The sequence below is a fragment of the Panthera onca genome, chromosome A3 (genome assembly GCF_046562875.1).
Source record: "Panthera onca isolate mPanOnc1 chromosome A3, mPanOnc1 haplotype 2, whole genome shotgun sequence".
Classification (NCBI taxonomy): domain Eukaryota; kingdom Metazoa; phylum Chordata; class Mammalia; order Carnivora; family Felidae; genus Panthera; species Panthera onca.
Window position 1 is genome coordinate 125,137,834 of NC_138341.1, and position 276,086 is coordinate 125,413,919.

A 276,086-nucleotide genomic window follows, 5' to 3' on the forward strand; every position below is an offset into this window, starting at 1 on the left:
CCAGGTACAAGTCACCTAGCTTGTGCCAGCTCCAGAGGGTTGATGCTTGGCAAGTGGAATGTCCTGTCTTTGAACCATGGTAGAAGGCAGGGGAGGGGGCGAGGAGGAAGTGACAGCCACGGTTTGTGAACCTCTACGACGTGCCACACTCTGTGCTAAGCATTTTAACCACGTGATCTCATCTGGTGCTCATCCTCTGAGATAGAAGCTATTATTACTCCCTTTTCCTGGGGGACCTTTGTAAATCGTAAAGGTCTATAGTCATGTTGGGTGATTCTTATTAATCCTCAAGGGAAGTCCTATCCAAATAAGAAATCTATGGAGGGGTCCAGGAAATGGGTATGTAGTTGGAGGAGAAATAAACTTTGAAAGCAGTTCCCAAGGGGCTCCTGGATGACTCAGTTGGTTAAGTATGGGGCTCTTGACTTCAGCTCAGGTCATGATCTCAGAGTTTGTGAGTTTGAGCCCCACATCGGGCTCTGTGCTGATAGCAAGGAGCCTGCTTGAGATTCTCTCTCTCTGCCTCTCTCTCTGCCCCTCCCTCACTCACGTGCTCTGTTTCTCTCTCTCAAAATAAATAAACCTAAAAATTTTAAAAAGAGAAAAAAGAAAAGAAATAAAGCAGATCCATCTCTCAAATACACCTTCTCCAGGGAAAAGATGTTTGGGATTCACTTTTTTGAGGGAGAGGGAGACTAGAGGACTAGGGGCAGTTTCTCTACGTGGGTAAAGGGGCAGCTGGCCCATTCCTAGAGCTCGGTGAGGAAGTCTGGAGCAGCTCAGCTGGCCGTCTGGAGAGCGAAGGGATGTGCAGAGCGAGTCCAGTCCAGAGGGGGTCCACCCCGAGAATCCACAGAGCCTAGGGTGGATGTCGGAGGGGTAGGTGATGCTGTGGACAGTGGCTAAGTCAACAGAAAGAGCACTAAGACAACTAAGCACAGAGCCTGGGGCCAGTGAAAGGAGGCTGGATTCCAAGGAAGGCAGACGGACAGTGGCAGCCCAGCCCATCTTCCTCTATTTATAGACATTCCCAAGAAAAGCTCAGTGGAGCTAGGCCAGGCTACAGAAGGCCTCCCCTGTCCAGGCAGAGGGCCAAGGGGCAGCGACACCAGGGGATTCCAATTTGGATGTGAGCCCTGGAACTGCAGGATTCCTTTGGAACAGAGTGTGGAACCCTCAGCAAACAATCAGAACCCTGATTTGTTCTTTCATTTATTCAGGGAAATACAGAAGGTCCGAATTTATCTATTCCCCTTGACCCTTCCAATCCCAATCCCCTTTCCTCCACATCTTGCCTGCTGCTCTGGTCAGACTAAAATGGGGCTCCAAACACCACCTTTTCTAGCCTTCAGGTCTTTGTACATGCTGGGGTTTTTTTCTTGCCAGTAATTCTGTCTTCTTTCTCTACACCTGCCTACTTCCCTGTCATCTTTCTCAAATTTTTTTAAGTTTATTTATTTATTTTGAGAGAGAGAGAGAGAACAAGCAGAGGAAGGGCAGAGGGGGGGCGGACAGAGGATCTGTGCTGACAGAGAACCTGATGTGGGGCTCGAGCTCACAAACCATGAGACCATGACCTAAGCCGAAGTCGGACACTTAACCAACTGAGCCACCCAGACATCCCCGTCTTTCTCCGCTTTAACATCATTTCCTTGTGGTGTTTGGCTGGCTCAGTCGGTGGAGCATGCGACTCTTGATCTTGGGATCTTGAGTTCGAGCCCCATGTTCGGTGTAGAGATTAATTGCAAAAAAAAAATACAAATCAAAAATAACATCACTTCCTTCAGGATCCCTCCTCCTCTACCCGGGCCAAAGCAGTCCAAGGTGGTTTTCTGGTAGTTTCTTCAATCATATCCCTGAGCATGCCACATGACATGACCTGTTCTGAGTTCCGTGGACCAGAGACACTTACCTGTTCATCACTGCATTCCCCAGCACCTCAGCACGTGGCACTTAGCAAGTGCTCAATAAATATCTTGTTCTTTATAAGACTAACTTAACTGGGTGACATCTGGTTATGAGAAGGAACTTCCTAACTGTCGTGGTTGAATAATAACAGGAACGGAAAGCCTCGGGAGATAATGAGCTTCCTGTTACTGAATGTATGCAATCAGGAATTCCATGACCATCTCTCAGGGAGGCTATGGGGAGATATTACACCGAATCCAAGGATAGTGGAGGATACAAGACATCAGGAGATCTAGTTCTGGTCCTGTTTGTATGACCCAAGGTAGGTCCCTTCCCCTCACTGACCTTCAGACCTCCCATCTGTAAAAAAGAAGTGCCAAACCAGATTTCTGACAACCCATGGTTTTTTTTTTGAACACCTGCCTTGTACCCAGACTTGTGAAACATGCCAAAATACAACTTAATATTCTTGTTTGGTGTTTGGTGAATAAGTGAGTGTTGAATCAATCAATGAATGAAGGGGGCCTTTTTTGCCCCAACACCCTACTGCTAAGCTGAATGAAGAGTAGTTAGAGCCTTGAAATTACACAGACTTGGCCATAAATCCCAGCTCCCCTATTTCCTAGCTCTGGATTTTGGGGAAGTCAATTTGCCTCTTCATCCTGAAAATGGACCATTATTGTCCAATAACAGCCCCTCCCCCAAGAGGTTGAGTGTGACATGTGACCCCATATAAAGTGCCTAGACCAGGATGTAGGACACAGTGGAGCCTCAAATGAAAGCCCTGCCTTTTCTGCACATAGCGGGGCAGGGAGTATGTTTTCCATTCAAAGCGATTTCCCTCCACCTCTCTCTTGTGCCATTCAGAAAGGGTAGGAACGATTGTCAGAGAGATTTTATTTGTTTAATTGTATAACCAACAATATCTGCCCTGCTAGGGACTGATAGTTTGGGCTTTTGACAAGAAGTGACAATAAATTCTCCCTCCTGCTGACCTCCTGGTAAAAGATGAAACACAGCCAGCCCTTTAGAAGAGCTGCTGAGATTACCACGCCTCCCGTGTGTGGGGGGGAAAAAACAAAACCAAACCAGAATTAGGAACTCAGGAGACCTAGGCTGCAAGGCCCCACACTCAGAAACCTCTGGCAAGCTGTGTGACTCTGGGCAAGTAACTCTGCCTTTCTGGATCTCACTTCCCCGTTTGCTACTTCCTATGTGTGAGGCTCAAATGAAATTATGAAATTGTAAGAACCTGAGAACACTATGGAAACAATAATCACTATGTAACTGATCAATCTGTCAGCCTCTGCTCTGTGCCAGGCACTGAACCAGTCAGTGCCCTTTCAAAGGCTGAAAAATTAGTACTAGTTTTAATTATTCCTGTTTTACTTAGGAGAAAACCTAGGCTCATCGAGGCCAGATTCCAACTCAGATCACGTGTCTTCTCCTGGCCTCAAATTTTTCACCAGAGAGATGGGCTTCCAACGGTGGCATAATGACTTTGGAAAGTTAAGAGTGCTGGGTGGAGATTGTGGGACAGATTGGGGCCAACCGGGACAGACGGGATCTTCGGGACGAGCGGGAGGTTTCACTGAGGGCGTGAGCCCCCTTAGATTGGGTAGGATCCCGCAGGAGGCTCGGGTTCGCCCAGGCCTACCCAGGATTCCCAAGTCCCTCCCGGAGCGAAAGGCCCGGGATTCCCGGGAGGCTCCGGGGAGCGGGCGGGGCCGGGGGCGGAGCGGCGGCAGGAAGCGGCCGGAGCGGCGCTCGGAGCGGCCTGAGCCCGGGGAAGCCCGGCCGGCCTCGGTAAGCTGCCGGGACTGCACTCGGACCCCGGGGGACCGCGCGCCGCTGGGTGCACCGCGGGCGCCGGGGGGAGAGACCCGCCAAGGGGCGAAAGAGACAAGGGGAGGGTCCCAGCCGCTCCCGGGCAGAGCTCGGCCCTAGGCTGCGTGGGTGGGAGGGAAACGACGCCAGGCGACGCCCGGGGCTCGCAGGACCCCCAACGGGCAGGGGCGGGGCCTCCGCGGCGCCCCTCCCTCCCTCCCCTGACTGGGCCCGCCCCTTCTCGCGCGGTTGGGGGGGGCGGTCTCCCTCCCTCCCCGGCCCCAGCCCCAGCGTCGCGCGCTCCCCCCAGGGTGCCATGGCCTCACGGCTCCTGCACCGGCTGCGGCACGCCCTGGCCGGCGACAGCCCGGGGGAGGCGGCGGCCGGCCCGGAGGCCGAGCAGTTCCCGGAGAGCTCGGAGCTAGAGGACGACGACGCCGAGGGCCTGTCCTCCCGCCTCAGCGGCACCCTCAGCTTCACCAGCGCCGAGGACGAAGAGGAGGAGGACGACGAGGACGACGGAGACATTGGCCCCGACCCGCTGCCCGCCGGGGACGGGGCATCGGGGGAAGATGCAGGCGAGTTCCCGAGGACAGAGGCGGGACCTGGGGCTCCATTAGGCCTCCACCCCAGCCACCTCTTGGCTGTGTGACCTTGAGAGAATCACAACACCTCTCTGAGCCAAGTTTTCCCTCGTGTCAAATGGGGGAAATCACTCCCATCTCGAGGTTGCTGCGGGCATTAAATGTACAGGATCCGGGATGTACAAATCCGAACAATGTGCTCGCGATGTTTGGGGGGTGGAAATATTTATTTAGAGTCGACCGTCTGCTCTGCTAGGCGCGGTGTTTGGCCCCAGACCTCTCCCTGGCTTTCGGTTTACATTTATGTCAAATGGAGATAAAGCCTGTCTCACCTGTCGGGAGGATGAGTGAGGTCACTGCATGTGGTTTATGTCGACCTTAGCCCCAGGCCCATTGATGTAACTGGTGATGTGCTCATGCAGAACGAAGCCCCCCACCTGATGGGCAGCGGGGCAGTCAGCCCCTCACAAGGCAGTTGCAGGATTTCTGGAAGAAGTCCCGGAACACCCTGGTTCCCCAGCGTTTGCTCTTCGAGGTGACCAGCGCCAACGTGGTCAAGGACCCGCCCTCCAAGTACGTGGTGAGTGAGGGTCCAGGAACCCCTGGGCTGTGAGTTTAGAACTCTGGCTAAGTAGGGGAGACTCCAACTTCCTGAGGGGGGCAGTCTGGCTGTGTAGTTCTAAAGGATCACTTCATTTTAGGGATGGGGAAACTGAGGCCAGAAAGGAGATATAACTTGAGCAAGTCCTCAGGCAAATGATTTAGCTTCTCTGAGGGATTATGGACCTGCCCCCCATCCTGGTTTTGAGACTAAAGAGAACTAGGGTGTGTGCCCCCCAACCCTAGGTTTTGCAGACTGTAGCAAAATACAAGATATATAGGAAAAAATATTATCTGGGTTAGACCTGAAACCCAAGTTGCATTGGTTAGTGGTTAAAAAAAAAAAAAAAAAAAGGGGTTCTGGATCCAGATCTTGATTCAGATCCCACTTATTACCAGCTGTTTGACCTTCGGTGCGTTGTGTAACCTTGATAATGCTATTTTCTCACCTGAGCAGTTGCAGAAGTTAAATGAGACAGTGCACAGAAAGCAACCCCTTAGCATTGTGCCTGGCATTATGAAGTGCTTGACAAAATGGCACCTCTATTATTATGACTTGACCTTGGCTTGGAAATGTCTGGCATCCAGGTAGGGCCTGTTGTGGCATCCTTACAACCCAGTTCCCAGGCACCCACACTGTACCCCATGATGTTGTTCTGAGGGCTGGATTTAGGGGGTAGGTGGGGTTAGGATGAAAAGCAGTGTGGGGGAAGGCCTTGGAGTCTGTTTTCCTTGCTGTGGAAAGGAGAAACTGACACGGAGAATGAGGTCGCCAGGTCCTGAGCCCCAGCCCGACCTGGCCAGTCTGGGCAGTGGCAGCTCCCTGCCTCAGACATCCCTCATCTTCGCCACCCTCCTCCATTTCTGACTCAGCAGGAAAGGGGCCTGTAGCACTGTCCCACATCTGGGCCTCTCTCCATTCCTCTCCGCTGCTGTTAGTAAACAGGGGCCACGCCCGTGGGGTGCCTGCTCCAGTTTGAGCAGGGATGCCTCTGATGATCTAGTCTTAAGTGGCAAAAGTCCCAGCCAGGCGTCATGCACAGGAGAGGGACCCCGAGGAGCAGCTGGGCAGCATGGTGGGGGTGGGACTCTGGGAAGAGAATGATAAGACAGAGCAGGATGGCCAGACCCGTGTCTGGGGGGGACAAATCCCCTTCTCTGTCCAGTGGGGACCCTAAATCCTGACTTAACTTTTGGGGGTTAAGAAGAGCAGGATAGGTCCTGACCCGTGTCTGGGGAGACAAATCCCCTTCTCTGTCCAGTGGGGACCCTAAATCCTGACTTAACTTCTGGGGGTTAAGAGCACAGGCTGTGGAATTAGGTTGGCCTGGGTTTCAATCCCAGCTGGGCCATTTGCCAGCTGTGAGACTTGGGGGGACGTGTTTGATGAGTCAGATGAGATAATGGATCTAAAATGTTTTCTTTTTGCCAAAAAACTAAAAGTAAAAGCTAGATAAATATAAGGGGGTCATTTTAGACCAATGCTTCTTGAAGTGTATTCTGCAGGAAATTGTTTTCCGGGAATGTTAACAATTATTCCTTTGAAAAAGAAAAGAAATTTAAAAAAAAAAAAAATTGCAGTCAATATGTTTTGGGAAAGCAGAATTGAAGAATAAAATAAATTTCTTTAAGGTTAAACTTTTTTTTTTTTTAATTTATTTTGTAATGTTCATTTATTGTTTAGAGCGAGAGACAGAGCACAAGCGGGGCAGGGGTTGGGGGGCAGATAGAGAGAGGAGACACAGAATCTGAGGCAGGCTCCAGGCTTTGAGCTGCCAGCACAGAGCCTGACATGGGGCTCGAACCCACGAACTGTGAGATTATGACCTGAGCCAAAGTCAGATGCTCAGCTGACTGAGCCACCCAGGCACCCCAAGGTTAAACTTCTTAATCCTTTAAAATATTACTGTACACTGAATCTTCCAGAGAAGTATAGAATAAGCAAGCCTAATTGACCAGAGGTGGCTGTAATGTTGGCAGTTTCGCAGAGCAAATTCGAGAAAAGGCTGGGTTTGGTGTTGGTGTGCCTTCAACACCTGATGCTCACTAATCCCCCTTTTTAAGTCTGGTGGCTCAGCATTATGCTAGATTAATCCGTGTTCAGGTTCTCAGCTTCACGGTCATCCTGCCCCGTGTTTCTCAGACACTGGTCCTTCCAGTACCACCTTCACAATTCTTGTCCTGGCTAAATGCTACTTGTACCACTCCTTGCTTAACATTTTTCGTCTTAAACAAGTTCAAAAGATTTTAAAGTTCTACCGTATGGGGAAAGCCTTGTTTGCCATAAAGAGAACCATAAAAATTAATACAATAAAATCCGTGAAAAATGACACCGTGTCATTAAATCCTGTGTGAATGCTATTGCCCGAAGGCTCTGCCCGGAGATTTGCTTTCTAGCACTTTTCTCAAGGTGGAGATGAGACGTGTTGGAGAAGTGCATTTTATTTTATTTTATTTTTTAATTTTTTTTTAAACGTTTTTATTTATTTTTGAGACAGAGAGAGACAGAGCATGAACGGGGGAGGGTCACAGAGAGAGGGAGACACAGAATCTGAAACAGGCTCCAGGCTCTGAGCTGTCAGCACAGAGCCCGACGCAGGGCTCGAACTCACGGACTGTGAGATCATGACCTGAGCCGAAGTCAAGACACTCAACCGACCGAGCCACCCAGGTGCCCCGAGAAGTGCATTTTAAAAATCAAACTGAGAGCCTCTTAATCTGTAGTCAGGATTCAAATTAGGGGGAGTCGCCTCTTGTCTCTGATGCAGTGTTATTTACTCCAGCACATAGCACCTAAAATCTCAGGACCAACATGTATTTATACACATTCCACTTGAGTAGACATGACCTAGGCCAGTGCTTCGTTCACTAGAGAGGAGGGCGGACCCAAGGGGGAGCACTGCCTTGCCTGAGGATACACACCTCCAGGGGAGTAGCTGCCCAGGAGTTCGTGCAGTGCCCAATGTCCTTTTCACAACGACCGCTACCAGGGCTGTCTGAAGACCTCTCCGCCAGTTTGGAATAACCTAGCTAAGGAGGTGGGGGCTCTGTGTCCAGAGTGGAGCAAAGCCCCAGGCTGGTCCTGAAGGTTGCTTCAGAGGCCCAAGAAAGTCGCCTGGGTTTCAGCTCACCGCTGGTTTTCCAGAGAGGCTATCAGAAGAGCTAACTACCCTATGGGAAGGGAGTGCTCCCTGGAAGGGACAAAAGGGGTGGCAGCTCTAGGCACTGAAGCTCATCTCTGTCTTTCTCTCCCCGTGCTGCCTTGGGCCTGGGTCATTTCAGACGAGCCTCAGGTAAGATGGGACTGGGCTCCCTAGCTGCTGCCCCAGCAGCTCCCACCCTCCTGGGCCCAGTCTCAGGGACTAAGGGGAGAGGTGGGGGAACAGAGCTTGAAGTGCGGGTGTGGGGAGGGGAGGGGTACATGGACAATTCACACCTGCCCTGACCCCACCCTCCCCGCAGCTCTACACCCTCGCCGTGATGGGTCCAGGGCCACCTGATCGCCAGCCAGCCCAGATCTCTCGCCGCTACTCGGACTTTGAGCGGTTGCACCGAAACCTGCAGCGACAGTTCCGGGGCCCCATGGCCGCCATCTCCTTCCCGCGGAAACGCCTGCGCCGGAATTTTACTGCGGAGACCATCGCCCGCCGCAGCCGGGCCTTCGAGCAGTTTTTGAGCCACCTGCAGGCAGTGCCCGAGCTGCGCCATGCCCCGGACCTGCAGGACTTCTTCGTGCTGCCTGAGCTGCGACGGGCACAGAGCCTCACCTGCACTGGCCTCTATCGTGAGGCTCTGGCACTCTGGGCCAATGCCTGGCAGCTGCAGACCCAGCTAGGCACCCCCTCGGGCCCAGACCGCCCTCTGCTGACCCTGGCTGGGCTGGCTGTGTGCCACCAGGAGCTGGAGGACCCTGGGGAGGCCCGGGCGTGCTGTGAGAGGGCCTTGCAACTGCTGGGGGATAAGAACCCCCACCCTCTGCTGGCACCCTTTCTGGAGGCCCACGTGCGGCTCTCCTGGCGCCTGGGCCTGGACAAACGCCAATCAGAGGCCCGCCTCCAGGCCCTGCAGGAAGCAGGTCTGACCCCCACGCCACCCCCCAGTCTCAAAGAATTGCTCATCAAGGAGGTACTGGACTAGACTTACTGCCGCTGTGGGGAGAGGCACTGCCCCAGGATGGGGGATGGGGGTGGGCAGTAAGGACACAGACAGCAGTTGGGAAGTGGTAGGGGGTGCTGGGAACCCCTGTAAGTCCTACAAAGAATTTGTAGCAAACCAAGGAAATATGTTCTTTCTGTCGAGCTGGGCTCAGGACAAGCTTCGGCGGGGCTTGCCCTGGGATGGTGCAGGGAGGAAGCCGGATGCAGCCTCTCCAGCTCATGAATGTCTGGGGACGATGCCCCAGGGTAGGTCAGTGTCACCTCTTCCTTGGCCAGAGGGCCAGGGACTCTGCCTCTGGAGTCCTGGAGCTGAGGGCTGGAGCAGAGCTGCAGCCTGGCCCAGGGGAATTAAAGGCCAGCAGCTCCAGTGGCATTAGTCTCTTTATTGGGTTTGGGGACAGAAGGCCCAGCCCTTGACTGTAATTCCTGCCTCAGGAATTGGGGGAGAAGCCCCAGGCCAAGCTGGTACCTCTGGCTACAGCTTGCTCTCTGAGACCCGGGACTTCACTCGGATCACGCCCTCTTGAGCACAGGACACAGCCAGGATGCCGTCACGACGCCACAGCCGCCCTTGGACCAGCCCCCGGGAGCCACCTGCGGGTGAGGAGAAGGGTGAGAATGACCTTCTCGCTCCTTCACAGCCCAGCATAATGTGCTTCTTGAAAAGGGTGCAACTGGTCTGACAGCCCCATACAAGGGCACACTGAGTGTTGCGGCCTCTTCCAATCTCTAGGTGCCCCTTTATGAGCCTATTATGGATGTTCCCTGGGGGTAACTCCTGTGGGAACCCCACTTGACAGTTTGAAAGCACTTTCACATATTCACTGGCTTCCTCAAAAAGATCACAGGGGAGGAGTTCTGAGGACAGTCTTGGTCAGTAGCTTGGCCGGGTCGAGCCACCCACCCTGGCCACTTGTGGTAGCAAACCTGTCACTTCCCTTTCTAATAAATGAAACCGGTCCTCCAGGGTGGTTCATGAAAAAGACTCCCACACTGCCCCCACCCCACTAGCAGGAAGAAGGGGGTGGGGGGAGGGCCTGGGGCCATCAGGGCTGGCCACCCCTCCTTCCCTGCTTAGAGATTCCCCTGCTAACCCTGGGCCTGAGTTGGAAGGTTCTGAAGGGAGCTGCTGGTCTCCCCTACACAGAGTAGAGCTCACTTAGTTCTCATAGTAGCCAAGTGAAACAGGCCTTACCCATTTTCCAGATGAAGACAGCAAAGTCCCGGGAGGCTCAGGAACTCGGCCATAAGGAGCCGGCCAAACCGAACCCAAGCGTCCTAACTGCAAGGCTGTTGATCCTGTATTGTGATACTGTTGGTACTGGAGAGTACCCCCTTCCCTGAATATAGAATCCCTTAAGTTTTGTCCCTGTTTTACAAAGCGAGGCTTTTCTTCCTTTGAAAAGTAGTTCCCTAGAAAGGAGCCCAGGGCTCTGAGACCAGGCACTGATGAACGAGTCTGGGCTTCTGTGCGCACTAACAGTGTCCAAGTGGTGGAGCCCTCAGAGACGACCGAAGGCCCTGACCCCAACCAGGTTGGCTAATCAGCACTATTGCTCAGGGAGCCTCTCAAAAATAGTTTCCTGGATTTTATCCAAGACCTGCTGAGTCAGAATCTTGAGGGTAAAATCTGAGAACCTATTTTGAAAAAGCTCCCCCAAGTGGCAGTCTGATGGGCCACCAGGTTCAGATACCACTGCTCGTGGGACCCTATTTGTTCAGATGGGGAAACTGAGGCTCACAGAGGTGCTGGGACTTGCCCAGGATCACACAGAAAATCTGAAGTAGTTCTGGACTAGAACCGGGTCTCTAGTACCTTCTGCCTGTTACAGATATTAAGCTGAACAGGTGTCCCGTTTCAAGCCTCACCCTGTCCTTTTGAAGAGAAGAATGCCAGAGCCTAGAGGAGGCAGGAGAGGAAGTGACATGTGCAGTGCCCCACAGGCTGGGGGCGGAGGGCAGCATCACCCCAGAAAGCAGGCTTCCTGCCCCCCAACGTCAGCACCCTTGTCCTGGTGGCCCCATACTCACCAGCCCAGGGGCTCTCGCATTCATAGAGCATCCAGTGGTCAGCTCGGAAGGGGTTGTGGAACCACATGGAGTGGTCCAAAGAGACCATGAAGTGCACGTTACACTGCCACTGGTGGGGCAGCAGTGCTGTGCCCAGGAAGGCATAGTCCGAGATGTAGGCAGCCACACAGCAATGCATCTTCATGTCGCCCTCCCCTGCAACACGTTCCAGCCCCATCAGCCCTGGGCTCCTGGGCTTTACAGCTCAGGACCTGCAGGGAGGCAGGGGGCAGAGAGGGGCTGCCACACACAGATGTGTAGACTACTCACTGTATCAGGGCACCTGGCCTACGGGGTGTGTGTGTGTGTGTGGCAGGTGACAAAGGCAGCAGGGATGGGCAGAGGACAGGGGTGAGTGAAGACTGAAATCCAGTCTTCACTCCGTAGGTCTCCCTCACTGGGTCCTTTAAGGGGTATCTTCTTCCAGCCTGCACAGAGGCACCGTATGGTTAGCAGAGGTCCCGGAGAAGAACCAGCAAGGTACCTTGCCTTCCCCAGAAAGGGCCGACATCAGGATGATTATAGTCCCCTCCCCGTTTTCCTCATACAAGCAGCCGAGAGGGTCCCGGTGAGAAGCTAAGCCAACTCCCCACCATGCAGACAAGGAAACAGGTCCAGAGAGGGGAAGTAACATGCCCAGCACCACACAGGGCATATGAGGTACAGGCCGAGACCCCTGGAGAGTGTTTTCTTCCAGTCCTTGGGGTCCTCTTACCAATATGGCCCCGGGCTCGCACCCAGAACATCTGTTTGGGCTCCTTGCTCTGCAGCTGGCTCAGGATCGGTGGGTTTACCAGCTTGATCTCAATGGGCACCTCCTTGGCAGCAATTCGGTTCAGTCCCACCCGGTACATCTCTTGGAGGTTGGGGTCCCTGAAAGTAAAGGGGGAGGGGAGAGCCTCTCTGAGCTGCCTCTGTGACCCCCCTCGGTCCTCCACAGGGTCTCCTGACTTTTTCCCCCACAGCTCACCTCCTCTCTGGCAGGCAGAGAAGGAGAGTGTGTGAATCCTTTCTTTGCCACTTAGGAGCCACGTGACCTTGGCAAGTTAGTAACCTCTCTGGGCCTATCTTCCCATCTGCAAAATGTAGATGATGACAGTAGCTACCGGAGTACCAAGGTGTACCCCATAACGGGCACTGTTCTAAGCATTTTGCGTACGCTCACTTTTCACAACGACCCCGTGAGACAATGCTATTATCACCCCGATCCGATAAATGCTTGAAGCCCCCGACAGTCCAAGTAGCTTGCTCAGCAAGTGGAGAAGGCAGGGTCCGGACCCAGGCAGTGTGGCGCATGCTCTTAACTACTTCACTATTCTCAACTTTCAGAAACAGGCTGTACAACTTGGACTGAGTTACCCTAAGCAAGTGGGAACACTGTGTCCCCACAGGGGAGGAGCCCATTTCTAGTGACAGTAACAACCAGCCCTGGTGCTCTTCACCAGTATTTCCACTTTCACCCCACCCTCGAGGGCACCCTCCCACAGATCTCCTGTGACGATGGCATGTTCTGTACCTGCACTCTCCACCACAGAAGCCGCCAGCCACCTGTGGCTAGTGGCTTCCTTGTTGGACTGCACAGCTCTAGATTTACGGGCCCTTAAGAACAACGTCCTCCTTTTATTTCAGCAAATGTTTCTGAGCTCTGACGGCAGACCAGGCTCTCTGCTTATTCCTCTCTGTCGGTAGTGGTGTGTCTACAATTTATGGAGCATTCACTGAGTACCTTATTGTCTCTTACCTCACTTAATCCTCACAGCAGCTTTATGAGGGAGGAATTATGATTAGCACATTTCCTAACTGTGGGCACCGGCTCAGCGTGGGAAAGCAACTTGCGCAAACTCACAGAGCTAGCAGAAAGAGTCTAAACTTGAACCCAGGCCTTTACCAAAAGATAACACCCACATCCATCCCATCAATACCGTGCTACGTCCCCAGCATGCAGCACAAGACACGGGAGCCCTCCTTATGAGACAGCTGTGAAGTAGGCAGGACAAACATGACCATTCCCATTTTCCACATGAAGAAGCAGGGCTCTGAGAGGCTGGGGCGTCAGGCAAAGTCGCACAGCAGGCGAGCGCTATCAGAGGCACAGACCCGGCCAGAATCCGTTGTGTCTGTCCTGTGTCGGGACCCAGAGCTCTCTCCCCTGCCCCAGCACTTTTCCAACTTTATTAGCTACGATCCAAGTAAGAAATATATTTTACCAGGCGATACTCAAAATATTTAGCACCCACGAAGGCAAAGGCAGCGGGGACCGTCACCCCTGCCCGGCATGAACTCCTGGGCTGCTGGATCACGAGTGACCCCAGAGGAGGAGGGGGATCACTGAGAGACCGGGAAGGGACGCACCAAGTAATTACAGAAGTATTTCAGTATTTGCGCAACCAGTAAAGCTGCAACAGTACCTGAACTGGCTGAATCACTAAGCTCTGTGTTTACATCGTGACCCAACACACTTGCCCATGCACACCTACTCGCACACTCCACAACACACACAACTGAAACTAAAGCTTCACAAAAGGGTTCTTATCCACCCTATGCGATATGCTCCAATATCTTCTTTCCTGGTCCTTCTCTCTCCCTCCCTCCCTCTATGTATGTATACACACATGTTGTACATATACGTATACATATATATATACATATACACACATACATACACATATATGGGTTTTTTTCCCCTAGAGTTTTAAAATGGACTCTACGACCCACTAACAGGTGACGGCAGCAGTTGCCCTGGAGCCTCCAGGTCTCTCACCTTAAATACTGGTCAATGAGGGCCTCATGGTCAAGCAGCTCTTCCGGTGGGGGCACAGCGGGCATGGAGAACTGGTGCTGCAGGGGGCTGGGCTGTGCCTGCTGGAAGGAGGCCTGGCAGATAAAGATGGGCTGGCCACGCTGCACGGCCTTCACGGAGCGCACAGAGAAGCTCGTCCCTGTTCGCGTCCGCTCCACCTGGTACAGTACCGGCACCTTTGGGTCCCCTGCGGTGGGCACAAGGATACAGTGAGCCCAAGTAAGCCCCACGGGACAAGTCATCATCACAATGGCTGGACAGGCCCCTCTGCTACTCCTTCTTTATTCCTTTTCTGTTCTGCAGCAACTGACTGAGGTCCGCTACGGCCTAGGTACTGGGGATACAGGGACAATACCAGACCCTGTCATCCAGATGCTCTGGGACAAGTGGAGCTCCCCTCTCTCAACAGCACAGGACAGAGGGGAATGGCCAGATTCCCTGCATTCAAATCCTGGCCCTGCCACTCACTGTGTGGCCTTGAGAAAATCATTCAACCTCTCTGAGCATTTTACCCTTCTCTACATAGGGATCATCAGTGCTTACCCCTCTCAGTATTTTAATGATAATTAGATTAGCCACAGTTGTAAAGTGTTTAGAACATCCAGCACAGAGTAAGTGCTCTTTAAGTGTTTGTTAAAGAAACAAAATAATCTCCGCTTTTGTCTTGCTTCATCTGTGACTGGGATCTTGTCGTGAGTCCAATACTATTCTTCTAGATCAGAGGTCAGTAACTCTGGCCTGCTGCCTTTTTTGTTTTCTAAGAACAAGCTGAAGCTATTTATTCAGAGTTTAGTATAGCAAGGGAGTCAGCCACCATCACTTGTGTGTGGCAGAAACTCAAAGGCAGGCAGAGAAATGGGAAAGCATTATAGTGAAAAAAGATACACCATATGCCACGATCGGAAGCTGTCGGCACAGGAAGTCCGTAGGGAGCTAACTAGAAACAGGGCATATTTGGCTTTCTCTGGTTGGTCCTAAGTTGGAAGTGGGGACAAAAATTAGGGAAGTTATCTCTGTTAATAAAGTCTTGGCTGTTTGGGGCTGATCATTCTAGGGGCTATGGTCCGGCTTCCTGTGCCGGTTGCTAGAGATGGTGGTCTGACTTCCTACAGGTCTGATGTGTAGACACTAAGTTGGCTTCCTGTGCTGCTTGCTGCCAACTGGGGACCAGAATCCAATTTTTATAGATGGTCTGGCCATTGTCTGTTTGACTATTCGTCCCTCAGAAGCCTACTGTCGGCCAGTCACTTCATCTTAGATGGAAATAGCAGTCCCTTGGCCCTTCTCTTCTGGATGTCTGCATCCCCAGTGTAAGACGGAAGCCACTGGCCCTGCCCCGAGGCCTATTAGCCCTCAACAAGCTAGTCTGGAGGGTTTTTAGGAGCATCTCCTTGGTGTCCCTGAAGTTCTTCCGTGCCTGAGTCAGGCCGATGTTGGAGAACTCTGACGCCTTGGCAGTGAGACGTCCTGGGGATGATTTTCAATTTTCAGATGAAAGGAGCAGGTCTCAGGAAGCGTCGCTTCCTCCACCGTCATCCAAATGGGGAGCCAACGGGGCACCGGAGGCTCATTCAACCAACAGCAGTAGACATCACCGTCTGAAGCTGGCCGGTCTGCTCAGCAGGCTGCTGCCGGGCATTGCCGAAGGGTGGGGGCTCCTCAAGGTCAAAGGCCTTTAGGAAGGGCCTCCCAAGAGTCCAGATCCTGGAAACAGCTACATGCGCAGTCTGATTTCAGGTGCTGGAAAGGAACCCTCCTTTCCCTTTTCCCTACCAACAAACTTAAAAAAAGAAAAAAAAAAAAACCCTAACCCTACCGTTAGGCTGCAGCTAAAAGGCACTATTTTCAGTTACTAGTGATTTCCCTTTCGGTGTCAATGAGTTCTTGGGACATTTTTACTGGAACAGAGCAGGTAGGCCCTGGAATATGTTGAAGGAAGGGAGTCAACAAGTTGTCGGCTGCAGGAGTGACTGGTGGGTGCCAGGTGGCATTAGTAATTAAGGCGGGTTTTGTCAGGTGGGTCTCACAATAACCATGCAAAGTTCTATCCCCACTGAATAGATGAGGAAACTGATGCCATTAACATTTGTTTGAATACAGACAAGCCCATTTGTTTTCATATTGTCTGTTGTTGCTTTTGCCCACAAAACCTAAAATTTTTTTTCAAGTAGGCTCCACGCCCAACATGGGTTGTTGAGCTCAAGACCCTGAGATCCAGAGTTCTATGCTCTGCAGACTGAGCCAGCCAGGGGCCCCAAAACCTAAAATATTTTTTATCTGGTCCTTTACAGATTCATGTGTGAGGACTCTAGATTCACCAAGCTCTAAACCTATACCAAGTCAGATGACTCCTATACAACATTCTTATACCTCTCTAGAGCATCCTTAAAAAAATAAATCAAACAAATCAAACAAAAATTAAACTGTCATTCTTTCCAGGGTTTTTAAAAAATATTTTTAATGTTTACTTTTGAGAGAGCGAGCGAGCGGGGGAGGGGCGGGGGGGGGAGGGGACACAGAATCTGAGGCAGACTCCAGGTTTTGAGTTGTCAAGCACAGAGCCCGATGTGAGGCTTGAAGCCGTGAGATCAGGACCTGAGTCAGCCGCTTAACAGAGCCACCCAGGTGCCCCTTTCCTGGTTTTTCAGACAAAGAATTGATAGGATAAATTAGCCAAGGACAATACCCCCACCCCAGCATCTTTTATTTAAAAATATTGAGGGGCACCTGGGTGGCTCAGTCGTTTTAAGTGTCTGACTCTTGATCTCAGCTCAGTTCTTGATCTCAGGATCATGAGTTCAAGCCCCCCAGTGAGCTCTGTGCTGGGCGTGAAGCTCACTTAAAAAAAAAAAAAAGAAGTTAAAAATATGGAACCATCATTACTGGAACCAGTAAGAGGTCACATCACAAACTAGTAAGAGAGCTTCCCATTTTTCCTTGCTGCCAGGAAGCTCAGAACGAACCACAATATGCCTTAGCTTAGTTTTTTTTAACACAATCATTTCTTCCAAATCCTGTTACTAGCCTCCTGTCCCTTGACTTCTATTTCAACAGTCCTGTAATAGCTGCCGATTATTTCTTTTTTTTTTAATTATTTTTAATGTTTATTTTTTTTTTGAGAGAGACAGAGTGCGAGTGGGGGAGAGGCAGAGAGTGGGAGACACAGAATCTGAAGCAGACTCCAGGTTCCGAGTGGCCAGCACAGAGCCCGAGTGGGGCTCGAACTCACAGACCGCGAGATCATGACCTGAGCCAAAGTCAGACACTTAACCGACTGAGCCACCCAGGCGCCCCCATTTTTTTTCTTTTAAAATGTTTATTTATTTATTTGAGAGAGACAGAGACAGAGAGACAGACAGACAGAGAGCAGGGTAGGAGCAGAGAGAGAGGGAGAGAAAGAGAATCCCAAGCAGGCTGTGCACTGATGGTCGCTTAAGTGACTGAGCCACCCAGGCACCCCACTACCAATTATTTTAAGCTGTTTTGCAGCCTCTCAAGAAGCAGGTAGGGACACAAATAATTGATGATTATTTTAAAACAGTAGCATGGGCATGTCTCATTTCATGCTTTCCCTGGATGGAGACTTTCCAAGGAAAAGGATCCTTTCCCCAGGACCTGGTAGCTCTCTCATGGTTTGGAATGATCTCCCAAGAGTTAAAGAGAAAAGCAAAGGAGGAGGAAAGAGTGTGGAGCTTGGATTTAAATCCCAGCTCTGCCTCCCTGAGCACTGTGGGAGCTGGTTACATAACCTCTCCTGGTCCCCGTTTCCTTACAGGTGGAATGGTGGCAGGAATTCCCACCCCTCGTGTTTACTTTTAAGGACTAAACAAGGTAATGGACATAGCTATGCACTGTATCATGCAAATTTTAGTTATTCCCATAAGTTCCTCATCAAAAAAGAACCAGCAACAGCCCAGGCCCTGCACTGGATACTTTACTTACTCACAAAGACCAAAAATTCTTTAGAAACAAGAGAAAGAGGCCCATTCAGAGGGATCAGGTAATGCTCCCACTGCCACAAAACAAAATAAAACTGTCGCACTGGGCTAGAAGGGTTACGATATCGAAAGCGTAAGTGTAGCACTTCTGGAGCTTACGATTCCACTGAAGAAGTAAGAGCACATTTGCTCCCAGCTAGCATGAAGGTGAGAACAGGGCTGACCCCACAGGAAGTATTCAAATACTCTACAGCAATGACTGTCAGGGAGGGATAGGCAGCACAAGGATAGGGAGTGAGCGGCAGCAGGAGAACGTAGTATGAAAAAAAGGGATACTTACTATTGTAACTATATCTGCAGGGGTGCTTGGGTGGCTCAGGCAGTTAAGCGTCCGACTCTTGATTTTGACTCAGGTCATGATCTCACAGTTCTTGAGTTCGAGCCCCATATGGGGCTCTGCGCTGACCGCGTGGAGCCTGCTTGGGATTCTCTCTCTGCCCCTACCCCACTTGCGCACTCTCTTTCTCAAAAATAAATAAACTTTAAAAGAGTTGTAACTGTATCTGTAACATGAAGGGGGAAACCTCACTACTGTTTTAACATAAATCATATATTATAAAGTTCCGTAAATTCGTCACAGCTGATGAGACTGTGCAGAAGACAGGGACTCAAAATTTCAGGCATCTGCCTTAGGAGTGAGGGAAAGAGAGGGAAGGTGAGATGTTTATGTTTCTCAAAAGAAAGCGTGGGTTTTAAAGGATTACTCCCTCCCTCCTTCTTTGGATTCTAGAGCGTAAGAGGCTGTAGGGATCTCATACTAGGCCCCTCCCCTTCTCCATTTTTCAGGTGGGAAGAACCAAGCCTGGCAGAGAGGAGGGGTGGGAGTGGGGGTGTGAGGGGGGAGGGGGGGTAACCTCACTCAAGATGGATGAGCACGTTAGTGGCAAAGCTGAAACCAGACCCAAGGTCTCCTGATTTGCAGGCTGGTGCTCTCTTCTCCAAGCCAAGCTGCCTACTGCTGAACTAGCAGAGGTGACAGCACCCCTCTGGGGATCCAGGACAGTACTTGGCACCAGAAGGTGTGTAAAGAGCGAAGAACAAAAGACCTGCAGGGAGCAGTTAAGCAACAAAGTCATTCTGCCCCAGAAAACAGGTACTCCGTGATCTCAGCAGATGTGAGGTCCAACACTCTTCTTGGCCCCCTGCTTTGCTCCTCTCTAGGCTCCCCTGAGAGGAATCAACTAACAGTCTCTCTCTCCCCCTCCCCCTCCTTCCCTCTTTCTCCTAGGTCAGCCCCCCAAGTCCAGGAAGAAGTGGCTAATGGGCCATCAGGGTTGGCTTGGGGACAGGGAGGGGGGTAGTTTACCTGTCCTTACAAAGTAGCAATGCAAAGAGTGCACATGGACGTCTTCACTCACAGACTTGGCTGCAGCCACCAAGGCCTGGCCCACGATCTGACCCCCAAACAGCCGCTGGGTTGTGGGTACCCAGTAATGCCTTCCTCTGTGGGGAGAGGGGAAAGCAGGAAATACTTGGGGACCAGACCAAATCCTGCGACCATCACTGAGCCTATAGGGCAGGATCTCTCGGCCTTATTGGAGTCTGGGATCCTTTCGAGAATCTAGTGAGAGCCATGGACCCTTCTCCCAAGCAAATTCCCTTACTCTGCACACAGCGTACAACTTCAGGGTCTTCAAGACTGCTCAACCCTTCTGGGCTTCGGTTAAGGACAAGGAACCAATGCCCTTATTTTACACAGAGAACAGGGATCAGAGAGGGAAAGTGACTTGAGCAAGGTCACATAACTTAAACATTACCATTCCTGTGCACTATCTGCGTCTTTTCCCCCCAAGTCCAGTGTTTCTTCCACTGCTGATTCCAGGGTAAGGCAGAAGCCCCCTCAAGGTCGTGTGAGGGCGAAGATGAACCCCAAGAGCTGGGGGTAAACTGCACTGAGACCTGCCACTTACATCTCTCAACTTGGGACAGCCCAGTTCTCCCAAGAACTAGATTTAGAGCTCAAAGGGCCCTCAGACTTCAAATAGAAGCCCTTCAGTGCACCGGGGAGGAAACTGAGGCCCCAGAGGCGAAATTCCAGTTTCCCATCACCCAGCCCAGCCCAGCGCAGTCCAAGGTTAGACTTTTTTTTAATATCACGCAATCTAAGTAGCTCTCCAGGAAGTTTTTTGTAATTCTTCAGTAACGGGAAGGGAAGCTAACACCCGAAGATGGCTTCTGAAAAGCCCTGAAGGCCAAAATTATTAAATCCCTAGCTACAGAGAGAATTTAAATAGCATTGGGAAGGAAACTGGCTCAGGCCCCAGAATGAGTAATGAGCTACTAGACCCCACCTAGTGGTGGAGGGGATAAGGTGTGTAAGAGGAAAAGGACAACGAATACGCAAGCAGCTGCTTCTAAGTTTTAAACCTGATCAGCTGCGTGCACTTGGACAAGTCCCCGCCCTTTGGGGGCTGGCTCCCCAGGGACATGACTCCTCAAGGGAGGCTGCTGAGAAGGCTATCTCAGGCCACCACTTAATTTGCCCAGATTGCTAGGACCTCCTGGGGATGGGGCTGCGCCGACCTGGTGCGGAGAAGGAGGAAGCTAGGGCAGCGAAGCCAGACCTCTCAGGGATAAGTTCTCTCCCAACCGCAGGATGCAGAGCCTGCATCCCGCGCAGAGCCCATCCTCGTCCGGGAGACTATGAGGAGGGGGCAACGTGGTGGCGGCAGTCGAGATCAGAAGCCTCTGTCCCAATGGGGGGGGGGGGGGGGGAGTGCAGGCCAGATGCGGCCGGCTACCTGAACAGATCCTCGTCTAGCGGCTCGAGGTTGAGCACGCTGGTAACCAGGACGCTGCGGAGGTCCCCGGGGGGATCGCCGCCGCCCTGCTGGTCCTCTGGAGCCTGCGAGGACGACATGGGGTTCACTCGCTGCCGGCCAGGACGCAGCGCTGGGCAGACACGCGGAGACCCGCATTGAACGAGCAGCTTCTTCCGGCAGCTTGTTCCAGCAACCGGAAGCCCCCTGCGGGCCCTGAGAAAGCGGGATCCGAGTTATGATTGGCCAATGTTCCTGTCAGTCTTCGTGAGAGGGCGTCGATTTTTCCTCTAGCGACTGGAGAAAAGGAGTGCCAGTCCGGGAATCCCGTGTGTGATTGGGCGTGGCCGTGAGGGGGCGGAACCCGGGACTGGATAATAAGGGCTGAGTGTCATTTCCCCTCTGTCAGATAGCAAAGGCGCCCCCGGCCCCTGGTACCCCTCTCAGTCCTAGGGATCCTCCTGAGCTCCATAAGAGGCCATTCCGCCGGGGCCCACCCTTAAGGCATCCCGGACACACGCCAGCCTACGGGCCCTCCTAGTGTGACCTCTGACCCCTGGTGTTGGTCTTGGGACCAGCCCCCGGTGCGGGCTGCGGGGCGGCCATGGAGCTGGGCAGCTGCTTCAAAACCTACGAGGACTTCAAGGAGTGCTTCAGCGCCTACAAAAAGGAGAACAGGTGCTCCTTCATTCTCAGGGACTGCGTCTCCGTCCGCTTCCACAACCTCAACCACGGCACGTCAATCCGCGAGGACATCCTGTAAGGGCGGGGCGGGGGCGGGGGCGGGGGCGGGGCAGGGGGGTGGGGAGGAGGCCGGACTGTCCCCTGGTGGGAGGCCTGGACGTGGAGGGAGTGCAGTTGGGCCCTGGTGTCTTAGCATTCAACAGGGCGCTGAGCACCTGCCCTGTGCCTGGTGAAAAGAGCCAAAGCTTCACAGGCATCGCTTTTTGACCACCCACTTCCCCTCCACTCATTCACTCCATTACAGCTTCCCCGGAATAACTGTAATTTGTCCCATTTTTTGAGCACCTGCGGTATCCCTAGCTCAAAGTACACTGATTTCACAAATGGATTAAAAAAAACCAAAAAACAAAAAAAAAACGCTTTCGCGGTGATTCCCTTCATCAGTGTTCTCTTTACCAGGCAATTAACGCGGTCAGTTGTGGATTGGTTTGTTCATTCATTCATTCGTTTTGTAAATGGTCCCTGAGCTTCTGAGATGCACAGCCGTTTTCCAAACGTTCCCCCATGCCCCAGGCATCCTTCTCCGTTGTGTGCGTGCTTTACCCCGCAGGGCCGAATTGAGAATGATAGACAAAAGCTATTTTTTGCCATCTGGCAGCGGAGAAAACAGGCCGAGAGGCTAAGAAAAGGGTTGACAACTCAGTTGTCTTCAGGGTTCAGGTGAAACAGCCCCGGGTAAGAAAGTTCAACTTTTAATTTCACCATAAGAGAAAGAATGATGAAATAACCACAGACACCAGGTCTCTGCAGCAGGGACCAGGGAAGTGGGACTTGGGCAAAATGGAGAGCAGGCCCTATCTAATCAGCCGCAGCTAATGGCCGCCGTGTGAAAATGAAGATCCCCCGTGGCCAGGCTTCGGGGCAAGGGAAGTCAGACATCCAGGCTTTAGGTCAGTTTCTCCACTTTTTAAAAATTGAAAATCGGGTCCAATTCGAACACAGTCCACGTGGGCCAAGTCAAAGCTGCATGGGCAGAGTGTCTCTCTCTAAATTATTCTAGGCAGTTAAGGGAGAGGTGAAAAGCTCATCTTGAGTCTGTTGGACCTTGATTGTTTTCAGCTCAAAATAATCCACACGTCCAAGTAGCAAATTCTGGGGCAGCCTGCCCTAAACCCCATCAAGGAGTTAAAAAGAGAGCTCTGGAGTCAGAAAGACAGGCTTTACACTTGAGTTGGGGCAAGACTTAATTTCTGTGACGGTTTAATCCTCTAAACTGAAGTGGATATGGTAAAGGTCAAATAACCGAACGCACGTAGGAGCGGAAGCGTGGTGCTCAGTTTCTCAGCGCTCAGTTGCAATCAGTACATGGTAGAAAGCGATACTTTGACTCAGTACTTTGAGAATCACATGTGCTGCGGGAATTATCACTAGACCACCAAAAGTCCCACTCAACTGGGAGATTTCGATGCTTTTATGCCCGGTTTTCCCTCTCATATTTTTATATATGGCAGTTGTGTTTTTGCTTTTGTTATGTCTTTTGGGGAGGATTGATAATTCTTCAAACAGTCCAGGAAGTATTCTCATGTCTCTCTCCATTGCCATTCGGTTTAATAGCTACCTTTTTTTGGAACATTTTTGGGGGCCGCATTCCAGAGATTGTGCTAAGAACTTTACAGGCATTGTTTTATTTAATCCTCATTACACCCTGTGAACTAGGCCCTTGTTACCCGATTTTTCATTTTCTATGTATCCATAGTCACAAGGCCGAGTAGGAAAGCAATGTCCTACAAAAGTCTTGCTAATAAACCAGCCACTTATAAAATTAGTCACTACTTAATAATTTCCTGCTTATCCCTACCAGTCCCATTAATATCTTTGGCAGTCAGTTTCTGGCTAATCAATAAGTGTGGTAAACATCAGGATAATACAATGGAGATAAAACTAACTGCAAACAAAAATTACACCTCTCCCAAGAGCAAGACTTCGTGAAATCTCTGAAAGTAATGAGAACTCCTTACTTACATCACCCTCAGCCTGACACCAGTGAACAAGAGGAGAAGAAAAATGAGCAAAGATGATGATGTGATAGGAATTTGACAAACGAAGGATTTGCATAGCAAAGAATAAAATTAGGCCTTTGGGAAACCTGATAAAGCCCAGGAATGTTTTAGTAAAACTGACCTTTCCGTGTTGTAAAAGTGAGACAGGAAATAAAATATCTTAGTGTTTGAGGGGAAATGCACCAGGAAAAAAAAAAAAACAAAAAAACAACAGTTGACACTGTAAGTTATTCTTGGATTATTTTAAGAATTGGTATATAGCTGCCATTATAACCTATGTTTTGTTAAAGATAATATGAACTTCATAATTTCAGGCTCCTATTTCAAGATAAAGTTCCTCTCAAATCTTTTTCCCCCTCTATTTACTATCATATGTTGTTTCTGAGGGATAGTTTTGGCTGCAATTAACTGAAAACTCTGACTCAAAATGGCTTATTTCTTAGAAGCCTAGAGGTGGGTCTGTGAAGGTGATTGTTTCCATGGCCCTGGCTTTTTGTTTCTTACTGCTCTGCCATCCTCAGGTCTCAGCTTGGTACAGATGCAGGGGTCACATCCAAATGAAAAGCCTTCCTCAGTTTCCTGCAGATTTCCTATCCTGTTTCTTTCTCCAGAATTGGGCCAGTATCCATGCCCATTCCCAATGAGATGAGCTCAATTGGCTTAGACTAGCCCTGAAGTACTTAGCTTTGTGGGGGAGTAATGGCAACCCAAATTAAGTTGGCTTTCTGTTGGGAAGGAAGAAGGGGGCTAAGGGCAACCCACAGATCCAGTCACAACCTTTTGAATGAATTCACTTCGTAGTGGTTCTGATTGGTTTTGGATCAGGTACCGACTTTTACAGACCAGTCAGTACTCTTGCTATTTCTAACTTCTTGTTATTTCTAATTTACAGATTAGGAGTTGAAGACTCAGAGGAAGTGAAATGACTTGTCCAAGTTCACACAGCTAATAAGTGGTAGAGCTAGAATTTAAACTCAGATCTTCTGACTCTGAGTCTTGTTCCTAACTCAGGTTATATTTTCTAAAATGGCTTTACCGCACCTATAAAGATCCTAGTATTGCTCAAGGTGCGATCTACACACAAGGACACAAATCTTATGTAAAATTAAAAGGCTTAGTTAATCTGTACCAATCCCTATAGAGTGAATCACTGTTCGGTCAGTTATAAATATATTGCTTGTACCTCTCTTTAACCATTCACTTAATTTTGACTTTACTGGCTACCTATGTAATTCTCTCTCTGCTCTCTAAGTCTAGAGAGTCTAGAGTCTCTAACTCTAGACTTAGAGAGCAGAGACTGGCTAATTAGTTTGTGTAGCAATTAGTATAGTGTTCGGTACATAGCAGGACTTGGTAAATGTTTGAAATTAAACAAAGGACTTGTCCATAGTTAGTAAAAGTAGTTGTGCTCGGACTAGAAGCCAAGTTGTTGGACAGAACCCTCTCAGTGGTCTTCCTAGTATACTTTTCATGTTTTATAAGGAGAACCTTCTGTGCCATAGTCAATCATTTAATTCTCATTCAGTACACGTGCTTAGAGCACCGGGTGTGCTCCACGCGTGGGAGCAGGCACTGGGAGCACACTGGTGGTGCTGTCCGGTAGGGAATACAGACACCTGCAAAGTACATGGGAAGCAAGGCTGGCTGACTCCCTGCCTCCAGATCCTGGCTGGGCACCCTTAGATATAAGCAGTCAGGGGGATTCAGAAAGGTGTGAAACCATGTTCCTGTCTTGAAGGGAGTCAATGCTTTAACTTAGACAACTAAGTACAGATGAAAATAACCGCAGTGCTCAACGAATTCTTAACAAAAGATTTGTATATCTCACTGTATGTCAGTGCTATCTCAATAAAAAAGATTGAACGAAGCGGGGGAAAAAATAACAGACTTCAGCCTAGTACCCATTATGTTTGAAACATACGATGCCAACAAAGACATTATGTTTACAGATCTTTAAGCAAGTTATTGAACCTGAACAGTGTGTTGAGGGTCGGGTATTCTGAAAAAGGAGAAATATTTTGAAAGCGGACAGGCAGCATAAGGGTTAACTACACAGACTGTAGCCAAGCAGGCTTAGTTCAAATCCCAGATCCCCATCCTTGAGAACATTTTAAAGCCTGTTTCCCCATCTGTAAAATGAGGATAATAGAACCCTTTTCCTAGTATAAAGTGATGCATGTTAGGGGTTTAATATAGCCTGGCATAGAATACCTTAGTACATGTAGTACTGGTAGGAAAGAATGGAAAACACTTGTTAACATATTGGATATAGACACAGAGAAGGAGGAATTAAGAACAAGGCCAAGGTTTCCTCCCCTGGAGGCATAGTCAGTCATTAATGGAACCAGGAAAGGTTTGAAAAAGCTTTATGGCTAACGTTCTCCAGTATCTTTCTTTTTTTTTTTTTTTGGACAAGGCTAACATGCACTAAGAGCATGCAAATTCCATCTAATTTGATGAACTAGGGCCATGCTAAGATATGGAGCCAGCAAAAGGGCAGGGCCCAATCTACGGGCTTGTGGAAGGCTTTCTAGAAGAGGTGACCGTTCCACGTAGTCCTGAAGGGTGAGTAAGCTTTGAGGTGAAGGCAGGTGGGAAGGGTGTTCCAGAGAGAGACAAACACGAGCACAGGCAGAGAAGTGAGACCTAGCATAACGAATGCAGGAAGCTGTAGACACTTTGTCTTTCTAGGGCACAAAAAAAGAAGATGGTGAGGGGGTGGAAAAGGAGACTGGGAATGTAGGCAGAAGCCACACTGCGGCCACCACTGACTGGCCTTGCCATACTATTGGACTGCTCCAGCCCCTTCCCAGCCCTGACCTGGGGATGGTGTCGTAGCCCCAGCACTGTGCACACAACAGGTGCAGGCATTTTCAGCCCACTCCGCCCTATTATTGCAGGCCTGGCGTATCCTGTTTTTCTAAGCTTACCCCACAGAGTGGGCAGACAGGACCAGCCGGATTAGAGTGTTTGGAAAAGAGTTAGTGAGGTGCCCAGGCTGTGTCATTGCATGCCAGGGGCTGAGAGTTTTTCCCCTTCTCTCCTGGTCTTTGGGCCGGGACACTCCCTGAAGAGGCAGGGTTGTAACCTGTCCCACCCATGATCTATGCGTCATTCACCTAGTACATCTTTGATAAGCATCTGCTGAAGGAATAACATTGTTAGGTGCTTGGAATACACTGAGAAGTAACTCAGTCCTGCCGCTTCATGACAGCCCCATCCAATTGTTTTTTGTTTTCTTTTTTTAGTTTATTTATTTTTTTTTTTTTAATTTTTTTTTTTTCAACGTTTTTTATTTATTTTTGGGACAGAGAGAGACAGAGCATGAACGGGGGAGGGGCAGAGAGAGAGGGAGACACAGAATCGGAAACAGGCTCCAGGCTTCGAGCCATCAGCCCAGAGCCTGACGCGGGGCTCGAACTCACAGACCGTGAGATCGTGACCTGGCTGAAGTCGGACGCTTAACCGACTGCGCCACCCAGGCGCCCCATATTTTTGAAAGAGAGCGAGAGAGAGAGAGAGCGCGCAAGGGGGGAGGGGCAGGGAGAGAGGGAGAGAGGGAGACAAAGAATCCAAAGCAGGCTCCAGGCTCTGAGCTGTCAGTGCAGAGCCCGACATGGGACTCAAAGCCATGAATCTTGAGATCGTGACCTGAGCCAAAGTTGGACGCTTAACCGACTGAACCACCCAGGCACCCCCTAGCCCCATCCAATTGTAAAGGTACTTTATAAACACCCGATAGAGTGTCACAAGGCATAGGAACTATAATAACAGTAGCCAGGCTCTGGGCTAAATATTGTGTCTGTGGCTTATTTAACCTTCATAACAATCTTATTAAAAGAGTCTCATTTTATGTGTGATGTTCTTCATAAAACAGTCTCATCATAAAGTGATTTGCCCAAGGTCAAGGAGCTTCTGAGTGCTAGAGCCCTGATTACTATCCAGGCAGTCGGCCTCCAGGGTCTCCACTGTGTAACCACTAGGTATACTGCCCCCCAGAGACGATTTTGAGCCTTTTGTGTTAAGTAAATGCTACGAATTCAGAGAAAGGAGCAGTTACTATGGGTTGAAAACATCCACAAAGGCTTCCTGGGGAAGGTGGGAGCTGATTTGGCCTTGAAGCTTGGGTTGAATGGGGATAGGAAGAGGAAAAGAGCAGAGATTCAATTTATTGACTCTTCTCCTTTGAATCCTCACTCTCAGCCCAGAATGGCAAAACTGGTAGGGACCTGAAGATCATCTAGCCCAGGGGTTCTCAAACTCTCCTAGGATTTGGACATTTTTCCTTAGATGAAAGATGAATAGAGATCTTTCCTCCGAGAGAGGGCCACTTGTATCTTTGCTGTCTGGAGGAGTAGGAGGCAAAGGTAATAGTTCCCAAAAGGCAGGAATGAAGGGGATATATATTTTTTTAAGTTTATTTATTTTGAGAGGGTGAGCGAGAGGGGTGGGGGAGAGTGAGAGCGGGGGGGGGGGGGCAGAGAGAGAGAGAGAGAGAGAGAGAGAGAGAGAGGGAATCCCAAGCAGCCAAGCAGGCTCCTCACTGTCAACACAGAGCCCGACGCTGTGCTCAAACTCATGAACCTCCAAGACCATGACCTGAGCCAAAATCAAGAGTCAGATGCTTAACTGACTGAGCCACCCAGGGGCCCCAGAGGCAACGTTTTAAACAGTGCATAATCAGCCGGCCTGCTGCTGCTGCCTCTTGTCTGTTTTCTCTCCCGTCTGGTCTCACAGTGAATCCCTGGGAGCTTCAGCTGGGCCACAGAGAGTGCATGGAAGGAGTGGGGCTTTAAACTGCTATACATGAGAATGGATGCGGTGTTAGTTGGACAGGGTCCTGACAAAAGACACCGAATTGGGATTGGAGGATGAATGTCAGTCTTCCTTCCCTACACCCTACACTGCCTCGTGGTCTCTGGAAAACCCATCAGTCACTGTAAATCCCTCCAGGGTCTTGTCTTATAAGGGAAAGGGGTGGGCAGTACCTTTCTCACTGTCACATCTACCTTCCCTAGATACATGCAGGTGAAATTTGTCTGTATTCGGACCCAGTCAAACAGGAAGAGAACATCAGAGGCAGACATGTGCCCAGCATACTTGCTCCTGCGGTACAATGAGAAACTGGATCGACTATTCATTAGTGAACTCAACACCCAGCATGTCCATGTTGATTCCAAAACTGCAGGACCCAGAGGAGACACCACTGGCAAACCTCAAAAGACCATGTACCTGCAGAAACCCCAGCCTGAGCAGCCTGCGACCAAGAAAGACCTTGACCTAGCCAAGAAGTCCCCCGTTGAACCATCATTTTGCTTAGACAAGGTCCAAGCACCCTCAAAGCCAGAGCAGGAGGGCATCACTCCTTCTGACCTGGCCAAGATAGCAAAAGTGATGAAAAACTTTCTTAAGGTGGATGAGGGTTCCATGGCCTCTCTCAGCGTGGGCAACAGCCAAGACCTGGACCGGCTCAGCTTCCAGAGCAGCAAGATGACCGATCTGTTTATCCGCTTCCCAGAGAATCTCCTGCTACACCGCGTGGAGAACACCCAGGGCCACATCCTCTATGCTTTCTTGGTGGAGAACAAGGAGCGAGAGGGCCGAGTGGTACACTTTGCCGTGCTCAAGGCTGAGACAGCTACCTCCGTGGCCAAGATGCTGAGTATCTTCACAGAGTTCAACACAGACTGGCCCAAGGTCAAGGTGGTCTTTGTGGACCCGTCCTTCCCCCATCGAGCCATCCTGCAGGAGATCTTCCCTGCTGCCCGCATCCTCCTGTCCATCTACCACACCACCCGGCTCTTGGAGAAGAAGTTGCATCGTAGTTCGGCAAATCCATCCTTTAAAAGGCTCATGAAGGAAGCCCTGCGGGAGGCTGTGTTTGTCACTTCTGATGCCAGCCTGCAAAATCTCTGTCAGATGTCCCAAGCCCTACTGGACGAGGAGCTCTTCAGCTTCCTGCAGGCCCACTGGTTCTCCTGTGAGCTGCTGTGGTACATGCACGTGAGGAAAGGCCTGCACGCGTGTAACACGTACATGGACAGCCTAGACGTTGTCACCAGCAAGGTGTCCAGCCTCTTTCGGGAACAGCAGTCCCTGCTGGACTGCATCCTCCGCTTTGTGGATTATATAGACTTCTTTAATACCAAAGGCTTGAAAAACTTGCCCACAGCTCCTCCCAAGTTAAAAAGAGCCCGACCAGCCAGCATGCCGCCAAAGTCCAAGAAGGCATTTGGAGTCTGTGGGGGGAGCCTCACCAGGCTCCCTGTGGAAAAGACAAAGCCAGAGCCACAGCGGGCGCCGTTGCAGCAGCAGCCACAGGTGCAGCCCTCCCAGGAGGGCATGCTAGACACCTTGCACGGGAGTGGCTCTGAACTGGCCTATAAGCTGTGCCACAATGAGTGGGAGGTGGTGCAGAACTCCACCCACCTGGTGGACGTGGCTGGCTCCTCTGTGGACATTCAGCTACTAGAGGATTCTCACCAGGTGAGCAAGGATGGCTGTAGCTGCAGCTGTTCCTTTCAACAGTGGTACCACCTGCCATGCCGGCACATTTTGGCCCTGCTGCACACCAGCCAGAAGCCTGTGGGTGAAGCCATGGTGTGCCGCCGGTGGCAGAAGAGGTACCAGCACCTCCTTGGGCCCAGTGGGGAGCTCCGGGACCCTGTTGCGGTCCCGAACACAGGCCAGCCTGGGAAGCAAGGACGGAGCGATGTGATTCAGGACCTCAGCAGGGAGCTGGCAAACCTGCTAATGCAGAGTGAGGGGCCAGAGCTGGAGGAGCGCTGTTCCACCCTGCGCAAGATTGTGGACATCTGGGCTGACCCCTGCCAGCCGCCCGAGCCCAGTCAGCAGCCGGAGGACTTCAAGGATGTGGGCCGCCTCCCTTTCCTCTGGGGAAAGCAAGAGGAAGGCGAGGGGCTCCCGCTTGCTGGAGCCACGATTCATGATTAAGGCACTTGCACGGGCACATTGGACCACAGGCCCCTCTCCTTGGAAGTCTGAGAACTCAAAGTGGGCAGGCCGTGCCAGGGGTCAGCATTTTAACCAATGTCTTCCTAGGTAGGGCTAGGAAGATTGTTACAACAGGGAGAAGAGGAACCCCACTATGTGACAGTCCTCTGAATCCACCCCATTTCTGCCCTACCTTTGTCATTCCTCGGGAACCTCGTTCATTGTCAAGGCCAAAGTTATCTCCATGCTGAAAGGTCACCCACCCCTCTTTCTGCCCTGACTCCTGAGATCAGATCTTACTCCTGTCGGAGGGATGAATTCCTGCCCCAGGATAGGGTGAGACGAAATATACCTGGTAAAAGGACCTGTTTCCAGGGACAAAGGGATGGAGGGTGATCCTTAGCTGTTGCTGCTCTTTACAAAGAATCTGTTATTTGTACTTATTTTTATTCATATTAAATAAAGTTTTGGTTTTTGTTTTTTTTTTTAATAAAATCAAATAAGCAGGGAAAATGTGTGCTGCTTGAACAGGGAAGGAACCTAATGGGGGTTGTAGAGCCAAACAGAATCTGATGCCTTAAATTCAAAGACTTAGGAGTCCGCCACTGACTTCATCTTCTTGCTACCAACCAAGCCATCGACACTGATTTCAGGCTGCCTAGAATTCTAGCAGGAGGAGTCCAAACAGACGAGGGGGGTGGGGGCTAGACTCCACAGCCTGAACTTGCTGGCAGACTGTGGGCAAGTTTCTAATTTCTTTGACCCCAGGTTTCTCACCTGTAAAAATAAATGTTGGCCTGTTCGAATCCCAATTTACCCTCTAGATTTATACAAACAGAACATTTTCTTCCTTTTTTTTTTTTTTTTAAAGTGTAGTTACTTATTTTGAGAGAGAGCAGGGGATGGGCAGAGAGAGCGGGGAGAGAGAGAATCCTAAGCAGTCTTCCCGCTGTCAGCGCAGAGTCCCAGCCAGGGCTTGATTTTACAAACCGTGAGATTATGACCCCAGCCGAAATCGAAAGTCAGAGGCTTAACTGACTGAGCCACCCGGACGCCCCCGGTTCAGTTTTAAGCACCAGCATGGACTTTTGTTGTTGTTGCTGGTTGGTAATTTTAACCACCTAAAGCTGGGAAGCTACCCAGCTGTCCAAGATACCACCTTCAGGGGAACCGAGGTCAAAGTTAGCAGTCGGTCTTGCCTCTTGCTTGCACCAGGATCTTGAGTCACAGCCCCTTTCTGGATCTCTTTCTTCTGTAGACCACTGGAAGGGGTGGGGCTGCGCAACACCAAGGTTCAGCTCTCTCAAGGAGATCTGGATTTCCTCTACTCTAAGGGTTGGGCCCCTGACCCCTGGTGGAGAGGGCAGAATTTGAGACCTGGGCCTCCATCTCCCCATTAGGCAGAAGATACAGTACAACTGCATAGGCACCTTTTCCTATCCCCCGGGGCTTTGGAATTTGGCCAGAAAAGAAAAAAAAAAAATCCATAAAGCACTGCAATTTATTTTCCTTTTCATTTTCGGCCTCTGAGGAGTTTCCATAGTAACAGGCTCTTCCAGAGTCTTCTCCCCAGACGCGGGGCTCCGGAGTTCCAGCTTCAGAGCTTAGGCTTGCCAGGATGCTAGTATCTTCGGGCTTTCATTGGTCACCGCCAGCCGAGCCCCTCGTAACCCTAGGAACAGCACCCGCCCACAAATCGCCAGGCTACGATTGGTCTATGCCCCAAAGATCGACCGCGAACTCTTCAGGCCATTGGTCCGAGTCACGGCGAAGCTGGCGCCGCGGTTGGTGAGCCTAGAGGTCAGTCAGAGTCAGGCAGGGTCAAATAGGGAGACATGGCGACGGAGCCAGGCAGTGGGTGAGTGATTTCTGAAGGGGTGGAGGTGTGAGGCAGTTGATGACCGCGGTCAGCCGTGACACAGCCCCCAAAGGGGTGGGAGGTTGACTTCTCTTCTGGCTCCGGCCGGACTCCGAATGGGAACGTCTGACATCTACATCCTCCCACCCGGGTTAGAGGTGAGAGGTCAGAGGCTGCGGCCCCTCTCTGGTGTTTGGACCTCAGGTACTGTGTGGAAAGCAGTCAGGATCCGAAGTCAAAGACTCAGCTTCCGGCTACTTACAGAGTAATGGTGGGCAAGTCACTTAACCTCTTTGAACCTCAGTTTCTTATCTGTAGAATGGGGACAGTAACCCGATTTGGGGCCAAATAGAGGCAACATTTGAACAGAGTACTGCAGTTAATAGAGGGATTAATGGAGAGGCAGGAGAAGCCAAGCACATTTGATAGCCCCTGTTCGTGGTTCAAGGGGTTGAGGCTCAGAGGGAGTGTCACTGACTTGCCCAGAATCATACAATTTTGGGGGCAATCAGTTCGCTTGTATATACCAGGACCAAATGGAAGAATGGATGCCAGCAGTAATTTGCAAATATAAAGCACTAAACAGATATTTAAAATGCTGTTAAAAAAAAAAAAAAAAAAAAAGGCCACATGCACCTCCAGCCTTCACGCCCATTTCAATCTCTTGGAACTGAATTTTCCTATGGCCACCTTACCAATTGGTCTCAGCTCCAATGTCATCCTCTCTCCCCACCCAGAGAGAGCTTCCCTGGCCACCTTAGCCAAAGTATCCCTTCCTCCCCCACCTTACTCTCTACCTGTTACCCAGTTTTGTGGTCTTTGTAACCTTCCTTATTTGTTATATCTTTATCTCTTTACACATTTATTGTATATCTCCCCCAGAACAGTAAGCAATACTGTCACAGTAATAAGCAATACTTACATAGTAAGCAATATTGTCTGGATACATAATTGAAGAGCTGAGCCCCTACTATTGCCTTAAACTTGTGTTCCTCTCCCTAGGCCCATCTTCGGAACAAGATCTGGGAACTACAGTCCAGCCTCAGGCTTCAACTTAGTTGGAGCTTGAGATCCTGAGAGTCTCCTGGACAGCAGCCTTGCAGAGAAAGTACTTTGACCTTGGCATCCAGACATCTCCCATCTCCCCATGGCCCTGTCAATGCTGAATGAGCTCCTGATTGAGGACCCAAACCCACCTATGCTACTGTATCAGATTAGCAAGACTGCTGAGTTAGATACCCTCAACTACCAGAGCTGCTTTATGCAAGGTGTCTTTGCCCATTTCCCTGAGATCTTATTTATCCACCGGACCTATAACCCAGTGGGCAAGGTGCTATATACCTTCCTGGTAGATGGACCTCGGGTGCAGCTGGAGGGTCATCTTGCCCGGGCCGTCTACTTCGCCATTCCTGCCAAGGAGGATGCTGAAGGCCTGGCCCAGATGTTCCAGGTGTTTAAGAAGTTTAACCCAGCATGGGAGAGAGTCTGTACTATCCTGGTGGATCCCCACTTCCTCCCCCTGCCCACCCTCACTATGGAGTTCCCCGCAGCCGAGGTTCTGCTCTCAGCCTTCCACATCTGTAAGTTCCTCCAGGGCAAGTTCTATCAGCTGTCCCTTGAACAGCCTGTGGAGAGGGTGCTCCTCACTTCCCTGCAGAGCACGATGTGCTCGGCCACAGCTGGCAACCTGAGGAAGTTGTATACGCTCCTGAGCAGCTGCATCCCTCCGGCCCAGCTGCCCGAGCTCCACTCGCACTGGCTGCTCAATGACCGCATCTGGCTGGCCCACCGCTGGAGAAGCCGGGCTGAGAGCAGCCGCTACTTCCAGGGCCTGGAGGTCACCACCCGTGTCCTCAGCCAGTTCTTTGGCACCACCCCGTGTGTGGAACAAGGCATGACCTTGCTGCTCCGATACATGCAGCAGAACTCTGGAGACATGGCAAGCTCCAGCCTGGGCCTGAGTCCCCAGAACAACCACGCCCCCTTAGACGTCAGCCCTGAAAGCCCCAGAGTGGAGCAGTTAGTAGAAGCCCGCATCCAGCACTCCCTCAATGCCATCTGCACGGGGCCCGCAGCCCAGCTCTGCCTGGGGGAGCTTGCTGTGGTCCAGAAATCGGTGCACCTCATTGGCTCCGGCTCAGAAAAGGTGAACATACAGATCCTGGAGGACACCCATAGGGTGCAGCCTCAGCCCCCTGCCAGCTGCAGCTGCTACTTTAACCAGGCCTTCCACCTGCCCTGCCGCCACATCCTAGCCCTGCTCAGTGCCCGCCACCAGGTGCTCCAGCCCGACATGCTGCCAGCCCAGTGGACAGCAGGCTGTGCCGCCAGTCTAGACGACATCCTGGGCAGCAAGTGGAGTGAGACGCTGGATAAGCACTTGGCCGTGGCGCTCCTCACTGAGGAGGTGAGTCAGCTCTTGCAGCACTGCAGCCAGGAGGAGTTCGAACGGAGGTACAGCACCTTGCGGGAACTGGCCGACAGCTGGATCGGCCCTTATGAGCAGGTCCAGCTCTGATTACCCTGTGCCCGGAGATGCTCACACACGCGTACACACTCACATCCACCCCGACACACACACACCAACATGCACTCACACTGTTGTACTTCCATGGGCCCTCCCTCCAGGAAAGGACAAGGCTCTTCTATTCTACTGCAGACTGCTACCTAAAATGTGTCTCGTTCCCGAAGACAGGAGTCAGCAAACTTTTTCTGTAAAGGACCTAGCAGTAAATACTCTAGACTTTGCTGGCCACAGTCTCTGCTGTATATTCTTGGCTTGGTTTTGCGTTGACGGCCTTTTCAGAAGGTTAAAAACCATTCTTAGCCCAAGGGCCTTGCAAAAACAGGTGACCCCCTGCTCTAGGATAAGACACTGAGTGGAGATCAAGGGCAGGGGCCTGGTAACAGCTTCCCCAGTCATTAGATGATTCACCTGACCCACAGAGAAGGTGGATCCCAGCCTTTGTCCCCTAACCCCCACCCAGAGGTCATTAAAGTCAAATGTTGCCTATTCCAGCACTTGTCTAGTTTTTTGTCTTCTAGAAGGCAGCAGAGCAAATATCGCAGAAAGACTTTGGAGTCTGACACTACATGCAAATCCTGGTTCCTTGCCTGATTTCTGAGGCCTAGTTGTGCCTGCTACTAGCTCTGAGACTTCAGGCAAGACACCCTTAAAAAGGCTCAATCTGTTCATCTGTAAAAATGGAGATCGCACAGCATTGGCAAGACGAAAGGAGAGCCTGCGTGTAATGGGCCCAGTGCCCAGTGGGTGCTCAAATAACTGTTCATTTTCCTTCCTTGCCTCTGCTCCCATCACCTGCCCTCAGCTGGCCGGGAAATGTAAGGCAAGAGGAAAATTCACATTGCCTAGGACGTTGTACAAGAAATCTTGATCGGATCCCAAAACAATACAAAAGCGACCTCCACTCCAAGCCGGGCCCCCTACCTCAGGTAATTTTCATGATAACTACTCTGATAAGATCTATTTCCTGACTTAGTGCTATCTGGAGAAACTTCCTGGGGTCTGGACCCTGATGAAAGACTTGCGTTCGTCAGAGCAGCTCCAACGACTGCCCTGTCCCCATCCTTGCCACAGGCACCCCCAATCCTGTCTGCCCAAAAACCATACGGAGAAGCCACCCTGTGTGTCTGGTGCTATTTCATCCAGCTACAAGCAGGAGCCAGGAGGCTGGCCTCTCCTGGATCTCATTAGGGGCATTTGCCCAGAGGCTGCGTGGGCGCGTGCCTGCTCCCACCGCGCCCCCTCCACAGCCCCCTCTGGCTCCGGATGGGCCATCATGAAAGCTTGAGCTGCCCGGATCAGGTCCTCTTCCCGCAGGCCGGGGACAGGCACGGTGGGGATGCCAGCGATCATCATGGCCAGGGTAAGGATGCAGATGTCAGGCTGGGAGCCGGCCTCCTTCCCCCCTGCCTCAGAGGGCATGGGTAAAATCCCTGGTGACAGCCCACACAGCAGCAGGGGCCCAGGCCTGCTGGGGCCACCCAGGTGGGGAGCTCTGTTTGTGGAGCAGCCGTCCTCCCAGCCCAAGCTCTCCGGCCGCCTCGCGTGGGGGGACTTGTGGTGGTATCGGCTGTACTCCTTCCGCCGCAGGGTCTCCCAGCCAGCCCCCCCAGGGCAGCCCCTGGCTCCCGGCACTGCCAGGGCCGGGCCCCGGGCCTGGGCAGCAGGCGCCACCTGCTCAGGTTTCTGGCTCAGTGGGCCTAGTCCACCAGGGGCCACCACTACTGGCTCTACAGCACTATAGAGGCCAAGGGATGAGCCCGGAGAAGCAGCCCCACCTGTAGAGACAGGAAGGAGATGGAATGTTATTCTTGGTCTCTTTGAGGAGGCCCTGAGGGGCAGGGCATAGGAGCAGAGCACTGGAAACAGGAGCCCCAGCAGGGCTGTCTAGTGGTCAGGAACTAGGTGTTTTCCTCATACCCACATCCCCAGGCCCCAACATCGAATAAGTAACGGAGAAGTGTTTGTTGAATGAATGAGTGAGCAGGCAGGTAGCTACCAGCAAGGACTTTTGGAATGGCGTTCTTCAGAGAATTGACTCCAGGGCCAGCCCCCAAATCCCCGGCAGAACCTCCACCTCCCAGGAGGCAGGAAACAAGTTCTCAGGGGAAGTTGTGGTGCCCCCTCCAGTTCCAGAAGACCCTCTCTCACCTTGGCTGGAAGGCAGAAGACCTTGATGAGCTTGTGGAGACATGAAATAGGACATGTCTGCCCCAAAGCCCCCGTTTGTGAGGGAACAGTCACCTGCCTCCTCTCCTACCCTTTCCACCATTCTAGAACGTCACTTCATAGTCCCTCCCTTGTACACCTGGAACCCACCTCACAGCACTGACCTGTTCATTCTAGAACCCGCATATGACAATGGGATGGGGTTAAAAGAGCCTTGGACCAGGGACCGGACATTCTAGGTTCTTACCTCTACCATGGGCGAGTCACTTTGACAGTTTTGTTCCTGGACAGTCTTCTCTAAAGTGGGAGTAATGGCCACCCACCACCTCACCAGCGTCGTGAGGATTAAATGCGATTATTCGTATGGAAGCAAAAGATCAGAGATAGAAATAAAGGAGGCGAGTGCTTTGTGCTCTGCAGTATGAGAGAGGGAGTTTGCTGTGTGCCTCTGGAATACGTTCCCATCTCTAGGCTTCAGTTTCCCGACTGCAAAATGAAATTGTTGGTCTGGGACACTGGGTCGCACACTGGGGTGCACATTAAGTTCTCTTGGGAGCTTTTAGAAATACCGAGGTCCAATCTCATCTCAGACCAATTAAATCAGAATCCCAGGGTCAGACCCAGTTGTCAGTATTTTTCAAAGGTCTTTAAGTGGTTATGATATATGCCAAAGTCAAGACCTCTATTCTAAAGGAGCGCTTCTCAATCCTGACTCTGTTAGAACCTCCAGGCTGTTTTTACAAACCAACGATGTCTAGGCCTAATCCTTTGACAAATGGAATGAGAATCTCTGGAGATGGAGTTTGGGGCATCAGCTTTCTAGGTGTCCCAGATAACCCTAATGAGTAAACAGGCTGGGTACCACTGGTCTAGGTAACGTCTAAAATGTTCTCTCTTGGGGTGCCTGGGTGGCTCAGTCTGTTAAGCGCCCGACTCTTGGTTTCAGCTCAGGTCATGATCTCATGGTTCGTGAGTTCAAGCCCAGCATCGGGCTCCGTGCTGACAATGTGGAGCCTGCTCGGGATTTTCTCCCTCTCTCTCTGCCCCTTCCCCACTCGTTCTCTCTCTCTCTCTCTCTCTCTCAAAAATAAATAAACTTAAATAAATAAAATGCTCTCTCTTTCTCTGACCTGCTGACCCACAACAATTCTAAAAAGTGCCCCTCACAGGCTTCCAGGGCAAGGAGACCCTCCAGTGATCAGTGTCAGCATCGCTGTGTTTATTTCCAGGCCTGGCCGGCAGCAGTATGGCCAGCTTCGGACCAGCCACAGCTCCAGGGCCAGGACATGCTCCTGTGGCCCTGTTCCAGGGTGGCCGCAAGCCCTTACTCATACTTGCAGAAATCCTTAAGTCCTTTCGGCAGGTGGAGCCCATCGATGGCCAACCGGTGCACCACACTCCTCTGGATGACTAGGCGGCACAGAGTCTGCAGGGACGGCACTGTGGAAAGAAGGCTGTCAAAGGCAAACTGAACTTGAGGCCGAGACCCAAAAGATCTAGGTCTCGGTTCTCCCTTTGTCATTAACTTGGGCAAGTTCCTTCTGCTCTCCAGGCCCAGCCTGAGTCATGGGGCTGTTCATGTGGTCAAGATAAGCACCTCTTTTCCAAACTTTGACATTGCTGCAGCCCTATTTCTATTTTAACCCCTCCTTAGCAGCTTCCGGGGATATAGGTAGTGCTTGATTCACCTATGCTCACCCAGCTTCCGGCACAGGCCTGACAGAGTGGGTTCTAGTTCAGTGAATCCATAAAATGATCAGAGGTATAAATAAAGAGCTTAGCAGAGCTATAAAGAACCAGACCTCAGGATTAAGACGCTCTCAATCCGGGGCCTACAGTGCTTTTGAACTGGTATGCCTAAATCTAGGAGCACTTGTCGAATAAAAGGGCACACGATTTTCAAAGCAGCCTGGATGTAAAATCAGTTTAGAATCCCTGCCCTAGGGATTCTAGGTTAATACAGAAAATACTGGCAAAGCCAGCATCCTAATCCATCACAGCTGAGATGGCTAAACTGAGACCCAGAGCCAGAGAGCCACTTGTCCAAGATCACAAGCAGAGGCATAATTGGAAATTCGATTCCCCAACTTCTAAACAAATGCTGGACAGACCAAGGCCTTGCTAGCTGGCTTGGGAGTCCTCGCAAGTTCCTGTCCCACACTGGGCCAGGAGGGGTCGCTGCCCAGGGGGTGGGATACCTACAGCCATACTCGAGCTGGACAAGGCGCACACTCTTGGTGGAGGCAAAGACGTCCACCACTGCGTAGAGGGGCTGGGTGGCTGGCAGCCCCCGGGCGCTGGGACCCATGTCCTCGCCGTTGATGACGATGTGCATGTCCGCCGTGCCGTCAGGGCGCGGGCAGAAAAGAACGCCCAGGCGGCTGCGGCGCGCGGTCGGAGGCAGCACGTTCAGCTCATACAGCTGATCCAAGAGGTGGCTGTAGAGCCCGGGCCGGCTGCGGCCCACCAGGCGGTCTCGGGGAATGCGAAACTGCTCAATGCACAGATAGGGTTCCACCAGGAGGGCTGGGGGGCGGCTGGGGACCGCTGCCTCTGCCTCCGGGCCGTCCTCCCGGGGCACGCGGTTGTGATGGCGCGTGATGGCAAAGACCCAGGTGTGGCCGAGGCTGACCAGGTCGGGCAGCGAAAACTCGGGCACCGCGGCCAGAGTGGCAGGGTCTAGCGCAGTCAGGCCGAGGCGCAGGTGCCCGCACCAGCCCAGCTCTTTCTCCTCGATCTCGACCAAGAATACCTGGCCCGGGGCCAGCGGCTCGCGACTGAAGCACAGGCCGTGAGCGAAACTTTCCACGCGTGTGGCCCGCGTCCCGGAGGGGTCCACGCGGATGTTGGCACCATGCACCCTGTGGAAGCGGGTGGGAGGGGGCTCGGGGCGCGCGGCTCTCCAAGGCGCACCCAAGTCCACGGGCTCGGAGACAGCAGCCATCTCCCAGCCGTGAGATAGGCCAGCGGGCGCCGGGGGCTATTTTGGGCGGCGTGCTCTGAGGGTGACCGCGGAGGCACCATGTAAGGTATCCCTCCCACTCCACCCCCCCCACCCCCTTCCCCGAGGCTCTGCCCGGGGGTCCTAGCGCCGCTCGCTCAGCCATCCTGCCTGGACCGGGGCCCCCGGGAGGCCGGGGGATCCTGGCCGCCCACATCTGGGTCATCCGATGGCTGGCGCCCGCGAGATAACCTGAGAAGCCCGCGGACTCTGACCCAGCGCCGGCCGCCGCCGCCTGCGTCCCCTGGGTCCCCGGAGACCTGAGAGGCGCCGGAGGAAGACTGTCACGTGGCGCCGGCGCCCACGTGACTCGGACTCCACATGACTTCCCGAGGCCGAGCCCCTCCGGGAGAGCAACGACGCTGGGGAGCCGAGGTGAGGTCGCTCTGGAGGCTGGAGGGGACCCGCGGTCCCGGGCGGCGCGGCGGGCGGGCGGACGCTGGGGCCGGGCCGGGTTGGGGGGCTCCGATAGCCGCCTCGCCGTCAGCTCCTCCGCGGGGCGATCGCACCGAAGCGTTGGAGGAGCAAGGGAGCGCGGAAACAGTCGGCCCCACTTCCTCCCGCAGATGGTCGGGGCCGCGCTGTCGCCGCCGTGGTTGCTGCTGCTGCTGCTGCTGCTGCTCCTGGCCTGGGCGCCCCCGGGTCGGGCAGCGCCGGACCTGGACGAGATCCAGTGCCTGCCCGGGCTGGCCAAGCAGCCAGCTTTCCGCCAGTACTCAGGCTACCTCCGCGGCTCCGACTCCAAGCACCTCCACTACTGGTCTGCGCCACCCCCCACCCCGTCCCGGGCGGGGAGGTGACGGGGCGCGGGGTGGGGGAGGGTCTGAAGACCCCTGAGGGAGCCTGAGAGCAGGGAGCGCTGGAAGGGGCCCCTCCGCCTGCACCCACCCTGCTCTGCCTCCCCTCCCAGGTTTGTGGAGTCCCAGAAGGATCCCAAGAGCAGCCCTGTGGTGCTTTGGCTCAACGGAGGGCCGGGCTGCAGCTCCTTAGACGGCTTCCTCACAGAGCACGGCCCCTTCCTGGTGAGTGGAAAGCCACCATCTGCCCCCTAACCAGGAAGGGAAGCATTCCTGAAGGAAAGGGCCCGGGAGGAGGGAGAACAGGACTCGGAGGTTTTCCCCAAGCGCGCCCTTCTCCGGAGCCTGGGTTTCCTCATCCGTACCGTTCGTTTCACTGTCTGTACCTTTCAAGGGTTTTGCCCAAATGTGAACTGCCCAGCACGGTAGCCCTTTCCTTCCATCCAGTTAGTCCTTGGGACTTAGTCATCTCTTTCCTCTTCAGGTGCAGCCAGATGGTGCCACCCTGGAGTACAACCCCTATTCCTGGAACCTGGTATAGCCGGAGCCAGGGGGTCCTGTGGGGGTGTCTGAGCACTTGGATGGGTTGGGGATTCCTCTTCAGTTCATTTCCTCCTCCCCTCCAGATTGCCAACGTATTGTATCTTGAGTCCCCAGCTGGGGTGGGCTTCTCCTACTCTGATGACAAGTCTTATGCAACCAATGACACGGAGGTGAGTCCAGTGCCTGCCCTTGTGCCCCAGCCTCCCTGGTTCTCTAAAGGCAGCGAGACCCAGGAGGGAAAGTGCATGGCCTTGGAGTCTGGATTTTGGCTCTGTCACATGCTGTGTGTGGTCTTGGCCAAGCCACTTCCTCTTGCTCAGAAAGGGTGGATGTCGTTATCTCAGATTCTTTCCAGCTCAAATACCAAAGCCTTTTGATCCTCTCCTCCTCTTTTCCCTAGGTCGCCCAGAGTAATTTTGAGGCCCTTAAGGATTTTTTCCGCCTCTTCCCGGAGTACAAGGACAATGAGCTCTTCCTGACAGGAGAGAGCTATGCCGGCATTTACATCCCCACCCTGGCAGTGTTGGTCATGCAGGATCCCAGCATGAACCTTCAGGTACAGGGCCGCTGCAGGAGGGAAGAGAGGCAACTTGTCCTGGCCTTGTGGTTAGCAGCGTGAAAGAGGCCATTTTCTCTGTCCAACCTGGTCCCCTTTATAACATGCTTGCCACTGGGTGGCCTGTCTCTGCTCACGTGCCTCCCACAACAGGAAGCTCACCTGTCTGCCAGCCAGCTCTGTCCTTAGCTTCAAGTGGCCTCCCCACAAACCACCTTGGATTTCAGCTTCCAGATTGCTGAAGGTCTGGGTGTAGTCAGGGGAGGCTCCCCCTCTCCCTCCAGATGACCTGAATGCCCTGGGTGTTTCACAGGGGCTGGCTGTGGGCAACGGACTCTCCTCCTACGAGCAGAATGACAACTCCCTGGTCTATTTCGCCTACTACCACGGCCTCCTTGGGAACAGGTATGGGAGGGGGCAGTTGGGCAATCTCTAGGGTGGGGCAGGTCTTGAGGATCTCAGGTCTGCCCTCCAGGCACATGATACCCCAGGCCCTACCCTGGTTTCTGAGCAGGGGGTGGGGGCTGGGATTGCTAGATGTGTTTGGTGCTGAAAGGCCAAAGAATGGAGACCAGAGCTTAAATGGACTCAGGAGGGCTGGCTGTGTGGCCCCAGAGCTGCTAGGTTTGGAACTTGCATACCATCCCCTGTGATCTGTTTCCTCATTGGCTGGGGTCAGGTGGTGGCGGGAGGTTGGATGTGGAGGGTGGGAGCCCACCTTGGGCCTGAACACTTTCATGCGTCTCCTACAGGCTCTGGTCTTCTCTCCAGACCCACTGCTGCTCTCAGAACAAGTGTAACTTCTATGACAACAGAGACCCAGAATGCGTGACCAATGTGAGGTTCTGCCGCCCAACCTGTGTCACCCCTGACACCCCCGGCCCTGAGAATAGGACCACATCTCCTCCTTCGGGCCTCCCTGACCCCATCCCCTATTGCTTTCCTATCCTGCCTCCTCCAGCAATTTGATGTCCTCTGGGATACGTCTAGGGATGTGTTCCCACCACTACTTCTGGGACTTTCTAGGCAAATCCCATAACCCCTGTGAGGGAAAGGATCTCCCTCTTGTCGAGCATCTACTCTGTGCCAGGCACTGGGCCGAACTATATCAACATAGATTATTTAATCTTCAAGATTCCTTTAAGGGAGATCGTATTATCCACGTTTTCCAGAAGAGGAAACCGAGGCCAAGAACGTTAAAATCACTCGCCTGAAGTCACAGTGCTAGGATGTAGCAGCAGTAGGCTCTGGACCCAGGTCTGGCAGATTCCTTCCACTGAGCCTCAGTTTCCCTGCCTGTGGAAAAAAAGTGGGGGAAGGGTAATGACAAGAAGTGGAGTAGGAGAGCCGTCAATCTTGGGACGAGTTGGTGAGATCACGGGGAGGCCAGGGTTCTGTGAAGCACGGTGGCTCCCATGTATCATTGCAGCTGCAGGAAGTGTCCCGCATCGTGGGCAACTCCGGCCTCAACATTTACAACCTCTATGCCCCATGTGCTGGGGGTGTGCCTGGCCGTTTAAGGTAGGCCCTGCCGTGTGCCCTGGGGGCCAGTCCCAGCCCCCATCTGGAGGCTGAGGCACACGTCCCCCGCTTCACTTGCAGGTACGAGAAGGACGCCGTTGTGCTCCATGACTTGGGCAACATCTTCACTCGCCTGCCGCTGAAGCGGACATGGCATCAGGTGTGCAGGAAGAGCATGGACTTTCTCCTGGTGGTGGGGGGGTGGGGGGGGAAGGGAAACGAAGACCCTGACCTGCCGTCTGTGCCCCCAGGCACTGCTGCGTTCTGGGGATAGGCTGCGCATGGACCCCCCCTGCACCAACACCACAGCCGCCTCCACGTACCTCAACAACCCCTATGTGCGGAAGGCCCTCCACATCCCCGAGCAGCTGCCCCACTGGGACATGTGCAAGTGAGGCTTTGCGGCCAGCCGTGGCCCCAGGGGTGGCAGGCACTTGGGGCTCCTGGGTATCAGAAAGGCTTCCCAGGATCCCTTGGCTAGGGTTTCTTGTAGGGGCGCTTCAGGCACCCAGGGTGTGACACAGGGTCCCGTGCAGGTGTTTAGCCCCTAAATTGATTGATATTTAGCCAGTTCGTTCTTAAATGGCCACCTGGGCTGGTAAAATAGCAATTTACTCCCCTGGCATTTAGTAAATAGACACTGTCCCCCACCCCCACTCCAATGTAGTCCCCAGCTGCAGAGATCTCCTATGACCCGTATGAGTAAAAGGATGCCGCCTGGCAGAGCAGGGGCCACTCGGGTCCGTGCTGATTGGCCAGTGCCCCTGCCCTACTGCCGTTACAGGCTGTGGTTCTCCCACCGGTGGGCTCCTGCACGCTAAATGCCAGTTGCAAACCAATCACTAAATGTTCCCATACACGTTTCTGCACGGGGGTGGGCTGAATCCCAGCCCCCCATCCACGTAAGTCCTAGAGAGATGATATGCCTGAGGAGGGGACTGAATCCCAGCTCTGCCTCCCAGGCTGGAGCTTGGAGGTAGGAGGGGGTGGGAGAGGAGAGCTGATCTCTTTTTCTCCCTCTACCTGGTCTTCCTGGGACCCGCCCACGTGCTCCCGCAGCTTCCTGGTGAATATACAGTACCGCCGTCTCTACCAAAGCATGCAGTCCCAGTACCTTAAGCTGCTCACCACACAGGTGAGTGGGAGCAGCACAGCTGGGTCCACCAGCAGCCTCAGGACCCTGGAGCGGCATGACAAGGCGGGGCCCCCTTTAGCGTGCCACTCCGGACACGGGGAGCTGAAACTCCAAGAAATGAAGTCCAGTGACTGGCAGGGTCATGATTTGAACCTTGCTTTGTCCCCACCCCATGCTGCTCTGCCGTTGGAGGCTGCATCAGCCAAGGAGCTTTTAGGTTGAGAAGAGCTGGCGAGCTCTGCGTTACAAACGAGCAAATGGAGGTTCAGGGTGGGAGAGGGCCTTGTCCAAGGTCATCTAGGAAATCCTGACAGAGCCAGGCTAGGACCAGTGGTTAGAGCATAACCTCTAGGGGTCAGATCGTCTGTGTGTACGTCCCTTCATTAGCCATGCGCCCCTGGGCAAGTTTTTCCCATCTTGAGACTTGGTTTCTCCACCTATAAAATGGGGTTAATGGTATCTACTTGCATGGGTAAAGCATTTAGTAAGACACCAGTCATGTAGGAAACAGTCAGAAAACTTGAGTGTTTCCTGCTTTGTGCTATTTAGCAAGGCCCCTCGAATTCCCTGAGGGGGTAAGGCTTGAACCCGGGAAGGGCTGGGGCCTGGGCTCATTCCAGACCCTCCCACTTCCCCCCCTGCTCTGCTCCAGAAATACCGGATCCTGCTCTACAACGGAGATGTGGACATGGCCTGCAATTTCATGGGGGACGAGTGGTTTGTGGATTCCCTGAACCAGAAGGTAAGGCAAGGATCCCGGCTCTGGGGTGAGGCTGGGTGCAGGGGTAGGGCAGCTGTGCCTGGCAGCTTGGCTCTGGCAGACAGAGAGGACAAACCTGGGGGGAGTTCGGGCCCCTGAGGTCCTGCTGGCAGATGTGAGCGAGATTTGGGGACAGCCGCAGGCTGCTAAGGCTTCCCTGGTGGGGCAGATGGAGGTCCAGCGCCGGCCCTGGTTAGTGGACTACGGGGACAGCGGGGAGCAGATCGCAGGCTTCGTGAAGGAGTTCTCCCACATCGCCTTTCTCACCATCAAGGTAGGGCTTGGGCCTGGCAAGGGCTACCTGGCTGGAGGGGATGGGGCAGAACCCACCCGTCCTCTCCTTCCGACTCCCTTTTACACCCATTTACCATCTGGCCCCATAAGGGCAAGCGTTCTGGGCAGGGTGGGGAGAATGCAGGGCTTGGGAGAAGAGGAAGGTCGCTGGCTGGGGGGATCCAGTAGGATGGAGGCGCGCCCAGGGGCAGGGGTTACACAAGAAGGGGAATCTCACAGAGCTTTGCTCCTAGGGCGCTGGACACATGGTCCCCACCGACAAGCCCCAGGCTGCCCTCACCATGTTCTCTCGCTTCCTGAATAAGCAGCCATACTGATGACCACGGAGACCGGTCCCCTTCTGCCTGATCCAGCCCCTCTTCCTGGCCCCTCCTGCTAGAAGGGAGGTCCACCTTTATGCAAAATGCCCCTGTGGGGCAGGTCCCTGCCTCCAGAACTGCTTCCCCGCCCCTGCCTCCCCCACAGCCCTCTGCCTCCCAGACCGGGCCCCAGTCCCTCACGTAGACAGCCTGGGGGAGTTAGCACTTTATTCCTGACTGGGGTGCGGCCTGGCCCCCTCCCTTAATGCACTGGAACACAGCAGAGCTCAGGACAGCCCACGGGGAGGGTGGACGGACTAATTGATGGATTGAGTGTGATTATGGAATTAAATTGGGTACAGCTTAAAACCCTGTCTTCTCTGTGGCACTGGGGGTTACACAGGATGCTATAGGCTGGGAGAAGCCGAGAGGGTCGAAGTCCTGGATGCCCCTGCCAGCGTGGGGTTGAGGGCTCAGGCAGCCGTCGTGGCAGGTGGTGGGGCACTGGATGCCGAGGTGTCGCTGGTGCTGGCAGGCCGGTTCTTCTCAATCACCTCTCGCAGCCCTTTGGCAAAGTGGAGGTCGGCCCCGATGGTGAGGAAGCCCTGTGCAGTGGGGCAGAGAGGGGAGCCTCTTCATTCCATTACAGAGACCAAAATCTAAAGATCAAGACAGGCCCTTGGCCTTGAAGGGCTCTCAATCTAGTGGGAGAGGAGCCTCAAAGAAGTTCTAACTCCTGTGAAGGGTGTGAAAGAGGCTGCAGGAGCGTGGCCTGTAGGGGTCAAGGAGGGCTTCTTAGCTCAGGTGTTAAAGTGGGATCCAGGAAGAGTGTTGCAAGGTGAGGGCACAGCCTGTGCAGAGGGCTGAGGTCTGATGGAAGATTAAAATGGGAGCGACACTTGATAAGGAAGGGGCTGGGATCTGACAGCAGAGGGAGGTCAGGGTCGTGAAGTGGGGGGAAGGCTCTGCCCTCTTTCTCCATCACTCGCTCCCCACCCCCACTCACCGCATGGTTGGTCACCACCTCGCGCACGAAGTTGATGCCCTCGGGTAGTGGGATCTGCACCCCCCGCCACATCCGCTCTGTGGGTGGGAGCAGCGGGCTCAACCTGGGTCCACCCAGCTCCCCTCTCCTTTCCCTCTCCTCCCTCCCGTTCCCAGCCGTACCATTGAGCATGGGCATCACCCCAATCTGCAGCATGGTCTTCAGAGGGGTCTGCAGTGGGATCAGCTGGGAGGGAGGAGGCGGGAAGTCAGGGCAGCCAGCAGGAAGCGGACTTGCCTTAGCTGCCCGGCCCCAACCCAGCCCTGGCCCCCTCGCCACTCCCAACTCACTGCCAGCGACTCCAGTGCAGACTGGTTCGAGTAGATTCGGAACCTATGGGAGACAAGTGTCCAGTGGGCACGAACCCTGGAAGTTCCCCTTCCTCAGGCCACCCAGGCCTACCCGCCAGAAGCCCCTGACCTTCGGCCTGCCATGCTCCCACCTACACACCTGTCCAGGGGTTCTGCCGCTTTCCAGGTGTGCATCCTTGGGTGAGTCATTTCTCCCTCTTTGGGTTCCTTTTTTCCAAGGCTACTACTTTTAATTTGTTGAGCGCTTCCTCTACGCCAGACTCGTGCTGGCAGCTTTGCCTGTGTTGTTTGTGTTTATTTAACAGAACGTACAGAGCTTCCTCCCTACCAGACACTAAGCGTGTTACAAAAAGTTAACTATCATTAAGACATTTTAAAATGCCAACTGACTTAATCCTCATAACAACCCTAAGAAGTAGGCACGGTTAAACAACTCGCACTTTTTAGATGGGGCAGATCAAGCCTAGAGAGGTTAAGTAATTTGTCTGAAGTCTCAACAGCTGGTAAATGGCAGAATCTGCCTCTAGAATCTAGGCTCTTAACTACTGCCCTGCAGTATCTCATTTAACCCCTAGCACCTGTGGCTAGCATCACAAACAGCACAACCTTACAAAACGGATGCTACTTTTCCCTACATTTAGCCCATGAAGAAAATGAAGCGTAGAAAGATAAAGTGACTCTTCTCAAGATCACAAAATTTGTGCTGAGGTTTCTGCCCGAACCCGTGTTGTTTGGCTCTTTGCTGTGTGACTGAGGGCACGTCCTTTAACCTTGCTGGGCCAATTTGGACATCTCATAATATCTGTTCTGTCTCTCTCTCGGGTGTAAGACAAGGCAGAGAAGTTACCCTTGAATAAGATGCATTTGTTATGTATTAACAAAGACCTTAGCTCTCCAGTGGCTGTAGATCTGAGTGAATTTCAGCTCCCCACTTGCTGGGCAGGTGCAATTAACCTGAAGACACGGAGGCTCAGGGAGGTTAAGGGCTTGCCCGAGATCTTGGCCATCTGCTTACCGGCGCAGGTCCAGCTGGACGCGCAGCGCCTTTCCCCGGAGTGCCACCTTGGCGCTGAGACGGGTGTCCTGCAGGCAAGGAGTTGGGAGGGGGGTGTTACTGACCCAAAGGATCAACAGCCCGCATCTCCCTGACCCTCAGTAGCTCCTAATCTGGTGCCCGCACCATAATCATGCTGGACAGTTGGACCTCAGGCTGGTCGGACGGGACCAGGGCGATGGTGACACTTGCGGTGACAGAGACGGTGGTACCCGAGGGCTTGATGGTGCAGCGAGGTGGGGCCAGGACCCTTAGCTCCAACTTCAGCGGGGAGTCAATCACCGCCGGGCTCTGGGGACAGAGGAGCGAGGGTGGGTCAAAACCCAGATCTGTTCCCTGATGAGCACCAGGAGGGGAGGAGGGCTGGCTCAGGTTCTGCCCGCTGGGAGCCCAGGCACACAGATATGAAGGCTGGTGTGGCTTCCCAGACCCTTCAAAATTGTGTCCAGCCTCTGTGCCTTTGCTCACACAAGGGAATGTCTCATTCTAGAAATGTTTCCTCTTTTTCTGCCTTCCTGAGCTCTTGGTCGTGGGGATCCATCTTCAACCAGACTCCCGAGACTGTTTGCATCAAATATCCCCTCTCTCTGCCATATTTCCTCTCTCTAACCTGCCGTGTCCTTTGCCCTATAGGCACTCCTACTTCACTTGTGTTAGCTCATTGAAACCTCTCAATGACCGTGTGAGGCAGGTATTCTACTCATTTTTGAGATGGGAAAATTGAGGCACAGAGAGGTTAAGTACTTGTCCAAGGTTATGTGGTCCTCCAGTTGCAGAACCTGGGATTCAGACCCAGGCAGTCTGGCAAGAGAGTCCACACTCTTACTGACGTTTGGCCATCAGGTTGATGGAGACTATGGTGCTAACAGCGATGACAATAACAGCAGCCAGTGAGTGTTTTCTGAGCACTTACTCTGCACCCGGTGCTGTTCCAGTCCCTTTGCATGAATTGATTCAGCTAATACTCATGACAGTCCTGTGAGGTTGTATAGTGTAAAGGAAATTAAGGGCAAGTCCTTTAATGGCCACTAAGATGCTTTTTACATTTTGAAAGAGTAGGTGGGAACTCCTCCATTAAACAAGGGAAAATAAGCAAGGGAAAAAAAAAACAAACACATCAGGGTACCTGGCTAGCTCAGTCGGTAGAACACGTGACTCTTAATCTTGGGGTCGTGCGTTGAAGCCCCACAAAGGGCATAGAGGTTATTTAACAATCTAATTAACTAACTTAAAAAGAAAAAAGACTACATCAGTCATTGTTAAAGCGCCCCTACACTTACAGAGCTTGGGTCTCAGCCTGTCCTCATAGCTTCATGAAGAGCAGGAAGTAGAAAGGGCCCTTCAAGGACTTGGAAATGAGTTTGACAAATAAGAGGACCGGGTCACAGGCAGGAGGCCAGGCCTTCTGTGTATTCCACAGTGGCCTCGGGGGGACTCCACCCGCACACCTCCACCGTTCCCTCACTGGTATGCAGGTGCTATGCCCTCCCACCCTGGCCAGGTGCCTACCTCCTGCCCGCACTCACCAGCAGGACGATGCTCCCAAAGTAGGTGGCCCTCAGCAGCATGTCCAGATCGTGGGGCACCTGGGTAGGGAAATTGGGGGTGAAGCAGGGTCATCAGGAGCTCCCTGACAGGGCCCCTCTTGCCCATCCCACAAACAGGCCCTGGCATACCTTGTCTCCCACCAGTGACAGCTTCAGGGCACCCGCTCGGAAGTAGCTTTCCATGGCGGAGTCAAAGAAGAACTCGGAGAAGGCCACGTACACCATCCGCTCCTCCTCCCGCAGCTGGGGCTCAACCGCCCGGTTGGGCAAGCTCCAGTTACCCTCCGCCAGGGGAAAGAAGGCCCCCTGCAGTTGGGGGATCAGGGTCAAGGCCAAGGCAGACTGGCCCAGCACCCAGATGCTCCCACGCCCTGTGGCAGGCACTGTGAGGGATGGTGGGGGTCAGACCCAGCTGCTGTCCTTAGGGGACTCCTCAGCACAATTTTTAAGTTTTATTTATTTAATCTCCACACCCAACGTGGGGCTTGGGCTCACGACCCCAAGATCAAGAGTCGCATGTTCCTCCCACCTGGGCCAGCCAGGCACCCTCATTAGCACAATTCTTAAAAAGGCATGCAGAGGAGGGCAGCTTCAAGGGAGCACTTCCGTCAGACTGGAGAACAGAAGCTCAGGAAAGGGTTCAGGAGGAGGTGGCATTTCAGTGGGCCTTGAACGATATATGGCAGCAATAACAGCTGCTGCTTACATCTTACATAGTAATTCTTCCATGCCCTTGACATACACCAACTCCTTTAATCCACATAATCCTCCGTGAGAGATGTTTTCTTACTGTATTATAGCCATTTACATATTAGTAGGAAATAGGCACAGAATGGTTAAGCCACTTGCTTAAAAAAATTTGCGGGGGGGGGGGGGCGTGCTTGGGTAGCTCAGTCAGTTAAGTGTCCAACTTCAGCTCAGGTCACGATCTCACGGTTTGTGAGTTCGAGCCCCACATCGGGCTCTGTGCTGACAGCTCGGAGCCTGGAACCTGCTTCGGATTCTGCATCTCCCTCTCTCTCTCTCTGCCCCTCCCCCACGTGAGGGGAGCACAGAGCCCGACGTGAGGCTCGAACTCACGAACCGTGAGATCGTGACCTGAGCTGAAGTCGATGCTTAACCGACTGAGCCACCCAGGTGCCCCTAAGCCACTTGCTTAAGATCACGCAGCAAGTAAGTGGCAGAGCCAGGACGTGAACTTCAGACGTGCCAGCTCTAATCCTTGCTCTGAAACCGCTACACTCCATCCACTGTGGGGAGCAAAGGAAATGGCCACGTAGTAGCTGTGTGGCCTTGGGCAAGTGACATCACCTCTTCGAGCAAGTGTCCACATCCCCAAAATAAATAAAACAGAAGTGCCTGACTCACACAGTCGTGAGAGTGAAATGAGATTATGTGCATAGAGCCGTATGTCCAGCTCCTTCAGGGAAGATGGGGAAGGGCAATGCATGAGCAAAGGCCCTGAGGTAGGAAACGAGGGTGCATGTTTGGGAAAGAATAACTGCAGAGAAACAGGGTAAAGTTAGAAAGGTGGGGCCGGCCCCAGGAATTGACCCTGATTCTGTAGGCAATGGGGAGCCATGGCAGGCTCAGCAGCGGAGTGGCCTCATCAGAGCTGTGGTTCAGGAAGACAAAGGCAGAGACGCAGGGGACAGGTCAGAGATGCCACACCAGCCAGGCAGCTCACCCGGAAGTCCATGTCCAGATTGCTGGAAGAAGCTGCAGGATCCTTCAGGAGGGAGTAGTCGATGCCAACAAGCTCATCCACATTGCTGCGTACTGTGGGAAGGAGCTCGGTCACTCACGCTGTGTCATGCTGGGCGAGGTGTTCGCCCTTTGGGGCCTGTTTCTCACCCATAAATGGTGGTCATCAATCTTCCCTCATAGGGTTGTTGCGGGGATCAAATTAGCTTTATGTGGGAAGAAGCTGCTATTACTACTCCTCCTACCACCACCACTACTGCAGGGCTTTTATCAGATCACGAACCAACGTGGCAAGGGATTCCCTGCCCTCATGAGTCTTCCCTGCCTCCTCCCTCCCTCCCTGTGCCCCGTGTAGGGGGCACGGTGATCTCTACCCCACAGCAGACAGAGGTCAAAGCTTAGGAAAAGGGAACCCACGTTAGTTGAGCACCTATTAAGTGCAGGGGATGAACACACACGGGGTCCCAATGATCAGCGAGCACATAAAGACAGAGGACCTTGACAATCGTCACGCAGCTAACGCTCACAGCAACCCCACGGGGAGGCACTCCAGCCAGGCGAAGATGGCAAGGCCCAGAGAGAAGTGAGTACCGACCTGGGGTCACACAGGGCAAGTCCGCAGCAGAGGCCATATGGGAGCCCAGGGTGTGGCAGGGGCCTTGCCTGCTCTGAGCCATGGCCTGGCAGCTGTATACCCAGCCTCCTCCTCACCCACCCCCCCACCCCGGTCCAGCCCCAGGCGTGGCCCAGAGCTCCCCGCCCAGCCAGCGCCAACTCACCGGGCACGGTGTCCAGGAGGGAATTGAGCAGCACCATCCCTGCATGGTAGAGCACGGGGCAGATCTGCAGGGTGGGGTCTAGAGTCAGGGCCTTCAAAATGGAGGGCACCCCACCCGCCACCACCCCACCACTGCCGTACCTGCTGGTTGAGGAGGAAGCGCATCCCCGAGGTGATGAATGTGGAGAGGAACTCATACACCTTCCTGCAAGGAGGGGAGAGACCGTGTGAGCCCAGACACTGCCCGACCCCAACCCAGGCCCAGGAGAAATCAGTGGCCAGAGAGATGGGGAGGAGGTGGCTCAACTTTGACCTGAAGCACCAGCTCTTTAATGAAGGTTTTCCAAATCCCCTCTCCAGCCTGATTCTAAAGACCTCTCCTAACCCCTGCTCCCGCCAGCCAAACTGAATTTGCCCCCAGTTCCTCAGACCCGCTGCGAGCATCCCCACCTCCAGAGGCTTACTCATGCCCTCCCTTCCACCCTCAATGTTCCTGTCCTATATTTTCCCCCGGTCTGGGCCCAGATGCTTCCTCTTCCAGGCAGTCTTCCCAGACTACCCTCTTCTGAACCCCCGGAGTACTCTCTTCGTTCCTCCCTTAAAGCCCTGATGGCAAATGTTTTGTCCCTTCAACTAGGCTCTGAGCTCCTTTATGAATCCTCAGGGACTGGCATACACTTTATTTGTTAAATAAATAAAAACCTGAGGGGGACCTGGGTCGTTTTAGCATCTGACTCTTGATTTCGGCTCAGGTCATGATCTCACAGTTCATGAGTTTGGACCCTGCATCGGGCTCTGCACTGACAGTGTGAAGCCTGCTAGGGATTCTCTCTCTCTCTCTGCCCCTCCCCCACTTGCGCGCACCCTCTCTCTCCCCCAAAAAAATAAACAACAAAAAACTTGCACTGTACCAACACCAGATGATAAACCACCATCTTTTCTCTCCCACTCTCTTTGAGAACTATCACAAAGTCCATTTCTCAGCCCCAAACCTGAAGTATGCTATTTTTTTTTTGTTAAGTAGTAGTAAGAACTGCCAGGTATGTTTGTTGTTGTTTTATTTTACATTTGAGAGAGACAGAGCGTGAGCAGGGGAGGGACAGAGAGGGAGAGAGACACAGAATCCAAAGCAGGCTCCAGGCTCTGAGCTGTCAGCACAGAGCCTGACGCAGGACTCAAACCTGAGCTCAAGTGGGACGCTTAACTGACTGAGCCACCCAGGCGCCCCAAGAGCTACCAATTATTGAGAACCAAGTTCACGCCCAACTGCCTACTGATCCTCACAATGACTTCTAGCTAGGAAGCTAGCCACTAATATTCCAGGTGCCGTTCTAAATATTTTTACATATATTAACAAAGTGCCCTCCTAACATCATATAAAATAGCTTCTATTATCATCCCCATCTTACCAACGGGGAAACTGAGGCACAGAGCTTCGATGACTTACCCAAGGTCACACAGCCAGGAAATGAGAGTACTGAGGTTTGGACCCAGTTGGCTTGATTCCCAAGCCTGTGCACTTTGCATTGCACTAGGCAGATAGCCAGTAAGGCTCAAAGGGGGTGCCCTGGGTGCGACTGGGGTTGGAGACAGGGCTTACTTGAAGGTTCCCCCAAAGGCTGCGTGCATTCTGGAGACCAAGGCCTGGCAGGAGACGTTGGACACTTTGATACGGCCAGTGGGGTCCCTGGAGAGCTCCAGAGCTGTGCGGATGGACACGCCTTCGGCAGAGGCATTGATGTAGCCCCCATCATAGCTGCCAAGGGGGTGCGGGGCATTTAATGTCCAGTTTGGAGCTTAACGGCGGCTTCTCTACCCCGCTACCCACCCCATATATATCATGATACCTCTTAATAAGGCTTCACTTCGGCAGTTTACCATTTTACCAAGCCCTATCGACCCTTATGTAGTGGGTATGCTTTTCCCTATTGTACAGATGAAGAAACTGTGACTCAGGCGAAAGGGCTGCCCACAGCCCCACAGCATCCCAGCCCTCCAGATGCCCCCTCCACTCCCGTAGGGGTGCCAGATCCTCACAAGAACCAGTAGAGAAGCTGTCTCCGGAAGCGCAGCCCCAAGGAGGCGTTGCTGATTTGTAGCATCAGCTCCTGCTCTGGCTGAAAATGGAGCTCAGAGGCTGTCAGCTGCAGCTCTGTGACCTTCACCCTGCAGGAGGCCTCGGGGTCATATTCAGGACCGCGGAGAGGGGGCCCCGCCCAACTACAGGAAATTCATTCCCTTCTCTTCCAGTCTAGGCCTGGGGTAACCGGGGCGGGTGGAACGAATTCTTCCGTTGCCCCTCGAGTGCCCAGCCTGGACTTGGACAGCTCAGAGAGGAGCTTCCCCCCTTCTCTTAGAAGCCTATTGCTTCCATTCCCTTCCCTCTCACACCCCATGGTTGCTAGACCTGGTCTTTTAACAGAGTCCTTTGATTTTGTCTCCATCGGCTGAGCTCCGCTCCATATCCCAATTCTCCTATCCCCGCCATCCCAAGCAAGGCTCTTATCTCTTGTTCCCCTGACCTGTCCCACCTCTCCCGGGTACCCTAGACCCCACTCCCATCCCTGGGCAAGTTTCGTGACTCCGCCTCTTCGGTGCTCTTTGGCGACACCTCAATCCCAAGCCTTCTGCTTCGCGGTGCTTAGTCCGGCCTACCTCGGAGGGCTTGACCTTTATTTTCTTCATCCAGTTTCTTGAGTCCCGCCTCCCCGGTTTGGCCACGCCCCCACCCGCCCCACAGACCCAGCCAATTTCCCCGCCCCTAGGTCCCGCCCCCAACGCAGAGGCTCCACCCTGGAGTCCGAGACCCCGCCCTCCGGGTCTCCTACTTACTCCGAGATGTTGTAGTAGAAGTAGCCCTCCTTGCCCCGCAGGTCCGGAATGGTGATGGTCTCCAGCTCTTGTTCCAAAAAGCGCAGGCCCTCCTGCTTCACTGAAGTAGCAGCGAGACCCTTAGGTCTTGCGCCCACTGCTGGAGCGACCCCTCCCTCACCCGCCCTCATCCGGCCCCGCGCCTTACCCAGCTCCAACGCCTTGGAGGTGATGCGGATCTTGCAGCCGGGGAGCTCGGCCTGAGTGCCTGCCAGAAGCGCTAGGAAGAGGGCCCCGACGAGGGCCATGGCGAGCGGGCCTGGGGTGGGGTGGGGTCGCTGGAGTCATCAGGGCCGCTAAAACCCACTCCCCGGTTGTCCAGCCAGAAGAGGGGCTGGCGAGATGGTTACCCTCGAAATAGCTCTTCGGGGAACTCGGAACCAATTATATTGCCTCCATTTGGCAGATGGAGAAACTGAGGCTCAGAAGGGCGATGCGACTCGCGCTCTGGCTCCCAGAGGATTTGGGGCACGGGGGGAAGGGGAGGGGACATCCTCAGTTCCCCCGTGCACCCGCCGCGTGACGAGTTTGGACCTCCCAGTGACCAGCGCCCCCCCCCCCACCTCCCCTTTCCTTTAGCAGAGGGCGGGCGCGGCTTGCATGTTACCATGGGAACGGTTGCACGCGCATTCCTGGGGGGTGGCTTGCGGTCTCCCAGGCCCCGCGCCGGGGGAGAAAAGGGGGCTGCCTGCCCAAACTAGGGCTCCCGGGTCTCCCGGCTCTGCTGGGTCCTAAATTCCTGCCATCGAGATTCGGCCTGGTACCCCCCATATCAGCACCCTCCTTCATGGGATCTCTTCCCCTCACCGGGTTCAGTAGACCAGGCGGCTCGGCGAGGGTCTAGGGGTGGATGGGGACGCGCCCCGACTCACTGCGGCGGAGCTGGGTGGTCGGCGGGGTCACGTGGTGCGGCGGGATGCGCAGGGGATCCGGGCGGCGGGGTCTGGCGGGCTGCGCTGTTCCAGCAGCCTTTATAATGCCGGGCCTCTCCGACCCCCCTCCTCTCTCCCGCTCTCCCCTCCTCCCTCGGGGGTTGGGAGGGGATGGGGCGGAACGCTGGCAGCCGGGAGGGTGGAGAGGGCTGTACGGAGCCCCGTGACAGGCCCGGCCGCTGTCAAGACAAGTGGGGGACCCAAGCCGGGAAGGAGGGAGGGAAGTGCAGGAGTTGACCCGCCCAGTCCCAACAGTCCTTGCTTCTCTGGGACCTTGGTTCAAATGCCAAACGCCCATGTCTTTCTTCATGATCCTGGACAAGTCACTTCACTTGGGTCACTGAGCCTCAGTTTCCTCATCCAGCAAAATGTGCATGGTAATTGGAACCACCCACAAAATCAATGCCGGAGGCACATTTTTTTTCCCTTCCCTTCCACCCACAATCATCTGAAGACCTCTCCTTGCCAGGCTTCACTATGGGACCCCCCTAAATGTCTCTGGGTCACTGACTAGGGTCCTAACAGGCCCATAGACGTCTCCCACTGGGATCCAAGCAAGTGCTGCCCACTCAGGAGGACAGTGCACAGGCTGCTGGAATCACCCCAGAGGGTTTGGTGTTTCTCAGGGACTGTGAACCTTGTTTGTTTTCTGTGGGTTTTTTTTGGTGAACCTCTGAAGCTAGGTTCTCTGCACAGTGTCTCCATATGCTGCCTACAGTGTTCCCAGCTCTTGGGACAGGCACACAGTAAGTGTTTGCTACCTTTTTGTTATCAAATGGATGAAAGAGGAAAGGAGAAGCAATAAAGATTAGCGTCCCTTGAACGTGTATTTAGCACCAAGCACTCATCCAGGTAGGAATACCAACGTGTCCTGATTTACCTAGGACTTTCCCGGCTTTGAAACTGAATGTCTCCCTTCCAGGATGGTTCCAGGGTCCCCAGGCAAACCAGGATGGCTAGTCATACTAGATCTAGATTAACTTATTTAATCTTCTTAACCTATGAGGCTGGCGCTAGTATGGACGGGCTTTAGCAGGAAAACAGACCATCATGCAGTTACTATCAGAGAAGCCATGAACTGTTTGTGAAAGGGTGGGAGGTGGTGTTTACAGCCTAGTAGTTATCACACAGCCAGGATTCAAATCCTAGGCTGTCAGTTCTCAGGTCCAATTGTTGGACCCCTTGCTGAGGCAGCTCTGAACCTTAGTTGCCTCTTCCTAGAACAGAAACAATAAAGTTATTGCAAGAATAAATTAAATGGGGGCGCCTGGGTGGCTCAGGTGGTTAAGCGACCGACTCTTGAATTCGGCTCAGGTCATGATTTCATGGTTCGTGGGTTCAAGCCCCCCATCAGGTTCTGCACTGACAGTGCACAGCCTACTTGGGATTCTCTTTTTGACCTTCCCTCGTGCTCTCTCTCTCTCTCTCTCTCAAAATAAATAGACTTACAAAATTAAAAAGTGGGCATAGTGCATGTTTTAGACATGGTACATGGTACACCATTTAGTGCCAAATAAATGCTGGCTGTTAAGATTAGGGGCACAAACCACAAGCACACGAGACAGAAAGCATGTAGGACAGGAACAAAGAGAGTGCTAAGGATATCCAGAGGAGGAAGTGCCTTAATGCTTTTGAACTCTAGTAACCCCGCTCTTCCCGGAGCCTGGCTCAAGCAGAAAACCTGGTGGATGTTAGTTTTCTTTCCTCTCATTTTCCTCACTGAAATGCAAGCTTCGTCTTTGTATCACTGTTATTTCCTGTGGGAGATGCAGGGGATTCTTATCCCCTGAACTTCCCTGTCCCCACAGCAGCCCCAGTGAGCTTTAAACACAGCTCCGTGATCTTGGGCCAGTGGTTTAACCTTCTGGGCCTGTGTTTCCTCATCTGGATTGCTCTCCTGAGGATTAAAACAGTTAATGCATTTAAAGGGCTTGATAAGCACCTGGCATTTCTTTTTTAATGTTTATGTGTTTATTCTGAGAGAGAGAGAGAGAAAGAGCCAGAGAGAGAGGAGAGCAGGGCAGAGAGAGAGGGGGACAGAGGATCCGAAGCTGGGCTCAAACCCACGAACCGTGAGTTCACCATCTGAGTCGAACTCACGTCCTGCTCTGGCCACACTGACCTTGGCACTTGCTGTTCCCTCTGCTCAAAATGCCTTTCCACCTGATCTTCCCACAGCTAGCTCCTTGTCATTTCGGTCTCAGCTTCGATGGCACTTGCTCAGAGAGGACTTTCCTGCCTACGCAGCAGTTACTCTCAATCACATCAGCCTGGTTTGTTTGCTTTTATTGATCTTGTGACTATTTAATGGTTTACCAAGTTGTCGGAGACATGGCCTGTCTCCATGAGAGCTGGGCTCACCACTCCTTCCCAGTACCTAGAACGGTGCCTGGCACTAAGTGTAGGCAGTGCCCATTTGCAGAGTGACTGGACAGGTTCGGAGCCCTCAAACGTGCCCGGGGAGCAGGTGATACCTATACCACCCTGGATTCTTCCGCAACTTCTGCACCTCGCTGTTTGTCTCAGCCCAACTGACCCTAAATACAGCCCTGGGCTGGGGGATGAAAAGATGTACTCAATGGCCTTGATTCCAGGGACTTGCCCGGTCAGCCCAGCCCTCTCCCTCACACTGGTTTCCCCTTTCTCCCAAAGCTTGTGCCCCCAACCCTCACATTTCAGTGATACTGGCAGATGTGAAGCCCAGGAGGGACTTTGCCAAGCTCCTCAACACTTGGCTTGAGGATTGAAGAGATCAGAATACCCAAATCCCTTTGCACTTTCGCTCCCGGCTTTGAAGAGGGAAGGAGGGACTTCCCAGCACTCGAAGGGACAGGAAAGCAATGCTTTTCTAGCCCCTGCTACGCACCCGGGACAGTGATATTGTAAAACATGAGAGGAGCCAAGCAGTTAAGAGCTTTGGAATCAGACAGAATTGGTTCCGACCTTGCGTCTGTCATTTTCTAGAGCAGAGGTCAGAGAGGTGTTCCTGTGAAAGGTCAGGTAGTACATATTTCAGGCTCTGCTGGCCCTGTGGTCTCTGTCACAGCTGTTCAAACTCTGCCACTGCAGCCTGGACGCAGCTATAAACAAGGCTCCCTGGATGTGGCCCGTGGGCCACAGTTGGCCAACCCCGTTCAAGAGTAAATGAAAAAGTAAATCTCTTTAAGAGCCTCAGTTTCCACATCTGTCAAATGGAGACAATCTAGTACCTGCCCACCTCTCTGGGTGGCAGTGAGATTTTAAAGTAATAAAGTATATAAAGTGATGAGCCTACTACTTGGCATGCTAAAGGTTCAGTAAATGTCTCTGGTCATTAGCATTAGCTAGTTGTTTAACAAACAAGAAGTGCTTTACAAAATATTAACTCACTTGGGGCACCTGGGTGGCTCAGTAGGGTAAGCGTCCGACTTCGGCTCAGGTCATGATCTCGCAGTTCACGAGTTCGAGCCCCGCACTGGGCTGTGCTGACAGCTCAGAGCCTGGAGCCTGCTTCGGATTCTGTGTCTCCCTCTCTCTCTGCCGCTCCCCAGCTCATACTCTCTCTCTCTCAATAATAAATAAAACATTAAAAAAAATTCTTTTAAACAAATATCAACTCACTTGAAAATTCATAACATCCTGTAAGACAGGTATCATCATCCCATTTTACAGATGAGGAAACTGAGACCCAGAGAGGTTACATAACTAGCTCAAGCCAATCTGGCTCCAGAACCCATGCTCTTAACCAACCTACTCAACTGTGTCTCTTTTTAAATGACCCCCATTTAGTCCTCACCACAATTCCTTGAGATAGTTATTTTTTTTTTAAGTTTATTTACTTATTTTGAGAGACAGAGAGAGCACAAGCAGGGGAGGGGCAGAGACAGGGGGAGAGAAAGAATCCCAAGCAGACTCCGAGCTGTCAGCACAAAGCCCAACGCGGGGCTCAAAACCGAGAACTGTGAGTTCATGGACCTGAGCCGAAACCAAGAGTCGGATGCTTAACTGCCTGAACCGCCCAGGTGCCCCGAGACACGCTGTTATCGCCCCTGTTTTGCAGACTGGCAAACTGAGGTACCGCAGGAGGAAGTAACTGGTCCGAGTGAGTAAACACAGTCTCCACTGACCACAAGATACCGAGTTGGATTTCTGCCCAAGATGTCAACATGTGTAGCCCGGCTTCCCCCGCCCTCTCCCTGTCTCCAGCTGTGTTTTCTTTGGATCCTCGCATGGCTTGGAGAAGCTGCGTCAGCCCATCTCCCCTCCTGACCATTCTCCCGCCCCCGACGCCCATCCAAGCTACCCCTCAGGAAATGAACCCCCTCCCTCTCAGTCCGCTGGAGCCTGTGGCTGTACGTGCCTGGGTTGGTCAGCGTGGGTGTGCCTGGGAATGTGTGACAGGGGGTGGTGTTGGAACGGGGGAGAGGTATGTGTGGGGGGACAGATGTCAGAGTGACAGCCTCCGACTGCATCTCCCCAAGCAGGCGGAATGACCCCACGTGGGGGCCAGACATTTACCAAATGGGGAGAAGACAGGACGGGGGCTCTCTGAGTTTGGCCAGGGAAGAGCCGCTGACTGCCTTTCTGTGGCTTCTAAAGCCTGGACGCTGGCCTTTTGGTGTCTCCTTTTCTTTAGTTTTCTCCTCAGAGACCAGCTCCTTTTTCTGTAGATGGAGCCGGCCACCTGGCCCCCAAAGGATCTTCTGGATCCCGGGTCTTGTGAATGCCTGTCCTGGTACCTCTCCGGCTCCGTGTGGCCTCGAGCCACTTACTCGCCTTCTGATTTCTCTCCTTTGTTTCCTTCGCCTTCACCCTCATTTCCAGTTTCCATGCCTCTTGAAGCCTAGCTGACTCTGACTCTTGGGGGCCTCTTTGCTGATGGCCCTCTAAACCTCCTGTCCCCGCTTTCATTAGCACTGGGCATGGGCTTCCCAGCTGCTCACTGCTTTGGGGAAGGGGGTGGAATATCTGTACAGTGCTGGCTAGATGTCTGGAGTTCACGAGCCAGAAATATAATTTCAAAGGAACTGACGGGAGCGGGCAGCAAGCGGTAGGGACTTTTCCTTTTGACGATGAGGATGGGCCACCGTCTTCAGCCAACGCTCGCCTCTCTGCCGGCCTTTGCAAAGGTTGCAGGAAGCACCCAGCACATTCCAGCATCTTGGCTTTTTCCGAGATGCTCTGCCACCACAGTCTGTGAGGGCCCAACATGCACACGGCCGGGAGTCATGAGGACATCACAGCCCTCCGGCCTCCCTCCTCGTTGTCACCCAGCTGGAGCCGTGTGTCAGCACTGTCCCCACGCGGGTGCCAAATTCTCCTGCTCTCCCAGGCTTCCCGTCTCAGATCATGGCACCACACTCACTCAGATGCTCCAACCAGAAGCACAGGACTCATCCTCGACTCTCTTGTTTCCTTTGTGGCAAATCCTGGTGTCCCTAACTCCAAAAGGTGCCCCGCATCCGTGCACACCTCTCCCTTTGCACCACCACTGGTCCAGGCTGTTTTCTTCTTTTACCTGGACCACTAGTCTCCTCTCCCTGCCTCATGATTGCCCCTAAAGGTCTAGCCTTCCTGCACCAACCGCAGTGATCTTTAAAAAGTAGAAACCGTAGTATCTTACTACCCTGTCCAAAAGCCTCCGGTCACTCCCCATCACACACAAAATAAGATTTGGACTCTGGCCAGGAGCCCAGAAGGACTCTAGGTGGTCTAGCTCCTGCCTACCTTCCTCTCCACCTATCTGCTACCACTGTTGGGACACCCACTCACTCAGCCTCAAACTTGCCATTTACCCTTCTTCCCTCCACAGACCTTGCCTGGTTGGCTTCCTTCATGCCCTCGAGTCTCTACTCAAGCGTCATCTGCCCTGGAAGGCCCCCTCCCCATCGCTGCCTGTTGTTCTGTTTAATTCCTTATTGTCTGTTTCTTCCAGCAGACTGAAGGCCCCAGTGGGGTAGACGCCTGACACTTACTCATGGCTGTGTCCCCAGGGCCCGTCACAGAGTCTGGTACATGGAGTGTGGGTGGTTATTACCATCTGCAGACCCTTCAAAAGGAGGATATTTTATCACAGACTGAGCAGCCCCAGCCTAATTCCCTCCTGAGCCTCTAAGCTCCCTCCGCTCCCCGCTGGCACCACGCATCCCCTTCCATCTCTCTGGGGTTCTCTGGCGCTGGTCTGCAGCCAGGAATGCCATACTTTCCTAATCTCTTCAGAGGCCTGAACGGTCCTTGAAGTCGGTGGGCGGGGGGGAGGGTACTCCCTCAGGATCTCAGCTGTCTGTGCAGAAATCAGGACTCCCTGACCCAACCCACACCAGGCCCCATTCACCTCGCCTCCCGAAAGTCTCATCTGTCCCAGGACTTCATGTGACTTCTTGGCAGGCAGCTTGTTTCCTAACCCCAAGCACATATGTTTCCTGGCCTGGGAGAGGCTGCCGGCCAGCCTGAGGCCCCTCTCGGTGACCCATAGGCCAGAACTGCAGGCCTAGAGCAAGATCGCTGGTTCTCAACCCTTCTGTACGTCAGTAGCTTTTAAAGTAGGGTTGTGCTTTGTTTTGTTATGTTTTGAATACCTATGTCTGGGCCCCAAATGCTGAGACTGATTTTTTTTAAAAGTAGGCTCCATACCTAGTGTGGGGTTTGAACTCATGACCCTGAGCTCAAGAGTCACATGCTGTACGGACTAAGCCAGCCAGGCGCCCCACAAGACTCTGGTTTATTTGGTCCGGGATGAAGCCTGGGCATCAGTGGGTGTTTGTTTGTTTTTTTTTTAAACTTCCTCAGGGGCACCTGGGTGGCTCAGTTGGTTAAGCATCTGACTTCAGCTCAGGTCATGATCTTACGGTTTGTGGGTTCAAGCCCCAAGTCGGGCTCTGTGCTGACAGCTCAGGGCCTGGAGCCTGCTTCAGATTCTGTGTCTCCTTCTCTCTCTGTCCCTCTCCTGCTCCCACTCTCTCTGTCTCAAAAATAAACATTAAAACATTTTTAAGTATTTTTTATAGTTTATTTATTTTGAGAGAGAGAGAGAAAGCGAGCATGAGTGGGAGAGGGGCAGAAAAAGAGGGATAGAGAGAGAATCTCAAGCAGAGCTCCACGCTGTCAGCAGGGAGCCCAGTGTGGGGCTTGAACTCATGAACCATGAGATCGTGACCTGATCCGAAGTCACTCAAATGACTGAGCCACCCAGGCACTCCTTCCCCCGCCAAAAAAATTTTTTTTAAGAAAAACGTGATGTGGGGCGCCTGGGTGGCTCGGTCGGTTAAGCATCTGACTTCAGCTCAGGTCATGATCTCATGGTCCGTGAGTTCAAGCCCCACGTCAGACTCTGTGCTTACCGCTCGGAGCCTGGAGCCTGTTTCAGGTTCTGTGTCTCCCTCTCTCTCTGCCCCTCCCCTGTTCATGCTCTGTCTCTCTCTGTCTCAAAAATAAATTTTAAAAAAAAGGTTAAAAAAAAAAAAAAAAAGAAAAACGTGATGCAAAGTGAAGGGACCAGGGCAAAGACTGCATTCTGTATGATTCCATCTGTATGACAAGCCCAGAGAAGGCAAGTCTAAGGGGATAGAAAGCAGAGTAGTGGTCACCTGGGCCTGGGGCGTGGGAAGAAGGGGTGACAGCAAACAGTCATAGGAGCTCATTTTGGGAGAAATGGAAAGGTCTTAAAACTCAGTTGTGGCGATGTGTGCACAACTGTGTACATTTACTCAAAATCACTGAAATTGTACATGTGAAACAGGTGAATCTTGTGGCACATAAATTATACCCCAGGTTTTTCCCACCGGGGTTGAGACATCCGGGTTAGAAGCCAAGTGTCCCAGAAACCCCTCAGCTGGGACCCAGGCTCAGTTGGTGTCCTCCCCCACCCCCTTCTTTAGATCAAAGTTCCCTCCGATCACAGACGTTCAGGAAGCTGCCAGCTGTCACCCTGGCTTCTTTTTTGGAGAAGTCTGGAATTTCATTCTGCAGACTCAGCTTATATGAGTATAAACATCCTGGTTCGTGGCCACTCTGCCCAAAATAGAAAAACGGGCATCAGAAGGAATGGGTGGGGAGGGTGGAGGTGCCCCCCGCCCCTATCCTGAGATGACTCAGATGCCACCTGGAGATGCTGGGCGCAGAACAGACACTGAATTTGGGGTCGAGGGCCCCGGCTCGACCTGCACCTCCCCCGTGCCTGGCGGTGCTCCGGCTGACTAGTTCCCCAAACATGCCACCCCTTTCCACCCCTCCAGGCCTCGGCACAGGCTGTGTCCTTGCCCACCTGGAAAATCCTACCCCTCCAGGAAGATTCAGCTCATTGCCAGCTCTTCTGAAGCCTTGTCTTTTGCAGGGCCCACCCTCCTGGCCATCCCAACAGAACCCTTATCTCCCCATAGCAGAGGGCTTATTTATGTGTCTGCCCCCTGCCTCCTCTGTGGGCTCCCTGAGGACAAAACATCTGTCTTATGTATCTCTGGTGCTCACGGTCCTAGGGCAGGCCCCGACTCACGTTGGGTCCGGTCAGATGAAGAAACGGAGGGGGCCGTGACACCACATCAGACACTTACAGGACCAGGAAGACCAGAGGAGACGCCCCACTCCTCTCATCTATTCTTGGCCTACATGGTTTCTCTCATCTGGCCCCAGAATGGCCGGAGAGCCACTCCCAGTGGAAACCACAGTTTGGGCTGGAAGAATTTCTTCTGCAGTTTCCCTGGGGCCAGGCCCACTGGCCTTGGAAACTGCCTTAGTGTTATTTAAACTGCAGAACAGAGTCTATGGGCAGCTCTGACCGGACCCGGGTGGGGGCGGCCTGGATCAGGATTACGCTGGAGCCTCCCTCCCCCAACCGCCAGGACCTCAGGGGTTGAGATGTGTGGTTCTGTCTTCGCAGCCTCTTGCTGTCGTGGAAAAGAACAAGGGGGTTAAGGTATGTGGCAACCTGAGCCTGTATGTTTATGTTTCTGCTTTAATATGGAGACTGGGCTTTGTCCTGAGTTGAGGCTGAGGTCCTCAGAGGCCCTGCCAGCAGGCTCCCAGCCAGAGCTGGCTAAACCTGGAGGAGCCCGCTTATCTCAACCATCTCTCCCAACTCACCAGGCATCTTACTCCAGGAAAACTTGATGGAGTGCTTGAAAGCCCCAGGATCTCTGCTCGACCTGCCCATCCCTATCTTCGGAGTAGAGGACTCTAGGCTGCTGGCAGGGACTCTGCCACGGCAGGCAGCTCATGCTTTTCTTGGCATCCTAAAGGGCACAGCCTTGGTGTGCCCACCGCAGAAACCAGAGCCTGGAATAGAAGCAGGGATACCTGAAAAAGTCACCCAGATTTCAACCCAATGTGGTCTGTTCGTGGTCAACAAATATTTACAGACGGTTAATTAAGCACAGCACTGGGCATGGGGTCTCCAGATGTGAACAAGCCCCAGCCCCGCCCTCAAGCAGTCCACTGAGCGCAGGAATAGGAATACAGAAGTGGGGGCCTGACCTAGCCTGGGTGAAGGCAAGTTCAGGGAAGCCTGCCTGGTGGAGGTGCCATCTAAAGTAAGACTTGGAGCGGGGCTCAGTCGGTTAAGCATCTGACTTCAGCTCAGGTCATGATCTCACGGTTTGCGAGTTGGAGCCCTGCGTCAGGCTCTGTGCTGACAGCTTGGAGCTTGGAGCTCGTTTGGGATTCTGGGTCTCCCTCTCTCTCTGTCCCTCCCTTGCCGTCTCTCTCGAAAAAGACAAAAAATTAAAAAAAATAAAGACTTGAAGCCTGAATAAGTCAAAGGCAGGGGGCGGCGGGGGGAGAGAAGAGCAAACAGCATATGCAAAGGCCCGGGGTCAAGAGAGAACCTGGCACTTTGGGGGAAGTTATGCGTCGTTCAAGATGGCTGGGGCCTGATGAGGAGAGGTGGTTTGAAGATCCGGATCGTGCATAACGTGAATGTATTTAAAGTGCTTGGCACAGCTCACAGTAAATACTCTGCCATGGCAGCTGTCGTTACCATTCTGGTGTTGTAAACCAAGCTAAAGGTTTGGGACTTTATCCTGCAGTCAGTGGGGAGACATTCAGGGGTCTTAAGCCCAGGGTGACTTGATCAGATGTGCCATATGACCAGACTTAAGATCTCTGTGACTACAGGGTGGATTATGGAGTAGGAGAGAAGCAAGGCTGGACGACCAGAAGACCAGTGTGGAGACTAGTCTTATTATTCATTCATTCATTCATTCATTCACTCAAACATGTAAAGAATCAGCGGATTATTAACTTGTTATTTATTTAAATAGAATTGTTTTGTTATTATTATTAAGCATCTGTAATAATTCAGAAAGGAGATACAGGGTTGGGGGAGCAGTTTCAAATATCCCAAGAGCAGAATAGATAAATATACGTTGGAAGACAGAATACAGCAATGAGAATGAACTATAGCTACATGCAACAACAGAAATGAGTCTCACAAGTGCAATGTCGAGCAAAAGAAAGCCAACACAATATAGAACTGCATAATTCCATTTAAATGAAGTGCAAGGAACAGGCAAAGTGAAACTATAGTGTTTAGAGATACCCAGTGGTCAAACTATCAAAGAAAGAAGTGATTATCACAAAATTAACAGTGATTACCCTGTGCTCGATGATACCCTTTTTTTAAAAAAAATGTTTTAACATTTATTTATTATTGAGAGACAGAGAGAGAGAGAGACAGAGCATGAGCAGGGGAGGGGCCGAGAGACGGGGAGACACAGAATGTGAAGCAGGCTCCGGGCTCCGAGCTGTCAGCACAGAGCCCGACACGGGGCTCGAACTCACAAACTGTGAGATCATGACCTGAGCTGAAGTTGGACACTCAACCGACTGAGCCATCCAGGTGCCCCTGGGCTCGATGATACCTTGACCTGAGTGATGTTCACCTGGGTGTTCACTCTGTGACAAATCACGAAGTTTCACATTTCTCTCTCTCTCTCCTTTTAAGGAAGTTTCACGCGCAGCGCAGAGCCCCACGCAGGCCTGATGCAGGGCCAAACTCACCACCCTAAGATCAAGACCTGAGCCAGACGCTTAACCGACTCAGCCACCCAGGTGGCCTTTACATTTCTGTTTTGTGCACTTTTCTGAATGTGTGCTACTCTTAACAATAAAAAGTGTTTCAAAAATAATGGGGCTTGCTCTAAGGTAGCAGGAATGAGGTTGGAGAGAAGAGGCTGATTTTCACTGTTGTGCAGAAAGTGAGAACAGGAAGGTGAGGAATCCTTTGGGAGGAACGAGTCTGGGGAGGGAGGTGAAAGCAAAGAGCAGTGTTTAACACTCTGAGTTTGAGACCTGCACGATACTGAAGTGGAATTGCCCAGGACCATTGTGTGAGCTCAGGAAAGTCACTTTCTCAAGTTCAGAGTCCCTTCTCCACAAGAGAGGGAAGCAGTGTGGCTTCCTGGAATCAGCTTTGGGTTTTAACGCTGGGAACCTTCGTCTTTAAAACCACAGTTCTGGGGGCGCCTGGGTGGCGCAGTCGGTTAAGCGCCCGACTTCAGCCAGGTCGCGGTCCGTGAGTTCGAGCCCCGCATCAGACTCTGGGCTGATGGATCGGAGCCTGGAGCCTGTTTCTGATTCTGTGTCTCCCTCTCTCTCTGCCCCTCCCCCGTTCATGCTCTGTCTCTCTCTGTCCCAAAAATAAATAAAAAAACGTTGAAAAAAAAATTTTTTAAAAATAAAAAAAAAACCGCAGTTCTGGAGGCACCTGAGTGGCTCAGTTGGTTAAGCGTCAGACTCTTGATTTCAGCTCAGGTCATGATCTCACAGTATGTGGGATCGAGCCCCGCATTGGGCCCTGAGCTGATAGTGCAGAGCCTGCTTGAGAATCTCTCTCCCTCTCAATAAGTAAACATTAAAAAAAACAAAACAGTTCTGATACTTCATATAATTACTTGACCCCCTTCCCCCAGCCTCAGTTTCCTCACGTGTGGACTTGAGATAATCATTTCTACTCTCAGAGTTCTTGGAAAGGGTTACATGATAAAACAGGGATAGGCACTTGGGATGCTTGGTGCTTTAGTTACCAATTAAGAGACTCTGAGAAACAAATTAACGTACTTTGAAAGCAAAAAACCAGGAACAGATAGCAATCAGTACATGGTTTTTACACTCCTGTGTTAATAAGTACTAGCTGGGGAGCTTGCAAAACTAGGCCTTTTGGGGACGCCTGGCTGGCTCGGTCGGCGGAGCTTGAGACTCTTGATCCCGGGGTTGTGATTTCAAGCTCCACATTGGGTGTGGAGATTACTTAAAAAAAAAAAAAAAAAAAATCTTAAGAACAAAAACTAGGTATTCTGTAAATCTCGAGTGACCGTATAATTTATTGTCCAAACCAGGGCGCTTTTGAGAAAGGATGCAATATTAATAATTATGCCAGGACAACAGATATAAACCAAGACTGTCCCAGGGAGAGCAGGACATCTGGTCCCCCCTATGTAGGTCTAAGGTGGGCACCAGGCATCTGATTTCCCATCAAGCTTCCCAAGTGAACTGGCCTCTCTGTAAGGGCAGGATTTGGCTGCACTTACTGGGCCTATCCCGAGCAGGTGGATTTGGGGAAGGCTCAAATCTACTTGGAGAAACCCTCACAACCCCGTGAGACGTAACAGCTAACATTTATTAAATGCCGGGTCCCACATGTGCTGAGTACTTTACAGACGCCATCTCAGTTCTCGCCAGGTGGACTTCTCTTCCATTACAGGAAACTACAGCTTAAAGATGTCGAACAACTCCTTCAAGGCCACACGTCCAGGGCGGAGGATACAGATCTGAACCAGCCAGACTCATGAGCACCCTGGTTCATACTATTTGCCTCGCGTTTTGCCGACACGCCCCCACCCCCAGGCAGCTGCACGGGGCCAGGCATCATGCACACCGGAGGCTGCGCGCAGCCCAGCCCGGGTACCTGCAGTCTCTGGCTCCACTTGGGAAATGCAAGGCGAACGGCAGATGGCAACCTTGTGTTCGTCTCAAGCCACTGTTGAGGTCAGTTTACTAAGGAGGCCCGACGGAGGTGGGGCTATTGAGTCGTCCGGCAGCCTCTGCCCAAGAATCCTGTAGGGAGCCGCGCGTGGGGGAACCTAGCAACTGTATCTCCTGCTGGGCATTTATGGCTGGTCTGAGGTCTCAGTGAGGCTTTGCACCGCAACTAGTAGCCATAGATAGGTCAGTGTTGTTAGAGCCCCACTGATGCATTTTAGTTGCATTCCTAACTTCGCCAAAGCCACCTTTATTATGGCTCCCACGGCTGTTTTAAGTTTCTTCTACTCAGGAACACTTGTAACTTGTGAAGCCTCATCCTGGGAGAAGATTCGATTTGCATGCAGCCTCTACATAGAAAATGGCTGGAAAACATTCTTGACAGATGCTCAGAGAGGGTAAGCGACTGGACATCAATGACACAGCCGCGCCGGAACTAGGACCCAGGCCCCCACTACGCCCAGAGCTGCGTCACCACAACCCCGCCCCCGGGCCGGCGTCTTTGCCAAGCGCCCGCAGGTTCCCAGCCCGCCCCGCGCCCCCCGGTGCGCACACTCAGTCCGGCCCGGTTGGTGCACCTCCCACCTAGGTCCTCCAGCCCCAGCGGGTGTGCTCGCGGGGGAAACAGAGGCAGGGAGCGTGCTTGTGAGTTCGTTCCTTCCTCAGTTCACACCCCACGGCCCGCAAAGCTGCCCTGCCCTCCTGAGACCCGCATGGAATAGCAGGGAAGGACGGGAGGAAGGGAAGGGGCCGAAAGCAAGCAGGCTCTGAGGAGTCGGCCGGTTCTGCCACACTCAAGATGGCGGCGCGGCAGCGGCGAGGTCCCTCAGAGGCGGTACCGGCGCATGCGCAGCGCGGAGTCCCGGCCCGGGACACAAGATGGCGGCAGCGGCGCTGGGGAGGGCGAGGCGGAGGCGGCAAAACGGGAGGTCGAGCAGAACGTGTAGCCGCGTCCCCTCCAGTCCGCTCCGGGCAGGTAAGAGCCCCAGGAAGCCATGGTCCCGCCGCGAGCCGCTCCGGGTTCCGGGGATCCGAAGCCGGGCTGCGGTGGCCCCTCCGGCGCTTTCCGCTCGGGGCCACCGCTTGCCCTGTCTCTGCCGCCGCCGCCATCTTAGGCCCGCGGGTGGGCGGCCGGGCCGGTAGCTTGGGTGAGGGAGGTGGGCCCGGAGAGCGCGGGCGGAGCGGCCTCTAGGGCCCCTCCGCCGCTGCCGCCGCCACCGCCTTTGTGTCGGGCTCCGACTCTGAGTCGCCTCAGCCCGGGGGCGGGAGCGCGCGGTGGGGCGGGGGGCGGAGCCCGGGAGATGGGCCGGCGCGCGCGCGCCAAACAGCCCGCCCCCGCTGGGGTTTGGGGGGAGGGGAAGGGAAAGGGTGCGCGCGCTGGAGGTGGGGGGGGGGGGTGTAGTCCCCGTCTCTAGTGGCCCCCGCGCCTGCGCATTTTACAAGTCCTTTGACTCCGCCCTATTGGTTTGGAGGGTTCTGATTGGCATATTACTGAGATGGTCCCGCCCCGTCTTCCAATCCCGTAACCGGGTTCTTTTCCTTCTCGTGGGTTCCTCCGGTTGCGCAGATACAGTTATTAAGCTGATCGGCACTAACTGTGGTATGCGAGGGGCCGGGAAACTTCAGGATAAATAAAAACGTTATCTTAATAATAGAGTTATTTCTTACTTAAAGTGTACAATATGCTAGACTCTACGTGTAGAGACCATAGAGATCGAGTCATTCCTGTTTGTAAGTCGGAACGTGGCAGAAGGATCTGGACCCCGGGTCTGTGCACACCCAGAGCAGACCCGCTGCTTCCAAATCACCTGGGAAATTAAGAAAAAAGTTTCAATCGTAAAAAATTGGTAAAGGTTTGAACTGGTGTAAAATTTGTCATCCTGTTTCCCAGTCCCACCTCTGGAGTGCGTTTAAAAAAATACAAATTCTTGTGTGTCTCCCTTCTCCATTTTTGACTCCTATGATGTGAGGTGAGGGACGGGCGGGAATCTGGATTTCTATTACAGGCCCTCTGATGGCTGTGATACGGGTTTTGGAAACACTGCAGTGTCCCTGTTTGGCCTCACCGAGCTGGGCTGCATGTGCTGCCTGTGCATGGTTCAGCTACATGGTGCCTCAACGTCACACGATATTTATTGGCAAAAATATTTTTCAATAAAGTTGAACATGCCGAGTTATGTAATGCATTTGCATGTAACGTGTTAAAAGATTGATTCCAAGAAACGTGTTTTTTGTGGCCTCTGATCTGTGATAAGTACAGTTGACCCTTGAACAACACAAGAGTTAGGGGCACTGATCTCCAGTGCAGTGGAAAATCCCAGTATAACTTTGGACTCCCCAAAACTTCACTAATAGCCTGCAGTTAACCAGAAGCCTTTCTGGCAACATAAGCAGTCGGTGAACACGTTTTCTATGTTGTATGAATTATATACTGTATTTTTAAAATGAGCTAGAGGAAAGAAAATGTTAAGAAAATCATAAGGACAAGTAAATACATTTATAGCGCTGTATCATGTTGAAAAAAAGCCATGTGTAAGTGGACCCATGTGGTTTGGACCCATGTTGTTAAGGGACAACTATATGTCCACTTTTAGGGATATTTTGGTTGATAGGAGCAGCTACACAATTTGTGGAGTCCCGTGTGCAAAATGAAAATGTGGGTCCCCTCTGTTAAAAATTTATTAAAAATTTCAAAGACAGTAACAGTGGAGCATTAAACCAGGCTTAGGGCCCCCCTCATCCCGGAGCCCGTGTGACTTCAGGCGGCAAGTCCGTGAAATGTTTCGGTTTGGGAACCTTGAGAAGTACCGTTTCATCCCTTGAATCCCCAGATCTCCCACAGTGTCTCCTGCCTTGTCCTGGGGGCTCCCAACTTGCTGTGTCATTGCCCCTCTTATTTTGTCCCTGCTGTGCAGCATTTCACAGGTCTGTGACTCTCTCTTCTATTTGCTCTGCAGTTGCTGATGCGAGGAGGTCCCTGGGCCCCCGTTCACTCCACTGCTGACCCGGCCACCCACCTGTGCTGAGCCTTCCTGCAGGCCTCCCCCTGCCTCTGTTGGACCCTGTGACGTGGGGGTCCACCTGGTTGGAGAAGAAAACCCTCTCATGCTAGCATTGCAGACCCCAGAGGGTGAGAAAAAGAGGGACCTTGTCCAGCCTTGAGACCTGTGGGCTCAGCCCCAAGGCATCGGGAATCCCTCCTACCCAGAGAATCAAGCTTTTTCTCCCCTTGGTTAGTGGTTCCGAACCTTTTTGTTATCATGGCCCCCTTTGGTTGTATGTATGTCCTCTTGCTCCGTGCATTTTTTATCTGCCAAACTGTACTGACAAAGTAACCATTCACTTTTCTCTTTCCAAATTAACAAAGACATCTATGACTGAGTGTACAATAAAATTAATGTCCCAGTGATTCCTATGATGTCGTCAACAGCCAATCAGAGCTTCTGATCAGCATGAGATAATCAGTGTGACCACAAGGAGTTGATAAAATGTCAGCAAGCAAAGATAACTGATGGTTAAACATGGCTTCGTGCTCTTTTTGTGGGTAAATGTTTCTTTGGGTGCTGTGGCATATTGAAAACAACTTTGGGATCACCAGTCCAATCTCAGTTGGGCCCCTAGAAGTCTAACAGCCAGCTTGGGAATCACTTTGGCCACTGAGGCTCGTGCTGGGTGTGCTTTGGGCAAAGGTAGTGGAGAATACAAATCTGAAGGAGCTGACCTGCTTCCTGGTAAATTTTCACCTGGGGATTAGGAAGGACTGAATTAGATGTTTCTTCTCAGTCCCACTGGTTTCTTTAGCAACAGATTGTTTCCTGCCCTGAAGTGTAGAATGAAGCAGCCAGTTAGACGCCATGGCCCACTCTGGGCTGCACTTTGTTCCAGTTAGATTTTATTGGATAGGAACAGGGAAGAGGAGGATTTACTGTTCTTTTTTGTGGGAGTTGCTTCCCAAGGGCAGACCCTGTTCTGTCTTCTGTGGCACTCTGTGCTTTGTAAATATTTGCAGAATGAATGGAGTTCCTGTTGGGTCCAGGTACCATGCTGAGCGCTGGAGAGAACTGGACCCAGTTCCTAGCCCTGGGAGTTCTGACAGTCTGATGGGGAGACCAATCCAGCTCATAGGCCAGACTGAGTGCTACAGTGGAGGTGTTCATGGCCCTGCGGATGGGCTCTGACCACCTAGCTTTGGGAAGGGAGAGTCTAGGAAGGCTTCCTGGAGCATGTGAATGTAGTGACAAGCCAGGCAGAGAACTGGGGAGAGTATTTCAGGCAAAAGGAGCAACAGGAGTGTACCCATTTTACAGTTGAGAGAACTGCAACTTTGGTTCCAGGGCTCCCGTGGTACCACACTGGCCTTCCAGGACAGGACCAGAGTGACTTTTTTCAGATCTACAAGTGGTCAGGGGGGCCCTCAGTGGGTTGTAATTGGTGGGCGGGGGCTGGGGGTGGAGCTGACCTCCACACCCTGCTGGCCTAACACCCTTCGGTCCTCTGTGTGGCAGGTCCGGTGTGGGTGCGGAGATGGCCAATGAGAATCACGGCAGCCCCCGGGAGGAAGCGTCCCTGCTGAGTCACTCCCCGGGCACCTCCAATCAGAGCCAGCCCTGTTCTCCAAAGCCCATCCGCCTGGTGCAGGACCTCCCAGGTACTGGCGAGGGGCAGGGTAGGGTGGTGGGGTAGGAAAGATGCCCCAGGAGCAGCCCTGACCCTGGCCGGGTCCCATGCTTGTTTGCAGAGGAGCTGGTGCACGCAGGCTGGGAGAAGTGCTGGAGCAGGAGGGAGAACCGTCCCTACTACTTCAACCGATTTACCAACCAGTCCCTGTGGGAGATGCCTGTGCTGGGCCAACATGACGTGATTGTGAGTGCCAGCCTAGGGCAGGGGTCTCAAAGCAGCTTCCGGGTCTGGGCCTTCCCCCAAACGTATCTTGAGCAGCTATTATGAGCCTAGTCCTGTGTTGGGACCTGGGGATATAGTGATACACGAGAGAAGACCTATTCCCTGCTAGCAAGGAACCTGTACTCAAATAGGGGAGACTGACACGTAAAGAGACGATTGTAAAGAGTATGTGATATTGAACTACCCGTTACTGTGCCTGTAATGCAGTTGTGAGTCAAGACAGACATGGTCGTTCCCTTGTACTCTCGGGGGGCCCACAGTCTACTGAGGGGCCAGTACAATTACATTTGGCTTGTGTATGAAGAATAGTGTTAGAGTACAGCAGGGACCATGGTCCAGTTTGGGGGAGGGGAGTGGACAGGACGGGACAGGAAAGCGTCTCTTTGAATTAGCATTTAAGGTGACAGAGTTAGCAAAGAGAAAAGTTGTTAAGAGGGGAGAAGCACGTTCTAGAAGTGGAAAGGTCAATGTGATAGGGAAGTAGCAACACAGGCCATCTGCCAGAAACGTGGGCTTTTGGTTCCCTGTCAGTTGGGGTGAACTTTTTTTTCTGGGCATAATCAAGCCAGTTGGCACTCCCATTTTGCAGATGAAGACACTGAGGCTCAGAGATGGGAAATGATTGGCCTGAGACCTCAAGCCAGTAAGAGGCAGAGCTGGACTCAAACCTCTTAGGATCTCAGGGCCACCCTGCCTACCATCATGCTTCTTTTTGGTGTTGCCAAAGGCATTCCACCCACAGGGCCTTGCTTTTTCAAAAACAAGCATTTCTTGACTCTTTCCTTTATTCCTGACTCTCTGCTATTTAAGAAATCAATGTGTACAGTGTGTTTATCTCATGCCAGAGGTCATGTTAAGCTGGTCCTATTCACTGACTCATTTAATCGTCTTCCCAGTGGGAGGTTGGGCCTGTTTAGCAGGAGGGCCATTTTGAATGTGAGGGAATTAGGACAGGATGGAACTCCGCCAAGGTCACATGGTTGCAAGTAGCCAGTGGGACTGGAGCCCAGCGTTCTTTCTGCATCCCAGTGTCTGAGCAGTAGGAGCAGGGGTCAGGAGGGCATCAGGATTCCGTATTACCGGGACTCCCAACCCACTGGCCCCGGTTGCAACTCTGCTGGTCTCCCTCCACCAGTCGGACCCTTTGGGGCTGAATGCGACCCCACTGCCCCAAGACTCCAGTTTGGTGGAAACCCCCCCGGCTGAGAACAAGCCCCGAAAGCGGCAGCTCTCGGAAGAGCAGCCAAGCGGCAATGGTGTGAAGAAGCCCAAGGTGAGTGCTGGCGGGCTCTGAGGACCTGGCTGGCAAGCGGCCAAGCCAGGCAAGCAGCCAGCAGCTTCCCTGCAAAGGCCGGGCAGTGGCAGGTCGGTCAGGAGCGGGGCCTGGGCACAGCTCACTGGGTTTGGTGCTGGAACCATAGGCTGACTCTCCTGACCCTGATGCCTTCTCATTTTTTGCTCCAGATTGAAATCCCTGTGACACCCACGGGCCCATCGGTGCCTAGCTCCCCCAGTATCCCAGGAACCCCAACACTGAAGATGTGGGGGACATCCCCTGAAGATAAACAGCAGGCGGCGCTCCTCCGGCCCACCGAGTGAGTCCCTGCTATGGTCCCTTGGGGGCACCCACTGATGCGGCCTGCGTGCCTGGGAGACTGGGGTGTGGTGGCAGCCAGGGCACCCCTCCTTCCCTTTCCTCTACTGTCCTCGTTGCTCTTTTCTGTGCCCCAAGGGTGTACTGGGATCTGGACATCCAGACCAACGCGGTCATCAAGCACCGGGGGCCTTCAGAGGTGCTGCCCCCGCACCCCGAGGTGGAGCTGCTGCGCTCCCAGCTCATCCTCAAGCTTCGGCAGCACTATCGGGAGCTGTGCCAGCAGCGAGAGGGTAACTGCCTCCGGGGCCTCAGAGCCCCGTTTCCACCTGCTGCGAGCAAGAACCGGGCTTGGGGAATGGTGCAGGGGAGCCTAGTGGCCCAGAGCATAGGCAGTGGATGGGGACGGGCCTGCTTGGAGCCCCAGCTCCTCTAACCGCTTCCAGAAAGGGTGGCTGGCATCAGTAACTACAAAAGGAATCGTTAACACTTCCAGAATGCTTCGTTTGCCCGGTATCATTTGAAGCCTTTTTATGTATCTGTGATACAAAAACAGAAGTATCTGTCCTGATGGCCTTGCTACTACTAGGAGTAAGAGGAATGGAAAGTCCTCAGTAAACTGCAGCTTTTATTAATTAGTAAATAAGCCTGCTTAACTTTGCTGGAATATAGTGTTTCTCTTTTCCCCTTTTACCCTAAGGATCATCTAACAAACACCCTTTATAAAACTAGCGATTCTTAGAATATACTTTGGGAGGTGTTGCCTGGAACATGAGCTCCTGACTTAACAGGCCGTCATTTACTGTTGCACCTCCAGTGCCCACACGATGCCTCCTGTCTAAAGCCAGACCTTCACCAGCTCTTCTGTCCTGCAGGCATCGAGCCCCCTCGAGAATCCTTCAACCGCTGGATGCTGGAGCGCAAGGTCGTGGACAAAGGCTCTGACCCCCTGTTGCCGAGCAACTGTGAACCGGTCGTGTCGCCCTCCATGTTTCGCGAAATCATGAATGACATTCCCATCAGGTACACCTGCGCAGCTGGGGCCAGCCAAGGGTTGTGTAGCCAGTTCTGCATAGAAGGCTCCTAACTCTATCCGTTCTCTATCCCAGGTTATCCCGAATCAAGTTCCGGGAGGAAGCCAAGCGCCTGCTCTTTAAATATGCAGAGGCTGCTAGGCGGCTCATCGAATCCAGGTTTGCTCTCTCCTGCCCCCAGCAAGCCGGGTGTGTGATCAGAGTGGGGAGGTCCTCGGCCATGTGGCCCATCTAACGGAGTGCAGTCATTGCGCTTGGTGGCAGGAGGAGGGCTGGCTCCCAAAGGCAGAACGAGAGCCCGAATGTCAGTGCAGGTGGGGTGGGAGGAGTAAGGAGTGTGGACAGATGCCTGATCGCTCCCTCCACCGGCAGGAGTGCGTCCCCCGACAGCAGGAAGGTGGTCAAATGGAACGTGGAGGACACCTTCAGCTGGCTACGGAAGGACCACTCTGCCTCTAAGGAGGACTACATGGTGAGTGGCCCCGGGGAAGGAGGCCCGTGGAAAGGCTCTCGGGTTGCTTCCTCCAAGAAGCCCACTCTGCCTGCCCAGGCCGGGCGGAGCCCCACAGCATCCTGTTCCTGTGCACTTCAGTAAACCTTTGATGCTCATTGGTCCCTAAACTCCTGCATGTAGAGAGGTTTGTCCAGGTTCCTGGCTCTCTCCTAAAAGACTCTCTTCATTAAGGTTCTTAACAGAATCCTGTGCTCAGCCACACACCATAAGTAGCTTTTTCAACTTAATGTTCAGCATCTCCCTTGAGTAGATTTTTGGACACAGATTGACAGACTGCCTTTTCTGGGGTGTGTGCGCTCATCACAGTTAAGAGCTGGCACCAGACTCATTTCCCTACTTTACTGTGTCCACAACAGTTCTGTTTTCTGGCCCAGACCCGTCACTTCTCTAACTGTCCACCAGCACTAGCAATGGGCTTTCTTTTCAGGACCATTTTTCACAAGAGACAAGGTTTCGCACTTCACGATAGTAACTGTACTTGACACGTAGAGTGACAAAGGTAGGTGTGCTCACTAGCCAGAGTGACTCATTTTCACTCATCACTTTCACACGTGTGATTCAGCAAAATTACAAATGCCTAGTTAAATCCTTGCAAGTTGCTAAAAGCTCAAATTTCAAATCTGCAATGACCAAGGACCCCGTTTTGTAATGGTGTCTCTCCCTGATAGTTGGCAAATGCTTTATAAGCGGGGACTGTGCCTGGTTTGTGTGTTTCCCCAGCAATTATCATGGGATCTGGCACAGTGTAACCCCAACCATAGGTGCTGGCATTTATCGGACACTTGCTGTATGCTAGGGGCTTGGTAAGCCCTTAATGGGAATGATCACATTTAATACTTAAACTGCCTTATCAGGTGAGTACTGTGTGTTCCCTTAACAGTAGAGGAATTAAGATTCAGAGATGCCAAGGGACTTGTCCAAGTGACACAGCTAGTAAGTAACAGCCGGTTTCAAAGCGAGGACTGCTAGAATCCACCAGCCTTCCCTCAACAGCCACCTAGAACCCTGATCAAGAGTGTCTCCTCCAGGACCGCCTGGAGCATCTGCGGAGGCAGTGTGGCCCCCACGTCTCGGCCGCGGCCAAGGACTCCGTGGAGGGCATCTGCAGTAAGATCTACCACATCTCTCTGGAGTATGTCAAACGGATCCGAGAGAAGCACCTGGCCATCCTCAAGGAAAACAACATCCCAGGTGAGGGGCCAGTGGCAGGGAGCCAGCTGTGATGCCGTCAACGGTGTACCCCAGGCCCTGAGTGAAGGGACAAGCAAGGCTGAGCCTCTAGGCCACGGCTGGTTTGGGCAAGCCCGTTTCTCCCGGCAGTGTCTGAGGCAGGCCCTGCTGTCTTTCGGTGCAGGGTTCCCAGCACTCCTCCAGGAACTGGAGAAGGGTTGGGAAAGGGGGAGCTGGAAGGTGGTGGACACGACAGGCCTGGGGTAAGCAGTCAGGTGGACGACTTGCATTTACAGCTGATTTCTGCAAGCCCCGGTTCCCCCACCCTGCAGGCTAATGCCCAGCCGTAGGATCATACGAGAACTCAGTGGTAATTCGAAGCGCTTGACCCAAAAAAGATGCCTAAGTAGGGTACCGTAATCACGGACGTGCCACAGTTCTACTTCCACGTGGCCAACCGGGGGTTTGTGTCGGTATGCAGCATGGCGACACAGGCCACCAGTTCTTGCCCCTGCCAAGAACTTTGTTCTCAAACCATCTGAGCTGCATTCTGCTCCTCCGTGGGATTAGACTTACCTCCCTTGGTTACTGGGGTACGTGTGTGAGCACACGGGGGGCAGAGGCCGTCCGTCCGGGGTGAGGATTAGCAGAGCCGCTGCAGGGAGGCCCCTCATTGCTCTCCCTGCCCACAGAGGAGGTGGAGGCCCCAGAAGTGGAGCCCCGCCTGGTGTACTGTTACCCGGTCCGGCTGGCCGTGTCTGCGCCCCCCATGCCCAGCGTGGAGATGCATATGGAGAATAACGTGGTCTGCATCCGGTATAAGGGGGAGATGGTCAAGGTCAGCCGCAACTACTTCAGCAAGCTGGTAAGAGCTAGGGTGAAGGGGAGGCAGGTCCCCACAGGTGCAAGAAGTGAGGGCTGCCTCCTCCTTGACCCAGCGTCCTCAGCAAGAGGCCAGTTATGAGGGAGTGAGGGGCCGCTGTGTAAGGGCCTTGCTCTCTGTCCCACAGTGGCTGCTTTACCGCTACAGCTGCATTGACGACTCTGCCTTTGAGCGGTTCCTGCCCCGAGTCTGGTGTCTTCTCCGACGGTACCAGGTATGGGCCTGGGGCAGCTGGGGGTGGGCTCTTCTAGATGCAGGGGGAAGGCTGAGCCCTGGAGGCTGACCGTGGCCTCTGTGTAGATGATGTTTGGCGTGGGCCTCTACGAGGGGACAGGCCTGCAGGGATCGCTGCCCGTGCACGTCTTTGAGGCCCTCCACCGGCTCTTCAGTGTCAGCTTTGAGTGCTTCGCCTCGCCCCTCAACTGCTACTTCCGCCAGTACTGCTCTGCCTTCCCAGACACAGATGGCTACTTCGGCTCCCGCGGGTGAGAGCCAGGGGCTGCTGGGGCCCTTCTGCCCAGGCCCTGGAAGGGGTCCTCTAGAGCATAGATTGCACCTGGGCCAGCTACTTGGGATTGGGCAGTGTTGGGTGTAGTCCCTGCCTTCACCCCTTGCTAGCTGTGTGACCTTGGACTTATCGCTGAACTTCGGGAGCCTGTGATAGTCCCTAACTCATCTTGTGGGTTTCTCTGTGAATAAGCCCAGGCTGGGATAGGAGCATGTGGTTCCCGGCACTGAGAGGCATGGGAAGTGGTAATTCAGAGCTCAGAGATCATTCAGATCTCAGGGACCTTACAGACTAATGTGGGGTGTTGGAGGGGGGTGAGCATGGGTGAAAGGAGACACAGCTTCCAGTAGGAAGACCAGCCTGGGCCAGCAAGAGGGAAAGCACAGCAGCTGGGGAACTCCTGGTTGTGGCTTGTGCTGTGGTGGCAGCGGGGCTCGAACTGGATCTGAGCTCCAGCCATTCCACTAAGCAGCCTGGTGGACTTGGCTGCCCAGCCCGAGCCTCTCCATCCTCAGCACTCCGGTGGGGTCGGCCACACCTTGTCCCAGGATGAATTAAGGGTGAATGTTGGCCTGTGGCCTGACCAGGGCCGTCCTTTCAGCGAGGTGGGGGCGGCACCTGTTTCCGGTTGAGGGCTGGGATTCTGGCAGGACTTAGAGTGCTCACCTCCATCCCCAGGCCCTGCCTGGATTTTTCCCCGCTGAGTGGTTCCTTTGAGGCCAACCCTCCGTTCTGCGAGGAACTCATGGATGCCATGGTCTCTCACTTTGAGGTGGGTGTGCTGCTGGCGGTGGGGGTGGGGTAGGTTGGCAAGCGGGATCGCCAGCCACCCGGAGGGCAGCCTCTGACGTCCACCCCGTACCCCCTCCCACAGAAACTGCTCGAGAGCTCCCCGGAGCCCCTGTCCTTCATCGTGTTTATCCCGGAGTGGCGAGAACCCCCCACACCGGCGCTCACCCGCATGGAGCAGAGCCGCTTCAAACGCCACCAGCTGGTCCTGCCTGCCTTTGAGCACGAGTACCGCAGTGGCTCCCAGCACGTCTGCAAGAAGTGGGTGCCTGGGGAGGGCAGGGGCAGGAGGGCCGGCCGATCGGGCCGGGCCAAGCCCCACCCTGAGCTGCTCCTTTGCCCACAGGGAGGAAATGCACTACAAGGCCGTCCACAACACGGCCGTGCTCTTCCTACAGAACGACCCTGGCTTTGCCAAGTGGGGGCCGACGCCCGAGCGGCTGCAGGAGCTGAGCACCGCCTACCGGCAGTCAGGCCGCAGCCACGGCTCCGGTTCCTCGTCGTCTTCCTCCGAGAACAAGGACCGGGACTCCGGCCGCGAGCAGGGCCCCAGCCGCGAGCCTCACCCCACTTAACACATCCTGCGGGGAGGAGGAGCCCCAGGGTGCTGGTACGGACTGCTGGGACTTGGGCCTCTTGGGGCTGAGCAGACCCCAGGACCCTCCCCCTGAGGTGGCAGCAGGGCTCAGGCTGCCAGTGACATAGGAAGATTATGGCTCTGCCAGGGCTCCCCCTCCCTGCCCGATCCCCTGACTCCTCACCTCAAACTTGCTCCAGCTCCCGTGTAAATAGGCCCCATCCCTTCCCTTCCTACCCACCCCCCACCCCCCATCCATACCATCTTATTGCCACCTCGTTTCATTTGTAAAAGGAAATACAGAAGCCTCCCTAAGAATGCGTGAGGGTCTTGAGGGCAGAGAAGGCGGAGAGTCTGGAGCTAGTCCTGGGACCACACCCTCTACATTCAGGCTCACCTTCTGGACCCCTGGGCCTCCACGCCCCAGCCCCGGGATCCAGTGTCTAACTTCTCACCCTGCTGACCCCACAGTTGGGTCCCTGGTGGCCTCTGCCTGTGTCCATCGGGTTTGAAGAGTCCAGAGCCCAGCACCATCCATCTGTAAGTCCCAGACTCCCACAGCCAGGCCTGCCCTCGTACCTCTAGGGAGCAGAGGACGGGAGGCTGTGCCCAGGTAGCGAGCTAGACTCCTGCTTGACCTGCAGCCACCACAGTGAGTGAGCAGCCAGGTATGTTTCACAGTCAAGGGGCAGGAGGAAGAGCAGCTCTGAGCCACCATGGGCTTTAGGGTATGGCCTCTGTACAGACAGGCACCCGGCTGAGCTGTCCTGAGGACCTCTAGGCATGGAGCAGATGTCCCCCTGGAGCCCAGGGGAGGAAGAGGGTCTGAAGGTGCTGGGGGGTGGGGGTTAGGGGGCTCTTACCAGCTCAGCCATCTGTCCCAGTATCAGGCCTCTGCCCCAAGGGCCTGCCCTGCTGTCGGGCCACTGCACTTTGAGAGGCCGGGCAGGCCGCACTGTGGGGCTTGGCAGCTCCTGGGAGCTGTGACAGGCTCTTCCTCTCTGTTTCCCAAGTCCTTGCCGACAAAGTAAGATGGTCAGGACTGGACTCTGGTCCCTTTATTGAGACTGAGGGGCCAGTGGGTCCATCCAAACAAAAATAAATTTTTCTCCCCAAAGCCTGCCTGCAGGCTAGGGCACCCAGCATGTCCTGGCTGGGGCCCATGGCTGTCCCCTAAAGCCAGCAGCACAGGTCTGGCTCTCTTAGAGTGACAGGATGCTGGCTGCCCAGTGTCTGGAGACCCTAAGGTGGAACAGGGAGGTGAGTCCCACTGGGTCCCCCCACCCCTAACATGGCTGGCCCCAATATCCACGGTCTGCGTTGGGCCCTTGGGGCTCAGTCATCGGTCAGGGTGATGACGTCGTACTCGATGCCCTGGTGCTGCAGCTGTTGGATGTGTTCAGGCACTGCCTCTTCTGTGCCAAACAGGCCCTGGGCTTGGGCCATAGCAGCATCGGCCACCGCTGCCAGGGGAGGGGAAAGGACGGTGAGCCTGAGGCCCCAGAAGCTGGGGCTGGGTCCCCATGGTTTTCAGGGTCCCACCCCATACCTGTGACTGCTGAGTGTGCTGCCGCCTCCAGTTGGGCCTGTGTGACAAGCTGCTGGCCTGGGGACACGGGCACATACTGGATCTAGAGGGGAGAAGCCAGTGAGATGTGGCCTTGGAGGAGTACTGCCTATGCCCCAACTCTGCACAATTCCCCAAAGGTCCTACCTGGGACTCCTGGAGGAACGGGGCCCCCTGTTCATACTGGATGTGTGTGATCTGGCCTTCCTGTACCTGGAGAGAGGAAGCCGATCTGGTGATTGAAGAGGCTGTCCACCCCTCCCCTCATTCCCATCCCTGCCCAGGCCTGGCCCACCTGGATGTGATGGCCCTCTGGAACCACGACATATTCCTGGGGGAGCAGGTGCTGGACTCCGTCCTGGGAGATGATGTATTGTACCTGGAGAAGGGTGGAGAAGAGGCAGGCGCTGGGGGCCCTGCTGAACCAGGAAGATTGAGCAGGGGGCCAGGGACACCCACCATCAACGATGGCAGCCGCACAGACCCTGGGAGGAGTGGTTGGGGAAGTACTGGTCCTCCCCAGAGTGGAGTCTGGGGGAGGGGCAGGGCGGGCTCTCCTGGCTGAGCAGGTGCTCACCTGGTTGTCAGAGGTAACCAGATGCTGTACTGTCTGGCCATCAGCTGTGGTGATCTCTTGGATATAGGTGGCTTCTTCCTGCCAGGACCAAGTCAGCTCTAGCCTCAGCTCTGTGTGCCCCCACCCCAGCCTGTGACTTGCCAGCAGGGCCCCAATCCAGGCTCTCACCTGATTGGTCACTGTCTGCTCTTGGGCGACAATGATGTGTTCCTGGCCCAGTGCCTGCTGTAGCCGCTCTGGCCCCAGGACCCCATGACCGGACTGGAGTGCAGCTGGGCAGAGAAGAGAGGGTGCTCACACAGCGGATCCAGGGAAACCTGAGGTGCCCCAGCACCCACCCTGGTCTCCCAGGGGCGGCTCACTGTGCAGCGTGGCCAGCGTGTCATCATCACTGTTCAGGATGATGGTCTGGGTGGGGGTCCGGCCTGGGGTCCGGGCAGTAGGTGTCCCCGCCTTTCTCCCATCAGGACTGTGCAGCCGCTGGATATGGAACTTGAGATGCCCATTCCGGTTGAAACTGTGGGGGAGGGAAGAAGGCTCAGGGCAGTCCCGTCACGCGTGCCCAGCAGCCCCTACCCGCCTGTCCCCAGCCTCACCGCTGCCCGCAGAGATGGCACGCAAAAGGCTTCTCGTTGGTGTGGGTCAGCATGTGTCGCCGCAGGTCCTTCTTGTTCTTGGAGGCAAAGCTGCACTGGCTGCACTGGTGGGGCCGCAGGCTCGAGTGCTGTGCCATGTGGGCCTGGAGCAGAAGCAGAGTCAGGGGCACTGGCCAGGTGAGGACAAGCAGCCTCCCACCGAGACAACTGTTGGGGAGTCTGTCCTCAGATGGAAGAACTGGGTGACAAGTACAAACCAGACCAAGACCTGGTGCTGCTGTGTGCCAAGAGAGGGCAAAGCCACAGGCCCCGCCATCAGGTCACTTAGGAAGTCGTGTCCCTGCTTAGATTCAGGTTACCGCCCTGTCACGTAAGGTACAGGTTCAGATGAAGGAACCCCTCCCTGGAGGTCTCCTCCAGCCCTGATGTTCTAGGGTTCTAGGCCCTGCTCCCCTCACTGAGCTGCTGTGAGGATCTGGTGCACGGTGGCAGTGAAAACTGGTGGTCCTCAAAAGGGACCCCCGCCTCCTACCCAGAACTGCTCCCTCCTCGCCTTCTCCATGGTCTCCACCACCTTCCTCGTACCGTGTGCGTTCCCTACTCTAGAGGCCTTGTGTTTCCCTAAACGTGCCTGGTGCTGCCGTGCCTGTGCCTTTGCCCCTACGGGCCCAGCCTGGTTGTTGCCAGCACCCCGAGTCCACGTGACCTGTTCCTGGTTTGTCTCTGCTCCGCCATATGCATTCTGTTCACACTGGGGACACCGTGGGGCATTAGTCACACCATCTGGTTTGCTTCCCCACCAGACAGAGCTCCCTCAATGCCGAGGCCTCAGAGTCCTCTCCGACCCCAGAGAGGGACAGCGGGCCCGGCTTGCGGTGTTCAGTTAAAGTCTGTTACACAAACAAGTGGCCAGATGAGCACCAGGGGGCAGCACCTACCCGGACCTCGGGCCACTGGCGGGCACTGAAGGGGCAGTCGGGGCACTTGAAGGCACTAGGCCCAGCGTGGGCTCGTTTGTGACTCTCCATCTCTGCTCGGCCAGGGAAGGCCTCGGCACAGATCTTGCAGGAAAACTTCTTTGATGATGCCGTGCCTGCAGGTGGCGGTGAGGGGGGTACTACCAGGCCCGGGGCTTTGCTGGCTGCAGGAGGTGGGGAGGCAGAGCCCTGGGGGTCTCCCACCCGGTGGGTCCTGGCTGGAGATGGGGGCTCAGGGCCATCTCTGGGCAGCCCTCCACACTGCAGCAGCGGCCACTTGGCTCCAGGGACCAGCGAATCCGGACTCGGGAAGGAGATGGAACCATCTGCAGTCAGCTGTAGACAGATGGGGGCGCATGACGGACTGGGGAGGATTGGGGGGGGGGGGGGACTGACGGGGAGCGGGGGCGGGGTCAGCCACCCCAAGCCTCACCTCAATGTGGTGCAGCTGCGTCCCATCGGCTGCCATGATGTAGTGGGTGCCAGCTTCTTTCAGGGTGTCGCTCACGACCACGGCCTGGGCTGCCTCCCCTGGGGGCTCCTCGCTGTGGGCACCGAGTGGGGGGAGGAGTGAGGTGGGGTTCTAGGAGGGGATGGAAGGCCACAGGAGTCCTCTTCCCCGAGAAAGTCATCAACTGAGGGGTGATGGCGGTGAGGCAGCGAAGCCCAGCGCTCCAGCCCGGGTCTGGCCGAGTGCGGCAGCGGGTGGGCCAGCATGGGAGGCAAGCAGGGGCCGAGAGTGGAGGGCAGATGTGGAGACTGGGCTGCCTGCCGCCAGCCCAGGGGTCCTGCTTTCCACCCCGGCCACACACTGTGGTACTTTGGTGCTTGGATTAAGGGCTTTCTTAGGCTGCCCAGGAGTGCAGCGAGCACACAGTCTTTCTGCCCTGAACTTGCTGGGTGTGGAGGACACAGGGCGGGTGTGGAGGACACAGGGCAGCTGTCAGGCCTCCAATGCCGGCAAGGAGCCCGAGCTGGCTCTGGAGGTCAGAACTGGAATCACCCAGGTGTGTTCAGGGATCACCCAGAACAAAGGGCACATGGTTTTGGAACCCAAAGTTCGACTCCTCACTACATATCTGACCTTAGGTAAGTTATTCCATGTCCCTGGCCTATTTCCTCACCTGTGAGATGAGGGACACCTGGATCTCACGAGAATGGTTTTGGTGAGTGCACCAAATGTTTAGGTGTTTAGGTCTAGTGCCTGGAACATCTAAGAGACCAAGAAATAGTAGCTTCCAACCTCCTAACAAGAGAGACTCCGATGGCTAATCACATGGTATGTATTAGGATTTTCGCCTCCTGCCAACTAAGCTCGAGCAGGCAGAGCCCTTCTCTGGCACCTCCCAGCACACCTTGTAAATGGCTGAAGGGGGTCTTGCGGGCAGCAGGTCTCACCTGTAAGGTGTGCCAGGAGCCGATGTCCCCTCCTCCATAGGGGGTGCTGTGATGACACTGTAGCCAGTCCCACCAAATGGACCGGGTGCCAGGGTGATCTGGGGCAGGTCGGGGGCACCCAGCTGACTCTCTGCTGCCAGGCTGCTCCCCGGCTCTGCCACGTGGAGGGTGACCACTTGGGGAGCGGCACCTGCCGGGGAAGGCTGCTCGCCAGGGGAGGCTAACTCTGCTTCCACGTCCTCCGACTTCACCACGGCCACCTGTGAGGGAACCAGAGGGTGTTACAAGCAGGTACAGAGGCTGGCACGCGGGGCCTCACAGCTCACCCACACTGGCCAGGGCCCGTGCCACCACCACTCATTTGTACAAACCCCACTGTGTGATCTAACACACCCCCTGGCTCTCCCAGCCCTGCCTGGCACCTGCAAAGAAACAAGACCCGGGGAGAGCAACCCTGCCCTCCCTGGGCGTCGGGCAACGTCTGGAGACATTCTCTGGTGGTCACAATCGGAAGAGGGGTGGTCCTGGCACCTAGGAGTTATCTGCAGGGATGCAGCTGACAACCCCACAACGCACAGGATAGCCCCCACAACGAAGAACTATCTGGCACAAAAGGCCAAGATTGAGAAATCCTGGTAAAGGGACAGCTAGCAAACCATTTAAGAAGAAAAAAGCTTGACCTCACATCTTGCTCCAGAGCCTGCTTCAAATAGATTAAAGACCGAAATGTAATAAAACTCTAAGTATATGAAAAGAAAATGTGGATGAATATTTTATGATCTGGGGTGGGAAGATTTTTCTATAATCGTGACAGAAAAAGATGCTAAAGCCTACAGCAAAACAAACCATAAACTGCAATTAGAAAACAAAGAAATGGGGGGAGAGGGTATTTAACAATAAATACGAGAAAAGGGGAGTCTCCCTCATCTGCAAAGAGCTCCTGCAAAGTGACGCTAAAAACACCAACAATAGAAAAACAGATACAGGACACAAGTCAGAAAATAAAATGGTCTACGAACATAGTTCAAACTCATTTACGGTTATAAAATTATATATATAAAAAACCAAAACCATGAAACATACTTCTGCCATGCGGAAGACATTTCTAAAGCTCGGGATACCCAAGCGTTGGCAAGGGTGGAAGGGAGCGCAGTTCTAGAGGTGGTCACATAAACTGTCTTTTTATGAGGCTTCACACCTTCAGACCCGCCGATTCTACTTCTAGGAGGCTTTTTTTTTTTACAACTAAAGAATGTTTTAGGACCACCTGAAACGTGCACTAAAGCACTGCCCTGATTGACAAAAAGCTGGAAACCCAAGCAATATAGGACGGAACGCGCTCACGTGCTCACAGCATCTCTACGGTGTAGTGGCCTGGGGATGTGAAATGGGAACAGTAACAGAGAGGACTCTGTGTGCTGGCCAGGCCACGCCTCACACACTCCCGAGCAAGCAAAAGCGGAGGTGTTGATGAGCATGAATTGTGTGATCCCATCTTTTTTAGAAACAATGTCTCCATGTTAGCCTGTATGTGGTCAAAACTGGAGACATGCCTATTTGCCGCTGGGGGTGGGGGGGGGGGGGGGAGTTCAGGACTTTCACTTTCTGTATAGAACATTTCCTAATGGTCATTTTGGTTTAACATATGTTTTTGTAATCAGATTAAAAAAAAAAAAAAAAAACTGGCATGAGAACAACAGACAGCAATAAAACAGAACTTGTATAGAAATGGGCTCCTATATATATGGGAATCTAGAACGTGATAAAGCAGACATTTCCAACCACAGGGGAAGATTTGATATACTACACTGTACAACTTTTGGGGAAAAAAAAAAGCGAGTCCCCTACCTTTCTGTATACACCAAAAATAAATTCCAGGTGGAGTAAAGATTTAAGTGTAAAAAAATGAAACCCTAAGCAGAAAGAAACCCTAAGAAGAATATACGAATGTTTATATAATCTTGGGGTGATTACAGGCCTTTCTAGGGATGATATCAAAGGCAAAAACCATGAAAGACTGATTTAACTAACTAAAAACGTAGAACTTCCAAACACCCCCAAAGGCATAATGAAACCCTACGGAGGTCCCCAGGCCCAACACCAGGCTCCCCCCCTCCACAGAGTTCTGTCTGCCCTCCAGCCCCTGGAAGCACATCATTGCTCCCAGTTCCTGGAATTTATCATCTCAACACACATTCTACATCTTTTCGAGAGGCTGGGAGACGGATAACAAACCTCTCCCTACCTTAGAGGAGTGTGGGGTGTGCAGTGCGGGCAGGGCAGGGGTAGTGGAAGGGTGACCCCAGGCGGCCAGAAGGCGGCAGAAGTGAAGATGATGAGCTGGGGGCAGGGGGTCTGCTGGGCATGAGGTTCAGGGCTAAGACAGGCTAGAGGGGAGGGAGCCTCGGGAGCCTCCGGGCTGTGGGAGGGGGTGTCGCGGAACGAGGGTGCTAGGCTGGATGAGAAGCTGGCCGGGACCTGCAGTACAGGGCGGCCGCAGAGCTAGGAGACCTGAACCAGCGGGACCCCAGAAGCCACGAGAGCAGCGCTTACCGCTCAGCCTGGCAGAGGCCGCTGGTGACTGGAGCTGAGCGGAAGCCCCTCTGACCTCCCTGGCACAGTGGGTCCCCCTCCTCTGTGTTTGCCCACAGGGTTTCAGTGGACTGTCTCCGGTTAACTGGGGGCACCCCGAGGGCAGGGCACGTCTGCCTCACCACCCTCCTCCCCTCCCAGTGTCCAGTGCACAGCGGGCGCCTAAGGTGGCGGCACGGGGGAGGCGGCGGCCCCGGGCAGCTCACCTGCAGGGCTGTGCCCCCCAGCTCCCGCTGAGCACTCATGTTCAGCAGCAGATCCAAGGCTGTCTGCGTGGCCATTGCCGTTGACTCCTCAGCTCCTGGGTCGGGTGAGACCTGAGCCTTAGGATGGGCCGGGGCCCCCTCTCTCCCTCCTCCAGCCCTGGCACGTGCCCCGCCCCTGCCCCGCTCCCCAGGCTCCCCTGCTCCCCCAGGGCTCACCTTGCTGGTAGATGATGGTGGCGCCACCAAGGGTGTCGGAACAGAGCAGTGGGGGGGTCTCAGGTGCCTGGAAAGGTGCTGCCTCTGGGGGAATCTGCGGGGTGGGGTGTGGCCAAACCTGAGAGGGGGCAGCTCAGATTCGAGCACTGGTTACCAAGCACCTCCTCTGTGTCAGGCACTTCACATCTGCCGGCTTGTCTCATCTTCACACAACTACAATGCCAGGTATTTATCAGCTCGGTGCCACAGATGAACTGACCGAGGCTCAGAGAAATGAAGCGACTGCTTAAAATCCCACAGCGAGTAAGTAGCAGAACTGGGGTCTGAACACAACACTGACACTAGAGGCTGTGTTCTACCAGCACTTCGCAGTGGTCCATCTTCTGGGGCACAAAAAGAGTAGGTGGTATACTCAGCTATGAGACTATACTTCTCAGCCTGCCTTGCAGCTAGGTAAAGCGTGGCTTTGTGGCTAAGCAGGAGCTTCCGGTTAAGTTCACGAGGAAGACAAATGGGAGAGATGGCAGGCTTCCTTTCTGCCCTTCTCCCATCCCTTCCTCCTGCTTCTTGCCTGGGATGTGGCTAGAAGGCTGGAGCTCCTGCAGCTATACTGGACCATGAGGCAACCACAAAGATGAAAGTCGTATGCCTAGGATGACTGGGAAAAAATACTGAGAGAACTTGGTCCCTGATGACTGACCACAGAGCCGCCAAACTAGCTCTAAACTGCTAACCTTTGGACTTCTTTTATGCAAGAGAAAAATGAACTATTGCCACAATTAAACTCATATTTCCATTCTCTATTACTAGCACTGGAAAGCCACGCCCACTCTGAGCTTAGGGCTGACATGTTTGTGACCCCATCTGCTCAACTGGAGAAGCTGGGGCCATTTTGTCACCTCAATGTGTAAATGAGGATGCCAAGGACTGGAGGGGTGACAGGACACGGTCATCCTGGCCCATGCTCCCCAGTCCCTTCTATCTGCTGCCTGCTTGGCGGAGCTTACCTCAGGAGGCCCTGGGGAGCTGGCGGGTGGCCCGGGGGCCGCGCTGTGCTGCTGCTTCAGCTCCTCGATCTGCTGCAGAGAGAAGAAGGGGCGACGGCGGGAAGGGGGCTCCTCAGGGTGGCGCCGCCCCCACTCCTCGAAGCTGCTTGCGTGCCGGCACCGTACATGCAGGCGGAGGTTCTTCTTGTGCCGGGTGCTGAAATGGCAGTACTCACAGGCGAAGGGCTTGGCCCCTGCAGGCACACGGGAAGGGACGCTTAGGCTTCCCCACCCTCTCCGGGAAGCCTTCTGTGGTCCCAAGGACCCCTCTGAGGGATTCACTGCTGGGGCTTCGCTCCCAACACACGCCGCTGTCCGATCTGCTGGGCCAGGACAGAGAGGAACCAGGCCCACCTCCGGCACTCCCAGCCTTCCCAGGAGCGTCTTATTTTCATGTCAGGTGACCACACACTTCTCCTACGAACCATCCCTCCCGGGTAGACAGGGATCTGGCCCACTACGGTGTCTCATCTCTAGCGTGCCCATCAGAGGGCTGCGCGCGAGGAGGAGAAAGAACCGACTGTTCTGTCCGCCTTCTGTGGGCCGAGCATGTGACGCTGCTTCTCCCACTTCACGTGTGAGACTGGGGCCTCCAGAAACTCCTCTTCCCCAGCACCCAGCGCCCAGTACAGACAGGGCTCCAGACACAAACAGAACTCACTTTGGCAACCACCACATGGTAGGTGCTCTGACTCCCTCTCATAGCAAGTTAGCCCTTGGCCACACAGAGAAGAGCTGGCTTAGCCCAAGAGAGCGGGTGACACCCCAGAGGGGATATCCTGACACCTGAGAAGCCCGGCTGGCTGCCGAGGGGGAGGAAGAGGACAGAGCCGAGCCTGCCGCCTAGGGGCATGGCAAGTGGAGGGCTCACCAACTTGCCCTCAAGCCAGGGTGGGGCTGGCCTGACCTGTGTGCTTAACAGCCACGTGGGAGAGCAGGAAGTCCTCTCGGAAGGTGCGGTAGGGGCAAAAGCTGCATTTGAATGGCTTGTCGCTGACGTGGGACAGCTGGTGGTTCAGCAGTGCCTTCTTGTCCTCACAAACAAATTCACAGAACTCGCACTTGAACCTGAAGGCGGTTGGAGGAAAGCTCAGTGGTGGGGTCGGGTGGGGTGCTCCAGCCCCAGGGGCCTCCTTAGGGATATACCTGCGGTTGGCGACAGCCTGGATATGTGTGAGCAGGTGCATCTTAAAGGTGTAGCGCTTCTTAAAAGACTTTCCACACTGTGAGGGGGAGGGGGAGTTAGAGATGGGAGATTGCCCAGGGAGACCCTGAGCCCCTGCCCCCAGCCCTTGGACCCACCCACCTTGTCACACATGTGGGGCTTCTCAGTGCTGTGTGTCTTCATGTGCTGTGTGAGTCTCTTCTGCATGGGGTACACACGGCCACACACAGGGCACGGGAAGGAGCTCAGCTTCGGAGTCTGGGAAGGGACGAGACGGGACCAGATGAAGAGAGAAGGGGAGGAGAGAGGGGGAGACCTCACCTCCTGCCCCCACCTGATAAGCAGCCCTCAAGCAGGCTCCCTTCCCAGGACAGGCCCCAGACTCACCGGATCTGGCCTCTTCTTCCTGAGGAAGAAAGGCATAGAGGTTAGACCACTGCTTCCCCAACCCCACCACAAACTCTCTCACATTGACCGGACCGTCTCAGCCCTGAGTGTCCCTTCTGCCCAGCCAAGCCCTTCTCTCAGAATAGGGCTTCCCCAAGTGGAGTTTGCTAGGAAATGCTAAGAGGCACGCTGTAAACAAATTCTAGAATGGTGCCTTCTTCCTGTCACAAAATACACGTGCATTTTAAAGGCCCTGAGAAGTCCTGTAGAAAAGAGCTGGCGAAGCAGGTGTTCAACCTGGTATCTCTGATCTTACTTCCGCTCTCCCCTTTTCTTAAGAAAACCCATTAGCATCATGGAGAGCAACCTTTCCCACAAGCACAATTTGAAAGTCACTTTTCTCCTGAATTCCTGTATCCGACCTCTGCTCACGTACCACCCTAAGCAGAGTGAACTCCTTCCCAAAGCTGTAGATCTAACGACAACGTAGTGAGCAATCACAGGGCCCCTAAGGATTTTCCTCCACCCATCTGTCCCATGTCTGCTCTGTCAGTGCTGAGAGTCGGGAGTCTACAAGATCTTTAGATCATTTACTGAGCTCCTTTAATCCCCTCAACAATGACTGTCCCCATCTTACAAAGCTCATAGCAGGGAAGAGACGGAACAAGAATCCTTCAGGCCCTGCTACTGCTCTGAGCCACATGAGCTGGGATGAACGGCCTTATCTTTCGCAGGTCTATGCCGTGCTGTGAATAGTGTGGCCCAGAGCAGGTGCTCAGTAAAGGGGGAATGTGGTCACGCCGGGCCTCTGCTTCCTGCCCTGGCCCACCCCACCCACGCACACTGACCGGTCTCGGCTGTGCACGGCTGCGTGCCGGGCCACGTCCTTCCGGTAGACGCTGGCATAGCTGCATTCGCCACACTTGTAGGGCTTACTGCCCACGTGATTGAACATGTGCTCCTAGGACAGAGGCAAGAGGACAGTGGGCTGGGGCTGGCTTCCCCCTCCCCGCCAACCTGTGCCCACAGCCTCAGAGCTGCTCCCAGAACGAGTGCAGGAAGGGCCGGAGAGCCTGTGAGGGCTGGGGACTCTCCCCAACACGGGCACCTACTTGGCACCAGGCCCTGTGCCAGCTCACCACCTGACGGAGGCAGAAACTGAGGCTCACAGGGAAGGGACGTGCTGGGGTCCCACGGTGACCCTGTGAACAGCGGAGCCTGGAGCCAAACCCAAGCGGCATGGCCCCAGCGTACTCCGGCACAGCCCAGCCCCGTTAGGGCTCCGGAGAACAACTTCCAGGTCACGGGGCCCTGTCTGGGGAGGAACTACCGCGTGCAGAAAGCACGGGGGCTTTGACCAGCTGTGCTTCAGGTGGCCCCCACTCCCCACCGCGGCCAATTCTCTGCCTCACTTTGGCCAAGCCACGGTTTCCTGGGTCAGTACAATGGCACTATCGATACCTACAGCCTCTCCAGGCTGCGCAAGCCTGGAACCCGAGCGTGCGTGCCTGCCTGCCAGGCCCAGGTACTGGATAAAAATGGCTCAGGGTCACAGCAAGCCCACTGGCGCTTTTGGGTAAATGATAAAAAAAGAGCCCCTTTCTTGAGACACCTGACGGCCACCTACCGGAAAACTTTCTAACACACAGAATCAGGGAAAGCCCGTTTCCCTGCCATCTGCCAGTGCGTGTGGTGAACAGGCACGTCAGTGCTGGCTGCGGCGTGAACAGCCCCCCTGAAGATGCGACGCCACTATGCCGCGTGCAGCCTGCGGAAGTGCCCGCGGCTCCCCCCTCAGCTCCTTCAGCACGGCAGCGGCCAGGCACGTGCCCTGCGAGGGGGCAGAAGGTGCCAGCGAACGACCCGTCAACTCCACTCCCTCCTGGCACCTTCACGTTGGTCCCGTGCCGCGCCTGCCCTTCCCCGCCGCGCACCTTGAGCGAGGACCAGCGGCGGGAGCGATAGCTGCACTGCAGGCACTTGAAGAGCTGGGGGTCCCCGGCCTCGTGGGAGTTGACGTGGAAGCGCAGGTCCTCATGGGACAGGAAGCGGGAGCCGCAGATGCGGCACAGGAAGGGCCTCAGGAGCGGTTTGGGTGACTTGTAATAATACCTGCCAGGAGGGTGTTGGGAAGAGGTGTGGCTGGGCCGGGGCCGCCGGGCTGTCTCCCCCTACCCTCATCTCTGCTCCACATACTTGCGGTATTTCTTGCCGAGGAAGCGCCTGGAGGGTCGGCCCCGGCGGCGGGGTGGGGCATCGGGCTCATCCTGGCAAGAGGGGGCTGCGTTCTCTGCATCCGACTGGCTCACGCCAGGTTCCACGGGGCCCCTATCGGCCTTGCCCAGGGCAACCAGGCATCCCGGGCCGGAGGAGCTGGGTGCCTCGGGATCCTGAGGCTCCGGTGGGCTCTGTCCGCTCTGGGAACTCACTAGAGGCTCTCCTTCCACACCTGTCACGCACATGGTGGCAAATCAGCCACGGACGCACCAGGACAGACGCGGACAGGTGTGCCAGAGGCCAGCCAAAATACTTCCTTCAACCACTGTCACAGACCACTGATGGGCACGTCAGGCCGTGGGACAGACGCAGGCAGCCCGCGTCAGAGGGCAGGGTGGACACAGGCCCCTCCTGCAACTGACATGCTGCTAGACGGCACAACTTAAACAGGACGGTCTGCGGCAGCAGCAAGAGAGCTGGCGACCTCCCCGTCAAGAGACCTGCGTGCCAGCTCAGCTCTGACACCAGACTTCGGTGCCTCCTCGCGCCTCTCTGAGTCTCATTTTCCCATCTGTCAGATGGAGACGATAAGTGCTGCTCTAGTGACCTCATGGGAACATTCTAGGGTCTGGGAACGACAGCAGTACTTTAACATTGGCTTTCTTTAGGGAGGCCGGGTGGCTGGAGGGCAGATGGGAGGAAGAGAGAAGACAGAGCATCACTGCATGCACTCCTAACCTTTTGAAGTCTGAACAGTCTGAATGTGCTACCTATTCAAAAACATCCATTGTATTCCAATGCAATGTTTTAAAAATTAAAAGTGACATAGACAATGCTGGCAAGATCCTGCTTCAATTTGATTGGGATGCTCAGCTACACAGGTGCATTCATCTTGTGAAAATTCCCTAAGCCTTGCACTTAGGATGTGTGTGCCTTCCCATACAGACCTTAATAAAACGCTATTCTTAAAAAAGACACTGAAAATGTGTAACAATCTCCCCTATACAGCACATACAAAAACAGTTATCATGTGTTTTTGTGTGTGTATGTTTACCCCTTAAAGCGATCCCGAAAAGCCAGATGCTATCACCTCCATTCCTAACAAGGGACCAGGGGATTCGAGAGGCAAAATAACACACTCTGAGTCACACAGCCAGTAGGTGGTGGGGCCATTCATGGCCATGATCGTGCTTTCTAGTCCCCAGCCTGTAATGCTCCAACCCAGTGTTTCTTGGACACAGTTTCAGCCCTCAGACTTGTTCTCATTTCAGTAATCATACTTATAACTTATCTTCTTAGTTCAATTATAAAGATTCAAACTTCTCCCACGCTCCAACATCTTACCACCAAGAGGCCCTGTCACAAAGCTGACATATTGCTTATCAGGGTTTCTGAAGCTTGGTCTCGGAGGGCCGTCCCTTTATGAGGCGGCCTTCAGGTCACCCTGACTTGGTATGTGCTGCCCTGAGTGGCACCCTCAGTCCCCAGGGCTCCACAGAAGCAAGCAGGGAAGGAGGCCATCCCTCAGCCCCCCACACGGCCCCACGTGACCAACTCTCACCATCTGAGAGGTCCGCGGTCTCCAGGCGAGGCAGCTTCCGAGGCCGGCCAGGTCTCCTTCGGGGTCTTGGGGTACTGGGAGTAGGGCGCTGGGGCCGTAGCTGCCGGCCCCGGGGCTCATCCTCGGCCGGATTGTAGTCACTGTCCTCTGTGGGGGCCGCAAGCAAAGGTGGGCATCAGTGCCAGACCCGCCCTTTCAGCCCTAATCCCTGGCCCAACTTCCCTAGGAAGAGGCCCACTTCCCATCCCTGCCTACTCCTCCTTCAAGCCTATCAACCAGTGATGCCTCCCTCCAAAAAGCCCTCCTGGCCTCCCACTAGCTGACTATGAGTGCCTCTCTCCAAGCCCCTTTCTCTGCACCTTTCCTGACTCCTACCGCCAACTCAGGCAGCTCCACTATGAAAATCAGAAAAAGGTGTCCGTTTCTTAAGACACTTCACAGCCATTGTTAGAAGATAATTGAAATAAACAATGAAGTCTATAAACTGTGACGACTATGCTACCCAGTGCAGGAGCCACTGGCCATATGCAACGACCGAGAAATTGTGCCTTGTCTACACTAACACGTAATTTTTTTTTTTTTCAGTAACAGATAATTAAGTGTAAAATACATACTGGCTTTCAGAAGACTAGTATAAAAACGCAAAGTAAAACAACCCACTGATAATTCTGATAAAGCTTAATTTTATCTTTTTTGTTTAACTTTTTAAAGCATAGCTACAAAGCTATGTAAGAAGTTTACATGCAGCTTATTCTATTTCTGTTGGACAAATGTGAACGTGGCCCTCTTAAGTGGTGCTCTTTTTCAGCGTGCAGTCTCCACAGCCGCACACAGAGGTCCTGACCCCAGAGCCCCAACTCCTGTTTTATACCGGAGGCACACATGTGTACCAATTCCTCTCTCCCAGTCCTCCATGTGGGCCAGAGGGAATTCGGTATTTGTAGATGGGGAAGGGGATGGCACTCCTGGGAGCTAAGGTGGCCTACCCTCTAGGTCGTCAATGGCACCAGCGTCGACAATGTCATCATCATCTTCCTCCTCTGGCCCCTCTTCATCTGGGGTCTTGGCAGAGGTACCCCACTTCCTTACCAGACGCCCCTTCTTACCAGCTGCGGTTGCTGCTGCTGCTGTGAAGAGAAGAGAAGCTCGCCACGTCTGGCTGGCTGCACCCCCCCCCCCCCCACAGCCCCAGCCAGGCAGGCCGCCGTCAACGCACCTGGTCGGAAGTGCCGCTCCCGCATGTGGCGCAGCAGCGTGGCCTTGGTGCTGCTCCGGTACTGGCACATCTTGCACTTGAACTGCTGTACCACCACCACTTCCATCATGGCCTCCAGGCTCTGCAGGTCTGGCTCCTCGGCACCAGAGCTTGGGGGCGGCTGTGCTGGGGAGCTGGGCCTCCCCGGCGCCTCCTCGGGGGGCTCTAGGCATGTGGACGTGGGGCCGTCAGCCAGGGCCTCGATGGCTGCCAGGCTGTGGGCCAAGGTGGAACTGGACATCGGCGAAGCCATGGGGGCACCTGTGGGTGGGTGAGGGAGTCGGAGGGCAGGGGGGTGGAGGGGAAGGTTGGCCATGAGCAACAGCTGTCCCTCCCAGGCAGGCCCAGGGATCCTAGAACCCAACCCCCCGCCAGAGTGGCAGTGGGGAAACTAGGGCCCGGAGCAGAGGACGACCTGCTAGGATCACACAGTGAGTCTGTGGCGGAGCCTCCCTCTCCACTGCAGGGCGCCCTGGGTCTGCTGCCTGGGGTCTCACCATCGTCCGGGCCCTGCAGGATCAGGTACCGGGCAGTCTCGGTTCCGCCATCCTCAGCACTGGTTACGGTGATGCAGCCTGGGCAGAGATGGGGGGGAGGGGATTCCCAGCTGACAATGACAACTGTCACCGCCCATATTCACTCTGGCTCACCCATGCAACTATGAACCAGCTGCATTGCCCCCCTGAGCCTCATCTGTGCCCTGCCCCTGTCCACGCCCCCACCCAGAACAGGGCTGTTGGGAGGTCTAGTGTGCACGACACGCTGGCCCAGGAGCTGGCCTACGGTCACACAGATGCCATGGCTACCCCAGCTGCCCCCCCTTTGACCACTAAACCTGGAGAGTCTCCCTTCCTGTCTCCAAACTTCTCCAAGGTCAAGGCCTAGCCCCTGCACCACTTTCTCAGGGTTGGCTTTCCACACCACCCCAGGACTATTTGAAGACTGTGGCCTTTACACCATTAACAACAGAAGGTACAGTGTGGTCAATCACGAGTACAGAATCTGGAGTCAGACCGTCTGAGCCCATGGCCCCACACCTGCTGGTTGCAGTGGGTCCTCTGTACCTCAAAACTCTCATCTCGACTGTGAGGATGATAATAGCGTCCAGATTTTTTGGGGTCACTGGGGGGACTAATGAGCTACCATATGTAAAGTGCTTAGAACGAACTCCAGTACAAATTAAGTATTATTATTTCTATATTTATTGAGTGTTTATCACATGCCCACGCCAGGCACTACACTGAACTGTCTTATTAAATCCTCACCTCACTTACCACTACGAGACAGAGGCTACCGTTCCCCCATCATACGCTTAGAGTGGCAGGGTTATGTGTCCAAGTTTGCATGGTTGGTGCTGCTGGACCCCACAGGAAGACCCCTGTGGGTCAGCTCTTACTGCCCTCTGCCTGACTCACTTGGGATTAGGTCTGGCCCGATGGTGGACTCGATGATCTTGTCAATGGCTGAGCCCAGGTCCGAGGAAGAAGCCGTGCAGTCGGACACCAGCATGTTGGCGTCTGGGAGAGCGCTGGAGTGCACCAGTGCTGGGGGGCCGCCTGTCACTCCCTCCACTGGCCCACGGGACACAGAAGAGGAATCAGGGAGGTAGCCGTGGGGCAGGGGGTCTGTGCTGGAGCTGCTCTCAGATACTTCCTCCTGGGTGATTGGAAACAGGGATTTTAGGAGCCACGGATGGAGCAGGGCCAGCTGCCACCCACTAGGTAGAGCTCCTTGGCCACGGTGAGTAGAGGCATCCACGCTGTCAGCCCCACAAAGGACCAGTAGAAGCCCTCCAGTCACAGAGCCACACAAGAACAAGTCTCAGGGTCCCTGGCTCTGGTCAGGTAAGAGGCCTCATAATCCCCACACCCACACAACAACCAGGCAGAGCTATTTTCACTGGGCCTTTGAATTAGCTATTTCCTCTGTCTGAAATGCTTCCCAGCGTTGCACCATGGTTAATTCCTGCCCAGCCTTCTCGCCACCATTTACTTGGTACCTCTTCTAGGAAGTTAACCCTGACCCCCAAGGCCAAAGTAGGACCCCTCTGTCCTCAGTGCCGCAGTTGTTTGTGTCCCCTCCGTTATGGTTCACTCTAGAGTAATATGTCCTAGGTCAGACGGTACTTTCCATTAAGGCCGGGCTCACATCTGTCTTGTGTCCTGCTGTATCCCCCGGGTCCAGCACAAGCTGGGCACATGGTAGGCCCATCTCTGCTGAATTAATGAAATCCTGGACCCCAAAATGGGGTCCATCATCGTGCAGCTCCACAATGTGATGTCCTGGAAATCATTATCTTGCAGATAATAACAATGGTAATGGCTAATATTTACTGAGTGCTTACTATGTGCTGAGCACTGTTTCTATTGCTCTGTATATGCTAATTCATTTAATCCTCACAAAAGCCCTATTGAGGCATATGTATTTATCATTCCCACTCTACAGATGAGAAAACTGAGAGCTAGAAGTGGGGTAGCATGTCCAAGATCACAAAGCCAGGAATGGCAGAGCCAGAAGGAGACAGTTTTACAAAGCATTTCCAAGAGTATTCTCTATGAGGCAGGCATTCCTGCTCCATTTTACAGACAACAGAATGAGGCTCAAAGAGGTCTCCCAGTGAATCGGAGGTAGAGGTTAAGACTTGAACCAGGACACCTGCGTCTCAAAGAAGGAAGAGAGTGGAGTGGGTAAGGCCACTGCTTAAATTTGAACCTTGGCTCTGTCGGCTTGCTCTCTGTGCCCTGTAAGATGTGGGAAAGAGGGATATGCAACACAAGGTATGAGGCTTAAATGAGAAAATCCATGTTAGGGGCTTGGCATGGTGCCTGACACACAGTAAACCAAAACCAAATATTAGTTACAAGCCAGCCTTTCTGACTGCTGCCCTTGGCTGCCAGGCATGCTGCCTGCGGTCCCTGCCTCCACCCACGCCGGCCAGCACGGTCCATACCAGAGAGCTGCTGCCGCGGTCGGAGCTCTGCCCCACGCCAGAGTCGTCGGCCTCAGCCGGCCCCGGGGCGGCCGCGGCGTCGCTGCTGTCGGCCGACACGGCTTCAGAGGTGCCCACGCCCAAGCCGCTCTCAGAGGGCTCCTCGGGCCGGCCAGGCCCAGGGGCCGCGTCGCTACTGCTCTCCACTTCGTTCTCCTCCATCGGCTCGGGGGGCCGCCTGACAGGGACTCGCAGGGTCTGGATCCTTCACTCTGCCAGAAGAGGTGACCCGGGCTGGAACAGGTGGGCCTCCTTCCCGGCCCCGGCAACCACGGCCCACCTAGCTGCACCCGTGTGCCCATTTCGCAGGTGCAATGACGGAGTCCCCGACGGGGAGGGGCTTTCTCGTGTACAGAGACAGGAGCTTTGGGAAAACAGGACCGAGAAGCCTGGCCTCCCAGTCTAGAGCCTTTCCCCAGCCCCAGGAGGATGGTCAGTGGCCGGTAATCTTGACCCTCCTCGTCTCCCCTCCATGATTCCCGCAGCGTGGTTCGCTCTAAGAGCCCTGTCCGGGCTCAGTGGTTCAGCCCTTCGGCCCCCCGAGTCCCCCCGGGTGCAGGGTCGGTGGTACAGCCCGCAGGCCCCCTGGGTCAGTGGCTCGCTCCCCCCCTCCCCTGGTTCCCATGCGGAGGGGGCTGACAGCGACGGTCCCGGGGCCTGGCGACTCGGGGCTGTCCCCGGCGCTGCCTGCGCTCCAGGCCCGACGCCATCTTGTGGCGGCGCCGGGTTTCCGCTCAGGCAAGTGCGAGAGCGACTAAAGGGCCTGGGACCCCGGGGCCCTGTTCGGACAGCCCCGCCGGCCCGGGAGCTCGCCGCCGGCTATCCCCGTATTCTGGCCCCACTTCGCGGCAGGGTGCAGTGGGGCGACCTGACTCTACCAGACGCTCACCTGACGCTTTCGTAGCCGTGCTTCTTTCCGACTCCGGCATCGACGAGGTCGCCATCCTCTTTCCCCCGCTGCGGAGGGACCCATCGGCCCACCGTAGGCCGGAACTACTTCCTACGCCGACCCAGAGAAAGACCGCTTTCCGGTGTGTCGGAAGGTCGCCCTGAGGCCTCAGAACCATAGTCCAGTCCGGAGAGAGTCTAGGATTTTATATGTCGCCAAGTATGGGTGACGGAGTCCGCTATGGGTTGGGGACTACTTTCTCTCTTGGCGGAGGGTTACACTGGGAGTGGTTATGAGACGTCATTGCTGGGTCCCTTCCCTGGGCCGCAGGGTTGGGCGCGGCGAAGGCTGCCCCACGTCTGGGGGCGTGGCTTTCAGTGACCTGGCCACGCCCCTCCCGGAACCAATCCTGAGAGTGTGGGCCACCGGGAGGCTTTAACTTGGCGGGAGAGGAGTAGACATCATTAGTCATTTCGCCTGGCTCGTGACCGATGACTTAACGCTCTTATCGAGCCTAATCGAATCCTTCCCGATTAGGTTTGATATGTCCTGGGGGGAGGGGAGCATATAATCCTTGTCCAGATGGGGAACTGTACGGGTCGGGAGATTGTAAGTGGCTGGTCCAAAATCACAACAAGGCCCTGGGGAGGCAAGCCCGGATGGCTGCATGCGGGAAAATGGACGGAATCAAAGCGCGGCCCTTAGTGAACTTTGTTTACGTATTTGTTGCATTAATAGAGATGGAGGTCGAGACCTCCTCCACAATCCTCCTCAGTGTAGACCTGTGTAGGTGTATTTAAAGGTGTACAGCCCTTCTCCTGATACTGCAAATGCCACCTTTGGCTCTACTTTTTGTTTAAGCCGGGTGCTCTCCTTTGTCCCTAATTCTGCGTTGCGCTAGTTACTTTCCTCAATTGAAAAACACAAATGGGATGGGAGAGGAAGAATCTCAAAAAACTCCCTATTGAAAAAAAAAAAAAAAAAAACTCTTTAAAAAAGGGCAAAGGTGCTTTGAGTTGTTAAAATTTGTGTGTACTTGAGTATGAGGGGGTTTCCCTGGTCCTTTACTAGGAGCAGGCTTTGAGAGGGGGAATAAAGCATGAGGCCTCTGGATGGCCTAGGTCCCCTCGTCACCCCCTACCTCCCATCCAGCAGGACCAGGCCCCCAGAGCAGCCCCGGAAAGCTGGGCCGACATGGATGATGACAGATTGGTTCTGCACTCCCTGAGCAGGTTTCCAATGAGGACCTGATTTCTCAGCTCTGCAGAGCCACCCCCAACCCCCACCACTTGCCACTAGGGTATATCCTGCCTCTGACAAGTCACCTCTGCCAAGGATGTTGGGGGTACTCAGGACTAGTCCCACAGCACCCATTCCATCCCCAGCCCAACTAAGGCTCAACCCTAACCTTGGTCTTTGGCACCAAATCACAAGATTGCAGAATGTCATGATGTAAATAAAAGGCAACAACCTCATCATGGAACAGAACTGAGGAGCCCAAGGCCCAAAGACAGAAAGCTCACGGCCCAAGGTCACGTTGGAAACAGCATGTCAGAGTCCTTCCATTACAAAAAGAAGCAAGCCAACCCTGGTTTTCCGACTGCCAGTCCAGGGTTCTTCCCACCAAAACATGCAGTTTGTAGTTGTGGCCTTAGCCCCGATGGGATTTCTTAGAAGCCGCGAAGTGGGTCTGGGTCAGAAGGACAGAGCACACCATTGAGAGAAGTACTAAGAGGAACCAAGAGGGAAAGAGGAGGGAAACACTTTGAATGAGTACCTACCCTGTGCCAGGCTGCACATGCACTTTGCTGCATCATGGTGCCTTAAGGAAGCAGGGGTCGTTCTCGTCTTACATTGTAGAGAAGAGGAAGCTGAGGTTCAGGGAAGGGTGGTGATTTGTCCAAAGTCACACCACCAGGAGGGTGGGATGTAGACGCAGGTCTATCTGATTTCAAAGCCCCAAGCACTTGAGGTGCCAAGTGCTGTATGCTTAGTAATCGCAACACTTAAAATACTGTGTGCCAGTCACTGTTCTAAGCACTTTACCTGCATTAATTTATTTAATCCTCACAACCACCCTGTGAGGTAGTTACCATCATTGTCTCCATTTTAGGTATGAGGAAACAGGCACAGAGCAGTAAAGGAATCTAAGTAGGGGGTAGAGCTGGGATTGGAAACCAGGCAATGTGGCCCCAGACTCCACACTTTTCGATTGTTGTACGGTTGCTCATGTAGTAATAGTAGTAATAGGTGATAACTTTAACTGTTCTTTCCTGAGCTAGGGTGGTTACTATTTTCCCATTTTACAGATGAGGAAACTGAAGCCCAGAGAAAGAGACTTGCTCAAGATCACACAGTGAATTTCTAATAGGATTGGGGAGGATTAATCATACTAGTAAATGTTTACTGAGCACTTACCAAATACCGAATGATACAGTAGGTGCTTCGTATGCATTTTTTATTTTTTATTTAAAACAATTAAAAAATTTTCAAATATTTATTTATTTTTAAAAGACAGAGGGGTGCCTGGGTGGCTCAGTTGCTTGGGCGACCGACTTTGGCTCAGGTCATGATCTTGCAGTTTGTGAGTTCGAGCCCTGCGTCGGGCTCTGGGCTGACAGCTCAGAGCCTGGAGCCTGCTTCGGATTCTGTGTCTCCCCCTCTCTACCCCTCCCCTGCTCACGCTCTGTGTCTGTCAATAATAAATAAATGTTTAAAAAAATTAAAAAAAAAAAGAGACAGAGTGCGAGTGGGGAAGGGGCAGAGAGAGAGAGAGAGAGAGAGAGAGAGAGAGAGAGGGAGATACAGAATCTGAAGCAGGTTCCAGGCTCTGAGCTGTCAGCCAAGAGCCCAACGCGGGGCTCTAACCCACCAGCCGTGAGATCATGACCTGAGCCGAAGTCAGACACCCAACTGACTGAGCCAACCTGGCGCCCCTAAAAAAATTTTTTTTAATGTTTATTTTTGAGAGAGAGAGAGAGACAGAGTGCGAACAGGGGAGGAGCAGAGAGATAGACACACACACAGAATCCGAAGCAGGCTCCAGGCTCTGAGCTGTCAGCACAGAGTTGGATATGGGGCTCAAACTCAAACCAAGAGATAATGACCTGAGCCGAAGTCGGACGCTCAACCAGGCTCAGTCGGTTGAGCGTCCGACTTTGGCTCAGGTCACGATCTCACGGTCCGTGAGTTCGAGCCCCGCGTCGGGCTCTGGGCTGATGGCTCAGACCCTGGAGCCTGCTTCCAATTCTGTGTCTCCCTCTCTCTCTGCCCCTCCCCCGTTCATGCTCTGTCTCTCTCTGTCTCAAAAATAAATAAATGTTAAAAAAAAAAATTTTTTTTAAGTTTATTTATTTTGAGAGACAGAGAGAGTGGAGGAGGGGCAGAGAGAGAGAGAGAATCCCAGGCAGGCTCCATGCTATCCACACAGAGCTTGATGCAGGGCTTGAACTCATGAACCATGGGATCATGACCTGAGTCAAAACCAAGAGTCAGATGCTTAACTGACTGAGTCACCCAGCAGCCCTAACATTTTTAAAAATTTTATTTATTTATTTTGAGAGAGAGTGGGGGAGGGGCAGAGAGACAGAGGGAGAGAGAGAATCCCAAACAGGCTCCTGTCAGCGCAGAGCCTGACGTGAGACTTGAACTCATGGCCCTCGAGACCTATGCTGAAATCAAGAGTCAGGTGCTTAACTGACTGAGCCCCCCGGTGCCCCTTCATAGTCATTTTTAAACTGTAATCATCCCAACAACCAGAGATCCTAGGTACTCTCAGTATTCCCATGTGACAGATGAGGAAACTGTGGGGCAGGAGCAGTGAAGTGACTAGTTCAAGGTCATGTACTTGATGGTTAGCAGAGCTGGGATTCAAACCCTGGTTCCCTGACTCCCGGTCCAGTGCTCCTTCCACTGTACTAGATGCCCCAGGAGGGCAGCAGAGCTGAGAGTAGGCACTCAGCAGGTGGGTGCTCCAGGGTCCTTCTCTACCTTCTGTCTCGGTGCCACGCCATCTATGGAGTTAGCTAAACCTGTTCTTAAAAACCTATTTATAGCTTGAAACTGTACCACCACTTGAGATAATGAGTCCCTTAAGTTGACTTCCCATGGTGTAAATTAAGGTTTCTTTTTATTTGTCCTAAATTTTTCTCTTTTAGGATTGGTGGAAAGGTGGGGTATGGCCTTGGGACCAGAACACTTGGATTCAGAAAACAGGCTGCAGGCAAACAGTGTTTGCCTGTGACGGCAGTTCCTGAAAACCAGGCGGCAGGTGACATTTATGCAGACATCTCATCTGATCATCACAGAGACATGAAGGATAGGCAGCCCCTGGATTTTCATGTCTTTTAAGGTGTCTTGTTGCCTGTGATATTCCCAACACTTAGCACAGTTTTGCATCATGAGGAAGCCACTACATTCCTATTTGTTGAATGAATCAATGAGCCCTCCTTTTATAGGTTGCCAAGCAGAGACACAAAGTATCAAAGGTCTACCCAAGGAAAATAAGATCTGTGCCAGATGATTCTAAAGAGGAATCTAATATGGAGAGTTAGTTACAAAGTTTGCTGGGTGAGCAGAAAGATCGACCCCCCCGGGGAAGCCGAGGCAAATTTGAGATTATCAACCACTCAGGAAGCCATGACCTCCCCTAGGGCTGGAGCCCTGCAGGGAAGAGATGGCATTACCAGTGACTGGGGCCACAAAGAGGAGCCTTTCTAGCCTTTCTAGCAGAAGCCGCAACTCTGGAGGAGACATCCTGGCTGCTGCAGCCATCCCCTGCCCTCCCAAGGCTGACCGGGATGGGGAGAAATGCCCTGACTTCTCCTTTCATTTTACTCTCATCTCTCACCAGGGCTTCCCGTTGGTTGAACCCAGCCAGAAGCCAGTTGGCAAAGGAGCCCAGGAGGCATGGTTTGCAGGGACCAGCCTCTGCCATAAGAAGAGGAGCAGGAGAAGGGCAGTGAATGGATTTGAGATAAACAGAAAAATTAAGTGGCCCAAATAGTCCCACACCTACAAAGAAGCCACATCGTGTGTATGCCGTCGGGCAGTCCTCCTCCCCCCAAGTCCATCTGATCCTTCTAAGGCTCTTCATCTTCCCACCTTCACCTTAAGCATTACCTCCTCCAGGGAGCCTTCTGGGACTCCTTCCCAGCAGAGTTGCTCTCTCCCTAGTGTATCTTCCTCTAGCACGTTCTACATGCCTCTGTCATAACATATACCACAGTGTAATGCTGCCAGTTATCTCCCAGCATCCTCAACAGATTTGGCCTCCCAAGGCCAGACCCAGGTCTGATTTTTTCTTTCTCTACTGGGAAGAAAATGGTTGTTGAATGAGCCAGGGGTAACATGGGGTCTGGAGTCAGGCTGCACCTACGGTGCAAGTATTCCAGAACCTACATTTATATGTTGTGTGACCTTGGCCGGCCCTCATTCCCTCTGAGTCGTAGTTTCCTCATCTGTAAAATGGGAATAACAATACAGACTTTGAAGAGTGAAAGGGAGAATGTGTGGCAACCCAGTTAAGCTCAGGTCCTGGAATCACACTGTCTACAGTCAGCCCCCACCTCTTCAAGTTACGTAACTCCACATCTCCACTGCCTCACCTATAAATTGGGGATGGTTTTAATACTTCACATGGTATCTATGAGCATTAAATGAAACAGTGTAACAATGTGTGGAAAACAGTGCAGGCTCGCAGTGAATATGGGCTCCTAGCATCATGCATGGGGCCCCACCCAGCAGCTGAACACTGAACAGGTAAGTTCTTAGTGCTGTATGGCAAACAGGGATCTTGATTTTCTTGTTTCCCCCTGGAGCCCCATTACCAAGAACAGTTTCCGGCACATAGTAGGTGCTCAACCAGTCTTTGTTAGGCCATTGACCAATGACGGAGCCTATGTCGTGATGATATTCTGCTTCTGAGCCAGGGCTTGTGTGCCTTCCCCCTCAGTCCCCGGCACCACAGAGGATGCCTGTTCTACGCCAGCTCAGCCCAGGCCTGCAGACATCTACAGGTCAAGTGACCATCGTGGAAGGGAAGGTGGGGACTACTGGGCCTATCAAGAGGGGCCATGAACAACAGGAGACAGGGGTCCGGAGCAAAGGGCTAGCAGAGGGATCGAACATTTATTGAGCAGTGTGTACCAGATGCTGTATATGCCTTGTTGTGTTTCAGCCTCACAGGAGCCTGCAAAGTGTCAATCTTCCTCCCCCCCCACCGCCCCCCATTTTAGAGGTGACGAAATGGCAGTCCAGGGAGATGAGAAAACTCGCCCGAGGTTGTGCAGAAATGAAGGGGCACGGCTAGATTTAAACCCTGGACTGGGGACTGTTTGGTTCTAAACTCCTGCTCCTTCCACGGTCCCAGCTGCCTCCCGGAGGGCAGGAGAGTGGATTCTGAGCCTTAAGCCAGACAGGAAGCCCCAGCACCCAATGCGGAGGCCAGGCTCAGGCTGAGCGACAGCTGGAGTGCGCAATTTTGACAGCTGTGCTGAGGCTGGCCCAGAAGCAAGCGGTGCCAAACTCGGGTGCCTGGGAACTGGAGCTGGGATCATACAGACAAGAGATGGCCAGGGGCGGCAGCAGGGCGCCGGGGAGGTGCTGGGCCCCAGACAGAATATCCTTGGGCCCCGCCACCAACAGACAAAGCTCCCCACTGACTGGCTCTGTGACCTTGAGCAAGGCACTCAACCATCTCAGTCCAGCATCCTCGCTTGTCACACTGGTCCACCATGCCTTCTGGCTTGTCGTGGACTTACATGAGACAACTCAGAGAGACAGAACTGGGACGAGTCCCAGCCCGGGCACTAATTTTGTTGTTTGATCACTTCACCTCTCTGAGCCTCAGTGGCCCCAGCGGTATAATGGTCATCGTATGTGCCTCACCAGATTACCGTGAGGACCTAGTGATTAAAAGTATGGGCTAAAGGCATAAGAGACTCGGGGTACCTGGGTGGCTCAGTCGGTTAAGCGTCCGACTTCAGCTCAGATCATGATCTCATGGTCCATGGGTTCGAGCCCCATGTCGGGCTCTGTGCTGACAGCTCGGAGCCTGGATCCTGCTTTGCATTCTGTGTCTCCCGCTCTCTCTGCCCCTCCCCCACTCACACTCTGTCTCTCTCTGTCTCTCAAAAATGAATAAATGTTAAAAGAAAATTAAAAAAAAGAAGTATGGGCTCTGGGGGTGCCTGGGTGGCTCAGTGGGTTAAGCATCCAACTCTTGGTTTTGGCTCAGGTCACGATCTCGTGGTTTGTGATTTCAAGCCCCACATTGAGTTCCATGCTGACAGTGTGGAGCCTGCTTGGGATTCTCTCTCTCTCTGCCCCTCTCCCGCTCATTCTCTCTGTCTCTCTCTCAAAAATAAATAAATAAAAAGTATGGGCTCTTGGGGCACCTGGGTGGCACAGTTAAGCATCTGACTTCGGCTCAGGTCACGATCTCGTGGTTTGTGGGTTCGAGCCCCACATTGGGCTCTGTGCTGACAGCCCAGAGCCTGGAACCTGTTTCAGATTCTGTGCCTCCCTCTCTCTCTGTCCCTACCCCGCTCGCGCCCTGTCTCTCTCCGTCTCAAAAATAAATAAACATCTAAAAACATTAAAAAACAAAAGCATGGGGTCTAGAGTACAATTGCCTGGATTCAAATCATGGTTCACCCTGACAGGCTGTGAGTCTTTAACCAAGTTGCTTTGTCCTCTGTGCCTCAGTTTCCTCCTCTGGAAACGGGAGAGGAATATAAGCATGCTCATTTCATGGAGTTGTAATGATTAAATGATATAATCAACAGAAAGAACATGGAACAGCAGCTGGCACCAGTAAGCTCTCTGTCACTTTGAGTAATCAATAGATGCCTGGGTCTGGCATCTAACAGTGACTGGTCCTTGCCACATGCCAGGCATCACTTTAAACTCCAATCCTCAAAGGAGTCTTGTGAGATCAGTGACATTCCTGCCCCATTTTGCTCATGGGGACCTGAGCTATTCGTGGGGGTTCAATGACTTGCTGTAGGTCACACAGTGATCAGAGGACTGGACCGGGACCTGAGCCCACAGATCCTGTGCCACAGCACTCCTTCATTCCTAATAAAGTCTCCATAAAAGGAAGCTATTAGAATATCTGTGTTCCGTGCACAGATACTGCCATCTTCGTAGAAACGCAGGAGGCAAAGAAGATGGCAATTACTTGCGTCCACGTGGAGTAGGCCCAAATGCACATTAAAGGATGGAGAAAGCCTGGGTGAGAGTAGCGGAGCGGAGGCTTGGAGGGACGCATCCGCTCAACTAGCGTTTGTCCCCAGCAGGGGGAGCCCGCTCCCTCCGTCTGGTCCCAGATAGGGAACCAGGCCTCTGGCCTGGTGGCGTGAGCCGTGAGTGGCCCGTCCAGGCACACCTTGGGGACCCCATGGAGGGGCAGCAGAAAGTGACAATGTTAGCCTGTACAAAGCCAGAGGCATGGCCAGAGGGGCTTATCTCCCACGGTTCCCAAACCGGGCTGCCCAGAGGCATCACACAGAGCTTCCAGAAGATGCAGGAGCTTTCAGCCCCATCTGGTCCCTCCCCCATGTCAGAATCCCCTGGGTGATGGGCCAGGGATCCGAAACTTTTAAGACTTTAAAGAAATACTGTATAGGCATGGAAATCGATCACGCTAAAAAATGTAATGTTGAGCGGAGAAGCAAGTTGTCAAACGTACTGACTTTAACGTGTGTGTATATGGGGGGTTGTGGAGGGTGGGTGGGGAGCCCAAGGCAAGAATATAAACACAGGCCCACGCCCCATCTGCATCCCACCTCACCGCCCCCTCCCCCCCCCCCCCCCCCCCCCCCCCCGTCGTCGTGTGTTGCGCACTCCAGCCCAAGCTCCACTCCTTTTGCCCCCCCATCCCACCCCTTCCCAAACATTTGGCCCTTGGCCACCCCTCTGGTCTAAGGGTGCACATTCAAGTAGATGGCCCACCTTCAGGAGGAGGGATCCTGGAAAAAGTCTGGAGGCAATCTCACTGGGAGTTCTGGGGTCCTGTGTACCTTGAGTGTCCTGTCACAGAGGCTCAGAGGCGTGACATGTGTGCATTTCCTTGGCCCCCCTGTCCCATGGAGAGGGGCACAGACACAGAAGAGCCAGAGGGACACCTCCATAAAGCTCTGGACCCAAGACCTGACTTGCCCGGGTCTAAGAGCAATACTGCAAAACTTAACGTTATATACAAAATATACCAAAAAAGTATATACAAAGATATACAAAACAGTATGTTTTTTACTGATAGGTATGGAAGTTTTAAAAAGAATTTCAAGGCATAGGAATAAAAACACACATGTCTGATAAAACCAAATTCAGAATGGTGCTACTTTTAGGGAAAGAGAAGGGGGTGGGTCATAGAGAAATGCACAGGGATCTTCAAATTGTGTCCGTCATGTTAAATTACTTAATCAGGTGGGGGAAACCTGAGTTTGTTTCATTTTTATCCATACTTTTCTTATGCCTAAGCTATTTCATAATTTAAAAAAATTAAACTTCAAAAATAATATATAGAGGTGCCTGGGTGGCTCAGTTGGTTAAGTGTCCCACTTCAACTCAGGTCATGATCTCACCATTCGTGAGTTCGAGTCCCACATCGGGCTCTGTGCTGACAGCTCAGAGCCTAGAGCTTGGAGCCTGCTTGGGATTCTGTGTCTCCCTTGTTCTCTGCCCCTCCCCCACTCGTACTCTGTCTCTCTCTCTCTCTCTCTCTCTCAAAATAAATAAACATTAAACACATTTTTAAAAAGTAATATATAAAAAAAGCAATGTATGTTCATGGTTTAAAAATTCAAGAAGTACAAAAAAAAAGATACGTTAAGGTAAGAGTCTCTCTCCCTGTCCCTCAATGTTACTGTGACTTCGTAGAGGTAACTACTGTCACCAAGTCTTTGTGTACTATCCAGAAACATTTTTTTTTTTTTTCAACGTTTATTTATTTTTGGGACAGAGAGAGACAGAGCATGAACGGGGGAGGGACAGAGAGAGAGGGAGACACAGAATCGGAAACAGGCTCCAGGCTCTGAGCCATCAGCCCAGAGCCTGACGCGGGGCTCGAACTCACGGACCATGAGATCGTGACCTGGCTGAAGTCGGACGCTTAACCGACTGCGCCACCCAGGCGCCCCTATCCAGAAACATTTTAAGAACCTGCACACACTGGATATTAATACTAATTGCTGTGGACCTTGCTTCCTGTGCACCCCAACTCACCCTTTAAAGTTCTTGTGTTGGAGGGGCGCCTGGGTGGCTCAGTCGGTTAAGCGTCCGACTTCGGCTCAGGTCATGATCTCACAGTCCGTGGGTTCGAGCCCCACGTCGGGCTCTGTGCTGACAGCTCAGAGCCTGGAGCCTGTTTCAGATTCTGTGTCTCCCTCTTTCTCTGACCCTCCCCTGTTCATGCTCTCTGTCTGTCTCAAAAATAAATAAATGTTTAAAAAAAATTTTAAAAAAAAGTAAAGTTCTTGTGTTGGATAATTTTCCACAAGAACATATAGATACAACTTCTTCTTTTTTTTTTTCTAAATTTATTGATTTATTTTGAGAGAGACAGAGACAGTGCCAGTGGGGGAGGGGCAGAGATAGAGGGAGACAGAGTATCTCAAACAGGCTCTACACCCGGCCACAAAGAGCCAGATGTGGGGCTCCCACCCATGAAACCGCAAGATCATGACCCGAGCAGAAACTAAGAGTAGGACACCTAACCTACTGCGCCACCCGGGCGCTCCCATCTTTTTCTTTTCAATGACGAAAGGAGATTCACTACCCAGTGGATGTGCCATATTTAACCAGTTCCCTACCAATGGCCACTTATATTCATTTGTTTGTTCTTATAAACAGTGAAGCAAAAAACACCTTTGAACCTGGATGGCCCCTTGAGTTGCAAGGATAATACAATGAACTCTTGTGTAAGGATATTTATTAAAAAAAAAAAAAAAAAAAAAAAATCTCAGCAGTGAAATTGCTGGGCCAAAAGTTATGTCCACTTAAATTACAGTATTTCAGGGGCACCTGGGTGGCTCAGTTGGTTAAGCATCTGGCTTCGGCTCAGGTCATGATCTCACGGTTCGTGGGTTCGAGCCCTGCATCGGGCTCTATGCTGACAGCTCAGAGCCTGGAGCCTGTTTCGGATTCTGTGTCTCCCACTCTCTCTCTGCCCCTCCCCCACTCGCACTCTGTCTCTCTCTGTCTCAAAAATAAACATAAATAAATAAATAAATAAATAAATTACAGTATTTCAAAATTACATTCCCAGAAGTTCACACCAATTTACATTCTTACCAATGATATATATGAGGTTGTCTGTTATTCCATGCCCTCAGCAACACTGGATTGTTTATCTTTGTCTTATTGATTTGTAAGAACTCTTTGTATATTAGGGAAATGAATTTTTTGTATCCCCTTTGTATTGCAAAAATTTTTTCCCAGTGAGGCATTTGGAGTTTTTAAGTTGACTTTAAAAACTGCATTTCTATTTATCGTTTTAGTTGAAGTGAAATTCACATAACATGATATCAATCATTTTAAAGTTTGCAATTCAGTACTATTTAGTACATTCATAATGTTGGTTTTGGAGGCCGGAAGTCTGAAATCTGATGTTGTGCAACCACCACCTCTATCAAGTTCCAAAATATTTTTATCCCCCCAAAAGAAAACCTCATACCCATTAAGCAATCTGTCTTCATTCCCCTGCCCTCAGGGCCATTTGTTTTTATTTTGTTTTGTTTTGTTTCTGTTTTTGTTTTTTTGGCCCTTTGTTTTTCTGTAGTACAATTTATTAACCTTTTTTTTGTAACAAATTTGTGATTTTTGTATTGTGCGTAGAAATGCTTTCCTCACTCTAAGATTATTAAAAAGCAAAGAATTTAAAGGTTATTAATGCTTAGTGAAATCTTAAAACCTGGGCACCAGGGATTTAGATCACCCTCAGTAGTATGATGAGCTCCTGGAGGCCAAGCACCCTTGTTCCCACCCATCTCTTAGCACCAAGCACAAAGTTAGAGAATAAGAATTCAGTAAATGTTTGTTAAAGGCAATTCCTACCTCCAGATTATAAAAGGAAAACGCCTCACATTCTCTTGTAGTCCTTTTAGGATGGGTTTTTTTTTTTTTTTTTTTCTTAATTAACATTTTCATCCATCTGGAATTTATTTTGGTAGATTGGAATGAGGTAGAGATACAGCTTTATTTTTTTCCAAGTGGCTAGCCAGTTGAACCAACACCATATTGAGTAATCTGTCTTCCCCCACTAATTTGAAATGCCACCTTTAGCATATACTAAATTCCCACATGTATTCAAGTCTATTTCTGGACTCCCTATCCTTTTCTCGGTGACCTCTGTCTGGGATTCTGGATTGTTTAAAGCCCCCCCCCGGTGATTCTGATGCAGTCCATCTGGAGCTGGTGCTTATCTGTGATGAGATATGTTTGCGGATTCTTAGGAAAATGAAGAAAAATAGTGTCATAAAGTTAAATTTCATTTTAAGGGTCCATCTTCTCTTTTGAGATTATGTCCTGACGAAACTTTTTCTTTTAAAATTTTTAGAGGGGCGCCTGGGTGGCGCAGTCGGTTAAGCGTCCGACTTCAGCCAGGTCACGATCTCGCGGTCCGTGAGTTCGAGCCCCGCGTCAGGCTCTGGGCTGATGGCTCGGAGCCTGGAGCCTGTTTCCGATTCTGTGTCTCCCTCTCTCTCTGCCCCTCCCCCGTTCATGCTCTGTCTCTCTCTGTCCCAAAAATAAATAAAAAACGTTGAAAAAAAAAAAAATTAAAAAAAAAAAATTTTTAGATAAATGAATGCTGATAGTAGTCATTCTTATTTTTAAGTAAAAAAAATTTTTTTTAATTTTTTTATTTTAAAGAGAGAGTGCATGAGGTGGGGAGAGGGGCAGAGGGAAAGAGAGAGAGAGAGGATCTTAAGCAGGCTCCACACTCACCACAGAGCCTGACATTAGGCTTGATCCCATGACCCTGGGATCATGACCTGAGCCGAAATCAAGAGTCCAACGCTCAACTGACTGAGCCACCCAGGTGCCCCTAAGTAAAATTTTAAAGGAGTATAACGCACATAGGGAAAAGTGCACAATCTTAGGTGTATACAGCTTGATGAATTTTCATGGAGTGAATACGCCCATGTTAGTGTCCTAGAGCTGCTCTGACAGATGACCACAAACCTGGTGGTAAAGCAACAGAAATTTATTTCTTGGTTTTGGAGGCCGGAAGTCTGAAATCTAGGCGTCAGCTGGGCCGTGCTCCCTCTGGAGGCTCTGGGGGAGAATCCTTCCTTGACTCTTTCAGCCTCTGGTGGTTCCAGGAGTTCTTTGGCTTGTGGCCGCATCCCTCCAACCTCTGCCTCCGTCTTCACGTGGCCTTCTTCTCTGTGTCTCTGGGCAGATCTCCCTCTGCCTTTCTCTCATAAGGACACCAGTCATTGGATTTGGGTGCACCCTCATCCATAATGACCTCCTCTCAAAATCCTTAACTCAGTTACATCTGCAAAACCCCTTTTTCCACATAAGCTCACATTCACAGATTCAGATGGATATAGCTTTTTTTTGGGGGGGAGGGATACAATGTAACACACTACCAACATGTAACCAATGTCCCATATCAAGAACTAGGGCATCAGCCAGGCCTTCAAGGCTCCTTGTCTCTTTCCCCGGCAGCAGAGGAACCACTGTCTTGACTTCTGATTCCCCTCCCCCAACTTTTTATTTCAAAAGATTCTTAAACTTTCAGAAAAGTTTCAGGAATAGTACAGTGAGCACTCCTGCAATCTTCATCTCGATTCACCAGGTTTTTGTTTGTTTTTTGTTTTATTTATTTTTTGTTTTTGTTAGCTTCACCAGTTGTTAATATATTGACACATTTGCTCCTTCTATGTTTAGATTTATGTTCATTTATGTTTATATTTATATATTTTTAAATTTGTTAATGTTTATTTATTTTGAGAGAGAGAATGTGCATGTGGGCTGGGCAGGGGCAGAGAGAGAGGGAGAGCGAGGGAATCCTAAGGAGGCTCCATACTGCAGAGACTGATGCAGGGTTCGAACTTACGAATCACCAGATCATGACCTGAGCCAGAAGTCAGCCGCTTAACCAACTGAGCCACCAGATATACATATATATATTTAATATTATTTTGAGAGAGTGTGTGTGCATGAGCGGGGGGGGGGGGGGGGGGGCAAAGAGAGAGGGAGAGAGAGAATCCCAAGGGGCTCAAACTCACGAACCATGAGATCATGACCTGAGCCAAGGCCCATCACTTAACTGACTGAGCCACTCAGGTGCCCCTCTTCTTCTTCTTTTTTAAATCATTACTGGGGCACCTGGGTGGCTCAGTCGGTTAAGCGTCCAGCTTCAGCTCAGGTCATGATCTCACGGTTCATGGGTTCGAGCCCCACGTCGGGCTCTGTGCTGACAGCTCGGAGCCTGCAGCCTGCTTCAGACTCTGTGTCTCCCTGTCTCTGTTCCTCCCCCACTCACACTCTGTCTCTCTCTCTCTCAAAAATAAAGATTAAAAAAATTTAAATCATTATTACTGCATTTAAATTTTTCTGGCAAAATGAAAATTTTTCTGGCAATTTTTTGTAAGTAATGTCTACACTCAATATGGGGTTCAAAGTCATGACCGCGATATCAAAAGTTCCATGCTCTACGGACTGAGCCAGCCAGGTGCCCCAAAGAGTTGCCAATCTTGTGTCCTTTCCCAAATATTTTTGAACATGTACTGGTCCTTGACATTCAAAATCTGCCAGTTGCTGCTAGAGACTAGCAGCACATTTCAGGGGAACTTTCTGTGATGATGCCAGTGACCTTTAACCTGCACCGTTTGGTGGGGTCGCTGCTAGCCACATGTGGCCTTTGAGCACTGGAAATGTGGCTAGTCAGACTGGGGAACTGAATTTTACCTTTTATGTAATTTTAATTAATTTAAATTGAAACAGGCACATGGGCCTCGTGACCATAGGGGTCGGACAGCCTGGGTCTAGACCAGCCGGTACACAAAGCTGGGAGCTCGGGCAAGGTCTGGGTCTGAGTATTCCTGTCTTTAGCCGGTCATCACTGTCACATTACAGACAGTTAGAGACATCCGAGGTGCTGAGTTGTGGGGGGTCAGAGAGGGAGAGGGAGGGGCTCTGAAGTGTCACTTGGCCCTCCTTCCTGTCAGCCCACTGGTCCCCACGTCACTTCTTCCTCTGTGCTCCACACACATTGATTTAAATTTTTTAAATGTTTATTTATTTTTGAGAGAGAGACAGAGTTGAGTGGGGGAGGGGCAGACAGAGAGAGGAGACAGAACCCGAAGCAGGCTCCAGGCTCGGAGCTGTCAGCACAGAACCCGACGCGGGGCTCGAACCCATGAACCGTGAGATCATGACCTGAGCCGAAGTCGGACGCTTAACCGACTAAGCCACCCAGGCGCCCCTCTACACATATTTATTGAGCACCTACTTTGTACCAGGCCCTGAGAATAAAGGATGCGTGGTCTCCACTGTGGCTCTATCAGAGGGGATTGGAAATGTCTGCGAATGTGTTTGTCTTACACACATCACTCTGTCACCCACTGAGGTGAGGGGCCCTGCTCAGTGCCTGAAGCTTAGAAGAAGCCTGGTAAATGCCTGCTGACTGACTGACTGATTGGGTAGGAGGAATGAAGGTAGGGGTAAAGTCTTCCAGTTGTATTCGAGAGGCCAGGAGAGAAGGTGCTGTTTGCCGAGAAGAGTGCTGGTCCGATTCAGGAGACCCAAGTTCCCGTCTGGGTGCTGGCCCTGACTTGTCCTGCGTTCTTGTTCTTGGCAAACTTCTTCCCTCCTCCAGCCTCAGTTTTCCTAACAGTAAAAAGAAGTGGCTGGGCTAGATCAGGCCTCGGGGTCCTTGCGAGGGACATTGTCAACAGAGGTGGGAAGCAGAAGAACACTGTCTTATATACTGGGGATTTCTGTCTTATATACTGGGGATTTCTTGAGATCCAGTTGCCTAAAAGTGTTCTGGGCCTTTAAAAGTTGGGAGACTCCTGAGCCAGAAGAGGATTCCAGAGTTTGTTAGGTCAGGCTGAGGACAGCCTGCGTGGGGTTTTTGGGGAAACTCCTCGGTTCTTCTTACAGACTCCAGATCTGTGCTGGGCCTGCATCTGCCCAGAGATGCACTTGCTGGGACCTTCCTTCCGACGACGTGGTGAGCCAATCCCTGTGAGGAACGGGGGCACAATTCAGGAGGGAGCCTTGAGTCTCTCGGGGCAAGAGGGGAGGGGAGTGTACGTCTCACCCACGCAGGGACCGAAGGACCAGAGCCCCAGGATGTGTGTAACCTGCCTCGCCTCACTCATGCATGACTCAGGCTGAAACTGGCCGCTAAGGCAGTCACTCTGTCTAAGCCTCATAGGCCAGTATCTGCAGCACTGTTCAATTTCCTTCCCTTTCCCCTTGGGGAAAATGCTGTTGCCTTGACAAATTGGAGGTTATCAAGTCTGAAATCCCCCGCTCCTTTTCCACATGGCAAACTCCTATGCAGTCTTCAAAATCTGGCTCAGGTGTTGTTTCTGAAGCATTCCCTGACTTCTGACTTCTCCATAGAATCAATTACCCCTTGGGCGCCTGGCAGGCTCAGTCAGTTAAGCATCTGCCTTTTGATTTTGGCTGAGGTTTGTGCGCTCAAGCCTGAGTTGGGCTCTGCGCTGAGTGTGGAGCCTGCCTGAGATTCTCTCTCTCTCTCTCTCTCTCTCTCTCTCTCTCTCTCTCTCTCTCTCCCTCTCTGCCCTCCCCTGCTCATACGTGCTCCCTTTCTGTCTCTCAAAATAAATAAATAAACATTTTAAAAAAGAGTTAAGTACCCCCTCTTCCAATATGCAGACTCTGGAGCCAGACTGCTTGGGTTTGAACCCCTACTTTGCCGCTTAATAGCTGTGTTTCCTTAGGTGAGCTACTTAACTTCTCTGTTGTCTCTATTTCTTCATCTGTGAGACGGGAAAAATAATAGCACCCGCTCACTGAGTAGCTGTGAGGATTAAATGAGTTAATACATATAAATACTTAGGACAGTGCCTTAGGATAGTATGAATTAAAAAAAAGCTGATTAGCAAGACTATTATTTTTCTGTGCTTAAGAAACACTTGTGAATATAGTGAACACAGTGGATAAGGGTCCTGTCCTCATAACCATCTCAGCCTGTGGGGAGAGATAGATGAATAAACAGGAAATTCACTCTGAATTATGAAAAATGCCACAGCAAGGGAAGTGGTGGAGTGAGGGGAGTCATGAGAGCACAGAAGAACCCCACTTCCCAGGTTGGAGTAATCAGCAGTATTTTCTTGGAAGAAATGATCTCTCAGCTGAAATAAAAGATGAATAAGATTTAGCCGGACACAAAAGGAGGGCAGAAAGGGGAGGTGTGGAAGGGTTGAGGCAGAATGGGGCAGTGGAAAGTGCAAAGGTCCAGGGGCCAGAGCGTGATGCCTTCTAAGAATGAAGTAGGAGGAGTGGAGGAGGTGGGTGGGTGCCCCCCTGTGTGTATGCTGGTTATTAAATGCATGTCTTTGTGATCTGCCTTCCTGGTTTGTGAGCGCCCACAGGACAGAACTCACATTTCCTTTCATTCCATATGCCTGCCTGATGCCCAGCACCCAGCCCAGCACTCAGCAGGGCCCAATAAATGTTTACTGAATGGGAATGAGAGATGAGAACCTTGCCTTTCCCATCGGGGGGCCATCCCCAGCAACCTTTCCATTTGTTCATCCTTGTGAGTGAGGCATTCTTAATAGCCCTGGGAAGTCAAGTTCATTTGTTTGTTCAGAATTGTCATCTGCTGTGCAGCCCCAACTCCTGTGAATTGGATGGTTCTGTCAGGACAAAGTCAAGTTTCTGACCCAACCAGGTGATGACAGGTCCCACTCCTGTGAGTCCCTCTCTGGATACCATTGGTGCCTGTCACCTTTCCAGCTTCTGTGTGCATACAGATCACCTGGGGTCTGTTCAGGTGATGCAGATTATGATTCAGCAGGTCTGGGGCCTGGCCTAAGTTTCTGCATTTCTTTTCTTTTCTTTTTCTTTTTTTATTTTGAGAGAGAGAGAGAGCGCTCAAGCAGGGAAGGAGCAGAGAGAGAGGGAGAGAGAGAGAATCCCAAGCAGGCTCTGCGATGTCAGCACAGAGCCCAGCGTGGGGCTGGAACCCATGAGCTGCGAGATCATGATCTGAGCCGAAATCAAGAGCATAAGTCTTTTTTTTTTTTTTTTTAATTTTCTAAAGTTTATTTATTTATGTTGAGAGGGAGAGCACACATGTGCAAGCAGGGTAGGGGCATAGAGAGAGGGGAGACAGAGAATCCTAAGCAGGCTCAGCACTGTCAGCACTGAGCCTGATTTGGGGATTCAGCTCACAAACCAAGAGATCATGACCTGAGCGGAACTCTTAACCAACTGAGCCACCTGGACGCCCCACATTCTGCATTTCTAACAAGCCCCCCGTGTGATGCTGAAGCTGTAGGTCCAAGAATTACACTTTGAAAAGCAAGGCGCTAGACGATGTTGTCATTTTTCCTGGTCACGGTGCTGAGGGTACAAGGAGGCCTTGGCTGCCAGGCTAAGGAGTTTAGTCTTTATTCTGGAGACACTGGGGGGCATGGAAGCTTTCTGAGGGCTGAGCAAGAAGCTGAATCTGGGGTGTGGGTGCCGGGGGCTGGGGGGGCTGAGCTATAGCACTACCAGGTAGGAAATGGTACCTCCACGCAGAGGGTGGAGGGTGCTCTGGGCTGAATTGTGCCTCCCCCCCCCCCCCATTCATATGTTGAAGTCCCAACTCCTAGGACCTCAGAATGTGCCTGTATTTGGAGACAGAGTCTTTAAAGAGGTAATTAAGTTAAAACAAGGTCATTAGGGTGGATGCCAATCCAACATGACTGGTGTCTTATAAGAGGAAGAAATTAGGACACACAGTTGTTCAGAGAGGGGGCCATGTGAAGACACGAAGACTGCTGTCTACAAGCCAAGGAGAGAGGCCATAGCAGAAACCAACCCCGTCGACACGCTGGTCTTGACCAGGATGTCCCTGGGGGGCTCAGCTGGTTAAGTATCCAACTCTTGGTGTCAGCTCAGGTCATGATCTCATGGTTCATGAGTTCGAGCGCTGCATTGGGCTCTGTGCTGACAGCGCGGAGCCTGCCTGGGATTCTCTCTCTCCTTCTCTCTCTGCTCCTCCTAGGCTCTGTCTCTCAAAATAAATAAACTTAAAAAACCCAAAAGGGTCTGTTGTGTAAGCCGCCTCCCCCCCAGTCTGTGGTACTTTGTTATGGCCCCCGAGTAGATGAATACAGATGGATGGATTTAAGAGAATTATAGTTTGTCACCTGTTTGGATGACACGGGAGATGGGGTGGGGGGGCACACTATAGGATTATATACAGATGGTTGGGAAATTGGGAAGACCAGGGAGGAAAGAGTGCTATGAATGGCATAGAAGCAGGCAAGGGAGCCTGGGGGGAGGCGTGGGGCTGGAGAGAAGCGCATCAGAACCAGACACTCAGGAGGGTGGAGGAGAAGGAACAGAATGGTCCTTGTGTAACTGGGGGCCTTGGCTGCAAGCAGGCAAAACTGGTTGGGTCTACCTTAAAAAAATGAAAGGGAATGGAAGGGAGGAGAGGGGAGGGGAGGGGAGGGGAGGGGAGGGAAGGGAAGGGAAGGGAAGGGAAGGGAAGGGAAGGGAAGGGACTGAAAAGGATTCTGGAGGCTCCCAGCAGTGATGTGAAGGCTCAAGACCAGACTAGGAAAGTGAGCCAGAGGCAAAGGAAGCTGGCCAGCTGTGAGCAGGGCGGAACCATGCTGCAGGGACAGCCCGTGAGGACTTGAGGGTTCCTGGCACCCCCTCCGCTTGCACCCGTTAGCAGGTTCCTTCCCAGCCTCCAAAGGGGTCTGGAAAAGATATTCGGTCCGGGGTGGCTCTCATCACTGCGTAATCAGATTATTGCTCCCATTATAAAGATGAGGACACTGTGTGAGTGGGCAGGGGGCAGGGAGAGAGAGAGGGAGGGAGACACAGAATCCGAAGCAGGCCCCAGGCTCCGAGCTGTCAGCACAGAGCCCGATGCAGGGCTTGAACTCATGAACCCTGAAATCATGACCTGAGTGGATGTCTGACGCTTAACCGACTGAGCCCTCAACCTGGGTTCTTCTGAAGCTGGGAAGGAATCTCACCTACCCCTCCCCCCCCTCCCCCTCTCCGAAAGCCTCTACTGCTGCTCTCGTCTTTTCCCGTTGGAGAAATCCCGCATTGCCTCTCATTAGGAGCTGGGCCCCAACCGCTGGTGCTAGACCTCGGGAGGCCTCCTGCGTCTGCCTTCCTGCTGCATCCACGCTGAGCCCGTGCTATCGGCCCTTCAACCTGGCAACCCGGCTTCAGGTGTATCAAAGTCCCAGCGCGGCAAGAGGTTCAAACACATCTCGGCAGGCTTCGCGAATTCATTAGTTTTATTTCTCTCCTCCCTTCCCCCCGCCCCCAACAAGCCACAGGGTTGGGCGTTGGAGGAGGAAGGGGGCCCCTGGAGCTCAATATGCAAATGTATGCAGATCACATCTAAATGAGGGTGTCCCAGGATTAATGGGAAAGAAAGGCAATCAGAGCAGGCCTGGGGCTCTGCTGAGGTGCAGCCAGGAAAGGGCTCCCCGGGGAGGGTGTCTTAGGCTGTTTCAGAGCGTGTTCTTTGAAGCAATGTCTCTGCAGCACAGGGGAAGGAAGAGCTGCGGAAATTGGTTCTGGATACTTCCTGGCAAAATGTTCTTGGTTGCTTCAACTACGTTGCGGGTGGGCTGGGGGTGGGGGGGTAGAATCTCTGAGCCTCTCTCAGTTACCACGGCCTGCAGAGGCTGCCCCTGTCACTGATTTCTAAACCAGGGGAGCTTTGCTAACACCCAGTTCTGGGCCCCACTGATTACTGAATCCGAATCTCTTCAGAATCTGTATTTTTTTTTTTTTTAAAGTCCACAGCCTTGGGAAATACTGGTACAAACCAGGGGTTCTTAGTCTGGAGTCTCTTACAGGCTTCAGGGAACCCGTATAGGATTGTTTTCAATCCTGAGTCACGGGTCCTTTAAAAAAATACAAAAACAAATAAACCCACAACGATGCCCAGGGGATGAAATCTAGGCATCATTATTCAAAAGAAAATATCCGGAGACTCCACAATGAACAGCCAAATTTGAGAAGCACAGTTGAACAGGTACTCTCATAAGACGTTTGTTATGAGAACCTATGTTCTCTTTTGGGCTGTGTAGCTCCAGGCCCTCTACCCGATATGCAAGTTTCAGGAACCTCTCCTGGGAAGCAAACTACCCTTAGGGCTGGTGTTCAGCTGGTAAGCACAAGTTGTTAAAATATTGAAACATTTCCTTGCCTACGCATTGGTAACAGGTCCTACTCTGAGCCTTCTAAATGCCCCAGAGCCCTAGCGAGCAGCCCCTTCTCCCAGACTCCTAGAACTGCAGATCCAGGAACAAAAGGGTTAATAATAGTCACCCCCTTTCCCCTGCCCCCCTCCAATGAGGGGCCTCTTGAAGTTCCTCGGGAATCGGGAATCGGTCTGATCCGTTGGGGTCCTGGTTGTTAAATATTTGAAGTCATTAGTCCTTATAGTGCTGCGGGAAGCATCAACTTCACAGTCAGAAAAGCTAATTTTAGTACTAACTGTGTGACCTCGGGGCGAGTGGCTTTTTCTCTCTGAGCTTCAGTTTCCTCATCTGGAAATGGCTGTAAAGCCCCTCCTGTCAGCAGGGGGATGCAGCTGGAAAGCAGAGGTTTCACACTTGAGCCTGCATCAGAAACACATGGCAGGCTTGTTAGAGCAAACATTGCTGGGTCCCACCCAGAGGTGCTGATTCAGTAGTTCTGAGGTGGAAGCAGCAGACCATCTGCATTTCTACCAAATTCCCGGTGGTGCTGATGTTGCTGGTCCGGGGACTACACTTGGAGAACCGTGGAACTAGAAGATGCATGAGAAAGTAAGCCTGGCCAAGAGGACGGGCTCAGCGCAGGTTTGGGAAAGGGGCAGTGAAGTCACCAGTTGTCCTGTGCGCAGTGTGGACTTCTCCCTCCTACTCTGGTCCCAAGGCTCTCGATTCATCAGGCCAGGACCGACTGGATGTTTACCCTAGGGTTCATTTTTTTTTTTTTTAAGTTTTATTTATGCATTTTGAGAGAGAGAGAGAGAGAGAGCGCGCGCGCCCGCAAGCAGGGGAGGGGCAGAGAGAGAGGGAGAGAATCCCAAGCAGGCTCTGCACTGTCAGTGCAGAGCCCGACAGGGGGCTCGAACCCAGGAAACTGTGACCTCATGACCTGAGCTGAAACCAAGAATCCGATGCTTAACTGACTGAGCCATCCAGGTGTCCCCCCCGCCCCCCTCAGCTCCCGGGATGAATGTTCGACCACTGAATGTTTAACCTGGGATTTCCAAGGAGTAAGGCTTTCCTCAACCCCCTACCCATTGTGAACAGGACCAGATTTAGACCTTTTTAGGGGCTGCTACCCCTGAGAATATGGTGCCCTTCCCCATATGTCATTCAAAACAAAACAATGCCAAACCCTGAAATGACTATATAAGGAAATCCCCTGAAGATCCGACTTTTCCCATGCTGGCTACTGTAAGGATTTTTTCCCCAAATATCGAAAACAGTCTTTGTGACAGGGAGCGATGAATAAGCGAAGCACGGACGATTTTTAGGGCAGCGAAACTACTCAGTATGATAGCACGGTGATGGGGGCACGTCATGCTGCATTTGCCCAAACCCACGGAACATACACAGGGAGCCCTGGTGTGAACTGTGGACTCCAGGGCTTGCGCTCTGTCAATGCAGGTTGACGGGTCACACCAAATGTCCCACTCTGGTGGGGGAGGTTGATGATGGGGCAGCTCTGCCTGTGTGGGGACACGGGGCAGGCGAGAACACTCTGGGCTTTCTTCTCAATTTTGCTGTATAGCTAGTAAAGCTGCTCTAAAAAATAGAGTCTTTTTTAAAAAAATATTTATTTGGGGCGCCTGGGTGGCTCAGTCGGTTGGGCATCTGACTTCGGCTCAGGTCACGATCTCACAGTCCGTGAGTTCGAGCCCCGCATCAGGCTCTGGGCTGATGGCTCAGAGCCTGGAACCTGCTTCCGATTCTGTGTCTCCCTCTCTCTCTGCCCCTCCCCAGTTCATGCTCTGTCTTTCTCTGTCCCAAAAATAAATAAACGTTAAAAAAATAAAAAAATAAAAAAAATATTTATTTATTGGGACAGCGCAAGGCGGGGAGGGGTAAAGAGAGGGGGACAGAGGATCTGAAGCAGGCTCTGCGCTGACAGCAGAGAGCCCGATGCGGGGCTCAGACTCACAAACCGTGAGATCATGACCTGAACCGAATGAAGTCGGACGCTCAACCGACTGAGCCGCCCAGGTGCCCCTTAAAAAACAGAGTCTTGGGGCGCCTGGGTGGCGCAGTCGGTTAAGCCTCCGACTTCAGCCAGGTCACGATCTCGCGGTCCGTGAGTTCGAGCCCCGCGTCGGGCTCTGGGCTGATGGCTCAGAGCCTGGAGCCTGTTTCCGATTCTGTGTCTCCCTCTCTCTCTGCCCCTCCCCCTTTCATGCTCTGTCTCTCTCTGTCCCAAAAATAAATAAAAAACATTGAAAAAAAAATTAAAAAAAAAAAACAAAAAAACAACAAAACAAAAAAACAGAGTCTTAATTTAAAATACCAACCCAACAAACAAAGAATCTTTTAAATGTGTATTTTGGGGCTGCACCTGCTCTGCTGGGAACCCATGCATAGCAGTGGGTGACACAATGTCAAGGGAACTGGTCCCAGGCCCAGTCTCTTTCCCAGTCAACTGGCACATCCCCTCTTATAGACACAAACCTCTCACTGTAACGGAACCTCCCTTAGCCTGTTCTCTGCCCTGTCCAGCCCTGCTTAATATTTTATTTTCCTTTTTATCCCCCCCATTTTTCTCCCTACAGAACCCAGCCAAATATCCCACACCCGTTCTCTCTGTTGATCCCTCCAGCTTGGCTTCTGGGGACCCCACCCCGCCCCCAGGCTGCTTCCCCCACTGACTTCCTTCTTGTCAGATCCAGTGACCTGATCTTAGCACGGGATCTGGAGTCAGAAGGGCTGGGCGGGAGCTCTGTCACTCACCCGCTGTGTGACCATGAGCAACCTGAAGCACGTCTCTGGGCCTCGCGTCTGCCACCTTGAAAATGGGCCACAGTCTCTGCCTCCTGTGAAAGCTCAGACTCAAATAAAATGGTAAGAAGTTCCGCCGTTGGATACAAATCAGAGGTAATAAGGTACGGGACAGCGCTGGAGAAAGAGTTAAGTGGATTGTGCATGGACTGTGGAAATGGTTGCCCACCGAGGTGGTTAGCAGCACATGCCGAATGTGGTGGAAAGAACAGGGTGCTGGTGCCAGGTCTGGGTCGAATCCCAGGCCTGCTCCTGGCTGGTTGTGGGGACCTGGCAACTCCCTGTGCCTCACGGGTTCCTCACCAGTGAAAGAGGTTTGTGAATCCTAATTCTTAGCAGAGAGAGCATTAAAATAGCAGAATCATGATGGCTAACATTTTTGGTGTGTGTACCTACTGTGTGCTGAAAACTCGCAATGTATACTATCACTTGATCCCCACCACAACCTTTTGGGTGAGGACTGTCCTCCCTCATTTTACAGATGAGGCCATGGAGGCACAGACAGGCAAAGTGACTTGCCTAAGGTCACACAGCCAGATGTAGTAGGAGCTGGAATTTGAACCCGGGAGGTCTGATTCTGAGGTCTACACTATATGGCTTCCTTTTGGAGGAGCTAAATAGAGATAAGGGGGAGGCATGAGATTATTATTAAGGCCTCTGAGAATCGACCTGGTGATTGCCACTACCCGGGGCTAGTGTGGGTGGGGGCGGGTGCTTGGGTGGTGCTCTATCCCTGGGGCAGTGTCTTACAGTATACCCACACCTTTCTGCTTCATCCCAGACAGAAATGTCTTTCTCATTTCCTGCCAGGGCATCTCAGGCCTGGCCGCCCCTCCCTTCTCTGGCAGGTTCAGGAGGAACAGGGTTGGAATTCCCCATCCTAAATCAGGGGAGAGGTTCCTCCCCTCGTGAGGCTGACCCCAGTCTGGGGGCCTGGTGTTACTAAGGGCAGCCCGCAGGGCTGTGTCATCCAGCTGGTGACTCAGGGCTCCGGGGTCAGCCCCCTCCCCATCTTACGGGGTCTCCACCTGAAGGAGGGGCTTAGAGTCCAAGCTATGACCCTGGTCAGGGTCAAGGGGTGCCCACCTGGAAGAATATCCTGCTCTCTGCCTCCTCCTCTCCCAGGGCCTTGGCTAAACTTGTGGTATTGGAAGGAGGGGCTGAGGGAAGTGGGGAAGGGGATGTGGTAACCAGAACCACTTCCTGCCATTGCCGTGTTGAAAGCCAAGGTCTTCCAAGTTCCTCTTGATGGGGGCTGGGGAGCCAGGGGATAAAGGAGGAAGCTGGGAGGGGGGTGAGAAAAGGAGGGGTCTTGTTTGGATTAACTCCAGGAATCAAGCCAGAGGCTCCTGGCTAGGTGCCCTCTTCCTGTCCCCCCCCCTTCCCCCACCCACAATTTGGTCAAAACAGCCAGCTGCCTAGAGGCCATCAGAATTAAAGCAGCAGCAGGCACTTATTCCATGTGCCAGAGACTTTGTATCTGTTAACTCATTTGATCCCTACAACTCCATGAGGCAAGCACTATGATCACCCCTGTTTTACAGATGGGGAAACTGAGGCACTGACAGGTTATGTCAATGACCCAGATCACACAGCAAGCTGGTGCCAGAGCTGAGATTGGAACTTAAGTAGCCTGGCTCCAGAGGGCAGGCTCATAGCTGCCACTCCTTACTGTCCCACCCATGCCGTCCCCGGCTTGCTCTGGTACCTAAGAGAGGTCAGTTCTCTACTCTGGGCCCGCGGTTTCCTCATCTGCATAATGGAGGTAGTCGGAGTAGATTGGTACACTTCCCTCTTGTGACGGTTGTCTCTCTGGTAATTACTTATTCATTCAATTTCTCCCGTACTGGACTCTGTTCCACTACCACAGTGACAAAGCTATCTTGGTCACTACCGCATTCCCAAATTCTTAGCACAATGTTTGGCCCATAAAAACTCAACAAATACTTGAGTAAATGGTCTTTACAGCCTTGAGGATCATCATCAACGGTTTGAGTATATGATAAACGTTTTGAACTCTTTATATAAAAAAAAAAATCAACGTACATCAGTGGTTCTGATGAACCAACTGGCAGTGGTTTTGTCCCTCCCACCCACCCAGGGGACATTTGGCAATGTTTGGCAACATTTCTGGTTGTCACAACTGGCAGGGGGAGGTGCTACTGGCATCTAGTGGGTAGAGGCTGAGGAGGCTATGAAACATCCCACGATGCACGGGACAGACCCTCAAAACAAAGAATTATTGGGCCCCAAATGTCAATAAATAAATAAATTTGAGAAACGTAACATACATACATAGATATGACATATTTTGTACAATTGATGGTAAGTTGGGGGTGGTTCGTGGATTCGCCTAAAGCTTGTGTCTGCCACCAGGTGAAGACCCCTGGATTGGAGGGTCTCTTTGTTTCCATCTCTAAAATGATATTGCTCAATGACCTTGAACTCTCAAATCTGTAATATAGTTCCCCTGGGTCCCCTGTCCTAGCCTCTGGTTCCCCAAAGGCGTGAGCCTGCTCCCTGTTCTTCTGTGGGTGCAGGGAATTAGGGGAGAAGGTGCCGGGTTTGAGGTCTCTTCTTCCTCCCTGCCTCCCCTGGCCATGTTGGTTCCCTGTAAATGGTGGTAAATATGAAAGACTTCAGAACCAGGCAGCCTTAGGCTTGAATCCTGGTTCTTCGAATTAACTCTCTGTGTGGTCATAGGTGAGTTCCTTAACTGCTCTGAGCCTCATTGTCCTCCTCTAAAAATAGGAGAGGGTACTCGTTAAATCTACCTCGCAGGTGGTGGAATGAGATGCTTATAAGCAACTTCTCACAGTAGTCTACGCAGTGAATCTCAAGAAATATATTATTATTATTATGGCTTGGAGGTGAAGTGACTTGCCCAAGGTGACACAACTGGGAAATGGCAGAGCGGGGACTGAACACCAGATCTAAAGTGGATGCCCATTAATTAGTGAACTCTAGAGCTTCAGCTTTTCTAGAAGGGAAGCGAAATGTCCTCATCTCGAAGATTCATTTATTCGATAAGCACAGAAAGTGCGTGGCACGTAGTGAGCCCTTTAAATCCAGCTTATTGGATGGCTAGCGTTGCCCTTCCCAAGGGATTCCTCCCAGAAGGCAAACACAGATCCTTCCCCACCAGGGCTGGCTGGGAAGAAGAGAGGGAGGGAGGCACAGGGGTGATAACCGGGGCTACAGCTTGGGCTCCTGGAGAAGGGCTGGAGAACTGAAGTTTCCCCAAGATCGTCCCCTCTCCACCATTTTGTAGTTGAAGAATCCAAAACCCAGAGAGAAGAAGACATTTGTTGTAGCTCAGATTAGAACCCAAGACCCTTGGAGTCTCCTGATTCCAAGTTGGAATCACCATCTTCGCCCAGGTCATTAAAAGCAACCATGGCCATTCTTGAGAAATTGCACCATACACTGGAGTAAGCACTGTAGGTATTTGATCTCATTTTATCCTCCATCAATTTAATTATTTTTTATTTTATTTTATTTATTTATTTATTTATTTAATTTTATTTTTTTTATTTTTATTTTTTATTTTTTTTTAACGTTTATTTATTTTTGGGACAGAGAGAGACAGAGCATGAACGGGGGAGGGGCAGAGAGAGAGGGAGACACAGAATCGGAAGCAGGCTCCAGGCTCTGAGCCATCAGCCCAGAGCCTGACGCGGGGCTCGAACTCACGGACCGTGAGATCGTGACCTGAGCTGAAGTCGGATGCTTAACTGACTGAGCCACCCAGGGGCCCCCAAAGGGTCCTTTTTTATAGCTGAGGAAACAAATTCAGAGTGGTAGGACATTTGCCCTAGGCCCTGAAGGAAGAGAGTGAGGCCTGTGTGCTGGCTTCCAGATGCCCTAAACTTCCCCCTTTACTGTCCTGAAAGACTCAGCCTGTGGAAGACGGCGGGGGGGGGGGGGGGAGGGGGTGCCCTGGGGGAATCCCGCAATTCCCCAATTCCTGCTGCTCCTTCCATCCCTAGGTGAGGCAGGGAGAGGAAGCCCCCCACCGTCCCCCTTGAGAAAGGCTTCAAGGGAGGAGAGGACAGAGCCTAGCAGTGTGGGGAGGGGCCCATAGATGGGGTGTGACTGGGAAGGGGGAAATCTCTGGGTTCAGGAAGAGGCCTGGGGAATCTTTCATCCCCTTCCCTTAGGCTGACCGCTTGGGGCCTTCAGGCACAGAGCTCAGGGAGCCCTCCAGCCTCCCTTCCTTGCTTTCATTCAGTTCTCCTAAGCTCTGCATTTTGCAAAACCCAACCCTTCCCCTGCGGGCCTGTGGTTTCCTGTGGGTCTGGGGTCCTGCCTGACTTGGCAATGGGACTGTGGGCAGTGGGGACAGGAGGAGGTGGTGTAAGCCCTTTGCCTGCTCATGCTGGGGCTGCCCCCCCCCAAACACACCTCATCCCCTGAGTCAGCCCCCGCCTGGCAGGGAGGGGCGGGGTTACTGATTCAGTTAATAGCGCCTGCTTAAAGCCCCCACAAGGACAGCTGCACCTAGACACCGCCACCCTCACCATGAGCCCCAGGCAGCCCCTGGTCCTGGCGCTCCTGGTGCTGGGCTGCTGCACCGCCGCTCCCAGACCAGGCAAGCCCACCGTTGTGGTCTTCCCAGGAGACGTGCGAACTAATCTCACTGACAGGCAGCTGGCAGAGGTAGGCTAATACCCCTGCATGTAGTTAGGGAGGGCTGGCCAGGAGTCTCAGGGAGGGCGTGAGGCTTCAGAGGAGATTCTATCGGGCAAGTTGAGGGTGATGGTCATGCCTGGAGGACAGAGGTATCTGGGATCAGGCCCTCAGGGGTCCTGTGGAGGCTCTGGATGGGTGATGGCCAGGAATGGCTAATAAGGGTTTCCTAGGTGGGTAATGGGACATGATGGGGGTGATGATGCTTTGGAGGGTTCTGGAGTGGGGTGAACAGGGGTAAAGGCTAGGAGGCCCTGAGGTAGGCTGGGCCAGGGGCATGCAGGGGTGGGAAGGAGATGAGGATGTCTACAGGGGAGGGAGTTAGTGGGTGGGCATAAGCACAGGGTACCAAGTCCTGGAGAGCTGATAGTCCCCGAGTGCCTGGAGGATGGAATCCTGGCCCGTTAGGGCCGGGTAAGAGGGCTCTGGAGTATCTCTGCCCTTCCATCCACAGGAATATCTGTTTCGCTATGGCTATACTCATGTGGCAGAGATGAGCAACGACCAGCAGTCCTTGAGTCGGGGACTGCGGCTTCTCCAGAGGCGCCTGGCTCTGCCTGAGACTGGCGAACTGGACAGAACCACCCTGGAGGCCATACGAACCCCACGCTGCGGCGTCCCAGACCTGGGCCAATTCCAGACCTTTGAGGGCGACCTCAAGTGGCATCACCACAACATCACGTACTGGTGCGCGGCAGGGCCCCCGAGAAGGCGGGGGAGGGGGACGGGAGGGCCAGACCCCCGGCCGGCGGCGGCGAATTCGTCCCTCAGACAGACCCCTAGGTTTCGATGTGCAGCCTGGGGCAGGTGGCTCCGCCTCTGAGCCCTCTGTTTCCCCCTCAGGGAAGTGGGCCTCGCAATCTGAGTCTTCCTGCTAGGGCCCCTGTGAGTGTCCCAAGAGAAAAATGCGTCTGAAAGTACCTTGTAGGTGAAAATGTGGAACGCAGGGAACATCGTGCTTCCTGAAGTCGCTGAGACACCGGGTGTCGCTACCGCCCCGGCTCCGGACTCACTTCGGACCTCTACCCTCTCGCCTTTCACCTGTAGGATCCAAAACTACTCGGAAGACTTGCCGCGCGACGTGATCGACGACGCCTTTGCCCGCGCCTTCGCGGCCTGGAGCGCAGTGACGCCGCTCACCTTCACGCGCGTGTACGGCTTCGAGGCAGACATCGTCATCCAGTTTGGTGTCAGGGGTGAGAAAGCGAGAAGAGGGAGGCCGGGAGGGTCTCGGACGGGGACAGCGGAGGGAGGGCCGCGGAGAGAGGAGAGCGGGCACTGGACCCCGCTTGGTCTCGCCTGTCCCTGCAGCCCTGGCCGCCCCTGGCTTTATGCGCCCCCTCCTGCCCGACACGGCGCAGCGCGGGGACGCAGGGCTCGGACAGCTGCTGTAGGCGGGACCTCAGCCCACGCTCAGGGCAGCGCACGGTCTGCACGACTGCTCTCGGCCAACCCCCTCCTCCTGCACCTGCTTCTCTAGAGCACGGAGATGGGTACCCCTTCGATGGGAAACACGGGCTCCTGGCACACGCCTTTCCTCCCGGCCCAGGCATTCAGGGAGACGCCCACTTCGACGATGAGGAATTGTGGTCTCTGGGCAAGGGCGTAGGTGAGATCCCGAGCCGCCCCGGCTCGCATTCCCTTCTCTTCTCACGCCCATCGCCAGCCGCCCTGACCCGGTGCCCCTTCTCCTGCAGTGGTTCCCACCTACTTCGGAAACGCAGGTGGCGCCGCCTGCCACTTCCCTTTCACCTTCGAGGGCCGCTCCTACTCGGCCTGCACCACGGACGGCCGCTCCGACGACATGCTCTGGTGCAGCACCACCGCCGACTACGACACCGACCGCCGGTTCGGCTTCTGCCCCAGCGAGAGTGAGTGCGGGGTCGCGACGGGGGTGAGGGGCTCCCACCACCCTCGAGGGTCCTAGGTTTTAATCCCGGCTCGGCCACTAGCGCTGTGTGGCCTGCAAGTGACCCTCCTGTTTTCTGGGCCCAGTTTCTCACCTGTGAAACGGGGAGAGGAGGAATGGAGTACAACCGATGGTCTGTGGGTCAATAAACTCGCGACGTCCTCCCCCCGCCCCCCCCCCCCGTCCTCCCCTCCCCGTAATTGTATGGGCTTCCTCAGGACTCTACACCTGGGACGGCAATGGAGAAGGCAAGCCCTGCGTGTTTCCGTTCACCTTCGAGGGCCGCTCCTACTCCGCCTGCACCACCGAGGGTCGCTCAGACGGCTACCGCTGGTGCGCCACTACGGCCAACTACGACCAGGACAAGCTCTATGGGTTCTGCCCAACCCGAGGTACCTCTGCCCCGCCTACCAGACTCAGCCTCGCCCCCTCGTTCCGCCCTGGTCCCCGAAACGTGGCTCCCCCACCCATCAGCGTGTCTCTCCACTCTTCGTTGGTCCTCAGGATCACCGTGTCTCCGCCCGCGATCACAGCCCCTCCCCCTGACTTCCACTTGCCCCCGCCCCGCCGCATCCCTGTGCCTTGGCCTTTCAGCCCAGACAGCTTCCTCTCCCTTAGTCTCAGGTCCCCAGGCCCTGCCCACCAGCCTAGCCGGGTCTCAGCTGTGCCCCCAGCACCCTAGGCTTTTATAAAAAGGACACCAGGGGGCGCGCCCGGGTTACTCAGTCGGCTGAGCAGCCGACTTCATTTTGTCTCAGGTCATGATCCCAGGGTCCTGGGATGGAACCCCGTGGACTCCAACCCCCAGCTGGGCATGGAGCTTGCTTAAGATTCACTCTCTCTCTCACACTCCCTCTCCCGCCCCCTCTGCCCCTCCCCCACTCGTGCGCGCGCGCGTTCTCTCTCTCTCTCTCTCTCATAAATAAATTAGTAAGTAAATAAAATAGGACACCAGGATTATCTAGCTCCTCTTCCACCAGCCTCTGGCCCCTTATTGGGCCCACTCACCTGGTTCACCCAGCACCCTTTGTCTCTCCAGCTGACTCTACAGTGACCGGTGGCAACTCCGCTGGGGAGCTGTGTGTCTTTCCCTTCATCTTCCTGGGCAAGGAGTACTCAGCATGCACCAGGGAGGGCCGCGGAGATGGGCACCTCTGGTGTGCCACCACCTCGAACTTCGACAGAGACAAGAAGTGGGGCTTCTGCCCGGACCAAGGTGGTCAGGGTTCCAAGGTTGAGGGCAGCAGTGTTGGGGGAGGGATGGCCAGGGCTGGGAGCTCGGCTGGGCTCACATCTCAAGGTCCCTTTTCCCTCCAGGATACAGCTTGTTCCTTGTGGCAGCCCATGAATTCGGCCATGCTCTGGGTTTAGATCACTCATCGGTGCCAGAGGCACTCATGTACCCCATGTACAGCTTCACGGAGGGCCCCCCCCTGCATGAGGACGACGTGAAAGGCATCCAGCATCTGTACGGTGAGGTTATTGGGCAGGGATGGAAGGAAGGGCGGTGCCTTTGCTCTTGTACCGAGAATGGGGAAATGGGGATCAGCGAAGTGGGGACCCCTCAACATTTATCTGCGGAAGAGCCTGGGGTCAGTGGGTCCAATTGCTGTCGGGTCAGTGCTTGGAGAAGATGATAAAGAGCCCAGATTCTAGAGTGAGACAGATGTGGGCTCAAAAGCCAGTGCAGCCACTTCCAGGCTAGGTGACCTGTGGTACGTGACTTCACCCCTCAATTTTCTCACCTGTGAAATGGGGCTAATAATGTTACCTGCCTCATCGGGTTGTGAGGAGGTTTAAGTGAGTTCCAATATTGTCTGACATATAGTAAGCACCGTGTAAGTGTTTAATATTTGTATTGTTATCATCACTATGATCATTAGTATTATTCCCTCATTTTAAAAATGGGAATATTAAAGAATCTATTTGATTTTTTTTTTTTTTAGTCAAATGAGCTAATGTAATTTTATAAAGCTCTTAGCACTAAGTTTGCCACTCAGTTTGAGTGCTCAAAACCCAGTTCTTTCCCACTAGCCTGGAGAGGGGGAGAGCTCCTGCATGTCTTGTGTTCATAGGGCCTGGCCCGGACCTGACATAGCCCAGGGATTAGATAAGCATGATCGGAATGGAAGGTGAATGTATGAAAAAAAAGCCAGCCTGTGATTGGGGGAAGGTAGGCTCCAACATCTAAAGTGAAGACAGTGAGTGCCAGGGGCCTCACTGATGCGTTTTGGGGAACATTCGTTCCACCAGCACAGGTGTATGTAGCAATAGGTCTCATCCAGTGTCTCTCTTTAGGTCCTCGCCCTGAACCTGAACCACGGCCTCCAACCACCACCACACCTGAATCCCAGCCCACGGTCTGCGCTACGGGGCCTCCCACCACCCGCCCCCCAGAGCGCCCCACTGCTGGCCCCACAGGCCCCCCTTCAGCTGGCCCCACGGGTCCGCCCACTGCTGGCCCTTCTGAGGCCCCTACAGTGTCTTTGGATCCAGCAGAAGATGTATGCAACGTGAACATTTTCGACGCTGTTGCGGAGATCGGGAATCTTCTGCATCTCTTCAAGGATGGGTGAGGGGGCAGGGATATGTGGCTGGGGGAGGGGACTCAGAGGAGGGCCCTGCCTGCTCCTCTCCACCCACTGGCCTTCGGTTCAAAGTTCAGTGGCCCCCTGGTCCCTTCTCTCATTCCCAGGAAGTACTGGCAGTTCTCTGAGAACCCAGGACGCCGGGTGCGGGGCCCCTTCCTTATCACCAGCAAGTGGCCTGCGTTGCCCCGCAAGCTGGACTCCGCCTTTGAGGACCCGCTGACCAAGAAGACTTTCTTCTTCTCTGGTTAGTTTCCTCCTTTCTCCTCCCCCGCCCCCGCCCTCCTCATCCTTGCGGATCTAGGAAGACCGGCAGATCGAGTAAAATCCGTGAAACATTTTATGCGGATTAGGAACAGGCGCCCCCTTCTGGCGGGTGCAATTGAGCAGCTCTTCACCGTCCTCGTGCGCCGTCCGACCGAGCGGTGGGTTCTGCTCCTTGGGCACCCAGATTGCCGGCAGGTCGGGCGCGGAAAGGCCTCGCTGGGTTCTTCCTCTTGACATTCAAGGACAATGTGTGACCACTCCCTGCCCCCAGACCGATGTGGCTCTCCTCCCCCGCAGGGCGCCAGGTGTGGGTGTACACAGGCGCGTCGGTGCTCGGCCCGAGGAGTCTGGACAAGCTGGGCCTGGACCCGGAGGTGGCCCAAATCACTGGGGCCCTCCCGCGCAGCGGGGGTAAGGTGCTGCTCTTCAGCAGGCAGCGCTTCTGGAGGTGAGAGGCTCGGCGACCGCCGGCAGGGGGACCCCGGGCGCCGTCCGCCCGCCCTCCGGCTCAGCACCTGTCTCTTCACCGCCTTCCTGCAGGTTGGACGTGAAGACGCAGACCGTGGATCCCAAGAGCGCCGGCCAGGTGGATCAGATGTTCCCCGGCGTGCCCTTGAACACGCACGACATCTTTCAGTACCAAGGTGAGGGCTGCTGATGGGGGTCAGGTCCCTCCTCGGGACACTTCCCACACTTGCCTGCCTCAGTGATTAGTCAAATTCTGAGGGAGAAAAAAAATCCCCTGGAGACTGAGGCAAATGCTCCAGCACAGGTACATTCCCCATAGAGGCAGGGACCTTTCCCAGATCATAAAGGGACACAGAATTAGAACCCAGATTTCCTACCCACCCACCCCCCAGATTTCCTACCCACCCCACCTCCCAGCTGGAGGTTTACCGCCTCCCCCCACCCCCCCCCCCCAGTACAGAACAGTGGTTTGCATGGAGGCTCATTCCTCTATTAGACAATATTTATCAAGTGTTATAATATGCCAGGCATTCCGTTGACACTGGAGATACAGTGATAAAAAAGGCACTTCATTTCTCTGCGTCTTTGGGCAAGTCACTGCTGCTCACAGAACCTGTTTCCTCATCTGTAAAATGGGGACGCTAGCTGGGGTTTTCCTTGTCTTTCGCACCACTCACATGCAATCAGCTGAGAAGTTCTGTTGACTCCACTACCAAAATGTTCACTTCTCACCATCTCCCTTGCAAACACCCTGGTTCAAGCCATACTGGTTGCTCAATACCATTACGATATTCTCTAGGAGTAGGGAGTGGTTAGGAGTAGAGGGCCATGGTCTTGGGGGGAGACTCCAGACCCATTCCAAGGTAAAAACAAACAAACAAAAGAAAACTATGGGGATCTGATCTGCTCCTCAGACCCTCCCAACACTCTCCTGTCATTTCCTCTGCTCCACACCACCCACACCGGCCTCTGGCTGCTCTAAACACAGCAAAGTCAAGGTCACACCAAGCTTAGGGCCTTTGTGCCAGCTGGTCCCTCTGCCTGGAGGTTTTCCCTCAGAGTGTCACTGGGCTGCCTCCCTTTTGCCCTTCGGGTCTCAGTACTTAGGCTACCTTTTCAAAGAGGCCGTCTCTGACCCTTGTTCTGTATTCACTGACTTGCTTTTATTTCCTTCATAGCTTTCTACGTTGCCACAGTCTCATTTATTAAGTGTTTGCTTGTTAATCATCTCTCTTACCCCACTAGGGTGTAAACAGCAGCAGAACTGAGATCAGGCCTGCAGTTTTTCTCTCTGCTGTATAACAGTGCTTAGCGCTATAAATATTTGATGAAATGAATGAACGAGTGAATGAATGAACGTTGAGTGAATTGTTCTGAGCACGTGCTGTGTGCCAGGCTCTGTGTCCAAGGTGCTTTGGACGTGGAGGTGTTCTGCCCTCCGGCATCTCTGTGGGGGAGATGGAGGCGTCGTATGAAAGATCTAGAAAGGGCAAGAGGGGCGATTGTAGACATCTTGCTCCTGTCTCTGTGTGTGTTTGTGGGAGGGTTGGAATCACCCCTCTTGGGCTTGTCTTTCCCCTGCAGAGAAAGCTTACTTCTGCCAGGACCGCTTCTATTGGCGTGTGAGTTCTTGGAACGAGGTGAACCAGGTGGACCAAGTGGGCTACGTGACCTTTGACCTCCTGCAGTGCCCCGAGGATTAGGGCTCCCCATCCTGCTTCAGCACTGCAGAGTGGGTCCTCTGGGGACCATCCCAATGGGGAAGGAGCCAGTTTGCCGGATACAAACTGGTGGGTCTGTTCTGGAGGACAAGGAGGAGGTGAGGTGGGCTGGGCCCCTCTCTTCCCACCCTCCTCTTTTGTGGGAATATTTTTAATAAACTTGAATTCTTTAACCTTGAGGAGCAGATTTCTTTACGTATGTATGCGTGCATGTGTGTATGTAACGGATAGGGCGCCTCCTGTGTGCCAGGTAGTGTTCTAAGCACTTCATAAATATTAACATTCGTCCTTCCTATTAAGAAGATATAATGTGATTACTCCTATTTTACAGCTGGGGAAATGGCCAACCTATTATTCATTCATCAAACATTTATTGAGCCCCTGCATGGAGCCAGGCTGTGTGCCGGGCCCTGGGGAAGGAGAGATGAGTTGGACTATGTTTCTCTCCTCAAGGACCTCTCAGGGTCCTCCAGCTGCAGGGCCATGAGTGCCCTCAGGACTTGCTTAAAATGCAGACTCCAGGCTCTGTCCCCAGAGAGTCCCACTCAGTTACCAGGATGATTCTTTGCGGGGTGGGGGTGGGATCACCCTTGGAGAGTGTGCCACGTGTGGTCCTTTATTCCAGAATAATGGTGCATCTCTGTGATTCTGTATGTTGTGGTTGAAGGCGGGGAACGTTCCTCAGCCAAGATGACGTCTGAACTTGAATTGAATCTGGAAACATGAGCAAGAGATTCTTCCCATGCAGGTGGAACTGTCTTCTTACAGGGTAATCTACCGCAAACCATTACACCTAAAAATGGGCCTACTCTAACTCTCACACAGCATGTGCACAAAACGGCAGCTAGAAGGACATTGATTGCAGCATGGTCCCAGTAGTGAGAACCTGGCAAAACCTCAGTGTGCCGAGGTCAGGCGGGGGGTAAGTGAAATATGGATCACAGACATGATGGTGGTAGCTACCCCGGGCACACTGACTCTGCCAGACACGGTTCCATGTGCTTTATGTTTGTTGACACAGCTAATCCTTACAACAACCCTAGCAGACAGGTACTACTCTTACCTTACAGGTATTATTGCCCTCCCCCCTCCCCCCGTTGTACAAATGAAGAAACTGAGGCACACAGAATTACACAACCCACCTGAAGTCCCACAGCCAGTGAGCGGCCACAGTGGGATTTGACTGTAGGCTCTTGGGGCAAATGCTGGGAGAGGAGAAAAAGTGGGGGGGGGGGGGCGCGTTTGGGGGAAGTACAAACTTCCCAGTACCAAGTGGGAGCGTCCTCCTGAGATTCCTTTGGGTGGACTCACACCCACCTCATCCATTTTTTTAAAGATTTTATTTTTGAATAATCTCTATACCCAACGTGGGGCTTGAACTTACAACACCGAGATCAAGCGTTGTATCTTCTATCGACTGGGCCAGCCAGGTGCCCCCCACCTCATCCATTTCTTACTGAGAAATGACCCATTCCCATGGGCATACAGACATTCCCTCAGAAGGCTTGTTTAAAGCCCCTCTGAACCTCTCTCTCTCTCTCTCTCTCAGTACAGTTCCATTTCTCTACCTCTCGCCCCCACCCATAGTAAAACTTCCCAAAGTACAGTCTCCACTCACGGTCTCCACTTCCTCAATTTCCATTCCCTCTGCAACCCTTTCCAGCCTGACTTGCACACCTCTGAAATCTTTCCTTTCAAAGCCACCTATGCGTTTCCTGTAGCCAGGTGCCATGGGCACTCTGTGCTCATCCTACGCATCTCTCAGCTCGTTCGACACAGTTGGTAATGCCCTTGTTCCTGAAATTTTTCTTCACTCAATTTCTGGGTCACCCCTTCCTGCGTCTCCTCCCAACCTCACTGGTGGATTTTCCTCTTTGTGACCTCTAGATGACAGCACGCCCTTGCACTCAATCCTTGGACTTCTCTGTGTACACTCATTCCCTGTGATCTCGCCCAGCCCTACAGCTTTGTATCTCTCTACTAAAGACTCTCAGGTTTATATCCCTAGCTTTAACCTCTACCCTGAACTCCAGATTCCTATGTTCAAGGGCTGACTCCGCATGCTCCTTAGGTGCCTGACAGTCTTCTCAACCTAACGGGTCCAACTGAACTCTTTGGCTCCACCTTCTGAACATGCCTCTGTGTTAGTCATCACCACCTTGATAAAGACATCACCTGCTTTCAGTCAGTCTTAGAACCCGGTCGGTCCTAAAATCTAGGTATCTGTTAAACTCCTCATTCTAGTAAGTTTCTCAACCTGGGCACTCTTGACATTTGGGGTCAGATTTTTTTTTTTTTTTTTGATTGTGGGGGACGCTATAGGCTGTTTGGTGTCCTCCTCCAGGAGGTAGCGGGATCGTGGACAGATGGCAGGCCCACTCAGGGTCAGTCCACATCTCCCCGCCTCATGTCCCAGTGTGGGGGTGTGGAGATGTGATGTGCAGGGAGGAGATGGGGAACGTGTGGCCGACTTAGGGCAAGCCTGGATGGCACAAGTGGCATCTACCCACTTGATGTTCAGTAACACCCCTCTCCAGTTGTGACGATCAAACATGTCTCTGAACATTGCAGGCGTTCCTTAATGGGCAACACTACCACGTTGAGAACCATGGCTCTAATACAGTAGACATACGGACAAGTCCACATGTCACAAGGGTACATTTCAACATACACTTTCACATACTGAACACAACTGTGTAACAGACATCCAGATCAAGAAACAAAACGTCAGCGGCGCCGCGAGAGCCCCTGTCATTCCCCCTTGCCATCGCTACTGCTCCACACCAAGAGTTACCACCCTTGTTCTAAGAGCTGACATAGATTTTGACTAGTTCTTACTTTATTTAAATAGTGTTTTGTGGTATGTACTCTTGTGTCTGGCTTCTTATGCTCAAGGTTACATTTGCGATCATTCGTCTATATTGTTTGTGAATTATAGGTTGTTCATTCACGCTGCTGTATAGTTTTCTACTGTAAAGATGTTGTGCTATGTTTTTTATCCATTTATTTTTTTATTTGCCCATTTTATTTATCCGTTTTATGGTTAATGGGCATTTCGTTAATAGCCCAATTTGAGGCTCTTAGGAATAATGCCACTAGAAACGTTCTTGTAAATGTCTTTTGGTGACCAGGGGCAGCCATTTCTTTGGGGCATTACCTGGTTTACCTAGTACAGCGATTAATGATGCAATTAGAAATGTGTCGAGAAATTGCATAACGAGAAGTAGGATATTGTGTATTCAAATGTGTTAAATCTTACTTATTCATACAAGTGCTTTGGCAGGGCACATACTTGGGGGTAGAATTGCTGGGAAGATAGGTATGTGCGTGTTCCGCTTTAGGATGTATGACCAAACAATTTCCCAAAGTGGTTCTGCTCATCTGTACTCTCACCAGCGATGCATGACAGTTTCCATCCATGCAACGTCCCAGGCAACGTCCAATTCAGCAACGGGGTCTGTAGGTTTTATTTCCAAAACGTATCTTGAATAGGATACCTGCCACCACTCTAGCCAGGCGTTCATCGCCTCTCACGTGGGGGTCTGCAGGAGCCTCTGAACTGGACTCCCAGTTCCCACTCCTGCCCTTCTTTAGTTGAGTCTTCGGGCAACAGCCAGAGTGATCCTGTCAACGTAGAAGTCAGATCACATCATTCCTTTGCTCAAAAACTTCCAATGGCTTCTCTTGTAAATTAAAAAGGAATCTGGGCTCCTCCCTTAAACTTTCAAGAGAACACAGGATCTGCCCTCCTCCCCTCCTTCATCTCCTATCACTCCAGCCTCCGTTCTCTCTGTTCCAGACACACTGGCTTTCTTGCTGCTCCCTGAATGGTCCAGGCTTATTTTCGGCCCAGGGTCTTTCCACTTTCTATCTTCTCTGCTGGAGCGCTCTTCCCCCAGATCTTTGCATAGCTGGTTCCTTCTCATCAGTGAGGTTTCAGCTCAAATATCACATCTTCTAAGGGATCTTCTTAGATCACCTTCTAAAGTAGTCCTTCCCCCTAGTCATTAACCCTGGGCACTATTTTTTTCTCCTTAACATGTACCATAATCTCAAATTATCTTGTCTATGCTTTTGCTCACTTACAATCTTTCTTCCCTCACTCCTCATTAGAATTAAGCCACATGATGGGCGCCTGGGTGGCTCAGTGGGGTAAGCCTCAGATTCTTGTTTTCTGCTCAGGTGATGATCTGGCGGTTTCGTGGGTTTGGGCCCTAGTTGGGCTCTGCGCTGGCAGCCCAGAGACTGCTTGGGGTTCTCTCTCTCCCTCTCTGACTCTCCCCTACGTGCTCTCTCTCTCTCTCTCAAAATAAATAAACTTAAAAAAAAAAAAAAAAAAGAAGCCACAAGAGGGCAGAAAGCCAGTGAATCTCAGTCTGTATCCCCAGTGCCTAGTACCGTTGCCTGAAACACAGGAAAGCTCTCAAGATGTGTTGAGTGAATGAATGAGTGAATAAAACCCAGGTGTTTAGGAGACCCCAGCAGAGGTGGGCCCGGGCTCCTGGAGCCACACACTGGGGCCCCCGGTGTAGGGACAGCTCTCAGCTGCGGGTGGGATCCTCAGGCGCTTCCCGGAACTGAGAGCCCATGGACTTGAAGCGAAATGGCTACATTCAGAGGCTCAGCACAGCGGGCACTAGGACCCTGCGCGGCGCCGCGCCCGGTGGGGGGCGGTGGACGGGGGGAATCCGCTCTTTCTGTCTGCTGGAGCCGGGCTGCAGCCACTTGTGCGATCTGGGCCCGTACCGCCGCCGCCCGGCTCCTTTCCGCACCATGAGCCGCAGGTTCACGGTCACCTCACTGCCCTCCGCGGCGCCCGCCGGGACCCCTGACTTAGAGTCCCAACTGCATTCGGCAGCCGATCTCCGCCACCTCTCAGGGGAAGACGCCAAAGGTAGAGGCCGCAGGGGGCGGGGCCTGGCGGCGTGGGGGCGGGGCGAGAGAAGGGGCGGGGCATATGTGGGCGGGTCTTCTGTTGGAAGGGGCAGGGCCAGGGGTTTGACAGTGGGGTGGTCTCAGCCTAGGGCCATAGATGGGAGAGGAGCGGGGACCTAGAGGGGTGGGAAGGAGGCTGGATGGGAAATGGTGAGGAGAGGGGCCAGATTCGAGGTGGGCGGGGTCACAGGGAAGAGGGTGGGGCTATAGGCGAAGGGGCGGATCTTGCGTTGGAGGGACTAGAGTCCAAAGGGGGCTGAACTGGAGGGCACCAAAGGGGCGGGGTCATTTCGGGTAAGGGGCGGGACCGGAGAGGAGAAGGTGAAACCAGGGAAAGAGGAGGGCGGTATGATTAAGGGGTAGGTCCAGAGGCAATGGGAGGAAGCAGGATATTTCTGTTTGGGGGCAGAAAAGGGCGGGGCCAGAGGGAACGGGTTGTGCCAGGAGGATCGGGGTGGGGTCGAGGGCGGGAGGTAAAATGAGTCTGGGTCGCTGAGGCTGGTGCCGGCTAGGCAGGTGATTGGTGCCTGGAGGACCTTCCAATCCTCGGCTTCCCTGGAGGGGACAGCGCCTGGGGATCCCGGGAAGGAGATGGAAGAAAGAGAAGTTACTTTCGGGCCGCTAGATCTTGGGAGAATTCTGTGGGGTCTCCAGTCCCGACCCTTGGGGACCCATTTAAGTCCCTCTGCTCCAGCCCCAGAAGAGGGTTGGCTGGAACAAGCTCAGGCTAGATTGGGGGCGTCTTCTTCGAGGACCTATTGCTGTTGTCTCGTAATGGAAGTTACACCCAGGGTACAGAAGAGGAGAGGGGAAGGATCCTTCTAGCTCTCAATGAAGAATTAGCACCCTGGATGCTCTCACAGCCTCCTCCCCAGGGGGCACTTGTCAGGGGTCCCCTTCCTGGCTCTGAGCCCCTCAGGTCTGGAAGAAACGCAGCGAATCGGCTTGGAGTGGCCCCAGCACGGGGAGGAGGAAGAGCCTCCCCGGACCGCCAGGGGTCGCTGCTGAGCCGCAGGTGAGCTCACCCGGACTGCAGTAAAACTAAGCACCAACGACCCTGGAGGGGGCCCTTTAGGAGCTTCTTTAGCGAACCCCCTCGTTGTGTAGATGACCAAACGGAGGCCTGGATTTCCTCAGGGCTCCAGCCCCTGAACCAACCGCCTCCTGGACATGGCCATTTGGATTTCTTGGGGTCCCTCCATTCTTCATATTTTCTGTCAACTGTCTGTAGCCTTTCTTATTTTCATGAATGTCCTTTCCATCCTTATAATTTTAAAAGTCAGAACTCCAGGAGCTATTCTCAATGCCTCCTTTTCTTTTCCCACCAGATCTAATTGGTCCTCACATCTTGCCTACCCCTCCCCCCCAACTGATCCTGAATCTGTCCCCATTTCTCTTCCTGTCACCATCACCCTGTACAAACCTCCATCATTTCTCCCAAGGCCTCAGCCACGGCCACAGCCTCCTCACTGGTCTTCCTGCCTCCAATCCTGTCCTAATCATCCTCCACACAAGCTCCCCATCGCTTTTAGGATAAAGGCCAAACCCATAGTCCGTATTTGAACTCTTTTCCTCATTTGCTCCCGGGCATACCTGTCCGTGTTCATCTTCCCACCTCCATTAGCTGGGAAACTCCTACTCACTCTATGGGTTATGGCTCATTTAACCTCTCCTGAAAACCCTTTTCACTTTCCCTTGCTTCCAGGCAAAGGCAGTCATTCCTCTCCTGCCCACCCACTGTACCATTAGAGCACATGTCCCAGTGGATGCAAGTTATTTGCTTGTATGTCTCCTACAACTCAAAAGCAGGGACCATATCCTTTTATCTTTGTGTTCTGAGTTCCAAGCCCACAGCCTGGCACTTAGTAGGTGCTTAATGTTTATCAGACGAGAGGGGAGTGTCTGAAAGCTTCCGTTTCTCCTCCTCTTGCTCTCCTCTCCTCCCATTTCCCATCCCCTGGCCTGAGAATAAGATGGCCCTCTCTCTCATTCCAAGGTGATTGATTGGTCTTCCCATTCCCATTTCCAAGCTCCTGAATGTTGAAGCAAAATATGGCTCTCAGTTTTGGGTGTGCAGGTATGTGTGCAAACTGGATGTGAATCTGGAATGCTGTATGTTCATGGCAGAGGTGGTGTGTGTGTGTGTGTCTTTGTGCGTCTTGAGGGAGGAGCATCCCACGCGAGCTCTGATGACCTGTGGGGCGGTCAGTGAGTCAGAGCTTATATGTGTCACTGTATTCCGGGGTGTTGATGGGCATGTTGATGTATTTCCGTGTTTGTCTGTGGAGTGGGTACCTGTGTGTATGAGTTTACTAGAAGTTTCATCTTGGGAATGCTTTGGGTGACTTTTAACCTCTTTGGCCCCGAGACAGCGTCCAGCACTTCCTCCTTGCTAGGTTACTGCATGGGGAAGTAGAAAAGGGCTCCCCAGGGGAACCCAAAATCTGGTGATATCTTTCCCACAGCTGTTCTCATGTCCACCTCTGGCCCCAAGGAGATGTTTTCCCCACCTCTTGTCCTCACCCAGGCCCACGGGGACAGATGGCAGCATGTGGATGGGAGACGTTTGGCAGGTCACTTGTGTACGAGCATTGTCTTTAACTCTGGACCAAGTGAGTGGAGTTTGTCCCTGGCAGAAGTGCCTCCTGCTGCCGGAGGATCAGCTATAGTGGGAACATAGCTTAGAGGGGTGACAGCAGCACATCAGAGGCTGATCCTTGAATCCACCACTAACCCTCAGCTGCAGCCCCCATACCTCATTTGCCTCATTGGTACCATGGGGAGATTGACGGTGACTTGGCTGGCTAGAAGTGGACCCAGGGCCAGTTGTTACAACTCTGAACTATTTCCCCACCCCTTTACACCACTTCCCACTGTGCCTCAGTTTCTGGTGGAGGGAGACAGGGCACTGGAAAGAACCCTGGGCCCGGGTTAAGGCTAACGGGAGTTGAGATGTGTTCCCATGAGTGACAAGGAGCCGCCTTATGCTAGGGGGTAGACCACGGTACAGCCCATCCACGCGCTAGCTCAGCCTCTGTGCTGTGGTCTTGGGCACGTTGCTTCCCTGTCTGGGCCTCAACTTCCTCATCTGTAGTAAAAAAAGATTTGAACAGGAAGCTATCTGAGGGTCATTCTAGCCCTAAAAATGCTAGGATTCTTTGATGATCTAGAAGGGTGAGGTTCTCTGCCTCTCCCATACCCAAACCTCATATTTCAGTCTCTCTATCTGTAAATTGGGAGGAATGACACTGAGTTATCGGTATAAATATATGATCCGGAGATCTCCAGCCTGTTCAGGTTGTTGTGCAGTCACCCCTTCCTCAAGCCAGGACTCAGAACCTTACAGCCCAGTACCTCAGCCCAAGGTGAGCCCTGGGAATCTCCATGGCAACAAACTGGTTATGAACGGGGCTGCAGTTGCCATGGTGACGGGCTGCTCTCTCTCTCTCTCTCTCTCTCTCTCTCTCATCCCCCTCATCTCCCCTCCCCTCTTCTCAATGAACCAGAGCGATCTGCGGGCACCAGCTCTCCAGGTGGGGTGGGGGTGGGGGTGGTGGGTGCAGTGAGAAGGGGGTCCAGATTGAGAAGGAGGGAAGACGGGTTGAATCTGTAGGGGAATAGGGGGCTGTTGGGGTGCCATTGCCATGGTGACAGGGCTGCAGCCTGTTAATTAAGCCCCTGGTTGCCACGGAGACGATGGTGGTTGACGTGCTCTGCGGCGAGCCCTGTGTGTGTGGGGTGTGCTATGCACTGGACTCATCAATTCACTGAGAGGGTTTTGGGTCTGGACGACCGGCATGTAGTTTGGGGAGAGAAGAGTGAAAGAGGGAGTTCGGAGCCTTGGCTCCAGGAGGCCAAAGCTGGGGTGGGTGGCTTAGGTCATGGGGGTAATGATACGTAGATAAGGATGCACAGGGATTAAGCCATAAAGAGCAACGCTATGCCTGCCTCGTGTGGCAAGAAAATCCAGTCAGGTGGCTCCAGCTTCCTCCAAATGGCCTCCTATTCTGGTTCCCCGGATGGAGCCCTGGCCTGGAGGTCAGGGAGCTGGATTCTAGTCCCCAGTCTGCCACACGTTCACCCCATGAAGAAAATTTGTACCTTTCCGCTTCGAGGCTTTAATTTCCCCGTCAATGAGGGGTGGGCAAAAATAACTTATAAAGTCTCGTCCAGTTCCCACATCCTGACACTCAGGCAGCTTCTGTGAAATTTGTTTCTCTGTGAGAAGCGTAAGGTGGGGTGGGGGGCCGTGAACTTTAGAGCTTTCAAATTCAGAAACAGGACCCTTCCTAGCTCTAGCATCTTGTGTTGGTTTAATGAGAGCATCCCCCTAGCCCTAGGGGAATCTTCCTAGGGCTCTGGGTGGAGATGAGATGCTAAGCTGACAGCCATGTTCCTGGGGCTCAGGGCTGAGGGTCACCTTACTGGTGACCTTACCGGCCAAGGCCAGGCTGGCAGTGCAGAAGATGCCTGCAATGTGTTTTCTCAAAGTCTCGTGGCAGAGGGTTGGCCTGAGGCCAGAATAGGTATCAGTCTCCTTCAGAGGCAGGGGGTGTGAACTGAAGGGGCAGGGTCTCCCCTGGGGTCTGTCTCCTTACTTGGTCTGGGCTCCTTAGGAAGGGCTCCATGGCTTTAGTCTGAGATAAACGGAGTGGGCACTAAGAGCTTTCAGAGTGGGAAGAAGTCCCTTGGATTTATGTGGCCTCACCCTTTCATTTTGCAGATGGAGATACTAAAGCCCAGAAAGAGCAACTTAATTTTCCCCAGGGATACACAGAATTTGGGGGGCAGACGGCAGGAGAACATCACTATCTCTTGAATCCCAGATGTCCTGTGAGATAGAAGCTCTGGTGAGGGTGGGCGGAGGGGGTATCCAGGGGAAGAGGTATCACTTCTGCCTTCACCTATACTCCCCTGGGATCTAGGTTCCTCCTGTGGGTGGGCTTAGTCCCTGAGTGGCCAGGGCTCTGGACCACAAACGAATGGAAACAGATCCAGGGGAACGTCCCAGATCTGAGATTGCTGGGGGAAAAAAATCTCAGCCTTTAATTTATTTCACAGTACTTCTCGGACAAACATGCTACACATTTTGCTATGTTACCTGTCCCTACAGAGTAGTGGAAAACCACGCTGCTGCTGCTCGTGGTGGTGATGGTGGGGTGTGTATGTAGTGGAGTGTTTACGAATTCTTGAACACTGTTATCCACCTGCTGTCCTTTTAACCCCTGCCACCACGCCAAACCCATCTCACCTTTTTTGTGGTTTTCTCCCTGGGAAAGCCAAGAAAACCAATTCTTAGACCTTGTCTGAATAGCTAGCTCTCCATCCTAACAAGTCCTTCCAGCGTCCACAAAACCCAGTGGCAGTGATACCTTATTGGTGGATCCCTCAGAAGCCCCTTTCCGTCAGCTGCCAAAAACTGTGATCAACCTGATCTGAAGCCACTGACAGATGCGTACAAGGACTCTGAACAGCAGGCCCTGTCCGTGACTCTGAAAAGCCGTGCCCTTGAATGGGGTCTCCAGTCATGTGGATGGCTTTTTAGGACCCTTGAAGATCTTCTGGGCCTACCTCCAGTTGCAAGGGGTACTTCAGTCCTGCACCTCTGAAGTCTGACCACAAGAGAAAGGAGAGAGCTCATTTCAGACTGATCCCTGTTCCCTTTTTAGTAGCCAAGGATCAGAGACGGCTGAGCAGTTTGGTTTGAATGTATCTTTGTCCCTTCTATTGGAGGCAGGACCAATTTTAAAAGAAATTATGTTGAAGAAGACTCCTACATTGGAATAAAGCAAACTGGATTTTAGACCGAATCCTGCCATTCACTGGCGTAGTGTCCATAGGCAGTAATTTCTCCTCTTTGGGCCTTAGCTTTTTTTTTTTTTTTTCAGTCCATAAGGTGAAAGCTGTCTATTAGATAAGATGATTGATGTGATCCTCTCCAGCCCTGGGACTCTCCTGGAATTTAGAGGGCTAGTGCTGGGGGTTAGGGTGAGTCTGAAAATAATTTCCCCTTAACCTGCTCTCCCCTTTGGGTGTTTCGATCTTCTGGAGACACAAACGGTCCAAACCTGGGATGCTTCTTCCTGAGATGTCTCCACCACTGGCTCAGGTCTGGATTCTAGGGGTTGTGAGAGGTCCCAATCAAGCTTCTGGAGGACTGGTGTCAGGGGAGGGGGAGGAACACAGAGAGCATGCTGGCTCTGGAATCCTCAGAAAGCAATCCTGGATTAGGGGATTAGACACTCCTGCCCCAGGAGAAAATCTGGTCCCAAACCGCCTGACGGCCTCATTCCTCCCTCCCCCACTCTGTCCCTGGCCTGCCTCCTAACATCCTAGTGGGGAGTCCCAGATCCCTAGAACCTTACCGCTGCCTTCTCTCCTCCTCATCGCATCTCGTTCCCAGGGCCGTTCTATAGTCAGAGGGTCCCTGCCTTGGACTCCTGGGATTTGTCTTGGGGGTGAGATGCTGGGATGCAGTCTAAGCACAATGACAGGGTTCACTGCAATTCCTCAGGTTCCACTCCTCCCATTTTAAGACAGAATGAGCCAGACAGCTCAGCCCAGTGACCCTGAACCCCTGGGGGCAGCACAGGGCTTCAACTAAGGGGGCTCTGGCCTCAACACACCCCAAGTTCCAACCTCTTGACCAGCGATTTGGGAAAGGGTCTGGTTCTCCACTCTTCTTCAGGGTTGGCCTCCCCAGCTTTGCAGGCAGGATCCCCAGAGACCCGTATTCCATGGCGCCCCACCCCCGCCGCATCAGTACTCTTCGCCTTCCCCCTAGGGGTCACCCCAGACCCCTAGCCAGGCAGCCGCTGCGGGGCCGCCTCCCCGCGGCCGCGACCTAGTTCCCTGCCGTTATTTTTAGGGCGCGGGATGGCACCTGCCCACGTGCCGGCCCCGCCTGCGCCGGGGAGTGGGGGGCGGGCGGAGCTGCGTCTGCTCGTGGGAGGCGAGGCCCCCGTCCCCCGCAGCACCCCCTCCATCCCACCCGTGCAAGCCCCCAGTTTTCGTGCGAGGGGGCCTCCAGCCGCGCTCTGCCCTCCCCTCGTCTCCTCTTCTTCCTCCCTCTCGCGCTCCCCCCCAAAACCCCGCCAGTGGCTCACGCCTCCTGCATACGGGATGAGGTGAGCAGCGCCGCCGCTGAGAGGGGGCGCGCGCGGGTGTGAGCGTGTGTCCGTGTGCGAGTGTGTGTGCGCCGGGCGGGCGGGCACTGCAGCTTCTTCCTCCGTGGAGCGGAGAGCGAGAGAGAGCTAGAGCGAGCGAGCGAGCGGCGAAGGCGGGCAGAGGGGCGCGGGCGAGGCGGAGCAGCCATCCCCGGGCCCGGCGCCGCGCCGCCACCATGCTAAACAACCTGACGGACTGCGAGGACGGCGATGGGGGAGCCAACCCCGGTAAGCAGCGGCCCGGGGGCGGCGAGGGAGGGGGCGACGAGGAGAGGAGGCAGCTCTAGGGTTAGAGGCAGAGCGGGGGCCGCCTCCTTCAGAGGAGAGGCTGGGACTGACCTGGGCGGTGGGCGCCCACGGCGGCCTGGAGCCCTACTCCATTGGAATGCGCCAGGCGCTGTCCAAGGTGCTGGAATGCGCCGCGCCCGTGGCAGGGCTGGGGGCCGAGGGGGTTGCCAGTGCCCACGGTCCGGGGGCAGACGTGGGTTAGCTAAGCGGGGGAGGCGGTGGGAAGGGGATGGAAGAGCTAGAATGGGCTGACGTGGACCTCGACGGGCGGGAGGAAGGGTTCCTTTCCTCAAGAAGGGACCCCGGCGTCCTGGCGCAGAGCGTTGACCGGCGACGCGGGGAGGGGGTGGGGGGGGGTGCAGTCTGCTGCAGTCCCTCGCTCTGAGACTTCCAACTGAAAGGTGGGGGGAAGGTACCCATGGGGGGTTGGAACCATATGACAGCCCCCGTCCGGGCTGTGGTGTCCCCTTAAGGGGACACTTGGTGCAATCGGGGGCCCCCCTCCCCCAAAGCTGCCGGAGGTCCGACCTCAGACTGAAGCGTACCTCCTCCGGAGATTTTCAGCTCTACTTTGCGGAATCTCCCTCTCCCTCTCGCATACCCATGGGTTCCTATTCAGGACGGGAAGCAAGATCACCCTCCTTTCTTCCCTCTTTCCCCTTCCTCTCTCGGTACACTGGGATGGCAGTGAGGTTTCCAGGGCGGGGCAAGGGGGAGGTTTTCTAGTCTGCTCTGCTAGCTTCCCCAGCGAGGCCTCAGGAATGGGGTCCCAGCAGCTGAATCCCCGGCGCCGCCGCGGCGCGGACACTGCGGACGCGCTGCGGTGGGTGCGGAGACTCGCTAGGAGCTCGGGGGCTTGAAGCAGGTCCTTTCGCCGCTCCTGCTTTCTGCCGCCCTCCTCCACAGTTTCCCCGCTCTGAGGTCTTCGGGCCAGCCACCCCCTCGGGCTCCCAGGCCCCCCGCCGCCCCCCAGCGGTCTCAGCCATCCATCACGGCTGTCAGCCGCCCCCACCCCCCACCCTCCAGCGGCGCTGCGTCCCTTGCGCACTAGCGCGCCTCCCGCTCCGGCTGTCTGCGCTCGGCGCTTTCAAACGGTCCCCTGGGCATTGCTTGACCCTCTGGGCTGAGATACTTGCAGACCTCCCCGGGGGATGACCAAAGAGCCCCAAGGACTGAAAGAGCGAGGTCTTCCAGGGACTGGCAGCCTAGACTTGAAGTCTTCCGGATCCTGGATCCAAGTCAGAGCCAAGTGGCCGCTTGGGAAGGCTGTGGGCACCAGGGTCCCCAATTCTTTGTCTGAGACCCTCTTTTCCTTCTTGACGTTGAGTGGTATACAGAGGTCAGAACCACCAGCTAGCCAGCTAGTTCATCCATCTCCCGGGTGACCCTGGGGTTACCTCATCCCGTAGCCGACCCCCTCCCCAGCAGGCTTAGGCTCCGGGGGAAGAGGGTTTGGCAAAGTCGAGTCTGCGACAGATCCAGGCATCCCGACGCGGTGCCCCGGGAACGAGTGTGTGTGTGTGTGTGGGGGGGGGGGGGTGTCATTTCCATCTGGGATCCCCTTCAGATACCTCCATTCTGAAGACAGGGACTCAGCCTGAGAGAGAATCTCTGCTCCCCCCAGATATGGGGTATGGTCCTATCCCCCAGCCCTGATTTCTCTATCCTGAGATTCCTGCCTTACTGGGCCTTGGGGTTTCCATGGGGTCTCCGGAGGCCTAGAAAAGAGGCATCTATCTATGTGTGTGGAACAGGAGTCCAGCTAAAAGCTCCCTTCCGTTCTACCCCCTCCCCATTAGTTACTAGACTCTGAGTGTAGCAGGGCCATCTGGAGACTTTCTCTCTATGTGTAGGGTCCAGGACCTGGTCAGGAGTTTGGGGTCCCAGAAAGATAAGGCCTCCCGGCGATGCCTGAAGGTGATGGTAGGGGGCTCTAAGGACCTGCTGGACTTGAGGGAAGAGGGACTATCAGATTGACAGCCTCTGCCATCTCTGATTTTAGGTTCTTGGGGATGTAGGGGAGGACCTGGGAATGTGAGGTGCTGACCTCAGGGAAGTGGGAATAGCCTGAGCAAGAGGGTTCATCCGGACTAAGGAAGAACCCAAGGATACTGTGTCTGGCCCCCACGCCTCCTATCCCCTTGGGGTCTGACGCCCTCCCCTACCCCAATCTGGCTTGGGGATTCCCCCAGGCCTGGCCCCAGGCCCCCGGGGGAGGCTCCTTAGCCCTCGCCGCTCGCCTGTTTCCTCCCCGGGAGCTCTGGCCGCCGCAGCTTAATTGAAAGCCGATTCGGGCTGAGAGCTCCCAGGGGGCGGGGGCGGGGGCGGGGGCCAGGCGGAGAGGGCTCAGCCTCAGTCTGGCCCTGCCTCTCGCGCGCGCGCCACTCGCCGCTACCCGGCAGCCTGCGTCCTGGCTCTGGGAATTCGGGGCGAGTTCCCCCTTCGCAGTTCCCCCTGCTCCTCTGAGAACTCCTGAAGCTCACCCCTCTCCCCTCGACCAGTGCGCCCGCCGTTCCAGGGAGGGGACGAAATCAGCCCCCCGGCAGAGGAGGCCGGCGGCCTGGCATCCCGTCCGGATGGCAGGTGGAAGGGCGGGACCCAGGACCAGCCTATCGAGCCGCCCTCTCCCCGGCCCTCATCTCCTAGCTGGGAAACGGCCCCGAGTCTGGCTCCGCGCAGCGCGTCGCGTTACATAAGCGGCTGCGGGCGCGTGGCCGCCTGGGCTCGGCGCTGCGCTCTCTGCCCGCGCGGTCGCCATGGAGACCGGCGCGGGACTCCCTAGAGCCGGGTCTCGGGCCAGGACGACCCCCTCGCGGCCCGGCGCGTTCCCTGGGACCCCAGGAAGGAGGAGGGGCTTGGGAGGGGGCGGGAAAAATAGAGGGGAGGGGCTCTCGTGGCCTGTAGTCCCGGGTCGGAGCTGACGCGGCGGGGAGAGGTACCCAGTCCCACAGGAGGCAGGGCCCCTAAATCTTGCGGCTTGGGGAGAGGTGTGGGATGCGGAGGCCGGGCTGGGTGGGGCACCACGAACATGAATAATAATCGTACTTGAAATAGCAGCAATAGTTAAGCTTATGTGCTAGGCACACCCAATAGGCGTTATTCCCTTCAGCCTCAGAACAGCCCTGTGAGTTAAGCACAATTATTTTCCCTTTGCAAAGGAGGAAACTGAGGCTTAGAGAGTTTAAGTGACTTGCCGAACATGTCGGCACGGCCAGTGAAGCTGGGACTGGAGCCTAAATCTTGACACCCCCCCCCCCCCCCAGCCCTTTTCCAAGAAATTTGTTATCCCCCTGAACCCTTCTTGTTCCCACAACCCAGTGTGTTGATGAAGCATCTTGTCGGCATTTTTAAAAGGAGGAGGAACCCACTTCTCTTTTATTTCTCCTGTTCTCTGGCCCCAGGCAGCTCTTCTGAGATCCTGGGGGTCAGGAAGGAAGCCGGGGGGAATTTATCTCCAAATACTTTTTCCTCCTGAGAAAGACTTTTTCCACCCCCCCCCCCCCCTCCTTAGCATCTATTATGTGCCAGGTTCTCACTGGGAGGACAGATCTGCTATTTCCAGGCACTCAGATATGTGAGGAGAAGAACGAGCTGATGGTGGCTCCCTGTTTAGGGACCAGGAGCTCCTGGCTTGATCGATGAGGTGGAGGTGGTGGCAGGAGAAGGTGGTGGGTGTCCCTTGAGCTGGTGAGGCATTGCTTCCCCCTTCCACAACTTTGAGTCAGGATGAGACTGGATTTGTAACAGGTCATGCTCTAGGGGTGGACCCTGGCTGGGTGACTAAGGAAGATTTCCAGGAGGTAGGGAGGAGAAAAACGGGGGAGGATTGGGAAGATGGAGGTGGAGAAAGACATGACAGGAGACCAGGGGACAGGAAATTCAGAATATGTAGGGCCTCAGGTTCATTTGGGATTTGTTTATTGGGGACTTTCTCCAGATGTCTGCTACTGGGATTCAGCCCTTGAGCTGAGAAAGGGTGACGGCTGAAGCCAAGGGAAAGTGCCTATGGGGGTCTCCTATGTCTCTTTGAAAGGACCTCTGCTAGGGGCCCAAAAGACTTCCTCCTTGGGTGATCTCATCCAGATTCATGGTTTCACACATTTCCTCCACACATTGTCAATGGGTTACCCTCATCTCCTTCTCCTGCCCAGCCTTTCTTCTGGGGCCCAGGCTCTGTATATCCAAGAGCCTTCTGGACGTATTCACTTGAGTGTCCTATACTGCCTTTCCCTCAGTCAAATTCAGCTTCTTACCCACCCCCAGTCTCTGCCCTTCCCACATCTATTAAATAGCACCATCACCCACTCATTGACCTATGCTAGAAACCCCAGACATTATCCTAGGTTTCTCCTTCTCATGTCCCCAAACATCTGGCATAAAAATATGTGCCAATAATTCTTGGGTCTGTCCATTGTCCTGCATTGCTCTGGCCTGGGTCATCCTCAGCCCTTGCCTGGATTACTGAAAGTCTCAAACTTTCTTTAGATGAAATTCTCCATCTAAAGGCCAGAGTGATTGCTCTAAAACACAAGGCTGTTCATGGCACCTCTTTGGCTGAAACTCTTCAATGACTTCCCATTGTCCTCTGGATGAAGTCCAAAATCTTTAACATGGCCTGCTAATCATTTAAGGACTGAGTCTACACCTTCTGAGGCTCATCTTTTCATAGGTCACTCTCCACCTTTCAGCCCCTCCCTCCATGTCCCTTCTTCAGACTCCAGCCAGATCAGGCTTCTTTCAGCATCTCTGACCCACTCTCTTCACTCTTCCCTCTGGGCCATCGAACATGCTGTTCTGCAGTTCTCTCTGCCTGGAACACCCTCCCGCCTCCCTCCCAGCGTAGCTCTTACTCATCCTTCAGTTCTCAGCCTACTTGTCACTTCCTCTGGGAAGCCTTCCCTGACCTCCCAGGCTGGGCTGAATGCCTCTCCTGTATTCCCACAGTCCCTTATTCATCTCCTATCACAGAATTTACCACTCTGGGTTGGAAATTCATGAATACTGTTTTATCTCTTCTGCCTGTGGTTTCCCTGAGGGCAGAGATGGTGTCTTGGTGTGTGTTTTACTCCCTCTCCCTCCCATGCTGATATTGGCACATGGTAGAGATCCAGTAAATATGTGTTGCCTGAAGATGTATGAGGGGCATAGGGGATGCCACATGGGTCACTTCTCCAAGAGGTAAAGTATCCTTTGGTCCTCAGGCTTCAGTATTCTCTGCCTTTGTCTCTGGGAAAGAGCATGCTTTCACCCCAGAACACCAGCGTGGTCCCAGTTATGGTCGAGGAGGGGCACCTGGAGAGTCTAGAGTGACCTAGTGAATGAAGAAGGACCCCCCAAGGGCAAGGAAGCACTCACATCTTCATTAAAAACCTACTACGTGTCAGGGAATGCACTAGGCTCTTTACACATCCTGTCAACTAAAATTCTACAAGGGGGGGGGGGGCATTACTGTTAGCTCCGTTTTTCCAATGTGCAAACTGAGGTTCAGAGAGTCAAAGTGGCCACATAGCTGGATGCCCAGGCAGAAGGATGGCAACCCACTGGTGCCAGACCCCTGACTCCTCTGCCTTCTCAGGTGATGGCAACCCCAAGGAGAGCAGCCCCTTCATCAACAGCACTGACACAGAGAAGGGAAGGGAGTATGATGGCAAGAATATGGCCCTGTTTGAGGTGGGTTGCTAGTTTGTGTGACACCCCATTCATCCACCACTCCCTCCCTCTCTCCCTCTCTCCCTCCCTCAGGAACAGTGTCCTCCTCTCCATTTCCTTCTCCTTCCCTTTACCCCTGCTACTCCCTCTCCTTATCCCACGTCCACTTTCCCGGTTCTCTGTGCTTTTTCCTCCTCCTTCCCCATCTCATCCCACCCCCAATGGTTTGCTTTCCTCACCCCCATCTCTCTCTGCCTCCTACTATGTAGCTCGCCTCTCCTTTCCTGGGTCCTTGTGTCCTAACTCTACCACCCCCACCTCCACAGGAGGAGATGGACACCAGCCCCATGGTGTCCTCCCTGCTCAGTGGCCTGGCCAACTACACCAACCTGCCCCAGGGAAGTAGGGAGCATGAAGAGGCAGAAAACAATGAGGGTGGAAAAAAGAAGCCAGTGCAGGTGAGGGCCTTGGGGGGAAAAGGGATGGGGGAGGAAGAAGGGATGGAGGGGACAAAGGGTGGGGGGACAAAAGAGAGTCAGTTGAAGGGGTGGATGATGGAGGCAGAGGGATAGGAGTTGGGGCTGAGGGTGAGGAAGGGATAGAGGTGGAGGGAGGAGAGGGGAGGGAGGGTAAAAACCAGAGGAAAGAGGGATGAAGGGATGGGGACGGAGAAGGGAGGGGAGTGGGGGATTGAAAATAGGGGGGAGGAGGGGTCTGGGTGTTCATAGTGACTACGGGCTGCAGAAACTGACACTGGCTTCCCCGGCAGGCCCCGCGCATGGGCACCTTCATGGGTGTGTACCTACCGTGCCTGCAGAACATCTTTGGTGTCATCCTCTTCCTGAGGCTCACTTGGGTGGTGGGCATCGCAGGCATCATGGAGGCCTTCTGCATGGTCTTCATCTGCTGCTCCTGTGTGAGTGACACCTCCCCCTCTCCTGACCGTTGTGGCAGACCAGGGACCTGGGGTGGGGGAGGGGGAGGGGAAGCAGAGACCTGAGTGTTTTGTAGGAATCACTGCGTATGATCTTTGAGAGTAAATCAGGTCTGATTGGTCCTTCCTGCATCTCACAAGCTGGTCCCTGATAGCCACTAACCAGGTTTCGCCTGGATCGTGTGTGTGTGTGTGTGTGTGTGTGTGTGTGTGTGAATGAGTGCGTGTATAATTACACAAGTAATGCAGATTCATTGACGAAAAAGATAGGTGTACGGAAGGAAATAAAATTCACCTAGAAAACCCCAGTGGTTAACATTTTTGTAGTCCCAGACTCACAAAAAATGGGATTATGTGTCACAAACAGCTTTGTAATAGAATCCTTTCCATCCTCCCTAGAAAATCAAATATTCACGGAACACCTACTTCTCATCATGTTTACATTTCTTCACACATGACCCTTGAGCCACCTCTGCATGTAAGGTGGCCACTACTGATGGTAGAATGCCTATTTTATTTCTTTTTAAGTTTTTGTTTTCACAAAATTTCAGACATACAGAAAATTTGCAGGAATAGAACAAATATCCCTTCCACCAGACTCCCAAATGTTAACGTTATTGTATTTATTCCATCCTCTCTGTAAGTACCTTTTTTCCCCTGAATTTGAGAGCAAGTTGCAGACATGATGCCTCTTTATCCTAAATCCTTCAGTGTGTGTTTACTAAAAATGAGGACATTCCCTTATGTAACCACAGTACAATGATCAGAGGCAGGAAACTAACACTGATACGTTAATAATGTCTTAATAGTAACACATTAATAATGTTTTATCTGCAGGCCTTATTCAGATTTTGCCAATCATGTCCTCACTAACTGAAGAGAATTCAAGATCACGTTTATCCTCATTTTTGATATCATGATTTTAGCCTCCATTAATCTGTAACAGCTGCTCTTTCTTTGTCTTGCATGACATTGACCCTTTTGAAGAGTATGGAGCAGTTAGTTTGTATGATGTCCCTTGATCTGGGTTGGTCAGATATCTCCTCATGACCGGATTCAGCTTAAGCATTTAGGCAGGAATACAGTACACCTATTTCATAGATGAAGAAACTGAGGCTTAGACAAGTGAAGTGACTTGTCCCAGATCAGACAGCTGGTCAGAGGCCAAGCTGGGATTTCCAGAGCTCTCTGATGCTATAGCTTGTGCTTCCTCCATGTGCATGGTGAATAAGAGATTTTCTTGACCAGAAGGACTTGGCAGGGGTAGAAGTTGGAACAGGACCAGAGAGAAGCTCAGCAAGGACTTGTGGGTTTGGCAGGTGTTTATGGGGTATAAGGTTTGGCACTGACCCAGGGCACTGCGGCCCCTGCCCTAGCTGCCACTCTGATGATCTCTCTCCTTGCAGACAATGCTCACGGCCATCTCCATGAGTGCAATCGCAACCAATGGTGTTGTACCTGGTATGTGATGGGGATTCTTGGAGGGGAAAGGGGTCTGGTTGGTCAGGAGGGGGCCCAGATAGTTGGAAGGAAGGACAGGGCCATAGGCTTTGGGGGTCATCAGGACCAAGAGAGGCAATATTGAAGACCTGGGGGCTGGGCTATGATGTTTGTGGGGTAGGTGGGGACAGTGGTATTAAGGGGGAGGGAGGGAGGGAGGCAGTTGATGGAGTTGAACAGGGCAATGCAAGATCTCCCTTTGCCTGAGACCCTCCTCTCCATCATCCTATTTTTCTGAGCCATGACCTCCTTAGAGGGGTAATTAGCAACATGGTAATTAGTGCTGCAAAATCCACTCAGAGTGGCTGGCTGAGTCTCCCACCAGTCGTAGGGCTGTAGCCTGTAAGACGTGAGGCACAGAACAACCCCTTTCCCACCTCTGTCCTGGAGCCCCCTCATCCCCAGTGGCAGCCCAGTGCCCCTTGAACTTCTCACTGACACTAGGTTCTTTTCTGCAGCTGGCGGCTCCTACTACATGATTTCCAGGTCTCTGGGCCCAGAGTTTGGGGGCGCCGTTGGCCTCTGCTTCTACCTGGGCACTACATTTGCTGGGGCCATGTACATCCTGGGCACCATCGAAATCCTGCTGGTGAGAGGGGCTGAGGAGGAGGTGTGGGGCCCCAGGCTGTCAATCAGTTAACCAATGCTCCCTGGACACCTCCTGGGGAGAGGTCCAAGCCACTCAGTGAGGCCAAAAGGAAATCAGATGTGGTTCTGTCTTTAAAAAATTCACAGTCTAGTTGGGGAGACAAGATACAGTAATTACGTAACGTGAACAGCTGTCGTTCATCAGGCACCCACTGTGCTCTCAGCAGAGTTCCAATTGCTTTACAGTCATTATCTTGAATCCTCACAAGGATTAAGTATTATTATGCCCATTTTACAAATGAGAAGCTCAGAGAGGTGACATGACTTGCTCAAGGTCACTCAGCTACCAAGTGGCAGAGGTGGGTCGATAAGAGTTAATAGTGGTAGAAATAATTAAAGTAATGTCACACGATAGCTGTATCTGGTGATTGCCTACCATGTGCCTGGGACTGTGCTGATTTCTCTGTGAATGTTAATTGTGCAGGACTGATGACCAATGGGTTGCAAAAGAGAAGAAGGATGTGAGGGAGCCGAGTAAGAGACATGTTAGGAGTAGTGACTGATGAGAAGAAATCAGGGTGCTGGGCAGTGTTTGAAGGAGAGGCTAGTGATGTGGGTCTCGGCTCAAAGCAATTCTGCTCAATGCACAAAATTGGAAAAATATCAAAGGATGTAAAAAAGGAAATAACAACTGCCTGAAGAAAATCACCATTAACATTTTGGTGTATTTCCTTCTTTTTTTTTTTTTTTTTTTACCATGTGAAATTGTATTCTGTCCTTGTAAAATAGACTCCATAGATTTCCCTAAGTAACTAGAAACTCCCTTTGTAATATCATTTATAAGCGAAAATAACTTTTTTAAGAATATAAACATATTAACATTCAGTCTAAAAATTTTAGAAAATACAAATATGCCGTAGGAATAAAAATGATCACATTTACTCCTATCCTATCATTGGATGTCATTTCCAGTCTCATACTACTGTAAATATACCGTGATGAGCAAGTATTTTCCAAAGCTCTTCCTGCACGTCAGGTTATATCCTTGGGGGTGATTCTTAGTTGGTTCTTGCTGTGTCACTCACCTGACCTCCTTGCCCCCTTTCCACAGGCTTACCTCTTCCCAGCTATGGCCATTTTTAAGGCAGAAGATGCCAGTGGGGAGGCAGCAGCCATGTTGAACAATATGCGTGTGTATGGCACCTGTGTGCTCACTTGCATGGCCACTGTGGTATTTGTGGGCGTCAAGTATGTCAACAAGTTTGCCCTTGTCTTCCTGGGTTGTGTCATCCTCTCCATCCTGGCCATCTATGCTGGGGTCATCAAATCTGCCTTCGACCCACCCAACTTCCCGTAAGTGCTGTTGCTCTGAGTCTAAGGCATCGCCCTCCTCCTCCCTGGTTAGGTTTCAGGGTCTGTGACGCCAGTCTCTGCCAACCTCCCTCTCCTCATCTCTCAGAATCTGAGTCCTTGTGGATTTAGAGCAACCTCCCTTGGGAAGTAAAATCTCTCCTTGTTTGGCGGAAATCTCTACAGGGTGGGATAATGTTTCTGGAGGTGGGCAGAGTTTCCCTTGTGAGGGTCAATTGCTTGCTGGTGGAGCAGACTTGGGAAGAACCGAGTGGGATTATTTCTGAAGGGATGATTCTGTGTTAGAGAAGCATTTCCTGGCAGGAGACAACTTCCTGGAATAGGGCACCTTATTAGTGTTGGATACCTTCTCTGTTGGGGGAAAGGTCACAGAAGAGAGGGTCTAGAGTCTCAAATCTTTGTGGGTCCTGCCTCTTTCTTGAGGACAGATTCCCTTAAATCCCACCGCCCAGGACTGCACACAGAGACTGCTGTCCATGGTTCTGAAACATAGCATTGTACTAAAGTCGTGGTTCTTTGCTGTGGCCGCATATTAAAATCACTTGGGGGAGCTTTGAAAAAAAAAACACCGATTCTGGGCTCCATCCCAATTAAATCAGGATCTCTGGATACGGGGCCCTGAGATCTGTGTTTTTTAGAGCTCCCCTGGTGGTTCTATTGTGAAGCCAAGGCAAGGTTATGTCCCTCCCCCATCTTCCTCCCTTGTTGCTCTCCCTAGGATCTGCCTCCTGGGGAACCGCACACTATCTCGCCATGGCTTTGATGTCTGTGCCAAGCTGGCTTGGGAAGGAAATGAGACGGTGACCACACGGCTCTGGGGCCTTTTCTGTTCCTCCCGTTTCCTCAACGCCACCTGCGATGAGTACTTCACCCGAAACAATGTCACGGAGATCCAGGGCATCCCTGGCGCTGCCAGTGGCCTCATCAAAGGTCTGGGGGGAGGGAAGAAGGCTGGTGTCCAGGGAACACTACAGGGATTGTGGGTTAAACAGTCAGGATTAAGGAACTCTACTTGGGATTCACTTAAACTCAATCAGTTTTAATTGAGCACCTACTCTGGGCCATCTTTCCTTGGCTTCTTGGAGGAGTAGAGATGAAAGGGAGCCTTCAATATCTTACTACCTAGTAGGAAAGAAAGTCATCAGTTTAAACAAGTATTCACCACTAATTATCTCCGTGGTGTCTAGCACTGTGCTAAGCACCCGGAACATGATATAAATAAGTCACAGTCCTTGGCTCCAAGGAGTCCAATGGTGGACACAGATGTATAAGCAAATAAATTACAATATGAGTTGATGTGCCTTCAATGAACAGAGACCTCTCGGGGGAGGGAGTGGTCATGTGTATAAAGGGGCAAGACCAGGCTTCCCAGACTCATCTGAGGAGGGTTTTGAAGGAAAAATAAGAGATTTTGAGTTATACTAGGGGGATAAAGGAATTAAGGCAGAAGAACAGCTTGCCTGAAAGCATGCAGACAGAGAAGAGCATATTGTGTCCTTCCAACCACAGATAATTTGGTATGACTGGGGCATAAAGTACAAAGGAAGGAGGGGCAAGAAATGATGTTGGAGAGGGTGGCATAAGCCAGATTGTGGCAGGCCTTGGAAGCCATATTGGAATGTTTGAACCATGTCCTGAGGGCAATGGGGGCCATGAAAGGGTTTCAAATAAGGGATGGACATGGTCAGTGTTATTTCTAAAGGTTCTTTTTGGCTGTTAATATGGATAAGGTAAAGGGAGAGAGAACAGGGAGTCCAGGAGGAGGCTGATGCTGAGTTCAGGTGACAGATGATAGTTTTCTGATCAAGAGTAATCAAGTGATGTCCATGGGAGTGGAGTGGAGCAGTGGTTCTCCCCCAGGGCTGTTTTGCCCCCCAGGAGGCATATAGCAATGTCTGGAGACATTTTTGGCCATCGCAACTAGATGGTTGTTACTGACATCTAATGCATAGAAACCAGTATTTTGCTAAACATTCTACAGTGCTGTAGGACAGCCCTCCACAACAAAGAATTATCTGGCCCCAAATGTCAATAAGGCTGAAGTGAGGAAATCCTGAAAAGGAGAGGAGGGGCATATTTGAGAAATATTTAGAAGGGATAATAGACAGAAATTGGAGATGGTTTTGAAACAGATATGGGGAAGGGGAACAGTTGAGGGCAATGTAAAGCTGTCTGAATTAATGATGGTGCCATTTACTTAGATAAGGGATACGAAAAAGGAGCTGGTTGTGAGGTGGCTGGCCAGTGAGACCAGTTTGGGACATATTGAATCAGTCTGAGACAGGTCTTTCTGTGTCTTTTTACCCTACCAGACTGGACTATTTGAGGGCAAGGACTAGATGTGATTCATGTGCAAAGCCTCTGCACATGGCCTGGCCCAAAGCAGGAGCTTAGGGAATGTCAGTGGAAATAAAATAGAGCCAAGGCCTTGAGGGAGTGAGAAGTGGTTGACCTTGACCCTTCTTTTTCTGCCCACCCCACCTCCTGGCCCTGGAGCTCTGGTACCCTGACTTCTGGTTTTCCTCCTAAGCATCATATCTCCTCCCCACAGAGAACCTCTGGAGCTCCTACCTGACCAAGGGGGTGATTGTGGAGAGACGTGGGATGCCCTCGGTGGGCCTGGCAGATGGCACCCCTGTCGACATGGACCATCCTTATGTCTTCAGCGACATGACCTCCTACTTCACCCTGCTGGTTGGCATCTACTTCCCCTCAGTCACAGGTGAAGGGGAGCTCAGAGAGGGAGGACTCTGCCTGAGAGTGATGGGTGGAGAGAGTCAATGATGATGTGGGGAATTTCTTAGTCCAGCAATCTCATCACATAGGCAGGAGCCAAAATCCAGTTCCCATTGCACAGATGAGGGAATTAAGGCCAGGAGAAGCCATGCCCAAGTTCTCACACCAGTCGGTATGCCAGGACTAGATCCCAGACTTCCTGGCTCCGAGGCTGGTGTCCTTTCTTCTTGTTCTGTCTTGTCTCCTGTGGCCCCTGTACTAGCTGCTCCTCTATTCACAGGGATCATGGCTGGTTCTAACCGTTCTGGAGACCTACGGGATGCCCAGAAGTCAATTCCCACTGGCACCATCCTGGCCATTGCCACCACCTCTGCTGTCTGTATCCTGCATTGCTGGGCTGGGACCACCGTGGATAGGGAGGGCTGGGAGGAGGGCAGCTGAAGCTGCTGCCTCACCCAGCTGGCCTGGGAGCAGAAAGGGGAATGTCATCCTGGGGATTCTCCTTCATCCTCTGCTACAGACATCAGTTCTGTTGTTCTGTTTGGGGCCTGCATTGAGGGGGTCGTCCTGCGGGACAAGTAAGTAAGGGAATTGGGGCTGATCCTGTTCTGGGTAGTGGGTGTATGGGGCCAGGTTTTGGGAAACAGACCCCGCAGCGAGTGTTGAGTCTGTGCAAGGGGACTTGTGGGAGGGAGATCACAGGCGATTGCTTGCAAGCTCACCTTCTTATATTTTATCTTTCTCCTGTCACTCCAGCTCAAGAAACTTGGATGGTGTCTCATTGTTTTTAGAATAATGCTACTTCCCTTTTTTTTTTTGCTTTAAAATCTATTAACCCATTTAACATTTCTTAGATATCTATATGTTGGTCGCTGTCCAGTGTTCTAGGAGAGAATAAAAATAAATAACACATGCTTTTTGTCCTGAAGGAGCTCTTTGGGGGCTGATAACCACGCTCAACAACAGACTTGAAATGTAGAGCAGTAGGAGTGGGCCCTGGTAATGCACAGGAGGCCGAAATCCAGTCTTCAGAGGGTTGGGGAAGAGGAGGTGATGCTGGAAGTGCCTTACACACATTTTCCCACTTATCTTTCTCACTTTAAATGTTGAGTAGAGATCAGTTAGGTAACTAGGAGTGGGAAGGGCATTCTAAGTGGTGGGAACAGCATGAACAAAGGTGGAGGAGAGAAACAGTAGTGTGTGCGTGTGTGTGTGTGTGTGTGTGCGTGCACACACACATAGGTGCCTATAGCTGTAAGAAATTCAAGCTTCTGGAGCCTACACATTTGAAGGGTATGGGCACGCACCACTAGGAGGGTAAAGTAGGAGGTCTTGTCATGGAAGTCAGTTTCCATGGCTCCATCCTGGCTTCTGTAAGGTGGGGAATGGGGACATGCGTCTGGAGCCAGTCCTGGAAGCCTAGTTTTTGGTACCAGGAAATTAGAGCTTTATTTTATTTAAAAAAAAAAATAGAGGAAACCCTGAAGGGTTTTAAGCAGGGGAGTGACCTGGCCAAGCGGACAATTTGCATATATTACACTTATTAGCTTTTAGGGGAACTTAATCTCCACTTATTTCATTTAATCAGAGACACCCCCCCCCCTTGGGGCGCCTGTGTGGTTTAGTTGGTTGAGCATCTGACTTCGGCTCAGGTCATGTTCTCACAGTTTGTGGGTTCGAGCCCCACGTTGGGCTCTGTGCTGACAGCTCAGAGCCTGGAGCCTGCTTCGGATTCTGTGTCTCCCTGTCTCTCCCTTTGCCCCTCCCCTCCTCAAAAAATAAATCAACATTAAACAAATTAATCAGAGGCCTCCCACAGAACTGCAAGGGATTCAGCAGGCCATCCGGTAAAACCCTTCATCTGATTTTGGAGTCCTTCAGCAACAGCCCATTTGAGCACACCTCTGCTTGCACACTCCAGCCACAGGGCTCTCTCTACCTACTGAGGCAGCATCATTCAATTTAAGATAGTGTCACTGTTAGAAAATGCTTTTCTATGCTTCTCACATTAGATATCATTACCATAAATGAGGCCAGAACCCCATTTTTCAGATGGAGACACAGGTTCTAATAAGCCAAGAGATTTTTTTCCAGCTTAACATATTACAATATTGACCATTTACTAGAATCACTATTAGTGTCTTGTTCCAGGCATAGTGCAAAGCATTTTACCTGTGTTGGTTCCTTTTATCTTGTCACCAATCATACGAGATAGGTTTATAATGATTCTCATTTTATAGCTGAGGCAACTTACCCAAGGTCACACAGACAGAAATGCCCAGGACATTAGGAGCTTTGTCTCCCCCCTTGCTCCTAGAGAGCCTAGTCCTGTGATGGGTGTACAACTGGTCCTGGGGTTGGTGTGGGAGACACGCCCTGGAGATCCAGGTGGCATTGCTCACCCAGCATCTCCTGTCCCCTTGCTGCTTCATTCCAGGTTTGGCGAAGCCGTGAATGGCAACCTGGTGGTGGGAACACTGGCCTGGCCATCCCCTTGGGTCATTGTCATCGGATCCTTCTTCTCCACCTGTGGGGCTGGGCTTCAGAGCCTCACGGGGGCCCCACGCCTGCTGCAGGCCATCTCCCGGGACGGCATAGTGCCCTTCCTGCAGGTCAGTGAGGGGTGGAGTGTGGGAAGAAAAGCCCATCCGTTATACCGGTCAGCCAAGCCACTGCCCGGAGAGGCCACCGGGTGAGCCAAGGCCCCCTAGGGCCCTGCTGCTCTGCACTACCAATAAGAAGAATGGGTGTGCCTTATTTGGGATTTGGCCCATGGTCAGTGCTATCTCTTTGGGCAGAGTTGTCTGCTCTTAGGGGAGAAACCATTAGCCCTCCTTTGGCTGAGTGATCAGGCAGGGAGGTAGCCAAAGGGTAAGTGTGGCTCTCTCCATGGTGCTTAAAAAAAAAAAAAAAAGATTTATGGAGCACACAGTCATGGCCACTTGCTGGTCCCTGTAGCTCCTCTCCATCTGTCCTACAGGTCCTTCTCTTCCCCTTAAGGGGTCATTTGAACTTCATTAACTGAAGTACCAATGTCAGAGTGGGAGAGACATAGCCAAAGACTGGCATCCCCTTGGGTAAGGGTGAGGAATACAGCATCCTCTCCCTACTTCCTCACTGGTTAGGGGATTCCTGCCTCCATTGCACTGGTCCCCAAGACTGGACAAGAGAGACAAGAAGTGTCTAAGATCTCAGACCTTTATGATGGTTGCTCTGTCCCCAGGTCTTTGGCCACGGCAAAGCCAACGGAGAGCCAACATGGGCCTTGCTCCTGACGGCCTGCATCTGTGAGATTGGCATCCTCATTGCATCCCTCGACGAAGTTGCCCCCATCCTCTCTATGTGCGTGCTGGCCTCTTGCCCTCCCCATCAGCTCTGGGGGGGGGGTCTCTCTACCTGGATCCTCAGTTGTGACCCTGGATAGCCCACCCAATAGTGTAACAACCTGTCTTTTGTTATATGAAGATTCACTCCCACACACATCAGGGTGTGCTGAAAGGGGATCTGGCCCTTGAATCCCATTCCAGAATGTGATCTGGCCACCTCCTCAGTTTCTTATCCTCTTTCCCCCCCTTTCTTTCCCTATGTTTCTCTTTCTGTTTCTGCCTCCCTTTGCATCTCTGCCTCTCCTGGGGCCTTTCTGTGTTCTAGGTTCTTCCTGATGTGCTACATGTTTGTGAACCTGGCCTGTGCCGTACAGACACTGCTGAGGACCCCCAACTGGAGGCCACGCTTTCGATATTACCACTGGTGGGTGCCCTGTGCCCTTCCCTGCCTAACAGAACACTCTCCTATCTCCACCCCCACCCCACTTCACCCTAGCCCATCCCCTAGGTCTAGGGGTCCCAAAATTTAAAAAAAGGAGTCCATTTCTCCAGCTTTTGTAGCCCAAGTAGCATGAAAAAGGTTCTGGAGAACCTTATAACCACAAATAATAATATAACACAGTCGTGAACAGTCTCGGCTATAGTCCCTCCCTCCCCACAATGCCCAACGTCTTTCAGTCTAGAAGAGGAAACCTCAGTGTCCTCAGCTGTGAGATGGGGATGACAACTGCACTGACCTCAGGGGCCCTCGTGAGTGTTACAGGGTTTAGTGCATGGAAGATTCTTATTATGTGGAGCCTGGGGCTCTTCTGATCATTTTACTTTATGGTCCTTCATCCTCACAATAGGCCTGTGGGGCAGACAGGGCAGGAATGACCATGCTTGGTCTACGGAGAGGGAACAGGCTCAAACAGGGGTAGGGAGTAGCCCAAGGTTACTCAGAAAGTCTCCGACAGACCTGGACTTGAACCCAGCTGCCTGACTCCCATCTCAGTGCTCCTGCTTTGCCAGTTACCTCCTCCTGGGGACACACTCTTCCCAGGAGATCTTGCCTACAACTCTCTCCAGACACCTGTGCCTCAGAAACCATTTGGCAGGGTGGTGCGGCAGGGTCTAAGGCACTGGGACAAGGCAGTGTGTTCTCAGGAGTGGGGGGGGGGGTGTCATGGAGTGGTGCTGTCTGTGGCTGCTCATTCACCCAGAAGCTCCCAGATTCCCATGGTGCTCTTGGAGATGATGGTGTGAGTTCCCCCAGACCTGAGCTGCCCTAGACCTCCCAGTTCTTGCCTTGTTGTCTGAGCCCCGGGAACCAGTGACAGTCCTGCTGGGACTCAGAGGCTGGGTCTTCCTCCCATTGTTCAGGACACTCTCCTTCCTGGGCATGAGCCTCTGCCTGGCCCTCATGTTTATCTGCTCCTGGTATTACGCCCTGGTGGCCATGCTCATTGCTGGGCTCATCTACAAATATATCGAGTACCGCGGGTAAGTGTGGGGAAGTGGGGAGGGCCGGAAGGGGGTAGGGATGGGGTAAGAGTGGGGAGAGGCTGGGGATGGAGGGGAGGGGGAAGGGTGATGGGGGTGGGATTGGGAGATAGAGGACAGGAGTTGAGGGAGGGGCTGAAGCTTCGAGAAAAGGAGGTGGCAGAATGGCTGCACATTGTCTGCTGGGGCAGCCACTTCTGTGTGCGTGGTTCTTCCTGACACCCCTGGCTTTCTACTCTGGTTGATCCCCTTGGGTCCCCAGGGCAGAGAAAGAGTGGGGTGATGGGATCCGAGGCCTGTCCCTCAGCGCTGCACGCTACGCCCTCTTACGCCTGGAGGAAGGGCCCCCACATACCAAGAACTGGAGGTAAGTGGCCAGGTGCACGTGGGAGGGCCCAGAGGAAGGACAGGAAGGGAGCAGGGCCTGACTCTCCCTCACCTGTTTTGTTTGCTGGGTGGTGTTCCCGCCACGATGGTGTGTCCTTAATGTCTCCTCCTCTGCTCAGCCTAGTCTGAACCTTTCCCACCTGCGGTACCTGGGGTCAGGCTGAGGTACCATCCATTGATCCCCCCATTCACCTATCATGTGTTTAAAAACATGTGTGAATGCATGATCTGTGCCGGGCCCCTTTCCAGTCTCTGGGGACCTAGTGAGTGAATAGTTCCACGGAGCAGGCACACACGGAGACAGATAAATGTAATATCGTGTAGCATTTGCTCTGGGAAAGGTGGACCCATTCACTGTGAGAGTTATAGGGGGCTTCTAGAAATTTCTAGATTAAGAACGATCCCTCCACTTTATTCGTGTGAACATCGGGGACCAGAGAAGGTCTCAGAGGCCACGGAAGGCAGAACCGGAAGCAGAATCTTTACCTCCACCTCTCAGCCCCGCCTGCTTTCTAGCTGATTGCTCTGCAAGCCCAGCCCTCGCTCATCTCCCTCAGGTCACTTTGCCGAGAGGAAGGCCTGAACTCTGAGCTCTGACTAGGACACTGTTGGCTTGCACTTGCTGATGTCTACTAAACTGGGTCTTCCAGAGACCCGGGCTTTGCATTGTTTGTGAATTCTTAAATGCTTGGCACAGGGTCTAGCCCAGAGTGCTCAGAGAATGCTCTTAAACTGATGGTTGGTTGGATGGATGGGATGGCCAAATGAAAAAGGAAGTGAATGGATAAACAGATGAGTAGATGGCTAAGTGTACATATGTATGGGAGGGTGATTGGTGAATAGATGAACGTGTGAATGGTTGGTGGCAGGTGGATGTTAGATAACTAGGTGAATAATGCATATGTAGGTAAGTTAATATGGATGTGAGTGGGTGGCGGAAGGATAAAATGGATGGGTGGGTGACTGGGTGGATGGATGAGTGAGGTGGACAGCGAGATGGGTAAGTGGGTGGGGGTATAGAGGATGGATGGCTAGTAAGCTCACCAGTGTTTTGGTGTGTGGGGGCGTGGCGTATGGTGGGTAGAAGTTGGGTGGGTGTTGAATGGACCTTGAATCCTTTTCAGGCCACAGCTGCTGGTGCTGGTGCGCGTGGACCAAGACCAGAATGTGGTACATCCACAGCTGCTCTCACTGACCTCCCAGCTCAAGGCAGGGAAGGGCCTGACCATTGTGGGCTCTGTCCTTGAGGGCACCTTTCTGGACAACCATCCCCAGGCCCAGCGGGCAGAGGAGGTGAGAGGAGTCCCTGGTGGGAAGGGGGCAAGGACAAGTCCCTTGACTTGACCCTTTACACTTTGCCTTCTTACCTCCTTTGGGGTCAAAGGTGGCTCATGCTTTTCTTTCTTCTTTCTTAGAAGAGGAATCTAAGGACTCAGCGAGTGAGTTCCTTAGAATCCAATTGTCGGAACCAAAGACCATCAGAGCCAAAAGGGCCCCATTTTATGGATAGGGAGACTGAGGCTTAGAGAAGTCAGGTCATTTGTCTAAGGACAGAAAACAGACTCAACTTAGGACTGCTTGACTCCTACTCCAGGCTTCTCCCTGCCAACGTATAAATCTTTCAAAGTGTTTTCACATCTATGATTCTTTCGACCCTCACGCCGCGTGAAGTTGGCAGTGTGAGTATCCACATTTAGTACAAGGGGAAACAGGCCCAGAGAGGGAAGACAGCTTGCTGAAAGTCACAGAGCTGGCTGGGAGCATAGTCAGAATTTGAGCCTGCGTCCCTGGCTCTGGGTCACCTGCTTCTAAGAGCACCGGTCTGTACTCTTAGTGTACAGGGCCAGCGTGGGCAGGGGCGGCTGGCTTCTGTGTTATGGGGCACTAACACGTGTCTGGAACCTGGTGGGTAGCTGAGCAGGTGGGTTCTGTCTTCGATCCAGGCTTCTCTCCCCTTGGGGCTGTGACTAGTTGTGGAGAAAGGAAAGGGGGCCGGAGGGGGGAGAGGAGAGATGGGGAGGAGTACCCCTAATGGCTTGTGACAGTTGCTGTTTCTGCCTCACTGGGCCGTTCACACCAATCTGTCAGGGCCCAGGGCTGGAGGCCTCCACTGGTCAACTTCCTTCAATATGGAGTGGGTGAGAAGGTGCTGCGAACCAGACAGAGGGCTGGGCCTGGGGAGATGGGGGGTGGATAAGACCAGATCCCAGGCCTCAAGGTGCTCACAGGCTAGTGGGAAGATAGAACGTACCCAGAAGGCTCTCAAGCCTTCCTGCTGTTGGTAGATGCTTCACTAGGGTTCATATCATCAGAATAATAGAATGTGTTGCGTGCTTCCAATCTGTCAAGCAGCATGCTGCCTTACCCACATCATGTCCTGTAATTCTGCCTGTTCTTCAATGAGGTAGCTGCCATCCCCATTTGACGGATGGGCAAACTGAGGCTCACAGAGGTTAAGCGATTTGCCTGAGGTCACACAGCCAGGAGGTGCCCGAGGTAGGCGTTGAAGCCCTCTCTGCTTGACATCAGGGTAGGGGTTTAGAGCGTGGGGGATGGTGTCAGAGCCCTGGAGTTGAACCCCTACAATAACATACCCATTAGCTGGGTGGCCTTAAGGAAGACTTAATTTCTCTGAACCTCAATTGCCTCATCTATAACATAAGACTAATAAGAATCCTACCTTCATAGTGCAGGTTGAGTGTGCATTGAAAATGCTCATCATTATGCTAACTTTTAAAAGTTGTTAAAAACAAATTGTCGGGGCACGCACAGCAGCCCAGTTCCGTTCTGGTCTGGGTGGGGGGTGGTTTCTGAGAAGGTGACATTTGAGTTGGGCCAGCAGGGTGTGATCTGCAATGGGGGGAGGGTCCCGGTGGGGGTGGAGGGCTTGCCAGCAAAGGCAGGGTGCGGGAAGTGTGGGCTAAGGTCACGGACGGCTTCCCCGGATCCACAAGGAATGGGGCTAATAGGTGATGGGGAGCCATGCGCGATTCTGGTGCCAGAGACTGACGTGATCGGAGCTGAGCTTCGAGAAGATGGGGACAGTGAAGGGGAGAGACAGCCGGAATGGAGGCCTGAGGCTCGTCCTTGTCTGACACGCCCCTCCCCCCATCTCCCAGTCCATCCGGCGCCTGATGGAGGCAGAGAAAGTGAAAGGCTTCTGCCAGGTAGTGATTTCCTCCAACCTGCGTGACGGCGTGTCGCATCTGATCCAGTCCGGGGGCCTCGGGGGGCTGCAGCACAACACCGTGCTGGTTGGCTGGCCCCGCAACTGGCGGCAGAAGGAAGATCATCAGACATGGAGGAACTTCATTGGTAACACTGGGTGGGCCGGGGACGGCGGTGGGCGGTGGGCTCTCCCTCTTGGGCCCGGGGGCTCTTTCCCGGGTGTCGCACATGCGGGGGTCGGTGCTCAGAGCTGGCCATGTGCCAGGCGCTGAGGACTCAGGTGTGAGGGAGATAGTCTTGGGCCCTGCAGAGCTGACTCAGCCCCGAGAGAGAGAGTCAGTGGAAGGCAGCGGAAAGAGCTACAGCTGCGAAGTCAGAGAGGCCTGGGTCTCAATCTCACCTCTGGCCCTTCCTAGCTGTGTGATCGTTCACAAGTGACTCACCCTCTCTGAGCACTAGACGCCTTGGTAGTAATATAATATCGGACATGTATAGACTGTGTTCTGTGTGCCAGACAAGTTGAGCCTCTCTCTAAGCCTCTTATCCTCTCAGCGGTCCCGTGTGGGCTGGCGAGGCAGTGTCATCTCCCCTTTACTGGTGTGAAACGGAGGCCCAGGCCCGGAGAGACGGAGGAATTTGCTCCAGATCACACAGCTGGGCGCCTAGAGGCTGCCCTGTTGACTCCAGGCTATTCTGGCTCCTTTCCGGGTGGATCATAAAGGCAGTTGAGAGGATAAACCAGGCCGTGCACGGAAGAGCTCCTGATAGGAAGGGGAGGTGGTCTCATTGCCACTTGACAGGTGGGGAAACTGAGGCCCAGCAAGGTCGAGAGGCTTTCCCCAATCCAAACAACAATTCAGTGATGAGACCTACGTAGATGCTGGTTTTCTGACTACTCAGGCCAAGGCCGGGGCCGGGTGGGGTGGGGTGGGGTGCTGGGTGCCAGGAGCCTTGGTGCAGGAAGGGACCGGGGTCGCTCTTCTCCCCTCTGGCCCTCTCCTTGGCCTTCCCCAGAGCTGGTCCGGGAAACCACAGCTGGTCACCTGGCCCTACTGGTCACCAAGAACGTTTCCATGTTCCCTGGGAACCCCGAGCGCTTCTCCGAGGGCAGCATCGACGTCTGGTGGATTGTGCACGACGGCGGCATGCTCATGTTGCTGCCTTTCCTGCTGCGACACCACAAGGTGAGCGAGCGTGGCTCTGCGTGGCTCGTGGGCTCTGGCCAGGGCCAGCCTCCACGTGAGCCCCTCCCCGGGAGCTCCTGGAAGAGGGGGGCTGATCGCCTCCCTTCCCCTGAGATGTTAGGACCTGAGTGTGTCTCCTCTGGCGGGTGTCCTTGCCTTGTAAAGGAGAGCGCTGCTTCACCCTTGCAAGCGATACTTTAATGGGGACTCTTACCTAAGCGGGGGAGGGGGGTGGTTTGTCGGGAGTGGCCTCCAAGGTAGAGGATTTTGGGTCTGCGTGTGTGTGTGTGTGTGTGTGTGTGTGTGTGGCGGGGGCGGGGGAAGGTGGGTGGGAAGGGTGAGGGACAGGGTCCTCTCTAGGTTCTGACCTTGAATTTTCTCACTGCGTCTGGGCTGGGCTTTTCTGGGTCCCCTTCACCCCTCCAGGTCTGGCGGAAGTGCAAGATGCGCATCTTCACCGTGGCCCAGATGGACGACAACAGCATCCAGATGAAGAAGGACCTGACCACCTTTCTGTACCATTTACGTATCACCGCGGAGGTCGAGGTCGTGGAGATGGTGAGTCCCTACCAGCCACCCCTGAAGTTCTGGAGTCCTAGCCGGCCCTCTTTCCTCTTGGCCCTAGCACCAAATAGGGCAACCCCCAAATCGATCAGCTTATGATGCTGGATCCCTTCCCCATCTTACCTACCTCTTAGCCTCTCTTCGAGTAACCCAAGAGTCTGCCCATGTATCCATCCATCCGTCCCTCTCTTCTTTACAAGAATAGCCAAGTCATTATATGTAAGGTACTGTCTTACGCCACATTATATATATATGTGTGTGTATATATATATATATATATATATATTCTTACAACAACCAGTGAAACAGATACAATTATCAGCATTTTCATTTTACAGATTAGGAAGTTGAAGCACGGAAAGGTTAAGTAATTTGCTCAACAGGACAACCAAATGGCAGAGCCACGATGCAAACCCTGGCAGGCTGACTTCAGAGTCCAGGCCCCTGGCGATTACACCGCATGGCCTCTCATCCATCCGTCCCCCTCGGTTTATTTACGCATCCACCCATCCCTCTGTGTATTCATTAATGTAGTCATTCACTCAACTACCCATTCATCCATATATGTATTCATTCATCACTTTGTTCCTTTAAAATTTCTTCCCCTTCTCCATTCACCCGGGTAATTAATTAATCTGCTCATTCATTAATTCACCCATTCACACCCTGGTCCTGTGCTGGGCTGAGGAGGGAATGAGCGGCATTGTCTTCAAAGAGCATTGTCCTCTGCTTCGTCCTTGCCTCCCACAGCTATTGGTTAAACTAGGTCATTAGAGAGAGAAGCCCTAGGCTGGCAGAAGGAAGGGGGTCCGCCTCCCTTCCCTTGGCCTTGCACCTGAGCTCATGCTTTCCTCCCTTGCCCCTGTCACTCTACCCTGCCCCCCCGCCACCCCCCCGTCCCTGTCCGCCCACAGCATGAAAGCGATATCTCTGCGTACACCTACGAGAAGACATTGGTGATGGAGCAGCGTTCTCAGATCCTCAAACAGATGCATTTAACCAAGAATGAGCGAGAGCGCGAGGTGAGGTTGCCCTGGCTGGCCTCTGAGAGCCTCAAGCTGCTGCCAGTTCTGGGTCTGCACAGGTTAGGGATGGCCCGGGGCTCACACTCCTGGCCATTGGCACGGCCTTCACCCTAGCGTATTACTCATCACCCTTATTCCCTTCAACCCCACCTCCCTAGCAGCAGGGGTACATTGCACCTACCAAGCCTGCCAGCCAGGATGCAGAGGGCTTTGGCACGGGTGACAGATTTTCCTCTGTATGTGACTTCTGGGGCCCAAGGGAGAATCGTGGAAGCTAAATATGTATGGATGATGATTCCTCATGGGCGTGGGCTCCGAGTGTGGGGGATCATGTGATAGACCCTGCGAGAGTGGGTAACAGATGGTTATTTAGGGATATAGCTGATGGTGGGAGTTGGGGGCATACCTCCTAGGGTACGGTTGATGAGTTCTCAGGGGGTAATGATGATGAGCCCCCCACGGGGTATGGGTGTAAGATCTCCCAGGTGTGAGTAATGTGGACCACTGGCGCCCCGAGTTGGGATGAAAGCCCACCCCTTGGTGAAATGAGTGATGGTAACTGTGGCCGGGGACTGAAGAGCTCTGGGGGGCAGGTGACAGGTTGCCTGTGGAATCGATCCTGTAGGTGAGAGCGACAGACCATGGTTGAGGGGGTCTCCCAGGTGTGGATAATATATTTCTCAGATTTGGTTAATGGATCTTCGGGGGAATGAGTGGTGGGTACCTTTTTGAGCTGGGAAAGGTGAGCACTTCAAGGATGTTGTCCAGGGTGATAGTGAACACTATTAAAAAAAAAAACAAAAAACAATGGCATGTGCACTGACCAGTTGGAACCGACACTGGACCGAGGTGCTAAGATAGAGCCCTGCTGGGCCAAGTGTTAACCCTTTGCTTGCTGGACGGTGGGGAGGTCAGGGGTTCTGCGGATGAGTTGGAGCGGCCAGGCCAGCGGGGCAAAAGCTATTTGGTATGGAAGCCTTGCAATGTTTTAACAGCTGGTACGGCTCCCAGAAGTGTGCCTCGTGGCTGAACATCAGCTCTGGAGGTAGCTGTTTGCAGGGCACGGGTGGTGACTCCTAGCCGAGCTGGCGCTAACCTGTGTCACTCCGTAGATCCAGAGTATCACAGATGAGTCTCGCGGCTCAATCCGGAGAAAGAATCCAGCCAACACTCGGCTCCGCCTCAACGTCCCAGAAGAGACCGCTGGTGACAGTGAGGAGAAGCCAGAAGAGGAGGTGTGCGCCTGGGTGGTTTGGCCCCAGCCGGTGGGAGCCGCGCCTCTGGCCTCGGCCAAGGGAGTCACGTGCTGCCCGCCCCTTCCTTCATCTCCCAGGTGCAGCTCATCCACGACCAGAGCGCTCCCAGCTGCCCCAGCAGCTCTCCGTCCCCGGGGGAGGAGCCTGAGGGGGAGGGCGAGGCCGATCCTGAGAAGGTGCATCTCACCTGGACCAAGGACAAGTCGGTGGCAGAGAAGAATAAGGGCCCCAGTCCCGTCTCCTCGGAGGGCATCAAGGACTTCTTCAGCATGAAGCCGTAGGGGCCTGGGGGCTGCGGGCTGGGGGCTGGGGGCTGGGGTGAGCCTGCAGGGTCTTTGCTCCCCGTGGCAGAGCAGATGAGCAGAGGAGGTCCTGGTGGGAAGACCCCGCCCAGACCTTGTCTGGGCGTCCCCATCCGAGGACCTGGGGTCGGGCCGATGGCCGAGGGTCGGCGCTCCCACGTGCGCCGTGAAGAAGCGAAGGGGGTGTGGCCGGGAGAGCGGGACCCGCGAGCGCTGGGTGGGGGAGGGGGAGGATGGTGGCCCAAGTGCTCAGCCCCTCCTTCTTCTGACCCCTCTCTCGTTCTTCCTCTCTTTGCTTCTCTTGTGTTTCCTGAAGGGAGTGGGAGAATTTGTAAGTGCTTCAGGATTTTTTAATTCTCTCTTCTGGGTTGGCCAGGGTCCCTGCTCTCCTCAGTCTGTCACGAACCCTCAGCGCGGGCCCCTGGCCGTTTGGGGTCTCTTGAATAGCCCAACTTGGAGAGGTCTGGGGTTGACCGGTGCCAGCGGCCCAGTGCGCCTGGGGCTGGAAGGGCACTGGGTCCTGCCCTCCGGCTTCGGGCTCACGCGCCCGCCTCCCCTCCTGCCCCCCCCAGGAACCAGTCCAACGTGCGGCGCATGCACACTGCCGTGCGGCTGAACGAGGTCATCGTGAAGAAATCCCGGGATGCCAAGCTGGTGTTGCTCAACATGCCTGGACCTCCCCGCAACCGCAACGGTGACGAAAATTGTATCCAGGACCTAAAGTGGGGCGTGCGGGAGGGAGGCGGACGTCAGGGGCAACGGGGTCCTCGTCCTGGGAGGGAAGAGCCGAGGCGTTCCCGCGTCAGGAACCTCAGACCGGGAGGCGGGCCCAGGGGTCCCCGGCGCCCGATCGCGACCCTCCCTCCACTCCGTCTTGGCGAAGGGGACGCGGCTTTTCTCCTTGACTGGCGCTCAGACATGGAGTTCCTCGAGGTCCTCACCGAGCACCTGGACCGGGTGATGCTGGTCCGCGGCGGCGGCCGCGAGGTCATCACCATCTACTCCTGAGAGCCAGGACCTGCCACCCGGGCCCGAGCGCGCCCGGCCGGCGGCCCCGGAGCCCTCGCCGCGCCCCCCGCCGCTGTCACCGTTTACATACAGACCCTGTGCCCGCGCCCTGGCCCCTTTCCCCGCTGCCTGAAGCCCGGAGGCCACGCCGCTCGGGGCTGACTCGGAGGGGACCGCCCCGCGCGGAGGCCGGAGCCCGAGCGCCCCGTTGGCTCGTCGCTCTGCGGGCCCGGCCTCGCCCCGCCGGAGGAGACGCTGCAATAAGGCCGGGGAGGCGCGGAGGGCGGAGGCGCGGGGCCGTGAGGAGCGCCCGCGGGCCGCGCGGCCGCGTCCCCTCCCCAGCCCCGCCCGGTCCTCCTCGGCGCCCCGGCGCGGGCCCGGCACCCGGGCGGCCCGAGGGCGCGCGGTGGGGAGGCCGCGCCCGGCCCGACCCGCCGCCCCTCCGCGCGGGGCCGCGCCTATACATAGTGTACAGGAGACATCGCGTGTATTTTTAACGTCCCCATATTTCTGTGACTAGAAGCGCAACGGACTTCTCTGCTCGCCGCCTTCGAGCTCTCCCGCTGGGGGCACGCGCGGCAGGCGGCGGCCTCGGGAGGCTGGGTGTTCCTGGACGTCCGCGAGTTTGGGAGCAAAAGTGCTTTCGGCCCAGGCGGGAGTCGTGGTCCTGGCCCCTCGACACCCCCGCTCCGCTCTCGCCTCCTCGCCCTTCCCGCGCGCCCCAGGCTTCCGACCCTTCCCGCAAGTTCGTTTTGGAGATGGGGTGAGACCAGCGCCCGGCTTTTCCTGGATCCGCCTCCCAGCGGCTGCGGAGACGCGCGCAGCCGCCTCTCGGCTCCCCGCGAGCCGGAGCCAGGACCGGGGAGGGGCTGCTGGGGGCGGGGGTGGTGAGGGGATGGGGGGCGGAGAGACCGAGGAAGCCCCGCCCCCGTGCCTTCATCGGAGAGCGGGCGTCTCTCCTCGTCGGCCGGTCGCCTGCTCCCCCTATCCCATGGCTCCTCGCCAAAGACTGAAACCGGGGAGCTGGAGGGCGTCCCCTCCCCGGAGTTGCGTCCCTGGGACAGGCGAGGGAGGAGGGGAAGCGATTTGGGTTTAGGGGCCAGACCCACCGGGGAGGCCCCAGCTCTGCTCCTGATGTTCCCTCCCCTGTCCCCACCCGGCAGCTGGCAGCTCCGGCCTCGGGGACCCAGCCGCCTTCTCCCGCGTGCCGGGGCCGGGCCTTGCTGCCCAGCAGCGGCCTCTAGCTGCGTCTCCCAGGCACCCGGGCCTGGGGGAGGGCTGGAGTCGCCATGTGCTTTGTTCTAAGCGCCTCTCTGCCCTCCTCCAACCAGGACCCAAAGCCTTTCTTTGGCTTCTCCAACTCCAGTCCTTGGCGCTTCTGCTCCACGCAGCCCGGTCAGAGGCGCCGTCTATCCCTAGAGAAGGCGCATTGGGCGGGCTCCCTTCCCCCAGGGCACGTCACTAAGGGGGACAGGCACTGCATGCTCGTTCCCGCGCCCTCTGGGACCGGGTTCAGTACCTCCAGCTCCAGGTCCCTGACATTTGCACCTAGTTAGACATCCTGCCCACCTCCCGGAGCTGGGGCTACTGAGTACTCCTGACCTCACCACCTCCTTCCCTTTGAGCCCAAGGCGGAGAGCTGGAGCTGTTGCCGTCTATAGACTGGGTCAGGTGTGGCTGGAGGTAGGTCTCAGTATCTGCCTGTTAGGCCAAGGCCCTCTGAGATTTGATAAGGGGGCAAGATGGACTCTCCAGAAGGTTGGAAATATTAAGACACCAGGCCCCCCCACCTGACCCCCCTGCATCTTTCAAAAGACCTTCGAGAACCACAGCTGGGTCTAGCCTTCTGGGGGCCTGAGCATCCCCAGGCTAAGTGGCAGCCTGGGCAGAAGGGGAAGGGGCTGTATCAACACCACCAATTAGGGAACCAAAGTTGCACTATCTGGGCCCAGAATGTCTGGTTGGCAAGAGCAAAGTTTCTGTTGAAGAAGACAAACATCCCATAACAAAACCCAAGTTTTCTGTGCTACATGTGCAATATTTGTTATGAATGTTATCACAGGTCATTCATCAAATTATCTTTATAATCATTGTAGCTAGATGTTTCATGTCCATTCAAGTGACTTTTATTCTAAGTGCAATATTTCAATAGCCTCGTAGTGATAGTGTTGCTTTTGTTTTAGCCGATCTATGTGCAGGGCAATGCAATGAAGTTGAAAACCCTTGTAAATAGGAGAGGTTGCAAACCAAATCAAGATTATTTATTACTATTATTAGGCCTGCCTTTAATTTTCAGTGTGTTTCAGTATTCCGCATTCCGCCTCAGTACTGATCTTGTGTTCTTTGTGCCAACACGGAAAGGAGCGCGTTGGTTCTTTCCTTTCTTGTTGAATGCTCCTCTGCTCCCATTTAATGCTTTACAGCTTTTACTGTATTTTTTAGACTCCCGTCTGCACAAAATGCAATAAAAATAATTTTATTATACCCTTCACAGCCTGAGGTATGCTGTATGGACCCTTGAGGGGGAAGGAGCGGAACTCAAGGTGGCTCTTCGGAAGGGGCCCTGCCTCATCACACCCCGACCCACGGTCCCTGGCTGGGCTGCGCCTCAGGGTCTGGTTGCCGGGGACAACCAGGTCAGGCCCTTGCTTGCTGGTCGACCTCGCCCCCTTCCCCAGGCTCCTGGCCCTTAAATGCTCTTCCAGGCTCCCACTTTCTATGACTCTACGGTTCTGCCAACTGCCCACATAGTGGGTAGAACACAGGGTGGCAGCTGAGGCCAAATCGAAGCAGGAGAGCACCCTGCTCCACTGGCCAGCGGCCAGAAACGGCCTCCTCAGAAACGTCCCTTTCCCAGAGTGAGCGGACAAGCCTGCCGCCACACTGAGAGTCCACCACAAACAAGCACGTTTAACACAGCATCATAATTAGCCAGCAGGCTTTTGCTCTGACCTGATGTTAAAGCTTCTGACCGGGGGAGGTGTGGCAGAAGAGGACTAGGGTTAGAGGAGGTTTTCGGGGCTGACCGCAACCACAGATGAGGACAAGAGGGGGTGGGCGTCATGGCAGACGGAAACCAGTCAATGTTCCGTCAGGGGCCCTCACCTTCTGACTGGGGAGGGAATGCCCCTGCAGTTATTCACACCCCAAAAAGACAACACAGCTTTTACTTTTTCATTTTAATAAAAAGTAATCATCTCATCTTATTAACAACACAGAATTCCAAAGAGGAAAAAAACACTATAGAACACAAACAGGTCAGAACATAAAACGCTGCCATCGGGGACCTTGAGTTTTTGAAAGCATTGTTCGCTCAGCCACTGGCAAGGACTCAGCTGAGGTCCCTGCCCTCCCTCATCCCTGCAGGGGACCCTTGAGACTGTGACCCACAGGGCTCTGATGAGCACCATCCCTAGGGAGAGGGCAGCTTCCTTTGGCTCCATAGAGAGCAGCAGCCAGAAGTCCTCCAATAATTTCACTCTGGCTCAAAAGTTATGAACAACCACCTATATCAAGGACATGCCCAGCTACCAAAAGTCTGACATCAAAATGGTCCCTACCTCCTGCTGCTCAGAAACAGAAGAGTCCAAATGAAAATAAGAGCCTGATTTCTGAGCCAAAAGCTCAAACAATCACTGAAAAAAAAAAAGGGTGTTCCCTGCCAGAGTCTAGAGTTGCTTTCTCAGAACCTCCATGAAACCAGCACTGGAGAGGGAGAAGCTGACAAAAACGTTAAGGGGGTGAGAGTGGTCAGGGCCCAGATTACAGTTCTTGTTGAACTGCTGGTGACTGGAGCTGTTCAATCCATTGGAGATCCTCCAATGAAATGAAAAGAAAGAGAAAAAAAGAAAGGAAGAAAGAAAGAAAGGGAAAGAAAAAAGAAAAAAAAGGAAAGGGGAGGAAGGAAAAGAAAGAAAAAGAAAGAAAGAGAAAGGAAGAAAAAAAGAAAGAAAAGAAGAAAGAAAGAAAACCCCAAACTAACAACCCTGGATTAGGCAGAAAAGCGCCTGCTTCCGTGGCCGCCACGCACTCTCCTAGACAAACCCCAGAGCAGCTGCTTTATGAATCCTCCGGCAGACCCCATACACATGGAGCGGGGCACGAGGACACCGTGCCTGCCCAGCCCAGGCTGGCTTTCTGCAACCCTAGGAAGCAGCTGCAGACAGGAGCTTGAGCTCTGGTCGGCCTGTGTGAAGCTGAAAAAAACCTCGATAGGTTCAAAATGAACAAAGGCGGTGGCGACGGACATGAAAATGCTGTTCCAAACTCAGTTGATCGGGGCGTGGCTTCTTCCTTCTCCTCAACCCCCAAATCCAGCTGACAGAGACCAGAGAAACCCATGAAATATAAACTGAGCCCGGACACCTATACTGCCCAAGTGACCCTAGAGATATTTATTTTCTACAAAACAAAAACCAAAAACGACAAAAAAAGATACACCCCCAAATGCAGTATAAACTCTGACTCTGGAAGGAATAAGCAACAAAGCCTTGGGCAGAAGAGAGAGCAGGTGGTAGAAACATTCGATGTAGACCTGGAGAGGCGCAGAGAACATCCTCCAAGTAACTCTATTTGAACGCAGTAGGTGGGAGGAGGCCAGGGGATGAGGGGACTGGGGACAGTTGAGAGACTTAGCCTCAGTAATGCCTCTGGTAGGATCCCAACGGGGCCGGGGGCCGCCCCACCTGTGCTGTAGTTTGGCTAACCAGGTGGGAGAGAGCAGGGCCACTCTGGATCAGGGTGTCCAGAGCCTTCTGTACACTTGGATTGTCAAAGTTGATACCTGTGGAAGACACGGGCCTCTGGCTAGCCATGTTGCTAGCAGGTGCCAGGCGACTGGAAGGCTGGCCAAAGAGCCCTTGGGAAGGAGCCCCAGGCCTGGGGCCCATGTTCCGAGCAGATCCCGCCTGTCCCAAAATGTTTGGAGGCTGATTGCCAGAGGCCTGTGATCTTTGCTGAGGCTGGCTGTTCGCTGCCGTGGAAAAATTCTGGTTCTGGGTGTTTCCGGCAGCGACTGAAGGGGATGCAGAGCTGCTATTGGCCACAACCGTGCCACTATTGAAGAGGCTGAGGATTTTGGCCTGAAGCTCTTGCTGGGAGGTGGGGGGTGCAGCTGGAGTGGGTGTAGCAGAGGGGAGCACTTGGCCGCTCTGGAGCGGTTGGGAGCTTGGCTGTGTCTTCAGCGAGGCACCCGAGGTCGCCCCGAGTGGTTGGCGGGAAATCGGGCCTAAAAGACAGAAGGAGGAGGTATCTAGTTGAAAGTACCCTCCGCGGGCAGGAGGCTTAACAGCCAGGGAAGAACAACAATCACTGATCACATCAATCACATAGTACACAGACTATAACATCAATTTCCCAAAGGAGCTACTTCATGGTATATGCTGTCTCCAGAAAACAGCCTAGGTGCCCCAGAGGACTACTTAAAGGAACAAAGGCATCCATCTCGGTTACCAGGTAGCTGGCAATCTTAGCCCACCCATCGCCACATTAACTACAGGGACTGGAATTCAGTACCCAAATGTTACGTTATCATTACATCAGCAAGGATGGCCCGTGGGAGAACCCAGGGGACGGGCTCATTGCCCTTACCCACCCCAAAGAGCTTGGGCCTGCCACCCTCCCAACAGAGCCTGGGGGTTAGAGAAATGCAGAGTCAGAACTTCACCTCGGCCCTGCCACGTAGCTCACCAGGCAGAGAGTCGGTGCTGCTCCTCATAAGGCGCTCCTTCCGCTCTCGCAGATAGTTGATGATCTTGTCAGTCTCCTCGGCAGTGAGGTACCTGTTGTCTGCCAGTAGGTTGATGAGGCTTTGGATGGCTGGAGGGTGCCCCCCGCGCACTCCTTCCTCGGGGCCTCCGCGCTCCCTTTCCTGCAGGATGGCTTCATCTGCCATCTTGGCTGCCTGTCTGGCAATCTCCTCTCGCTCCTTCTCCCGGCACTCATTCTTATAGCGCTCATAATTTCTGGCTACCAGCACCATGGCGTCTGCCTGGGGCATGTTGCGATGCTCTGTAGGAGAGAATGACAGGAGTTATTTTCTCCCATGACAGTTGTGAGCGCCCAACTTCTGGACTCTACCAAGCCTTTTCTAACCTCAAACCGGCAAGAAAACCATTCTGGTGACAAAAAGCCTTACGATGCGGAGCAGAGCGGGGGAGACGAAGGCTGGAAAGACAGGTGAATAGATTTCTTTGGTGGGGAACACACACACCTTTCACAGAGCTGGCTCTTCGGGGGAATTCCTAGATCACAGACTTGTAGTAAAAACCAAAGAAACATGACAGTCTCCCACAGATTCAAAAAGACCACATGGGGAATAACCATGGGAGGCAGGCTGCAGGGGGCCAAAAAGCTCTTCTGTAAAGTCTGGCTCTCTACTGTGACACTCAGGATAGAGCTGGCCTACTGTTTCTGAATTCATCAGTTCAAAGGTCATGCATTAAGATCAAATGTGACCCTAAATAACCTCCTCTCCTTACCCATGGGCAACGTGACCTACAGGGTGGTGAGAAGCCTCAGAACGTCACAGAAATGCCCTCACACATCGTGAGAACTACTGCTCAGAGACACAAATGACCTAGTGAGAGCCCTATGTATTTTATGGTTATGGGTAACAAGTCAGGCAAAGAGATTCCGATGTGGTGGAAAAAGGGCAAAGTCCAGTCCGGGCTGGAAGAGCAATGGCCAGGGCCATCGGTTGGCTGAGTCCTAACATCCTGAGTGCGATGTACTAAAAGCATCTTCAGGGAAGGGCTTCAAGGACTTCCTGGGCCTCCTCCCTGCTCTCCTGCCCCCTCTACTTCTCTAGCACAGTTGCAGACTATCCCATCGCCTGTCGTGTCCTCAGTCCCTTATTACAAAGTCTAATGAAAGCAAGGGTTCTAGCACACTCCATGCGGTGCACGTCTGCCAGAGGTGTGCCGGCACCTGCTCTCAATGGTGAGAGCTGATGGTGCACGTCTCTTCCCAACCGTCCCTGAAGTGACTGCATGTTGGTGGCTTGAAACAAGACACACAGGGGGAGCATTTACACCATCAGCAAATGCTGTGAACCACAATGCCTCCTGCCCCCTTCCCAGAACTAGTGGTTACACGTTTACCAGCATCCCGCTATGTATACCTCAGAGCTAAATATAATGTTTTCCATATAGCAGACCCAGAACTGCATCCACTGAAAGAATATCAGACGAGTAAGTGACTACGCAAGTCTCCTCCAGTGTGCTTATAAAAGGGCCCCACCATCTTTGAGCTGACATACGAGTCATTTGCCCCAAACCTGCTTCTTCTCAGTAGGGCATCAAAGAATTAATGGACTAGTGACTATCTCTGGAATTCTAACCCACTTGGGCCTCCGTACCTTGTGGGGTTCCGAACATGATGTTGACTGTGCACGAGCGGTGAATCTGGTGTTGCTGGGTGATGACGATAGCAAAAGGAGACCCTCCCCTGCTAACATCCTCCAAGGCTTGTGACAGTGACACCTCTGTGTTGAGGAAGATCAAGTCCACTACCATGCCTAGGTCTCGTACCTTCCGCCCCACAGATTCAGCATAATCTCTGTAGGAACAAACAGGATCCAAGTGAGCACTCCCTGACCAGCTCCCAATCTGTATACTGTTGCACCTCAGCCAGCAGTGTGTGCTCCTATGGAGAGTTCAAATCTTAGCGCATCCCGTGTCTCCCTAGTGCCCTCTTCAGGCTCCAAGAATCTAGACCAATTCCATCCCTTACACCAGAGTTCAGAATGGTTATGCCTAGCTCAGAATGGTCACATATTAAGCTACCAACAGCACAGTCCTTAGTACCCAGGTCTTTTTCTTGATCCTGCAGAGCAGGATCCTTAAAAACCATCCTGCTGCCCAAGACTTGAGGCATGTACCTGTCTCTGGGGTGCTGCACAATAGAGTGGAAAAAGCATGGGCTTTAACGCTAGGAGGAGTCTGGATCCCAACCTTATCATTTACTTACAAAATTGTGAGGATTTAAGCACATCCTTCAACCTCTTACAAACTTGTTTCTTTACCAACAAAACAGGAATATGGCTCCACTCATGTCATTCCCCTGACCTTCTCTCCAATCTAAATTAGATCCTTGATATATTTCTTCTCAAAGGGCTCATCACCAATACCCCCATTTTTGTTGTCATCTGCCCAACTAGGGTGTAAGCTCCACCACAGGAAGGGGCCCTATATACTTGCATCCCAGTACCTAGCTTCGCCATACATGTAAGAGATGAGCTGAATGAACACACATGTAACGTGATGACTGCGAAGATTAAAAATAATTTAAGTAAATCGCCTAGCAAGGGATAGCAGAGTAGGTGCTTAGAAAATAACAGCTATTATCCGGTGTCAAGAAAAAAAAAAAAAAAAAAAAAGCTATCCACGGTTAAAACTGGCATCCATCTCTAAACAAGGCAGCCCAGAGCCTGGGAACTCTGCCTGCTGCTTGGTGTCTCGACACCTATTTCCCTAGTCTCTGCCTTGAAATTAGCTCTTTAACCTCAAACTGCTAGAAAACACATGAAGTTATTTACTAACCACCTGGGGAAAGGGAACATAGCCAGTGCCAAGCCTGCAAGCTGCTATGCTCCCTTGTGCCTCTCTGCTCGGTCTCTTCAGGAAACAATGTGAAAAAGCGGCAAGCGAAGAGGTACTGTGAACTCTGGATTGGCTAGAACGGTTTCCTGACAGTTCTGCAAGATCACGGCACTTCATAAAGAAGGCCTGGCAGGCAAATGCAGAGACACGTGCCTCCCGAAGTGGTGGGGATTCGGGGTGGCTCCATGAAGGGGGCATCTATTGCTTTGCATGCCCAACATATATTCCCTCTTCAGTTTTCCTTTGGGAAAGCACCCTTCTCCTACTCAGTCCACATGATTCCACAGGCCTAATTCCACCTGTGGCTCTAGGAATGGGGCACATGACCCAGCCCTGGCTAATCGGGAATCTTAGCACCGCTGGTTCAAGGATGGGACAGTGAGCCAGGTCAGTCCAATGAGAAACAATTCCAGGCCTTTAAATGGAAGCACTGGGAAACAGAGGCTTTTGCTGAGACAGATGTATAGGGTTAGTGCCATTCTGCCTTTTCCAGTAGAAAGCTTGCGTGAGAATGAGGGTAATACAGAGACCAAGTCTTGATGACGTGGTTTGACACTGGATGTGGCCATACCTGATATTCCCAGTCGAGCAAACTAAAAATTTCCCTTTGGGGCGTAAGCCAGTTTGCAATGGGTTTTCTGTCAAGCCACAACTGACAGAACTCTGGCTCAATGTAGGAGAGCAATGCTAGAACCCACAGCCCAAGTTCAGTGGGTACGGCTGCCAAAGGAAGCCTTCATTTCTCTTCCGACCCTTCTCCTTACTCAGGAGAAATAACCGAAGGATTCTTACTTAGTCTGCTTGTTGACCACAATCACAGAACAATCAACAGGCCTCTCAGCATCAAAGCGTCTCTGGATTTCCTCAAAATACTGACGATAAAGCTCTTCTCTACGCCGTTCCTCACGTTTCAAACGTTCTGTAAGACACCGACAAGGAAAACTGAAATATGGACCGTGCCTTTCTATAAAAATAAGCCACAGACCTTACTTTAAATCCTACAAGTATGTAGGCCAAGGTCGTAATATACATATACTCTGTCTGAGTTACTCTTCTGGACTACCTCCTAAAAATAGCCAGTATTATTATTTTTTATTACTATAAACTCATTGAAATGGAATGGCTGGATTAGAGGGCATGGTCACTTAAATGCATCATCTGCTGCATACTGCCAAACTGCCCTCTAAAGGCTGTTACTAACTTATCCCTTCACAGGGGTAGATTACCTAGTGCTAGTTCTCTGCATCTTGGTCAACATTGGGTGTTGTCATTTTTAAACATTCCTGCTAACTTGACAGGTAAAAGATAGTATTCCATTACTATTCTAATTTGCATTTTGGGGACAATTATTTAAGACTCTCATTGACAGGTATTTGTTAATTTGTTCCGGAAAAAAAAAAAAAAAATCATGTGGTAAAGTTTTATTACAAATTAAAAATGAGGCTCTTATTTCAACTACAAAACAATTAAGAAATCTTTAAGGATGTATTGAGAATAATCAGGCTTTGAAAAAACATTTTGTCTTTATCTAAAAAAGAGACACTATTAGGTAAAAATTACATATAAAACAAAAAAACCCCACATCACATGCCGCACAGAGAGTGCAGACAGTTGTAGTTATTTGGTTAACAGGCAAAAAGCAAGCACTTATTAATCCTCTCCAGCTGTAATCTTTTGTTCATTTCTTATTGCTACAATTTTGTGTTTACTTCTTGTTACAGGACTAAAGCAGATGATAGTAATCTTGCATTTTACAAATTATTTTCAAGCTAAATGTTCCCTACATACTAATAGGCTATCTGTATTTCTTCTTTTTGTGGATTGCTTAGCCAAGTCGCTAGTCCCTTTCCAGTTGGTTATTTGTAAAGTGGTCTATCAGTAACAAATAAACTGCTACTTTACCTTTTGCACGAGACTGACTTTCTGGGCCTGGAGGGCCTCGTCCATCAAAGCTTTCTCTGTAACGGTCAAAGTAAGGGTCGTCCTTCCTCCTGCAATAGTCATCCATTCGCAGGTATCGGTCATAAGAGCTTTCTCTCCTGAAAAGTGGGAGAAATTTGCACAAAGTTAAAACTCACCTATCCTGCAAAACTCAGATATAGAGAATTCTTCAAGGCCCAGTCCCCTGTGAGGAAGCAGCACAGTAAGGCAGTGGACTCTGGGATTAGACAAACGAGATTCACCGCGTATCAGTTCGGTGGCTGTGACTCTTAACCTGCCTTGCAAAATGACTGGGAGGATGTACAGAAAGCTCTCAGAATAGTTTCTGGCTTAAAGTAAATGCAAAATAACTAATAGTAATGACTGGTATTAATTTTGAGGACTCCCATCCCCCCTGCCTGTGCTTTTTAAAAAATTGTTGTTTAAAATACATACAGAAATACAAATATTTCATATAAATCTATACATAAATTTCTCATCACCCTGAGCAGAACGCTCATTAAGCAGTAACTCTTCACTTCCCATCCCTATAACCTCTAATCTATTTTCTGTCTCTGTGAATTTGTCTTCTCTAGCTATTTCACGTAAGTGGAATCACACATTATTTGTTCTTTTGTGCCTGTCTGGATTACTTCGTTTAGCATGTTTTCAAGGTCCATCCCTGTTGCAGCAGGTGTCAGAATTACCTTCCATTTTATGGCTGAATGATATTCCACTGTATGGATATATCACATTTTTTAATTCATTCACCTTCTGACAGACTCTCGGGTTTTGTCCATCTCCCAGCCACTGTGGAGAGTGCTGCTCTGCACATTTACATGCAAGTTATCTGTTTGAGTCCCTCTTTTCAAGTCTTCTGGGTACACACGCGGAGTGAAATTGATGGGTCAGAGCAATTCTACTGCATTTAATTTTTTAAGGAACCGCCTGCCAACTGCTCTCTACAGCGGCCATACTACTTTACATTCTGACCAACAATGTTTGAGGCTTCCAGTCTCTACACCTCGCCAGTGCTTGTTCTTTTCTTTTGTTGTTTTCCTTAGTAAATTATCACAGCCGTCCTAGTGGGTTTGAGGTGGTATCTCATCGTGGCTTTAATTTGCATTTCCCTGTTGACTAATGATGCGGAGAGTCTTTTCACAGACTTACTGGCTACGTGTGTATCTTCCCTGTGTTTTCGCACTGCCAAAACAATTTGCACTCCATCTTTTTTGTCCATTGGCACAATACTACCTTTCATAGGCTACAGGGAGAGATCCAGATTCATTCACTAAGCATAATTCATTGAACATCCACACATTCAGCAAATATTTATTGAGGAGCACATCGCCACTCGCTAGGCACTGGAAACCTAAGGCTGATAAAGTCACTGTCCTTACAGAGTTTCCAATTAGTTCAGCAGAACACCCATAAAAAAAGACTGTTACAAAAAAACCCCAACAAAGATCTACGCGGATGGCTGAATATGTACCTGTACATGGGCTCTCGGGAGTCTCTCATATCTCTGTATCTGTCATACATGGGGTCCCGGTGATCCCGAAAATCCCTAGAGTCTCTTAGATCACGAAAGTCTCTAAGGTCCCTCATGTCCCGAGCATCACGCATACTTCTGCTGTCTCTGTGATCCCGAATGTCTCTGCTATCTCTGTGGTCCCGCAAGTCTCGGGGGTCTCGAATGGCTCTGCTATCCCGGGCATCCCGGCCATTTCTGCCATCCCTGGGCTCTCTCCTTGGACTTCCTCGAATTGGGGATCGATCACGTCTTGTATCTCGACCATCTCCAAAGCCATATGGATCTCTGTGGGAGGTAGCAAGAAGAAGCTAAGACAAAGAAATTGAAGGTAGCCAACCCTTCAGCTCTTTAATGGAGGAAGCCCCCACCCTTTCCAAGCATTTTTCTCTAAAACACAGCAGCCAAACAGTGAGAACATGACTACAACTTTAAAGACAGTCACCCATCTCATCAGCAAATAAAGACTAGTAGGTTCCAGGATCTCAAAAGATTAGGACATCAGAGGAAGAATGTATGACCCAAAGCCAAATGTCTTGACTGCGGTCATAGTATTTGTCAGGTTTCAGGGAGTAATTCGGTATTCCTTACACCATGTTATCACTTCCACAGGTTTTCAGAGTGAAAGCATCTTTCCCCTAGAACCTGTTTTTTCCAACCAGACTCGTTTGAAAGAGATTTTAAAAGGGGGGGAAAGTTGGAGGGACACAGTAAGGGGCAAGACTCATGAAGAAAAAAGGAGCAAATGCACAATCTCATACAAAGGAACAGTGATCAAAGTAGTTGTCCCTGAAGTACAGAAAACTTCACTTAAAATATATAGTATGATAATCAAATTAAGGGAAAAAAGAAAAAGTACAATATGATACACACACAGTAAAGTAGAAGAACACTCAGCTTCTTTGTCTTTTCAACATAGTCATTGAGTAGTGAGTGGTCTCTCTTAATCTGAGTTTAATGCAGAACCCAGTTCCCTCCCCTCTTTTAAAACAGTGTTTGAAGTCACAGACGTATTTGTGCTGATCTCATTCAATATTCTTCATGAGACATTCCACTCCACTGGAAACTCAACCTATCTAAAATTAAACTTCTTATTCAACCCATTTCTTACTCAGTCCCATTCCCGACTTTTTCACTTCTGCCGAGATTCATTCTTCCTAGTTACCAAGGTTTAAGTTTTTGAAAATTAACGTTGATTCTTTCTTTCCTATCCCCATTAAGTCACCTGAATCTTGTTCATTTTTCCTTTTCATTCCCCCTGGATTCATCAATCCAAACCCTTATTTTTATGCTCGGTACCAACAAGTTTCCAAAACACAAACCAAAAACCAATCTTCCAGATTTCAATTCATTCTACACATAAATATCAGATTAACCATCCAAATTTCCACCTGTTGCCAATCACAGCTTGACGATCACATTTCTGTGTACCCCTCCATAACAAATCTGGACTTTCCAACTATTATCCCTCCCCCATTTCCTGATTCAACCCCCTCAGGTCTGTTCTTATATGACTTAACTCATATGACTCTTATCTGCTTCAGGATTTCTGTTCATATGATTTTTCAACTTGGAATATTTTTCTTGCACTTAATGCAAGTATCATCCAATCCTCACAGGCAAATTCATGTCTCAAATCGTCCAAGAAATCTTCTCTAATCTCCCTAGTAACTGCTGATCTTTCTGGCTGCTCAATGCTTAGAACACTTACTATTCCTATTACTCATCTTGATATAGTTACGTTTTTACAACAATGTCTTCTTGTTTGACCTACTTTAAGGATTACCTCCTCCATAAAATCTGCCCTAAACTCTTGAACTTCCCCAACAAATATGTTCCTCCTCCAGTCCTTTCCATCTCGATAAATGCCACATCTACCTACACTGTTGCTCAAGCTAGGAAACTGAATGTCATCTCTTCCAAAGTCCCAACTGCTCTTCCAATCATATTTTCAAATTCTGTCCATTCTTTTTCTGAAATTGATTATCAATTCTGCCCATTTCTTTACCTTCATTAATACCACTAAAGGCCAACTCATAATGATCTTTCCCTAACACAGCAAGAGACTTCTAAAGTGGGGAAAGATTTCCCCATTTCTGCTCTTGCCTCTTTTTCTAATCTTTTTTCCAGATTATTCTAGGGTGATCTTTCAAATACATAAAACCTTTTACTGGTTTCCCACAGTGTTCAGAATTCAATCCAAAATCTCTACTAAGGCTGGGCAGGTGCTGCATGGTCTTGGCTGCTTTCTCCAATCTTGTCCCCTCCCCTCCCAAGTTCACCATTATCTTGCCACACTGGCCTTTCAGCTAGAACTAGCCAAGGCTTTTCCTGATGCCTCTACTTGAGCGGCAAAAACAGATCCACACTCATTCTCTATGTCTCAGCACAATGAATGTTTCTTACCCCTGATTCTAACAGTCTAAAAGTTTACTTTCTGCCCTTAAATCCTGGCCACGTTTTCTCATAGCACTGTTTTTGTCACTTATCACAATTTGACACATCTATTTACTTGTTTAATGTCTGCTGTCAGACTGTGAGTCCATGAGGACAAGGACTGTCAGTGTGACTCTCCACCATAAACCCACTATGTAGGTTTATAATGTCTGGCATATGCAGCGAACGCTCCATGACTATGCGCAATGAACCTTGCTCCTGTACGTGTTTCTGTCGCTGCACTTATCACACTGTTCTGTAATTATGTTTACATGGCTTTTCTATTAAAGACTAAGCTCTTTTGAAGTCTTTGGATCCCTAGGACGACAGCACGGAGCTCAGTGTTTAATGAACTGAATTTTCCAACTGAACTATAAGCCTCTCATGAGCAGGCATCCTGTTTCGTTTATACTTCCGTCATCTATCATGATTACACATTACTAGGCAGCCATCATGATGCCTTGCCATCAGCTTGGTAGAGAGCCTCAGTTCCACTTCATCCACAAGGGCACAGCGAAACCAATTTAAATGCCCATTTTGCATCTATGAAAAGTCCTTGTCATATATTTTAAGGCTCACCAGTACTCCTGATTTGTGGGAGACCAGGGAATTTAAATGAGGTACTAACCAGTTTTCCTATTCAAGTGCAGACTGACCAAGATTCTTACTCTGGTTTTTCTTATTAGGTCATATAATCTTCCTCACATGTATAACATCTGCTAGAGTATATAATGTGGGCAAACACTCAAGATTCTATGGGAAGGGACAACCATTAAGTATTTTTGGATTAATGATCGGTAGATAAACCTGCCTTGGGGAGCAGTTGGAAGCAGCCATTAGAGGTAGAATCAGATTTCAAGTGTTGTTGGCAATCAGGGATGAGAGAGATCATGAACCTGACAGACCACAGACCACACACACAGCCTTTGGGTGTTGGAAATGAGGGGTGGGGATATGGATAAGAACACCGAGTCACAGCACATGATCACAGCCTTAGGATAAGTATAAAGGCTGTATCACTCATTCTTTTGAATCCACTGAAGTGCCTTACTTACCTGTCAGAGTCCATCCCTGGAGGTTGACCATAACCCGAGATTCCCAAAGTCTCGGCTCACGCTTCCAGTGTGAGAAGGCAAGCACTCCCTTCCCCTCAATGAATCTAAAGTCCATGTGCAACAAAACTACTAATTCCCCCTCAATTGCCTTCTGGGTAAAATGTAGAAAAGACGATATTCACAAGGTGGAAAGAACCAAAAGAATGGTGGAAGTAGGAACACAGAAGACAACAATTCTCTAAAATGAAAAGGCAAAGCTTTTCTCCTTTCTCCAAAAGACGAGCAGTATGGCAGAAGCTGTTCTTCTGGAGACAAAAACAAAAAACCTTTTAGGGTCACTGTAGGACCCAAATCAAGAATTCCCCAGAACAAAAGGGCTTCTGCTGCTGGCCCCAACATCTTTCTCAAAACAAGAAGCAGCTAACGAAAGGGAGGTACAGTGTGCAGGATTCAGAGTGCCGCAAGGACGAAGCCCCCGAACAAGATGCGTGACCTTAGAGGACAAGTGGCTTAAAAGCAAGTTTCTGGAGCCCAATAAGGCTCAATCTCATCCCATGGCACCAGAGGTGTTTTACTTAGACCAAATGCAGTGTACCCTCAGGTACCAGGTCACTAGAGGCTAAAATGAAACCGAACCTTTAAACTGAACCAGTTAGAGAAATTTCAGCACTGGAGTCCACAAGCTGAAGGCAGATGACAAACACTACTAAAACCGTTATAAATTTCTCATCTATTCAGCTGGGAAAAAAAAGCCAAGTGCTCTTTGCCTTGAGAGAAACATCGTCATATCATTTGGAAACACGTGACGGGGAAGGGAAGGGTGGGTGAAGGGAAAAGCCATGGCTCAGGTGGCAAGTGATGTGCTTCCGGAAGAAGTGCTTCTCTTCCTGGGGACTAAAGAGGTGCGCAGAGCACTAGGCGTTTGAGAGCCTACAGAGTAAGAACGACAGATGACCACCTTGGAAGAGCACGACGGACCGTGAGCTTTTCTTCCTCCAGAGAATGAAACCTCAAGCCCAGGATGGTGTTCTTTGTCCTTGGCTCCACAGAACATTCCGGAGAAAGACCTCTGTCCTTTTTTGTTGGCATCTCCGTTCCGCCTTTCTGTTCAATGGAATATTTTCCTTGGGAGGGCCAGTTTTTTGTTTACTCCTGAAAAAAAATTCTCCAATAGCTCTTGGTACTTCTGTTCTGTCACAGATACTGTCCACAAATATCGTGATCTAAATGGCTGGCTGCTGTGTGATGTTGATCCCCCACCACGACGGCTCCGTGCTACTGAGAAACGGAGACAACAGACTCGTGTGGAATTTTGCCATTAGGTGACAGCAGGATATGGGGTGCAATGAGGTATCACACCTCACAGATCCGAATTTTGTTAAGTGTCCACGCTTCTCCCTAGGAAGCACACTGGTGATTTTCTCAAGCACAAATATGACTTTTCTGTCGGTAGAGGTGGCACTTGCTCTGAGAATCGACGGCTGTTCGTTAAGTGTTAGTGCCCGGTATCTTAACTTGTGAGGCTCACCTAGAGCTAGCGCTGTCTCATACCCAAGAGCAAGTGGTCATCAGAGGAATCAGCGCCGTGGATATGCAGAAATCACCTTGGGCCACGTAAGAAAACTGTCTACGGCTAGGGTATTTCTGAGGAACCGATCTTGGACCACCTTCACCAAAGAGGCACCAGGCCTAACATCCTCAACAAATACGTGGGAAAAATTCTCTGCAGAGCTTTTGATGTACACAAATTAGTTCTATTTGCTCTTTTTTATGCCAGGCAGGAAGATTTAGGAAATACGGCGTCTCATTTGGAGGTCACATCTGTGTCGGGGTATGCTCCCAAGACCTGGACTGCCAGGGTGTTGAGCTGAAGATGGAAACGGAGAACATCTGAGGTACAGTCAGAATCACGGTCCAGTCTTTAAAGAAGGTAAAGGCCAGCGCCTAGTACCAAAGCTAGACAACTTACGTGGTAACTAAGCAATGCGCTCAAGAGTCCAATGAGGCGGTCCAAGGGCTAAATGATGCGAATTCAGGCCGAAATTGGATCCGGAGCAGGGATCCCTGATGCAGCCATTCTGTGCTTGGCCGGACCAATACTGTTAGAACTACACACTGACAGCTGGAGTCATTAGGGAGGCACATTACTGAACAGAGAGCAATGCCAGCAGAACTGTGGCTCACGGAGACGTTTGAAGAGGTGACAATCCTGTGAAAACTCCCAAAGATACGGAGGTGTTTTGACACTCAAGGTTAACGTCCAGCAAAACAAGGTGTTACGAAGGTCTTGCCAGCATGCTTAGAAACTATTTTATCAAAAGTAGCAACACCGAAGACATAAAAGTACAACTTAAGGGAAATATTTGCCACAAATACACGCCCCCCCCCCCCCCCCCCCGGAAACATTGCATTCCCTACGGCAGGGGACACACAAATGATTAGGGTTGCCAAATGAAGGTAGTTTGGCTGTTGTCAAGAGACTGGAATTACTTCAAGGCTTTGACTGGAAGTATGCACCCAAAGAGTGGTATCTAGTGTTCACCCTTGAAGAAATGATTAGATTCTTCCAGGCTCACTAGTCATCCATCTTGCCTACTTATTCCATTTTATTTCTGCCCTCTTGGTACACCTTAAGAGACAATACATGATCAGTACGATGATCAAAATGTTAGTATTCTGTTTTGAATATTCAATTTTTCTGGCTTTAGAGTTTCTTTTTTTATTAAAAAAATGTTTTTTAATGTGTATTTATTATTGAGAGAGACAGCATGAGCATGGGAGGGGCAGAGAGAGGGGCAGACACAGAATCTGAAGCAGGCTCCAGGCTCTGAGCTGTTAGCACAGAGTCCGACACAGGGCTCGAAATCACCAACTGCGAGATCATGACCTGAGCCAAGGTCAGACGCTTAACGGACTGAGCCGCCCGGGCACCCCTGGCTTTAGAGTTTTTACATTTTTATTCTTAAAGGTAAAAAACTGGGACTCTCTGCTCAGGTTTGAGATGGGGCTCAGAATAGATTTTATTAAATGCGAACATCTTTCTTCCTTGAACTTTATTAATAAGCATGACAGTATGATACTTCATCACGTTAAATAACATGCTGAGGAACCCAGTCAGGGACACAGCACCAAGGGGGAAGACTGACTTTTGATGGAAATTGAATTAGTCTAGCTGTGCCTCCTAATGATTGTAAAAAAAAAAAAGCAGGAAGCTATTGTCCTATCTGTATCCCAAATAATCTCATTTTAGAAACTGTTACTGAGGAAGGGGGGATTTTAAAAGGATCATATGTATGTATCTAGTAGGGAGAACGTTTTAAAAGGCCCCCTCTAACGTTGTTTGTATGTTATTAAAAAAAGAAGAAAAGCATACAGCTGTTTTTTCCATTACAGATGAAATTACAGAGTGGCATTTTAAGTTGGGATGAAATTAATCTTTTTAACTTAATGTCCTGGCAATAGCTGTACTGGATTCCAAGCAGAGGAGATGGTTATTTCCCCAACACTACCAATGTTTGTTGAATACCTATAATCAATTGGAAATATTAAAAGCAGTTGGTTAAGTGTCATTAACAGGATGACCTAAATCTACTACTCTGTATTTTGCAATGTGCCTTGGTTTTTTGTTGTTATTTTGGTCTGTTTTTTGTTTTCTTTTTTTGCCTGAAAAAACACACAGATATTATCTAGAGATTATAAGTATTGTGGGGAAAAGAAAGAGTGGAGAGGATTTTACTAGTGGAGTCAGGGTCTACATAGTTACCAATTTCATACTCCTTCTGGTAAGCTACCTAGTCCAGAAACACACACATCAGAGCTCCTCGGAAAGTGGATACACACTGTTATCTCCTTTTAAGCCACTTGGCAACCAGAGCTTCCAACGGAAGCCCCATACTTCTGACTGTTAGTTAGATGCAAACTCTCAGCCCTCTGTAGTCCATGTTTACTGGGGCAATGAGGAGCACAGATGGGACTGCCCAACATCTCCAGTATGGTCTGATGCAGCATAATGGAAGTAGACATCATACGGAACTGCTGCAGTTCTACAGGGTTCATTTAAGTTCTTCAGGATGCTCACACATACCCACAAAATCAACCAACACAGTATTTACCTGCAAGCTGCAGGCATCCCTTATGGTGTTAAAGACAACAGACATAATGCCAACGTATATGCTCACTTGTGCGGTGAGACTAATGGAGGGCCAGGGCACCCACGTGGCAGCTATAGTGTAGCTATAGTTGTGGTGTCAGATTCAACTCCTCTGCACCGGCAGAGTGCTCAAAGAATCCAACTGAAATCACCACCTTGCTGCTACAATCTGCTTGAACTCTGCCGAGCAGTCGTGTATAATCTATTCCTGCTAGTTTAGAAAATACCCATCCTTCACATCTAAGTGGGACGATATACACCAAACATACAGCAGCCATTCTTTCCTATAAGTGGGCAACAAAATATAGGTGTCTCAAAGGACAGCTGTATGTTATGTGTAAGTGAGTTGGGTATGTCCCGGGTGACCTGTGGAGCTCCTAGTACATTGCAGACTAGGATTCATTGTACTCAGCAGTGTTCAGTTCATTACAGGAAACGTAGCCTATCATGGTATATAGTTTAGGTGTATAGTTTATTGTGGGAAATCGGTACTTTTACTTAGAGGAAAAAGCAAAATCCATACTGAGTATGCATTTGGGCCATGAAGAGACGCCAGATATGAAATACAGCGTATCTGCCTGCAATCCACACGAAAGTGCACACGCTGCATCTGCTAGTTTGGAGACTGTATCTTTGATGTAAATGGCAACATTAATAAAACCCTTCTTTGAGAGAAGGGGCCAATTTAATGCATATCTCAAGGGTATACATCAGGACAACCTCTTTTGTATATATTAGCAGAAAGAATATATTAGGGAAATGCCTTTTATTTCCAGAAAAGCTAAGAAAAAGGGAGACTTTTGAGAGCTGGAGTGTTTTTTGCCCTTTTTTATTTCCCCTCGAACAGTAACCCAAGCATGCGAGCAAACAGGGGATCTGCAGCACAGGCAAAGCAGCAATCTCTCAAGCAGCACTTTCCGTAAACCTGGGTTAACATCTGGACCGGCAGCCATGTGGAATGAAGAGTCGAATCTCTGATGCCCGCTGCTGCAGCGCAGCAAAGCACACACCAACGACCCCGGGGCACTCCTCCTGCTGTGGAGGCTCCCATTGACACGTGAGCTGGGGACAGAGAGGTTTATCCTCTTCCAATTGCCTGCAACTCATGTTGCAGGCTGAACTTGCTGGGTTTGTCACCGAAAACACAAAGCTTCTCTGCATCTCCTGATGTATGTTTAAAAAAAGCAGCAAGGCCTTTCACACAAGGTTCATGTTCTTATTGTTTGCTTGAGCGTTTCTGATTTGTTGGGGGGAAGAAAAGACCCTTGATGTACGAAGTTGGGCTTAACTCCCCAGAGCCCAACTCTCCCAAGGTAACTCACTGCTTCAGGGTACTTTACCTTCGTGTGGGGCTGGGTCTTGATGGAGCCGTATTCATATTTCTTCTTTCCGCTGCCTTATTAATATCTGAAAAGAATAATCAACCCATCTGTTCAATGCTATGGAATAAAAACAAAATCATCAGCACATTTCAAATGAAAGCAACAACAAAAAAACTACAATGACAACCAGATGGTGTAAGAAAATCCATTCAGCAGACACACTGTCACTTGGGCAATTTTTATTAAGTCACGGCAGTACATTGTCGCGGTTTCATAAGGAACGTCCCTCAGTTTTCTAGCTAACACAGTTTGCATAAAACGGGTTATGTCAATGCTTTAACACTCTGCCAAGTCACAAACTTAACAACTGCCCCTTCCAAAAGGGGAAACGGTTGTCTTCTAAACTCTTGGAGAGCCAGCTCTAAGATTCTTTTTTGAGGGAAGGAGAGTGGGAGAAAGAGAAGGAGAGAGTTTAAAAAAAAAAAAAAAAAAAAAAAAGAACAAAGGCAAATAATTCTACTTTATGTGACAAAGAAGTAACAACTGGACCCTGCTGTCTTAAAACTTCCAATATCCCATGAAGCAGGCCTACTTTTAATGTGCCTTGTGTTGCATTCCATTAGATAGAATTCCAGAATGACATGTAGGAAATTAATTTTCTTCCTAAACAAAGTATATTATATGTTAACATCTATAGCCCTCACAGATAAGTAGCTAAGAATAAGAATTGGCATTTGGTATAATAGGGTTAGATAACAAAACACTTCACATAAGAAGTTTTCATTAGAGAAGACTGGCATTTACAACTAGGTAAGGGAGAACAGTGGAATCGTACAAACTTACTTAGAAAAGCCAATTTGTGCAGTTAAAGCCTGCTTGCTAAATACAAATCTGCTTTGCAAAAATGAAGTGAATAATACAAACACCATGTATAAGAAAGAATTGATGAAGTATCTAAAGAAATGTACCCATCTATGTCCAAAGATAACACAGACCAATTTTTATATGACTTAAAAATGAATAAATTCATTCATAATTTCATTCTTTAGTTGAATGAAGAAATAAAACTGTGTCCTGCTATGGTGTAGTTTTGTTCCCCTTGTTCCATGTTAAGTGATTAGTAGTGTATCTAATGACATTAAGTGGTATTAAGCACTCACATAACTAGAGTGCTTTAAAATTGTAATTATGTATTTAAAAAATTCCAACCAGAGTCCTATGGTGTGAGAGACTATAGTAATAACCAAAAGTTTAAGAGGTCTGGCACAGACTTTACCCCGCTATGTTGTCAACTTCTGAGTTCCTGTTCAAGTGAGAACGATCTTCACTTCCATTTTAAGTCAGAGTTTCTATTATGTCTAGAAGAATGACTTTTGATAAATTGAAGGTAACATAAATTTAAACAGTAAGAGAAGCACAGTCCACCCTAAACTGCCTCTCACATTTTCAATTAAGCAGACCCAAGCTATCATCCAGCTATATATCCAAGAGAAATGAAAACATGTGTCCACACAAAGACTTATATGCAAACTTTCATAGTAGCATTATACATAATAACATATTCAAAACTGGAAACATTTCAAATGTCGGTCAACTGGTGAATGGATAATCAAAATGTGTTATATCTATAAAATGGAATACTACTCAACAACAGAAATAAATGAACTACTAATAAAAAAATCAGAAAATAATATCTATATAGGACTTGGTCTATAATCTCTGATCATGGCTTTGGTATGGCAAGTGGCACTTTCACAATTTACAACCCTCAAAGTTAACGAACATCTGAATTACACATTATATAATGATAGGCCTTACAGGGAACACCTAACTCTCTTCTATGTAATTGTGAAGAATATCAGTTCAGGTTTAGAAGGGCCTACTGACCTAGTCTGCTCTTTAATATGGAGTGACTATGATTCAGAGAGAAATGTAATCTCTTCGATTGTTGAGGTAGTTTTCAGAGTATCTCTGGAATACACTGAGGGTGGTGGTGGTGTTGTAAAGATTTCTTCTAAATAAACACTGTAACTCCCAGTAGGATTCTATATATTATTAATTGGTTGTGAATAAAGAAAGCTCACCTAAACATTGATTGACTTGAACATTGATTATGTTAGAGTACAGAACACAGGGTACTATTTTAGTAGGGAAGTTTCTATCAATGCCATATAATTTGCCCATATGATATGAAAAGGACTATTACATTGTGTAATTATATCCTGTTCTGTGAGCACCTACATATAGGACTGCGGAGACCAAAGCAGTCATGTATGACATACCTCTGGGGCAAAACTGGTTCCAGTTAGACTGAAGGAGGTAAATATTTTACTTTGAAGTTAGTGAAAAGTTTTTGTAATTATTTGAAATATTATTTAAAATTCAAGATTAATTTATCTTTTTGTTTTTTACTTATTTTTATTTTTTAGAGAGAGCACATGCACAAGCGGGGGAGAAGCGCATGGGGAGAGAGAGAATCTTAAGTGGGCTCCATGCTCAGTGTGGAGCCTGACGCAGGGCTCAATCCCACAACCCCAGGATCATGACCTGAGCTGACATCAAGAGTTGGACGGACGCTCAACCTACTGAGCCACCCAGGCATCCCAAGATTATTGTATCTTTAAATGATTTTGACTGCAATTTGCCTCCTCATCGAATAGTCTAAAGCAATTATACTTTGATGGTGTGACTTATGTTTCTTCTGCAAAAAAGAGAACTCTCAGACCATTTTCTTTTTTCCCTTACGCCAAGTGTTTGTTTATTCACAGCTATTTAAGAGTTCTTTATACTTCCATCTTGGATGAGTTATAGAGAAAATGAGACCTGGAAATTTCTGATAGTTTCAGTGCCACCCAAGAGGGCTGCTCAGGTTACAGGAGAGCTGGGGGGCAGGTTTCAGTGAGAGTTATGAAAACAAAACTATCCTCACCACCAATCCCAATACACAAAACATCCTAACACATGGTCACCCAGAACTTTTGGAAAACCTATGAGTTCAGAAATACAGGAAGAATAGAGAAGCTACAAAAGTACAAATAACTTCAGGGAGCTGATCAGACAGTATAGCAAAGATTTAAAAAGTCAAGGGAAAAAAACCCTTGCCCCATTTTTTTTTTTTTACAATTTTTTGTTATACAACTTAATAACCCATCAACTGGGAGGCTGGAGGTTCATTTGAACAAGTTTCTCTTTGAAAATGCAAATACTGGGACTGGGAAAGAGGGCTTTTGTATTAATTAGTTGAATCAGATTATTTTCTTCCTACATCCTTTCAGAGACATATAGTCCTATGCCAAGGAAACAGAAATGACATTAATGTAAAGGAAAAGAAAAAAAAGAAGGAAAGACAATTTGGGCACCTTTCTGGACATTAGGTAGGGAACAATAATGGGAGAAAATGTAACCAACAAGAGGGTAGTGGAAACTTTAAGGCTTCTTTCTCCTCCTGCTCTATCTCATTCTGGCCAAATGCCTGTAAGATCAAAAGTCAGTCTCTTAGCGCCTCTTTCACCTTGGCCTGGTTGGCACCTCTATACTTTGTTAACTAGACTAGCAATGTGAGCACCACTGGAAATCACCATCACTACGAGGTACGTTGGCCTGAATATTTTCTGAGGTACCTTGGCCTGAATATTTTTTTTTTAATTTTTTTTTTTTAACGTTTATTTATTTTTGAGACAGAGAGAGACAGAGCGTGAACAGGGGAGGGGCAGAGAGAGAGGGAGACAGAGAATCCGAAACAGGCTCCAGGCTCTGAGCTGTCAGCACAGAGCCCGACGCGGGGCTCGAACTCACGGACCGCGAGATCATGACCTGAGCCGAAGTCAGACACTTAACCGACCGAGCCACCCAGGCGCCCCGGCCTGAATATTTTTTAAGTGGTTTCCTGAAAATGGTTAAAAGCACTTTTCAGGTAAGGATTTTTAGATAAGAAAAATAACACCAACTGAAGGGATCTACATAAAAGGAAAAAATTAGAAAATAATCTAGAAAACATGATGTCACAGAGGAAGTGGCAGAGCTGTTTTAAGTCACAAAAGACTGGGTTAAAGAACTTTCAAAGAACAACACAATGCCTAATGTACAATTTTATTTTAGACTAATATGCTAGACAAGGTTCACACAATGGTTTTTGTATAATGCTATAAATAAAAATGCATGTTTCATTCACAGCACCAAGAGCTGCTCTGCTCTTTTTATTAAAAATTTTTTTAATGTTTTTTTTTTTTTGAGAGAGAGAGAGAGAGAAGGAATGTAAGGAGGGGCAGAGAAAGAGGGAGACACAGAATCCAAGGCGGGCTGTAGGCTCTGAGTTGTCAGCACAGAGACCAACGCAGGGCTCAAACCTATGAAGCGCAAGATCATGACCTGAGCCGAAGTCAGACGCTCAACCGACTGAGCCACCCACGTGCCCCTTTAATTGTACTATCATAAAATCAATTCCTTTCAATTTAAAACCAATTAATTTTTTTTTTTTTTAATTTCTGAGACAGACAGAGAGAGAGAGAGAGAGACAGACAGACAGACAGACAGTGAGAGCAGGGGAGGGACAGAGAGAGGGAGACACAGAATCCAAAGACAGGCTCCAGGCTCTGAGCTGTCCGCACAGAGCCCAACGTGGGGCTTGAACCCATGAACTGTGAGATCATGACCTGAGCCAAAGTCGGACGCTTAACTGACTGAATCACCCAGGTGCCCCTTAAAATCAATTTTTATCACAAGCTATCACAATGGAAAAACCATAAAGACTATGCTGAATAAGTGCAGTATGAATCACTGCACTTAGTGACACTACCACCCTTGGCTGTTGAAAGAATCCAGAAGCCTATACAATTTTGTCAAGTGATTACAAACGAAATAAAATCCTCCAAAGCCTTAGCTGAAACCACCTAAAAATCAGTTACTACTAAATTGAAAATATGTGATTATAAAGATAATGCCACTTGGAAAATCACACTGACAATAAAGTGGTTACCACACATTAAACGCCCCGAATCGGGAGAGGAAAGGACAGCGCTTCTTCTTTAAACTATACTTGTGAAGATGACGTTGACGGTGTAACATCAGGAATATTATAACCAGTTATACTATAATGAGTTAAGGATAAGAGAATGCTCTGCTTGTGGTTTCTAAATCAACCCTTTAAGCTCACTTTAAAAACTATGCATTCCCTCTTATTTGATTATCTCCTTCATTCTCTAATTAAAATAATTATTCTACCTTTAACTGTATTAGATTATTATTCCTCAGTATAGGAACGGGGGAAACAATGATAACTTATATTTACAGAACCCTGACTCTGTCCCAGAGTCTGAACTAAGAACATTATGTGCATTACCTCATTCAATCCTTTCTACAACTCTTGGAGTTAACTACTATTATGATCTCTATTTTGTGAATGAGAAAATTTGAAGTTTAGAGAAATTAAATGACTTATCTTAGGTCACATGATCATCAGGAGACAGAGCTAGGATTCATCAAATGTAGGTCTGTCGGACACCAAAGTGCTTAAACATTATGCTATGCTGCCCCAACAGGGAGTGGAAAGACAGGGTTTCCATTATGAACACTTGCTAAGACTCCCGGATCAAACTGATAGAACCTGGAAAAGGCCCAGTCTATGCCAGTCGCTCCAATGTTTAAGTACCCCAGACACCCACCTATCACCTCAAACCAGTGTTGGTCCTTGAACAATGCAGGGGTTAGGGGCACTGAGCCCCAAGGACCCCAAAAACTTAACAATAGCCTATTGGTAACCAGAAGCCTTACCGATAATATAAACAGTTGATGAACACATATTTTTGTATGTTATATGTATTATATAATGTATTCTTACCATAAAGTATGCTAGAGAAGAGAAGATGTTACGAAAGAAATCATTTACAGTACCCAAAAAAATTTTGCACATAAGAAGCCACACAGTTCAAACCCATGTTGTTCAAGGGTCAACTGTACAATGTTTCTGGCTTTGCTACTGATATTCTATTCACTTCAACACTTCAGACAAACATTCTCTATCAACATTTAATCTCCTACCCTTTTTACTTCTTTTCAGGAAAGAACACTTGCCTGGGATCAGCATATCAGAGTTCTAGTTCTACTTGGCGTGTGTGTGGGATGTGGTTAGTCAAGTCATTTGATTTCTCTGAATCTGATGAAGTGGATATTCCACCTGTGTTGGTTATGTTGCTTCAAGGAGAACATCAGCTAAGAGAAAAAAACTCACTAATTTGGATTCACAAAGATTGAGCTAATCTAAACTAGTAAAATAGCCTGAGCTACAAAAAATTTCAAGTATAGGTTTATTTAACACAGGTAAAATTTCAACTTAACTGTACAAGTAGAGATCCTTATAGAACTAAATAAACTGGATAGTTCATCACCAGCACACCAAATGCATCTAGGCCTACTATGTACTATGTACCATGCCTTAGACATATGGAAATAAAAAGGGTAAAGTCTCTGCTTTAAAGGAGTTCGCTGCTTAATAAAGGAGAGCAGGACACATACAGATAATCATAATATTATCTAAAATGGGTTTATAGCAGAGATAATAAAGGCCTAACTCTGTGTACATGGGTGTCGCAGGGGAGAGGAACAGGACAGAGAGGAGACTGGAAAGAGTAAGAGGCAGGGATGGCCTAAAAGTAACATTTAAACTGAGTCCTGGAAGATGAATAGGAGTTTACCAGAAAGAGAGAAGTCATTTGGCACATGCAAAAGTGAAGGAATGGAGTGAAGAACATAATTAGAAATACTATAGGAAGTTTAGTGTAGGGAATAGGGGGATAAGAGGAAGAAAAGAGGAATTACAGATGCAAGCCAGAATCGGAAAAAGGTCACAAAAAACTTTGTTACTGAAAAGCAAGAGATTGGTGGCAAGAGGGCCTATATAAATTGAGCTACCATAAAAGAGTCTCAATGAAGCCAAACTAATGAAGGCTTACTGTATGTATGTTATCTAAAAGGGGGGGGGGGGGGGCGGTCAAGAGTATTTAAACCTCAGACCTTAAAAATATTGCCTATTCAGGTACGAGACAAATATTTAAAAGGTTATCTTCAGTAAAGGGATATAAAATAAACTGAGGGCCAGAGTCAGTAATTAATAGCTAACAAAAATGAGTTAAACCCACCGTTCAGGAAGAAACGGACAACCAAGCACCCTTCCTTAGTTTTCTTCTAATATCTTTTAAAAAATTTAATGTGGTAAAAAACACACAATATACAATTTATCATATTAACTATTATTTTCTTAAAAAGCAAGCTCTACACCCAACATGAGGGTTGAACTAAGGATCAAAAGTAGCAGGTTCTACTGACTGAGCCAGCTAGGCCCCCCTCATATTAACTATTTTTAAGTGAGCATATTAAGTTTATTCACACTGTTGTACAACAGATCTCCAGAACTTTTTCATCTCATAAAACTGCAACTCCTTATATCCAGTAAACAATTCCCCATCTCCCCTCTCCGCATTTATATACATACACATTTTTTCACTCTTCACACTGCACTCCTTTACTGAAGATGTATCAGCACCACCTGAGAAGATAGTTAAACACATTTTCAGGCCCCATCGCAAACTTTTAGAATCTGAGGATGAAGCCTAGGAATCTGTATTTGAACAAGCTTCTCAGGTGATTCTTGGCAGGTATTTGAGAACTATATTCTGTTTATCCCTTTAGCTTATGTACAACATATACTTAGATCCTCCATTTAGAAACCTCTTCAAACTCCTGTATTCAAGGGGTAATAACCCATGAACATAATCTGTTACAAAGAAAATGTCATGACAATGGTTAAAATCTGTCAAAGTACAACCGCTGAAAACAGTAAACATAATCACATAGCTATCCCCAAAGGAAATGGAATCATCAACCCAAGTTTCCATAGTACTAAAGATAGTATCCAATTATAAGGTCTGTGCCCCTGCTCCCCAAGGAGGAGTGTGCACCACCAACACCTTCTCTTCGATTTCATCTGACCATTTTAAAAAGTACCCTGAAAACTTACGTGTCTTTTCCCTATTACCTAGTTATGAAATAGCAAGAAAAATATTAACCACTGAGCTTGCCACTTTTTGATAGCATATTATCCACTTCTTTGGCTAATAAATGGCAAACTAGCAACTAAAGTTTTCTCTAAATTCTGCCAACTAGACTTGTTGGTACTGGTTTGCTGGCAGGGGCTGAAACTCCTGCTTCTTCTGAGGCAATTGGTTTTCATATCTAAATGCATCTCTCTGCAAGAAGAGAAAAATGGTCACACACAGAATTTCATATCCACACCGCTAAAAGCAAAGTGGAGCAAACCTAAATTTAATAAGCAGACCATGGAATCTTGGTAAGTCTGCTGTCTTTGTTCACATGAAAGTGAAATCATCCTACTGATGTGAATGGAAGGAATTATAATATTGAAAACTGCACAGATATTCTAACTATTGCTATTACCTCTAGTCCAGACTATCAAGCCAAAAAACATTTTAAATTACAGTTTTGCTTAAAATGTATAACCAACCATAAACCAGAGTTGTTAACTCCTATTAGTAATCTGAGATACGAACAGATTAGTACTAGAATCTACTTCAAGCTTCTATTTCCAGTGAAAACTCATTTTCTAAAGCCTAAATCAGAGGTCCTCAAACCTTTAATGTACATAACAACCGCAGGGGTGGGTTCTGAAAGGCAGATTCTGTAGCCCCCAGAGCCCCTCCAGAGACTGTTCAGTTAGCGGGGGAGGGGGTGGCGAGCTGCATCCACGGATATGCATTTCCAACTAGCTGTTCTAGTGACTCTGATGCTGTCCTACTATAACTTTTCCAAAAAAAGGTTCAGTTCATAATCTTAAGTTTTTGTACTGAACGGAATCATGTTTTTCTTAGTTTTTCTTTTTGATATCAAGAATAATTTCCAAAGAGATTTAAAAATAAATTTTTTGTATCATCTCTGATGCTAACTAAATACATGTTATTATTATCTCAATCTCCAACTGCATAATTAAGTATATCCACTTAAGGCCAAATTACTCATAATTCAAAGTTCTCCAAAGCTTGCCCACTAACTGTAGGATCAACCTAATCTTCAGTAATTCAATCATTCTAGATCCAAACCAGGGAACCACTCAAGATATTTTATAGAGATAAAGGTATAAGACTGCTTTATAAATGTTCTCCAATGCAACCTAAGTTTTCCTGATCTTTCCCTAAAGTTGTTGGTCTTTAGGCAGGTCAGTAATGTTGTTTTGAATTGAAATAAAGGGAAAAGAGTCTTATGGTGTGCAAAAGTGCTGATTCTTTGAAGAGAATTATTTTCTTAACAAAAAAGTAATTCGTCCAGCTGACCTATTATCTCTTATTTTTTTAGTGATAGCATAAAGAATGAAAATGACCATCCCTATAAATATTCATATCTGGTGGTAATAAAACCACCATTTAAAAAGCAGCAGGCATGCTGGTATTATATATTTAGCTGTCAGTATACTTCATATTTCCCTAATGTGCTGCTGCTTCAGACAGTGGCCTTACCCTGATCCTTTCATTAACACTTCTCATTAATGAAAGTGGAATAGAGGGTAATTTTCTGTTGGTCACTGCCCTTTTAACTTCTTGAGAGTTTAACTCTGCTTAAGCCAAATAGTCTACACAAATGCCTACGCTGTTGACAGGACAAATCTTTTGGCACAAAAAAAGCTGACTGAGCTTTAGAAGCACTTGTCTCAAAGACACACGGTAATCATTAGTAAACCACAAGGTATAGAGAAGAAACAGTGTGGCAGAAAGAGTAGTCAGGTTTGGGAGAACACTAGGACCCGAGATGTTTGTAGGAGGATAGCAAGAGAAAGGCACCAATGATATTCTCCTCTCTTGGACATCTATAGTGCACATGTTTAGCATATTAAAGCCTCTGAGAAGTTCTAGAGTAAGGACACCTCTTTATCTCAAAATTTCCCAATTTTGCTTGACCACAAAATCTTTTATCTTCAACAATACCTTCAATATGTTCTACTAAGTATGGGATTCGGGCAAGAAGTCTAACCTGAGTTATTATTTCCTCATACGCAGAGAAGATACAACATCAGCCTACCCATCTCACAAGATTGGTGGGAACAAACGAGTTGGTATTGTAAACCTGCTTTGTAAATCACACGTGCTGCTGGTTGTATGCCATCATTACCATTAAGAGTAATAGTGAGTTTAGGAACAGACCTCTCATTCTCTACGTGGGGAGTCAAAAACAAAGAAGCCACGGTAGTTGAAGGGAATATTACATACATTTCCTCCAAAGCTTTCTCATTCTTAAAAGCACAACTGAATTCCAGTAATGCTCACAGCAGTAACAAGCCATACAAAAGCACTGCCATCTGCAGGCCAGAGGGATGGAATGCTTGCAACGGTTCTTAAGAATGAAGTTTCAAGCCACCAGGCACTCCTGTTCAGCACCCGCCTGTAGCCTCTGCAACGGACTTAGCTTTTGAGCACAGGGAGACTGAGTTCTCAAACTGACTTGAGTAAGAAGTTCTCATGTCTTCTCTACACAGGACCAACGCTGAGAAATGTTGAAGAAAATCACTCTGGCCTTCTGTAAGTACTACGTTGTGCTCATACCACAGTAATCCCAAGGAGTATGGATTTTTTTTTTTTTTTTTTTTTTTTTTTTACACAGCCCTTGAGGAAACACTTTAATGATCCGAACAGACTTTTTTGAGTTTCCTTTCAATGAATTAGAGTAAATCTGCTCTCTCACAAATTAAGTTTATGAACAGACTACAAACAGAACAGGCTGTTTACATAAGTTAACCGGTCAATGCCTCCCTTTCTTTGGAGAACGTAATTAGCTTTATTCAGCAATTCACCAATATGACCTAGCAAATCAAAAGGAGCTCCTAATGCCTTCCTTTTTTTTTTTTTTTTTAAATGTTTTATTTATTTTTGAGAGAGACAGAGACAGAATGCGAGTGGGTTAGGGGCAGAGAGAGAGGGGGACCCAGAATCCGAAGCAGGTTCCAGGCTCTGAGCGGTCAGCACAGAGCCCGACGCGGGGCTCGAACCCACGGACCGTGAGATCATGACCTGAGTCGAAGTCGGCCGCTTAACCGACCGAGCCACCCAGGCGCCCCTAAAGTGTAATCATTTTTGAGAGAGCGCGTGAGTGGGGGAGGGGCGGAGGGAGAGCCCGATGCGGGGCTTGAACTCACAGACTGCGAGGTCGTGACCTGAGCCGAAGTCGGACGCTCACCCACTGGGCCACCCAGGCGCCCCAGCCTAATGCCTTCCTTAAACGTATGGTGTTTACCTGCCCTGTAACATTGCACAACCTGCACCTAGGAAACATTTTTCCACGGGGCCTTGAAATACGGTTTCTCCGGCACGTTCTACAAGGAAAATTACTGTTTCTACGTTTCAGGTTAAAAGATCGTGCCAGAGGTTTCAAAGAGCATCTGGAAGGTGACAAGAGGAGCTGAAAGAAACACAAAGAAACCAGAATACAGGAAGAAACATGTTAAATAGCCACGGGATCTCCAATACCCACAGTGCAAAAGCTTGGGTTTTACGGGTTGGAAAAAGGCAACACGGAAGTTAGTTTTCACACCCAGACCGACTCACACAGAAAACATTACGTCTACAGTCGTCAAAAGCCCAAACGGCTCCGTCGTCGGGTGCAGAAAGGGTCAGGAGGCTACGACACCACAACGCAACGAGAAAACGGAGGCGGCACACCCCGCGCGCTCGAGCCGACGCTTCGTGCGGTTCCGTGGGACTGCCACTCGTAGGTCAACACCGACAACAGTTCGCAACGAGAAAGCTTCTCATGTTACCACCCCCGAAGATCCTGGGGGGCGTTTCACGGAATCCGCTATGCTTCAGAGAGAAATCCCGTGCACAGAGCGAAAGCCAGGACCGCAATGAACCCCACACTCGTAGGGCAGCGTTTCCCAAAGCGTGGAACGCACAATAATTTCAGCAGGAACAAGGACGCGCTGTTTATTTTAATAGACAGGTATTTATTATTATTTTTTTTTATGAGCATTTGAAAAATAACTGGCTTTCCATCATACGGTTTGGGATTTACGTTTCCACCTTAAACAAATGTATTTAAGGAGGAGGAAAATAGAGGCAGTGCAAAGGAAAAAATTAACATTTGGGAAATAAACAGCAGTACAGATGGTACACGGACGTAGAGGTGCAACGCGAGAGACTGAAATCTGGGAAGCGCCGTCTTAAAAAAAAAAAAAAAAAAAAAAGCCCCTGGCGGGTAGTCGGGAGCGGAGTGCCCTGGGTCACACTTGGGGCGCTGGCTCTGTCGCTAATTTCCGCGAGAACCTCGGGCACAGATTCTTTCCCCGTCCTTTGGGGCCGGGGTCCGCGTTACAAAATGGGTGGGGGCGTCACACGACACGGAGGCGCCTCGAGGATGCTGTCCAGGGGCGGCGAGGAGGCGGCGACAGGGACCAGCGCTCGGTTCGCCGCACGGCGCTGCACGCCCCGTAGAACGCCCGGGGAGGCGGGCCGCCTCGCTCCGAGTTCGAATCCCGCCTGCGCCACCGACTCGCTGAGGACCCGCAGGCGAGCGACTTCACCGTTTCGAGAAAGGGGCGCGGGGTGTGCAGCCCTACCCTACAGAGAAGCTCGGAGGACTACGGTCGGCGGTTCGCGCACAGAGAGGCGGCCGCGGTGCGGCGCCGCCCGGACCGGAGCCCCCCCCACGGGCCGCCCGGGCCGGCCGGGCCTGGGCTTGACGGGAGCCAGAGGCCGCGCCCCGCACCGGGCATGCGCAGCTCCGCGCGCACCCGGAGAGAAGCCGAGGCCGCGGCCGCGGCCGCGCGTCGAGCGGGCCCTCCCGCCTCAGCCTCCCCATCCGGCCCCGGGCCCCTCAACCGTCGGCCGCAAGCCCCACGCCTCGGCAGACGGCCACCGCTTCCCGGCACTCACCGCTACCAGCGCGGCGGGCTCTCGGCCGCTCCTTCGCCTCAGGCCCGCCCCTGCCGCCTCCACCTCAGCCCACCTGCCCGCCGTAGGACAAAGGCGCCACCAACCGACCGGCGCGGGCACGAGGCAATGGCGGCCGGGGCGGAGAGTGGGGGCAGAGGGCGCGCACGCAGCGGCAGGCGCGGCAATGTCGCAAGAGCGCGCGGGTTTACGGCAGGGCTGAGTTGGGCGTCGATCTCCTTAGCAATGAGAGAGAGGAAGTAGCTATGGGGCGGCGGTTGAGAACGCTAGGGGTTGCCTAGTAACGGCGTCCCCCGCTAAGGATGGGTCCCAGGCCTGGTTCCCTGATCCCAAGAGGCTGCGCCTTTCTTCTAGTCTTCGGAGCGTCTTCCTTCCATTCTAACTGTGGAAACGGCTCACTTAAATCCTGAAATACTTTATTTACTTTTTCATGAAACGAAACAAAACCCGAAACACCTTTAGATATGTGTATTGGAGAGTAGCGTACAGACTCCTGCAACCTCCGGATCTCAAGGAACAAAGACAGCAGAGAGGTAGAGAAAATGTTTTATTTAAATTCACATTTAAATAGGCAGTGTACCCTATTAGTTTCGCTGGCAAGAGGCAGCTTCTGGTGATAGAGTCACAGGTTCTTTTTGAGTTCTTTCTTCCTGGAATATTTATTCAACGTCAAAAAAAATTTCACGGAATGTAGGTGCTGACTGTGAAGCATGTAAAATGTATCGTTCATTTAACTCCCAGAATAATTTGTCGGAGGGAATGGAGTTTGCTCACATGATTGTAAATATTATAATCACAGCTATTGCTATATGAATCAGGTAGGCTTTTTTATTAGTTAGGAAATGCTTCACACCCTGTGGGGGTCTAGTTTTTCTCCTTGTGAACAGTGCATGCCAAGCAAACACGGTGGCTGTGGAATTTGAACGCTATGGGAAGTCAGATTTCTCTGACAACCACTCATTTGCTCATCCCTTCACTCATTTGCTCATTGAATGTTTACTATACACTTACTAGGTGGCCCTATGCTTTATTAGACACCTACTTTCAAAGCACTATCATGAGCAAATGCAGACCCATGTCTGCTATCTTGGAGATTATTGCCTAGTGGAAAGAGAAAATAGGTGAATTATCACACTTGAGTGTGTAATTACAGGTAAATGCTTGAAGGAAAGAAACAGGGATGCATTGTATTGTCTAGTTTTTCTCACCTGTGACAAATGCAGGGTGTGCCTGATGCCTATGGACAGATACACTTGGTCTTTAGATCTTTAATAATTCAAAATTCATCATGGCTCATTTTCTTCATCTGTAAAATAAGGATAAGAATAGCATGTGCCTCTGGGGCGCCTGGATGGCTTACTCGGTTAAGCGTCCAACTTCACCCAGGGTGGCGATCTTGCGGTCGGTGAGTTCGAGCCCCGGATCGAGCTCTGTGCTGACAGCTCAGAGCCTGGAGCCTGCTAAGGAATCTGCGTCTCCTGGTGTCTCTGCTCCTCCTCCACTCACACTCTGTCTCTCTCAAAAATAAATAAACAAAAAAATTAAAAAAGAATAGCACGTGCCTCATAAAGTCAGTGTGAAGTTAAATTAGGTAGTAAGTATCATACACAAAGCTCTTAGATTCATGCTTAGCTCATCGTGCAGGCTCATCGGCTCATAGATTTCTTATGATCCCACGGTTTGTGTCTTTCTATAGATTTGTTTGTGTTCACAGTTTGTGAGACATCCCTAGAAAACAGTGGCCCTTGGGTTTTCATCGGCTACTCTGTTCACAGGTGGAATAAATAGAATAAATGTCACTGGGAGTTGATCAACGAGTCCTTGTTCCCCAGGACACTGGGGTGGGAGTGGAGGGGACTTTGTTGTGATATTAAGTTCCTGGTGAACCCCAACAAGAGCTAATGGCTCCTCAGAGCAAGATTCTGTCAACAAAGTGGATCAGAATGGGACTATCCCCACTCAACAAGTTCTGTTGTATGTTGAAAGGAGTGGCTCAGGGAACTATGGAATAGCCGCTCTAAGACTCCTCTCAGCCATCAGGGAGACCAGTGTCTATGACACAGCCATCACTGTCAGTACCGTTTTGTACAGCTGTGGAAGTCAAGAGTAATGACCTCTGAAGGGTGTCCATGTCCTAATCTCTGGAGCCTGTGAATGTATCCCCTTACGTGACAACAGGTGTTTTGCAGATGTCATTAGGTTAAGGATCTTGAGATTGGAAGATGATTCTGAATTACCCAGGTGGGCCCAATATCATCACCAGGGTCCTTATAAGAGGGGAGTAGGTGGTCAGAGTCAGAGATGTGATAATGGAAGCAGGGGGTAGTGAGGGAGAAAGGGAGAGAGAGAGAGAGAGAGAGAGAGGAAGATGTTACTACACTACTGGCTTTGAAGGTGGAAGATGGGGCCTTGAGACAAGGAATGCAGGAGGCCTCTAGAAGCTGGAAAAGGCAAGAAAACAGATTTATCCCTAGAAACTCTAGAAGGAACACAGCCTTGCTGACTCATTTTTAACTTTTGACTTTCCTCCCTTCAGAAAATAAATATATATTTTCCTTTTCTAATGTTACCATGGTTTATCTTTCCCCTTTTAATAATTTAATCTGATTAACATTGATTTTGACGTATGCTGTCACATCATACATTATGTGTTATTTTTGATTCCAAATTAGATTCCTTCTTTCCCCAAGCTATGTCAACACCAAATAACAGCTCCAAACCATTTTTGTATCTCTTCTCTATCATATAGCACTTTTTATAGGAGGATTAAATTCAGGGCTCCTCATTGATTCTGTAATATCTCTTTCTTTTGGAGACAATTCACAGAGTTTCAATTATTATTACTCTAGATAGCACATATTTAGTTGTTTTGTTTCCAGAGCCAAGTGAAATATACTTGCGAAAGTGTTTAAAGAGCAGGTAATGTTTAAAGAGAGAAAATGTTTAAAGAGCAGGTAAATAAATCTTTTATGCTACTCAGATTGCCAGGGCAATCTGATTAATCCCTCCCTTCACATGAAATTCTCAAAGGATCCATCTCTAAATTTGCCTTCATATGTTGGGGTATAGAAATACAATATAAGTATAATAATTATAAAAATGGTTAAGGATGACGTCAGAGAGTAGGACAGTTCGGTCAAGTCCTGGCTCATTGTTTCCTGGAGATTCTGGTTCAGTGAGTCTAGGGTAGAATAGTTAACAATAACAACAGCAACAACAACAAAACTCTCCTCCCAGGTGTACACACCATGGGGCTTGGTGATTACAGAGATAACATACCTTAAAGGCATTTACCATGTTTCAGGGTCTCTCACAAATTACTCACACCGAGAATGAGAGTTGGAACTGGATAACTGGCTGAGTCAGTAGAGGCAGAATCTGAAGGATGAATGTTCCAGATTCAAAACTTAATGATGTAAAGCAAAAGCATTTTATTCTTGTTCATAGTTTCTGGGGCCCAGGAATTCGGGAAGGGCTTGGTTGAGTGGTTGTGGCTCTGACTTAGACAGTAGCTGCAGCTGGAACAGCAGGGGGGGCTGGAGGAGCTGGAGGCTGGCTGGACGTCTTTCTCTCCCCACATAGTCTCTGGGTCTTTCCATGTAGTCTCTGCATGGGCTACTTTGGGCTTCCTCATAGCATGGTGATCTCAGAGCAGTTATGCTGCTTACATGGTGCTCGGGGCCCTGGGAGAGTGGCTGAAAGAACCAGGCAGGAGCTGTATTGCCTTCTGTGACAGAGCCTCAGAAGTCATATAGCCTCATAATGCTTGTCATATTCAAGGCCCTCCACTCAATGGGAGGAATAGCAAGGACTCGCTGGGAGCAGAGCCTGTGGGTGGAAGATGAAGTTATGGCCACCTTTAGGGAATACAGTCGGCCACAGAGTTATCCCTCGTCCCCATATCCAGTGCATCAGATCCTTCCCCCTAACGTTTCTCGAATGGGTCCGCCCTGACCACCACCTAGTTCAAGCTGTCAGCACTTCTAGCTTGCACCTCTTTGCTTATCTCCAAACTAGGCTCCTTGCTTTCACCTTTTCTTCTCTCCAGTTCTTTCTCTTCTATAGCTAGAATATTTTTATACAACAAATCTATTGTCACTCCCCACTGTCCTTGGGATAGTGATAAAGCTGGTCCCGATGATCTGGAACTTTGCCATTCAGACTCACATTCTGCCACTGTCTCCCTTGTTTTCCAGCCTGCAACCCCATTGGTATCATTTCAGGCTCTACATTCACCACATTCTTTCCACCTCAGGGCCTTTGTACCTCCTGTTGCCTCTGCTTAAATACTCTCCCAACCCTTTTCCTGCATCACCATCCTCCCTCCTCCCTTCTCTGCCACCTCTTTAATTAATTCTATTCATCCTTAAGGTTGTGAAAGTAATTAAAGGGAAACCTCACTTAGAGTGGAGTTGGGAAGCTCTCAAGGGGAAGCTCTCACTCACAAACTTTCCAGCGCAGATCCTTTTGCTTTCCTGGGCAGGAAGAAATTCACTGGACTACCCCAACAGGAAGAAGAAAGATTTCCTCCTTGCCCAGCAACAGCCCAGCCAATGAGAAACTGCCACCACTCAGCCAATGAGAAACCGTTACTACCCCGAACTCCTGCTTTGCTCCAAGGGAATTTTGTTCAGAGCAGCCCCCTCCAACTTCCTCCTTTCGCTGCACGGAGTAATGTTCCCCCATTTTGTTCTCCGGACTCGCCCTCGGTTTACCATAGCTAGCGTGTCCCAAATAAATTCCTCTGCAATTCCCAAATAAACTCATTTTTTTTTTTTTTTGGTAAAATAACTGGCTATTTTATTTTTAAGGTTAATAAAATTTTCTTTAAATCGTCCTCCCCCTCTCCACTAGAATAGAGAGACAGTATAGCCTGGTAGCTAGGATCACGGACCATGGATTCAGACCACTTGAGTACGAATTCTGGCTCTACCATCTACTCACTGTGTGATTTAGGGCATGTTGCCTAACCTCTCTGTGCCTCAGTTTTCTCCTTTGTAAAACAGAGATAGTAATAGGATCTATCTATCTAAAAGGATTATTGTGAATGTTCAAACCCACATATGTAAGTCAACATCTGCAAAACACTTAGAACACTTAGGGGGCACCTGCCCGGGTGGGTCAGTCAGTTAAGCGTCCAACTCTTGATCTCAGCTCAAGTCTTGATCTCAGAGTCCTGAGTTCCAGTCCTGCATTGGGCTCCATGTTGGGCGTGAAGCCTATTTAAAAAAAAAAACCCACGAAAAACACTTAGCACACTTAGTGCTTGTCGTGGACTGCACAATAAGCATTAGCTGGTCGTGGTTTGTCAGCCTGTTGCCCACTCGTGTAGAACTGTGCACTTCTGTCTTGAAATTACTCTTCCAACCAGAGGCCATTTAATGGGATGTGAGGAGAATTTGGGGAGTACCTCCTAATCTGTGACTTTGGACCCACAGCTGAGGATAAAGGGGTGCTAGATATTTTATAAAGCAGAGGCTTTAACCCAGGGTTCATGAACTTGGATGGGAAAAACCTGCTTCTTTACTTTCATTTACCTCTGACTAAAATGAAGCCTTTCTATCTTCCCTTCTTTCTCTTTCTTTCTGTCTGTCTTTCTTTCTTTCCTTCTTTCTTTCTTTCTTTCTTTCTTTCTTTCTTTCTTTCTTTCTTTCTTATTTCTTTCTTTCTTTCAAGAGCATAAACAGGGGAGAGGGGAAGAAGGAGAGACAGGGAGAGAGAGAAGGAATCTTAAGCAGTTTCCATGCTCAGCACGGGGCCCAATGGGAGCTCAATCCCACAACCCTGGGATCATGACCTAAGCTAAAATCAAGAATCGGATGCTCAACCAGCTGAGCCACCCAGGTGCCCCAAAGCGTTTCTTTCACTTATGAATGCAAGCAACAAACCGTGATACTGTCAGAGCCTGCTACACTGTCTCCAGTAGAAATCACAGATATTTCATATCACATTACAATTATTGCAGATGTCTTGAATTATTGTTTGCACTCATCACTGCTTTGAAATTATGGAAATTTTAGACTTGCCACTAGATCTTATTATGTAATCCATTAATGAAGATGCTCAGTGCTACATCACAGATTTGTCTTTTTACTATTTTGATGACTATATTTCAATATACATAATTGGTTTTCTTTGTACCTCTATTATATTTTATGCATTTAGAAATGTTTTTCTAAAAAGGGTCCAAAGGCTTCTCCATATGGTCAGAGGACTCCACAACACACACACACACACACACACACACACACACACACACACACACACGAGAATCCTGCTCTAAAGAAAGTAGTTAATACCTGGGATGAGAAGCTCTCCTTAGGGCATTCTAAGAGGTGAGCACTTTCTTTGAGTCAGCACTCTCTGAGGACTCTCTCTCTCTCTCTCTCTCTCTCTCTCTCTCTCTCTCTATATATATATATATATCCTTATTTAATCCTCCCAGCATTTTAAGAGGTAGGCATTATTACTATCCCTGGGATGTAGGGAAGAAAATTGAAGCTTGGGTAATTGGGTAAATTACCTACGGTCACAGAGCAGTGCACCAGTGGTCGAGTTCATGCTTTTAATGCCTCCAACATCCTGCTTTCCATATAAATCTAGTCCTCCCACTATCCTGCAAAGCAATTCTCCCATTCTTCCATTTTGCAGATGGGGAAACTGAGTCTCAAAGAGAATAAGTTATTTTTCCTCGCAGTTAAGCAACACAGGATTCAAACCCACATCTGTCAGGCTCCAAAGCGCACGTGCTCCACTGTGCTCTGCAGAGCGAATTCAAGGTGCCGTGCAAATGTAGCCTGGGAGAGCTGACAGTTTATCAGATATATGACTCAGGTAGACCTTTCTATGCCATCCATCAGGATTAGAAGGTTTGGAAAGAAATGACTGCTTTTACTGCTCATGCTGTGGGGTTACAGAGCAACGCGGGGCGCGTCTTCGTGGATGTGAAATACACACTGGCATTTGGGAAACTCCATTAGCCACTGTTGTCTAGACAGAGAGTTAAAAGTGGGAAGCCGGAGATGTAAGAATACACAAGTAGGGAGTTCTGTGTCGGCCTCACACTGAAACAGAAGGAACCATGATTTTGAAACCATTAAAGATGAAGTTGGTGAGGATCAGAGTGGTCTTGTGACCTGTAAATCTAATGAAATGAAAATGAGGTAATGGTATGTTTTATAACTATTGAGGGTCTGAGAAGCTGGAAATTATCTCGGCGTGAATACCATAAGGGAACAGGGAACAATGGAAGCCATCTAGAAAAGGATCTTTATTCGGCTTTATTTATAGCAGGTATTCATCTGGTCTTTCAATACGGGGACCACAAAGGGGCTTGTCTCACCTTGCTGGGTGTATGAAAGCACAAGGCTTGTCACAGTCCCTTCTGCTTCCTCTCATAGAGCCCAGCCTGTACCAAGGAGGGAAAGGCAGAGGGTGCCTTGAGGGGGGTGCTGAATGGCTGGTGCTGCGGGAGAAGCAGAAGAGCAGAGAGAAGAGGAGGGGAGAAGAAAAGAACTTAGAGGACTCTTCCTGTCATTGCCCAACCCCCATTCTCTAGACCTGAGCTGTCTAACTAGCGATGTGTGATGATTTACATTTATTAAGAGTAAATGGAGTTAAATGCCCACGGCCTTAGCTGCGTTAAGTATATTCCAAGTTAATAGGCGCATAGAGCTTAGCTAGCCGCTCTCACATTCGATACAGATCTGGAGTGTTGGCATCAGCACAGAAGGTTCTGTTGGACAGTGTTGATAAATACCCAATTCCTCCCATGAGTCTAGGAGTATTCAAAGTCCAGGACGAGTGGAACCCGATGGCTGTAACATCCCTGGCCAACGGGAAGGTAGAGGATTAGAGTCTTCTGAAATGGCACACACGTCCCACATTCTGTATAACCTTAGGTGGGCTACCTGTACTCTCTAGGATGCAGTTTTGTCCTGTTTCTAATATTAATGATTAATAACATTTTTTACTGGATATTACAAGAAAAATACATAATTAATTAATCCTCATAACAACCGTGTGAGCTATTAGGTCCATTTTACAGAGGAGAAACCAGAGATTAAAGATGTACTCAGAGGGAGGGGTGGGTGGGTGATGGGTATTGAGGAGGGCACCTGTTGGGATGAGCACTGGGTGCTGTATGGAAACCAGTTTGACAATAAATTTCATAATAAAAAAATAAAGATGTACTCAAGGGGGCGCCTGGGTGGCTCAGTTGGTTAAGCATCTGAGTCTTGATTTCGGTTCGGGTCACGATCTCACGGGTTCACGAGATTGAACCCTGCGTCAGGCTCTGTGCTGACAGTGTGGAGCCTGCTTGGGATTGTCTCTCCCCCCTCTCTCTCTGCCCCTCCACTCGTGCTCTCTCTCTCTCTCAAAAATAAATAAATAAAAAAGAAAAAGGAAAGAGTGTACTCAAGGCCACAGTCAGGAGCAGAAGAAGGCTTTGCACCCAGGCCTCTGACTTCAGAGGCCGCATTTCTGTTCATCAGTCTACACAGTCTCCTCCTGCTAGTTTCTCATCTGCAAACCAAGAGGTCTTACGTAGTTGGAAGTCTCGCAGAAACAGAAACTGAGATAAGGATTTGAGTGCAAGTAATTTGGAAGGTGACCCCACGAAGCATCAGTGGGGGTGTGGGGAAGTGAAACAGGGAGGGAAGGAAGCCATTACGGGCTGGGTTCATGTGCTGATTGTGCCGTGGACAACTGGGGGTTAATCTTCACGGGGCGGTAGTGTAGAACACACACCACTGAGTTATCCCACTCAAGGGACGAGGGAACTGGGATACTCACTCGCTGACTCTTTGTCTGTCATTGGTAGAAGGCCGCTCCCAGGGGCATTCCCCCAGGCACTTCTGTCCTGCCCCCTTCAAGGGCTAAATATGCTCAGGCAGCCTTAAAAGGCCCTTCAGGAGAAGGTCACAGGTGCTTGAAGGAGGGACAGGAAGAGTGACTATGGAGGACATAAAAGTGGGGTAGCAGCAAGGTGCTACCTAGGGGATTGTATAAGTGGTTTTTCTGCTCTAACACACTAGCGGCTAGTGGTGCTTGATATTAGGTATTTTACATCATAAAATCTGAAACTATAAAGATTAGCAGTCTTCCAGAGCATGGCTATGGGGAGAGCTTCGAGGTACAATCAGACATCTGAGCTGATTTTCAAGATGGGTGACACAGTATGGGGTGCCTGGGTAGCTCAGTCGGTTAAGCATCAGACTTCGGCTCAGGTCATGATCTCACGGTTTGTGAGTTCAAGGCCCACACTGGGCTCTGTGCTGACAGCTCAGAGCCTGGAGACTGCTTCGGATTCTGTGTCTCCCTCTCTCTCTGCCCCTCCCCTGCTCGCGCTCTGTCTCTCTCAAAACTAAATAAGCATTAAAAAAATTAAAAATATGGGTGACATAGTAAAGGGTTAACATTGAAATCATACAAACAGCTCTTCATTAGGGCTGGGACTTATCTAATTCAATGCTATAACCTCAAAAGTGACATATAGCAAATGCTCAATGAATATTTGTTGAATGAACACGTGAATGAATGAAATTGTTAAGAAAAAGACATTCAGTAAAACAATGGGCAAAGGATATATTCAGTTAGTTCATGAAAGAGGAAACCCAAATGGTTAATAAGCATTTGATAGGATGCTCAATTTCAATTATAACTGAGAAAATGTAAATCAAAGCAATGAGACCTCTCTCTTCACCCATTAACTGTCAAATATTAAAATGAATGACAACATCTAGTGATAGAGAGCATACAAAGCAAAGGTCCCTTCACACTTGTACATTTCCCAAGTGTTTTGTAAATACTGTTCCCATTTACAATATACATATCTGCAAATTCCACTTCTGGAAATCTATAGAAATAGAAGCACAAATGCCTAAGCGTATGGGTACAAGTACATGTGGTTACAGCATGCTTTGCAGCGGTAAAAACCTGGATGCAGCCTGAATGTACATCAAAAGAAGAATGATTGAATCAGTTGTGACAAGCCCCCATCACAGAATATTACCCAGTTATTAAAAAAAGGAATGTGTCAGATCTGTGTCTGCTAACCTGGAATGATTTCCATGATAGAGTTAAGTGAGAAAAGGGCCAAAAAATGGCAAACATTCCTTTTCTTATGGAAGGAACAAATATATTTATAAATGTGTAGAAGGATACCTATCAAGCTGTTATGGAAGGGGGGGGGGTGTAAAGATAAAGAAAAAAAAAAACAGGTATTTACAGAAGTGGAAATAATGCATAGGATACCATGCTATTGAAAAACATAAAACAGGAAATCTATCTAGGATATCCTCAGAAAAGAAAAATCTGAAGGTACATATGGACAAGGACAGCAAGGTGACATGTACAAATGAAAAACTGATTTAATTTTGGAATGGGACCATGGCTAATTTCTTGGTCTATTTTAAAGTATCTCTTTCGTGTTTTTTTTGTTTTGTTTTGTTTTGTTTTGAAATTTTTTTTAAACGTTTATTTATTTTTGAGACAGAGAGAGACAGAGCACGAACAGGAGAGGGTCAGAGAGAGAGGGAGACACAGAATCTGAAACAGGGTCCAGGCTCTGAGCAGTCAGCACAGAGCCCGACACGGGGCTTGAACCCACGTACCGCGAGATCGTGACCTGAGCCGAAGTCGGACGCTTAACCGACTGAGCCACCCAGGCGGCCCTGAACATCCTTCTCATTTTAGGGGAATGTCGAAGGGCAGGACTCACCAGGGGCCAGGAGGACTCAGATAGTTCTTCCCACCCCCTGGCAGCCAGAACATGGGGTGTAAGCCAAGTGTGGCCACTCTAATGTCCCTTCCCAAGACACTGAACTTCGAGGGATTGATGCTCAAGGTCAGGGTCACTTACTGAATATAAATAATGAACATTTATGAGCTCACAAATCTGCAGTCAAGGTGTCAGCTGGGCCTTCGCTTATCTGAGACTTGACTGGGCCTGGAGGGCCACACGTCTTATGTGGCCGATGGCCAGAATTGCCGGATCCTCACCATGTGGGCCTCTCTATGGACTGCCTGAACATTTTCCTGATGGGACAGCTGGCTTCCCAGGTGGGCCTGACAAGGGAAGAAAGAAGAGAGGAGAGGAGGAGGGGGAGGGGAAGGGAAAGGGAAAGGGGAAAGGGGGAAGGTGAGAGAGAGAGAGAGAGAGAGAGAGAGAGAGAGAGAATATTCTATAGAGCACAGAAGCCTGAAATCTCAGTTTTATGACCTAATTTTTGAAGTGACGTGCCATCATTTCCCCTTGTTTCTATTGGTTACACAGACCAACCTCGGTACCGTGAGGGTGGGCACCACAGAGGGTGTAAAGACCAGGAGGTGGGGTCATTGGGGGCCATCTTGGAGGTTGGCTAACAGAGCTGGTTTGTAAGACCTGTAAGACCTGTAGCAGAGTCTTGACTATGTCCTGCCTCCTGCGGTTCCTGCTGGAGTTTGGTCCTTCAGCCTTCCTGTCAGTTCTATGAGCCACCTGACACCCTCCAACAATGTTCTCTTCTATTTAAGTTCACCAGCTCTGACTTGTCTTGCTTGCAATGACAACTGTGACTAGAACAGGTGCCATGAGAGAGGACCGTGGTGGCGAAGTGGGTTGCAGCAGAGGAACTTAACTTTAGATAAGGTTATCAGGGAAGAACTCTCTGAGGAGGTGTCATTTGCCCGGAGATCTGAATGGTGATGAAGGGTCAGCAGATGAAGAGTGGGAGGAGGGGCCTTTGCGGCAGAGGGAACAGCACAGACAAAGGCTCTGAGGTGAACCAAGAAGACTGGATGGCTGGGGTGTAGCCAGCAAGTGGGTGTGTAGAAGGTACTATCATCAGAAGTCAGATTACTCAAGATCTTGAGGCCACTGTAAGGGATTTGGATCCTCTCCCCCAACCAAAGCCATCTCACATTCCAGACATCAGAGCTTGACAAGGCTGAGGACAAGACCCCGAGGTCTAGGAAATCAGGATCAGCCAAGTCAGTAAGTGGCTTTGGCCAGATCATGCTAAAAAAATGTCTATAACTTGTCAGTTCACCCATCTTTTTTTTTGCTGGCTCTCAGGTTTTCTTAACTTGTGGTTGGGTTCTTTTCTGAGTTTTGTAGTCCTTTTGATAAATCCCACCCCAACTATGCTGAGCTGAAAGGAGAGATTTGTGTTTACAGTTGGGCCTGGGAATCCTAGCTGGAGAGCCTAGTTCTCTGGTGGAGGGAGATGAGCAGGTCCCCAGACAGTGTGAGAATGATCAGGTGGACGCGATGGGGCCCTACAGTCTCATTACTTTATAGTCCCACGTTCACTCAACAAATGCTTGCTCAGCATCTAGCATGTGCCTGGGCTCTGTGTGGGCCTCAGGCTACAAAGGCCGTCCTCTCCAAGCATCACGTTAGGCATGAAGGATGGCCCAATCCAAAGGTTACTGAGTGGGAACTCCCCATCACTCAGGAATTGGTACCATGTCCCACGGCCAAAGCAAACGGGCCCTGTGTAACCCGCATTCTGAATGGAGCCTGCAAGGTTTACTAAAGGGGGCACAAATGGCTCAGATCCCCTAGCTATAAGCTCACTTTCCTCTTCCTTGCCCAAACAGTAATACTGGGGAGGGAGGAGTTCTTTGGTTTTGATGAGGAATATAGTGTTTATTGTGAAAGCAATTCCCTTTTCTCCCCCTTTTCATTGGGAGTCCCTTCTGGAGATTGAGGGGTGGCTGCAAGAAGGGGATGCTGGGATGCTGTTCCCCAGTGGGGGTCAACTTGGTAGTGGACTTGCTGATGTCCCCCTGGGTCATCAGGTCACCCCCTGGGTGATCTTCCCCCCTGAGCAGGGGAAGAGAGAGGTGAAGAGAGGGGTCACCGTGGAGCCACTGGCCAGGACGTCTTGAGTTTCTCTGGGTCAAGTGGACCCAGTAGTAGTTAGCTAAGCTCCTAGTGTTCCACCGGAGCAGGCTGACTGCAGAGCAAGAGGGTCCCACCAGAGGCAGAAGCAGAGGTGGCGGGGCAAGGTGGGGAAGCTGAAACCTGAGCCGGACGCCCCCTGTCAGAGGACTGTGCAATGGGGAAGCCCACAGAGATATACTCATGTGCCCCATGAGAAACCATTTGTAAACACTTGCTACTCCAGGTTAGCCCGGGAAACAGGGTCAACCCACAGGGAGGGAGCTACTGTGGAGGGCTCTTCCCTTTCCCCCTTTCCCAATTTCAACAAGGGGGAGGGTGCTGGGGCGTGTTTCCAAGCCGGCTAGGCTCCCCCCCCCCCCCCCCGCCTTTATTCGAACTGGCAGGATCCTGGCTCCAGTCAACCCTTGGATGAGTAAGGGAGAAGACAGAATGAGATTTAAATTGAGTTTGAGAATAAAGCTTTCAAGGATGGAGGTTTAACAACAGAAAGTGATCCAAAAGTAATGCAATCTGCCCAAGATGTCATTAAGGGATGGAAAAGGGAAATTCACCACAGCATAGCTGAAGGTAGAGATTAGGGGGGAAAGCTTCATTATTATGCCCTATCAAGTCGAGTCGCCTCAGTATACCGGTTCCATGAGTAAACAGAATAACTGAAATACAGTGTGGTAGGGCTGGAGGCTTGCTTAGGTAAGCAGCCGCAGGGTTCTGAGAGGGCAAGGGGAGGTAGGTGGGTGCACATTCCAGGGTGGCTGATGCAGAGGGCTTTCCGGAGAAGGGGCACCTGAGCTGAGACTTGAAAGATGAGAAGGGGTTGATCCGATGAAAGGAGAATGGAGAAGGTCTTTCCGGCAGAGGTGGTGGTACAGTCTGGAGCAGAAAGTTGAGGGCAGAAGGAGCCCATGGCCTTGAGGTCCTGTGAGCTTAAGGAGTGAGGGGAGCTTAAGGAGTGAGGGCTCCAGGGAGTTGCTTCAAACCTAAGAGCAACACAATGGGATTTTCATATTAGAATCATCTGCTCCCCAGATTCTGGCTATGTTGTGGACTTGACCTCCAGGCCTGCTTCTTACCCATCCATGTGGCCCTGTGACTGCCCCCCTCCCCACCTCCTGCAAAGGGCATATCTTGTCATTCCAAAATCCTGGGTCCCCACTCCTGGAATGTCCTTTGCCTTATCTTTGAACCCTTCCTAAATAGTTCCCCTCTATGACAGGACTCTGAAATATTGCCATCCTCCCCATAAATCATCTCGCTTTCCTCTTCCAGTATATTTTTCTCAGCCTAGGAGGATTCTATGCCTTCTCTTAGCCTCTCCCCACAGCACATGTCTCCTTGGGATATGCATATACTAAAATATCTTCCCTTTATCTTATCTGGTCTTCACCCCATGGGGCAACCCGAAGGCTACTATTTATTCTTCCACACATTAATTTAAGCAGCTTTAATTACGACTATGATATGTTTTATATAATATAATTAACGTTTTAATTCTGTGTACTTGCTTCCCAAGGCAGTTTTGTGAAGGGCCCAATTTTGGAATCAAGCAAATAAAGAATTAGTAATGGCTGAAGTTATTATAGCAACGCCCTCCCCCCTCCCAAAGGAATTAAAGCTGTGTTTGCTTTTTGAAGTGGGTTAAAAAGGGAAAAGATAGTTTAATATTCTCTTCATCCCAGGCACGTTTGGTGGCTTTCGTGAAGTCCCCTGGACTCTGATTTCAAGCGTTCCTGGGTTATCGGTTTCTGACCACGAGCTTGTGATGTGTTGCGGCTACCAATCAGCTTTGCATCTCCTGCCCCCCACATCCTTCCTGATGGAGGATGTACTGCAAATGAGAAGTTACTGAACCCACTTACTCATTTATTCACTCAGCAAATATGTATTGGTGTCCTATTACGTGCCCCGGACTGGGATGAAGTCAGCTTTGCCTTCAAGGAGCTCACGGTCCAATGGGGCCAGACAGATGGAGTTCTAGTCCAGCAGGCTAATGCTGTGGGAACATGGAGAAGGGGCTAAGGAAGGGGCGCAGGAAGTTAAGAGGAGGTTTAACCAAAGAGAAGGTGAAATTTAAACTGGTTCCAGGAAGGAGAGGGGAAAGAAGGAAACAGCAAGACACAGTAAGAAGACAAGATCGTTTGAACGTGGGGAGAAGGAGAGTATGGTGGAAGCCAGTGTGCATGGGAGGACATGGCAGGGAGTGAGCATGGGGAGACAGGTGGGGGTAGAGTGGAGAAGAGCTTGCTGGGTCAGGAGGAGGGGTTTGGACCATCTTGATGATGGGGAGCCCAAAGAGGTTATTCAGCAGGGAAGTGTCCAGAGCAGATCAGACCTGGGGTTTGCAAAGAGAATTGCTACAGTATGAACAACGAGAGCAGGAGGGAGTGGGGGACGGTTAGTTAGTTGAGAGTTGCCTGGCCCATAGTAGGGGCTCAAAAGGTACCTAGTGAATGAGGGAGGCTGTTGGGACAGCCCAGGTGAGAGATGATAAGCCTGTGAATCAGCGGTGGAGGTGACGGAAAGGAGGGTGACCTTGGCAGCAGAAGCCAGGAGGGTGGAGTTAACAGCCTCTTCCTCTCCCATCCTGTCTGATTCCATGCAGCCTGGCCTTTTGGCCTGGCCCGGAAATGCAGAACGTGGGGAGTCGTCACCCCGACAACCAGCTGTCTAGTTCACGCTCCTCAGGTTGCACTGGCGACAACCAAAGCTCAAGGGAAGTCAACCCATCAGAAGGAGAGTCTCAGTCAGAATTCAGGGATTCTATGCTGCTGAGTAGACCTTGTTAACACTGGTTGGAGAAGGGCCAGAACCCGGGCAATGTGGGCACAAGGGTGTGTGTGTTTCTGCAGAAGGAAAGAGTCCCGAGTCTCCTGAGATTCTCACGGGGTCCTGCGCTCCCACACAAAGGCTGATGTGCTACTCTAAATGCCTGTCTCCAGGTGACAGATGGGAACGGCGGCGTTGGAATAGAATCTGGTGGAGACGCATGAATGGATGGATGGATGGATGGATGGGGAGGCTGGGACGCTGCATCCACAGGAGGGAATTTCCTTTGAAAGAGAGGGAAACTTTAAGCTGGGAAACTGTTTTCCTTGAAACGCCACCGGAGCCCTCCTCTTCCCCACACCCCAGCTCTGGCCTTCCCGGTTTCTGGGATGCGGGGAACTTCCTCAGGCCTCTGCATCCGCGGTGGGGACACTTTCGGTTCTGCCGGAATTCCCGGAGGCTGCGGGGGGTGGGGGGTGGGGTGGGTGGAGAACCGTTGGGGGAGTGTCCCTGGGGCTTCTTCCCAGCACGCGGGGGATCTCTCTTTTCTGCCTTCGCGCTCCGGGAACACTGCTAGCTCCTTGCCTTCTTCAGCTTGGCCTCTGAGTCCCAGGGGCGAGGAGGAAGTGCACTTCCAGGGACCACGCGCCCTCCCCCTCGCCGAAAGCACGACCCTACTCTCCCGGGAGATTCGACTCCTAGGAATGTTCAGGGGAAATCCCGGCGCGCCGCCCTGTCAGGAGCTCCGCCTCCCCCAACGATGCTGGCCGCGATTGGTCCCCGAAGACCCCGCCCATTTCCTGGGCGGGCGCGCGTGGGGTGGGGCACGGGCAGAGGGAGTTACTACGCGCGCAGTGCCCGCACCCGTACTCCGCCGCTAGGTACTCACCTCGCCATGGTTCTTCTGTCTCTGCGCTGTCTCCTCTGGGGCTGCGTGTTGACCGCCGTAAGTTGAGTTTCTGCTCCGACTCGACAGGGGATTTGGGGATTTGAGAGTGGAGAATGGGAAGAGAAGCAATATTTCGGGGAAGGGAACTTCCTAGCTGATTTTGGGGGATAGAAGACGGGGTAGAAGGTGCGTAAGGTACCCCGGGTCGCGGCTGCTTCTGTGTCATCCCAGGTTGGGGTCCCAGGTAGCCCCAAGAGGGCGCGTGGTGGGGGGGCACTGCAGGAAACGTGCACCTGCGGCGTGGACGGGGTTGGGATTTTGGGAGACTCAAGCCTTTATTTGGTCGGGAGGCTGGAGTCCGGGTTTGCCTCAGAGGCTGGCCACGCGGAGACTGCTGAGGGGTTTCAGAGATGAGAAGGGAGGCCGGGCAAGGGCAGGGGCGGGTCTGGCAGGTTTCCTGTCCCTTTAACATTGTGGACAGATGGCAGGCAGGCTCTGTGAGCGGTTATCATGTCCTGGCCCCCTGGGGCCGCCTTCTTGCGGGGTATCTTGTGGGAACAAGGGTGGGTGCAGAGGCCCACGTACTTCTTTGAGAAGGCAAGGGGTTTTTAACACTCCCACCCCACCTCGACCCCCAAATCCTGGGTGATCCAACCTAGGAGGAATACCCAAGGCTGTGTCTCTGCCTCTTGAATTTAAGATGACATAGAGGACCCCTGGGGGAGATGAATAATTCATGGGACCCAAGAAGGGGTGAGGAGACCAGCAGGGGTTTCTCCAGGCACCAGAAAGTCTCAGTTATGCCCAACCAAGCACATCTCCGGGATTTTCAGAGGCCCACACTTGACTCACTTTTTGTTCAAATGTATTTTTGTAGTTCCTCATTCTGGAGGCTGGGAATCCCCCCAAGTACCTGCCGCTCTCATTCCAACTTCTCCGGCCTCCCCCTGCTTTCAAGGGCTGTAGTTTCTGGCATGAAGTCTGGTCAGGAAAGACCCATGGAGGCGTAGGGGAGGGGAGTCAGCAGCAAGGGAAGAGACCAGTTGGGGAAGCTGCTTTTGTCCCAGAACTTTCATTTTCACTCTAAGCAATGGTTCTTAGGGAGAAGGGGGGGGGGGCGGGGCGGTGTTGGAGCTAGTGAGAGGAGGAAGAGGGCTCTTGTAGGAGGATTGGAGGGAGAGCCAGGGGATTCAGGAAGAAGGGTGGTCTGGGCTTCTCAAGAGCACACTACCAGGTCTGGCGCCAGGTAGAGACTGGGTTGTGACAATAGCAGGGACTGTTTTTGAGAGCTTCCTTTGTGTCAGGCTCCGAGCAAAATGCTTTACATGCATTCTTGGTCTGATTTTTTTTGACTCCCCCATTGTACAGATGAGCAAACGGAGGCTCAGAGAGAAGGAAGAACTTGCCAGAGTTCTCACAGCTAGGTGGAACCTGGATATAAATCTATGTCTGCCTGATTCCCATGCCCGCCTCCCCAAGCCTAGGTCCGGAGCTGCTTTGTCAGAAGGATTAGAGCTATGGAGTGGGAGCTGGAGATTGACAAACTTTCAGAGAAGAAGCCGTATTTCTCATAGGTTTGAAAATGGCATAAAGGACTTTCGTTGCCCTGGGAGTCTAGTGGGAAAGTCCACAGGGTTGTAGGAAGAACATTCACAGGATGTAGTGGTGGAGGCAACAGACCTTCATACTTCCTTCTCCATTTGGAGTAAGATTCACTTCTGTAGGTAATTTTCTCACTGAATGAGAGCCACCAATTAGGCAGAATCCTGGACAGCCAGCCAGTTAGCCAGGGCGGTAGTCATCCAAACAGATATTCACATATATATGATAATTAAAAGTGCCTTTTAATGAGCACCTCCTATGTTCTAGCTGCCGTGCCAGGCCATATACATATATTCATTCTGATTTTCACAACCGAATCTGTGGGGCAGGCATTACTCCCATTTTAGAGATGCGGAAACTGAGGCTAAGAGACAACATAACTAGTAAGTGTTATGACGTCAAGATTGCAGCCTTACACTGTTGGATTCTCAATCCTGTGCTCTTTTCACTGGCTCTTTCCCAAGTGTGGCATGATTTTAGGGAGCACAAGGGTACGGGACTAAACAACATAGATTTGCTTTACAGTTCTGTTAAAATCCTCCTTTTTTTCAAGGAGGAGGTCTTTGGAGCTAGAATATAGTTAAAACCTCTCCAGCATTTGCTAATCCTCCTTTTTTTTATTATTTCTTTATTTCTTTATTTTTAAAATTATTTATTTATTTTATTTGAGAGAGAGAGAGAGAGAGAGAGAGCGCGAGAGCATGAGCAGGGGAGAGGGGCAGAGGGAGAGGGAAAGACAATCTTGAGCAGGTTACTGCCCAGCACTGGTTCCACTCTCAGTGCTGACCCCATGTGGGGCTCAATCCCACAACCCTGAGCTGAGCCGAAATCAAGAGTCAGTCACTCAACTGACTGGGCCACCCAGGTCCCCCTTTAATCCCCCTTTTTGAAACAAAAGCCAAGGTCAGCAAGCAAAGCAACCGGCTGGGTTTTAATAACATTGTTTTGCTTCTGTTGAATATATTTTTAGGGTTGCCTTTTATTTATGAGAAGTGATACTGGTTCTTCTCTGATGGCAACGCTACAAGGTTTACATTTAAAATAAATGTATTCAGGGGCACCTGGGTGGCTCAGTTGGTTAACTGTCCAACTTCCACTCAGGTCACCATCTCATGGTTCGTGATTTGGAGCCCTGCATTGGGCTCGCTGCTGTCGGCGTAGAGCCTGCTTCGGATCCTCTGTCTCCTCCTCTTCTCTGCCCCTCCCCTGCTCGTGTTCTCTCTCTCTCTCTCTCTCTCTCTCTCTCTCTCTCTCTCTCTCAAAAATAAATAAGCATTTAAAAGAAATAAAATAAGGGGTGCCTGGGTGACTCAGTCAGTTGGGCGTCTGACTCTTGAGTTCAGCTCAGGTCACGATCTCATGGTTTGTGAGTACGAGCCCTGCATCGGGCTCTGTGCTGATGGTGCGGAGCCTGCTTGGGATTCTCTCTCCCCCATCCCCTCCTTCTATCCCTCCCCTGCTTATACGAGCGTGCGCATTCTCTCTCTCAAAATAAATAAATAAAATAAACTTAAAAATAAATAAAAATCACAATGGTTAACAAATAAAACAAATGTACTTAAATTAATGGTACCTGGATGGAGTAAAAAAATAGTGCAGTTGACGGAGAGGGGGAGTATTGACAGCTGAGTTCTTATCCAGATTCTATCACTGTGTGACCCTGGGCAGGTGACCCAACCTCTCTGGTCCTTAGTCTTACCATTTGTAAAGCAAAAAAGTTGGATTTTTTTTTCCTCCCAGCTTCACAGTCCTGGCATTTCACGAGAGAGGGGTTGGATAATCGATGATGAGGGTTTGGAGAGGGGAAAGGGGTGGGGAGCAGAAGAATTGAAGGAAGCGGCCAAGTGCTAAATATAGCCCCAGCCAGGCCTAGGACCAGCTGCCTAGCCAGCCTCAGGACGCCAGGGGAGGTACCGGAGCCCTCGTGTGCTCCTGGGTGTTTGGGAAGCGGAAAGACTCAGGCGTCAAGCCAAAAGGAAGATCTGTTTAGTGCCGAGAATATTGCGATGTCCCAGTGCAATCGCTTTGTAAAATGCCAGACCGATCCTCTGGGTGCTTTTATAATCACGTCAGTTGGCAGTTTAGTTAAAAACAAACACACCAAGTAATATGCAGGCTCCAGTTTTCTGCTTTGGACTTCCACTTCAGTTCTAACCTCTGTGCTGGCTGACTTCCACCTTCCTGCCATAGAGGCTGCAGTAGAGATTTCAAGATCCCCTCAAATCGTCCAATTCTGTTTTTAGGTCCACCCAGAACCACGCACGACGTGCAGAGAAAACCAGTACCTGATAAACAGTCGGTGCTGTGATAAGTGCCAGCCAGGTGAGCGGCCGACCCTCCAGCCCCACAGCAGGACCCTTCCTGGCTTCCTGGTGGGTGCAGGCCCCGTGTGTCAACTGTAAACTCGAGTCTCAAATGACCCCTGGGATTTTCCCCATCCCCGCCCTGCAGCCAGAATGTCCTGGGTCCCCTCTCTGCCTACCCGGGAGTGGGGCTCCTATCTCTCCCATGTTCCCCACCAGACTATGAAGTCTAGAAGGGTCCGAGACTGTCATCTTTGAATCCCCTGCCCTAAAACGCAGCCTGATCAGTTTCTGATAAATGTCTTGACTCATTGAGCCGTCTGGAGCTGCTTCATTTCCTGATGTTTTCCAGGAAAGAAACTGGTGAATGACTGCACAGAGTTCACCTCCACGGAATGCGTTCCTTGCAAAAAAGGCGAATTCCTAGACACTTGGAACATAGAGAGACACTGTCACCAGCACAAGTACTGCGACCCCAGTGCGTGGGCTGCTGGGGAAGGGGTGCGCGGGGAGTCAGGCTGATAGTCTAACTTATTCCTGACAATGTAGCCGTTGCTTTTTAATAGCCAGGGTCTGTTCTGATTGGTTGGAGTCTGGGTTGTACCGGTTGTTAAATAATTTGATTCCTATCCCTACTTGGAAGAGGGTCTGATAAAAGCAGGAAGTGTGAGGGGCAGATCCCCCAAGCATGGCTCGTAAGGGGTCCCCATCCTTCCTGCCATCTCTGCTCAGACCAAGGGCTCCAGGTCCAGAGGGAAGGCACCTCAGAAACTGACACCACTTGCACATGTGACGAAGGTCTACACTGTACCAGCGACGCCTGTGAAAGCTGCATCCAGCACACCCTGTGCCCCCCTGGCCTTGGGGTCAAGCAGGTTGGTAAGTGGCCTGTCTGGGAATTGGCTCTGCGGGCAGGAGAGAGGAGCTGACACTCACGGTGAGGGATTGGGCAGTGGGCGCTCGGTCTCGGAGGTGGAGGGGCCACCCTGCATTGGTATCTCTGCTTGGTGAGCAGGAAATGGCACCTTTCTTGTCCTGCCTCCAGCCCTGGGTATCTGCCTTGGTTGGGCAGTGGGAGGAGGCTTCTTAGGGGCTGCAGCAGTCGGGGAAGCTCTGTGCTGGGGGACAGCACTTGACGTAGATAGTTCTTCTGGCCCTTCCTGTCCACCTGTTTCCTTGAGAGTCGGGTGGGTGGTCCCCTGTGATGATGAAAGCCATCTCCTCCCTTCCAGCTACAGGGGTTTCTGATACCACCTGCCATCCGTGCCCAGCCGGCTTCTTCTCCAATGTGTCATCTGCTTCGGAAAAGTGTCACCCTTGGACGAGGTACAAGGATTCACCCCTTGTTTCCTGCCCTAAGAGGGGTGTGGGACTACTTCTATTCTATCCGGCCACCTGTCCTTCGGCCCCTGCTCCCCATGTCCACACACTTGTGCATATAGAGAACTTCTAGAGTGTCCACATGGTTGACCAAAAGGCCACTTTTCAGCATTTTTTTTTTTTTTTTCCTGCTCTGTCTTGGTGGTAACAGATACTGCTGACCTCTTGATCTTCATGAAACTCCCTTCTTGGGGGCACCAGGACACCTTTCTTGCTTTCCTTCTACTTCTCCTCTGCTCCTCCTAACTGATTTCCTTGACCTTTGTTCTAGGCTCTACTCCCCAATCACTTTGCCCGCCTCCCCCGGGCATCTCATCCGTATCCATGGTTCCCAATCAACATCTATTGTCTGGATCTGTCTCCTGGGTCCAAGACAGTAACATGCCACCACCAAGGGTCCAACCCCACGCAGTTGACCCACAGGCACCAGATGGACTCACTTGCCCGCCCCTCTCACCCTCTGGGAAGACACTCACTTGTGTTTGGGCTCTTGTCCCGTGGTCCCTCCCTCACCTCCAAGCCCACATCAGGAACCAGGTCCTGTCTATCTAGCCTTCCAAATGTTTTGGGATTCCCTTTCTCTCCAGTGGTCATCCCTGTGGTCTGGATGGTGCCTTCACCTCCTCACCAGCCTCCCTGCCTCCGGTCTCTCCTCTTCAGCTGTGTCTCTATCCTCTTGCCAAAGCGAGCTTTCTAGTTTATTTCAAATCATGGTGCTCCCTATTTAAAAGGCTTCATGACTCCCTATGCCTTTAGGATGAAACGCAGACTCCTTCACCTGCTCCCCTAACTTGCGGCACCATTTCCTGACTTTTCCCCACATGCTACTTGCGATGCCCTCAATGTGCTGTTTGTCCTCTTGCATCAAACTCTCCTGCCTGGAATACCCTTAAACACCTGCCCAGTTACTTTTTACATTTAATTAAAAAAACAAACAAACAAACAAACGGGTAAGAGAGGCTCATGAAACACAAGGCACGAGAGAGCCTATGGTGATGAGTTTCTGTTCCTTGGCCACTCAGTTCTCCTCCCTGGAAGCAGCTCTTCCCCCTGTGTGTCCTGCCAGAGAGTCTATGTACAAATAAATAAATGCACACGCATGCAAACACGTATTTTCCACACAAATACTAGCATCTCGTATATACTTTGTTATTTGTTTACTGTCTGCCTTGCTCCACTGCAGATTCCTTCAATGTAGGGACTTGGCCTTTTTTTTTTTTTCTTCCGGTGATGCATTCCTTATGCCTAGAACAGTGTCCATGCATATAGTAAGTGCTCAATTAATCTTTACCGATAAATGTTGAATGATAACTGGGGGTACCTTGGTTAATAAAATCAGAGCCCTGAGTTCCAGCCTCACTGCAGCTTAGAAAGTGTGAGACCCTCTGAGCCTCAGTGCCGTCACTTGGAGAATGGGAATGACCTTCATCTCACAAGGCATGAGGAAAAGACATGTAGGGGTCCCTTGTAGACACCTAAGCATTCTTATGTATGTGCTTTCTTTGAAGCTTCTCACCCTTTTCCCACTTTAGATGTTTTTTTTCTTCGTGATGTCCTTTTCTATCCGTTCCTCCCCACCCCTCCAGCGACCACATCTTCATCATCCCATATTGAGACCCCTGCGCAGGCCTCCCAGCTGTCCACTCTTCCATAATTTCTCCTCCTGCAAGCTCTCGGGCCAAGCGAGTCCTCTCACTGTTGGGGCGTCTGGTTGGGTGCTGATGTGACTTCCCAGCTGAATCCAGTTGAAACCTTCATGGCTGATTACCGGCGATCTGGTTCTAAAGACCCAATTTTCCATAGTTTCCTAATACCGTTTGGCACGCCCCCCTCCCCCACCTAATCCCTCAAATCACATTGTCCTGCTTCAGCTAGAGTGTTCTGCTGCTCTAAGTTTACATCCTTCAGGGCCGCTCAGATCGCCCTTCCCTAGGGAAGTCTTTCTGGACGAGCCTTTAACCCAGAGATTGTCAACTGAGCGATTTTTCTCCCCAGGGGACATCTGGCAATATCTGGAGACGTTTTGGTTGTCACAACTGAGGAGGGGCTGCTACTGGCAACTAGTGGGTGGAGGCCGGGGGTGTTGCTGAGTGTCCTACGGTGCACAGGACAGTCCCACAACAGAGAGTTATGTGGCCCCACACGTCAGTAGTGCTGAGGCTGAGAAGCCCTGCCTTAAACTGAATTCATCACCCCTCTATTCCAGCCACTGTGGGCTTTGTCTCCCCTTCTCTGAACAATTCCCAGTTCACTTTGACCTATGTGACAAACTTTGGCCTGTTATTCCTCCTTGAAGATGTGCAATAATGTTTTCTCTGCACTCATGACTTCCCTAAGAACAGAGTCTGTGTCATTCCCATAATAACCAGCACAGGGGATTGCACACAATACGTGCTCAGTGAACCTGAACTTGTTGGTTTTGATGGTCTCCCTCCGGGGTTGGAAATCTTACGGTTGGGGAAATGTAATGTCTCTTTCTCTCACTGTGTGTCTATGTGTGCACATGTGCGTGCACCTGTCTGTGCACAGGTGTGAGACCAAAGGCCTGGTGGAACTTCAGGCGGGGACCAACAAGACGGATGCTGTCTGCGGTGAGTCTTAGAGAAGGGACTCTGGCAGTAGGCCGGGAAGGTGGCGAGCTGACAGGGGACGCAGGGTCGCACAGAGACACCTGGTGCGGAAAGAGAGAGGTGAAGTGAGAGGAGGCAGTTTGGGATTGAGGTGTCCTAGCTTTGCCACTTACCTGCGGAGCCTGGGCAAGTCCCCTCCCCACTCTGAGCCTCAGTTTCTTCATCTGTGAAATGGGCTGATCACAGCACTTCCCTTCGTTGGTTGGGGGGAGTGCCTGGCATGGGTTCCTGCACTTTGGAGATACTCCACCCTGCATTTCAACACCAGCGTGGGCGTGCCACTGTTTCCTCTCAGAGCCTTGGTTTTGATTTTATAACGAGGAGGTTGGCCTACAGTAGCACAGGCCACAGGCCCAAATAGCTGCAGGGACTAGGCAGGTCATGTTAATGAGCAAAAGAGTCAGGGGTAAGAAAAATAAACTCTGTTTCTTCTTCAGACCCACTTTCCTCTTGGCAGGGCTGGGACTGGAGTGAGGTGAGCGAGGCAGGCAGGTGGGCAGGCAGAAAATGCAGTAATCAAGATAAATAATGTTAGATACATTTTTTTTTTTTAAAAAAACAAAGCTAATGTAAAAAAAAAGTCTAGAAAGAATACAATATCAAAATTTACATAAAAACATGACCCAACCCTGCCTCACTTGCCTCAGCCTAATCCCAGCCCTGGTTGTAATAAAACTTTATTTAATGTTTATTTATTTTTGAGACGGAGACAGAGCATGAGCGGGGGAGGGGCAGAGAGAGAGGGAGACACAGAATTCAAAGCAGGCTCCAGGCTCCGAGCTGTCAGCACAGAGCCCGACGCGGGGCTCGAACTCATGGACCGTGAGATCATGACCTGAGCTGAAGTCAGATGCTCAACCGACTGAGCCACCCAGGCACCCCCAACAAAACTTTATTTAAAAAACAGACATCTGTTGACGCCTGGCTGGCTCAGCTGGTAAAGCATGTGACTCTTGATCTCAGGGTCATGAGCTCAAGCCCCATATCGGGCATGGAGCCTGCTCAGTTAAAAAAATAAAATAAATTAAAAAAATAAAATAAAATAAAAATAAAATAAAAAGGAGGCAGCCAGCCTGTGGGCCACAGCTTGTTGATATGATTTTTCAAAACATGACATCAAAACATTACTCTTCTTGATTACTGAGGTGTTTTGGTGTTCCCTTAAATTTTGTTGCAAGGCGAATGTCTCACTTGCCTTCCCCTAGTTGCTGCCATGCATCTTGGTCTTTTTTTTTTTTTTTTCATTTTCCCATTTAGGATAGAGACTTCGGTACGGGAAACCCTTTACTTTCCCCTCCATCCTTCTATAACAAAGGCAGCAATGCAGACATCAATGTCGATGGACCTCAGCATTGGGCAGGGAGTAGGGAGGCAAGGGGCGTGTGGGGAGCCGGGAGAGACAGCTGTATCGCTACTCAGTGCTGGTCACCCTAAACACATCTGGCCACATTTTGTCAGGGCCACCTGTTTGAATCCTGTGATACAGCTGAGCTCAGACACTGGAGCATTTGAGAGTCCGGCAAGGGACAGAGCAGCTTGAGGCACGGGGGTAGGGGGGCCGCTGCGGGTGGGAGGCCGTCCCCGAAGTCTTGATTTCTCCAGGTTTCCAGGATCGGATAAGAGCCCTGGTGGTGATCCCCATCACGATGGTGGTCCTGCTTGCTGTCTTGTTGGTGTCTGCCTATATCAGTGAGTCCCCAGGTGGGGAGGTGATGAGGGAAGGGGGAGAGATTGGCTTTGCCAACTCCCCATCCCATTTGGTTTTTTCCTTCTCTCTCTCTCTCTCTCTAGGAAAGGTGACCAAGAAGCCAGAGAATAAGGTAGGTCAACCCTGGGCACCGGCTGAGGGTTTTGGCAAACTGGAAAGAAAGCCTGATTCATTGTTGCCTCTATGGCAGTAACACTGATTCAGGGTCTGCCCCTGTGGCCAGTGGGGAGGCGGCAGGACTGGCTCCTCTCCCCACCCCCACCCCCTCCCCCCCACGATGCCCTCGCCCCCAGTGCTGGCCGGAGGGCTCTTCCCGTTCACTCCCCTGTACCACCAAATTCCGGCACCTCCGGAGCTCACCTCCCCACAGAACAGCCCTGGCACCGCTGGTAAAATCTGACATTTGCTGTTCCTTCCCGGCATTTGATACGTGGGGAACCACGTCTCTGTGGCCTTGGTCAGCGGTCATGAGGTGGGGCCCCCTCTCCAGCCCCCCTGCTCCTTGGATCCAAAGCCTCCCGCTCTGGAAGCCTCTTGACACGCTCTGTGTGGCCAGCAGGGGGCAGGAGGCACCCACTGACTCAGCACCGACCCTCCTTTTGGGAAAGGGGAAGGGGCTTCCGTGTGTGTGTGTGTGTGTGTGTGTGTGTGTGTGCGCGCGCGCGCGCGCGCGCGCGTGTTGGGGGGGGGTTCCCTTCTGCAGGATTGCCGGGGGTAACCTCCCGCCTTGGCTCCCCAGGTCCTCCAGCCTAAGGCTGTGTCGCAGGACCCTGTGGAGGACTTGGAGGTCCTTCCTGTCTCCCTCCACCCCATTGCTCCGGTGCAGGAGACCTTACACGGGTGCCAGCCGGTCACCCAGGAGGACGGCAAAGAGAGCCGCATCTCGGTGCAGGAGAGAGTATGAGGCGGTGTGTGCCCAGGAGTGTGGCGGCATGGGAAACGGGCACGTGGCCGGAGAGCCTGGTGCTGCAGAGGGAGGGTGCGGGGCGCCCCCGGCCTGCACCCCTGTGGTGCAGAAACAGAACCTTCCACCCCGCCCTGGAGCCCACTGATCCCCCGACTTGCTTGTAAAGGCGGAGGCAAAACTTTTGGGGGGCCGTGTAGGAATATCCACCAAAATCCTCCCGTCCAGAGTTCAGTGGCCAGAGATGTATCATGGTGGTTTCGACGAGCCCAGGAAGACTTATACGTGAATATCCGTCGCGGTGTTGTTTGTGACCGTGGACAACTGGAAGCCACTTAATTGTCCAGCAGCAGGGGACTGGCTAAATAAAAGTGTGTAATATATTTTATACAACAAGATCTCAAGAACACTGCTGTGGAACAACAACAACAACAAAAAGCAGGTGGCAGAATGATGGGTATGAAAACATTTCTTTAAAAACACACACACCCCAACAGCATGATATGTCGTCTGGGTTATGTGTATGCACAGAACATACCCGTGTGTGTGTAGCTATAGCCGGTGTTCAGAAGGATACACAGAAAACGCGCGGTTCCAGGAGTTGTAATGTCTGGGTTGGGGAAGAAGGGTTGGCGAAGGGTTAAAGGAAGAATTGGCTGCCCACCCCCCCCCCCCCAAACGGAGAGTGAGTTCATACAATGCTTATGTAATTAAAAAGTCATCAAACATGTATAAAGGAAAACGGGGGTGGAAACGCTCGATGACATGAGCTGTTTAACTTACTGTCAGGCTCACAGAATTAGGGCACTTTCTGAGGATAATAACAATGTCCCCAGGCTGCTGTCCTTCCAGGGCGGTTTCTGTGTGCTCGCATTTGGCGTTGTGTTTTGCAAAGCACTCTCTTCATTTTACTTATGTTCGTCAAAAAACGGCCTTGAGGGCAGCCAGGGTTCCACATCCCTCCCTCTTGGACAGAGGTGAAAATGGAAGCCCAGAGAGGTGAAGCCACTTGCCTGTGGCCACACAGCAATTCTTAGAGACGCCACTCAGAGCTCCCCACTCCCTGTCCTGTGCTGCTGCTTCCAGATCTTCCTGCTCCCTGGAACCTACATCTGTGGCTCCTTCCTGGGGAGCTCCTGGGCCTCCCACTTCCTTCTGACCTCCCGACTGCTACAGGAGCTGCAGCTTCTTGGTCAGATGGTGCCCCCTTCCCCCCTCCCCCCCCCCCCAGCAGTATCTGAGGATAAAAATAAATCATCCTGTTCTCTTTTCCTGCTGTGCCAACTGAGGGGGAGCCTAGCCAGGAGGAGCAGCAGATGGGGTGGGAGCAGAGGGGAAGGGAGGGGAGGGGAGGAAGGTTGTAGGACGAGGAGAGTGAAGAGCCATGCAAAGCCCCTGCGCAGAGATTCACAGTGAAGATGAGACCGGGCTGGTTTCACCCAGGGATCTCAACCTTTCCCCCAGTACATAGCTGCTTTTGGATTTCCCGTGTGTCCTGCTGGCTGGAGGGTGGGGGTGGAGAGGGCTTATCCTGGATGGAGACTGAGGGCAGCTGCAAGCCAAGAGAGGGGCACCTGGCTTGGCAGGCTTCCCAGAAGGGCTTTGAGAACAATTTGGATGCACCCGGTGGAGACGGTTGGTTTAGAAAGCAGAACAGAGTGGTGGCGTCATGGGGGGGCGGGGAGGGGAGCTTTGGGACCTCACCCTTATTCTCTACCTAGAGTCCGAAGACTAGTGTCACTCACTTCTGTGCGTGGCAGTATGGTGGCAAGAGGCAAGAGACCCTCCTCTGTCACCTGCTGTCTGTGTGACCTTGGGTACGTCATTTTCATCTCGGACCAGCTCAGTTTCCTTATCTGGCAAATGGGGATAATACCCATAGCAGATGGTATTGAGTCTTCTTTGTTTTCTCCTGGGTCAGAGGTTTTCAATCTTGAACATGTGCCAGAACCACCTGATCAAAACCTGACTTGCTAAAAGATTGCTGGGCCCCCAGGGCCAGTGTTGGGGTAAGTCTGGATGGAGCTCGGGAATGTGCATTTCTAGCAAGATCCCTAGGTGACGCCAATGCTGCTGGTCCAGGGACCACACTTTGAGAAGTACCGCCCCTCCCTCGGCATTCCTACATTGCTATGTCCAGATGAGCCATGAGTTTCCTATTACAAGCACTGGAGATCGATTGACTTGGGGCTCCCCCTGGTATTGGGTGCAGGTGTGCGGTGGTCAGATCTACCCAGGGGAGTTGATGACCCAGAATACTCTCCACTGAATAGGAATGAAAGGTGGAGAGTAGATGCCCCAGCCTACTACTCGCCCTTGGGAGGGACAAATCTGAAGGCCTCGAGCCCCTGTGCCCCTCTGCCATTGGCTTCCTCCCCCCCCCTCCCCGTCTCACTTCCCCACTCCCCCACTGGTGCTTCTTGAGTTCGACCCCGAATAAACTACCTGCATTCCTTCCTTGCCACAGAGTCTGTTTCTGGAAGAGGTTCCCCCTAAGAACCAGCAGAACGCATACATGGGAAGGCACAATTTTGTGTATCTTTGTATAAAGGGAAGGGGTTCTTGGCAACTGTAGCGAGTTCTGGCTTCTCAATGGAGCTCAGCCAGAAACTTTCTGTGTGACCTTGGGAAAGTTACGCTCTGGTTCTGGAAATTTTCCCTCCCGATGTGTGATGAAGGGCTGGTGCCCTAGGAGTTCTAAGGGCCCCGCCAAATCTAAAAATACGTGAAGAAGGTCAACCCGCTGTAGGAGCCGCTCTGGCCTGCGCTTGGAGGAGGGTGGGTGTGAGGCATGTATCAGCCAGAAGGTGGCGCCAACGTAACGTGCGAAGACCCCGGCGGCCGCTTTTCGCGGACTTTCAAGCTGCATCCCACCCTCCCTTTGGAGAAGAGGCCTTTCCTCTCTGGGGCCCCAAAGGCCTGAGCCTCCTGCAACCTGTATTCTGAAACTTCATCCGTTCCCCAGTGGAGGCCTCCCTCTCCACTGCTTCCCCCATTTGACAAGCATCGACTGCATTCTCACTGTGGCCTCATCCCTAGCTAGGGTTGTGCAGTGACCCTAAGAGCGTGCAAGGATCGAGTGCTCACTACGTACTAAGGCACAATGCTAAGAACTTTCGATGCATTGTCTTAGTGTGTAGGGCGACTCTATGTAACGCACAGTCTCATAACCCATTTTACAGATGAGGCTCAGAGGCTAAACGATATGCTAAGGTCTGGAGGGTTAGAGCTGGGATTTGGACCTAATGAGGCTGACCCAAAGCCTGTGGTTTTTGCTCCTGCACAGGAGCTACAGAGTGAGGCAGGCCAGGTCGGGATCAGGACGGCAGAGACTATGGCCAAGTGGGGAGGCTCTATCTATCTTTGGGGGGGGGGGCAGCGTCGATCAGTCCTCTCCAATGCTGCAGGATTGGGAGTTCCTGAGAAGCCAGATTATCACCGAGAATCCAGATTTCCGTGTGGATTCTCCCAATGCTGAAATCCTACCAATTCCAAGAACTAGAAAAGTCAGTGAGAACCCAAGAAAGCATGTCACAGAGGATTAGAATTTAAGAGAGACTGGGAATGACATTGTGTCCAATCCCTTTGTTTCATATATGTGGAAACTGAGGCCCTGGGAAGGTCCAGAACCAAGTTAGGCCAAGTGTCATATACAGCTTGTCTCTTCCTCTGCATCCCAGCTGGGAGGCTGGAGAGGCTCCTGGGGGCTCAGGCTCCACCGGGTAAATAAAGGATGGAAGCTCTGGGACCGAGGCAATTGCCTTGGGACTGGGGCTGAGCCGGGTGTATGTGTCCTTTTAATTCTGTGATACACCCCCCTCCTGTCCCCTGCCAGCACCCCCCTCCCCGCCCCCACTCCAGCCCCCCCCTCCCTAGCAGGCACGCACATACCCTCCCCTTCAGCCTTCAGGTCCTGTGGTGGATTCCTTGGGCAGCAGAAGTTATTAAAGACTCTGCCCCGAAGGATTTCTTTCCCCCAGAGTGATTCTGACACAGAAAATTACAAACCCACCTGCAGGGGTGGGGAGATACAGTTTTAATTTGTAAAAAAACAAAGAAAGAAAGAAAGACACCCCCCCCGCCACGTGCTGTGGTCCTGGAGTCTGGGGGCTGGGGTTGGGGGCAACTTGGGGAGGCTCCTCGAGCCTACAGCCTACAGCACCTGCCTACAGCAGGTGTAGCACCGTTAAGGGAGAAGGGCTCTGGGAGGGGCTCAGCAGGGTCACTGGGCAGATTCTGCCCAGACAGATGGGGCCAGTAGGAGGGGAACTGCTCGTCCATTCCTACCCCCCTATCCCTGGGGCTCTCTGCCTCTCTCCCTGCAGACTGGCACATCCCACTGGGCTTAGGCGCCCAGTTAGTTCCCAGACTGCCTCCCTCCAGGGCTCTGCCCACCCCACCTGCAGTCCCTGCCTGTCCCTCTACCCCCCTCCCCGTGGTCTGCCTGCTCCCTATCCACCCACCTCCTTCCTTCCCCTGGCAATTCCATCTCCCCCTGTTCTCTTTCGAACAAGTGTTATTTTGGCTAATTATGAAAATCATACCTGTGCAATGCGCCGCCCCCATCTAAGCAATAAACATGAAAATAAGACCACCTGTAAGCCTTCCCACCACCCCCATCAACCACAAGTTACAGGTCCTTCCAGACTTGTTTTCTGTGCCAAAACTATTTTTTTAACCTGGGCTATTATCACATACACGATGTTGTATGCAGCCATTTTTGCCTAGAGGTATACAGTGGGCGTCTCTCCATGCCGATAAATAATAGATCGGCAACATGCTTTTTAAGTGCTGCATAGGATTCCGTGTAGGGCTGAGCCCGATTCACCTAAGGATGCCATATAGAGGGACTTTTACGCGGCTTCTCTCTTTCCTTTTCCTCTGGAGTCCCTACCTGCTTCCCCCCTTTGCCTCTCCTCATTCTGCCCCCACCTCCTCTCCCATCTTCACCTCCAGGGTCCCACCCTCCTTTCTCCTCTCCTGCCCCCATTCCCTCCAAGCCCTCACCCGGTGGAGGGGTGGAGGGGTGGAGGGGTGGAGGGGATCGTCGGTGTTTAATGCCTGCTCCCCCGTGTCAGACAGGCGCTGGCTCATTAGTGCGCCTGTCCCCCCAAGTGAGGCAGGCAGGAGCCACAGTGGCAGCGGAGAGGCCTAATTGAATGTAACTAATTATTCACTCCCTTAAATGGGGCCTGGGAGGGACAGAATTACTCACTCTGAACTGGGGAGACAGGGAACTGGCCGGCCGGCAAACAAATCCCGAGGCCTGTGGAGCCAGCTCTCTGTGGAATACTAATTAGGCAGGAGCGACAGGATACAATCAGGAACAGAGCGCCTCTCCTGTCCCCCCCCCCCCCCCCCGGGGAAGCTGAGGGCAAACCTTGTGCGAATATAACCACAGGCCTGGTCACCCTGGACCCCAGGGAAGGGTTAATGTGAGGAGGCGGGCTGGGGATGAAATGTTGGGGCTGGAGGCAGGCAGGGGGGCTAATTCGTAATAAGGAGGGAGGCAGGCAGGGAGCTAATTCGTTATAAGGAGAGAGGCAGGAGGGCACAGCAGGTGGGGCCTGCGGGGGACATGCTGGGCTGGGGTGGGTGGTAGGGTGGCAAGACATCTCAGTCCCCGCCCAGAGCTGAGGGGACTGGCTGGGTCTCAGGAAGGTCCCCTCTCCTCCCCAGCGCCACCAGGGCCAGATGCTGTGCTAGAGCCTGAAACCCACCATTCTCACCGCAGCAGGTGGGTCAGCAGCCTCCTCCTCTCCAGTGAGGAAAACAGGTTCAGAGAGGGGAGGGGTTCGTCCTGGCTCTGAGCCCCGGCTCTGTCCCCACCCAGCTACGAAGCCCCAGGTCCTGACCCCTAGAATGACCCAGGCCTCATCCCTGACCAATTACATAAAGTGTCCGTGGGCTGGGGGTGTGATGCTGGTAGTTTAGGGATCGGTATTTTTTTCAGAGCTTCCTGGTGATTCTAACATTTGACCGGGAACTGAAGACCACTGGCTCTGACCTTAGTTCACTACCAGAGTCTCTGCTCGGCAGTTTTGAATTTTTGTGAATTTGTGCCCTTTGTGGCTTCCCTTCCTTTAGTCACGTCTGTCCTCTCATCCTGCTGGTCCCATGTGACCCCCAAGCCCTAGCCATACCTGTCACCAGTTTCCTGACCCCCAGGAGCAGGAAGGATGGGGGCAGGAAGGACTGTGTGGCTTGGGCTGATAAAGGTGGCTTGGGTTGGAGAGGAAGGAGAAGGAACAGGACTGGATGTGGCCCCAGGGGAATCTGAGCTGCACCATTCCGGGCTGTTCCTTGAGATCAGAAAGGAGAGATCAGTTAGGGACTGTGCAGCAGTGGAAAGAGGGGGCGAATCAGGCTATGGAGAGGTGCAGAAAGAGGCGAGTGTGCGTGCACCTGTGCGTGTGCGTGTGTGTGCACGCGGGCACTGGAATCATGATTCTGCCTACCATTTATATGCCAGGCACCTCTCACATATCATGTCATTTGGTCCTGACGACAACCCTTTGAGGGAATATTACTTATCCTTACACAGGATCAAGGTGAGGCTCAGAAAGGTTGAGTTAGCGGTCCAAGGGAACACAGGACACCCAGTATCCAATTTCTGGCTCTCCTGGATTCCAAATCCCATGCTCCTTTCTTCCACGCTGCTGCGCTTTTGCTATTGCGTTTGTAATCTCTTTCTAGCAGGTGTCAGTGTGGGCGTGCTACTATTCTGCGTGTGTGTGCATGCTTGTTAGATGTGTGTGTGTGTGTGTGTGTGTGTGTGTGTGTGTGTGTTCTCCCTTCTGAAAGGGGCTAGCTGTCAATAAGCTTCCCACTCCGTCCTAGCACAGTGCCTCCTGCCGACCAGTGAGAGGAGGGAGGAGGGGGCAGCCGCTCCTGCTTCTGGATCCTCTTCCCTCAGTTAGCTCCAGTGCTCAGTGGGAGAAGGCCTCCCCTGGTGGCGGGGCCTGGTGAGGGGTGGAGAAAGGCCGGTCATCTTGCCAGCCAAGTGACAAATAGCCTTGTTTGTCACAAAGGTGGAGAGAGAGCCCTACTGGTTCTAAGACGGGGACATTCCCCCTTTCCCGTGCTTTCCTGCCACCCCTCACCCCTAGGTGGCAGGGAGAGAGATGGACGGTGGTCACACTAACCCCTCTCCATTGGCCCTCCCCGAGTGCGGGACACTTCATGGGAGCTTCACAGAGGGGCAGCAAATTTATGAGCCCAACACAGATTCCCCAATCACCTCGCCGGGCAATCCATCTTTCTGGAGCCAGGGACGAAATGAAATTATCGTGAAATAAATCTGTATAGATGATGGAGGTACTGATGGGGGCGGGGGCGGCAAAGAGTGTGAGTGGCAGAGGAAGCTGGGGCGCCGGTGGGGGGCCATTGGCAGCCACTCCCCCTTGGCTGAGACCCAGAGAAAGGACTCTGCTGACTTTCCTCCCTTTAAAATCTTTGACTGGGGGAGGGGGCTGTGTTCCATTTATGCCTCCAACTTTTCCTTCAACCCCCCCCCGCTGCATGATAGGATATGGGGCTGGATGCGGGGCCCTCAGATTTGTGATTGAGTCCCAAGTCACCCACACTTCCAGACTCCCAGAGTCAGAGAAAGGGGCAGGATCAACTGAACTGGACAGCTAGACCAGGGGAGGAGAGGGGAAGGATTGGGTCCAGGGTGAGGGGGTGGGGGTAACAGAATTAGGGTAGGACAGTGGTCCTGGGTAACCTCCACACCTTTCCTTACCCACCTGATGATCAATCAAAGGGTCTTGGGAAGGGCCGGGTCCTTGGAGGCTCCCTGCTGAGCCAAGTGTTGACCCTTTCATATCTGGGAAGGAGGAGAGAGCCAGGGAAGGGACCAGCGCGTGGGGCCACTTGGAGAGCTTGAGGCAGCACCTCTCGGCCAACATGTTGGAAGTAGTTCAGTACTTTAACACCCTCTACAGCAGGACTGGTGTGTTTCACCTGAAAGTCAGTCTTGGCACAGGGCAAGGGTTGGGGCAGCGGGTCCCAAGAGCTCTGGTGCCCCATTTCCCTCCCCTTTGGCCAGCAGTATCTGGTTCCCCGCCCCATCCCCCCCACCCCCAACACCTCGCATGACCTCTGGGCTTCAGGCCCAGTGAATCAGGGGATGGGCCCAGTGCTGAAGGGCACACAGGGACTTGCCAAGCCCAGAGTGCCTTCCTGCCTCCTGCTCCCAGCTCTCAGGGGACCCCCATCCACCCTGAGCACTGGGCTGGAAGGGTACGCAGCCAGCCGGCTGGGATGCGATCATCCGCTTCCTGAGCAAGGCCAGTCCTAGCCAGAGGGAAACAATGAGGACTGAGGCCCTGCTGGGGTCACCTGGCAGGACAGCCCTCCCCCCAGCTTGCCCCGGTCTTACCTCCTTCGCCTCCTCTTCCCAGGAAGGGGCACGATGACTTTGGGGGATGAGAAGGGCCAGACCATCAGCACCTACTGATGTTGCAAGCTTGGTGGGGGGCCGGCTGTGAGTGCCGCCCCGAGGTACACGGGAGCGAGGTGGGGGGCGGGGCAGCCCGAAACAGACTCGCTCTGGAAATGAGATTTGCCTTGTTATCTGTGCTGGCTCAGGCCGAGGGCCTTGGGCATTAACTAACCCATCCACAGAGTTAAGAGGTGGGAGGGGCGGGGGGAGCTGAAATCGGCTGGAACGGACAGAGTGCCTGCTGGAGTGTGTGCATGCACCTGGGTGGTATGTATTTGTGTGTTTTTGCCTCCAAAACCGTGTGTATCTTCTTCATTAGGGTGGATGTCTTTTAAAAGGATGCGTGCAAGTGCTTTGCTTCCTGCCCTGTGTGTTGATATTTCTCTTTAGCGTGTGTGTGTGCACGTACGTGCACAACTACACGCTCCTGGTGGCTTTGTTTGTACACGCCCCAGTCACGCTCCAGCCCCTTCAGAAGCCTGCAGGCCCAGACACAGACTAAGGGACAGAGCCTGGTGGGCTGGGCATGCAGGGGGCCGTGTGGGGTGAGCCAGGCCCTAGAGGTGGCGCGGGCCTGGCAGGGGACAGAGGGGCCATCAGCGGAGAGGCCGCGAGAGAGCTGGCTGATTGAGGAAGGGGAATTAGAGAGGAGGCTTGCAGGGCCCTGCAGGGGGTGGGGGCTCCTGGCGACCTGGTTAGAGAGCAGGTGCAGCCAGGCTCACCTGAGTCATGGTAGGTAGCCTGGGGGCAGAGGGGGAACCCCGGGGATGGGAAGGGGCCGAACTTAAGCAGGGCCTGAATCTGAGGACCTTGAGGACAGGGGATGGGGGTCTCAGGGGAGGAGGGGACAGACAGTCTGTGCAGAGCAGACACCACCATCACCCCAGGAGCTGCCACCTGCCCAGAGCTCGCAGTGGGCCAGGCCACAGGCTAAGCACCTGTCATTAGCTAGGTTCCTAAATGAAGAAACGGGTGCCCAGAGAGGTGAGGGGACTTGCTTAAGGCAGCACAGCTACTAATCCAGGTCAACTTGACTTTAGGGCCCTCCTTTTTTTGTTTTGTTTTGTTTTGTTTTGTTTTGGGGGGGGAGGAGAGAGAGAGAGAGAGCAAGAGAGCGAGCAGGGCTAATTGAAGCAGGGCTTGAGTTCATGAATTGTGAGATCATGACCTGAGCCCAAGTCAGATGCTTAACCGACTGAGCTGCCCAGGTGCCCCCAGGGCCCTCCTTTTAACCTTTATGCCGCTGTACCACCCCCAAGCCTTTTGCTGGATCACCTGCAGAAGAAGTCACAGGGGACAGATTGCAGGGATAGAAAAAGGGAGATTTAGGAATCAATCTGATCGGCAAAGCAGACTGACTGGGAGGTGGTGAACTGCCCATCACTGGAGGTAAGCAAGGGGTGACTCACTGAAAACGGGCTTCTTGCAGGATAGGAAACTGGCTTCCATTTTCTCTATCACTATAATATGGACTTGAGTCAGAGCTCCTGGGTTTGATCCCGGCCCCACTGGTCACTTACTGTGTGACCTTGGGCAACCTGCTAGTCCCCTCTGTGCTTCAGTTTTCTCATGTGTAAAATGGAGAAGTGTGAGGGTTGAATGGGTAGTGCATGTGAAGTGCTTAGGACAGTGCCTGGCACATAGTAAGGACTCAATAAACTCTAGCATTATAGCGTCTGGGGCAGAGTGCACATGGATGGGTAGGTGTGGAGGGTCAGAGACTGCTGGTGGGAGGCATGGGACTTGAGGTGAGCAGAAAGCAAGGTGGAAATGCAGGTGTCACCTCTGAGGCTTGAAGGGTTGAGTGGGGGTGCAGGTGACCCTCTGATGTCTAGGCTCAGTCTCCTCTGCTTTAGTCCAGACCTCCCATGTCCCTCCTGGCCACTGCTCCTCCTTCCTCCCTTCTCTTCCTGCCTAGTCTCTCCTCCTCCCTCATTAATCTGACCCCATCGCTGCCCTCATCCACAGCCCTCCATGGCTCCCCTTTGCCCATAGAAGTGGTTCCCCCAGTGCAGCAGGAGACCCCGGGAAGTTGAGGGATAACATCAGGTGGACCATGATCTGGTGTCCCCTGGGGACTTCCCAGTTCGCTTTCAATGCCAGGGAGGACATCTCAGTTTGGGGGCGGTTTGTCTTTCACACCTCTTGCCACGGAGACATCAGGCTCAGACTCAGAGCCATGCAAACAACTGCATCTGCTTGGAACTCAGGAACACGATGTTTGAAAGGTAGATTTCTCCAACCATTTCCTTCTTCTCAAAACACCTTCTCCTCTCGGCTTCTCACTCCACCTTTTCTCGGTTGCCTCCTGCTCACTGACCGCTCCTCCCCAGTCTCCCGTTTCGGTTTCTCCTCCGCAGCTGGCCCTCTAGAGCTGCTGTGTCAGTGGGTTCCACTCGGGGCCCCTTCTTGTCTGGGACTCTATCCAGTCCTGTGGCCTTAAACACCACCCGTGATGCCCCGATGCGTCTCTCCAGACTCAGAATTTTCCAGCTGCCTTTTGACGTCTCCACTTAGATGCCAACAGGTGTCTCTCCTGAGAAGTCCAAAATAGAGGCTTGAGGTACCCCCCAGCTCTGCCTCCCCTCCTGCCGGCTGTCGCAGGAGATGAGGAGATGGCTGAACACCCAGGAGTCATCCTTGGCTGCCCTCTCTTGCTTGCCTGCCCCATCCAATCGGTCGGCCACAACCGTCATTGTCACTGGTGAAACATATTCTGAAATACCGCTTCTCTTTATCGCTCCTTGCCCTGGTCCGAGCCGTTATCACACTTTACTGCACATCGTAACCTCCACACTGGTCTCACTGCTGCCGCCTTGCACCCCAACAATCCACCACACCGGAGCAGCTTTCAAAAACATTAATCAGAGGGGGCACCTGGGTGGCTCAGTCGGTGAAGCGTCCGACTTCGGCTCAGGTTCACGATCTCACGGTTCACGAGTTCGAGCCCCGCGTCAGGCTCTCTGCTGTCAGTGCGGAGCTCACCTCGGCTCCTCTGACCCCTTCTCTCTCTCTGCCCCTCCCCTGCTCCCTCTCTATCTCTCCCCAAAATAAAAAATAAACACTGGAAAAGAAACCCCATTAATTAGATTACATCACTCCACTGCTTAAAAGTCTCAAAGGGCATTTTCTGTGCTTACAACAAATCCGAGCTCTTTGCTCTGGTTTACAAGTCCCCACGTGACTGGGGTCTTTTTGTCTGTCTCTCCCTCTTCATCCCGTCTGATTGCCCCCTTGCCCACTCTGTTCCAGTCACATGCGACTCAGTTCCGCCTTGTTCTCTCGTCCAGAATTCTCTTCCCCTTGATCTTCGCATGCCTGGTGCCTCCTCTCCCTCTAGCTATCTGCTTGAGGGCCACCTCCTCAGAGAGGCCCTCCCTGACCATCCAACGGCACAGTCACCCCCACACAGGACCACGTGTGCCTTTTATTATTTTATTTTATTATTTTTAATGTTTATTTTATTTTTGAGAGAGAGAGAGACAAAGAGAGAGGCGGGAAGGTGTAGAGAGAGAGGGAGTCAGAGGTTCCGAAGCAGGCTTGGAGTTGACTGCAGAGAGTCCGATGCAGGGCTCAAACCCACGAACCTAGGCATCATGACCTCAGATGAAGTCAAAAGTGGTATGCTTGACTGACTGAGCCATCCAGGAGTCCCCTGTTTTTTCCACTTTTGACAGTGATATAAACATTCCTTTTGTGAAAAAAAAAAAAACAACTCATAAGCGACTTGTATCCAAAATACATAAAGAACTCTTACAACTTAACCATCAGGGACAAATACCACAATTTAAAAATGGGCAAAGGATTAAAACAATTTTTTTTTTTCATGTTTATTTATTTGAGAGACAGTGAGATAGAGCACAAGCTGGGGAGGGCCAAAGAGAGAAGGAGACACAGAATCGGAAGCAGGCTCCAGGCTGCGAGCTGTCAGCACAGAGCCCCACGTGGGGCTCGAACTCACCGAGTGTGAGATCAGGACCTGAGCCGAAGTCAGACGCTTAACCCACTGAGCCACCCAGACGCCCCTAAAGACGAGCGAAGGATTTAAGTGGACACTTCTCCCAAGGTGACATACCAATGGCCAATAGGCACATGAAAAGATGCTCAGCACCACCGGTCATTAGGGAAAATGCAAATCAAACCACAACGAGCTGCCACTTGACACGCATTAGAATTTAGCTGCAGGACGGCTGAAATGAAAACGACAGACAGTAACAAGCGTAGGCAAGGGTGCGGAACAATTGGAGTGCTCGCCCGTTGCCAGTGAAATTGCCAAATGGTGCAGCCACTTTGGGGGTCGTTGGGCAGTTCCTCTTCCTCAGAAAGTGAAACACGGGGTTACCGTGTGACCCAGCAATTCCACCCCTAGCTATATACCCAGGGGAACTGAAAGCAGACACGGGCACAAAAACTTGCTCGTGAACGTCGGCACTAAAAAGGGATGGAGCCCTGATGCATATGTTACGACGTGGATGAATCGTGAAACCAGTTTGCTGCTTGAAAACAGCCAGTCAGAAAAGGCCACATCCTGTATGACTCCATTCATGTGAAATACCCAGAGTGGGTGAACAAAAGCAGAAAACAGATTAGCGGGGGCACGGGATGGGGAGTAACTGATAACGGGCACAGGATTTCTTGTGGGGGGTGTTGAACAGGTTCTGAAATCGGAGGGCAGCGACGGACGCCCAACCCTGTGAATATGCCGAAAACCACTGAATTGTATGCTTCAAAAGGGTGGATTTTATGCCATGTGAATGATAGCTCAATAAAACCATTATTTAATTAGAAACATCTTTAAAATATTTCTTTTTAGAGAGAGAGGGAGAGAGAGTGAAAGAGGGGGAACAGAGGCAGAGGGAGAGAGAGAAAGAGTCTCAAGCAGGCTCCACACTCAGTGCAAAATCAAGAGACTGTGACCTGAGCCAAAGTCAAGAGTCGTACACTCATCCGACCGAGCCACCCGGGTGCCCCAAAACTATTATTTAAAAAATAAAGAAAAAAAAAAAACAACAAACAAAAACAGCGACCACTCAAAGAAAAAAGCCAACAGTAAGGACGGACCCACATGGATCCGTGCAAAAGCACGGAACAGTGATTGAAGTTGGCTTAGAGGCTTAATAAGGATAAAGTCTAGACATTTCGGTTTAACATTCAAGGCTTAACTCCAGCTTCGTTCGCTGCTCTTTTCCTTAATCCGGCTATATCGGCTGCTCCCTATTTCTGGAACGCTTAGGAATCCTTCAAGCTGCCTTGTCTTTGCAAATCTTGGCCCCTGGCCGGGATGTCTCCTCTTCTCTACCTGATTTAATTCGGTCCAGTCAGTATTGGTGGGACAGGTGATCAGGGATCATTGTGCCTGGTGCTGGCGATAGAGACATTGCACAGGAGCGGGACAGACACGGTGCGGGCCCTGGGCTGGTTCCCACACAGGACCAGGGAGGGAGACTGATGGGTATCTGGCAACGGCCAAGCTGGAAGGAGGATCTGGGAAGCCCGGAGTACCGAGACTGCAGGAATGCAGTGGAAGAAATGTAAGACGGCCTGAGAGACCCAGAGGGGACAAAGAGGGGCATTTCAGCTGAGGAGTTAGCCAGGCCAAGACTAAGGGGAAGAGGGTGGCAGGCGGAAGGAACAATCTGAGAGAAGGTCTGAAGCCAGAGCATGGCAGGTGGGAGGAATCAGCAGAAGGTGGACGTGGCTGGAACGTAGCCTGGGAAGCGGGGGGTGGCAAGAAATGATCCTACAGAGAAAGCTGGGCCCTTGCAGGCCATGCTGGAGACGCTGGGCTTCTAATTTCAAGGCTCCGATTCCACACTACACAGGGTGATAGGCAGTTTTTTCAAATCACCGACCACCCCTGCCATTACTCGTCCATCTGTTCATTGTCTCTCCCCCTGCTGGAAAGGACGTAGACTCTGTGCTGTTCACTGCCACGTCCCCGACAGCTGGAACAGTGCCTGGCTCATGTAGTCACTCAATAAATACTCACTGAATACATGAATTGACGTGCCTGTCTCCTCTGCTTGACTGAGTTATTTAAAGTAAGGGCGGGGGGGGGGGGGCGCCTGGGTGGCTCAGTCGGTTAAGCGTCTGAATTCAGTTCAGGTCATGGTCTCACGGTTCGTGAGTTCGAGCCCTGCATCGGGCTCTGTGCTGACAGCTCAGAGCCTGGAGCCTGCTTCGGATTCTGTGTCCCCCCCCCCCCACCTCTCCCCCACTTGTACTCTGTTTCTCTATCTCTCAAAGATAAACATTAAAAAAATTAAAAAAAAAAAAAAAGATTCTCTCTCTCCCTCTCCCTCTGCCCCCCCTCAAAAAAAAAAAAAAAAAACTTAAGAGAAAAAGTAAGAGAAGGGATGGATTCATCACTGTGCTCTTGGGGGCCTGACACAGAGCTTGGCATATACATTAATACATATTTACCACTAAGTCAGTGAATGAATGAATACCTCCCCCCGCTCCCAACATGGGGTACAAATTCCTGAAACGCAGGGACTGCCCGATTTATATCCCCAGTGCCCGATACGTTGCCTGGCAGACATCAGACACTCAGTCAAAGTTTGTAGAACTAAACTAGAGTCTCCTCTGGATGGACATGATCCATGATCCTGGCGCCCAGGCAGGAAGGGGGAGGCCCGGCTGGCAAAGGGTCTCAGGACCTGAGGGTCACAGGTGTGCCGACAGGATCAGCCTAGATGTGCAGGGTGGCCAGGGTGACCAGGAGCACGGAGGAGGGCTTCCTGGGGCCAGAGGTGGTCTGAGACCCTTCTTCTGCTCCTCGGTGTCCTAGCCCCGCCCTCCTCTGGAAACTGGCAGGCAGCGCCACCAATGAGGTGTGGGAGCCGCTGTGCGGGGCGGCGGTGGGCTGGGACAGATGGTAGGAGACCAGGAAACCCCCATGTTCTCCTCCATCTGTTACATTTAATTGACTTCCCGCAGAAAGAAAAAAAAAAAAATAAATAAACCAGTTGCAAGGATGAAATTGCTAATTAAAAGGCCCTCTGATTAGATAGACAAATATTTACCAATTATGTTTGACCCTGTCTGTCCCCCTTATGTCTGCAAACTCCCCCATCAGCACCACGGCCGCATGACACCCAGCTGGTGGCTCTCCCACCAATCCTTCTCCTGGGGCTGAGACGGGCGCCTGGCAAAAGAGGGTAGAAGAGAGACAAATACTGGGAAATAGTTGTTCAACAAACCCGGTGCCCACTGCGCGTTCGGGCTCAGGGCTGGGCCCCAGGGGACCAGAGCAGGATTTCCATGGACAGTCGTTCGGATTGTGTGCTGCACAGAGCCTCGTCCCCGGGAAAGCGGGAGAGCGGGAGAGCGGGGCTCCATGTGTTAACCCGGATCTCCCGATGCCAGAGGAAGGGAGTTTTCCTTTTTCTTCTCACAATGGGTCATTAGCTTGGCAAGCCATATCCACACGTTCATGGATGGTGCCTACTTTTTCCTCATCCACACAGACTGGGCTAGTGACAGCTCTGCAGAGATGAATATAATCCGGTTCCTGATCCCAGGGTTCCTGGGATAATGGCCGGGAAAAATAAGCCTATGATGAGTAAATAGTCATTTAACACATATTTGTTGAGAATCTTATGCTTGCTGAGCACTGTGTTAGGTGCTGGGGGAGAGGGAGATAAATAATCTCCATCTCCTGCCCTCCAGGAGCCCAGATGACTTGAAAGAGGTGGATACACACACCCGGGTCTGCCCTTCCTTTTTCCCTTCCCTTCCCTTCCCTTCCCTTCCCTTCCCTTCCCTTCCCTTCCCTTCCTTCTTTCCTTCCTTCCTTCCTTCCAAACAATCTGTAGGAATACCTGGGAAAGGAGAGTAATAGTTCTGGACTCACACTGCTCTATCGTATCCTGGCTGTGTGACCTTGGCCAAGTTACCTAACCTCTCTGTGCCTTAGGTTTCCTCTCTGTAAATTGGAGATCATAATGGCAATGGCATCTTGGGGTTAATAGAGTGGTTAAATGATTTAATGCATGTAACTCAAGCCTGACACGTAGTAAGTCCTTGATAAAGGTTAGCTATTGTTATTATTATTATTATTATTATTATTTTTTTTTTTTTTAGTCTTATTGTGTGTTCCTCGGGAGTGTCGAGTTATACCGGTCCAGTTTTCTGCGTGTGGGGAACACACAGAGAGGAATCCATGAACACACACAGGCTCATATACACTCAGGCTGTGCTGGAAGATGGCTGTGGTGAATGAATGAGCCTTAGCTTAGGAGTCAGATGAGATGAGGTTGTTGGAAGCCCAGGCTAGGGAAATGGAATGATTTCCTGGTAAGGTAGTGAGCTCTCCATAAGTGGAGGTATGCCGAAGCGTGAGGTTGCCACAGAGAGGATCCCCCCTGTGGGAGAAAGGCAGGTCAATTCCACCAGGCAGATACTGCTTGGGGTGTGACAGCGCCCTCCCGGGACAGTGGGACAAGATTCCCAAGGCCAGCTGCAGCGCCGGGTAATATCCTGGGAGTCCATTCTGCTGGCAAAGGGGCAGCCAGGCTTCCTAGTACGCGTGCCCGTCCCCTGGAGCAAGGCACTGAATGGTAGGACTGAGGGCAGAGGCGGGAAAGTGGCAGCCTCCAGCCCCTTTGGGAGCTACAAGTTGGAGTGGGAGACAGTTGGGATGACTTAGTCTTACAGGGGTGACGCGGGAACCCACTCGGTAAAATGGGAAGAAAACGAGCCAGAGAATAGTAGTGTCTACCGTTTGTTTCTTTTCTCCCCTTCCCAAATCACAGAAAACACGTGTTGGGCGCTCATGACATGCCATGCACTGAGCTAAGCCTGTTGGATGTAGCCTCTCATTGAAATATCACAACCACCCAGGATGCAGGCATTATTACGGTCACACCCACTTTACAGTTGAAGAAGCTGAGGCCCTTCGAAATAAAGTAGGTTGTTCAAGTTCATTCATCATGGAAATGACAGAAGCAGGTCTCAAATCCAGGCCTGGCTGCCATGCAAACCCGGGATGTCAGTAGCCATCCAGCTGTCGGTCAGTCCTGCCGGGCTCTCCGGGATGGGCCCCACCCCATGCCACATCCCTAGGAACACTCCCCGATGCCCGTTCCCCTCCTGGGCTCATACCATGAAAGCCCCATGCAGAGTCTTCTACTCTAGAGGGATATATATTATCTAAATTTGATAAGACAACTTAATTTCACTCCGTGTCTGTTACCGGCGATAAAACCAGGAGACTTTTATGACCCAGCGTCCTCGGCAAGATTGTCAGGAACTTATTATACAAGGTCTAACTGGATTTCTCTCTGCAGATGGCTGGGAGCCATGGGCTGGAACGCAATTCGGCAACACATTTGGGGGAATAAATGCAAAATGCTTGTTCCAGAGACTTAGATAAGGAAGCAGGCCTCTGAGCTCCCCGGGACCAGGATCTGTCTTCCCTGGGCCCCAAAGGGTGCTTTGGGAGGATTTGTCCTGTTGGAGGAGGAGGGGGTGGTGGGTTCTCTCCCCGCTGCTATCCCTTGATTCTCCTCAGCCCAGGGAAGGAATGTGGAGACTCCTGAGGCTTGAGGTTCAGAACTCCTAGAGAGTCTGGAGTTCCAGGCAGAGGTGGGGACGAGGGAGGGGGACCCAATGGGTGGTGGAGGGTGAGACCCAAAGTAGGAGATTGTGTGCATTGGGAGAGGGGGAGGGAAGCGAAGAAGGATGGGGGAACCAGACGGGTCTTCACCTGCTGCCTGGGACCCACCCAAGGCTCACACCTTACTGCCCTGAGATGCCTGGCCCCTTCCTGAACACGCCTCACACCTCACAGACCCCATCCCTCAGACGTGGGGTTCACATCCGTGGGCTCGCAGATACTCCAAGATTTTGAGGTTCATTGTCAGCGGACCCCAATTCAGAGCTCGCTTCATGAATCCCGATATCTCCCAGGTGTGGGATGACAGACAGACCTGGGCTCAGCTCAGACCTGATGACACCAAATGTGGACACACAGACCCCCCAAAGCTAGAGGATCACAGCCAGGGTCAGCCCCAAGTTCAGAGCTCACCCTCCAGTACTGACAGCCCCCAAACCTGGGCTCACACACAGATCGGGCACAACCCCAGATTCAGACATCTCCTATAGTGGACTCCAAACCCTAGTTTGGGCACTCCCTGGCCTTGGGGTACCACCAGACTCTGAGGGATCCCCCCAGGCCCCCCCAGACAAGCTCACACTGAGCCTTGGGGGTCACTGCTGGCTCTGGCTCTCGTGCCCCCCAGGTACAGGGAAGCTGCTTTACTGGCAATGACCTGGGCTGTTTCAGGTCGGCCGTGGACCTTCCCACCAGGCCAGGGAAGCCCCAGAGATATTTTCACCTGTTACCCTGCCCCCGATGCCTCATTTTTTTCCCCCTTTCAGTGGACTTGGGATTCCATTAAGGGAAGTCTTGTCTCACCCTTTTAGCCTTCTGCCCCTTTTTCCATCTGGGATCCTCATTGCAGCTGGGCCCTTCACTTCCCAGTTTTTAGAGGGAGGAAGGTAATGTCTACCGAGCGGCCTATGTGCCGGGACCTTGCCTGTCTGTGGTCTCATGGAGCCTTCGCCACATTCTTTTAAGCTAGATTTTTTTTTTTTTCAACGTTTTTTTTTTTTTATTTTATTTTTGGGACAGAGAGAGACAGAGCATGAACGGGGGAGGGGCAGAGAGAGAGGGAGACAGAGAACCGGAAACAGGCTCCAGGCTCCGAGCCATCAGCCCAGAGCCTGACGCGGGGCTCGAACTCACGGACCGCGAGATCGTGACCTGGCTGAAGTCGGACGCTTAACCGACTGCGCCACCCAGGCACCCCTAAGCTAGATTTTTATTATACCGTTCTGCAGATGAGGAAATGGAGGCACAGAGAGGCTAAGTCACTTATCCAAAGGCACACAGCCCAGAAAGTGACAGCTTTGTCTCTGCCAGGATCCTGCCCCACGACTTGGAGCAGACATTGGAGAGCCCGTAGGCTTTGGGGCTTGAGGGAGCTGTCACCTATGTAGGAGGCAGGGGTGGGGGGGTGCTTTTGTCTTTGAGCCTAAGTTTGTAATATTTCCATACTAGCAAAATGAATTCTTTCCAGTAGACAGGAAGATGGGGTGGGGGTGGGGAGTGGCACGGGAGCAGAAAAAACTGTCGTGAGATCAAGGGCACCGGCTGCCTGGGCCAGTCACTGTGGTGGGGGGTGGCAGGATCTGGCCTTTGCCAGGAGACAGTGATGAATAGGCCGGGTCCCCGCCGTGGGGTGCCGAAAGGCAACCGAGACCTGGTTCCTGTATGTGTGTGGACGTGTGTCAGAAATCATTGCCACCCTGGAGAAGCCAGGAGGGGGGCCTACCCCACCTTGAAATGAAGGCCAGGAAGTCCATGGGGCCTCTGGAATACTAATGACCTCTGGCAGGCCCTGCGGGTTACAGCAGGCAGGCTGGAGCCCGCATGTGTCCCCATCTTCAACCCTGCAGGTCCCTGTGGGACCCGCGACTGGGACTGAACAGGAGCCCGGTTTCAGTGGGGAGCACCTGACAAGGCTCTCCCACTTCCCCACTCTGTGACCTGGGCCAATCACTTCACCTCTCTGAGCCTCGGTTACATGCAAACAGGTGCAATGATGCCGCCTTTGCCCTTCGGGGTTGTGAGGGTCGGAAGGTACACCGCACTTGCTCATTCAGAAAATGGGGCTTTGTATTCTAAAGGGGTTACCAGGCCCGCACTCTAATAAGCAGACCCCGGAAATTGTCTCCAACGAGGGTAGAGTCAGAACCCAAATCCCTCAGCTGAGAGTGATTTTATTTTTTAAGAGGGAAATGAGTAACATTATCCTCAAAGGATTTTTCCCTTTTGGAGAGGGAGGGAGAGAGAGAGAGAGAGAGATGGAGAGAAATTAAAAAAAAAGAAAGAAAAACTAATATCTTCATTTCCATCCCCCCCTTTCAAGCTAATTTGTGGAAAATTAAAATGGGGAACTCACAGAGGCTGGCATTTTAATTGGATCTTGTCTGGCGTCCTCTCTAGGATTCCCTGATTAGCTTCCTTCATTAATTCCTCTGTACTCCGTTTAGCCTGTTTCCTGTTCTCCATAGGGCCCGGGTGACTCCCCACATAGAGAAGGGGGCTTCGGGCTGGTGCCCGAAGGAGGCTCTGGGGTCAGAGTGGCCCAGGTTGGAATCGTGGCTCTGCCCGGTGATCTGTGCAAGGCGCCCTGCCGGCTAGGCCCCCGTCCTCGTCTGGAATCCCCCTGAATGATTTACCTGGTGCATACAATCAATACATAGTATTTCCTCCTTCAGCCCACCTCCAAGATCTGGGGGGCCTTCCTAGGGTGAGAGAAAGGCTGCTCCACGGTGCCTTTATGCCCTGGAGGGAAAGCTTTCTCCTGCATCCATCTACCATCCAGCCTCTGGTTAAAAGGACAGTTTGCTGCTTTTCTCACATTCAGGGATTTGAGTAATTAAAAATGAAAATGATGTTTCTTGAGGGCTCACTTCCTGTCTGGCATGTCACCCGCAGAAGCCGATTGTGTCCTCATGACAACCCAGAGAGGAAGGGACTATTATTATCTTCCCATTTTATGGATGAAGAAACTGAGGCCCAGAGAGGTTAAGTAATTGCCACACAGCTAGTATAGGTGGCCGAGCCAGCATTGGAACGCAGGCGGTTTGGCTCGTGAAGCCCCCTCAGCCCAGCCTCAGTTTCCCAGGTTTGGGTTTAAGACTTGTGTCTCCTGGCCTGGGGTTTCTGGCCCATTCCTCTGGGGCTCAGATCATAGCTGCTCCCCCCACCACCACCCCCACCCCCTCCAGGAGCCAGACTCTTCCAGAGCTGGTGGGAGAGGGACCAGGTGGATGAGAGGGACCCCCAGTGCCCTGCATTCCCCCACCCTGCAGGCCCAGCCTCTCTGCCCCACGGGGGGCTGCAATCAGCACTAATCAGCCTGGCTAATTACTCAGCCCGTGGGGAGGTGAGCAAGCAGAGACTCTAGGAGGGTTCCAGCCCCGCGGCTTGCTCAGTGGGACGCTGGCACGTCCCTCTTCCTTTCTGGGTCTGGGTTTCCCTGGCTACACGCAGGCCGTGGGTGAAGGCAGTAGGTCTTTAACTCTGAAAGGCAAGGGGAAGAGCCTAGCCACCCACCTCAGAGAAAGCTACGGTGGCCGCATAGCTCCTGACCACAGGTATGGAGGGGCTCAGCCCGCTGCTGGGTTTGAAACCCCGCGCTGCCCCGAGCTGCCGGGGTAACCAATTTAGCTGGTCAGCTCTCACTTTTCCCATCCATCAGATGGGGATATGGGGATAAGCTTCAAGGACTCCTATCTGCTTAAGATGATCGTTACGAGCATTCAGTATGGTCCTTGGAACAGTTCCTGACACACTGTAGAGCTCAATAAATGGCAGCTATGGTTACATTTCATTCCCAGAACAGCTTCCTTCTCACAGTTGAGGAAACTGAGGCATCAAGAGGAGAAGCCCCTTGTTTTGCAGGGCTGGCATCCGTTCACCCAGAGCATTTACAGAGCCCCGACCAGGCTCTGAGCCCACTGCTGAAACAGAGAGCTCCCACCCTCTCGGGGCTCAAGTTCCAGCAATGTGAACACCACCCTGCCCCCCTGCCCCCGCCCCCGACTCTGGCTCTCCCCGGGGAAGGACACTTCCCCACACCCTTGTAGTAGCTGGGAAGGAAATAAGGGGGGTGGTCCCAGCAAATGGATATCCTTGGGGTTCGGGTGCCTAATGATCCCCTCCTCATAAACATCTCATGTAAATTTCTTTCATAATTACACTGAAAGCTATCAAACTATCTAATTTAATTTCTTTGCGAAAATAAATAGCTAAAGTGGCCCTAGGTACTGGCATAAATACTTCAGGCAGAACGGTCCGGGATTGCTGCTTGTGCAGGCCTGACTGGCCGCTGTACACACTTAATAAGTACATATTTATTGGGCCTGTGGTTCCCCCCCCGCCCCCCCAGAAGAGGCGAGCATTCTGCTGACTCAGCCAGAAGGAGAGGAAGGCAATTGGGGCCATGGTGGCAACGTGGGAAGGAGGGGAGGGAGCAGAGGGAAAATATGCCGGGTAATTAATTATCCGTCTTTGTACATCCATAACTTTTTATTAAACAAATATGCAAATGCTGCCTAACCAGCTGCCTTCGCCCGGGTCTGCCGGGGGGATGACTGTTAATCTGTGGCCGGCCCGCGGGGGAACAGGCATGTTCGCAAAGTGGGTCAGGGCCGGGCCAGCCTCTCCTCCTTCCCTCACTTGCTGGGGCTCCTCTGGTCCACTGGGCCCAACACTGTTACTCCGATCCGCTTACCCACGGCCAGTGGATTTCGCCTTCTCTATTCTGCTCCTCAAGCTCCCACCACCCGTCCTTGCTGCCAGGGCTCAGCATCTGGCACTATCCTCTCTTGTTCTGGCTTCTGTCTACTACTTCTGCCTCATTTCCTGTTCTTCTCCCTCTTGGCTAGTATACCTCAGCCGTGCTGGCCTCCAACCAAACCCGCTCCACCCCAGGACCTTTGCACTAGCTGTTTCTCGGCCTGGAGTGCTGTGTTCCCACAGCCAGTTCTTTCTTGTCATTCGGGTTTAAAGTCAGTGTGGCTAATGTGGTCATTTCTGCTTTTATGCTACTCTGCTTTATCATTTTTCTCATGGCATCTATCACTTCGGTAATTTCCCCTTTTATTTATTAGCTTTCTAAGTTTATTATTTTTTTCCTTCCACTAGAATGTAACTTCCGAGACAGAACGGCCTTGTGTTATTTATTGCTGTATCTCTGGGTGCCTAGAGCAATACATCGCCAGCCCTTGCTAAATATCCATTACCCAAATGAGTGAACGAAGCAAGGAAGAGCCTCTAACTCCTCTCTTTGTCCCCAGCCATCCTCTTCCATTCTCCACACGGTTTAGGATAGTCTTTTAAAAACACAAAACTTACTGTGGACAACCTTCCATGGCTCCCTAGTTCTTTGGAATAGTATCCAGATCCCTTTACCTGCCTGCCCCTTTGCATCCTGGCCTATCCTGCTCCTTCTCCGTCCTCCCTTCCTCCCCGCCACACGCTGGCCTTCACACAAAACACCAGTCTTCCACATGAGCCTTGACACAAGTTGTTCTGGCTGCCACATTTTCTCCCACACTTGTCTCTGCTTGGCCAACTCCGCCTTCTCTTTTGTATCTCAGATTGGGCATCACCTCCTCCAGGCAGGCTTCCTGCTTAATCTGTTTTGCCTTCCTCCGCGAATGCACTTTCCGTCTCACTCTCTGACTTTTCTGCTTCTCTCTAGACGGAGAGCTTCCGGAGGGTGGGGCTGGTGTCTAATTTCTTATCCTCCAACCATCAGACGATCGTGGAGCTGGGACATCAATCGGGTTCATGGATTCCAGAGCCGTCTCCCTGGATTCATACCCCGACTCCGCTATTTACTGGCTGTGCCACATCCCCACTAAGATGGCTCCCCAATGGGGTGGTGACCTTTGCGTGGTACCTTTTTCTTGAGTGTGGCTTGGACCTAGTGACTTGTGTTTGATACACACAATACAGCAGGAATGATGGGCTATGACTTCTGAGAGTGGGGTTATAAAAAGCGGAGGCTTCCCTCTTGGACACCCTATCCTGCCGGCTCTCTACGAGGGAAGCCGGCCGCCATATTGTCAACTGCTCTATGGGGAGGCCCGCGTGCCAGGAGCGGATGTCTCCAGCCAAGAGCCGTGAACACTGAGGCACCCGGGTAAATGGTGCCTGGATTCCCGACCTACAGAAACTGCGATAATGAATGTTGGTTGTTTTACGCTGCTAAGTTTTGATCTAACTTGTTACGCAGCAGTAGGTGACTAGATACTGACTGGGTGATCACGGGCGCGTTACTTGACCTGTGTCTCAGTGTCTACATCAGTAAAATGGGCATAATAATCGCACCTACCTGGTAGGGTTGTGCAGACCGAATGAGTTAGTACTTACGACAGTGCATGGTACACGGCAAGTGCTATCTTGGCTATGATCATATTCTCAGCGCTTTGGAGATGCTTAGGAAGCACCGAACAGAAGCAAGCATAGGAAGAATAATAGTCACTAAGTTTATCGCTCTCTGGGCACGAAGGTCCAGCTTCTCAAGATGGTGCTCAAGTCACTTTATGATTCCTCTGTTTTCTGGCCAGCTTCGCGGCTGTGGTACTGGCCATTCTGTTCAGCCTGTCGCATCTTATACCCTCCTTACAACATGCCTGTGAGGTGGGGACTGTTTTGTAATACACGTGGAGGGCTCTCCAGCTCGTGCTCTGTCTCTCCCTCTCAAAATAAAGAAATAAACTTAAAAATGTTTTTATAATAAACATGGAGACCTGGGTACAGAGAGGTTAAGTAAATTGCCCAAGGTCACACAGCCAGAATGAGATTAAACTACGTTTTGCATCCAGGAATGTCTGGCTTCTGGACACACAGCCTACCTGTGTGTCCCCGGTGCTCCCGCAGGCCTGGCATAAAGCAGGAAGTGGGTGCATGGTCCCTGAGGGGGCGCCTGCCTGGATGGACACTGCGTCTCCCCCCACCTCCCATTTGTCAGGTGAAAAGGCAGCAAGAAAGCTCAGCCTTGTCGAGAGACGCGGAGAGCAATGCCTAACCCAGAGGACTGACTGGCCAATGGGGCCTGGGGCATCAGCCCAACGACCCTGTTCGGTGGCCTGCTTTGACAGAGGAGGAGGCATCAGGACCCAGCAGGGACAGCTGCCATTAGCCCTAATTAGCAGCCCGTCTGGAAAAGAGCTTGGGCGGAAATTAAGATACCGTCAGTGGGTCCCAGCTGGGTCATAGCAGAGTGGCAGCTGCAACATTTCCAGAGCCTGAGCTCAAACACTCAGCTGGGAAGACCTCTCTGCCTGATTCCACCTGAACCCAGCGGCCCCTGGGAGGCAGCCAGACCCTGCTTCACCAAGACGATGATCGCTGAGAGCCCCTCATACGTCAGAGGACTTCAAAGCTCTGGCCATCGGATCATCTCCTCCCACAGTGCTGGGAGGTGGCACCTTTGTACCCATTTTGCAGAGGAAGATACAGAGGCTTGAGAGTCTTAATGATGTTCCTGAGGCCACACGGCTGGGAGGTGGCAGAGTTTCGGGGGACTCTTGAGCCTGTGCCCGTCCGAGGCTGGGGGTGGATGGCAAAGGGGAGGCCCAGGAAGATGCCGACTAGGTCTTGGGTGGGGGTAGTCACCAGGAGGGCAGGGGACGGTGCCCAGGCTCCAAGTCGCTATCTTTGACTCCATCCCCTCCTCCCTTGCCGGGGCAGGGCAGAGACCTTTGGGGGAAGAGACAAGAAAAGCAAGAATCAAGAAGGATCCAGCCTGCCCCCAACTCTCCATTTTTTTTTAAGGCGCTAAGAATAAACCAGGCTTTAAAATCAAACTACAAAAAAAAAAAAAAAAAATCACAAATACCCTAAAGCTGCCTTCCAAGAAATCGATCGCAGTGATTTGTGCAGCAGATGTGTGGTGGGAAAGTCCTGCTGGACAGCGGGAGGGGCTGCGTGGCGGGAGGTGAGCCGGGGGGTGCCCCGCCTTGGGTGGTCAGTATTGTTGTTCATAATAATAACAGGTACCGAGTTGAGGGCTTATTACCTACTAGATACTTGCTGAGTGCTTTGTAGAGATTAACTTTTTTTTTTTCTCCCTTGCAGTTCACTTTATGAGGATGGGTACGTATCAGTCCTGTCCTTTTCTTTTCTGTAGCTGAAAAACACCAGCGCAGAGGGTGAAGACGCTTGCCTTCGTGACAAGTGAGGAGGGAGAGTGGAATTTCAAGTTCAAATCCGTTAGGGTCCAGAAATTTGTGCATGTCTGGGCTATGCGGGGTGGAAATGCCCTGTCAGCTCGGAGGGAGTCCCATGATTTCACCTCAAAGAATGACTTGGAGCTTTTCCTACGAGTAAGTTTTGAAAGGGGAGAGAAGGAAGCAAGATAATGGTGGCCCAGGAAGCATGTGATGGGGCATCCTGGGACTTCACAGGGGACCTACGCCTGACCCATTGCAGACCTTGTGGGATTTCCTTTGACCCTGGGAGCTCCTAGGTCCTCCTGGATCTAGACTAGGGCTTAGCAAACTACGACCTTTGGCGAGTCCCTGCCTATCCTTGTCCAGAAAGGTCTACTGGACCATAGCCATGCCCATTCGTACTGTCTGTGGTGCTTTCACACTACAGTGGCACAGATGAGCAGTTATCCAGTACCGTATGGCTCTCAAAGTGGGAAATGTGTATTATCTGATCTGGCCCTTTGCAGAAAAAGCTTGCCAACCCTCATCCTAGACAATATTATCATCCCCCTTTACATCCCAGAGTTTTAGACTATCAGAGCTGAAAGCATCCACAGAGGATGTTCTGTCGAACGGAGGCACAGAGAGGGGAAGGGATTCACCCCAAGACACACAGCAAATGGCAAAAGGTTCAAGGCGAGCAGGCACCCTCAGCTGTTGCATGGGGCCACTGCAGCGGCCGGGCAGGTCAGCCCTGAGAAACCCTGACAGCACCAAGCCTAGTGTGCTTCCAGAAGTGTGACTTCCATGACCTCAAGACCCGTAAACAGCATAAAAGAACACTGAACTGTCACTTGGCAAGAAAGGGGGCTCCTTCTCGGCTCTCTTTTCTTCCTTTCTGACTGTGTCAGAGAAAGGATGGTTTTGGTGCTAGCGTGTCTAAAACACCTGTCTAATTCTCCATAATCTTCTTTTGTTATAAAGAGGGTGTGAGACTCAGATTGAAGACTTCAGCAGGACAGCATTATCAGAGCAGGGGTTGATAATATCATTTTACCTGAGTGTGTTTGTTTTTACGTCACCATCTATGTCCTGTGTTACTGTTTTTCCATTTAACGTATTGATGCACATTTTGCTTCCCAAATAAAATTAAGTGTAAAAAGGGGGTCGTTGGAAGAAAAAGATTCAGTAAATAATAGCCCGGATGGTACTTGGAGATGGCAGAAAATCGTGAATACGGTATTCGAATAGCTGAAATGGGGAAAATGCTGATCGATTCAATAATATTTCTAGAGCTGAAGTTCCAAGGTTGTGTGATTTAACAGCAGAATCTCATTTCAAAGCAAAGAGAGGGCTGCTATGCATGATGGTGCGGGCTGTCCACTGCACAAGGTTGCCAGGCCCTCCCCTGGAGGAAGGGGTTGCTTTTTCGAATTCACGTGAAGGTGTTCTATGGGCTAGCAGACTCCCTAGCCAGGTTCCATCACCCCTGTCCTCTGACTTGAGATGCAAGTCCCACAGGGCTGGGAACTCGGAGATAGCCAGATGACTGGCAGAAGTCAGAGGTTAGATGTCGCTGAGATGCAGGCTGTTCTCTGTTGCCACGTGGCCACTCCTGTCTGCAGTGAGGCCGCTCTCGTCCCAGGCTGCTATGTGGCAATGACCTTGGTGCCATTGGGCGACCTGGCTTCAGAGGCTGCCAGCTGCCTCCACAGGAGCCAGGCTCTGGAGTCAGATCAGTTTGGGTTCAAGCGCTGACTCTGTCACATCCTTGCAATGTGACATTAGGTAACTTCCCTCACCTCTCTGAGCTCCAGGTTCCTCGACTGTGAAATGAGGCTCCTTAGTGATCAGACCTGACTGCTAGGGCTGAACATGAGGGTCTGGATTAGGTGGTGCAGGGGAGTGGGTGGCATACAGTGGGAGTGGAATAAATGGCAGGTGGATGGAACATTCCTCATCCTGCAGTGGCCCTCTGGGAGGTACTGGGCAGTCAGCTCTGCCAGGGGTCATGGCTGGATCTATACAAAGCTGGCAACTGCAGAGGCGGGGCTGATGACGACAGCCTGGGTACCCCTGTTTCAGCCTCCCTGCCCACCCCGCTGCCAGGCAGAGTTGATGGCAACTGGCTCCCCAGCCAGCAGGCAGCTACTGCCATTGTTATGGGCAGATGACAGGTGATGAGCTTTCCTTTCAGTACCCGGGGGACATCCTAGAAAATGGTATTTGAATTGGAGAGCGGGAACAGGGAGAGTAGGGCCAGGAGGTGAGAGGCCCTCCCTGCCTCTGCCCATCTCCATCCCTACCGCCATCTCCACTGCAAAGGAGAGAATCCGGTGAAGCCATCAGGCTCACATGGGCACCCAGAACCACCAGGGGTGAGACGGCAAGCGGGCTTGTCTTCTGTTTCAGGATTACTTTGTGTCAAACTCTGGTCCCCAGGGGCTGATTTCCTGGAATTACCGATGGCACTGATTTTGCCTTGAAGGTCATCCTTCCTTCCTTCCTTCCTTCCTTCCTTCCTTCCATCCACCCATCCACCATCTGTCGATCCATCCATCCCTCCATCCATCCACCATCCGTTGATCCACCCACCCACCCATCCATGCATCCATCCACCCACCCACCCACCCACCCACTTGTCCATCCGACAGGTAGTTATGGAGCATTCTCCTTGGCTAGGCACTGGGTAAGGTCCTGAGGAGAAGGTGGCCAACAGGGCAAAGAAGTTCCTGTCCTTCCCAAGAACCTTCACTCATTCATCTATCCAAAGGATGTTTATTGAGCTCCTATTATGTGCCAGACACTGTGGCTAATGGAAATACAGTGATGACCAACAAGGACACAGTCCCTATGCTTGGGGGCATCAGTGAGGATGCCGACCCAGGGCTTTGGAGATGGACACTGATGGGTACTCCTGAGAGTGTAGATGATGGACTTGTAAGGGAACTGAGGATGAACCTTGATGGTGCCCCCAAATCACTGTCAGTGTCCTCAGGGGATTGGTGCTACGTGTTGTTGTGCTCCCAAGGACATTGTTAATGACCATTGATGGCGCTCCTTTCGTACCAATGGTGGGCACCGGTGCTGAGCCCTAGCGATGCTCTCCGCAACGTTACCCACGGGCACAGGGAGGCTTTGCTCCTGACTGATCTCAGTTCGCTCTCCCCATTTGGTCTCCCTTTCCCCCAGTCAATTACAACTCCTGCAGGCAGACAGACCTTGGGATGACACCGGGGTCCACAATGTGATGTGATGGTGGTCATCCCACCGCCTTCCCCCACCGGCGGGGCTGGCTCCCCAACTGGAGGCCAATTGATCCCCTTGCCGGGGATTTTCTCTGTGGCTAGACTGTCATTTTCCACAGAAAAACCCTCTTTCTTGCAATTACTGAGAATTACCTATGAAGAGAGAGAGAGTGTGCGTATTGATTACCACCCCCGAGAAGCTCAGGAATCATTTAGAGTAGATTAACCTAACTTTCTTTTGCCTTTTGGGAAGTTGGACTGTAAGTTATTTAAGGAGATTAATCAGCCCATCAGAGAACCAGACAATCTTCCTGGCTCTCCTTTTCTTTTTGGACTACCTGGGACCATGTCATTTTCACCTGGCCTTTGAAATATCTTTTTTTTTTTTTCCACAGCACTGCCTGTATTTTCACCATTACTTCTGTTCAGTCAAGCAGGGTCCTCTGTGTGGTCCTTTTTAGGGAAGAGGTAGGCACATCTCTGGCTGCCATTAGTTTATCCGGATGGCCTTGTTGCCCAGACCTCAGTCTGGGCACAACCTCAGAGAGGCCTGGGCCACCCCGGGCAAGTCTCCCTCATCCAAGCCCTGGCTCTCTGCAGCTGTCACCTAGGAAGGGTCCAGCCATTTCATTTACTAAAAGGCAGTGGCTTCCAGAGGCTTTTCTGCAAGGCTCGCACATCGATTCTGCAGATGTCAATCCTATGCATCCACACCTCTGAGTTTCCAGGTGCAGCTCAGGCCCTCCTCCTGCTTTCCAGGAAGCCATCCCAGACTGTGCCATCATCCCGGGGACATCGGTCCTGCTTAGGAGGTGGAGAGGATGGGAGGTGAGAGGAGAGTGAGACAGCCAGAGAGATGCGAGGGAGAAGGCAGGAAGGAAGAGAAGGGAAAAGGCAGGGAGAGGGCCTGCGTAGGAGTCAACATCCGCCTGACTCCGCTGCACATCTTCCAGAGTCACCCTGTGCAGGTGGATAAAGGGCAGGTATGGAGTCAGACAGCCTGGAGTTCGGATCGCTGCTCCAGGCTTTCCTGGCTGTGTGACCTTGGGCAAGTCACTTCACCTCTCTGAGCTTTAGGTCCCTCATCATTCAAATGGGACAATAACAGCTCCTATCTCGTGAGGTTTTCTGATTGCAAATGGTCACGTATGCAACATGCTTAAAACAAAGCCGGTACTTAGGAGGTGCTCTACTGACAGTAGGCAGCTCTCCCTGGGCCCCAGACGTGACGGAGTGACTCCCAGGAGATCGTCTGTGAAGACTTGCTGTGTGGTCTGGAACTTTGTCTCCGCCTTGGGGACCTCTATTCCTCTTCCCTGTCCCCAGGTAGATGCCGATGGGGCAGCCGGTGCCCCTGGGTCTCTGGGAGGAGAGTCTGAGAGTCTCAGCTCCTGGGGTCCGGGCTGGGAAGCAGCTCCTTTTCAGAACACTGCAGGCCCTCGCTGCCCCCTCTCTGCCATCTCTCTCCTTTTCCGGGAAAGAAGTTTGAAGTCGAATGGGTCCCGAGGTGGGATATTTTCCAAATGTCAGTGCAATCTGTGGTACATTACAGCTAAACGTGATCATCTCAATGCTGGGTTCTGAATGTCAGCGCACCGGTCGTGATGGAGTGACAAACAGCAGGTTGACAGGGAGGGCCTTGGCTCCCTGTCTCCTGGGAAATCACCGTGGGGGCAGAAGGAACTGGGCCATTTGTGGGTTCAGCAGGCAGGACCACGGGTGTCTGTGGGGACATGCAGAGGGCCAGTAAGGCGCGTTGTGTGTTTTGTGTGCGTGCGTGTATGCACCTGCGCCCGTGTTTCTGCGCCTGTGCGCCTCTTCATTGTCATTGTGTGTCAGTGTCACATGCTCAGACACCCTGGGGGGATGTTCAGTCAGTACAGCCCGAGGTCTGTGTGTGGCTGTGTTTACGTGTCCCCTCCACCTCAAGGTGTCACCATCTGTCCGTCTGTGTGTTGCCACACATAAGCAGCACTCCTGGAATGCTGTACACATATTCACACCAACCGAACACAAAACTGTGTGTCTCTGGGTAGATACAGACACCATCTATCTCATGGGGCCTTTTGTGTGTCGTGTGCTCTCTGTGCTTCCATGCGTGGTTGCGTGTGTGCGTGCAATTGTGTGCGCTTCTGTGTATACGTGATTGTGTGTATACAGTCTCAGGATTTCAGCGCGCGTGTGTGCGTGTGTGCGCGTGTCTAGGTTTGCAAATCCCGTCTCGACTACAAAGGCAGATGGGGACACGGGAGTGAGGAGGGGGCTCTCTGCTTCGCTGCCCTCGTGGCGGGTCATTCTGCTTTGCTGCCTGCTCCGTGGAGCCTGTGATTGGCTGGGCGGGGTGGAGATGAAATCGCCTCCAATTACCAGGGAGTGAATGGTGAGCCGTGAGGCCAGAGGGATGCTGTGTATATGCCAGCAGCTGCCAGCCACAACGGGATTAAAAGGTCCTGTGTGTGCAGACGGGCTGTGTGTGCGCGTGCACGCGGATGCCCGTGTCCGTGTGTTTTGTGACTTTGCGTGTGGGGATACAGACCTATGAGAAGGCACGTGAACAGAGGTGCATCGTGTGCGATGGTGAGGTCATAGACGTGTCCCCGCACATCCGTCTCAACGTGGCGGTCATTGTGCCCAGGTGGATGTGCTAACACACGGCCGTGTGTCTGGGGAAGGCGTGTGAGTTGCGGTCTGTGTCGGTGCACGTGTCCGTGGCTGTGAGCAGGTGCGTTCTGCATGAGTGTCTGTGTGTGTGTGTGTGTGTGTGTGTGTGTGTGTCTGTGTGTGTGCGTGCACCTTCGTGCATATGGGTGGGTCTCTGAGGTGTTCTCTGAATGGAGAGTCTGCGTGTGTGTGTGTGTGTGTGCGTGTGTGTGTGTGTCTGCAGTTAAATATAAGGTTCTGAGTGAACCAAGGTGTATGAAGGAAGAAGAGAAGAGGAAACTATGTCCCATCCCTACCCCATCCCAGCTCATGTCAAGGTCCCAAGACCTCCTCCCTCAGACCACACCAGCCTCCACCAAAGGGTGGAGGTCACACACAGCCTCGGTAAAGGGAGCCCGGCAAGGGATCTGGGGTGACAGGGGTTGCTGAGCCCGAGACGGGGGATGTTATGGGCTGAATTGTGTGCCCCTAAAATGCACGCACTGAAGTCCTTACCTGCGGTACTCCAGACTGTGATCTTATTTGGAAATAGGGTCATTGCAGATGTGATTCGTTCAGACAAGGTCATACTGGGGTTGGGTGGAGCCCTAACGCAATGTCACTGGTGTCCTAAGAAGGGGAAATTTAGACAGAGAGACACATACAGAGCAGGAAGACAGTGTGAAAAGACACAGGAGAAGGCAGCCGGGGAGAGGGGACTGACTCTCGCAGCCCTCGGAAGGAAACAAGTCTGCTGACACCTGCATTTCAGCCTTCCAGCCTCCAGGACTGAGAAATAATAAAATCCCGGTTGTTCAGACTACTGGGCTTCTGGTGCTTTGTCGCAGCAGCCCTACCAGACCGATGCAGGGGATGGGTGGGGTTAAAAGCATTTCTTCCAGCGTCTTCTGCTCCCGGAAGACCCATTTCAAGGTTTCCGTGTGGTCCTCAGCTGGCTGGCACCTCTTCTCTCTGCCCAGGGGGATCCAGCTCAGAGCACGCAGCTCGCAAGGCCTCAGTTTATCAGCCCCTCCTCTGGGCTAGCTAACCCTACCTCTCCGCCCCTCTCCCAACCCCTCTCCCATCCCCGGATCTTCACTTTCTCCCATCACTCCTGGCAAGGCTGGGCTTTGTCACCTTTCCAGTGGTAAGCGTGTCTTCTCCCCGTTTTGTCCCTCTCCCCACCTGGCTCTCTGTTCTGCAAATAGCAGTGGCCCCCTAGAGGTCTCAGCGAAGGAGCCCAGGGCTCCAGACTCTTTCTGGGCTTGGAGCGGGAAGAAGACTCATCCCCAGTGCTCCTTTGCCCACGTGAAGCCCTGTGACCACGTCCTGACGGCTGCCATGTTTTGTTTGTTTGTTTGGTTGGTTGGTTGGGTTTTTTCCCCTTTTACTCTATGCCAGGGCTGAGCTGGGCAAGAGCGTGGGTCACTTTGTCCTTCAGACAACCCCATGAGGTAGGTACTATTCTTAGCCCCATTTTCCAAAGGGAAAACTGACCACTGGGAGGGGAAATAAGTGGTCTGAGATCACACCTTAGAATTCTCGAATGTTAGATCAGAAGGGAACTTTAGGGATCAGTTAGGTTACCCCTTTCCCCTGCCCCCATTTTACAGCCGGGGAAACTGAGGTCCAAATGGCTCCTCTCCCTCCATCCATCCGTGAGGCTTTCTCAGAATTCACCTAGACCCTCTGATCCCATGACTCCACACTCTGCTCAGGACTCCCTTACTCTTATGGCTATAGCTGTCCTGTAGATGGGGGTGACAAGCAGAGGTCGTGAGCCCCTCCTCTTTCCTGAGCTCCAGCCCTGAACTTCCACACCTAGGGCACATGGCCTGTAGGCCCCTTCAAACTCAGCAACCCCAAACCAAGCTGACTTCCTGTGATCCCAGACCGTAGGCTTCTCTGAGTTCCCTGGCTCATTACCAGCTCCGTTGTCCGTATCACTCAAGCCTGACCTTCTTTACCTTTTGACTCTGGACGTCTTCTGTCCCCCATCCCTACATACACACCTACTCCTGCCAGATCTTCCTCTGAAATATTTCTCAAATCCACTATTGCTGGCCCAGATTCAGCTTCAATGTCTCTCACTGAGATTCCCGTGTCAGTTTCTCGTATCTGCTAGAATTAAGTGTGGCTGCTTAGGACAGGAAAAATAACAGTGACTTCAACATGTTGGAAGTTTATTTCTCTCTCATCTAATCCAGGTGTGGTTGGGGGCAGTTCAGGGCTGGTATGGTGGCTCCATGAAGTGGAAAGGAACTAAGTCTCCTTCTACTTCTTTGTTTGGCCATCCATAGGGTATAGCCTTTGTCCTTGTGGTCCAAGGTAGCTGCTTGAGCTCCAGCCATCTCAGCTGGGTTCACCCAGAAGAAAGGAGGAAGAGCAGGAAAAAGAGGCAAAGGCATTGGTCAACAGTCTTTTTATTTAAAATTTTTATTATTTATTTTTGAGAGAGAGACAGAGACAGAGACAGAGTACGAGCTGGGGAGGGGCAGAGATAGAAGGAGACACAGAATCTGAAGCAGTCTCCAGGCTCCGAGCTGTCACCACCAGAGCCCGATGTGGGCCTGAATTCACAAATCGTGAGATCATGACCTGAGCTGAAGTCGGCTGCTTAGCCGACTGAGCCACCCAGGTGCTCCTGGTCAACAGTCTTTGAGGAGGTGTCCCAAAAGCTGCCACATGACAACTCTGTTTTGAGTGTATTGGCTGCAACTCGACCCATGCAATGCACAGTTGTGATGGAGGCTAGGAAGTGTGGTCCTCGCAACAGATGGCTATGTGCCCAGCTAAAAATTGGGGATTGCTTGATGAAAGAGGAAGGTGAGGTTGTGACCTCCTCGCTTCTTCACGGGTCTCTCTCTCTCTCCTCTCACCCTCTAATCTATCTTGGACGCTGCAGCCACGGGGATCTGTCTGAGATGCTAATCCATAAATAGAATTGGCAGATTTGGCAAACAAAATACAGGGTGCCTAGTTAAATGTGAATTTCAGATGAACAACGACTAAGCGTTTTAGTGTTGTGTCCTGTGCAATGTTTAGAATATACTAATGCTAAAATAATTATTTGTTATTTGTCTGAAACACACATTTAACTGGGCACCCTGTATTTTATCTGTCAACCCTAAGTGCCTTTTATGGTTCTCTGTTGTTCTCGGTGAAAAGGCCCCAGCCCTTTGGAAGGGTTTTCTGGGCCCTTTACAACTTGCCCTCCACCTGCCCTGCCCAGCATTTCCTGGACAAGCCCTGCATGGCTATTGTGCCTCCAAGCTTTCTAGTCCTTGCTTACGTTGTTTTGTTGGCCTGGAATGCCGTTCTCCATCCAAGCCCCACGCCCTGAGGGACTGTGGCCTTTGTGTTTCTGTGTTCCTGTGACATGGGGTGAGAGATGGTTTGGTGAATGAAACAAGTCCAAGCCTGCATAGCAAACAAGGGGCGAGCTTGGAGCGGCCGCCTGGACTCATGACTCCCTCCCCAGTGCTCTCGGCACCCGGGCTGGCTTGCGTGGGCCCGGTGCTGCCATCCGTCTCCTGGGCCTTCGTGCTCTGCGAGCATGGTGTCCCCGGCACACAGGGGGTTAAGCCAGCCTTGGAATTGGGCGCTGGAGCCCATGGAGTCCTTCCTGACAATAACGCTAATGAATCCCTCCTTGCCGGTTTCTCTTGCACAATAACAGTTAATCATCATGTGCACAGCGGATGAGAAGTTTGCGGCAGATGCAATTCTGCACAAGTGGCGATTTCTGTGTGTGGGCACTATTCCTGCTGTCCCCAGCACACCTGACAATCTGGGACTGGGGCAGGCTGCACCCCGGAGGGGGATGTGTGCACCCGTGTGCCAGGGCTCTGACCTCACACACACAGGGGAGCTGGGCTTCAGAGGCACATGAGTGTGTGCACGCTTGTGTGCGGAGTTAGGTTCAGATGGCGAGGCTGTGAGTGATCCATGGTGGGCCTGCCTGAAGGGACGCGTGGATAGAGCTGGTCAGGTGCCTGAGGACTGCATTCTGGAAGCGGAGGTACACATGTGGAGGCTGGCAGCGGCCTGGGGGTATATACCGTTGCACGTGTGTGCGGTCCTGAACGCTTGTTGGAAGATGCCTATTTGTTTAGATGTTTCTAAGAGATCGTGTTCGTTACGTACACACGGACTCATGTGCCTTATGTGCTCATGCAGGCAAACGGATCTATAGGCATTATGTGCTTGAGTTTAGAGTTGGTAACAGCGTTCCTGAGCCTATACACGCTTTCCTATGCAAGCACGCAAAGGTGCATATGCACTATGAGTGTGTGCATGGAGCTATGGGTTCGTGTGCATGTGCACGTCTGAGGGGATACGCATATATGTGCGGGGTTACTGCGTGGGGGTGTCATGAATGTGCATGGGTGCACGCCTGGAGGGGAAGATGGAAGCGTACCAGTGGACACACACGCACACGCGTGTAAGAGAACACAGCTACAGAAGGCGTGTGTACGGTTTGTGTACAAATGGGAGTGTGCACGTGAGAGCTTGCCTCCAGTACACGTGCAGTGTATGGGCACGTGACCACATTTGCAGAGCTGCAGATACGCTCTGTGTGCATGGCTGTGAGCATGCATATGTCTGCACCGTGCACGCAGGTAGGAGCGTGTCTGGGGGTCCACATGTGCACGCATCACGAGCCGGCATGGGCACGCGGCCGTGTTCCCACACTCATGTGCAGGCACTGAAGCGTAAACCCTCTCGCCTCAGAGTGAGGGCTGACAGGGTTACGTTTTCCAAAGGCTCAGCGGCCAGTGACAGAGCTGGCCCGAGAGCGCTTGCTGGCAGGAGGTAAGTGGAGCTGCTGATTCGTGACCCGGGGGTGGGCCGCGATGACGGCCGGCTGACGGATGCGGGCGCTTAGCCGCCCCCTAGGACAGCAGCCGGCTCTCTGGGCTGCCGGCCCCCGGAATCCGGAATCGGGAGGCGGGAGGTTAGTTCTTGACCTGTGTGCTTGAGTGCTGGCTTCCCACTTCCCCGGTGCGTGCACACAGCCACATGCAGACACACGCACATCAGGACACCCCGGAGATGCAGAGCTGGGCACGCACCGCAGCCCCGGCCCCACTGCCACCTTGCCTCCCGGCTCGGCCATCTGTCTGCAGGGCCCCCCCACTCCTCACCAGCTGCTCCTCTCTCCGCCCCCAGCCCCAAAACTCCACTCCGAATCTGAGCTGTCCGGGTCCTGGGCAGAATCGAGGGGCGGTGTGTGTGCAACAGTCCCGCCCTTACAAGCTCTGTGGCCTCCGGCAAGCCTCTCCTCCTCTGCGAGCGCTGGATCCCTCGTCCGTAAACTAGGGCTAATCACCGACTTGTTTGCAATTCAACACTGCAACTTACGTAATGAGCTGAACACAGTAAACACAGAGCCCACCCTCCATGGCTTTTACCTGTGCTGGTGACAATTATGTTCAGGGCTCAGAACAGGGCTTAGGGCACGCAGCAAGCGCCAGGCAAGTGGGCTGTCACCGTCACCGTCATTACCATCACCGTCGCGGTCATTAACGTCCCTGCTTCTAAAATCCTTGGCCAATTACATGCCAATTCTTGCTCGTGACCCCGAATCCCCTTCCGTCCTGTGACGAGGACGGGGATGGAGATGATGACAATAAAGGGCGATTCTTTTCATTTCCCCAGACGCCTGGCAGAGAGGGCAGACGTGGTAAATGGAACGCTCATTGTGTTCTGAGCTCCCTGATGGAGCTGGGTGTGGCCAGGGAGAGCCTAGAGCCGGGGGGGGGGGGGGGGGGGGGTGGCCGCGCTCTCTGCCTGGCACAGGGAGAGGATTTGGAGGTCCCCCGGGGGAATTTGGTGGGAACCCGGGAGACAGATGGCGAGAGAGGCCGTGTGCTCCACAACAGGACCCTTCTCCGCGCCCCCCAGCTCATCAGAACAGTCGCTCGCGAAATGCTCGGCATCGGTGGACGCCTCGCGGAGCCCAGCGCGGGAGCTGGACCCACTGGGCTTCCCTCTTGGACTGGCTCAGAGTCCAGTGGGGGTGGTGAGTGTGGCCACAGGAGCCGGAAGCAGAGGAGACGGGGGAGGCATCGCCTCCACACCCCACCCCGGAATTGGAAGAAATCATCGGGAGGCTTGAGGCCTCCCACGGGCCAGAGACCGCAGCAGGGAGCGGAGAGCAAGCTCTCCCGGGGCACAGGCAGCGACATCCCGATGTGTCCAGGCCACTCGTTCACGATTTCCTATGGGCCGGCCACTGGGCGTGCGGCTGAGGGTGCGGGTGCCGAGGGCCAGAGCACGTGGCTGAAGTCTTGGCATCTCTCTTTATCAGCTGTTTGATCTTGGGCAAGGTATTCAACCTTTTTTGTGCCTCCGTTCCTCACCCATAAAATGAGGGCTGCTTACCGGGTGGTTGTGGGGTTAGATGGGTTAGTTCACCGTGACATGCTTTGGGCAGTGCCTGGCACGTGAGAAAGGCTCAGTATCTCCAGTCATGACAGCATTTCATCCTCGCCACGACCCTATGGAGCAGTGCTCAGCGTGGGCACTTTACGGATAAGGAAACGGAAGCACAGAGAGGGCAAATGGTATGTCCAAAGCCACACAGCTGGTAAATGGTAGAGCCCGAGGCTCAGAAGGTGAATCTGAATGAATAATGTTCTTGATTTCTGGCAAGATCTTTAAAACTCTGTGTGACCTTGGGAAGGTCATCCCCCATGTGTGGAGTTTGGACAAGATATTCAAGGAGGCCCGTTTGTACGTCCCTCTGGGCATGTAACCTCTTTCTTGGCAGGGTCAGACTCTGTCAAGGCAACCAGCACATGTGCAAAGAACAGAGACTTGGAATGAGGGGTCCTCTGTTGTCCCAGCTCTGTCCTGTACCAGCCGGGCCAAGTGACCAGTCGCTTCCCTCCTCTGGGTCTCAGTTTCCCCCACTACAATGGAGACAGCAATAATCAATCTGAGAAATGTCACCGGGATTCTGTGACACGCGGGTGAGGGAGGGGATGGCGTGTCTCCCCACGGGGCCCTGTTACCGTGCCCACTTGTAGAAGAGCTATGGGAACCATGGGCCAAGTGTCCTGCATGGGAGGAGGGTCCCAATACCACCCCATTTGGGACTGCCTCACTCAGCCTTATATCTGCCATGAGCCACCCTCAAGGGACATCAGCAGACATGCTCGAGTTGAGGAAGGTTTGTTGGCCTGGACTTTATGTTCTTTCCCCTCCTGCCTCCAACCAGCCTTCCCTGCCTCACATCTCACTGTTTCCTCCACCCGCTGATCCAGCCCCTGGGACCATACACTGTCCCCGGAACCACCACAGGCTTCCGGCCTCCGCCCCACCACCGCCTTGGAATATGCTCTTCCCTCTGCTTGGAATGCTCTTGCTTGCTTGGTCATCTCGTACATCTCATTCTTTACGATCCAGCTGGAGTCACCTCCTCCGGGAAGCCCTCCACAAATGATTCAATCTTTTTTCAGTGCTGGCAGGACCTTGTTCTGTTAGTTCTGCTATAACTCTTATCAAGTGCATTATGATTGGCTGCGTCTGCCCACCGCACCCGGCCCAGTGGGGCCTTGGCTGGCTGGAAGGCAGGAAGTACTTATGACCTGTGTAAA

General features: G+C 51.8%; 14 protein-coding genes and 1 long non-coding RNA gene across 32 annotated transcripts; 8 read left to right on the plus strand and 7 right to left on the minus strand.

Moving 5' to 3' along the window:
• The first annotated feature begins 3,366 nt into the window (after window positions 1–3,366).
• SNX21 (sorting nexin family member 21) lies at window positions 3,367–9,443 on the plus strand. Its single transcript, XM_060619329.2, has 4 exons — window positions 3,367–3,714; window positions 4,046–4,313; window positions 4,742–4,899; window positions 8,382–9,443. The coding sequence occupies exons 1-4, from the start codon at window positions 3,382–3,384 to the stop codon at window positions 9,054–9,056; spliced, it is 1,434 nt and encodes a 477-aa protein (XP_060475312.2). The 5' UTR covers window positions 3,367–3,381; the 3' UTR covers window positions 9,057–9,443.
• On the minus strand, window positions 9,440–20,862 carry ACOT8 (acyl-CoA thioesterase 8). Of its 4 annotated transcripts, none has more exons than XM_081795360.1 (6): window positions 20,686–20,862; window positions 19,303–19,387; window positions 13,908–14,133; window positions 11,862–12,019; window positions 11,108–11,302; window positions 9,440–9,670 (listed from the first exon to the last, which is right to left on the minus strand). In XM_081795360.1, the coding sequence occupies exons 1-6, from the start codon at window positions 20,860–20,862 to the stop codon at window positions 9,552–9,554; spliced, it is 960 nt and encodes a 319-aa protein (XP_081651486.1). In that variant the 3' UTR covers window positions 9,440–9,551. The 4 variants fall into 4 exon arrangements, with proteins under 4 accessions (XP_081651486.1, XP_081651487.1, XP_078300162.1 ...); XM_081795361.1 differs by having other exon boundaries at window positions 19,251–19,387; window positions 20,686–20,804; XM_078444036.2 differs by having other exon boundaries at window positions 9,612–10,976.
• Window positions 20,863–21,307: 445 nt separating this feature from the next.
• ZSWIM3 (zinc finger SWIM-type containing 3) lies at window positions 21,308–30,879 on the plus strand. Its single transcript, XM_060619301.3, has 2 exons — window positions 21,308–21,462; window positions 28,466–30,879. The coding sequence occupies exons 1-2, from the start codon at window positions 21,308–21,310 to the stop codon at window positions 30,399–30,401; spliced, it is 2,091 nt and encodes a 696-aa protein (XP_060475284.3). The 3' UTR covers window positions 30,402–30,879.
• Window positions 30,880–32,050: 1,171 nt separating this feature from the next.
• ZSWIM1 (zinc finger SWIM-type containing 1) lies at window positions 32,051–35,277 on the plus strand. 4 transcript variants are annotated; one of them, XM_060619374.3, is made up of 2 exons: window positions 32,051–32,530; window positions 33,262–35,277. In XM_060619374.3, exon 2 carries the CDS (start codon window positions 33,407–33,409, stop codon window positions 34,775–34,777), a length of 1,371 nt encoding a protein of 456 aa, XP_060475357.1. In that variant the 5' UTR covers window positions 32,051–32,530; window positions 33,262–33,406; the 3' UTR covers window positions 34,778–35,277. The 4 variants fall into 4 exon arrangements, with proteins under 4 accessions (XP_060475357.1, XP_081651483.1, XP_081651485.1 ...); XM_081795357.1 differs by having other exon boundaries at window positions 32,051–32,463; XM_081795359.1 differs by having other exon boundaries at window positions 32,051–32,417.
• A 626-nt stretch (window positions 35,278–35,903) lies between these two features.
• On the minus strand, window positions 35,904–37,496 carry SPATA25 (spermatogenesis associated 25). The gene is made up of 2 exons (XM_060619446.2): window positions 36,935–37,496; window positions 35,904–36,561 (listed from the first exon to the last, which is right to left on the minus strand). The coding sequence occupies exons 1-2, from the start codon at window positions 37,053–37,055 to the stop codon at window positions 35,930–35,932; spliced, it is 753 nt and encodes a 250-aa protein (XP_060475429.1). The 5' UTR covers window positions 37,056–37,496; the 3' UTR covers window positions 35,904–35,929.
• A 654-nt stretch (window positions 37,497–38,150) lies between these two features.
• On the minus strand, window positions 38,151–39,899 carry NEURL2 (neuralized E3 ubiquitin protein ligase 2). Its single transcript, XM_060619411.3, has 2 exons — window positions 39,155–39,899; window positions 38,151–38,392 (listed from the first exon to the last, which is right to left on the minus strand). The coding sequence occupies exons 1-2, from the start codon at window positions 39,894–39,896 to the stop codon at window positions 38,277–38,279; spliced, it is 858 nt and encodes a 285-aa protein (XP_060475394.2). The 5' UTR covers window positions 39,897–39,899; the 3' UTR covers window positions 38,151–38,276.
• A 269-nt stretch (window positions 39,900–40,168) lies between these two features.
• Window positions 40,169–46,227, plus strand: CTSA (cathepsin A). 2 transcript variants are annotated; one of them, XM_060619351.3, is made up of 15 exons: window positions 40,169–40,328; window positions 40,520–40,713; window positions 40,864–40,975; window positions 41,235–41,285; window positions 41,377–41,463; window positions 41,694–41,849; window positions 42,163–42,254; window positions 42,602–42,686; window positions 43,279–43,370; window positions 43,452–43,530; window positions 43,622–43,761; window positions 44,430–44,505; window positions 45,158–45,247; window positions 45,402–45,539; window positions 45,793–46,227. In XM_060619351.3, exons 1-15 carry the CDS (start codon window positions 40,275–40,277, stop codon window positions 45,874–45,876), a joined length of 1,530 nt encoding a protein of 509 aa, XP_060475334.1. In that variant the 5' UTR covers window positions 40,169–40,274; the 3' UTR covers window positions 45,877–46,227. The 2 variants fall into 2 exon arrangements, with proteins under 2 accessions (XP_060475334.1, XP_060475343.1); XM_060619360.3 differs by having other exon boundaries at window positions 45,435–45,539.
• PLTP (phospholipid transfer protein) lies at window positions 46,070–56,518 on the minus strand. The gene is made up of 16 exons (XM_060619312.2): window positions 56,041–56,518; window positions 55,317–55,427; window positions 55,130–55,229; window positions 54,335–54,463; window positions 53,898–54,053; window positions 52,439–52,502; window positions 52,299–52,362; window positions 51,503–51,594; window positions 49,945–50,121; window positions 49,795–49,854; window positions 48,395–48,559; window positions 48,230–48,297; window positions 47,194–47,236; window positions 47,026–47,089; window positions 46,865–46,941; window positions 46,070–46,463 (listed from the first exon to the last, which is right to left on the minus strand). The coding sequence occupies exons 1-16, from the start codon at window positions 56,408–56,410 to the stop codon at window positions 46,332–46,334; spliced, it is 1,872 nt and encodes a 623-aa protein (XP_060475295.2). The 5' UTR covers window positions 56,411–56,518; the 3' UTR covers window positions 46,070–46,331.
• A 9,787-nt stretch (window positions 56,519–66,305) lies between these two features.
• Window positions 66,306–69,622, minus strand: LOC132669561 (uncharacterized). Its single transcript, XR_009606169.3, has 2 exons — window positions 67,778–69,622; window positions 66,306–67,536 (listed from the first exon to the last, which is right to left on the minus strand). It is a non-coding gene; the product is annotated as an uncharacterized LOC132669561 (long non-coding RNA).
• Window positions 69,623–69,672: 50 nt separating this feature from the next.
• PCIF1 (phosphorylated CTD interacting factor 1) lies at window positions 69,673–81,340 on the plus strand. Of its 4 annotated transcripts, none has more exons than XM_060619501.3 (18): window positions 69,673–70,027; window positions 72,009–72,283; window positions 72,482–72,595; window positions 73,557–73,699; window positions 73,790–73,914; window positions 75,089–75,226; window positions 75,418–75,548; window positions 75,686–75,840; window positions 76,423–76,570; window positions 76,657–76,740; window positions 76,954–77,053; window positions 78,124–78,286; window positions 78,958–79,130; window positions 79,276–79,362; window positions 79,449–79,633; window positions 80,335–80,428; window positions 80,531–80,706; window positions 80,792–81,340. In XM_060619501.3, exons 3-18 carry the CDS (start codon window positions 72,573–72,575, stop codon window positions 81,018–81,020), a joined length of 2,154 nt encoding a protein of 717 aa, XP_060475484.1. In that variant the 5' UTR covers window positions 69,673–70,027; window positions 72,009–72,283; window positions 72,482–72,572; the 3' UTR covers window positions 81,021–81,340. The 4 variants fall into 4 exon arrangements, with proteins under 4 accessions (XP_060475484.1, XP_060475501.1, XP_060475513.1 ...); XM_060619518.3 differs by having other exon boundaries at window positions 72,009–72,181; XM_060619530.3 differs by lacking the exon at window positions 72,482–72,595.
• A 725-nt stretch (window positions 81,341–82,065) lies between these two features.
• Window positions 82,066–101,073, minus strand: ZNF335 (zinc finger protein 335). 2 transcript variants are annotated; one of them, XM_060619483.3, is made up of 28 exons: window positions 100,661–101,073; window positions 99,733–99,983; window positions 98,198–98,438; window positions 97,280–97,357; window positions 96,744–97,043; window positions 96,514–96,654; window positions 95,528–95,674; window positions 93,946–94,198; window positions 93,684–93,861; window positions 92,598–92,710; window positions 91,750–91,768; window positions 91,504–91,620; window positions 91,344–91,420; window positions 91,105–91,265; window positions 90,159–90,391; window positions 89,152–89,245; window positions 88,936–89,030; window positions 86,138–86,397; window positions 85,173–85,284; window positions 84,701–85,075; window positions 83,763–83,905; window positions 83,529–83,683; window positions 83,335–83,438; window positions 83,167–83,244; window positions 82,885–82,968; window positions 82,737–82,802; window positions 82,572–82,653; window positions 82,066–82,485 (listed from the first exon to the last, which is right to left on the minus strand). In XM_060619483.3, exons 2-28 carry the CDS (start codon window positions 99,931–99,933, stop codon window positions 82,358–82,360), a joined length of 4,035 nt encoding a protein of 1,344 aa, XP_060475466.3. In that variant the 5' UTR covers window positions 99,934–99,983; window positions 100,661–101,073; the 3' UTR covers window positions 82,066–82,357. The 2 variants fall into 2 exon arrangements, with proteins under 2 accessions (XP_060475466.3, XP_060475474.3); XM_060619491.3 differs by lacking the exon at window positions 100,661–101,073 and having other exon boundaries at window positions 99,733–100,638.
• Window positions 101,074–124,826: 23,753 nt separating this feature from the next.
• MMP9 (matrix metallopeptidase 9) lies at window positions 124,827–136,676 on the plus strand. Of its 2 annotated transcripts, none has more exons than XM_078444033.2 (13): window positions 124,827–124,932; window positions 130,013–130,245; window positions 130,606–130,754; window positions 131,039–131,167; window positions 131,256–131,429; window positions 131,686–131,859; window positions 132,507–132,683; window positions 132,785–132,940; window positions 133,766–134,039; window positions 134,163–134,302; window positions 134,620–134,770; window positions 134,863–134,966; window positions 136,375–136,676. In XM_078444033.2, exons 1-13 carry the CDS (start codon window positions 124,930–124,932, stop codon window positions 136,491–136,493), a joined length of 1,983 nt encoding a protein of 660 aa, XP_078300159.1. In that variant the 5' UTR covers window positions 124,827–124,929; the 3' UTR covers window positions 136,494–136,676. The 2 variants fall into 2 exon arrangements, with proteins under 2 accessions (XP_078300159.1, XP_060475540.1); XM_060619557.3 differs by lacking the exon at window positions 124,827–124,932 and adding an exon at window positions 128,416–129,528.
• A 4,539-nt stretch (window positions 136,677–141,215) lies between these two features.
• On the plus strand, window positions 141,216–176,724 carry SLC12A5 (solute carrier family 12 member 5). Of its 4 annotated transcripts, none has more exons than XM_060619570.3 (26): window positions 141,216–141,405; window positions 154,476–154,570; window positions 154,876–155,007; window positions 155,319–155,465; window positions 156,890–156,944; window positions 157,442–157,572; window positions 158,683–158,924; window positions 159,661–159,872; window positions 161,494–161,664; window positions 161,959–162,057; window positions 162,199–162,256; window positions 164,116–164,290; window positions 164,902–165,020; window positions 165,330–165,428; window positions 166,367–166,486; window positions 166,749–166,853; window positions 167,998–168,166; window positions 169,993–170,188; window positions 171,056–171,225; window positions 171,652–171,783; window positions 172,704–172,811; window positions 173,927–174,049; window positions 174,148–174,347; window positions 174,689–174,703; window positions 174,945–175,078; window positions 175,289–176,724. In XM_060619570.3, the coding sequence occupies exons 1-26, from the start codon at window positions 141,285–141,287 to the stop codon at window positions 175,378–175,380; spliced, it is 3,420 nt and encodes a 1,139-aa protein (XP_060475553.1). In that variant the 5' UTR covers window positions 141,216–141,284; the 3' UTR covers window positions 175,381–176,724. The 4 variants fall into 4 exon arrangements, with proteins under 4 accessions (XP_060475553.1, XP_060475558.1, XP_060475565.1 ...); XM_060619590.3 differs by lacking the exon at window positions 141,216–141,405 and adding an exon at window positions 148,441–148,840; XM_060619575.3 differs by lacking the exon at window positions 174,689–174,703.
• Window positions 176,725–179,751: 3,027 nt separating this feature from the next.
• Window positions 179,752–209,434, minus strand: NCOA5 (nuclear receptor coactivator 5). 3 transcript variants are annotated; one of them, XM_060619597.3, is made up of 8 exons: window positions 209,321–209,434; window positions 196,413–196,479; window positions 187,393–187,719; window positions 185,883–186,019; window positions 184,773–184,899; window positions 182,738–182,937; window positions 181,069–181,389; window positions 179,752–180,607 (listed from the first exon to the last, which is right to left on the minus strand). In XM_060619597.3, exons 2-8 carry the CDS (start codon window positions 196,448–196,450, stop codon window positions 180,018–180,020), a joined length of 1,740 nt encoding a protein of 579 aa, XP_060475580.1. In that variant the 5' UTR covers window positions 196,451–196,479; window positions 209,321–209,434; the 3' UTR covers window positions 179,752–180,017. The 3 variants fall into 3 exon arrangements, with proteins under 3 accessions (XP_060475580.1, XP_078300157.1, XP_060475596.1); XM_060619613.3 differs by having other exon boundaries at window positions 180,452–180,607; window positions 181,046–181,389; XM_078444031.2 differs by lacking the exon at window positions 187,393–187,719.
• A 16,381-nt stretch (window positions 209,435–225,815) lies between these two features.
• Window positions 225,816–236,794, plus strand: CD40 (CD40 molecule). The gene is made up of 9 exons (XM_060619627.2): window positions 225,816–225,939; window positions 229,728–229,806; window positions 230,140–230,265; window positions 230,520–230,666; window positions 231,020–231,113; window positions 233,697–233,758; window positions 235,400–235,486; window positions 235,589–235,617; window positions 236,245–236,794. The coding sequence occupies exons 1-9, from the start codon at window positions 225,889–225,891 to the stop codon at window positions 236,407–236,409; spliced, it is 840 nt and encodes a 279-aa protein (XP_060475610.1). The 5' UTR covers window positions 225,816–225,888; the 3' UTR covers window positions 236,410–236,794.
• Window positions 236,795–276,086: the final 39,292 nt, after the last annotated feature.

Bases quoted from the DNA above. Each gene is read 5' to 3' on its own strand.
- NEURL2 (XM_060619411.3), bottom strand. From the start codon at position 39,896: ATGGCTGCTGTCTCCGAGCCCGTGGACTTGGGTGCGCCTTGGAGAGCC. The intron at 38,393-39,154 runs GTAGGTATCCCA...TTCTTTCCACAG, and splicing joins TGTCCAGCTCGAGTATGGCT to TGCCGTCCCTGCAGACTCTG.
- SLC12A5 (XM_060619570.3), top strand. From the start codon at position 141,285: ATGAGCCGCAGGTTCACGGTCACCTCACTGCCCTCCGCGGCGCCCGCC. The intron at 155,466-156,889 runs GTGAGTGACACC...CTCTCCTTGCAG, and splicing joins TCTTCATCTGCTGCTCCTGT to ACAATGCTCACGGCCATCTC. The intron at 158,925-159,660 runs GTAAGTGCTGTT...TGCTCTCCCTAG, and splicing joins TTCGACCCACCCAACTTCCC to GATCTGCCTCCTGGGGAACC.
- ZSWIM3 (XM_060619301.3), top strand. From the start codon at position 21,308: ATGGAGCTGGGCAGCTGCTTCAAAACCTACGAGGACTTCAAGGAGTGC. The intron at 21,463-28,465 runs GTAAGGGCGGGG...TACCTTCCCTAG, and splicing joins TCAATCCGCGAGGACATCCT to ATACATGCAGGTGAAATTTG.
- CD40 (XM_060619627.2), top strand. From the start codon at position 225,889: ATGGTTCTTCTGTCTCTGCGCTGTCTCCTCTGGGGCTGCGTGTTGACC. The intron at 230,266-230,519 runs GTGCGTGGGCTG...ATCTCTGCTCAG, and splicing joins GCACAAGTACTGCGACCCCA to ACCAAGGGCTCCAGGTCCAG. The intron at 230,667-231,019 runs GTAAGTGGCCTG...CCTCCCTTCCAG, and splicing joins CCTTGGGGTCAAGCAGGTTG to CTACAGGGGTTTCTGATACC.
- PCIF1 (XM_060619501.3), top strand. From the start codon at position 72,573: ATGGCTTCGTGCTCTTTTTGTGG. The intron at 72,596-73,556 runs GTAAATGTTTCT...TCTGTGTGGCAG, and splicing joins GCTTCGTGCTCTTTTTGTGG to GTCCGGTGTGGGTGCGGAGA. The intron at 73,700-73,789 runs GTACTGGCGAGG...GCTTGTTTGCAG, and splicing joins CCTGGTGCAGGACCTCCCAG to AGGAGCTGGTGCACGCAGGC.
- MMP9 (XM_060619557.3), top strand. From the start codon at position 129,391: ATGAGCCCCAGGCAGCCCCTGGTCCTGGCGCTCCTGGTGCTGGGCTGC. The intron at 131,860-132,506 runs GTACCTCTGCCC...TTGTCTCTCCAG, and splicing joins TGGGTTCTGCCCAACCCGAG to CTGACTCTACAGTGACCGGT. The intron at 134,040-134,162 runs GTGAGGGGGCAG...TCTCATTCCCAG, and splicing joins CTGCATCTCTTCAAGGATGG to GAAGTACTGGCAGTTCTCTG.
- PLTP (XM_060619312.2), bottom strand. From the start codon at position 56,410: ATGAAGAAAGACATGGGCGTTTGGCATTTGAACCAAGGTCCCAGAGAA. The intron at 54,464-55,129 runs GTAAGTAGGAGA...GGCCTCCTGCAG, and splicing joins TTCTACTACAACATCTCGGA to GGTGAAGGTCACAGAGCTGC. The intron at 46,464-46,864 runs GTGAGTGGGGGT...CCCACTGCACAG, and splicing joins AGGTGGTGACCAACCATGCG to GGCTTCCTCACCATCGGGGC.
- ZSWIM1 (XM_060619374.3), top strand. From the start codon at position 33,407: ATGGCCCTGTCAATGCTGAATGAGCTCCTGATTGAGGACCCAAACCCA.
- ZNF335 (XM_060619483.3), bottom strand. From the start codon at position 99,933: ATGGAGGAGAACGAAGTGGAGAGCAGTAGCGACGCGGCCCCTGGGCCT. The intron at 97,358-98,197 runs GTGAGTCAGGCA...ATCTCTGCCCAG, and splicing joins CGGGCCAGACCTAATCCCAA to GCTGCATCACCGTAACCAGT. The intron at 86,398-88,935 runs GTGAGCTGCCCG...GTTCCCTCACAG, and splicing joins TGGGGGGCACAGCCCTGCAG to GTGGCCGTGGTGAAGTCGGA.
- CTSA (XM_060619351.3), top strand. From the start codon at position 40,275: ATGACTTCCCGAGGCCGAGCCCCTCCGGGAGAGCAACGACGCTGGGGA. The intron at 42,687-43,278 runs GTGAGGTTCTGC...GTATCATTGCAG, and splicing joins ACCCAGAATGCGTGACCAAT to CTGCAGGAAGTGTCCCGCAT. The intron at 45,540-45,792 runs GTAGGGCTTGGG...CTTTGCTCCTAG, and splicing joins TCGCCTTTCTCACCATCAAG to GGCGCTGGACACATGGTCCC.
- SPATA25 (XM_060619446.2), bottom strand. From the start codon at position 37,055: ATGGTGGAAAGGGTAGGAGAGGAGGCAGGTGACTGTTCCCTCACAAAC. The intron at 36,562-36,934 runs GTGAGAGAGGGT...CTGTCTCTACAG, and splicing joins TCTTCTGCCTTCCAGCCAAG to GTGGGGCTGCTTCTCCGGGC.
- SNX21 (XM_060619329.2), top strand. From the start codon at position 3,382: ATGGGCTTCCAACGGTGGCATAATGACTTTGGAAAGTTAAGAGTGCTG. The intron at 3,715-4,045 runs GTAAGCTGCCGG...CGCTCCCCCCAG, and splicing joins GGGAAGCCCGGCCGGCCTCG to GGTGCCATGGCCTCACGGCT. The intron at 4,314-4,741 runs GCGAGTTCCCGA...GTGCTCATGCAG, and splicing joins GGCATCGGGGGAAGATGCAG to AACGAAGCCCCCCACCTGAT.
- NCOA5 (XM_060619597.3), bottom strand. From the start codon at position 196,450: ATGAATACGGCTCCATCAAGACCCAGCCCCACACGAAG. The intron at 187,720-196,412 runs GTAAAGTACCCT...TACCTCCCACAG, and splicing joins AGACCCAGCCCCACACGAAG to AGATCCATATGGCTTTGGAG. The intron at 181,390-182,737 runs GTACGGAGGCCC...TCTCTCCTACAG, and splicing joins CATGTTCGGAACCCCACAAG to AGCATCGCAACATGCCCCAG.
- ACOT8 (XM_081795360.1), bottom strand. From the start codon at position 20,862: ATGCGGGTCTCCGCGTGTCTGCCCAGCGCTGCGTCCTGGCCGGCAGCG. The intron at 14,134-19,302 runs GTGAGTGAAGAC...TGCCCACCGCAG, and splicing joins TGGTGGCTGCAGCCAAGTCT to GGGACCCAAAGGTGCCGGTA. The intron at 12,020-13,907 runs GTGAGAGACCTG...CTTTACTTTCAG, and splicing joins CTCATTGACCAGTATTTAAG to GGACCCCAACCTCCAAGAGA.